At 48.9% G+C, this 244,788-nt stretch overlaps 6 protein-coding genes and 1 non-coding gene across 21 annotated transcripts; 4 read left to right on the top strand and 3 right to left on the bottom strand.

The window, feature by feature from the left end:
- The first annotated feature begins 4,776 nt into the window (after positions 1-4,776).
- Positions 4,777-38,916, top strand: TTC22 (tetratricopeptide repeat domain 22). 7 transcript variants are annotated; one of them, XM_036842133.1, is made up of 8 exons: positions 7,469-7,754; positions 16,935-17,131; positions 18,932-18,987; positions 19,191-19,306; positions 19,936-20,054; positions 21,297-21,458; positions 24,358-24,510; positions 24,980-26,792. In XM_036842133.1, the coding sequence occupies exons 2-8, from the start codon at positions 17,087-17,089 to the stop codon at positions 25,751-25,753; spliced, it is 1,425 nt and encodes a 474-aa protein (XP_036698028.1). In that variant the 5' UTR covers positions 7,469-7,754; positions 16,935-17,086; the 3' UTR covers positions 25,754-26,792. The 7 variants fall into 7 exon arrangements, with proteins under 7 accessions (XP_036698013.1, XP_036698022.1, XP_036698051.1 ...); XM_036842142.1 differs by lacking the exon at positions 7,469-7,754 and adding an exon at positions 14,064-14,624; XM_036842118.1 differs by lacking the exons at positions 7,469-7,754; positions 16,935-17,131 and adding an exon at positions 4,777-5,464 and having other exon boundaries at positions 24,980-26,788.
- Positions 38,917-39,372: 456 nt separating this feature from the next.
- Positions 39,373-47,662, top strand: PARS2 (prolyl-tRNA synthetase 2, mitochondrial). 3 transcript variants are annotated; one of them, XM_036842187.1, is made up of 3 exons: positions 39,395-39,441; positions 41,862-41,994; positions 42,649-47,662. In XM_036842187.1, the coding sequence occupies exons 2-3, from the start codon at positions 41,862-41,864 to the stop codon at positions 44,103-44,105; spliced, it is 1,590 nt and encodes a 529-aa protein (XP_036698082.1). In that variant the 5' UTR covers positions 39,395-39,441; the 3' UTR covers positions 44,106-47,662. The 3 variants fall into 3 exon arrangements, with proteins under 3 accessions (XP_036698092.1, XP_036698082.1, XP_036698071.1); XM_036842176.1 differs by lacking the exon at positions 39,395-39,441 and adding an exon at positions 41,130-41,196; XM_036842197.1 differs by lacking the exon at positions 41,862-41,994 and having other exon boundaries at positions 39,373-39,441.
- Positions 47,663-52,269: 4,607 nt separating this feature from the next.
- On the bottom strand, positions 52,270-89,260 carry TTC4 (tetratricopeptide repeat domain 4). The gene is made up of 10 exons (XM_036842212.1): positions 89,102-89,260; positions 88,354-88,471; positions 87,057-87,218; positions 83,671-83,748; positions 82,120-82,244; positions 65,611-65,697; positions 63,677-63,894; positions 63,020-63,101; positions 55,525-55,607; positions 52,270-53,454 (listed from the first exon to the last, which is right to left on the bottom strand). The coding sequence occupies exons 1-10, from the start codon at positions 89,210-89,212 to the stop codon at positions 53,352-53,354; spliced, it is 1,167 nt and encodes a 388-aa protein (XP_036698107.1). The 5' UTR covers positions 89,213-89,260; the 3' UTR covers positions 52,270-53,351.
- A 4,269-nt stretch (positions 89,261-93,529) lies between these two features.
- MROH7 (maestro heat like repeat family member 7) lies at positions 93,530-138,555 on the bottom strand. The gene is made up of 22 exons (XM_036867110.1): positions 137,290-138,555; positions 127,034-127,107; positions 125,591-125,674; positions 124,570-124,649; positions 124,137-124,266; positions 121,804-121,899; positions 121,202-121,306; positions 120,853-120,988; positions 118,184-118,296; positions 117,600-117,776; positions 117,060-117,214; positions 114,768-114,906; positions 112,357-112,547; positions 110,223-110,360; positions 108,271-108,385; positions 102,406-102,546; positions 101,540-101,719; positions 100,792-100,947; positions 100,380-100,502; positions 96,465-96,567; positions 94,308-94,370; positions 93,530-93,774 (listed from the first exon to the last, which is right to left on the bottom strand). Exons 1-22 carry the CDS (start codon positions 138,518-138,520, stop codon positions 93,530-93,532), a joined length of 3,975 nt encoding a protein of 1,324 aa, XP_036723005.1. The 5' UTR covers positions 138,521-138,555.
- Positions 138,534-219,127, bottom strand: ACOT11 (acyl-CoA thioesterase 11). 4 transcript variants are annotated; one of them, XM_036867057.1, is made up of 17 exons: positions 218,993-219,127; positions 195,301-195,502; positions 194,242-194,311; positions 189,424-189,484; positions 188,558-188,656; positions 187,955-188,090; positions 186,349-186,505; positions 185,001-185,120; positions 183,422-183,566; positions 181,901-181,960; positions 181,018-181,080; positions 180,601-180,684; positions 179,436-179,569; positions 177,375-177,506; positions 176,625-176,751; positions 139,378-139,412; positions 138,534-138,595 (listed from the first exon to the last, which is right to left on the bottom strand). In XM_036867057.1, exons 1-16 carry the CDS (start codon positions 219,023-219,025, stop codon positions 139,395-139,397), a joined length of 1,641 nt encoding a protein of 546 aa, XP_036722952.1. In that variant the 5' UTR covers positions 219,026-219,127; the 3' UTR covers positions 138,534-138,595; positions 139,378-139,394. The 4 variants fall into 4 exon arrangements, with proteins under 4 accessions (XP_036722952.1, XP_036722924.1, XP_036722934.1 ...); XM_036867029.1 differs by lacking the exons at positions 138,534-138,595; positions 139,378-139,412 and adding an exon at positions 175,555-175,733; XM_036867039.1 differs by lacking the exons at positions 138,534-138,595; positions 139,378-139,412; positions 218,993-219,127 and adding exons at positions 175,555-175,733; positions 213,460-213,545.
- On the top strand, positions 160,823-175,513 carry FAM151A (family with sequence similarity 151 member A). Of its 4 annotated transcripts, none has more exons than XM_036867077.1 (10): positions 160,839-160,862; positions 161,518-161,611; positions 161,838-162,025; positions 163,491-163,637; positions 169,627-169,779; positions 170,769-170,928; positions 172,371-172,595; positions 173,348-173,487; positions 174,247-174,390; positions 174,748-175,513. In XM_036867077.1, exons 3-10 carry the CDS (start codon positions 161,902-161,904, stop codon positions 175,419-175,421), a joined length of 1,767 nt encoding a protein of 588 aa, XP_036722972.1. In that variant the 5' UTR covers positions 160,839-160,862; positions 161,518-161,611; positions 161,838-161,901; the 3' UTR covers positions 175,422-175,513. The 4 variants fall into 4 exon arrangements, with proteins under 4 accessions (XP_036722965.1, XP_036722972.1, XP_036722991.1 ...); XM_036867087.1 differs by lacking the exon at positions 160,839-160,862 and adding an exon at positions 161,353-161,369; XM_036867070.1 differs by lacking the exon at positions 161,518-161,611 and having other exon boundaries at positions 160,823-160,862.
- On the top strand, positions 209,287-209,393 carry LOC118887686. Its single transcript, XR_005018126.1, has one exon. It is a non-coding gene; the product is annotated as a U6 spliceosomal RNA (small nuclear RNA).
- Positions 219,128-244,788: the final 25,661 nt, after the last annotated feature.

The following is a 244,788-nucleotide window of genomic DNA, read 5'->3' as shown; positions in this document are numbered from 1 at the left end:
TAGAGTCACCTGTTGAGGAAACGTTTCCGATTTCTTGATTTATGGCAGAGCCCCGCGCAGGGCCTGGTGGAGCGCAAAGGCCTCTTGATATTCACCTTATGCTGGTGGGACCAGAGAGACACATAGAAAGGGTTCGACTTAGGCAAAGGGCATCCCATTCCTTCTCCACTCTGGGGAGGGGAGGAGGAGAAAGAGGGAACGGGCAAGGGGAGCCAGAGAGTGGAGGGCAGGAATAAGGTGGTCAGGAGAGAGGTAGGGTTGCAGGGATGGTGTCAGGACTCATTCCTCCCCCAGTTACCTGGACACCCACTCTGGGCAGACATTGTGCAGGGTGCCTGGGACCCAAATATGGTCCCTTCCCGGAGAGTCTAGTGGGGGAAACAATGACTACACAGTGTGACCAGGTCAGTGTGGTAGGGAGGCCTCTGACCCAGACTGTGGGTAAGTCAGGGAAGGCTTCCTGGAGGAGGAGAATTCCAAACTCAACATTGAAGAGTGTGTGTGGCTTGCTAGGTAAAGAAAGGGGTTAAGGGTATGTGCCCCCAACAGGGCATGGTCAGCTCTCTCCTCTCATCCTCCCTTATCTCCCACCAATGCCCCACAGTCATGCTACAGACTGTCTAATATCATCTCCCACGATTGCCTTTGATCACTCCAAGTGTTTTAGGCTAAGGTAGGGTAAAGGGCCATACGCCATTTGATGATGACAAGACTGAAACCAGAGAGAAACAGGACCTTCCCGGGGGGTCCTGCATCCAGCCTGTGGTGGAAATGGATTACCAGGACAGTGGGTCTCCTTCCAGGCCCCACCCAATATCCTTTTGACATCCCAATATAGCATTTAAGCCATGAGCTGGACTCATGGGCCCCAGGCTGGCAGGCACATGGTCACAGTCGGCAGAGCATCCACCCTGCACTGCTGAGCTGAAGTTCAGAGGCATCAGGCCTCGGGAACACACACAGAACAGCCACCCCAGGTCATCCAAGCATGGACTTTGCCCCTTCCCAACCATGCGACCTTGGGCAAGTCACTTCCTTCTCTGATTCTCAACTTTCTTACCTATAAAATAAACCAGTAATCTCTGTGTATCTCCAGACTGCTGTGAAGATTAAATGAGCTAATTTAGGTATGCTCCTGGAACATAGCAGAAGCACAACAAGAGGTCATTCCCAGCCCTTGGAAAGGGACCTTACAGAAGGTCCAGGGGCAGAGATTGTGTGTCATTCACTCCTGGTGCAGTACGTGGCACATAGTATATGCTCAGCAAATATTTGTTGAATGGCAGGTGAACGAATAAATGAATCTAACCCAACTTCCCAGTAATGCATAAATCTTCAAAGAGAATCATGTTCGAATCCTAGCCCTGCTGCTTCCTAGCTGGTGGCCTTGGGCAAGTTAGCCTCACTAAGCTTCAATTTCCTTGTCTGTGACATATGACTGCAGTCTCCTGGAGGAGCTGTTTTGAGGAGTGAGTGACATGTGACTGTGTCCACTACCACATCCTATGTGCTGGGGAGGCCCTGCAACCAGCCCCAGGGCTGCTCAGGTGTTCTCAGGCCCAGCCCTGCCTGGGGCTGCTTTGCTTCTCTCCCAGCATGAGAGCCTTGGCTCTGGTACTTATGGAGGAATAACCACAGGATATAGGCCAAGGTTCATTGGGCTGGGAGTTCTGGCTGCCAGGCAGCTCAGAGCAGGCCAGAGTGAGTCAGCTCTGCAGCAAGGCAGCCTGCTCTAATCAGCCGAAAGCCTTCCCATCACAGCAACTTACTGATCACAGCAATTAACTCTCTCTTGTAGGTACTATTGCAATCCTCTCCAACCCGTATTATACAGAAGAGGAAACTAAGGATCAGATAGGGAGAGTAACTTGCCCTGGTCACATCTAGTAAGCATCACACAGCAGATACAAAGCTCATAACTAAGTTTGCAAGAGTTTCTAACCCATCCTCTAGAGCCATCTATTACGTCAATAAAGTCAAGTCAAGTTTCTTAGCCAGGATTCAGGCCTCTGTGATCGGGCTATGGCTGCTGCCTTACGTCCTCATCTGCTGCCATCTCTTCCCCATGCTCTGTAAGTTTCAGCCATATGGGGCTACTCTGTCCCTAGGCACACCCTGCCCTGGCAAAGCTCTAGCCTTTTCACGTGCCTTTCCTGCTGCTGAAATGCACCAGCAACCTAACCTCCCCATTCAACTCCTACTCATCTTCTCAGAGTCAGATCAAAAGCCAAAGCCACCCATTAGGATGGCCATTATAAAAACAAACAAACAAAAACAGAAACAAATTACAAGTGTTGGTAAGGATATAGAGAAATTGGAACACTTGTGTATTGTTGGTGGGAATATAAAATGGTGCAGCTCCTGTGGAAAAAAAAGTATAGCAGTTTTTCAAAAAAATAAACATAGAATTACCATATGACCCAGCAATTCCACCTCTGGGCATATAGCTAAAAGAAGTGAAAGCAGGGACTCAAACAGATATTTGTACACCCATGTTCATAGCAGCATTGTTCCCAACAGCTAAAATGTGGAAACAACCCAAATGTCCACTGATGAATGAATGGATAAACAAAATGTGGTATATACATACAACGGAATATTATCTAACCTTAAAAAGGAAGGAAATTTTGACACAAGTTACTACATGGATGAACCTTGACATTATGCTAAGTGAAATAAGCCAGACACAAAAGAACAAATATTGTATTATTATTCCACTCATATGAGGTACATAAAGTAGTCAAATTCACAGAGACAGAAACCAGAACGATGGTTGCCAGGGCTAGGGGAAGGAGGGCATGGAGAGTTGTTTAATGGGTACAAAGTTTCAGTTTGGGAAGATGAAAAAGTTCTGGAGATGGATGGTGGTGATGGTTGCACAATGTGAATATACTTAATGCTACTGAACTGTAAAGTTAAAATGGTAAATTTTATGTAAAGTATATGCTATGACAATAAAAAGGGGGGAAAAAAGCCGAACTCCCTGGGAATCTGTCTCTGATCCTCCCAAGCAAGTCAAGAGCCCAAGTTTCATCTCATGATCACCAGCAATTTATAGTAACAATTTTTAATTAAAAGTTATTAAATTTTACATTTAAAATTACAGGTGAGGGATTTCCCTGGTGGCACAGTGGTTAAGAATCCGCCTGCCAATGCAGGGGACACGGGTTCGATTCCTGGTCCAGGAAGATCCCACATGCCCTGGAGCAACTAAGCCTGTGCGCCACAACTACTGAGCCTGCACTCTAGAGCCCACAAGCCACAACTACTGAAGCCCGCGCACCTAGAGCCCGTGCTCCGCAACAAGAGAAGCCCGCGCACTGCAACGAAGAGTAACCCCTGCTCCCCGCAACTAGAGAAAGCCCGCGCACAGCAACGAAGACCCAATGCAGCCATAAATAAATAAATAAATAAATAAATAAATAAATAAATAAATAAATAAATAAAATAAAATTACAAGTGAAAAATATCTCCAGAATGTTGTTTTAATTTACCTTTTTATTGCTCAAGTCAAATATTTTTTCCAAATTTACAAATTGGCTCTATTTCCTCTTCTGAAAATGCTGGTCTGTTTTTCAAGAAGATAAAGCACAGGGTCTCAGGAGCCCAGCCCCAGATGGAATGCGGGGTGGGAGGGACTCAGAAGTTCAGACCTGGGACTTCCTTGGTGGTCCAATGGGTAAGACTCTGTGCTCCCAATTCAGGGGGCCAGGGTTCCATCCCTGGTGGGGGAACTAGATCCCGCCTGCATGCTGCAACTAAGAAGTCCACATGCCACAACTAAAAAAAAAAAAAAAAAAAATCCCACATGCTGCAACTAACACCGGCACAGCCTAAATAAATAAATAAATAAATAAAGTAAATAAATATTTTAAAAAAGAAGAAGTTCAGACCTGCTACAAAATCCAAGTCCTGGAGGACTAGGAGCTTTGCGTCAGGGAGCACAGCCCAATCTTCTGGAGGATAGGGGACTGATGCCAGGCCTGGGGGAAGGCTGGCAAGAGCAAGACAACTGGGCCACAGGTGGAACGCAGACTGAGTGGGAGCTGATAGTTATCCAGAGTGACGTTTACAAGGTTTACCCACCACACCTACTCTAGCCCTGGGGAGGGAATATCACCCTCATGTCACAGATGAGGAAAGAATAAAGTGTGAAATGATGCAGCGACTCATTCAAGGTCACAGATTATTAGTGATTAGAGCCAGCACCTGGAGCTCCGTCTTTCCACTGGGGCCGACTGCAGGGCAGAGAGGAGGCAGAGAAATCCCAGGTGGGGAAGCCTGATAAATAATGGCCAAAGGAAGAGCTGCAGGAGGGGGCAGGCTCCATTCAGAGGAAGGAGAACACTGAGGGACTGTGGCGGGGGTGGGACAGCAGCAGGAGTGAGGGTGGCTTGGGTGCCGGGTTGGAAGGGCCGGGCCTGGCTCTCCTGTTCAGTGAGCTCACACAGGGTGGAGCAGTGCTCAAGGAGGAAGGGCCTGGCTTTTTGGGGTTCAGCAAACTGGGTTGCAGGCCTGCTGGGGCACACCCAGTTCTGTGACCTGGGCAAGTCCTTTCCCTCGTCTGAGCTTCAGTTTCCTCATCTCCTGAGCAGAGAGAGTAAAAGCACGCCTTTTGCCATGCACCGGGGGTTACACGCCCCGCGTTTGGCACTGCACCTAACAGGCACACCTGGTTGTGCAATGCGGGCGTCTAAAAGCCGCTGAGCCGCGAAACCGTAAACACCCACAGGGCGCTCCCGAGCCGACGCTCTGACCCACCCACCGGCGGGCGGCGCCCCGGGATGGGAGGTGGCTGCGCCCCAGGCCTCTGCGCGCTGACCCTTGCCTCCCGCGCGACACTCGCTTGAGGGGCGCCCCCATCCACAGCAAGGCTCAGGGGAGCCGCGGGGCAGCCATGGCGGAGCCCGAGGCCGCGGCCGAGGAGCTGGACGCCCTCATCGACCACCTGGGCTACCTACCCGGCCACTTCCACCTGGAGATGCAGCTGAACTTCGAGCCGCGCTCGCCGGCCTCGCTCCACGCCCGGGACCTGAAGCTGCAGCGGGACGGCCTGCGGCAGGAGCTGGTGCTGGCGGCTGCCACGCAGCGCCCCGCCGTGCGCCACCTCCTGGGCGCCTTCGCCTTCTACCTGGAGGAGCTGGACGAGGCCCGCGAGAGCTTCCTCGAGGTGGCCCGCGAGGACCCGGGCAACCTCAACGCCTGGGCCAATCTGGCGCACGTGTACGGGCGGCTGGGGCAGGAGGAAGAGGCGGAGGCGTGCGCCGGACGGCTGGCCGGCCTCATGGGCCTGGCGGGGGACCGCGGGGCCGCCGGGGACACCCCGCTCCGCGCCGCGCGCTGCCTGGCCGAGCAGGGCTACGCGCACGGCTTCGACGTGGGCTGCGCCAGCCCAGAGGAGCGGGCGCGGGTGCTGGAGGCCGGCATCGAGCTCTACGACAAGGCGCTGGGCCACGGGCAGCAGGTGGGTGACCCCTCCCCAGGCTGGGAGGGCTGGGGTCGCGGCCCCTAATGTCTGCAGGGATGCCCCCGGCCTCCAGATTCTCACCGAACCCTGGCCCTTTGGCTTCCGGAATACCGTTCCAGCGTGCCCCTCCCACCTTGAGTCCTAGACCAGGCTTGTAGCTTTTCTCTGCTGGACTAGGGCGTGGACCCACTTCCCAGCGGGTTAGCTTGTGTAAGTTTCTTTGCTGGCAGTACTGCAAACTCAACACACCAACTCATCCCTCTCATCCTGCACCTCCCAGCAAGTACCTGTCCCTGCACCTGTCCACACCCACCTAAGTATAAGCACAGCTCCACATCCCGCCAGAAACAGGCAGCATTCTTGCCTCCTCTCTCCCCCTCACACACCATAGCCATCCACTCAGACCCCAGATCCTGTCCGCTCCGCCTCCTCATATCTCCAGGGTCTATCCACTCCTCTCCTGCCTCCCCCTGCCAGCCCAGCCTCCATCATTCCCTGCCTGGGTTCCTGCCCTCTGGCCTGACCCTTCTGCCTCCTCCTCCACCCTTGTTGCCACTGTCATGTTGCTCAATCTTGCTGGCCATATCCGTCAGCTGCTTACAACCCCCAGTGACTCCCCACTGCCTGGCAGATAAGTCCCAGGCTCTCCGGTGGGCACTGGAGACCCTCCATGACCTTGCTCTCTGCCGTGTTCCCCCTTCCAGCCAGGCTTTTGCCACCGTCTACTTCCCCTTGTTCCCCGTGGGCCAGGTCTCCTTACAGCCCACCTTGCCACTCTTTCGGCCTCTTTCGGAGGTGCCCTTTGCTCTACCCTTGCCTGGAAGGTTCTCCTCGCTCTCAGGCATCCGCTCCACTGACTTTTCCAGGCTGGGTCAGGCATCTCCCCTGGGCTCCCACAGCACTGCTCACACTGTCCATTTACAAGTCTGTCTCCCCACCTCAACCTTGAGATCTTCAAGAGTGGGGACAACATCTGTCTGGTTTACCACTGTAAAGCCAACACCTGGCCAGCACCTGGACACAGTGGCACTCAGTAAATGCATCTTGAGTGAATGTATGTGTAGCATAGGGTCCGGAGCTAAATAGACAAATGCTAGGTATATTAGTTACCCATTGTTGTATGACAAATATCCTCTGAGACTTAGCAGCTTGAAACAATAAGCACTGATTGTCTCAGAGTTTGTGTGCTCAAGAACCCAGGCATGGTTTAGCTGGGTGCCTCTAGGCTGTGGTCTCATCTGAAGGCTTGCTCAGCTGGGGGCGGTGGGGTGGGAGTCTGCTTCCAAGCTCACACTCATGGCTATTGGGAGAATCAGTTCCTCACTGGCTGTTGGCCAGAGGCCTCCCTCAGGTCCTTGCCACAAGGACATCCTATGACTTTTGCTATATTCTCTTCATTAGAAGCAAGTCACTAGGTCTAGCCTACAGGCAGAGAGAGGGGGGTTACACAAGAGCACGAATACCAGGCAGTGGGGATCACTGGGGGCCATCCCAAAGGCTGCCTGCATTGGATGACAGACAAATGATGTAGAGGCATTATCCTCTTGTTACAGAAGAGGAAATCACAGTTCAGAGAGGTACCATGACTTTTCCTTGAAGGCACAGCATAGGCAGGGTTGAGCTGATAATGATGACTATTTGTGATAGTTAAATGACAACAAGCCTTCACACATGGGTAGGATGGCACCATTCACAAAGCCTCTGCACACCCCCTTGGAGCCTTTTCCACCAAAGCTTATGGCTCCCCCATAAGAGGAAATGTGGAGTCAAGACCTCAGGGAGTGCTGGGTGGGAGGCACAGACTTGACTTAAGGGGAGCAGGGCCGGGTGGAGGTTAAGACGGTAGACTCTGTGTCAGACAGTCCAAGTCCAAATCCCAATTCCCCATGCTCTCACCTCCGACTAGTCTGTAGCATGACTGAGCCTCCCTTTCTATGAAATGGGGATAATAATGGTGCTTGTATCCTAGGATTCCTCATCTGTAAAATGAGGAACAGAGCCTGCACAGAAACAGCAAGATCACAGACGACCCCTGCCTCTCCTGACCTGGGAGAGCCTCCTCCCCGCAAGACTGTGTGCAGCTGTGGCTATCCCCTGGGGCCGAAAGGAACCCAGGTCTCCTGTTTTAGAGCCTGAGCACAAGGCCCTGAATGCCAGCCGCCCTCAGTGGAAGGCGTGGCCAGCTTGGTGTATGTTGAGTGTGGTCACAGTCTCAGAGCAGGGCCTGAAAAGCCCTGGGCTGGGAGCCAGGAGTCCTGGGTTCTCATCTCAGCTGCAACCACCCACGGTGGGGCCTTCTCCTGTCTGGGTGGTGGTTTCCCCATCTGTGAAAGGGAGGGAGGGGGGACTGGATGGTCTCTGAGGTCCCTTCCTGCTCTCAGGAGAAGCCTTCCTGGAGGAGGTGAGCAGGGAGGCAAAGTTTTGGGCGTAGGGAAGGAATGGGGGCCGATTCCTCCCTCCCTGCTGCTGGTCTGCCCAGCCACAGTGGGGACCGCACCGTCCCCTTCAGTGACCGCCCAGAGGAGAGAGTGTCAAGCAGGACACTGCCCTGTGCTCCAGGGTGGGAGCTGACTGTCTCAGGTGGGAGGTGGCCTGTGCTGAGTCCTTGGGCCTGGCCCAGCGGCTGCTCCCCAGGTCTGCACAGAGTGTCTGTGGTCAGAACCTCCCCCCAAGTCGCAGGAGAAAGTGGGGATTTGGAGTTCCCCCATTTCATCATCTGAGGATTAGGAGAGATCATGCTTATAAAGTACCTGGCACAGAGTAGATGCTCAAGAAATAGTCGCAATCAGGATGACAATGATGATATTGTATAGTTAGAGCAGGAGGCTTGTGTTCAAGCACCCAGGTCGCTTATTATTTTGCTGTGTGACTTTGTACAAGTCACTTTTCATCTCTGGCCTCAGTGTCTGCCTTATAAACATTAAACAGTGATTTCTGCCTCAGTTTACTATGATTATCCAATCAAATCATGGGGTAAAAGTGCCCATAAACTGGTAAATTCTGGGCATGTCTGAGACACACATGCTCAGCATCTTAACATTTATTGAGCACCTACTGTGTGCCAGGCCCTAATGTTAAGAAGTCCTGCCTTTTAGAAGCTCATGGACAAAGGGAAGAGCAAACATTAGTTCCTTCAGTAACTAGTCTTCCCTGAGCCCCCTCTCTGGGAGTGGGGACTAAAGGGGCGTGTCAGAGGTGTGCCTATGACTGGCTGAGGTCACAGGCGTTCATTACATGGCCTGTGCCAGGTGACAATCATCTCTGAGTGCTGTACACCAGAGACCATAGTTTCTGAACCAAAAACAGCACCCCCCCAGAGGCTGACAAGGGAAGTGCACTTCGAGGACATCAGGACCCGTGTTGGAGTCAGCAGGGACCTGGCAAGTCCAGGTCCTGGGGATAGAGTGACAGTAACTGAACTTCAGAGAGGACACACTTCCTTTCAGCACAAGTGACTGAGGGAGGCTTCTGGAAGAGGCAGTAGTGTACTGGCAGGAATGAGAGGAGGGCAATCCCGGCTGGGGCGTGGTATGTGCAAAGGTCCTGTGGTGGGGACTTTAGTGACAACTGAACTGGAGCAGGGGATGAGACCTGGAAAGAGGGCAGCCAGAAGCTTCATGGGGAAAAGCACGTGGTGGCCCTGAGGAACTGCTGATGTGATCTCTGAGGTCTGGTTCCTGCCCTCCTCTCAGCTGCATTTCCTCTAACTTCCCTTGAACCTTACTTCCCAGGGACTCTAAACTTCTCATACTTCTCCAGACATGCTGTGCTGTTTCACAGCTGCCTGTGCAGGAACTGTTCCCTCTGCCTAGAAAGCAAACTCCATCCATCAAAACCCAGCTCAAATGTCACCTCCCCCTTGAAAACCTTCCTTCATACAATGCCCACCTTCACACAGTAATACTCATGAACGCTCTTCTCCGGGTGCCTTGTGGACTTCATCTTAGTCCTTGCAAGAACCCCCTGATCCCATTTTACAGATGTGGGAACTGAGGCAGAGCAAGGCTAAGTAACCTGCCCAAGACCACAGAGCTAGTAAGTGGCAGTTGAGTTTATGCCACTCTGACTCCAAAGCCTTTGCTCTTTCTGGAGAGGTGGGAGAATTGGGGTGCAATAAGTGTGATGCAGATGGCTGGCAGGATGGGGAGGGGAGCCCCCCACACTGGCCATCTCCTGGAAATCTAGGGTGGAAGTGTGGAGGAGTAGAGAGAGGGTTGCCGTGTATCGGGGGTGGTGGGGGGATAGGAAGGATGAGGGCAGAGGTGAAGTCAGCATGGGGAGAAGGAGGAGTGGGGAGAGTGGAGCAGCCGCTGAGGGACCTCGCATTGAGAGGGTCACCACCCACAGGAGCACAGCTGGAGGCGGGCGGCCAGGAGTCTGACCCACCCGGTGCTGCAGCTCCAGGAGATTTTCCATCCTGAGGGGGCTGGGACTGTCCCAGGCAGGGAGGAGCCCCCGGAGCTCAAAGAATGAAGAGCAGCCAAAGAACCAATGACGGCTGCTCCTCTGCTAACTAAAATTACAAGAGAAAACATTACAAAAGTTAGTAATTCAGCCCATAATCCAAAAATAAGCAGCGTGTCTGTGTCCGAGTGGATGAGTGTCTGTGCCTTCCCTCTCAGCCCTTCGTTCCCTCCCTTTCCTCATCCTCAAGTTGCAAAAATATGATGAGGCAGATTGCTTTATCCGTCATTCCTCCCCACCCCCATCACCTCTCCACACACGCTCACAGATGGATTCTTGGTGGAGTCTCCAGGCTGAGTGGGTATTAGGAGCAAACACTTTGCAGTTGGACACACTCGGTTAAAATTGTGCCTCCATCACCAGGTGGCTACGGACAAGTCACTTCACATCTCTCTGAGCCTCAGTTTCCTCATCTGCAAGGTGAGATTCTAACATCACCTCGCAGGGTTGCTGTGAGGATTAAGCGAGAGACCGTGAAGGGCTCCAGGCAGAGTGTAGATCATGTTGGGGCCCAGCCCCTCACCTTGCGCACCCTCTGGCCGCCACAGCCCTCAGCTTTGCTCTATAACAGTGGTTTCTGTCTTGCCCCCTAGAGGGTGAGCCCTCTGTCTTGGGCGACCCTCTATCTCTACCTACCACCCCGTGTCTGGAACGGGGTTGGACACCCAAGAGGGGTTTGTGACTGTTGCTAAATTTAATTTGGTTTTTTAGTCTTAAAATCCCCATTATTTTTCTAAAATAAAGTAACTCGAACTTATATTTCTCTAAAAAAGTAATATCTCTGTCCCAAGCTAACTCAATCATTTGAGTTTCTTCCCCTTTTCCCGGAATATTGTGTGGCTTCACACACACACACACACACACACGTACCTGCACACACAGGCACAGGTACACACACATGCAGATCCTTCACCCCTGCTCCTGGCCCAGAGCAGGCTCAGGGTGGTAACAGGTAACAACGGGTGCCATTGATCCAGCCTGTACGCCAGGCACGGAGCTCAGAATGTTATGTTCATTAGCACATTTGATTTTTATTCAAACCTAACAGACACACTGCCACTGGTATTGTGATTTCCTGTTGCACAGAGGACAGAACAGGCCCAGGGAGGGGACTCGCCCCAGGTGACTGGGTGCACACGGGGCATCCAGGTTTCACCTGGCCTGCTGGGGTGGGCGGGGATGGACCCAGTGCTGGTAGGCCCAGCAGCCAGCCTCACAGACAAACAAAGGTGCAGGCATTCCACACAGTCGCCTGGCAGGAAGGGCCGACACACACACACACACACACACACACACACACACACACACACACCTGTGCCACCAGCGGGGAGGCCAGCCCCAGGACCTGGGAATTCCTCAAGGAGCTGCCCTCCCAACAGCTCTCTGCCTCCCACATGCCCCCCTCTCTCCCTCAGCCTCCGTTTCTCCCTCTCCCCTTCGTCCCCCAACACCGGACCCTGACAACTCGGGCGCACGGTGCAGGCAGACGCGCTGCTGGGACCGAGGTCAGAGCGTTGGTGTGGGAATCTGCAGGCTGCAGGGACGCCCTGGGTGACCTGGGCTGGCTGTGTAACCTCTCTGAGGGTCCATGTCTCCCTCTGTGAAATGCGGACAGTGGTACCAGCCTGGCAGGGGTGTGGGAGGAGGAACTGGGGTCACGGAGGGAAGACCCAGCCCCAGCGAGGTTTGATGGACGCGTCCTTCTCATCCTCATCCCCTGATGGGGCTGCCAGGACTCCTAAGTGAGCCCCCGCCCTCCTTCTGCTTCCTCCCGCTTCCTCCTGCCCCTTCCTGAGCTCGCCCTCAGCCCAGCTCAGCCCAGAACCAACTTTGGGAAAAGAACAATGACATCGGGGAAGACCCCACTCGGAGCCAGGGGTCAGGATTTGGGTTCCTGCCTCAGCCCTGCCCCGACTGGCTGTGGGACAGTGGGCAAGTCCTCTGTGGACGGTGGTCATTTCCTCCTCTGTCACTGGACTAAGGTGGTGGCCAGGGTGATTTCAGGGACAAGAAGGACTTTGATAGTAGAGAAGTGGGGGAAGGAATGAACCTCCCGGCAGAAGAAAACACATAAATACACAGAGGGAGGTAGGAAACCACAGCTTGGGGAATGTCAGGCACGGTGTTTTGAGGACTTTAGAGTTGATCTCCAACTTTTGAGATCATGGGCAGGGTTTCTCCTCCCATGGTGCTTGCAAACACACACACATACAACTCTGCAAATCTGAGTGGTTTGATTTGGATGACGCTGGATGATGAGCCAGGGACTGTGCACTTGTGTGCTTTTCACAGATTATCTCACTTGCTCCTCCTAGAAATGCTGGGGAATCAGAACTGTTATTAACCCCATTCTACAGATGAGCAAACTGAGGCTCAGAGAGCTGTAGCAACTTGCTCAAGGGCACACAGCCATGAGTGGCTGGCTGGAACTGAACTCGGTTCTCTCCGACATGAAGCCCAGGCTGAGGGACAGCTTTCCTGATGCTCTAGCCCCAGCCTTCTGATGGCCTCGGTGCTGCTCACGTTTGCATAACAGCACCTTCTGAATTTGCTGCTGGCTTCTTTCCCTCCACACCTGGCAACTTTGGGAACTGGGTCTCCCCTCCTTATTGATACAGGACCCCAGAGCCAAAGTTGCCTGTAGCATCATCTGACCCAACTGCCTTCTTTACAGGAGGAAAGATAGAGTGTGTTAAGGGTGCACACAGCCCGGACCCACGGGAGGGGCTGAAAAAATGCAGGACTTCTTCAGACCTACCCGGTGCCAGGGCTGGATTTGTACCCAGGACTGGACAGGGTCCCTTTTCTCTAGGGACCATGGAATAGAGAAGTGGCTCTACTCAGTCCTGCGAGTCTGTGGAACCAGTGCAAAGCAAAGCAGGCTCACAGAGTCTGCGTCTGCGTGACAGATCTAGGACCAGAAAGGGGGTGACAATGGGGAGCTGCAGTCGATCTGCTCCACTCTTAAAATCCACAAAGACCATGCAGGGAACCCAGCCAGGGCTGAATAGGTGACTCACCTCCATGGCACAGCACCCATCCCCCCAATCCCCTCTGCACAGTCGCACTGATCACTCCCACCCATGTGCCTGTGACACAGGCAAACCCAGTCGATCATCCCTGCTTATAGATGCAGAAGCTGAGGCCCAGGCTGGGCCAGCGGACTTTCACGGAACCCTGGGGGGAGGTAGAGGCAGGGGTGGGACTCCAATCTCAACCCTCTGTTTACTCCCCACCCCCACCGAGGCAGGAGCTGGATGAGGAGAAACCCCTGCCCAGCCTCTCTGGAGCAGACCCCCCAGGGGTGCCAGGCCAGCCAGGTGGGCTGGGGCTGGGTCTCCGCGTGCAGAGCCCGAGGCTGCTCTGTGTCATCACAGAGGACATTCCAGTTGAGCAGGAAGAGCATAGTCCTGAGGCCTGCCACCTGGTGACTTTTATTTCTGCAGCATCAGCCTTCACAGACAGGGTCAGCCTGATGAGGTGGAAAGAACAGGGGCCCTGGAGGGAGGCAGATCTGAACTTGAATCCTGGCACTTCCCCCTGGGCTGTGGGGCTGTCCAGGCGGCTTTTCTCTTAGCCTCTGTTTCCTTGCCTGTAAAAGGAGGAGGATGCATTACACCTTCTTGGGCTGCTGTGTGGGTGGATTCAGTGCCACGATGCACGAAAGTGCCCAGTGGGCAGTTGATGGTTGAGAAATGTTCATTCTCTTTCCTCCTTCTCATCCCCCCTCCCCTGAAAGAGAATCAGTCAGCTCTCAGGAACTGACTCTGAAACACAGAATACAACATCCACAGGGGCAGAGTTCAAACCGCAAGGCAAACATTTTCCTTAAGAACGAATAAGGTCTCTGTATAGCCTATGCAGACACATATAGATTCATAAACCATTAGCATATTGAGATCTTCTATTGAAATCCTCTAAAATAGCTAAGCCCTGCAACATTTCCTTCTGTGGGGACCACCTTTTGAAGTAAATGGAATAGCCAGCTGAGACCCATCCTTACATCTGCCAAGTTAACACAAACCTGCTCTGTAATGTCTAATCCTAATCCTGATATTCTCTGCAGGTACTGCCAGATCACCCACCTTTGTCAATTTCCCACCCAGCTGTAGCAGCTTGGATCTTCAGGCTTCCAGAGGATCACAGCTGCTGATCCTTTTGCTCATTTAAAAAGAGATGCACTGGCCTGCCATTTTCACCTGGCTCTCTGCAGTGCTAGACTCTAGTGCAGTGGTTCCATCAAATTCCCAGGTGCTGCTGATGCTGCTGGTCGGGGGACCCCACTTCGAGGACCACTCGTCTGGGGTAGTCAGGTGCAGGAACTCTGGGGCTAAGCTGCTGGGTTCCCAGCTCTGCTACCTTCTAGCTATGCCACTCTGGGCCACAGGTGCCTCTTCTGTAAAACTGGGATAATCGTAGTCCCTACCTCCTAGGTAACCCCGGAGTTAACACATGTAAATTATGTGCCTGGTGCATTGTAAGTGCTCAATAAAATGCACTATTATTAGTATAGCTAAAAAAGCAGCATTTCCGGGTTTCAGTCCAGGCTTTCACACTGGCTGTGTGTCTTTGAGGATGTCTTCTCACCTCAGTGTTCCCATCTGTACTAGGGTGGTGATGATAACCCACTCTACATTCCACGAAGGGCTTTCTGAGGATCATGTGGCATCGGTGTGAGTGCACTTTGTAAGTGGTAAGCACTGTACAAACACTTGCAGCGAGGTGTTGTGGGAGTAACATGCACTTGAAGTCAGAGACCTGGCCTGAAATACCAGGTGAAGTAGGCACATCTCTGCCTCTTTGAGCCTCGGTTTCCCCATCTCTATAATGAGGGAAATACCGGTGAGGGCCTCGGAGGAGCTGGGAGATGTCCTGAGAACCCCTTGCCTGAAGTCTGTGCCTCACTCCCACCCTCAGCTAGTATCAGGATCTAACCAGCTACTTAAGGGCAGTGCTGGTGCCTGGGCCTTGCCAGCTGGAAGCCTCGGCGGGCTCACGCTCCGGCCAGTGCCCCCTCATAGACCCCAGAACCCCCAGCTCACGGGGTCCTGATGAGGATGAACAAGAGAAAAGGTGGGGTGTCCTGCCAAAGCCCACACGACGAGGCCCTCAGTCAATATTCCTCTCCTGGCAGAGGTCCTGTCAGCCCCTCCCAGGCTGCCTCCAAATATATTGCCTCTGGGAGCCATCAACTCTGGAAGTGAATTCCTTGCAGCCGTAAGAGGTTTCACAGCAACTTCATTCTCCAGGAGAGAGGAGGGGAGGGGGCAGTCAGAGGCCTGTTTAATTTAATTTAACATACCGTGGCTTGCCAGGTTGCCCCTGGTAACAGCTTCAGCTGCTGCTTCAGTTACAACTAGAAGGATTTTTAAAGAGACAGCCCATTTTAGGACCAGAATTGCACAGCAAAATGAATGGTCTCTCTCTACTAGCTCCATCACAGGGATGGAGGATTGGAACCCAAGCACAGTGAGGCTTCAAACTAGGTCTGTTTATACCATTAACTCCATTCCTGATTCGCAACCCCATAAGCCCTCCTGCAAATGTTACTCTTAAGTGGGATCTGAGGAGGGGCTACATTTGGGATTTGTCATAGAGGTGTCACTCAGCTAGCTACTTCTCTGAAAATCAGTTTTAGTCTTCAAGTAGAAGGGAAGGAGGAGAGTTAACCTTTAGGAGTTGCCCCTGCAATTCAGGCACTCTGCCACCAGGTGGTAGTATTGCTTACTTAGTGCAAACCATCACCAGGCTTGACTTACTCAAGACTATCAGAATGGTGGTGAAACCACTGGGTTTTACGTCCTGATACTAACCTGGTGTGACCCTGAGCAAGCTGCTTCACCTCTGTGGTCTCAGTGTTCTCAGAGACATAATACCTTGATCAAGGTAACTGAGTGCTGTGGACAAGGCTTCGGGCTAGGACTATGAAGGCATGAGTTTATATCCCAACTCTGTCATGTACTAACTGTGTGATTTGGACACATAACTTAATTTCTTGCATCTTGAATACCAAACAAGAAAGTTGCTATGAACCAGGGAGAGCCCTGAGGACAACACACTGCTCTTCAACACTGGGGACCTGTGGACCCCACGGGGCATGTGAGGCCCTAGGAGCACAGTGGGGGGTGGAGAGGTGGAGAGTGGGGTGAGGCAGGATAGCCCCGGACTCCAGAGCCTGAGACCTCGATGCCCCACCCAGAACTGAAATAGGGCAAAGCAGCCTCCTAGACACACCTGACCCTGCACATTTCTAATGCAAACCAGGAGAAAGGGGGCAAACGTTTATGGAGATTTATGGGCACAGTCTCCAGGCTGGTCACTGCCTCATAATGCCCCTTTGCAGATAAGGACACAGCCTCTGAAGGGTAACACATCCACCCAGGGTCACCCCCCTCTTGTGGCCAGACCTGTTGGCCACCCGAGCCTCTGCTCTCTGCACTGCAGCCCTCCCCTAGTCTAGGATACCTGCTGTCACTTGTGGTCACATCTCCTTGTCAGGAGCCTGAAAGGGGGAGCAAGTTCTGTGTCTCCCCACCATGACTCAGTCTGGCCAACCTCAAAGCAGGCATGGGGACAGAGGTCACGAGATCACAGCCACAGGCAACCAGGGAGACTGAGGCACATGTGCCTTTGGTCCTTCACACAGACAGGTGCTGACATTATGTCAAGGTCCTGGACCAGCTTGGCCCACAGTAGGTGCCCCATGAATCTGAGTCCCCTTCCCATGTCCCAGGTCCCGTGCAGGTGCAGCAGGTAAGGTCATCTGGCAGCCCATCCAGCTTTTTGCTTTGGCCAGTGTTCTCCATTGTGCTCTCAAGGATGCCCTTTAATCCTTGGGTCCCGCCGCTCTCCCCTCCAGACAGCCCTGTTCCCAGCCAAGCCCCCATACACGTATTCCAACCTAAGTAACAGGATAACTCTTCAAGGTGATATGGATGCAAAAACACACCGGATCCTGGCACTCCCCCCCTAACCCCTTCTATGCCTCCCCATTGCCTTGCAGATGACTTCCAGGTCCTGAGTCTGACACTCAGGGGCCCCTCCTGATGTTCCCCTGCTGGCTCATCCCCTCGCCCCTTACAACTGGGGTTCTAGCCGCTCCGGGCTGCATGCAGCCCCCGACACACCTGCTCGCTCATCTCTGAGGTTTTGCACATGATGTGCCCTCCATCTGATGCCCTCTCTCACCGTATCCACCTGGTTGGTTCCTACTTGTCCCTGAGAACCCTGCTCCAGCACGTCCTCCTCTAGAAGTCTTGGGGGTCCCCCTGGATCATGTAGGAAACCTCTTCCCATAGCCCCTGGTGTTCCTTTTGCTCTAATTTTGTCTTTGGTCTGGCTTTTCTGCCAGACCTGGCTTGGGTCAGGGTTCAAGACACTCCCCTACAGGCAATCACACTGCTCACTGAGATCTACTCACAGGTCCCCCTTCCTCTCTTCCTCCGAACCATCCAAGGCCACCCCAGAGCAGCCGCAGCCTAACTTGGCAACGTTAGCTCCCGCCACACCCCAGTCATACTCACCGTGCCCCATGCTCCCCAGCTGCCCACTCGTGTCCGTGCTGAGCCCCCCGTCTGGAATGCCCTTGTCCCCCAACCTCACCCTATCAAATACCACTGCTATTCAAGGCCCACCTTACAGCCCATCCTCTATGAGACCTTCTCAGAGTCTTCTGGCTGGAAGTGGCCTCTTCATCCTGCTGCATTTGTCTGCATCCCCCTCTCAGCCTTGATCAAACCCTGCTTCATATTATAGTTATTGGTAAGCCAGTGTAATGAGGGGAGCAAGGGCTTTGGAGACTAACAAATGGGGTTCAAATCCCAGCTCTGACACTTGCATGCTGTGTGACCTTGGGCAAGTCATTTTGCCTCTCTGAACTTCAATATGTGCCTCTGTAAAATGGGGATGACGCCTACCTCATAGGTTGTTGTGAGATTGAGATGATGAGTGTCAGGATCCTGGCACATGGCAGGCGCTCCTTCAAACCCCATTATTTATGGTCTCCCCAACTGGGTTGTGAGCCCATTTGGGCCAGGGTGCAGGTCCCATTCAGTGCCACAGCTCCATAGCACCCAACACATCATAGTTGGGCCTCACACCATAGATGCCTCACACCATAGAAATGCTGGCTGGACTGAATGCTTCATCCTAGCTGCTGAGGGTGGGGTGGAGGGATAATAGGGGCCCGGAGCTGAGACGGCCCCTGCGGATGGCGGGTGGTGAGTGCAGAATGGAACCTGGAGATCAACCACAGGAGATGAATGTGGAGGGAGGGGCTGGAGCCTGAGGCAGAGCTGCTGATATGCACTGGGGGTTTTATTGGTTTTCATTAAAATTCCTTCCCAAGGCAGGAGCAGCTAGCTACTCCCATAAATAACGTCATAAATATTTTATCTGGTGCCCAAGTCAGTCTAAATGCACAGCAAAGTTGGCAAGAAAAACAATGGGAAAACAGTTCAGGGTGGGGTCCTGGGCTTGAGCTGAACTCACTCACATGCCCAAAGGGGCTTTCTCAGGAAGGTGGAAGCTGAGGGATGGCGCCAAAGGGGAGAAGCGGGGGAGAGAGAAGGTGACTGGTGGAGTGTGGGCCCTGCGGCAAGGGTGGATCCAGGGCACAGGTCGGGGAGCCAAGGGGGAGGGGAGCTTAGCCTGGAAGGCAAGACGCCAAGGGGGAGGGGAGCTTAGCCTGGAAGGCAAGACGCCAAGGGGGAGGGGAGCTTAGCCTGGAAGGCAAGACGGGAGGGAAGGAAATGGATGCCACGCCTGCTCTGTGATGGACACCTTGCTCGGGGCATTCACACAGGTCATCTTGTCAACTCCTCTGTGGTCACAGAAGTGAAGTGACTCGCCCAAGGTCACCCAGCCAGCCAGTGGCAGAGCCAGGACTATGACCAAGAGTGTACTTGCTGCTTCTCAGGGTTCAGGGAAAGCATGGGAGTCTATGAACAATGTCCCAAATGCTTCAACAGCAGCAGCACAAGCCATTCTCTGCTTCCCTAGATCCCAAAGGAGGAAAAAAGGGGCTGGTACTTCACCATGGCAACGCTCTTCATCAGGTCAGGCTACGGGTTGGGGATGGGATGGTGGGGAGGGACGGGGAGACATGGGGCCTGGAAGCCAGGGGAGAAATGGCTGAGCCCATCTGCGTGGCAAGGGCTCCCCGAGTTCCCCTCCCTGCCCACTGGCCCGGGGAGGACTCGCGGCACCCTGGGGATGGCTGGGAGGGTGCTGACCAGCCGCGTCCCCTTCTCTGCCACAGGTTAGATGGCATCTTCCTGGAGCTGGGCAGCGAGGAGCAGAAGAGGTTGCCGGCCTTCAACCGCACGCTGGCCCTGCTCCGGCAAGTCCTCAAGTCCTCGGAGCCCCACCACCAAGGCAGGACCCGTGGGCACGGGTGGGAGAGGAGCCTCTGCCCCGTCCTCCCTGCACCCGCCACCAGCCCTGCCGGTCTTGTCACTGTCCCCACCTCTAGCACTGCTTCGCTGTCCCTCACCCTCTGTCTCATCCACTCCCTTGTTCACCTCAGGGAGCTCGCACACCTCGCACAGGTGAATGGGCGCCTGCAGATCACTCCAGGTGCACGTGTCCAGGCCTGTCTGTGACCGAAAGTGTAAGAGACAGAGTTCTCGCCATTGCAGCCTCTTATCCCCATTTTGTGGTGGGGGGAAGGAAGGCTGTTCTGGAGGGGAGTCGAGTCATTTTTCCACAGGGACCAGAACTCCAGAGCTGGGGAGAGCTGGAGTCAGAGAGCGGGGTGTCCCGCGTGACACAGTAAACACAGAACAAGCACTGAAACTGTTCATCCCTCCACTCACACGTCCCTCTCCCCACCGTTGTTTCTCTCGGTCCCTGGGTGGCCCACAGTGATTTCATGCCACTTCCCCTCCCTTTGTCTTCCTGGGGGCTAACACCTGGGGTGGCACTGGCCCCCTGCCTCCTTGTGGCTCCCCTCCTTCTCTCCACCCCGCTGCTGCCTGAGACCCCTCTCCTGGCCTCACCCCCAGCTCTGGCCTGGTGCTACCTCGGGATGCTGCTGGAGAGGAAGGACACCTTCTCCATCACCCCCATGGGCATCCATGACTGCGGGTTTTCAGGGACCGACCCCCTGGACTGCTTTGGCAAGGTATGTGCCCCTGGCCACAGAAGGTCTCCAAACCCGGACTGAGCCTGACACCTCAGCCTCCTCTCCCGGAACCCGCTGCTTCTCTGGGTGTCATCCCCACCTCCCTGCCTTACTCAGGAAGTGCCCTTATTCCAGACCTTTCTCTCCATCCCAAACAAAGCCAAAGTGCTCCCTTGTCCTCTTGGCCTATGAGTCAGACCCTCTCCATTTCTCCAGGCCTGTCTTCTAAGCTAGTCACGATTTCCCAGATATACCCTCAGGCTTTTCCCCTTCACACCCCCGGGGAAAAGTGGAAAGAAGCCGAGGTTAGCTGGGGTCTGGATGCCAGCTCTGCCCATAGGCCCTGTGACCCTAAAACAAGTCACTTCCATCTCCGAACCTCCTTATCTGTTAATTATGTGATCTGTCCACCATCTAGGATATTGAGAGACTGAAAGGAGGTAGTGGATGAAACTTCACTGTAAACTGTAAAGTGCTGTTCAAGCCTTATTCTTGGCACCTCGTTTCTGTGGCAGTTTCCACACTTAGCTCAGTTTTTGAAGACATTCCTGGAGGCCAGGGACCCTGTGATTTTCGTTCCCCTTGCGGTCAGCACGACGCTCTGCCCGGGGCACGTTCCTAGCATTTGCTGGTCAGTAATGAGCAATTTCTTGGTGAGAGATCTTAGTGAGAGCAGAGCATAAACAGTGGTTCACGTATGTTCCGAGAGTTGTGTCCAATTTAATGCACTGCCTTTGCCCCTCCTTGGGAACCTACTCTGTGCCGGGCACAGAGGTGGACAGATGGGGCCCCTGCCCTGTAGGAGTTCACCGTCTCAGGGGCAGCAACAAACACAAGGCAGGCAGCTGTCAGTAACAATATTGGGGTGGTGGTGGGAGAAGTGCTGTGCCCAGCTAGAAACACTGTGTGAGTCTGGGGCAGGTAGAGGCTGATTCTGGCCCCTCCCCCTACCTGCCCCAGGAAAATGGGGGAGCACACAGTGACGTGTCTGAGGAAGAGGGGTTTGCCTGGGGTCTGGAGGGATTCACTGGACATGTCTCGTGAACATGGCAGAGAGCATGGCAGCGAGTCAGGCTCTCAGGAGTTGAGTGCCAGTGAGCTGTGCCCAAAATGTTGGGTCCCACGATGTGGTGGATATGAGGAATAAGATCTTTGGGGTGATATGGCTCTACTGAGAGAAGGGGTTCCAGTTCTGGCAAACAGCCAGACAAATGGTTTGTTCTTACCTCCTCCCTTACCCAGGCCATTGAGATTGCCAAGGACAAACCCCCCATCCTGAATCACCTGGCCAAAATCTTCCACTTCCTCGGAAAGCAGGATATGGCCATTGGTACCTGCAACATGGCCCTGGACATCCTACGAGATCCGGAGCTCAACTGGCAGGCGTACTGCACAAGGGCCAAGGTGAGTCTACCCGCAGCTTCACCCTATCCTGCCATCTAGAATCAGAGTACAAGAGCCAAGACCCTGTGGCCAGAGCCCAGAGGTCAGGGAGCCTTCATGGTGGAAGGGAGCTTAGGTGTCATCAAGGCTCACAGTTTGTGTTCTCTAAGATTGTTGAGTGAGAGAATGAAGGAGCTTCCCACCCACTGCTCATCCCTTCTGCAATGACCTAGCCAACAACCTGCCAGCCTCCTCTTTGATTAGAACCTTAGGCAGTCATACTGACCTGGGTGGAATTCTGGCCTCTCCACTCATCACTGTGGGACTTGGGGCAAGCCACTTACCCCTCCAAACCTCCGTTCCCAAATCTGGAAGATATGGATAATAACATCTATCTTAAAAGGTTGTCAGAAGACTAAGTGAAGTAACATCTAAAGCAGGTGCCTGGAGCATGGGAGGTGCTTGTGAAAGGCAGAGGGTATATTGGAGGAAGTCTGATGTTGTAGATCAGAGCTCTGGCTCTCAACACCGCTGGCCTTGGTTCAAATCCCACAGCACTGCTTACACGCTACGGGACTGTAGACAGAATACTCTTGCCCAAAGTCCGAGCCCCAGTTTCTTCTTCTATAGACTGGAGGTGATTGTACCTGCCTCACAGAGTAGTTATGAGAATTAAATTATACTCTTGTGTAAAACTCAGTACTGACCACATAGTAAGAGTTCATAAGTGGTTGAGCAGTATTATTAGGTATATTTTTAACTGGCTCACTGTCGCTTGAGGCAGTCCACTATGGTCACTGAGCTCTGCAGATTACTCATTTAACTGAGAGCTGCCTGCCTCTGGCTTCCCCCTACTGGTCCCAGATCTGCCCTTTGGAGCCCCTACAGAACCCATCTGCTTGGGGGCAAAGAGCTGGAGCTCTGAGTTCACTTTGCTCCAGGCTGGACAGCCTTCTCCACTACCTTTCATGGGACATGATGGCGAATCTGCTCCCTTGGTCTTGGTCTGTATGACATAATCATTTTGCCAGCAGGTACTAGACAGTCAGTTCCTTCATGGCAGTTGATGTGGTCATTATCAATAGTAGTTATATTACTCATAATTGATAGTAAATAATAACACCTTTCTATAACACTCTGCATTTCACCCAGCACTTTCATATTCATGGCCTGATTGAATTCTCGCAGGATCCTGTGAGAGGCCAAACATGTGTCATTTTACTAATGAGGCAACAGAGAGGCAGTGACCTTCCCAGGGTCCTGCATTCCATTAGTGGGAATCCAAACCTCACTCTCCTCACTCCATCACAGGTTGGCCTGTAGCGTATGCTCGCTGTCTCCCTGTAGCTCCAAAGATCACACTTACTACTCAGGTGACCAGACTGGCACCAGGATGGAGGCAGGGGACAGTGAGGAGGAAGGAACAGAAGGGACGGGAACTCATCTGTGTAAAAGCCTTAGTCCCTGCTGTGACCCTAAGGCCCTACCTGGCCCATGACCTTGACCCACCCCGGCTCAGCTCCCTCCCTCCCAGCCACCCTGGGGTCCTTGCAGTTCCTGAGGCACGATCTTGCCTCAGGGCCTTTGCCTAGAATGCTCTTCTCCCAAATATCCAGTTGGCTTCCTCCCTCACTTCCTGGAGGGCTTGAAGAAAAGGCAGCTGCTAGCAGCTATCTTCTTGAAAATGTCAGCTTCTCACCAACACTTTGTGTCCTCCTGTCTTGGTTTGTTTTTCTTTTTTAGCACTTATCACTCCCTAACATACTATTTGCTGATTTATCATGTTTATTGTCTCTCCCCCCAGTTGAAATACATTCTCCAAGAGGGCAGGGAATTTTGTCATTTTGCTCTCTGCTATATATCCTCAGTGCCCGGAACGTAGCAGGCTCTTGATGAATATTTGTTGAAGGAATGAATGAATGAACTGAGCACCTATCATGTGCTAGGTCCTGGCTAGAACATATTCTCTCCATTGTCATGGTAACTCCAAGGAAGATCTTAGTGTACTGATTTTTCAGATGTGGAAAATGAGGCTCACAGAGGTCAAGCTAATAAAGAGGGGGAGGGGCTGGAATTCAGCCAAGTTCAACTGGCTTGAAAGCCAGAGTTTCCCACTCCCACCCCACCCCCACCTCATGAAGCTGTCTTAGAACCAGAGCCCGCCAATGGCTATAAAGCATTAATACCTTCAACGACAATGACCCCCTTTTTCTTACTTCCTCCTTCTCCACCCCTTCCCTACCCCTCCTGAACCTCTAGATTTTCTAAATGCTCCAAATAGATGTGGGGAAAAAGGGAGGAAGTGGTGATGAAAGCAAGGGTCTGGAATCATTTGTAATTTGATGCTTGTAACCTGGGGCCACCTGCCATTCTTCCCACACTACTTGCTTACACAGTCTCTCACAAAATCGGTGCTGCCATCCCATCTCAAATAACCCCCTCCCCTAGTCACCTCTATCCCATCACCCTGTTTATTTTTCATAGCACTTGTCACCACTTGAAGTGGTACCATGTACTTGTTTATGATCATCTCCCCTACTAGAACGTTCTGCCAGGGCAGGGACCTCCTCTGTCTTATCACCACTGTACCCCAGTACCTAGCACAGTGCCTGGCATATGGTGGGCACTCAATACATATTTGTTGAATGAATGAGTGAATGAATGAATGGTTCTTACTTCATCCAACGCCCTTCATTGTACAGAGAGGGGTCAGTGTACTAAGGCCCAGAAAGAGGAGTGGCTAGCCCAAGCTGGCACAGGACTAGGACCTCGGACTCCCGAGTTCCAGTCACAGGGGCTTTCCACTGCACCACAGAATCTCCCTGAATTGCTGTTAAGAAAAAAAACTTTATTTAGGATAGAAAAGTGGGCAAGGGTCCTTGCTTGGAGCATCTTCCCTGAGCTGACTCTCTGTGGGCAGATCCACGTCAGAGCCTACCTGCATGACCTGGAGCGAAGCAAGATGGGGCTCGGGGGCATGCCTGACAGGAACCACCTGGCCTGCGCCAAGGCCGACCTCGAGGAAGTGGTCAAGGTGTGCCCAGGCCTCAAGACCTACCTGGACATCGGCCAGGTAAGGTAGCCTCTTGGCTAGGGTAGCCAATAGCTGACTAAAAACCTATTAACTCTCTGCCAGGCCAGGCCTGGGCACTGAGGACACAGGGAGGAACGCAGGGCATCCCCAGGCCTGATAACAGTACCTGCCTCCTACTGCATTGGTGAGGATTATAGGAGATGATGCACCTACAGCGTTCAGAACAGGGCCCAGTTCTTTCTAAGCGCTCAGAAAGTGTGGGCCATTATTCTGTATCCTTCTGTGCCTTCCGTGCGCACGGAATGACTACCAGAGGTTACAGTATCTTATGTATGAGAACACTGAGGCCCAGAGATTGCCCCACTCAAGGTTATATGGCCAAGAGCGCTGGGGCTGGAACTGGAATCAGAGTACTGTCTCCTTTGCCAGGAGAGGGGCACCAAAATTTGCGATGAATAATTGTCGAGGGAGGGAGGGTGGGAATGAATGCGTGGAATTTTTAAAACAGCAAGTGTGGGAATGGAATGAACGGGGAGCAGCGACGGCAGGGGAGAAAGGCTCACCCGAAGCCCCCACCCCAGGTCTACTACTACATGGGCGTGGACGCTGTGCAGGAGCTGCTGGCGGTGGACGAGGCGGCGCTGAACCAGGCGCTGGTCTTCCTGGCCAAGGCCGGCGAGTCGGAGCTGGGCGCCACGCTGCCCGAGCTGCAGCTCTTGCGCGGCAAGTGCCTGCGCATCAAAGGCGAGGAGGCCAACGCGGTGGCCTGCTTCAAGCGCGCCGTGGAGCTGGACGACGCGGGCTCCAGCCACACCGAGGCCTTCGGCTGCCTGCTCGAGGCCCTGATGGCGCAGTGGAGCCAGGCGCAGCTCAGCGACGGCGAGCTGGGCAGCGAGGTGGACGCGTGGCTGCGCTGCGCCCAGGACAAGTACCCGGCGGCGCGCCTGCGCCAGGAGCTGCAGCGCGTGTGGCGCGGCCACACGGGCGAGGTGCTGGGGCTGGCCCGGGCCTTAGTGGCGCAGGGACGGCCGGCGCTGGTGCGGCTGCTCTTCGAGACCATGGCGCGCGAGGGCGAGGGCACTGGCCCATGGCGGGGCCGCCGCGCGTTCTCCTTCGGAGGTCCCTGAGGCCCCGCCCCGTTGAGGCCCCGCCCACAAGTGATTGGACCTGGTCGGGGCGCTGCCCACCGGCTTTCACTGCCGTAAGCTGGCGGGTCCTGGGACCCCGTCAGATTCTCTTTCGGGAATTGGAATGGAAACGTTGGGACCCTAGGACGGTTTGACGTGCCCACGGAGGCAAAAAGGCCTGATTCAGCTGGGGCAGACGCGAGGGGCCGCTGGGAAACTGTCAACTGAAAGACCAAATTGTACAAATATGCAGAAAAAATAATATGGAGCCTCCCAAGAGATACAGAAGATAATTGCCTTCATTTTGGTGGCTTTCTAGTACCCAAGAGCCTGTCTTTGGATTCCGTGAGCCACGCTCTATCCTTATAATAAAGCCCCCTTTACTTAGGTTGACTGGAGTAGGTCTCAGGTCCTGCCTCCAGAGAAGCCGTGGCTAGAGAAGAGGGCACAGCTGCCAAGGAGCAAGTAAGGGAAGGGCGGTAGTCTACATCTGGCTACTCAGGGCTCTTTCCTGCCTCTCTAGCAGCCTTCCAGCAGCCCTCATCCTTGGCCAGCTTGGTCTGAAAGGCCCTCAAACTCCCTGAAATAAAGCCCATCAGTAGTACCTTTGCTTGACTTCTCTGTTCTTGGGGGGAAAGTAGGGGCCCCACCCACGGAAGTGCCAACTGCCCCCAACCTCAAACCTTCTACAAAAGAGTGAAGAAAATCTTGGAATTTTACACTCTTGGAATCATAGTCATAGAATCTTAGACGTGGAATTTTATTGTCAAAGACTTAGGCTCTGATTGCCAGCAAATCTTAGAACGGCCAAGCTGGATTCTTGTGGTCCTACTTACTTACAAGAGCTAATTTAACCTAAAATTCCAGATCAAGTTCTTTCCAGACTGCAAGAATGCTGGTTGTACGTAACTGCAATGGCAAGACCCCCCCTTAATGGTTTGTGATTTATTTTGCACTTTTCCCCTTTTTTAAAAAAAAGTTACACTCACTGCTTTGTTCATTTTCCTGATGCTCAGACTGTACCAGGGATAGGCCAGCACCCCTGCATCGCTTCTCATGTCCCCAGTGACAGATGGAGAACAGACCGAAAAGTGCAATCCCTAGAGATCACGCACCCCGATCTCTCTTTGTGCACATAGGAAGACTGAGAGCCCTGGAAGGGAAGTAGCTTGCTCAAAGTCACACTTCCTAGCCTCCCCACCCCTCCAACTTACTCTCAGCATTTTTCAGGTTTGGAAAAATACTAATAAACCGATAACACTAAAGTATTAAGTGTTTATGTGTTAAGGGTTTATGTGTCACCTGTCACCTGGGGCACTCTGATATCCATTGGGATAATGCTGTCGTTCCAGGCACCTGTGATATCCAGACAGTGAGGCCACCCTAAGGCCCCTGAATTCCACCTCAGGGCTCATCATGGCTCACCACTTCAGGTGGTGACTTTCTTTCCCTCCTTCCTTCCTCTCATCTCCATTGCAGGAGAGTGCAGGAGGTGACTGGACAGCAGGCCGCACACACAGCCCTGTCCACTTCTCCCCCATCCCTTCTCCACCCACGGCTGTGACCTGTGACCTTCCCTAGGACAGGAACCCATCTCTCTCTTCTCCTGCTTCCCCAGGCAGACAAACTGAATTCAAGGTGGTTTACTGGCAAAGTTGGGAAGTTGGTGAGGTTTGTCCCTTCCCCAGGCTTCCCAGTTTGTTTCCTTCCTCGCTTTTCCTGTCCTCAAGGTCATGCATTTCTCCCTCCATTGCCTCCTCCTCCTGCCAAACCTTTTCAATAAAGCTTCTTTCTGATAATCTCATTCACAGAATCGTATAAATGACTAACAAACGCCCACTAGAGCTTCTGTCAGGGGTACTGACAGAAGCCAACAAGAGAAAGGAAACCCCATTTCTGGGACTGCCTCTTGTGTGCAATACACTTCATACATGTAAACTCATGCAGTTTTCTCACCAGCCTTGAAGGGTAGGCATCATGATCCTTATTACAGATGAGGACATTGAGACACTGAACAAGGTCACATATAAGCATGGGAAGAACCAGACTTTGAACCAGACCTGCCCCATGTGTGCTGTCTCCTGGGACACAGCCCTTCCTGGGAGATGTGTCATGGGTAGTCTAGAGTTGGGCCTGTGATCCCCAACACAACCTGTCACTACCCTGCTCCCTCCCCACAGTGTACTAGTCTCCCTGCTCGAAAACTGCCTTACCTCTGTGCCTTTGTACATCCTGTTCCCCCACTGGCTTTTTTCCTGTAATTTCTATCCCAAGTGCTAGGCTCAAAGGTGCCTCCTCCAGGAAGTCTTGCCAAATCCTCCAGCTCTCATTAATCACTCTGTTTTGTGCACACTCTCAGGGCATTGTGTCCCTCTGCACTGCTTATATTCCCTTGTCCTTGCACCATCATGATGTCACCGTGTCTGTTGTCCCCATTCAACTCTGGCTCTTTACAGCAAGGACCACATCTGATTCAGCCCCATGGCCCAGCACTGAGCTTGGCACATAAGACAGGCTCAGTTTTGGTTGTTGAACTGAGTAAACTCACAGCAGGGACGTGGCTACGTCAGTCCCAAACCGATGACTCCATCACCAGGTCCACAAGGGCTGAGGTTGGGGCCAGGTCTGCCACCTAGGGAACTTTGCAGGCTAGAGCTCAGCCGGAGAGCATGGGCTGTCTTTCCACCTCCTCTCCAAATTTTTTTTTTTTTAATTTATTTACTTATTTTTTTTATATTTAGTTTTGGCTGTGTTGGGTCTTCGTTGCTGCACGCAGGCTTTCTCTGGTTGCGGTGAGCGGGCTTCTCATTGCAGTGGCTTCTCGTTGTGGAGCACAGGCTCTAGGCACGCGGGCTTCAGTGGTTGTGGCACACGGGCTTCAGTAGTTGTGGCAGGTGGGCTCAGTGGTTGTGTGGCACATGGGCTTAGTTGCTCCGCGGCATGTGGGATCTTCCCAGACCAGGGCTCGAACCCGTGTCCCCTGCATTGGCAGGCGGATTCTTAACCACTGCACCACCAGGGAAGCCCTCCTCTCCAGCTTTAGACCAAATCCCCAAATCTGCGGCTAGGAAACTGAGGCCCAGGTAGGGAAACTGAGGCAAGAGAGCAGGGACTTGCCCAAGGTCAAGCAATGAATCAATGACAGACAGAAACTCGAACCCCACCTCCAGCCCCTTGGGGCTGCCTCCTTTGCCAAGTTCACTTCTGTTAAGTCCAGGAAGACCACAGGCCTACCAGTCATTAACTCAGCATTTATCAAGCACCGGCCAAGTGCCAAGCATAGTGCCAAGCTCTGGGGCTACTGTGCAGAACAGAATAGACCCTGCCCGGGCCTTCAGGGAGCTCACAGTCTAGAGCATGCAGAGCAGGTCATGCAGGACCTCGTGGGCCACAGTGGGGACTTTGGAAGACCAATGGGAAGCTCTTGGAGGTTTAAGCTGACAGAGCTGGCTACTCCACCCTCCACACTGTTCACACTCATTCTGTGTTAGTGGCCTTTCCCCAGCCCAGTGGGGAGGAGAGGATGGCTGTCCCTGGGGCTCAGGACGTGTCCTTGGCCACGCCTCTTCAGCAAGCCACTGCTGAGGCCAGGCCTCAGCATCGTGGCTCTGGCCGGTTTGATCTTTATTCAATTACAGCTTTGAGTCCTGTGGAACACCCCTGCCTACTGGGCAGCTGGGAGGACAACTCTCTGTCACACAGCTGAAGCAGCAGGAGCTCCTTAGGGGAGCACTGCAGAGTAAAAGCCTTAATGACCCCATAATCGGAGTAATGAAGATGAATCGCACCTTGTGCTGCCTGCCCATTCCTTCCTCTGTGTCTAGCAGCCAACATCAGGTGCTAGAAACTCCTGTTTAGCCAGCATGAGCTAGGCATGTTAAAGACCATGAAAACAGGTAAGATTTTTCAGTTATAGGTTTTTAGAATCTCAGTATTGAAAAGAACCTTAATCATCACCTCTTCCAGCCTCTCCATCCAAATCAGAACTCCTCTCAACAGTGAGTGTTCTGAAAGGAGTATCTAAACCACTTGCATGCCTCTGGCAGACAGGCAGCTCACTACCTATTGATGGAATCAATCCATTTCTTAACAGTCTAAGTTTTCTGAGTTTGTCCTTTTACTGAGTTGAAACCTTCTTTTATGTAATTTCTGTGTGTTGACTCAAGTTCACCTTTGCCACATAGAACACAGACCCTAATAAGCAAGGTGACCTTGATCAAATCACTTTGCTCTGGCTCCCATTCTCACTTTCTGTTTTGGCACCTATTACAGTGTTTGAATTGTTCAGGAAGTGGCTGAACACCCGCAGCCTGGCTGAGCCCTGGCCTGGCCTCTAGCTGCCAGTGCCCGCCCTGGAGCCTGCACAGAGCGGGTGCCAGCAGCTGAAAGCAGAACAGAACAGGTCTTCTCCCGTCTCTAATCAGGCCCCGAGGGAGCACCCTGTGTAGATGGTGGTGGCTGGATGCCAAATGAAGTGAAATATCTCCTTTTCTCAGGCCGTTAACTTTTTTTCTTGTTTAAGGAAGGGGAGGATAATGACATTTAGCACTTTACAACTCAGCAGTAAAATGAGCAGATGGAAACAGATCCCCAGCATCATGGGCATGCTGCCAGCAAGAAACCCTCCCCGGCTCTGGCTCTGGCGCCGCGGGGCTGAAGTTACTGGCAAGGTTTGCTGAGGGGGTGAGGGGCACCACCTGCTCACTCCTGCCCCGGCTCCTCCCCCAGGCAGCCTCTCCAGGCTGCACGTCGGTAGTACCGGCCCCCACGTCCCGCTTCCCGCCTGTGCTCACCCTGTTCCACTTACCTGAAGCACCTTTCCTACCCCCCCAGGTCTGTTTGGACTATGACCTCTCTAGTTTGGAGATGAGGAGGAGGAGCAGAGGGGGGTATTCTTGTAGAGAGTGGTGAGCAAAAACTCCTGTGGAGCTGTGGAAAAGCTCCAGCTGGCCTCTAGATGGCCACAGAAGAACAATTTGAGCAGTGAATATTCCCACAGGGAGGTTAAAAAAAAAAAAAATCATCATTATCCTCATCAAAACTATTTACTGAGAACTTGCCGTGGACCAGTCCCTGTGGCCCATGTTTCACACGCCTCACCTCGTTTAACCTTCACAAGCCCAGGAGCTATATATCAGCATTGTCTCCATTTTACAGATGAAGAAATGGAGGCTCAGAGAGGTTCAATAACTTTCCTGAGTTCCTCCCACACTGCCTTGATTTTTAAAAAATGTTTATTTTATTTATTTATTTTTGGCTGCGTCGGGTCTTAGTTGCGCAGGCTCTTCGTCGTGGCGCGCGGGCTTCTCTCTAGTTGTCGCGTGCGGGCTCTCTAGTTGTGGCTCGCGTGCTCAGTAGTTGCGGCACGCAGTCTTAGTTGCCCCGCGGCATGTGGGATCTTAGTTCCCTGACCACGGATCGAACCCACGTCCCCTGCATTGGAAGGTGGATTCTTAACCACTGGACCACCAGGGAAGTCCCCCCCCACCCAACACACTGCCTTGAATGGCAGACAGGCTAAAGAGTATCAACGAATGGCTTTTTAACTATTTGGGGTTTAGATTACTTTCTCTTCTATCACATATGTTGCTCTATAAACTGCACACTTAAAAAATCTGAATGCACTTTTCATATTTATGTTCCCAAACCAGTCAATAGCTCTATGCTGGGGCTTGTTCTATTTTGGCATATAAATTGTTTCATTAAATTGCAGCTCCTCTGTGAGTTTTATTTTTCATCCACAAAGTAAAAGAAACAAACCGAAGAACCCCTACTGTGGTGGAGAGCTACTGCTTCCATCTGCCCAGTGCCCCTCCTTGCTGGGAAGAGAACCTCTCCTTCCTGGGCTACTAAGCACTCCTTCCCCACTCTGAGTGGTGGCAGAGGGCTGCCAATCATAATACCCCATCCCCTGACTGCAAATGCAGACATGGGATCCAGGTTGGGCCAATCAGAGTCCTTCCCAGAAAGTTTTCCCACTGGGTGCAAGGGACAGAAGATGCTCTCTGGGGATTTCCCTGGTGGCACAGGTTAAGAATCCGGCTGCCAAAGCAGGGGACATGGGTTCAAGCTCTGGTCTGGGAAGATCCCACATGCCGCGGAGCAACTAAGCCCGTGCACCACAACTACTGAGTCTGAGCTCTAGAGCCTGCGAGCCACAACTACTGAGCCCGAGCGCCACAACTACTGAAGCCCCTGCACCTACAGCCGGTGCTCCACAACAAGAAAAGCCACTGCAATGAGAAGCCCGCGCACCTCAACCAAGAGTAGCACCCGCTCGCTGCAACTAGAGAAAGTCCACGTGCAGCAACGAAGACCCAAAGCAGCCAAAGAAAGAAAGAAAGAAAGGAAGGAAGAAAGAAGATGCTCTCTGTCTGTCTGTCTACTGGAACAGCTATTAGTGACTGTCCCTGTTAGGATTAGGCTTAGCTGTGGGCATCAAAGACCTGAAAACAGTATCTTAAACAAGATGGTGCGTGTCTATCTTGCAAGGCCAGCTCAAGTATCACCTCGGTGCACGCCACACCCCCTCTCTGCTCACCTACCTGGTACCCACTAATGTCATCCTACTGCAAGCTCCTGACACTCTCCACCTGGCCGGAAGCACTGGGTAGCTGACACCCCTGGGAACAGCCTTCAACCAATGGGGAATGGAAACTGGATAAATACCTGAACCTCATAAACAGGGTTGGGTGGGGGGATAAGATAATTTGGAGGAATGTGGGATTGAGACCCAGGGGCCCATAGCAGTAAACTGCCCATTCATTATCACACACGGTATTCATTTCTGGCCCTTCTTTCTCTCACTTCCCTACTCTCCTACCAGTGTTTCCTGATATCACCTCCCAAAGAAACTGCTTGCCCTCGAATCCTTGACTCGGGGCCTGCTTCTAGGGGAGCCCAGCTTTAGACACCCTTGATGTCCTCTCTCATCCCAAGAGAAGGGCTCTTCCACCTCCCAGTACTTGCATGGCACCTTGTTTGTACCTCTAATACAGTACACCATGGCCTACCTTGTTGTATTTATTAAGTATAAAATAGGAAGGAATAAGTATTTATTGAGGACCAGTCCCTGCACCAGTTGTCTTGTGCTCATTCATTCATTTATTCACTAATTAATTCATTCACCAAATCTTTATTGAGCATTTATAATGTGCCAGACAATGATTTAGGCCAGGGGTTGGCAAACTGTGGCCCACAAGCCAAATTAGGCCCACTGCCTGTTTTTGTAAATAAAGTTTTCTTGAAACACAGCTGCGCTCATTGTTTACATATTTTTATGGCTCCTTTCATGTTATAACAACAGAGTTGAGTAGTTGTGACAGAGATGACATGGCCTGCAAAGCACAAAATATTTACTGTCTGGCCCTTTGCAGAAAAAGTTTGGTGCCCCTTGGAATAGGCACTGGGGCTCCTGCAGTGAATAAAACAAACAAAAATCCTGCCCTCCTGGATGGAGCTTACATTCTAATTGGGGTGGAGTCAGGTGGTAGAGGGGGAATGTAATACAATAAACCAAAACCTAGATATTTAGTATGTTAAATGATGATAAATGCTACGGAGAAAACAAGTAGGGAGAGAGAGTATCAGGAGTGCTGGGGAGCAGGGATGGGGATTGTGGTGAAAATCAGGGTGTCAGGAAGTCCTGGCTGTGAACGTGACATTGGAGCAAAGACCTGAAGGAGGTGAAGGAGTGAGCCATGTGGACATGGTGAGGAAGAGCCGTCAGGTAGTGGAGCAGCAGACAGGAGGGCCGTACTGGGGTATTAACAATAGTTCATCCAATATTGAGCGCTATGTACCAGGTGCCCTTCAAGTGCTTTACATACATAATCTCATTTAATTACTTAAAAGTCATCATCTCATTACACATTTAATCTTACAAAAGAATGATCTGAATATATTTCTATTATTAATATTAATACAGAGCTTTCAGTTTACAAAGTTTTGTAATGTTTTTCATTTGCTCTTCATAGTATTTCAAGGAGGTTACTGACCCCATTGTAGTGCAGCCAAAGACCAGAAAGGTCAAGTCCTTTGCCCCAGGTCACACAGCCAGTAAATGCTGGCTCTGGAAAGCAAACCCAGCTCTGTTTGGATCCAGATGCTGCCTTCTTCTCTCTAAGCCACCAGCCTTGGAGGGCGTCAACTCTACCTGGTCCACTCACACCTAACTCAACTCTGCACCAAAGAGAAAAGGCAAAGCCTTGTTGGAAAGAACTCAATTCCCATCATCCTTCCAGATGAGGGTGACCAGGTAAACTGCTGGAGTCACACTCAGAACTCACAGACGTGATTATTCCCTCTGTCCTGGGGCATCTACATTGTGCCCCAGACTTCTTCTGGCTATGCCGGTGCTCTGCAGCACTAACCCAAAGCAGGGGCTCAAAAGGGAGCTGTTGGTTGACAGATTAACTGTTGCTGAGAGTTTTGTTTCATTGCATTTTTAGCAAGCCTTTCTTATGAATTGAGGGAATTATTTAGAAAGACATTAATTCAGCAAACATGTACTGAGATTTACTATGTACAAAACCTTTCTACATAGTAAACAGATTTACAATGGCAGGGCTAGAGATGAACAGGACATGGGCCCTCCCCTCTGGGAGCTCGCAGTCTATGGGGGTGAGAAGATAAATGTTTTGCATGTGCTACATGCCCAACTGTGTGCCTGGCATTGTGCCAGCCAGGGCACTTTCACCATTAAAAATAATTGTAATAAGGACTTCCCTAGTGGCACAGTGGTTAAGAATCCGCCTGCCAATGCAGGGGACACGGGTTTGAGCCCTGGTCCAGGAAGATCCCACATGCCGCCGAGGAGCTAAGCCCGCGTGCCACAACTACTGAAGCCCGTGCGCCTAGAGCCCGTGCTCCACAACCAGAGAAGCCACCACAATGAGAAGCCCGCGCACCGCAACTAAAGAGTAGCCCCCGCTCGCCGCAACTAGAGAAAGCCCGCGCACAGCAACGAAGACCCAACACAGCCAAAAATAAAATAAATAAATTTATTTTTAAAATAATAATAATAATAATCATTGTAATAACAGCAAACATTATTGAACCCTGACTATGTGCCAGGCGCTGTGCTAAGCCCTGTACCTGGGTTAACTCCTTGTATCTTCACCACAACTCCATGGGGCAGATGTCACTACTATCTTCAGGATGAGGCATCTGAGCCTCAGGGAAGCTGAGTATCTCACCCACAGGCACACGGTAAGTGGGTGACAAAGTGAGGATTTGCACTCAGGTCTGTTTGCCCCACCGCATGTACACACTCATGTGACACACCTGAGAGAGAGAATGGGCCAGAGGAGAGACTCAGACAAAATGTTGAGGGGTCTCAAGAGAGGGGGAGGTCCTGCCAGAGGGGACTTCAAGGGAGGGTTCCTCAAGAGGATGCCATTGTGGTGGTCGCCAAAGAGTGGGCCTCCAGCAGAGGGGATCCAGCCAGACAGAAAGAGTCTGTTTGGGTGACTGCTCCCACAACTTTGGATGTATGTTTGATACAAATAACATTGGAGGCTCTGAGTGGGGAGATCAGGCTGTGCATCAAACAGACCTGGAGATGAATCCTTTCTCTCCCTGTTACTAGTTGTCTTGACCATGCACAAGCTAACCAACCTTTCCAAGCCTTGGTTGCCTTATCTGTAAAAGGGACATAACAGTGATATTTGTACTGCATGGGGTTTTATTGTAAGGACTTAATCAGACATGGGTGTAAGGTGTTTAATACAGTCCATGGCACATAGCAAGGGCTCTACAAATGTGAACAATGATGATGATGATGATGACGTTTGGTGCCACACTCTTCAATTCTGAGGAATCTTGATTTAAAAAAAGAGGCCCCCCCTCCCCATCCCCCTTCTGGCCTCTAATCATCCTAGACTTGGACAGTGAATACATGAACGAGGGGAATCCTGGGCCCAGGGGGAAGAGGCCCCCTGGAGAGAGAAGGGCATTGGCATCCCGCACTGTAGCCAGAGAGGGGAGTCCGAAGGAAACAGAGGCGGCAGCAGAAGGATGGCTGTCTCCTTATGGTGGCCGAGGACAGCCATAGGGTCCCCGGAGTTGGAATGGGCTGGAAGAATGAGCCAGTTGCTTTCAGTTACATCTCTCATGAGCCCTTCACAACAGCCTTACGTGGTGTTCTGTGTTACTGATGAAGAAACAAGGAAGCAAGTGGCCCAAGGTTGTACAGCTGGGAACTGGCTGGGCAGGATTCCCAGGCAAGGCCACCCTCCCACCTCCAGTCCAGTCTGTCTGGGCCAGGCTGGGCTAAAAGGTTACGGGGTGGGCTCAGGAGTCCAACAGGTGGACTGTCCCAATGCTTCTCTGGAGTCTGTCCCCTCCTCTCCCTCACTGCCCCAGTCTGGGCTGTTACGGGAGTTTCCCATCCAGCCTCTCTCCCCATCCTCTTCCTCCAGTCTCAGTTCACACCTCACTCAGGCAAAGAAACACAACTGACCATGCCCTTCCCTGGTGTAAAACCCTTCCATTGCCCACAGAACTGCCTCTCACACTGGCCAGCGCCCTCGGCAGAGGAGGCAACCGTCTTCCTGGAGTGACAATTACACTTGTTTTCCAAATATAACAAATATATGCTGTAGAGTGGAATGCAAAATGCCCAGGGATTTTTCTCAGAAGAGGAGCTGATTTGGGTTAAGCCTCAAAACAGATGTGTGTATGTTGGCGGGGGTGGGGCAGGAGAAGTATCATTCTTCACAGAAAAAGTTTCACTGGCCTCAAAGATGAGAAACTGGCAGTCTTGTCCAGCAGGCCCTGGCACAGTGGTGCCCACTGCCTTTCCAGTTGTGCTTCCCTGATGCCTGGGTGTGCTCTGTGCTCCAGCCAGAACTATCTTGAAGCCTTTTTCCTTACTTACTGTCCCTCTGACTAGAATGTCTTCCTATTCTTTTTAGCCTGGAAAGTTCCTAGTTATCATTTAAGGTCCAATTTCACGCCCCCTCCTCCGAGAAGCCCTCCCTGATCCACCCCCTCCTTGCAACGCTGCTCCCTCAGCATCTTGCTCTCCCCTCTTCATAACGTCTTACCACAGGCTGCCGTGACCACCACTTTGAGAGACAGCCTCTTCGGGAGGTTATGAGCAAGTTGAGGTCAGGGAGTTCACCGTGAACTCAGCCTTTGTTGTTCATTCAGCACACACTTGGAGCCTCTCTGCGACAGGCCATGGGTTCGGTATGCAGGGACGACTCAACCTGTCCTTGGAGGAGCTCCGATCTGAGAGAGAGACAAACCATCCATTCATTTATTGATTGATATATTAAAACAAGAAAAAAGCAAAACCTTTTGCTGAGCCCTGACTGGGCCAGGCCCTGTGCTCAGGGCTGTGCCTGCCCCCAGGGGACTCCCAGTCTGGCCAGCAGCCGGTGGAAACCACTAACAGCATGGTGAGTCCCCAGGGCTGTGGGGCACCAAGGCAAGTGTGCGGTCCTTTGCTTTTGCTTTGTTGTAGATGACAATGAATGAATGAATGAATTTTTCTTTTTCTTTTTTTCTGTTTTAGGGAACTTGTGAGGTTTTAACCATGAATGGACTCTTTAAATCAAGGCACCCAATTAATGACTGATCAATTAATTGATTGAAACGTCACCCAGGAAGTTGCTAGCAGAGAAAGGGCTATATTCTGGTCTCCACCACCCTGGACTTTCTGAAGAGCAAATCTACTCTGACCAGGGCTGGCTGGAGTGGACCCTGCAGCTCCCGGCTGCAGAGCCTCCTGTAAACTCCCGGTAAAAGGCAGCAGTTCTGGCCTGCCTCCCAAGAGGGTCATGAGCATTAATTAGTTACCACTGGTAAAGTGCTCTGAAGATGTGGGGATGTTTAAACACGGTGAGTCATTAGGCCTCTCCACACCACTATGCTCTACAGCCGGTAACTGCTAATTGAGAAATAATTAACACCTCAGGGTGCAGAGGATGGATGCCTGGCTCTTCCAGGATTGGAAAGGATGTAATAAAGTACACGAGCAGCAGGAAGAAATATAAGGCTACTTTGGATCCTGAAATATACTGGAGATTATTCAACTTCTGCCCCCAGAGAAGCATGGGGACTGTTGCCCCAGTAAAACCTTTGGGACTGCATTCCTTGGGAAAGCCCCGAGCACAGTGCTGGGCTGCAGAGGCTGTGATGCTCTTAGAGCAAAAGAGCTCAGGTCCAGCCCAGGTCTGCCTGGCCTTCTAGCTGGTAAGCAGATGCCAGTTGTGGAACTCACCAAGCTGTATTTTCCTCAGCTGTAAGACTGGGATGATGACATATGTCTACCATCCCCCCACCTGGCACCGGGTTGTCTGATGCCCTTCCTCTAGGTCAGCAGATCTAGCCCAGGCTTCACGTTAGGATCACTGGGGACTATAAAGTACCAGCATCGTGGGGCAGGGACTGGGGGCACAGGGTGATTCCCAGTTCAGTCAAAGTTGAGAACCACTGGTTTGGTTTGTGTATCAGGCACTGTGTTGGGAGCTGTGGGAAATAAAGTTGTAAACCCTACCACACCCCATGCTTCCCTCACACCAGCTCATTATTTCCTGATTCTGTGCCTGTGTGTTGTCCTGGACATTTCACTCCACTCCCACTGCCATTCTTGTGCTGCTAAACCCCACTCATCCTTCAGGCTCAGCTTGAAGCTCACCTCCTCAGGGAAGCCCTCCTTCCCCGTGCTCCCACAAGACTGTTCTCAGCCCCCATTACACCACTGATGACACAGTGTTTTTCCTGGCAGATCCTGACAGGCTGAGAGCTTCTTGGGGCCAATAGCAGAATCACCAGTGTCTTGCACTGGGTCTGGTAGATTTTAGGTGCTGCATAAACTATAGCTGTTATCAGTTAGGTAGAGTTATATGATATGCAGCTCTCACTCAGGACATTTGCATTTCTTCCCTGTGTCTGAAACATACTTCCCCCAGATATCTGCAAGGTTCTCTCAGCTCCTTCAGGTCTTTGCTAAAATGTCACCTTCTCCACCAGGCTTTCCCTGATCCTTCTATTTTAAATGGCAACCACTCGACCTCCAACCCTTTCCCTTCCCTAATTAATTTTTCTCCATAGCATTTAACACCATCTGACTAACGGATCCTGTCGTTATATAAAATTTTGATAACTTGTTCATGATGTCTGTTTTTGTATTTTTTTAAAAATTTAATTGCATTAAAATACCACTTATCCTGAGTTCTTTGGCCTTCCCTTAAATTTCATTGTATTGGATTATTGACTAGAATGTAAGGTATACTGAATGCCGGGAACTTTGTCTATTTTGTTCACTATTCCCAGCTTCTACAAGCGGTTGGTACGTGGTAGCTGCTCAAAAAATATTTTGTGAAAGTTTGATTTAATGTCTTAAAGATTAAATAAAGGTGTCTTATTCCAATTGTTTAAAAAATTTTAATTTATTTAAATTGATAGCCTGTAAAATCATAGGGTAGATTCGAAACCGCATGGTCTACTGTTGTCATGGTTACACTACAGCCGGCAGTTCTCCTATTCAGAGAGTGGGGCGGGCCCTGGCAGTGGGCGGGAACACCAGACTCAAAACCTAGGCCCGCGGCCTTGATCATAGAGTTACACCTCCCTCAATCCTAGAGGGCACTTCCGGGACGGTGATTTACTTATTGCTGCGTAGGCCAACCTATGAGGCCATTCTCTCTCCTTGCCTAAGTTTCCGGCAAGCAATTCACTGGCGTCTAGAGTGGGGTGGGGCCAGTCCCCGTGAGCGCGGCTTTGTGACTGGTGGGAAGGACAGGAGGCGGGGCTTGGTGCAGACACGCCCCTGGCGCAGGCGCGGGGGCTCGGCGCGGCGGCCCTTGAGGGGCCGGAGTTCGCTTGGACTACGGTTGGTGATCGTGGGTGACAGTGAGGGCTGGGGGCTGAGGGCTGAGGGACGGGCTGAGGGAGGGGCTGCGGAATGAAGAGAGGGCTCGGTTGTGCGCGCGGAGACCGAGGACCGTGGTGTCCGTTTTCCCACGTGCATCTCGTCCTTGGATTGGGGCGGGGTCACCATCACAAACGTTTGAATAATACTCGTCTCCTAGTCTGTTTCCTCCGTTGTGAAATCGTAGGACTTCCTTCCTTGTCTGCCTCGGGTCGTTGTGACTGGGAAGTTGTTAGAAATACAGGTTCTCTGCCCACACCCCAGACTTACTGAATCAGAAACTTAGGGGATGAGGCCCCACCATCAGTGTTTTAACAAGCCCTCCAGGTGATTCTGATGCTTGCTTAAATTTAAGAACCACTGGGCTACCGTAATGTAGCAAGCTGTACTGAGGGCCTTCTCAACCCAAGCTGAGAAAGTGAGGGAAAGAAAGGAGAGGGGGTGGACTTGAGAGAAATCTTGGAGACAGACTCAGTTGCTTGAGGAGGAGTCAGGGGTGAAGGAGTTTCTGGCTTGGGCCACGGGCCCGAGGTGGGACCTTAAGTGATGGCTCCAGGTGTCAACCACGTGTGCCCTGCCTCCAGGCCTGCACTTTTCCACGCAGTCACACTAGGGCTCTGTGGCGGTGCCTCCCAGCCGTTTTCAGGTCATAGGCCACATAGGAAATGATAATATTTGTACAGTGCCCCGGGGAAATGGATGAAGCTGCTTGAGGTTGGAGGAGACCAGCTGGAGGATTGAGGCTGCTGAAAGCTGGAGGGAACCACCTGGGGGGATTTGAGCTTCCCAGAGCTGAGGGGAATTAGTAACCTGTTCTCAGCATACTGCAGAAGAGCTTTGTCCCATGGAATTTGCTGAAGATCAGGGGTGCTCACTAAATTTGGCAACATAAATCAAGAACCTTGAAAGAGTTTATACCCTTTGCCTCAGTAATTCCATTCCTGAAGATCTCTCCCAAATATATAACAAAAGAAAAGAAAGCCTTCTGTTGTAGATTACATACAACAGAGAAAATTAACAACTCTCTGGAGAATCGTTTTTGATCTAGTCAATGAAATGTTGTACTGCCCTTAGGAATGTGTGAATATTTTGTAAAATCATACAGAAACCTCCGTGCTCATTCATTAGACACTTGTCTAGTAAGCCCCTGCTCTGTGCTGAGTGGTGAGCGAGTCAGATCTGGTCCTTTCCTCCACAGAGCTGACTGCCTGGGGGAAGACCGGCAGCGGAAGGAGCAGTAACTCCAAAGAGTGATTGGTGTTTGGTAGGGGATCAGGGGCTGCTGCAGGAGAATCTGGCCTTTGGGGTATGGGGAGTGGGTCAAGGAAGGCATCCTAGAAGACAGGGTGGCACTCACTCCTAAGGCCTGGAGGATGAGTAGAAGTTGGTATGCAAAGGGGGGAGGAGCATTCTACACAAAATGAACTGTGTTTTAATAATGAGTCTGCTGAAGCTGGAGCACAGAGAGGGCACTGGTGAGAGGAGGCCAGAGGGGACCAGCAGCTAGCTCACATGGGGCCATGTGCACTGTGAAGGTCAGAAGCTTAGACCTGATTCTAAGGGTAGCAGGAAGCTGTTGGAGGATTTTAAGCAAGAAAAGCTGTTGCTGTATGTGTTTTGGAAGTATCCCCTGTGGCTACAGAGTGGAGAATGGATTGGAGGAGGGTGGGCCTGGAAGCTGGGAGCCCAAGTGAAGAGGCTGTTGCAGTAGCCCAGGTGAGAGATGATGGTGGCCTGGAGCTGGGTGGAGGCTGTGGAGGTGGAGAGAAGGCACAGAATCAAAAGCAAGTGAAGCAGTAGGAATCACAGGGCCAGAGGGGTTGGTGAAGGTGGGGCACAGAGGGAGCTCAGAGTGGATGAACCTGCGTTTCTGTTTTGGACAACGGGTGGCTTGCACTACCATTCAGAGTGACAGGCAGCGCTGGACGGGGAGCAGGCTTAGGGGGAAGATGCTGAGCTCCCTGTGGGGTGCTGAGTGTGAAGTACTCATGCAGTGTGTTCTCTAGGAGGCAGTGGGATGGGTAGATGTGAAGCTTAAGAGGCACAACGTACAGAATGGAGATGTTGACTCGGAGCCATGACCATGTGGCCTGACCAGGGACTGTGTGCTGTGAGGGGGGAAGAGACATTAAGGACATTGAAGGCATGGGTGGGGCGGGGGCTTGTGGGCAAAGACAGGGCTCGCAAAAGAGACAAGGGATCGTCAGTAGCGGTTGTCTCTGGGCTGATTATAGTTGATTTCCTTTCTTTTTTGTTTCTGTTTTTCTTAGCAAACTTAGATTCAGTTCATAGACTATACCAGATACTGTTCTAATAACTTCTTATAACTCTTCTCTAAATTCCCACAATAAACCTATATGGTGGGTCCCTTCATTTTACAGATGAAGAAACTGAGCACAGAGGAGTTGAGTCATGTCCCAAGCTACACAGTGTGCAGTTATTGGGAAGCCGGACTGGGATCCAAGCTGCCTGATTCCAGAGCCAATGCTGTCACCACGCATTGGTGTCTCCACAGTATGCTGTTGTATTTTTATAAATGGGAAAATATATATATATATTTTTTTAATTTAATTTTTTTTTTTAATTTTTGGCTGCGTTGGATCTTCGTTGCTGCATGTGGGCTTTCTCTAGTTGTGGCGAGCGGGGGCTAGTATTCGTTGTGGTGCACTGGCTTCTCATTGCGGTGGCTTCTCTTGTTGTGGAGGATGGGCTCTAGGCGCACGGGCTTCAGTAGTTGCAACACGTGGGCTCAGTAGTTGCGGCACACAGGCCCTAGAGCGCATGGGCTTCAGTAGTTGTGGCTCGTGGGCTCTAGAGCGCAGGCTCAGTAGTTGTGGCGCACAGGCTTAGTTGCTCTGCGGCATGTGGGATCTTCCTGGACCAGGGCTCGAACCTGTGTCCCCTGTATTGGCAGGCGCATTCTTAACCACTGCGCCACCAGGGAAGTCCCATAAACGGGAAAATATTGATTTTTTTTTTTTAAACAGCAGTAAATGGTGAGAGAAGTACAATAGTACTTTGATCTGCTAGGATATTAGAAAAGAAAGGATTTGCATCCGCAAGATCGGTGGTGGTTGTAGAAGTTTGTTGGAGACCAGCCTGCGCTGACTACTGCAGGGTGCTGGATCACAGTTAACACCTATTTCCGCTCGGCTCGTTTTTCTTCAGGCGCAAGTGCCTCCTTACGCCGGGGTGTGATGGAAGGGCTGCTGACAAGATGCAGAGCGCTGCCTGCCTGGGCCACCTGCAGTCCCCAGCTCTCGGGGTATGTTCCTCACAGGTTTCACCACCGTGCCCCAGGGAGAGGGAAGCGCTTGGCGCTGTCCCGCATGTTCCAGCCCCAGAACCTTCGGGAAGACCAGGTGCTCTCTCTAGAGGGCAGATCTGGCGAGCTGACCTGTAAGAGCCAGCGGCTGATGCTGCAGGTGGGCCTGATTCACCCGGCAAGCTCCGGCTGTTACCACCTCCTGCCTTATACTGTCCGTGCCATGGAGAAGCTTGTGCGGGTGATAGACCAGGAGATGCAGGCCATCGGGGGACAGAAGGTCAACATGCCCAGCCTCAGCCCAGCAGAGCTCTGGCGAGCCACCAGCCGGTGGGACTCGATGGGCAAGGAGCTGCTAAAACTTAGAGACAGACACGGCAAGGAGTACTGCTTAGGACCAACTCACGAGGAAGCCATTACAGCCCTGATTGCCTCCCAGCAGACACTGTCCTACAAGCAGCTCCCGCTCCTGCTGTACCAGGTGACGAGGAAGTTTCGGGATGAGCCCAGGCCCCGCTTTGGTCTTCTCCGAGGCCGAGAGTTCTACATGAAGGACATGTACACCTTCGACTCCTCCCCTGAGGCCGCCCGGCAGACCTACAGCCTGGTGTGTGATGCCTACAGCAGCCTGTTTGACAGGCTGGGGCTGCAGTGCGTCAAGGTCCAGGCAGACGTGGGCAGCATCGGGGGCACGATGTCTCACGAGTTCCAGCTGCCGGTGGACGTCGGAGAGGACCGGCTTGCAGTCTGTCCCAGCTGCGGCTTTTCGGCCAACATGGAGACTCTGGACTTGTCACAGACAAACTGCCCTGCTTGCCAGGGGCCACTGACCAAAACCAAAGGCATCGAGGTCGGGCACACGTTTTACCTGGGCACCAAGTACTCCTCCATTTTCAGTGCCCAGTTCACCAATGTCCACGGCAAGCCATCCCTGGCTGAAATGGGGTGCTATGGCTTGGGTGTGACGCGGATCTTGGCCGCTGTCATTGAAGCTCTCGCTACAGAAGACTGCATCCGCTGGCCCAGCCTCCTGGCCCCTTACCAAGTCTGCCTCATTTCCCCCAAGAAGGGCAGTAAGGAGGAGGCGGCCGCAGAGCTCACAGGGCACCTGTATGACCACATCACAGAGGTGGTGCCGCAGCTCCAAGGGGAGGTCCTGCTGGATGACAGGACCCATCTGACCATTGGAAACAGACTGAAAGACGCCAACAAGTTCGGCTACCCCTTTGTGATCATCGCGGGCAAGAGGGCCCTGGACGACCCTGCACATTTTGAGGTTTGGTGCCAGAACACCGGAGAGGTGGTCTTCCTCACCAGAGAGGGAGTCCTGGAATTACTGAGCCAAGTGCAGGTTGTCTAAACGCCCCCGGACCCCTCCCACCGCATCTCACAGTCTCGGTGTTCATTCTAACGCTGCCTTTCTTATACTGCTTTCCAGAGCTGGTCTCCCCAGAAAGAGGGCAGCTCATGGAAGGTGAGACCATGTTAGGAAAACCAATTGTTATCCAGTCATCTGTTCGGACTATTTGTATTTAAAATCATTATCTTGATCCCTTTGTCTGGCTGGCCCTGCTGCCACATATCATTCCTTTCATATTCTATTCGGAGGTAGTGGCTAGAAGGAGCCAAGTTGTCATCTTGGCCCTCAGGAGAGTCACTTCCCTCCTCTCAGAGGAGTTTCCCATGTGTAGGATGGGGCCTCCCCAGTGGCCGAGGCCCTTCCAGCTCCAGCAGTCCAACCACGGCCCTCTTGCTGCATTTGGTCCAGAGAGGCCGCCCGCCTGTCTTCCTCCACTGAGAAGTTGGCCTGATGGTCTGGGGAGAAGAATCAGGACACCTGACTGCCACTGACTCACTGGTGACTTGGACACGACCCCTCCCCTGCTGGGGCCTCAGTTTCCCCATCTGTGATGTGAGAAAATGGAACTAGATCTGTAAGGTCCTTACAGCTGTGACTGGCTGGTTCCCCGAGAGGTTCATGACAGGCAGATCAGATCTGATCTGTTCCTCTGATCCTCCATCGTCTAAGCTACCCAGAAGGTTAATACAGTTAGCTAAGGGCCCCCAAACCACCTCCAGAGACCTGGCCCTTCCTCTTGAGGTGGCTTAGCACTGAGGTCATGTTATATTGATTGAATAAAGTCAAACGATTGGGATGAGCCTTGCATGTTAATTGGAAACAGTGCTAACACCTGCCATGTTAACAGTGCAGCGGCTTCCTGCCTGGAAACTTTCCTTTTTCTACTCTTTCTCCACTCAAAAAAGAAAATTGGGTGGCTGGGAAAATGTGTGTTAAACCATTTCTTTCCACAAGTGTGAGGGGCAGCAGGCTTCAAGTGCCATGGTGACTTCGTTCTGCGTGCAGAGTTGCATCCTAGCGCCACGCACGACAGCGGTGAATATTAAGAGAAGGTCTCTGCCTGCGCCCTGGGGAGAACTGGCAGCGGGCTTGAGCTTTCATTGCTCCTGCTTCCAGGAGCAGAATCAGGTTCTCCATCCTCGGCCCCCAGGGTCATGGCTTGTCCAAACCTAACAAGAATCTCTCAGGGCCAGGCTCAAAGCCACCCCCTCCTGAAACATGCTCGGCAGCTCCTGGCAGTGGTTCTGTCTTTGGCTCCCCCTATGCTCGCCTGCTCAGCACCGACGCCCTTCTTTTTCGCTTTGCGGGCACAGCTCACTGTATGGGGGCCAGCCTCTTGTTGATGGTCAGCTCCCTGAGGCTGGGGTCCTAGGTTGATTCCTAGTGCGCTGAAGTTCTTGTCTCGGCCTGTTGTTCTACCTGCCAAACAGCTTCCCAGCAGCTTGTGACCACTGTTCCTGCCAGAGTAACCTCACCCCCAGCACACACCATCAGGTTTCCTAATGACTCCCAGGCCTGCCGCTGGGCTCTGGGCCAGCATTCAGGCCAGGAGACAGGGATTCTGAGAGCAAACCCAGAAGGACTGGATTGTAAGGCAGGAATCTTACCCTTGGCTGCACAGTGGAATCCCCTGCGTCCCACCCCGAGGTTCTGTTCTGGGGTGTGGCCTAGGCATCGGCAGTTTTAAAACTCCCCAGATGATTCTAATTCGTAAAGTCGATGGAGTGCCTTCTGAGGCTACATTGCAAGGTTGAGTATTTGAGTCATTTCGGTTGTGCGTTGTCAGATTGATGTGAGCTCTCTGCTTTCAGTGGTCTGGTCATTCATTTGTTGAGGGCCTGCATGTGCCACTGTGCTGTGAGACCCTTTTATGTGCTGTGTTCAGACCTTAAAACTGTGCAAGGTAGGTGCTGTGAAATCCTCATTTTACAGATGAGGAAACCTGAAACTCCATTTAAGCAACTTAATCAAGGATGCACATCTATTACGTATCAGAGCTAGAATCTGAGTACTGACCAAAACCTGTGCCTGTCCCACTATACCGCATGGCCTCTGCCTGGGCAAAATGATTCCGATAAGTAAAAGATTATTTATGTCTGTCTGATCAAGTTAGCCTGAAGTAGAGAAATTAGAATTCGTGCAAATGGGTGCTTTAAATATATATTTTTAATTTTAAATTTGTGCTCCATAAGCCTACTTATTTATGGAAGGCTAGCCTAATGTAAGAATAAGCACTTTTAAAATCAGATTCAGACTTCCCTGGTGGTCCAGTGGTTAAGACTCCACCCTTCCACTGCAGGGGGGCACGGGTTCAATCCCCCGGGGACCTAAGATCCCACATGCTGCAGGGTGTGACCAAAAATAAATAAATAAATATGCATTTGCCTCATTAAAAAAAATCAGACTCAGGGAATAGAGAACCAATTAATTTAAAACCTCATAAATGTGTATGACACAGAACGATTTGAGGGTGATGGAAAATCATGGACCTTTAGAATGGGAGAACTTGGAGCGTGCCTGTCCAGCCCTCGTTTCACAGATGGGAGACAGGCCTGCAGTGGGAATTAACCTGCCACAACCCATCTTACTGGCAAACCGCCTGATTGCAGGCCAGGTGCTACGTCCCCTAAGTTAGGCTACCTTGGGTCCATCTTGTTGCAGGGAGTGATGTCTGGCTGAGTCAGCCTTTGAGCTACAGAAGTGCTGTAGGTTTGAAACAGGGACCCATGCTCTATTTTCCAAGGGAGACACATACAAGGAGCACAGTGATTTGCTCAAGGTCAAGCTGAACTGAAACCCAGGTCTCCTGATTACTTAGCCAGTGTCCTGTAGCCAGGGGCAGTATAATTTGGTGGAAAGATCAGAACCTTGAATAGACAGTCCTAAATCCACCACTTAGCAGGGATGTGATCTTAGACAAATAACTTGTCCTTTGTGCATCTGTGTATCTCAGATTCTTCATCTGTAAGATGCGCTCATGATAATGGTACCTACCTCCCTGGGTTGTCTAAGGGTTGGCTGAGCTGACTTATATGAAAAGCTTAACCCTTAGTGTGCTCTCAGGAAATGCTTCCCTTACATGGGATGACTTAGGAAATACCCCATTGGGAGCTGATGTTCTGCTGTTAACATTATCCCGAGACCTGGGTTTTGTTTTTTTGATATGTTGCTTCACAACCTTCCTGGGGAGTGCCACGAGCAAGAATTAAGTAACGCCTGCAGAATGGTTCCATCTCCTTAGAGGAAAGACAGACATTTTCAAACCGTGTACCTTCCTCTCTCCTTTCTGAACTTGCCAATGTTACCTCTTGCCATAAATTGATGAAATGGGGTTGCTGGCAAAATAACAGGTACAGGCTGTATTATCATTGCTCATTCCTTGGGGAGATGGAGAAGCAACTGGCTGAGAAATGTTTAGCAGAAATAATACTTGAGGACAAAGGCTGGTGCATAACAAAACCGTTGTGTAAATCAAGTTTAGAATGTAAATCAAGGGCTCCATTAATATTCGGTGTTTTAATGGAAGAAACACCTGCTGGGCTATCAATAAAGGAGCTTTGCGGAAATCTCGAAATTGTCATTTCCTTAACTACTTAAGCGCCAGGCCTCTTCACATAGTTCCCACTGTCCATTTCTACACCTAGACGCCAGAGTGCATTTTAGAATTGTCACGCATCAAGGGCACACACGGCTTTGTTTTAGGGTTAGGAAGAGGATTTTTTAAAGTTTTCTATAATGTGGAAAATGGGAAAATAAAGATTTTTATGATGTTACTGTGAACTTTGGGGAAAAAAAGTCAAGGTACTTCACTTAATTTAAAATAATGACTTACATCATAGTGACCCAGACTAGAGACTCTGGTGTCAGACTGCCTGGGCCATTTAGTAGGTATGTGACCTTGTGCAAGATACTTCTCATACCCCTGTGCTTCCTCATCGGTAGAACGGGGACAGCAGTGCCTGCTCACAGCAGGTGCTTGGGAAGTGGCAGGTGCCCTTATGGAAGGTCAGTTAGTCCTCTGCGCTCAGTGGGTGGGTGGGCAGTGCACGTGGGCCACCACAATGGGGTGGCAACTTTAGGCTCCCACGTTCAGGCCCCTCCTCTGTGCGGGGATGGTGTCCACTCCTATTAAGCCGGCAGCTCTCAACGCTGCTCATAAGCTTGTGGTTAAAACTGTGTAGGGCCAGGAGAGTGAGGTGGAGGCACTTACCGGTGAGGACACCCCATGTACAAGGATAGAACTTGTTGCCCAACTCACCCAGAAAGCGCATGGTCTGACGGAAGTGCCATGGGCAGGATGTTGGGTGCTGGCAGGGGTTTCTGCAGGCTGAATTCTTCTACCCAGGTAGACACGTCAGGGACATTGCAGGTCACGGTGAGCGCCAAGACTTTACCATGACCTTGGAGTGAGCAGGAGGGCCGCTGGGTTTGTTGCCAACTCCTGGAGGCAGAGGCCCAGTCTTGCCACTGTTAGTATCTCCTGAGGGGCTTAGGGGAGTCTGAATTCAGGTTCTGGCCCACTCTTCACTAGCTGGCTCTGTAAGCTGCTTATCCTCTGTGCCACTTTTCTTCTCAGTAAAATGTTGCTGAGCTCCTGGCCTCCCAGAGGTGTTGCAAGGATTGAGCTCATCCACATGAAGCACTCTAGGACGCTGTCTGGCATATCCTAAGTGCCCAATAGATGGCAGCCGTTACTACCAAGCCCAGCCAGCCCGCACGCTACCCCTGGAATATGCCCTTTCAAGGCTCCTTGCCTTTGCTTGAAGACCCTCCCACCTCTCCCAACCCCACCAATCCCTTCTTCAACTGAACGGCCCACATCCGTCATGTGTGGTGGCTCCCCGCACTGCATCTGTGCAGAATTCATCACTCCTGCCTGTGTCATCAGTCAGTAATTATTTGTTGTGCACCTGCTGTGTGCTGAGCAGGTGCTGTGCTAGGTCCTGGGAGTACATGATGCACAGTTCAGGGTCCTTGACTCAGTTTCCAGAGAAGTGGGAGCAACCATCCAGTAATCAGACAATTACTGTGTAGTGTAAGTGTAGGGATGGTGCAGGTATCATGGGATGTGATAAGAAGCCGGGAGGGCTTCCTGGAAGAGGCACCTGGGCCTAATGGAAGACTAGGTGTTAAATAGTAAAGGGGGGAACAGTGGGAATGGAGGGAGGGGAAGAAGTGGAAGAAAGAGTCTTCCAGACAGAGGAAACAATGTGCAAAAGTCCAAAGCTAAGAGCATGGCAAGATTGGAGAATAAAAAGTTAAGTTCCATAGATTAAACAAACACTTGGTATGAGGCAAGCTGTGTTCCATGTGCTACACATAGATTAATTCATTTAATTCTCACAGCATCTGCATGAGGTAGATGCTGTTATCCTCATTTTGCAGATGAGGAAACTGAGGACCAGTGCCCGAGGCCACTCAGCTAGTGGCTCATGGGGCTGGAATTAGAAGGCAGGCAGCGTGGTTCCAGAGCTGATACTCTAGCCAGTGCACCCTCCTGCCCTATAGCTGAACCGAGGCCAGGATGGCTGGGCTAAGGAGGCTGGAGACAGAGGGAGCTGCAGAGGTAAAGGGCCAGACCCTGAAGGGCCTTGAATGCCACACCAAGAGTGTTGATGGGGGAACAGGGAGCAGGGGCATGGACAGACTTGCTTGTCGTGGCTGCATTTCTCTTCACTGGAGCAGTTCTCAGCCCAGGTTTAGGTTTATGACACCCACTCAACAGCATGACCCTGAAGGCAGAGGCTATCTGATGCCCTGCCCTTGGTTGGTGCCCATTAAACGTCTGTAAAGCAAATGGAATGAAAGGAACATGGGAAAGGAGGCAGGTGGGCGCTGGAGTGAGATGCTGGGGTTCAGATCCTGGCTCTGACACTCACTGGTGAGACTGCATGCCCCCATCTCCTTATTCATAAAATTGGGATCACAGACCTGAGAGCATGGCTGTTAGGATGAGGGAATTCAGGTACATGGTTTGCACACTGCTTGCACTCCGTGTTGATGGCCATCATCTCTCTGCCTTCCCTTGTGCAACTGCCAGCAGTGTGTTTCATCAGGGGTTGGCATAAGAGGGCTTTGTTCCTCCACCCAGTTCTCCAGCTACCACCCTAAATCCACAGAGGTAACCAGACAGGGTGTGTGTGGGGGGGTCTCACCTCCATCCCTGACCCCTGGCCCTGGGAAGGGCCACACTCTAGTCTTGTGGGAAGGAGGGGCCCTGGGTTGGTGGGAAAGGCTCTGCCTCAAGTTGGGGAAGCCAAGGATGCTGGTTCCCTGTCCCTCCTCTGGGCCTAAGTTTCCTCATCTGTAAAATGAGGTGGCGAGGGGTTAAGAAGAACTTGTGGGGAGCTCTGATTAGGCTCTGCTGGAATCCCAGGCATGGGCAGGCGGCCGGGGAGGCACCAGGTGAAGGCCAGGCCCACAGGTCCCACTGCACACATCCGCTTCACGTGAGGGCCACCTGTCCCCAACCCCGCAGGCTCTGCCCCTGAGGAAGGGGAGTGCCTAGGGCCCTTCCCCCACACTCCTGGCTGTGCTCAGCTGGGCTGCGCTGCCCACCATCATAGCCACTGCAGTGGGGCAAGGCTGGGTGAGGCCTTGTGCTCTGGAAGGGGGTGTGGGCACACATGCCAGGCAGGTGGGGCTCACGGGGCCCCCTGCTCCTCACCCCAGCCAGGTTCTCATCCTAACTTCTGTAGGTCACTCCTAAGTCCGAACCGGTTTCACTCGCCTGGCGACCCTTAGAGGATGGCAGAAGTCAGAAGAGGCAGAGCCATGGACTGGGAGGCCAGGAGCCTTCCTGGAAGAGGTGTAAGGTGGCCACACTGGGTGTGAGCTTGGGAATGCCTTTACTAGCGCTGTGTGTATGCAAGTGGGGCCTTGGGACAGGACTCTGGCTAATTTTTTTTATTCATTAGTTCCTTCATTCTTCCATCCACTCATCGGCACACACTGAGTTCCCACTGTGTGTCAGGCCTGGGCAGTCAGACCAGCCCCTCACCTGGCCCCTGCCCACTGAGAGCTTCCCTTCTGGAAGGTTTAGTGCAGCCTTTCTCTAATTCAGCACTAGTGACAATCTGGGCCAGCTATCTTTGCTGTGAGGGCTGCCCTGTGCACTGTAGGTTGTTTAGCAGCATCCCTGGCCTCCACCCACTAGCATTCCACCAAGTTGTGACAACCAAAAATGTCTCTAGATACTGGCAAATGTCCCCCCAGGATGCAAAGCTGCCTCTGGTTGAGAATCACTGGTCTAAGTGCTACGGGTGTGCATGGATGTGCCCCTGCGTATAGTTCACTGAGTTAAGAGTTGGTTATTAGTAATTATGCGCCAGGCACTGCACTGAGCACTTTGCACACGGTATCTGCACAGCAGGGCCTCAGACATGCCTGTGAGGGGGGAACAGGGACCGTTCTCCACGTGGCCGTCCCTCATTCACAGTCACAGCAAGTCAGCAGCACTGGGACCCTACCTCTGGTCTCACAGCCCGCCATCCTAAGTCCCTTCTCTCCCCTTTCTGCCTGTGTCCCACCCCAGCTGGAGCAGGGGCAGGGACTGAAGAGAAGGTGGAGCAGAAATGACTGAGGACTTGACTGCCAGGAGTCTTGTGAAAGGGCTGGGTGACAGGGATGATGGTCACATAAGGATCGTTCTCAAGGTGCGTATACTTTTGACCGTACAATTTGCTCTCATCTGGCATCTCACTCCAGCCTCAGTGTCCAGAAGGGGGCACGGTAACCAGTCTGTGTCACAGGTGAGTAAGGCGGCACCCTGGAACCTGCTCTGCCCCATGAGAGTGTGGTGGCTCCTGCAGGGAACCCTGCAATGCCTGCTGGGGTTGCTGCTAGCTGAATGTTAGCCTCTTACACAAAGCATGGAGTCCAGCTGGAAAGTGAGAGAGGATGGCCTCAGTGTGGCCTAAGCCAGGCTTAGGATGGAGGCTGGACTTCGGCTCTCTGGCCACAAGCCACAGGCAGGGACCCGCACCTGGAAGAAAGCTGCCTGGTCCTTTGTAAATATTCCACAGCAAAATGCCCTTCAAAGACGAAGGCAGGCACAGCACAAAACCCCAAATTAGTCGATCTTAAGTAGAGCAGCTGGTTTCAGTTTAATGATGTATCAGTTAGCTTTGCTATATAGTAACAAACAACCCCCAAATCTCAGTGCTTATTACTACAACAAACATTTATTTCTCATTCATGTTACAGTCAATGGCTGCAGGCCAGCTGCTTCCGCTCTGCTCCACGTGTCTTAGCATCTGACACCCAGGCTAAAGGAACAGCCCCTCTCTGGGAAATATGTTCCCACGGCAGAGGGAAAAGAGCAAAAGCCTACCACATGATGCTCTGTAAGCTCGGTCTGGACATGTCCACTCACATCCCTTTGCATCACGAGCAGGGAAGTACACTCTTCCCTGGGGGACGGGGTGGGCAACGCAAGGTAAGGGTATATAAAATCCTCTAGAAAGGAGGAAGCAAATAGCTGCAGACAAAAATACAACGTATTGACAGTGACTCAATATACAAAAAGATTTCCAGTTTAAAAGGCATAAAATTCTGAAATGTGAAAACTGTGACATACTGTCCAAGTATGTCACAGTTCTCCATACTGCAAAGATTAGGAAAAGTGACAAACATTTTAGGGGTTCTGGAGGACCCCAGTTTGTAGGTCTTTATAGATGCAGAAACAGGACCTGGCTTTCCTGGCCCGATCTCACCCCAAGGGATCTACAGCATCCCCACAGAGCAGCCGTCTGTGCTCGTGAAGTCACGGGAGGCCCGAGTCTCTCAGCTCTGATACCTTACAATTACACGCGTGGTTTGTGTATGTCTGCAGTGTGAGCCGTAGCTTCTCTAAGGCCTCTGACTCCACACAGGTTCAGAACCACGTCACTGGATTGTGAGTCAGCATCCGCAGACCAGTGAGTTCCTCAGGTCAGAGATGGAGGCTGGTGGTTAACACAGCTCACAGTGAGTCCAAGGATGTCATGACCAAGGCACGGAGTTTTGTACCAAGAGAGGTGAGTGAAGACCAGCTGGAGCTCAGCACTCTGACCAGAGAGGCTGCAGTTCAGGAAGTCGGCAGCTCCTCCCCAACCACGATGCAGGGAAGGCCTGTCCCCAGGGTGACAGAAATAAAGTGCTGGATTCTAGGAGTAGGTCCTGCTGATTCAAGTGTGCTAGACCCCAGGCTGAGGAGGAGGAGCGGGGAGGAGGTCCAAGGGGCCTGGCTCTCACAGCGTGGCCCGGTCACTTTACCTGGCACACCTTTCTCCCCCGGAGATAATTCCTGCAAAAAGCAGAGGATCCTACACAGACCAAAAATGCTGGTGTCAGGGCTTTTACAAAGTACCTGCAGTGAACACAATAAAAGAGAGGGGTTAATTGAATTGCAATCTTAATCATCCATGGACCTTCCCAACAAGTCAAGGTGAACCTTTAGATATGAGTCAACATTAAAATGCAAGTTCAGCATATTTATTTGTTTGGTTGTTTATAAGTCTGCAAATTAGCATGACCCTCTCTCCCTTAGAACCTAGCAAGAACCTTTGGGCCCGTCCTATAGCATCATGTATATCTATGGCTAAACGTGAAATAAAACAAGCACACGCTTTCATTCCTTCATTCAACAGTGAGTGCCCAGGGTAAGCCAGGCCCCTTGCTGAAAACACTCATTAAACAACAACCAAAAATCACCATCCCTCTCTGGGGGGAGGGAGATAAATAATGACAGCAAGGCACAACTATAGAAGCATCTGTGAGGTACGGTGTTAGCCCAAGGGACGTGATTCCCTCTATGGGAAAGGGGAATCAGGAAAGGCTTCCGGGAAGCTGCCATGTCTCAGCTTGCGTTAACTGAAAAAGGGGTAGAGATGGGGCATGGGGGAGCAAAAGCCAGGAGGTGCGGGTCACTAGAGCGTTTGCAGCTGTTGGGCATGAAGCAATGGAGTGGGCAGGCTAGGCAAGGCCTTGGCCTCCCGGGTCCAGGGGTGTTAGCAGCACCCCACGGTCTTGGGTACGGACAGAGGAGCCTGTAGCTTGGCCCAGCACCCAGTTCAGGGTCTGAAGTTGCCAGTCACCTGTGCGAAGCCTCCTGCCTATGTTAGTCATTTAAAAAATAATCATTTCCAGTGCATTTACACTTTCTGAGAAGCATGAAACTGGTTTTCCTCCACAAATCAGTCTGCTTTCTGTTTAGATTTCTCCCCCATTTTCTGGAAGACGGGGTAGAGTAGACCTTGGGCCTTTAAAGAATTTTGGGTAATCTGCTAACAACTGAGAAAATGAACAGCTAAAAATTTATCTATAAACTAGAAGGCAGACTTAGGGCCAGAAAAAAGCGCTGCCAAGAGAAGTCATGGATCATATCTGAAGAAACCTTCACCTCCTGCCTGCCAGGCCGAAGCAGAAGCATCAAGGCCAGCTGGACACCCACACCAAGTCAGTCAGCACATCACCAACTCCCATCCCAACGTGCCTCCTACACTTCTCTCCAATCCACCCTCTACTTCAGGCTTCACCACTGAAGAGTACACAAGCTTTGTACATTACTTGGTAAATTTTACCTGAACACCCCCTGGGGCTCCACACACCACCATCAGGATAGAGTTCATGCGCCTTAGGGCATTCAAGGCTGTTGCACACGGCCCTAACCTGGTCCTCCAGCCTCATTTCCTACCACGCCCAACCACCCTCGTTGCCCTAGCCCTTTTAGCGTAGATGCAAGACATTTGCTTCGCTCAAAGCTTAGGGAAAAGTAGCCCAAGAGTCACCTTACAAAGCTACTGAGGGCATTCCCTTATAGTCCAGGAACACCCCGAAGCTGAAGAAAGAGACAACTGCCAAATCCAACTGGCTGCCACTGCGACTAACAAAGGTGCCCTCTCACAGCAAGACTGCCCCTTAGTTCATCAGAGCTCTGTGACTCCTACTCTCTCAAATACCTGAGAAATATGTAGGCAACAGTTATTATCCCTATTTTAGAGATGAGGAAACAGTCCCAGGGAGGCAGTATGTGCTCAGAGCCAAAGAGCCACTAAATGATGGTGTCTGACGTCAAGAGCCAATGCTCTTTCCATATGACAATATCAGGGGACACAGGCACAATTAGGAACAGGAAGGCCATCCCAGCTGTTTTTGGTACAAAAGCCAGGCAGCTTCTTCTTTCTCAACCAGGCCCATTGACCTCTCCCTGAGGACGTCATGGCTGCAGTGCAATGGGCTGAGTCATCACACTGCAACCTGTTTGGCCGATGGCCCAGGACAGTCTCTGTGGTCGCTGTCTCACACAGTTTTGTATCCAGGGCAGAATGGAGGGGAGTACAAGGCAAACACTCAGTGGTGGAACGAGAACCTGGCCGTATCCCTGGGATGGTGCCTGAGCGTCCTTCTTGGTCTACTCAGCCCCATGAAGGTGACTCACCTGGGGTGCTGCAGCACCTCCAGCAGGGTGCTCTTGGGAGGCACCCGGTATAGTTCTGACCTGTCGTCATCCTCAAAGTAGACCTGCAGGATGAACAGAGGAGCAGGAGTCAGATACAAATAAAGGGCTTCAGCAGCACTAGGCATGTTGAGGCCAAGTCTGGGGAAACATTAAAGACATGCAACTGTTATTAGCTGAATGCCTCCCTTATAGAGTCGTGGAGTATAAAGCACTCAGTCCTCTCCCACGACACTAAGAAAGGTATTACTGGCTCCATTTTCCAAAGACAGAACCAAGGCTCACAGAGGGGAAATAACTTACTGACTAAACCCAGCTAGTAAACAGAGGAGCCAAGACTGAAAGCCCAGGCCTATGAGCCTTCCCTTCCCTAACAATTCAGTCCAACAGCCATTAGGTGTGGGAAAAGAAAGCACTAGTGGCCCAGAGCAGGGGAAGAGAGATGTCCACACAGGGGACAGCCCTGTGCAGGTGTCAAAGCCCAAGTAGGTTGAGGAAGACATCTGCATAGGAGGGATGCTGGGGGGTGAGGGGTATCAGAGACCGGCCAGTGGAGACAGGCATCCTCGTTGTGGACTGGCCAGCTAAGCAGGGTGAGAAGGGCAGCCACTCATGGCAGGGGGAGTGAGGACCCACACAGGGTGAGGAAGAGATTCATGCAGGGTGGTTAAGCAGCGTGGGGTGACAGAGTGCATGTAGGATGAGGAGGGCACTGTGCTGGGGCAGCAGCCTGACGGGGGGGAGTCAGGAATCCAATTGAGGTGAGGAAGGTTCCCCGAGGGTGAGGGGACACTGGTGGTGACAGGAGGGGGATTAGATACAGGGGGATTGATCAAACAATAAATATATTAAGAATAATAGAAGCTACTGTTAAAAATATAGAAAAGAGATGGTGTTGGATAAGAACTGGAGACCCCAGTGAGAGCTCATACACACACACACACACACACACACACACACACACACACAGCACTGGAGCAGTAAGCATTCTCCGCCCCTCACCCCTGTACTTATGAATATACCCACTACTTGACTTCTAAATATCATTTTCCACCAAAAAGAGTCAGGGCCTCCTTGGGAAAAATGGCTGATTCTACAGCTAAGGCAAGGAAAGCACAATGTGAGCCTTGAACATCTTGTGACAGAAAGCAAGAACTGCTCTAAAAATGGAGACAAGTCAAAAGGACACAGAAGCAAATTTGAAGGCATTCCCACTGACCAAATCTGAGACAATCTGAGCATAACATAACCACAGTAATAGATTATAACTCAATGAATAAAGTAAGAAACCATAAATCCACTGATATAAATGATTATGTTGATGGTTTGATGAATAAGATATTTGTATCATTTCAAAGTACCTCCCTATAAAATACTAATTACAAAGGGGAAAAGGGTAACTTTACAGCAGAGAAGCTTGGCAAACCCCTACCTCAATCAGGGGACTAAGGTGAACATCCTCAGTAATGGGACATTTGAAATTATGTGCACCTGATGGGATGCAATAAGAATACAGCATTGCTTCTGTGATATTCCAGTCAAATATACATAATCCAGGTCATGGTCATAAAGAAACACACTGATGGACTTTCCACAGAATAACTGGTTTGTAATCTTCAAAAGTGGTAAGATCAAGAAAGTTGCCGGAAGACTGAGAAAGTCTTCCATAGGCTGAAGGAGACTAAAGGGACATAAGCACTAGATACAGTACAATGTGGCATTCCTTTTGCTATAAAGAACACTGCTGGGGATAGGTGGAGGGGGATCAAGATGGTGGAATAGGAGGACGTGGAGCTCACCTCCCCCCTACAAACATCAAAACTACAATTACATGTGGAACAATTCTCACAGAAAACTAACTGGAAACTGGCAGAAGATCTCCTGTACAACCAAAGCTGCAAGAAAGATCTCCATGTGATTAGATAGGACAGAGAAGAAAAAAGCATCAGGTTGGGACTGGCACCCCTGGGAGTGCTCTGTAAGGAAGAGAAGGTCCACATGGATGGATCCTCAACCTGGGGAACCCCCTTGACTGCTGGGAAATCCGCTGACACAGAGAGGGGCTGGAGAAGCCTAGACTCTACTCGAGAGGACTGCGCGTGTGCTGGCTCGCTAACAATCAGGGTGGAGAGAGACCTGCACTGGAGGCTGCCGCCTTGCTGCACTTCCCAATCCAAAGGGGCCAGTGCCTCAGCCACTCTCACTCCACACCACAGCCTGGTGTGAGATCACGGCAAAGATTCAGTCTAGCTGCACAGAGACAGACCAGGGTGCTTGGGGTGTGATCTGAGCACAACCATGGAGACCACTGTCAGTGTACGCACCAGGGTGGCGGGCCAAACTGAGCAGACACTGTCAGTGCACGCACCAAGCGGCACCACAAGAACACACAGCGGCTAAGCACTGAATCTCAGGCAGGCAGATCCTGCGAGAGGACTCAATCTAGCTACACAGAGACAGCCTGGAGGGCCTGAGATGTGATTTGGGGGTAGCTGCAAAACCCACTGTCAGCACCCGAACAGCAGTAGCAAGTCTAGCTGTGGCAGACGCTGTCAGTGCGCACACCGGGCAGTGCCACAAGAACACACAGTGGCTAGGCGCTGAATCTTGGGCAGTCAGGCAGGCCCTGGGTGGGAGTATGCAGTGATGGTTTCCCGGTGGGAGCACCCTGGCTCTGCCCACTCCACGCTGCACCTTAGCGTCAGATCTGGAGTGGCCAGGTGCTGGGAGAGCTCTGCCACAGAGGCAACCCCAGGTCCCAGGTGGCAGCATGGCCACCTCAGTTCCTGCAACCACAATGCCCTGACCCCCACTCCAGCCTACTCCACACCACAGCCTTGCACTAGATCTGGGACGAACAAAATGGAGAAAGGTACGTGACCTTGGGCTGCTTCTGAGTGAATCATGGATGCTTACACAGGTAGTGCACAAGTGCTCCGTGAGTACACGGGCCTCACCTGCTTCAGCAACCACCTCCTTTGGGGCAGGGCACACACTCAAGGGCAACAAAGCCTGATTGAACCTGACCCTCATGGCTTCTACTCCAACAATGGAGGAGCAGACCCCGCCCCTGATAGGCCATGGAGCAAAGAGGAGGCCCAGCCTCACATCCAACGCAGGCTCTGGACACTGCAACACCAGTCACACTCCCTATCAAGGGAATAACAGCCAGCACACTCTGAGGAAAGACATGGCAGGCATCCATACCAAAACCAGCCCTCACACCAAAAATACTGGACACACAGGCTACACAGGGACACTCCTACATAAAAATGCCCTTTTAAGACCACAAGAGATAACTGTTTCCCTAAATACATAGCAACAGTGAAAGTTTAGTAAAATGAAAAACCAGAGGAACTACTCCAATTAAAAGAACAGGAGAAATCCCCTGAAAGAACAAATAATGAAACAGACCTCACCAGTCTATAAGACCCCAAGTTCAAAAAAGAAGTAATAAAAATGCTAAAGGAATTAAGAAAGATTATCGATAGAAATGCAGATCACTGTAAAAAGGAACTAAAAACTATAAAGATGAACCAATCAAAATTAGACAATTCAATTGCTGAGATAAAAACCGATCTAGAAGTAATGGAGAGCAGACTAAATGTCACAGAAGAACAAATAAGTGATCTGGAAAATAGAATAATGGAAACCATCCAATCAGAACAGCAGAGAGAAAGACAAACAAGAAAAAAAAAAAAATGAAAGCAACATATGAGATCTATGGGCTAATATAAAGTGTGCCAACCTACACATAATAGGAGTTCCAGAAGGAGGAGAGAGAGAAAAGAGGATCAAAAATGTATTTGAAGAAATTATGGCTGAAAACTTCCCAAACCTAAAGAAGAAAACAGATATCCAGGTACAGGAAGCACAGAGAGTCCCAAACAAGATGAACCCTAACAGATCCACAACAAAACATATCATAATTAAAATGGCAAAAGTTGAAGAGAAGATCCAAAGTCAGAAAGAGAAAAACAAAGAGTCAGTTAAAAGAGAACCCCCATAAGGCTATCACCTGATTTGTCTACAAAAATGCTGCAGTCCAGAGGGAGTGGCATGATATATTCGAAGTCCCAAAAGGGAAAAATCTGCAACCTAGGATGACCTACCCAGCAAGATTATCATGTATAATAGAAGGAAGGATAAAGAATTTCTCAGACAAGCAAAAACTAAAAGAATTCAGCAATACTAAGGGTCTTCAGTATGGAAGGGTCTTCTCTAACTGTAATAGAAAAGAAGCAAGAATCTATTGGAAAGGAAAGATCACAACAGAAAAGGTAAATACATAAAAGGGTTGAAGATCCTTGAATAAGCCAGTACACAGATTAAAAAATAATCAAAAAATTTTGTAAAAGCAATTATAACTACAATTAATAGCAAAAGGATAAGCATGAAGATGTACAAAAAATAGGACATAAAAATCAGAAAATGTGTGTGTGGGGGAGTATAAAAATGTAGATTTTTTTTACAATGTGTTTGAACTTGTATGACCATCAGTTTAAAGCCAAGTAGATACTGGGAATTCCCTGGAGGTCCAGTGGTTAGGACTTGGAGCTTTCACTGCTGGGACCTGGGTTCAATCCCTGGTTGGGGAACTAAATCATGCAAGCCATGCACCGTGGCAAAAAAAAAAAAAAAAAAAAAAAAAAGGCAAGTAGATGTAGATACAGCTATGGGTCAACATACTTGAATTCCATGGTAACCAAAAATCAAAAACATAAAACAGATTCACAAAAATAAAAAAATAAAGGAACTCAAGCATACTACAACAAAATCATCAAACCACAAAAGGAAAGACAAAAAGAAGAAACGAACAAAGAACTACAAAAACAATTGGAAAACAAGGTTTAAAATGGTAATAAGTACATACCTAGCATTAATTACTTTAAATGTCAATGGACTAAATGCTCTAATCAAGAGACATAGAGTGGCAGATTGGATTAAAAAAAGCAAGAACCAGGGACTTCCCTGGCAGCACAGTGGTTAAGAATCTGCCTGCCAATGCAGGAGACACGGGTTCAAGCCCTGGTCCGGGAAGATCCCACATACCGCAGAGCAACTAAGCCCGTGCACCACAACTACTGAGCCTGAGCTCTAGAGCCTGTGAGCCACAACTACTGAGCCCGCATGCCACAACTACTGAAGACTGTGCACCTAGAGCCCATGCTCCGCAACAAGAGAAGCCACTGCAATGAGAAGCCCACGCACCGCAAGGAAGAGTAGCCCCCGCTCAACACAACTAGAGAAAGCCTGTGTGCAGCAATGAAGACCCAATGCAGCCAAAAATAAAACAAAACAAAAAACAGCACTGTACTGGCACAAAAACAGACATAGAGCTTAATGGAACAGAATAGAGAGCCCAGAAATAAACCCACACACCTACAGTCAATTAATCTACGACAAAGGATGCAAGAATATACAATGGAGAAGACAGTTTCTTCAGCAAATAGTGTTGAGGAAAGCTGGACAGTTACATGTAAATCAATGAAATTAGAACAGTCCCTCACATCATATACAAAAATAAACCCAAAATGGTTTTCAGATCTAAATATAAAACATGACACCATAAAACTCCTAGAAGAGAACACAGGCAAAACATTCTCTGACACAAATCGTAGCAATATTTTCTTAAGTCTCCCAAGGCCAAAATATAAAACCAAAAATAAACAAATGGGACCTAATCAAACTTAAAAGCTTTTGCACAGCAAAGGGAACCATCAACAAAATGAAAAGACAACCTATAGAATAGGAGAAAATATTTGCAAATGATGCAACTGACAAAGGGTTAATATCCAAAATATACAAACAGCTCATACAACTCAGTATCAAACCCAATCAAAAATAGGCAGAAGACCCAAATAGACATTTCTCCAAAGAAGACGTACAGATGGCCAACGGGGACATGAAAAGATGCTCAACATCGTTAAGTATTAAAGAAATGCAAATCAAAAACCACAATGAGGTATCACCACACATCAGTCAGAATGGCCATCATTAAAAAGTCTACAAATAATAAATGCTGGAAAGGGTGTGGAGAAAAGGGAACCCTTCTACACTGTTGGTGGGAATGTAAATTGGTGCAGCCACTATGGAAAACAGTATGGAGGTTCCTTAGAAAACTAAAAATAGAGTTACTATATGATCCAACAATCCCACTCCTGGGCATATGTTCAGAGAAAACTCTAACTCGAAAAGATACATGCACACCAATGTTCACAGCAGCACTATTTATAATAGCCAAGAATGGAAACAACCCAAGTGCCCATTAACAGACGACTGGTTTAAGAAGATGCGGTATATATACACAATGGAATATTACTCAGCCATTAAAAAGAATAAAATATTGCCTTTTGCAGCAACATGGATGGGACCTAGGGAATATTATACTTAATGAAGTAAGTCAGACAAAGACAAATATTGTATGATATCATTATGTGTGGAATCTAAAAATAATACCAATAAATCTACATACAAAATAGAAAGAGACTCACAGACACAGAAAACAATCTTATGGTTACCAAAGTGGGGGGTGGGGAGGATAAATTAGGAGTATGGGATTAACAGATACAGACTACTACACATAAAATAGATAAGCAACAAAGATTTACTGTACAGCACAGGGAACTATATTCAATATCTTATAATAACCTATAATGGAAAAGAATCTGAAAAAATATAATTGAATCACTGCTGTACACCTGAAACTAACACAATACTGTAAATCAACTATACTTCAATTAAAAGAAATTTTTTTTTAATTGGTAGTGTGTGCCAAAAAAAAACAACAACATTACTGGGGGAAAATTTGTGAAAACTGATGGAGTGTGAGGATTAGCTGGCAAGAGTGTATCAAAGATAATTTCCTGATTTTGATGATTGATTGGAATCATGAAAGAAAATGTCCTTTTTGCAGGAAATAGACACTTAAGTATTCAGGAGTGATGGGGCATCAGTTGGCATCTTACTCTCAAATAGTTAGAAGACAAATTCTTTGTTCTGTAAAGTTGTGATTTTTTTTTTCAAGTTGCAACAATGGAATGTTATTCAGCCTTAAAAAAGAATAAGATTCTGACCCATGCTACACATGATGAATATTAAAAGACATTACACCAAGTGAAATGAGCCACATACAAAAGGACAAATATTGTATGATTCCACTTATATGAGAGATAAATTCAGAGACAGAAAGTAGCAGGGTGGATGCTATGGGCTGAGGGGAAGGGAAAATAGGGAGTTACTGATTAATGGGCATGGAGTTTCAGTTTAGGATGATGAAAACGGAGACAGATAGTGGTGATGGTTGTACAACAACGTGAATGTACTTAACACTACTGAACTGTGCACTTAAAATGGTAAATTTTATGTTTTTTATATTTTACCACAATTTTTTTTAAAAAGGCAGTGAAACCTCACTGCACCCCCTGTTCCTCCCCACCCCAATTCCCATAGAGGAACAAAATAAAACTTCTCTTACCTCTAAATTATCAGGGCAGTATTTTTGCTCTAAATCCCAAGAGGGCGTTTCACCAAACATCACCATTAGATGATCAATAAACCTAAGGAGATATAACATGTACTTTCTGGGTATCAATAACTCATAATCTGTTTTCCTACATCCCATGCCCTGGACACCAATTCACAGAGATATCAAGAATGTATAAATCATGAAATGCAGGCTTAATCCATTTTGACAGCAGTGCCCAAAATGTGTGTATCACTTGTCCTATTATGACATAGTAATTCTCTTTAAACTGACTCAGGATTAACAACATTCTTATATTCAGCCACATTCTAAGCATTAACCCTATGAAATCACATGTTAAAATTGCTAGTTATATGTCTTCTAATAAATATACCCTTCAGTTCTATGCAGTTACTACCTCCAATGATTTCATCTCTCACGAGACAAGTACCAGAGCTTGACAAACACTGTACTGTGGTCTGTCACTGCAAAGCTACTTAGTAAAAGGAGAAATCAGCTATGGAATAGAGAGGTTATAGCAACCAGACTGTGTAAAACCCTCTAAAACTATTCTCTTCCCTCCTCAACCAAAAATCCACCTGTCCATCCTGCAGAGACAGCAGGGAAGAGCATGCAAGCATAGCAGAGGGCTCCTGGGGAAGGAAGTACCTGGAGTCCTCGTGAAAAGCAGAGATGAAGTCCGACTGGGCATACTCTGGGTACAGAAAGAGCACAGGCCAGCTCAGTCTTCCCCCATCATCTACACTCAGCCTGGCTCCGTAGAGGTTCTCAGAAGTGAGCCCACTCAGGATGAGCTCACCGAGACCTTCTGAGGCTGAGTCTTCATCCTCTCCAGCAGCTTCAGACAGTAGCCTGATGTTCCTAGCCTGGGTTAAAAAAAGAAAACACACACCTTATGTGTGGAAGGATGCAAACTCATTTCACTAAAACAAGGAAACCATAACACTGCGAGCTCCCTGAGAGCCAGCTCTACACATCATTCGTCTTCATTATCCCTGAGACTTGTTTAACTCACCTTTACTGGGCATCTACCACGTGCTAGACTCTGTCACAGACATGAGCTAGACATGGTAATAAGTACAACATAAGGTAAGAAGTAAAGCTGTGGAACTGTAGACCATGAATAATTAATTCAGCCTGGGGGCTGGAGGGGACTGGGGGATGCTAAGCCTTGAACAATGACTTTGAAAAGCAGAAAAGTTGGGGGGCGGGGGGAGTGGGAAGGGCATTCTACCCCAAGTAACAGCCAAGGAACAGCATGTGCAAAGGTACAGAAAAGATGCAGAGAGTGGCATGTACGAACATGGCAAACGTTTCCATTTAGCTAGGACATGGGATAATAAAAATAATGCACACATTGACTTAATTTTGATTGTCTCATAGAAATAAGGATAAATCAAAGGTCTGAATAGTAGAGTCACCTCTTATGTATGTTGTGTGGAGGCTCCTAAGGCTAGCAGACAAGGGGAAAATGACATGTAATCAAAATTACCTTGATGGTATCTCCTAAATCAGGGGTTGGCAAACTTTCCCTTAAAGGGTCAGATAAGAAATATTTTAGGTTTTGCGGGCCAAATGGTCTCTGTTGATATTACTCAACCCTGCCACTGTAGTGTGAAAACAGCCATTGGTAAGACATACACAAACAGGCAGGGCTGTAAGCCACTGGCTGCAGCTTGCTGACCCCTGCTTTAAACCACTAAAATGTAGTATATACGACTTTGTGTATACTACTCTTGAGATTAATTCTTAAGTACACTGAAGTCTGAGATGCAGAGTTAAAGGAGAGAACCAAAATAAGGTCTGTATGCAAATGTCTGGGCATTCCAATATTCTACATTTTAGAAAATGACCAAATCCCTCTGGAGTATTCCCTTCTGTTTAATCTGTTAATGTGTTAACAGATTCCTTGTTGTGCGGAGGGACTAGTGGAGTGCATCCTAGAACTGTGATGTTCTCAAAGTCAACAAGTAATTTAAATAGGCACATAATTTAACTCGGCAAAGAATGAAACCAAGAACCTACCCCACAATCTCATAGCCAGTATTACCTCCCCTGAGTAGCCAAGGCTCAAAGTGACTTGTGAAAGCAAGATCAGACTACATTCATTTAAAATGCAGTAAAGAGAGGGAAGGGGAGATAGAATTTTGTGTTGTTGTTATAGTTAGAAGAGCTACATCCTAAAAATTCACTTTCTCAGGATGCAGTATAACACAGGGGCTGAGAGCAAGGACCTGGCTCTGACACATATTAGCTGTGTGAGGTTTCTTCATCTCCCTGAGACTATGTGCTCATCTAGCAAAAACAGGAGCAAGAAGACCTACGCCAGAAGGCTACTGTGAAGATTAGATAATGCTTAACCGAAAGCTACTAAATTCAGGATATGTTACCTGAAACCAACACATGCATACAAGTGAGAGAGCTGACTGAACTCAGAAGGTCTGACATGTCACACTGCTTCACCAAAAGCAGAAAGAAAATGTACAACTCATTCAGGTAAAGCATTCCCAGAAAGGTTCCCAGTAGGCTTCAGGATTAGTGGATTTCACAAGACCAGAAGGACCTAAAGTTTGAGAACTCACCACAATGGCCTGGAGTAAAGCCTCATTCTGATTCTGCTCCTTCTTTTCTTTCAACTTTGCTTTCCTTATATCCCTCTGTTCAGTTCGCTGAAAATGAAATTCAGATGCATCAGCTCTAGAGAACTTGCCTCCGCTTGTTACCCCAGTCTGATCCTAAATAGCTATCTCTGGTCTCTATTCAACCCAGGCTCCTGTATATCAAGGGATACCAGTGGCTGGATTCAGTTCAATAAACACTTAAGCCGCACATGTCTGGGTGCCAGGACCAGTGGCAGCAAAAATGTTAAAATCTGCCCAAGGAGCTCATAGTCCACTGAGGGGGACAGACACGTAAAAAGGTCTACGTGTTAGCCTGGTAGTATGAACTGAGTGCTATGAAACACAGAGAAGGGAGTGACTGATTCTGCCCCATCGAGGAGGTGGGTTTAGACAGAAACCAGATGAAAGACAGAGGGCATTCTTGGTAGAGGGACTGACATCAGGGCCAATGGGGCATTTAAACCTCTCTGTTATGGCTGGGGTTTAGGAAAACACACTGGAAAAACCCAGGCCAAGAACTTATCAGAGGCTTTGCCTTTTGCACAATTACAGTCCATGCGAGAAAAATACCACCAGTCTACTTCATCTGGCAGAAATATAATTTAGATTTCCTTTTCCTGCTAATCTACCCAAAACCAGGTGATCGTACTCCTACCTACCCTCAGGATTGTGATTAATAGGGGCCAACTTTTTCTGTAAACGGCCAGACAGTAAATATTTTAGGCTTTGCAGACCATGTATGGTCTCTGTCGAATATTATCTGGCTTTGTTTGTTGCTTTGTCGTTTATAACCCTCTAAAAATATCAAAAACATTCTTGGTTCATAGAATGTACAAAAACAGAACAAAGGCTGGATTTGGCCTGTGGGTCAGTTTGCTGAGCCCTGCTCTAAAATATAGCACCAACCATCCCTTATCCTCCCCACAAGAGCCCCACAAGGGCTAACACAGATCTTCTTTTTCTAATGAACAAAGTCTACCCTTTCAGGAGACAACAGCTGATAATTCTTGGCCATCCTTCTCCAATCCAGTCTGCCAAGAGCTGCAAAAATCCTTTCTGCAGTTAGGAAGTTTGATTATACTACCAAGAGTAATCAAACCCATGGATACCACTAGAACTATGTCCAATTCTGCCTTCACAGCTGAGCTACACCGGACCACAGTGTCTGGTCCACGTTAGAGAATGATTAAGATGGATGATTAAGGACGATTTGTATTCTGTCCCATGTTGTTTTTCCTCTGACTTACAGATGCAAGTGGGAGGATGTGATTTCCCTGCTGTCTCACCTGAAGTTTGGGGTCTTGCAGCCTGCATAAAGCCCACATAACCCCTAGGTCAGAGGAGTCCTGAACTATGAAGTTTGCTGCCCCTTTATATACGTAAAAAGAAGTCAACTCTGTTGAGAATTTAAGTGTATAGTTAGATGAGTTTTGACAAATGTATACCCTGAGTACCCAACACTCCAATCAAGATAGAGAACATTCTAGAAAGTTCCCTCATACCTCTTTGCAGTCCATCACCCTCCCATCACTGATAGGTTTGTTTCTTTTCATTACCAAGTCATATTCCATTGTTTGAATATACCACACTTTGCTTATCTATTCTCCTGTTGATGGACACAAGGGCTGTTTCTGGATTATTATGAATAAAATAGGCTACCAACATTCTTATACAAGTCTTATTATGAACATGTTTTCATTTCTCTTAGCTAAATACCTAGGAGTAAAATTGCTGAGTCATAGGATAGGTATATAAAACTGACAAACTGATTTCCAAAGTGGTTTATATCCCACTAACAATTTATGAGAGTTCCAGCTCCTTCACATCTCTGCCAATATTAGGTATTGTCAGTCTTGTGAACTGGGATCGCACTGATGTTTAAGTTGCATTCTCCCGCCACATGACTAACAATACTATGTAAATTTTTATGTGCTACTGTAAATCTTTTGAGAAGTGTCTGTTTCTTTTACAAAATTTAAAAAAATTTTCATATTGAATAGATTTCTTTATGTATTCTGGATACAAATCCTTTGTTATACAGTTGACCCTTGAACAACACTGAGGTTAATCCATGTATAACTCATAGTCAGCCCTCTGTATCTGCTATTTCTCCACATCCTCAGGTTCAACCAACCATGAACCACCCACGTAGTTCTGTGGTATTTACTATTGAAAAATATCCGCATATCAGTGGATGTGCGCAATTCAAACTCCTGTGGTTCAAGGATCAACTGTATGTAATACAAATATTTTCTCCCATTCCATGCCTTGCCTTTTAATCTTCTTATTGATGTCTTTTATAGAATAGAAAATTTTCAGTTTTGACCAAGTCCTATTTATCAATAAATTTTTATTTCATGGTTAGTGTATATTTAAAAAAATTTTTTTAAATTGAGGTGAAATTCACATGACATAAAATTAACCATTTTGAAGTATACAATTCAGTGGCATTTAGTACATTCACATTATTGTGCGACCATCACCTCTATCTAGTTCCAAGACTTTTCAACACCCTAAAAAGAAATCTCAAGCCCATTAAGCAGTCACTCAACATTTCCCCCTTCCCCTAAACCCTGGCAACCACTAATGTGCTTTCTCACTCTACAGATTTATGTATTTTGGATGTTTCATATACATGGAATCATACAATATGTTTTTTATCTGCCTTCTTTCCCTCAGCACGGTATTTTTGAGGTTTGTCTACACTGTAGCATGTATTAGTACTTCATTCCTTTTTACAGTACTTTATTCCTTTTTATCTACCATCTAACTACCATGATGGACATTTAGATTGTTTCCATGTTTTGGCCATTATGAATATTGTTGCTATGTACATTCATGTACAAGTATTTGTTTGAATATTTGGTTTCAATCCTTTTGGGTATACACCTAGGAGTGGAAGTGCTGGGTCATATGGTAATTTTATGGTTAATTTTTTTAGGAACTGTCAAACTGTTTTCCATAGTGGCTGTACCATTTTACATTCCCACCAGCAACTTATGAGGGTTTCAATTTCTCCACATCTTCATCATTTGTTATCTTCTTTTAAAAAAAAAATTAGAGCCATCCTAGTGGGTATGAAATAGTATCTCACTGTGGTTTTGATTTACATTTCCTTAATGACTAATGATGTTGAGCATCTTTCATGTGTTTGTTGGCCATTTTTGTATTATATTGGAGTGACAGCTATTCAGATCCTTTGCCCACTTAAATAACTGGGTTGTCTTTTTAATTATTGACATGTTAAGAGTCCATTATATATTCTAGATAAAAGTTTCTTACAGATATATGATACAAATATTATCTCCCATTCTGTGGGCTGTCTTTTCACTTTCTCAATGGTGTCTTTTGAAGAAGTTTTTAACCTTTGATGAAGTCCAGTTTACCTATTTTTCCTTTTGTTGCTTATGCGTTGTGTCGTATCTAAGAAACCATTGCCTGACCCAAGGTCATGAAGATTTATGCTGATGTTTTCCTCTGAGAGTTTTACAGTTTTAGTTCTTTGAACCATTTCGAGGTAATTTGTGTGTGTGTGTGTGTGTATACATATATGAGGTAGGGTCCAAGTTCATTCTTTTGCACGTGGATATCCAGTTGTCCCAGAATCATTTGTTGAAAAGACTATTCCTTCCCCATTAAATGGTCTAGGTACCCTTGTCGCAAATCATCTGTATATAAATGTGAGGGTTTATTTCTGAGCTCTCAATTCTATTATATTGATCTGTATGTCTATCCTTACACCAGTACCACAATGTCTTTATTACTATAGCTTTATAGTAAGATTTGAAATTGGGAATTTTGAGTTCTCTAACTTCATTTTTGTTTTTCAGGATTGTTTTGGCTATTCTGGGTCCCTTGAATTTCCATGTGAATATTACAATCAGCTTATCAATATTCTTCAAATAAACTAATTGAAATTTTGATGAAGATTACATTGAATTTGTACACCAATTTAGGGAGTACTGTCATCTTAACAATATTAAGATCTGATCCATGAGGGACTTCCCTGGTGGTCCAGTGGTTAAGAATCCGCCTTCCAATGCAGGGGATGTGGGTTTGATCCCTGGTCAGAGAACTAAGTTCCCACATGCCGTGGGGCAACTAAGCCCACATGCTGCAACTACTGAGCACACAGGCCACAACTAGAGAGCCCATACGCCACAACTAGAGAGAAGCCCACGTGCCACAAGGAGCCCATGCACCGCAGCAGAGGATCCCTCATGCTGCAGTGACAATCCCAACAAAGATCCTGCGTGCTGCAACTAAGACCTAACGCAGCCAAAAATAAAATAATAAAATTTTTTTTTTAAAAAGATCTGATCCATGAATATGGGATGTCTTCCCATTTATTTAGGTTTAATTTCTTTCAACAATGCTTTGTATTTTCAAAGTATAAATTTTATGCTACTTTTGTTAAATTTATTCCTAAATATTTTATTCTTTTTGATGCTATTGTAAATGGAATTTTCTTAATTCCACATTTCGAATGTTCATTAAAAGTGTATAGAATACAGCTGATCAGTGTATTCTGACATATCCTACCAGCTTGGTGAACTAATTTACTAGTTCCAATAGTTTAGTGGATTCTTTAGGATTTTCTATATATAAGCTCATATCATTTACAAATAGAGTTTTACTTCTTCCTCTCCATCATTTTTGAAGGATAAGTTTGCTGGATATAGAATTATTGGTTGACAGTCTTTTTCTTTCAGCACTTTTCATGTCATCCCACTGCCCTTTGGCTAACATGGTTTCTGATGAGAAATCAGCTATTAATTTTATTGAGGATCTCTTATATATGAAGAGTCACTTCTCTTTTGATGCTTTTAAGATTCTCTTGTCTTTGACTTTTAACAGTTTGATTATGATGTGTCTGGATACAGATTTCTTTAAGTATATCCTACTTGGTGTTTGTTAAGCTTCTTGGGAGAGTAGCTTACTATTTTCCATCAAATCTGGGAAGTTTTCGGCTGTTACTTCTTCAAATATTCTTTTGCCCGTTTCTCTCTCTATCCTGGGACTCTCATTATGCCTATGATGATATGCTTGATGGCATCCCATAAGTCTCTCAGTCTCTCTTCATCTTTCTTTGTTCTTTTTTCTTTCTATTCCTCAGACTGAGTAATCACAATTGATCTATCTTCAAAGTTCTATTCTTGAACCCCTTAGTGAATTTCTCATTTCAGTTGTTAATTTTTCTTTAATGATATTCCCTATTTGGTGAGTGAGTGTTCCCATGTATTTTTTGAAGTTCTTTAGACATTGTTTCCTTTCGTTTTGTGGACAAAGAATGTCAACTGCCATTTCAGTAAACAAAAGATGTTGTAGTCATAAAGCCATCAGCCACTGTAGCCACCCCTGAGAGTGCACCCTGAGGGAATTCAGGATTGAAAAAAGAGAATACTGGCCCTAGATATTTATGGTGCAAATCAAAGGAATAATTTCAATGAGCCCAGACTCTTACATCTTCCCATACATAGAAAAGTGCTAAATTCTTTAACTTGAAATGTGTGTTTCTTTAATTAGCAGTAATCTTTTGATGTTCCACTACATGTGGAACAGTCCCTCAGAGCTATACGAGAGTCTGTATCCCGGCTTAAGTTCTCAGTAACTCTGCTGAATAAAACATAATTCTCAACTTCTGGATTGTGCATTTTTTTTTCAGTTGACAGTTTTGGTGACCACAAATGGACTCAGGGCAGACTTCTCTCCTTCACCTGACCTCTACAAGGAGCCGGAGTCTTGGTACCAGCAGAGGCTTCTTATGCCTGTCTGCCTCAGAGTCCAAACAAATTTGGGTGAGTCTCTCTTGGTTCTCAGATCTCCCAATTATTGGTTGTGAGTTTTATTCGGTTGTATATAACCAGTATCTGGCTCCCCATCTGAAAGATACTGGGGGAGCCCAGTTGAAAGATAACAGGAAAAAGTACATCCTGGTTGGAAGACGCTATGAGTCGCTCAGTCAAGAGATACTGAGTGATCTGGACTGTGTGATTGGGTGAGAGGCTGGCTTAATATCTTTTCTAAATGAGGGACATCAGAAAGCCAGCCTCCAACTAACACCCCAGCCAGGTTTATGTACATACAAAACTTGTACTTACTTAATTGGTAATTAAAGGAAATCTCACCCTGAAAATGGCCAAGATGAGGTTCTTTTATTGTGTTCGCAGTGAAGTTAGAGAAAGACAGCTTGATAAAACATCTTTGCAGAATTCTGACCTTAAAGAAACAAAAGCCCTTCTAGAGGGAACTTGCATTTCTCTCCCTGTGCCTTTGAGATGAAAACGTTCTACCTGATCTTCTTCAATGTGGTGGGTGGGTGGGTGGGTGTGTGTGTGTGTTTTAAGAGCCTGTTCTCTGCCATCTGGAAGGTACACATATGGTGTACATTTCACAACCAATTGAACAGACTGGGATTCTGAGCAGTCTTTTGTCTGACTGTGCCAGTTCTCAGGGGCTTTTGTCATCTTAACCTTAGTCGCGTCGGCCTGTACAACAAAGGCCTTTACTTTCTTACGCTGTTTTTGGGAGTACGCTTTCTAGATCTTGTATAGGCGGCATCCTTCGCACTCTCCTGTGGGGACACCTCTTGCATCTTATTGGTTTGAGTCACTATTAGGATATATCTAGTTAATGGCCAGACAATGGATCTTTTAAATTGGAGAAAATTCTAAATTGGTATATTTTTTAGAGAGCTCTCATTATAAACAGCTATTTTATTGGTACCTATGATAAAGCCAAATTAGAAGGTGGAAAATACATATACGTAAAATGGTTAACCTAAGAACTCCTTAGTCTGTTTATTTAATTAACTTACTTAATTTTGGCCGCATGGCTTGCAGGATCTTACTTCACACCCGCGCCCTAGGCAGTGAAAGCGTGGAGTCCTAACCATTGGATCGCCAGGGAATTCCCAGAACTCCTTAGTTTAAAACAAACAAAAAAACAGTTTGGGAAGCCTTATTTGTGGTCTCTGCTTCCCCTCAATGGGTCTTACAGATGCCAATAAAAACATTAGGATAATTAATGTTAATTAGGTTAACAGGGAATTAAGAAAAAAACTGAAAGAAAGTCTAGAGACTTCTGCCCAACAAGGTGGAAATGTTAAAGGGTCTCATCCCAAATACATAAAGAAATCTTTAGATGGTTATTAAGCAATGGGATAAATAAAATGAACATTAATAGGATTAAAAAGGTTCTGATACAACACTACCTAAGGTTGGATGGGCCAAAGGGACCCTCTATTGGTCCCCAACATTAAAGGGCCCCAAACAAGTCTGCTCTATTTACCCCAGTTTAAAAACTATGTGTTATGTGTGTGTGTATGTATGTGTGTGTGTGTGTGTGTGTGCATGCGTGTGTGTGTACATATATATATATATATATATATATATATATATATATATATATATATATATATTTAAAAGGCTGGAAAAAAACTACACTAAGATAACTGACCAACAACTACTTGGGGCAACAGTTAGGCCAATTAATCAAGTTAAAAGATTGACAAAAAGGCCTGAGTGCCTTGGCTCAATCTCTCACTGGGGACCCCAGAGCCTTTTATACAAAAATAGATAAAATGGTTGAGGGATAAAAAGAAAAGAAAGCTTCTAGGACTGTTGTTAAGACCAAGGCTTCTCGACTGGATCCTGATGGAAACTAGTTAAAGGTATAAAAGATGACAGAATAGGGTTTCCCTGGTGGCAAAGTGCTTAAGAATCTGCCTGCCAATGCAGGGGACAAAGGTTCGAGCCCTGGTCCAGAAAGATTCCACATGCCGTGGAGCAACTAAGCCCATGCGCCACAACTACTGAGCCTGCGCCCAAGAGCCACAACTACTGAAGCCCGCATGCCTAGAGATCGTGCTCTGCAACAAGAGAAGACACCGCAATGAGAAGCCAGCGCACCACAACGAATAGTCGTCCCCGCTCACCGCAACTAGAGAAAACCCGCGCACAGCAACGAAGACCCAATGCAGCCAAAAATAATTAAATAAATTTTTAAAAAAAAGTTGACAGAATAGAGATGAAAGTTTATATAAATTGGTCTATTTAAATGGACTTTATGTAAGACGGTTATATCCCTTTTGCCTAATTATATTGTAGGATAGACATTATGTCTCACTGGGGAATGCTTCTCCTGCCTGCTATTATAAGACAGCACATATAAATCTGCCCCTCAGACAATATTAAACATACTAAAAGAAACCAACAAGGTTACCTGAGCCCACACTATATGAAATAAAAGCTGGGAGTTAATATTCAGGGGCCAATAATAATAATAATAGAGATTTTTTTGCTCTGGGTTTACCCTATACACTCAGAAAGAGAGCCTTGGTTGAATGCCTTGTGCAAACTTTTGAAGGCGTGATAAATTGAACCCTAAAGTTCTAGAACATAGAACTCTTAATTTTCAGATAGTTGGAAATTTTCTCACTGATATAAAAATGCAAATTAAAGAAAATATAGTCGGGCAAATCAATCTTTTAATATCTTTTAGGCAGCAGACCAGTTCTTTAGAGAACTTAAAGCAACTGCCTCTGTGTTGCAAACCTCTACAAATCAGAAATGTAAATACAGCCCACAAAGACCTGAGACTGAGCCTAGTTAGCTCAATCAGGTAAAACCTGAAACCAAAGGAGACAAAAAGGCTCTTCTTTTAATATATATGCTAGGGTTTATTTATTTATTTATTTATTTATGGCTGTGTTGGGTCTTCGTTTCTGCGCGAGGGCCCTCCCTAGTTGCGGCAAGCGGGTGCTACTCCTCATTGCAGTGCACGGGCCTCTCACTATCGCGGCCTATTGGCAGGCAGATTCTTAAGCACTTTGCCACCAGGGAAACCCTATTCTGTCATCTTTTATACCTTTAACTAGTTTCCATCAGGATCCAGTCGACAAGCCTTGGTCTTAACAACAGGCCTCTCCTGTTGCGGAGCACAGGCTACAGACGCGCAGGCTCAGTAATTTGTGGCTCACGGGCCCATCCGCTCCGCGGCATGTGGGATCTTCCCAGACCAGGGCTCGAACCCGTGTCCCCTGCATTGGCAGGCAGACTCTCAACCACTGTGCCACCAGGGAAGCCCCAAAAAGGCTCTTTTAAACTCAAACTGCTGGAAAGGCTCCCTCACTCAAAATCTAACTTATAGCCTCCTTAAGGGATTTATCAAGGACAAATATAAACCTTAAGTCTTTTCCACAAACAGTATAAGCCTTAGTCATCTGAGCAAATAAATTTAACTTATTCCAACTGGTATTTATAAATTAGTAAGTTTATATTATAATACCTGATTCATAACTACATGTTAAAGCTACGAGATCTCTAGTTTTGTCTGTTTATATGTCTGTGTGTACATTATATATACAAGATGTCTCTACCTCTGGAAAATATTATCAAAATTAAGTTTATAAAAGAGGTCCATTTAACTGACTTAAAAGTAAGCACTTACAAATTAAATTTTTCTAAATATAATGGGGAAACTGGCCAGAATGAGTTTCAGGTTCATATGACCTAGGAAATATCCAATATTAAATTGTATCTGTAATAGAGCTAGCTTAAGCTTGTTGGTTTAATCAATATAGACATACCTTACTTTTATTGTACCTAGGTTAACTAAGTTCATGTTATTTGTTGCAGAGTTCATCAGCAAGAAAAATTAACTTGGTATTGTTGACTGAAAAAAATGCACAATCTAAAAGTTGAGAATTATGTTTTATTTGGAGGACTTGCTGAGGACTTAAGCCTGGGAGGCAGCCTCTTAAGTCCTTGCTGAGGACTTAAGCCTGGGAGGCAGACAGCTCTAGGAACTGCTCTGAAGAGGTAAGGGAGGAGCCAGGATATATAGTTTCTACATAAAACCAGGTAGTCGGAACATCGAAAGATTACTGTTAAATAAAAACAGACATCTCAAGTTGATGAATTTAACACTTTTCTATGTATGGGAAGATGCATGAGTCTGGGCTCACTGAAATCATTCCTTTGATATATATGTTATATCTTAACTATCTAGGGCCAGTGTCCTGTTTTTTCCTCCATCCTGAACCCCTCAGGGTGCACAGTCAGGGGCGGCTGCAGTGGCTGATGGCTTGATGGCTGCAACATCCTCTGTTTACTGATAATAGCAGGTGACATTCTTCATCCGCAGTACGACGATATCTTCATAAGTTATAAAATAAAGGTAAATGAGACAAGAGTTTACAGGTGAACTCTAAGGAATATGTCTATCTAAACTAGTTTCTCCTGATTTTTGGTAACTTGAGTTTTGCTAAGTTAAATTAAATGATGAGAATTCATTGAATATCCAAGTCATTTCAAATAAAATACTGGAACATTAATTGCTAAACAGGTCTAAATTTACCTACTTTTGTCTCCTTACAAGAGGGAAACTAAAGATGTTTGGGTTTATTAGACACATGTCTTGTACCACATTGAGGAAAGAAATTATGCTATGAGAAGATATATGTTTCCAGAGGTTCTAGAATATTCCTAAATTTGCCAATCAGGAAATGCTAGTATGACAAACAGTTCACAATTACTTGCTGCTTGTCCATTTTTGCTAGAGATTAAGATTTTTAAAGGTTAAAACTGTAATATGTAATTAAAGCCACTAAAAACAATAAGGGAAATGTTTCAGTATGCAAGTAAAGTACGATGTGTGTTTTCAGCAAAAGAAGGTATGAGGAATGGAAATACATGTTAAGGGGAACAAGTGATTTTGTCCTAGAGCTGGTTGTTTCTAGATGGAAAAATAAGGAACAAACTAATATGGATACAGAAAGTTGTGGAAGGTTCGTAGAAAGGGAGCCCTGAAAAAGGAGTTTTGCACATGGTCAGGCTTGGATTAAATTAATGAGGTAAATGGATTTTGTTATTAAAAGTAGGTTGGTGCAGGACTAGATTTGGTTCCTCTCTCTATAAAGAGAAAAAAATTTTCTTGGAATACTGTTTTTGATAACAGATAATATGGGTTTCCTTGCCTTTAGGTGATGTGTATTTGCTTTTGAAATCTTTTATTATTTTTTTTTAAATTTTTGTCTGCATTGGGTCTTCGTTGCTGCACACAGGCTTTCTCTAGTTGCGGCAAGCAGGGCTACTCTTGGTTGTGGTGCACGGGCTTCTCACTGTGATGGCTTCTCTTGTTGTGGAGCACAGGCTCTAGGTGCACGGGCTTCATTAGTTGCAGCACATGGGCTCAGCAGTTGTGGCACATGGGCCCTAGAGCAAGCGGGCTTCAGTAGTTGCAGCATGTGGGCTCTAGGGCATGCAGGCTTCGGTAGCTGTGGCACTCAGTCTCAGTAGTTGTGGCTTATGGGCTTAGTTGCTCCGCGGTATGTGGGATCTTCCTGGACCAGGGATCGAACCCGTGTCCTGTACATTGGCAGGCAGATTCTTAACCACTGCACCACCAGGGAAGTCCCTGTTTTTGAAATCTTTTGTCACTTTGGTTAAGTGAATAAGTATTGTTTCACAATGACCTATGATCCTATTTGACCAAGTCAAACCTTTTGAAACCTTTTTGATATTCTTGACACACTTCCCAAATATCAAATTCTAACTGAAGTTCTTTTGACCTCTAGCTAACTCTGGGAAGCTTCAAAGGAACGCTGAGGCATCTCAGAGGAATATTAAACTAATTAGGTTTATTTGGTATGTTAAATTACTTAAAAAACATTGTCAAGTGATTGGAGATAAACCTTCTTAGATTATGCTGTGTGGGTAAATGTTAATATAGATATTCCAAATTTTATATGGAATTCCTAAAAATCTGATTATGTCCTGGTATGTTATCAGTCATAATTCTAATTATTATCTTAAAATGTTGTATGTCACAGAAATAACCAAGTTTCTTGTCAATTACATTGTAATCAGATCTTTAACCATGCCATTTTAAGTCTTTTGTCATTTAAGACAATCATTGTTCTACTTTGATGATTTTATAAAATGAAAACCTTCAAGAAGATTCACAAGAAGGACTTTGAAAAATATTAATTTCTGATAACTTTTAGATCATACCACTGAAATGGGTAAGAAATTCCAAAAGGGGCTTCCCTAGTGGCACAGTGGTTAAGAATCTGCCTGCCAAGGCAGGGGACACGGGTTCGAGCCCTGGTCTGCGAAGATCCCACATGCTGCAGAGCCACTAAGCCCACAGCTACTGAGCCTGCGCTCTAGAGCCCGCGAGCCATAACTACTGAAGCCCGTGCACCTAAAGCCCATGCTCCACAACAAGAGAAGCCACCACAATGAGAAGCCCGCGCACCACAGCGAAGAGTAGCCCCCGCTCATTGAAGCTAGAGAAAGCCTGTGCGCAGCAACGACGACCCAATACAGCCAAAAATAAATAAAATAAAATAAATACATTTATTTAAAAAAAAAATTACAAAACTCTAATGGAAAACCCAATGCCTCCATCTAGATCAACAGGACTTAATTACATGGGACTGAATGAACTGATAAATATGATTTATGATTTTATGACTTTTTCTGAAATATACTGGCTTTTAATCTTGGCTTTCCAGAAAAGCTTTCCTCTTATGGCAACCATGACCCACAACAAGTTGAGAAAGTATACCTTTGTAAACAAAGATGAAACATTTTTTTCTCTCTACCTGATCCCTCCTGCATTTGGCTTCTGCAGCTGGCTCCCCTGTGGACCTGATGGCTTACTGTGACGATATTGCAACTAGCTGTACTAACCATTATTTTAACTTGTTCTCTCTTGTTGTTTTCAAATTATTTATTTATACCCTGTGCCTCTCTTTGCTGCACTACAACTTTATTAATTTACTAGCTATATTACTTATATCCTGTCTGTTTTATAAGATTGTTGTCTCTTGCATTACCCAATGTATAACCAGGCCTCCAACAAAATTAATGATGGTTAAACATCTTGAGGCAGTTGATCATATATACAGCTCTACACAGAATAATTGTAATAGTGCAACTCTAGATATGGGAAGGAGCAACAAGGGAAAACATTTCCTGGGTAACAGACTAGTAAGACAGGCGATCCAGAGAATTTAAGATTATCAACAGGACCTGATCCAAAATTAGCACATTGAGTAGCCTCCCAACAGACTCTTTGCCTGATCTAGGAATGAGCCTTCCTAGCACAGTGGGAAAAAATTGGTCATGAAATGCCTCCCAAACATTGGTCGAATTTATGGTCAAGAGGAGGCACTGTGGACAAAGAATGTAACCTGCCATTTCAGTAAACAAAGAATTTTGTGGCCATCAAGCCATCAGCCACTGCAGCCACCCTGACGGTGCATCCTAAGGGATGCTCAGCATGGAAAAAACCAGAATACTGGTCCTATAGTTAACGTGTATATCAAAGGAATAATTTCAATAAGCCCATCTTCCCATATAGAAAAGCACTAAATTCATTAACTTGAAATGTCTGTTTCTTTAATTAGCAGTAGTCTTTTGATGTTCGATCTCATGGGTTTTTTTTTTCCAAAAACTCCTATATCTTTGCTTCTCCCCTACCTGTTCAGAACAGTCCTTCAGAGCTCTCTGAGAGGTTGTATCCCAGGCTTAAGTCCTCAGTAAGTCTGCTGAATAAAACTTAATTCTCAACTTCTAGGTTGTGCATTTTTTTTCAGGCAACAATTCTTAGAACATATTTTAAATAGCTGGTTGAAAGTTTTTTATCTTTTAAGTCTCATGTCTGGGCTTCCTCAGGGACAGTTTCTGTTGATTTCTTTTCCTGGATATGGATCACACTTTGATCCTTTGCATGTCTTGTAATTTTTTGTTGAAAACTGGACATTTAAAATAATATAATGTGGCAACTCTGGAAATCATATTCTCTCTCTCCCCTCCCCAGTGTTTGTCGTTGCTGTTGCTATTGTTTGTTTAGTGACTTTTCTGAACTAATTCTGTAAAGCCTGTATTCTCTGTTATATGTGACTACTAAAGTCTCCAGTTAGCTTAGTGGTGAGATAATGACTGGACATATTTCCCTAAACGCCTGAAGCCAAAAAGTCTCCCAGTCTTTGCCAAGGGGCTCTGCAGGCATGTCTGGACAAGGCTTCAACAATTACCCCAGCAGTTAACAATTCAGCCTTAGCCTTCAGTTCCTGCTGGCACAAAGCTTCCAAATCAGCCAGAGGTGAGAGCTTAGGACGTTCTTAGATCTTTCCTGAGCACATGCATAGCAAGAGCACATATGTGACCTTCTAGATTCCCAGGAGTATGCTGGAGCTTTTCAAAGCCCCTACAGAATCTCATTCCCCAGCTTTTCCTTTTAAGTTTTCTGGTAAGCCTATTATTTGCCTCTGGAGTTTTCCACTGCCTCAGGCAGATGCAATCTTAAATAACTGCCTCAAATTGTTTTTAACAAATGCCTCCTACACCAACACTCTGTGAAAAAGCTTTTCCTACTGGGATAGCTTCAAGATGTGTCAAATAAAAACAACTTGTAAGTGGGATCTTCTAGATGGTCAAATAATGACAATCCTCTGGGAATGGGGCTTTGCAGGAGCTCTAATCCTGTTCTGCCTCCTCTGGTGGCTGCCAGGCTGCTCATTTTCACCATGATTGTGGGCTGTTGGCTTTTAAGGCTACTATGGAACTAGGGAGGGAGGAGATGGGGATAGGGCAAGTTAAAAACGCCACAAAGCTTGCTGTTCTTATGGAGGTTCAGCCATTTTTCCTGAACAAACACTACCCAGATTGCTGCAAGCCTTCCGTTCATTTCAGAGTTATGAAAAAGTTGATTGACCATTTTTGTCCATTTTCCATTGACTTTATGGAGAAAATTTTTCCAGGTCTTTAGTTGGCTATTTTTGCTGACATCACTTCTCTTTACTGATTTATCTACTTAAGTCTATCAGTTACTCTGAGAGAGGGATGTTGACATTTCTACCTATTTATACATTTGTCTCTTCCTTCTTTGAGTTGTCAATTTTTGCTTCATACATTTTGAAGTTCTATTATTAGGTACATACACATTTAGAATTGTTAAATATGCTTGATAAACTGACCCTTTCATCATTAAAAAAAAAATGCCTTGCTTTATCTCTGGTAACAATCATTGCCTTGAAGTCTATTTTGTCTGATCTTAACATAACCATATGGGTCTATTGCTCACATATACCAAGCACATGGGAATCCAGAATCAATTTATACTCAGATAAAAGGGTATAATCCTGATACTCTGCAAGCAATGTCACCTATACCTAATGTCAGGCTTTTGGGCCCTGAAATCTCCCTTTAATTATGCTGCAGGACCTAAAAGCTTTCATTTAGGTCGAACAAGGGTTTTTCTGCAGATAAGCTTGGCGATGGCCTTCCACAGTAGCCCTCTAGATCTTCTCTCTTGTGTATACCACTTTTAGAAATTCTGGCCCACACCTAGTTGCCTAGGCTCAGGATTCTGTCATTGAGCCATGTGGGTTCACACATATCTACTTTTGTAGATATGACCAAAATGACCTCTGACTAAAACTTATCCCTGTTCAAGGCCAGCTCTAGGCTCCCTTGGCACTGAAAATTCCCAGTCCATAGTATAAGCAGTGAACCTAGACCAGGAATCAAGAGAACTCAAGTCTGGATTTGTACTGGACAGACTTGTGAGGCAATAATGCACAGGACTAAGAATGTGGACTCTGGAGCCAAACAGCCTGACTTTGAAGCCCAGCTTCACCAGTTGTGTGACTTGGGCAACTTCCTGATCTCTCTGCTTTAGCTACCTCACTAGTGGAAGGTGAATTAGAATAGTGCCTCTCTTATAGGACTGTGTGTGGTTCAGATGGATTCATATAAGTAAAAATTTTTAAACAGCACTTGGAACATACATACAGTAAGTGATATCTAAATGTTGGATTTTTTTTGGTAGTGTTGGCAGTCTGTTATTACTGTTAATTTTATCATCACTGTTGCTGTTATGTGCCAGAAATGTAGCATTTCATGAGCAAGTTATAGGTGTCTTAATGTTGGTAGTTACACAGTATTACAGAAGCTTAAGATATTTCTTAAATGTTTAACTGTCCTTTCCCCTCCTCTCTTTCAATAGCTATAGTCAGTGTGCAGACTAGACTATGGCACTAATCTATTTATTCAAATCATAATAGTCATAAATTTATCAAGTACTATGTATTCTTCCTTGCCTCTATCACGTTATAATTATTTATTTACTTGCTTGTTTACTTATCTGTATCCTCCAGAGTGCCAAGGGTAAGGACTGATTTGGGGTTTTGTTTGTTGTTGTTGTTGTTGTTGTTGTTTTGGCTGGCTGTTGTTGTTTTGGCTGATCCCACACATGGCTTGCAGGATCTTAGTTCCTGACCAGGGATTGTACCTGGGCCCTCGGCGCCGAGTCCTAACCACTGGACCGCCAGGGAGTTCCCTGGGTTTTGTTTTAAAGAAGAAAAAGTTTACTATGACCCAAGATACAATCTGGGAAATGCTAATTAATTAATTAATGCTAATTAACAAATGCCAATTGGCTGATTTTGCCACCAACCTTCAACTTGTCTGCTTTAGCCCTCATTTCCAGAAGCTTCTTCTCTGTGGCATCTATCTGCAGCCCCTCATCGCACCAGTTCACAGCCTCGACATAGTTTTTCAGTTCCAGATGGCATAAGGCACCTGTAGAACCCAGCACCCTTAGTATCTGTGGACAACAGGCATGGGAAAAGCCGTCCTTGAAGGGGACCCCCAACCTTAACCAGCCACCAGCCAGCACCCTGAAGGGAAAATGGATGATAAAGACCCTTGTAGTACATTCCCCAGACAAGGAAGACTATTTCTTGTATCTTAGATCAGAAAGATTTCTAGGGCCCATTCAGCTCAAAACTCCTGTAAGCCTTTCTGGTATCAAGGACTCCTAAAGTAGGGAAGGCTACAGCTTAGTGGCAAAGAACACAGTCTTTGGAATCAGACAGATCTGGACTGGAAATCTGGCTGTCATTTACCAACTGAACATCAAAGGACTGAGCATCCCTGAGCTTCACGTTCCTCATCTATAAATGAGAAGAATAAAGCTCATCTCAGATGACTTTCTTTAAATGGAGAGAGAAAGCAGAATTTGTCTCAGTCATTCACAAAAGCAATGGCAAGACCAAAGACATTAGGTCTCTCCTAAAATTGTTCTTGATGGCTACCAGTTTAAGCTGCCTCTCCTTTAATGTTTTTTCTCCAGTTAGCCTTTGGGTTTTCCACAGAATTTAAAAATATCAGAACTGTAAGGGCTTAAATGTTAATAGAATCCAACCTCATCTTCTAGAGATGGGCATACTGATACTCAGAGTGGGTGTCTCGCCAAGGTCACATGGTAAGGTAAAAGTGACAATTCAAAGTACAGACTTCCAGCCTGTGGCAAATTCCACAGGACTATACTCAATTTACTTGCCCATCTTTGTTTAGTACCTCCTTTCCCTACAGCTGAAGGACCTAGATCTACTTAAACCCCCTAACCATGATTACTTAAGCAATAACTTTGATAAAGCATTTTAAGTTGGTCAATGAGGATACAGAGATTAATATGTAATGAATAAATTAAAGTTTACAAATCACCTTTGAGCTTCTCAAAAAAAAGGTGAAGTATAAAAGTAATAAAAGCACTATTATTACATATAAAGGTCAGACTACAAGAGAAAAAATAATCTGGGAACATCTCAGCATTAGAGTTAGCAGCAAAAGTCCCATAACTTATCTTTTAATAAACATTAACATGGCATTTGAAGATCTTGCCTTTCAATCAGCTAATGTGGAAAAAAAATTAGAATGTGGCTTTTAGAACTGCTTTATTTTAATTAATTTTATTCTTTATTAATTTAAAATGAGGAGTTTCAATTTCTCTACAAATTCTTAAAACAGAGGGTTGGATTATTCTCTGGGGAATTCTTTTAAAAAAGGCATGTTGCTGTTGACAAGGACTTAATATCAAGATGGCAAAAATAAGGTGACTTCATTAGTATCTTAGCACCTTCATATCAAAGCTTAAAATACTTCCGGTGCAGTGCATGCCAGCTTTTCCGTGATGACAATCATATTGCAGCTCTACAAGACTTACCTCTTACTATTGCTTTCAGGTGGCAGGGTTTTAGCTTTCTGGCAGCTGTCACATCATTGAGAGCAGAACGAAAATTGCCTAACAAAACACCATTTAGTAAAAGAGAAAACATGTTTTGAGATCAGATTACTTCCAAAATTTTGTGTGTAGAAACAAAAACACTCTTGGACAATCTTGGAGAAATAAAAATCAGAGCAACTGTTTATATTGGGTTGGCCAAAAGGTTCGTTCGGGTTTTTCCATAACATCTTACAGAAAAACCTGAACGAACTTTTTGGCCAACCCAATAGAAAAAAAAAATAGTTGTGCTCATCAAGCACCTTAGAAATGTTTACAGCATCAGGCAACCCACCGAACAACTATAAATGGCTAGTAAGCATATGGAGAGATACTCAACAACACTAATGATTAGAGAAATTAAAATTAACATGAAATTGGTAAAAACTAAAAACAGATAATATCCAATATTGGTGAAGATATGGAAAAAGGACACTCTAAGAGTAAATTAGAGAGCAAATTGGCATGCACTTTGTACATACACTTTGACCCAACAATACTCTTCTAAGAACTGATCCTTAAAAATGCTTGCAAAGCAATAAAGATGTTAAAAAAAAATAATGCTCGCAAAAAAACAAAACAAAAAAAATGCTTGCAAAAATGTACAAGGATAAATGTAAAAGCATGTTAACTGCTGCATTACTTTTAATTATGAAAAGCTGGAGATAACCTAAATATCCTCAATTTAGTAATGATGAAATAAACTATGGTAAATCCATACTACTAAATACTATACAGCTATTAAAAAGAGTAAGACAGTTCTGCATGTAAAAGCATGATAGGATGTCTGTGCTATATTATTTTAAGTGGTGGCTCAATGTGTATAGAAGCCCATCTTTATAAAACAAACCAATCTAAATATACAGACACAGGTACACACACATATATATTTGTAAATGCATTTAAAAAAGGTGTGCAATCATACACACTGGTTATCCAAACTAGGAGGCATGAGATAGACTTTCACTTTCTAGTTAATACTGTAAGTATTACTTAACAGCTTGGTATTTACCTATTAATTTCACTTCTAAAACTCTAGCCCGGGGGTCAGCAAAATTTTTCTCTAAAGGGCCATATAGTAAATATTTCAGACTTTACAGGCTACATATGGTCTGTTATACATTCTTCTTTGTTTTACAATCCTTTAAAAATGTAAAAAACATTTTTAGCTCACAGGAGGTCAGGGATCCAGATGTGGCCTGTGAGTCATAGTTTGCCAAATCCTAAAGAATAATCAGAATTATTGGAAAAACTTTATCTCTAACTTTGTTCATTTTTGCATTACTTAAAAAAACCTAAAAGCAGCTATATACTCAACAACAGCAGAATAGTAAAGCAAATAGTGTAAACAGTGGTATGTCCATATGATGCAACTTTATGTAGCTATTAAAATAGTATTCACAAATAATTTAACGACAGGTGAAATTGTTTGTTATAAAATTAAGTGAAAAGAACTGAATACAAAATTGGAAGACCAGCATGATCCTAACTATGGAAAAAAATACATATAAAAGAAATCCAAAAACTTCTGGTTAAAGGCAGTAGACTGAACACACGCAGTTCAACCCCTACCACTTCCCCTCTGCCACAGAAAAGCCATAAATCCACAGAGACAACAAGAATGAGAACAACGGAGAACACATTTTAAAGCTGGAGAACAAAGAGACACAGATTAAATGCCTAATTAGGCTTGAGAAAACTGACTTCTAAGCCAGCAGAAGGAAAACTCAAAGTTACCAAGCTATACTGTAGAACCTACAAAGTACTCAGGACTAAAGAATCAACAGCACCAGGTACCTCCGGAAGCGTGGGTAAAGGGGTCTTCCATTTAGTGTATTCTGAATAAAACTTGATTCCACATCCTAACGCTAGCACTGTGTATCCTTAGACAATTCATTTTACTACATTTATTACTACATTTTACTACAGTTTCTTACTCTGCTAACTAGGGATAAAGCTGTTAACCTCATTTATCTTACATAGCTGCTATGAGATCAAGAGGGATAAAAAAATGTGAAAGTGCTCTGTAAGCCATACCAGTGACATCATTTAAGGACTGTCTCTGAGTATTATGCATTTGCTCCTCTGGTATCACATTACATGTGGTTTTTTTCTTTCAAGGTGTTTTTGGTCTTATTAGCCCTATACATGACATTCTTTAGTTCCCCAAGGAAAGGAACTATGTAGCTCTTATTCACAGTGCAGTGCCTAGCACACAGTAAATGCTTTCTATTTACTGACTGAATAGGTAAATGAATTAAACTCCTTTAGGGAAAGGTCAGGTCTTACTCACTTCTATGATGCCAGTGCCTAGCACGGAACAAGAACTCAGTTTGCTGAATGAAGAAAACGTATTCCTCCAGAAGTTAGAAGAGTGGGTTTCTAGTCAAGGTTCTGGCACTAACCAAAGGGGTCCCTCTCTGGGCCTATGTAAAATGAGGGGGCTGGTTGGCTCAAATAATCTCTAAAGTTCTAAAGGAGAAAACAGCTGGAGTGGCCTATGATTAGAAAGAAACTCTGCTCCAATGGTGACGAGTCCCATCAGACTTATCCCAGCTAGACTGCAAGGCTTATTGTCTACCAGCCCCTCAGAAAAGGCTGAGGTCATTCCCAGGTCCTCTCTAAAACTCTGTGATAAGAAACATGGGTCTAATAAGACCAAGACTATAGTCACCAACAATAATGCCACCCAAATAATTAATCAGTGTTTCCCAAAGTCATGTCTGCAGAACAGTCCTGCATGTTAATAAGTGTTACTTGAAAAGGGGGCTTATAAAACCTGAGAATCACAGGGTAAGGTTCTTTGCTGTAGGTTTTCTCAGCATTAACATACTAATGTGCACTGCAAATCTCCCATGAAGAAGGAGCACTGTCCAAATTTACTTGTCCAAAGAATGTTTTACTTCAAAGGTCCCACAGAATACTCTTTGAGAAATTCTCCCTTGTATTAATACAGTTTCTCTCACACAAAGAACTCTATTGCCTCAACTCTTCCAGCATCCTTGAGAAGAGGCCAGAAAAAAACTTTTTTTTTGAGAGAGAGAGTAGAAGCATTTGGGCTCAAAAATTCCAGATCATACCAACTCATGTATTAAGGTATTTGATGTTACTCATTTGGTTCAGATAGTAAGAATTATACAACCTACCTGGTTTCCCTTTTCACCAAGTCTATCTAGAAGAGCAGAGTTCAGTTAGAGTAAGCTATCCTAGGCTTCTGGGATAAGCAGCTCCTCTTCCTCCAACACTCTCAAACCCTCCACTAGCCATCATATAGTTGTTTTTATCATAAGTTAATTTTTTAGAAAGTACTAAATAATGGAATAAATTACCCAGATAGTACTGTGCTGCTGCCCGGTTGGAATAAAGAATAGCATTCAAATCAGGGTCTGCACATTTCTTCTTTAATCCTTCAGTGTACGAAATCACAGCTTTCTTATAGTCTTTTTCTTTAAAGTAATCATTGCCCTCGTCTTTAAAGGTCCTGGCCTGTTCTGCAAAAAAGAGAAAAAATGATCACTATTTCCTATTTTTTAAAGGGCTCATTAAAAATAATTCTAAATCATGCAATAATGTAATATATGACAAACAAAAACAAGAAACCAATAGGGAAATAAAACTCAAAAATGAATGCTATAAAACTGGGTATCACCATGGAGAAATAAAGTCACACATACTTAACTACAATCAATTACAACTATCTTACAAGGTAGATTATTAAGTGCTTACAAAAAAAAAAAGCATAAAGGAAAAAAGTATACTTATCCTAGCTCTTGAAGAGAGAACTCTTTTTTTCAAATATTATTTTGCTTTTTTCTTATTTATTTATTTATGGCTGCGTTGGGTCTTCGTTGCTGCATGCGGGCTTTCTCTAGTTGCAGTGAGCAGGGGCTACTCTTCATTGCGGTGCGCGGGCTTCTCATTGCGGTGGCTTCTCTTGTTGCGGAGCACGGGCTCTAGACGCACAGACTTCAGTACTTGTAGCACATGGGCTCAGTAGTTGTGGCTTGCGGGTTCTAGAGCGCAGGCTCAGTAGTTGTGGCACACGGGCTTAGTTGCTCCGTGGCATGTGGGATCTTCCCCAATCAGGGCTCAAACCCATGTCCCCTGCATTGGCAGGCGGATTCTTAACCACTATGCCACCAGGGAAGTCTGAGAGGACTTTTTTTTTAAGTACAGAAGAAATGGGGGGAAATTACACTTCTGTTTTTGCACATGTTGTTTGAGTCCCTGAAATGCAAATTACCCTTCTCAACTTAGCAAAAGCCTATAAAATTGTTACAATTCAGTTCAAATTTCCCACCCAGTGAAAGCCCACTCCTACCTCCCCCACCTTTAGTATTCCAACAGCACCTATAGTTACACGTTGGCACTTATCACACAGGTTTGTCCTGATTCTTTAGGGCAGTTTGGCTATCCACTGGAATGTAACCTTTGAGGGCAGTCTCATTCATTCCTGTATCCCCAATGCCTAGCATTTAGTAGGTATCCAAAGAAGTATATTTGGAATAAATATTGACAAGTTAGCTGGGGCTAACTACTTCTTGTTATCCATCAGAAGCTTTCTGACTCACACTTTACCTCAATTCAGTGGAGGAGCAAAACAAATGTTAGAGTCATTGAAGATACCTTCTGGAGATCGCTCTTCATCAAAAATAATTGACTGGAGGCAAGCCAAGTCAGGATTCTCCTGGGGATCAATTTCTGATGGCGCTTTCTTCATAAATAGGGGGATCTTTTCAAATTCCTGGAGGTTGTTAAGAGAAGAATGAACTACATGAATAGGATTTTCTACTGGGTACATTCAATTCCATGTCTCTACATCAAAGTTTTCTTACTCATCATAATTTGCAAATCGTCATGATTGCCTTTCTCTCTCCCTATCCAGGCCCCAGTTTCCCATCTGTAAAACAGAGTGTAGAATAATCCCTAAAGATCCTTCAGTTCTCACATTCTTATAAGAGTGGTAGTAATCACCAACAGCTGAGCGCTCGTATGTTCCTGGCACTTTACCCACCCTCTCACTTCAGCTTTGCCACAATCCCACGAGATTGGTGTTAGTTAGAGGAATTTTACAAATGAGGGGACGGGCTCAGATAGGTGAAATAACTGACTCAGTATTACAGCCAGTAAGTGGTGGAGTCACAGGTTTCTGACTCCAAAACCTGGACACCTAAACGTACTGGCAGCTTAAGAAGACCCTCAAAACTTCGGGGCCTATTTTTAACACTCAAGTAGAAACCACCTTTCCGCTGACAGCGGCAGGGCTCGGAGGTGAGGGAGGCGCCTCGGCGCCATGGAGGCCCCAGGAGTTCGGACGACGCGCGCGCACACACACACACACACACACACTTGCGGAGACCCCGGGGCCGCCCACCTCCTCCCACTGGTCCTCGTGGAACCCGCCGCGGTAAGGTTGGGTCTGGAACTTTTCCAGGAACGAGTCCATGGCGTCCTCAGAGGCCGCATCCGACTCCGGCCGCTCCATGCCAGCTCCCTAGCTCTCCTGCCACGGTCCAGGCGCCGAGAATCGCTCGACAACTTCCGGCGGCGTGGGTACCCTTCCCTCAATCTTCCGGGCTGCGCCGGCCCTTGTGCCTCTGGTTCCGCCTTTCTGGGGGCGTGGCCAACCCGACTCCACCCCTCCCCCGGGAAGCCCCGGCCCCGCCGCGCCTTCCCGAGTACTTCTGGGGTCGTGGATAAGGCCAGGGCCCCACGATACCCCACTATCACTTCATTCATTCATTTATTCAACCATTCAGTCAACACATACTTCCTAAGCTCCTTCCGTGTTCCAGGCCTGTTCTAGTCTCTGGGTATACAGCGCTAGGCAAAGCAGGTAAAATCCCTGCCCTCTAGGAGTTGATAAGGTAGAGGAGAGAGACAGACAATAAACAAATAAGATGTGAGAGTTTGTCAGGTGGTAGCAAGGACTATGGAAGAAAAGTTTTAAACAGGGTGGGCAGGCATTCAAGCAAAGGAAGAGGCCAGGGGTTGTCTGCTCAAGAGCATTCCCCATGGAGGAAACAGAGAGGGCCGGGCTCGGGGGTGCAGCAAGGAGTGTGAGTAGAAGGTAGGTGGGAGGGATAATGGGCTGTGAGTCTGAGCGTTTGGGTTTTCCACAGCGTGCAGTGGGACCTTCTGGAGAGTTCTGAGGAAAGGAGTGATGTGCTCAGACTCTGTTTCTGAGGTTAACCACCTCTACCCTCAGTCCCCACAGCTGAGATGGGAACAAGGCCTCCGGGCCGGGTAAGCCTTCCTGCAACCCCTGGGTTACCCAGCAAATGGCTGCTGGGCCCTGCATCGGGTGCTCCAGTCTTGGCAGCTCACAGCCTAGTCTAGAAGGAAAGGCAGGCAGGTGGCAGACCAATCTAAACCCCGGCTGGTCACAAGCCTGCGCGGTGGAGGCGCAGAGGAGTGGCTGTTCCCTGGGGGGTTCAGGGAGGTTTCACAGAGGAGGTGACACAAACCTGGGAGCAGAGATGAGGACTATCTCTGCAGATGGATGGGGGCTGAAGGGAAGTTGGGCATTTTAGGCAGTGGGAGCCCATGTGCAGAGACATGCTGGTGGGCAACAGCCTGCATGCTGGCTACCGCAAGAGTTAAGAGGAAAGCCAGCAAGGTGGGTGGGGGCCAGAGGGCCTGACTGCCCTGTAGCCCTTTATCCTGCAGAGGACAGTGAGCCACTGACAGACCTACGGGCAAATTTGTCTTAGGAAGGCCTGGGTTGCCAGGTGAAGGACTGATGGGGGAGTCTGGATTAAGAGATTGACAAGGAGAATGCTGGTGAGGGGCCAGGGGAGAAAAGAGATCTGAAGCCCAGAAGCAGAGCTGGCAGTCTTGCTCATTATTTGACACGAGGATGAGACAGACAGCAGGGCTAAGGATGACACGTGGAGCCTTCCAGGGCCAGGACTGTGTCTTTTCCTTTCTACCTCACCCACACCCAGCAGAACACCTGGTCCAAATGCTCCCTTTCCTCTAAATCCAAACCTCCTTTTCCACACTTCCTCCTCTAGCCCACTCCCTAAGGATTCCCTTTTAGTCTCTTCATTTCTTTTCCCTTCTTGAATACAGAGCCTACAAAGTCTTTTTGCTTCCTTTTTAAAATCTGATTCCTATAAAATCCTGTAAGAACTCATTTTACAGGTGATGGTAGGGAAGGTTCAGAGGAGGGAAGTGCTCCTTGACCCCTCCAACTCGAGACTACTTGGGGGCCTTGGCCAATAATTGAGCCTATCAGACTCCGTTGTGCTTCAAGACCACCCAGACCCAGAATAGGTGGCTGTTATTTATCAAGGCCACCGAGACCAGGGTGCTGGCCAATGAAAACGGCAGTGTCTCTAGGTGGAAAGGGCTCAAGCATGGGAGTTGGGAGGCCTTTGGGATCCACACTTCTATTGCTTCCTGGCGTGACATTGGACAACACCCAATCACCCAACACCCAACACCCGTCTTTGAGCCCTGTCCTCATCTGGAGAATGTGGGCAATGAAGCCAGCCTGCCTTCCCCTTAGTTCCATATGGCTACTGTGAGATTCAAACGAGGCAATGCTCGTGAACATTCTTGGCAATGGACAAGGTTATGCAAAATGGCCACCCCATTTCCTACTCTCTCAGGCCCAGAATCCTGATGGCCTTGGCCTACATTTATTGGAAGATGATTGTGTGGTCAACTTCATGGGTTCCTCATCCCCAGCAGGAGCTTAAATGTAGGTGCCCCTCAGGCTTACGTCTCCTCCTGCTCTGCACACTCACCCAGGGAATCTCAGCTCACACCTGTGCACAGATGAATCCCAAATCTGTTTCCAGCCAGCACCTGGGGGCGGTCTCCACTAGCATGGCAGACAAGCCCCTCAAGTTCACCAAGTCCAGACTGAACTCCCCCCTCCCCAAACCTGCTCCTGGTCCTGAGGGACACTCATTGGGGGACACCATTGGCCCAGTCACCCACCCAGAAACCTGGGGACCATCCTGACGTCTCGCTCTCCCTCCTGTCAACCACCAGATTCTGAAAATTCTCCTTCCTCAATCTCCCACAGGTCCAGTCACCCTCTCCATCCTGCACTGCAGCCCAGGCCCTTGCCAGGCTCCGAAAGCCTCTAGCCAGGTCTCCCTGTCTGTGCGCTTGTCCAACCCCCCGACCCAGCACTTTCCCTCCACTCCTGCATGAGCTTTCTTCCTCTCTGTTTTCTGATTTATTCCCTTTTATGCTCCAGAGCCCTCCTCCTTTCCCACTCCTATCACTCTAATGTGTTTTAATGTACATTTTCAGTTTGTAAGTGTCCTTGCAAAATGCATCTTCTTTTGTGCATATGTTTTATAGAGTTTTTTCCCTCAGCACTAGGTTTTAGGTCCCATCCATGGTGCTACATGTACCCCTACTGCCCCTAACTGCTGGGTGGGACTCCACAGCGCCCATTCACTTCCCGAGGATGGATCCTCAGGCCGCCCCCTCTCCCTTGCACCACAGATAACACTAAGACTTCCTCATACATCTCCCCTGACGGACCTATGGGAATATTTCCCTGACATGTGTGCCCACGAGTGGAATTGCTGAGTTATGGGCATGCATAAACCTAGTATGACTGAAGAGTGACAGATTCCTGTCCAGAATGGCTACCATCTGCCCTCCTATCAGCAGTGCCTGGATGCACATGAGGAGGGAGCTTTCTAAAGCAGACATCTGCCCACATCTCCCCACTGCTTGCCTCTCCCCTTCCCACCATGCCTTCCCAGACTCTCTGAAGTCTTCCTCCTTAACACAGGCTCCAAGGCCATACTGACCCAGCCCTTGTCCTCCTCTTCCTTCCCACTCTGGGCTCCAGGGCACCTACATATCTGTAGTTGGTTCTTGGTCCCATGTGCCCTGCTCTTCTCCATACACGCCTGTCATATGGTCATCTTTCCAAACCCCCTGGAGGGGACGTCTCTTCTCTGGGAAGCCTTCCCTGACACTCCGACCCCCAGCTGGCCGATGTACCTCCTCTGGACTTCGCAGCCCCTATGCTGCCGTTCAGCACAGCATTGACCCGCTGGGCTGTTATGTCTTTATATGTCTCTGATACTTCCATTAGGCCAAAGTTTCTCAACCTTAGCACTTTTGACAATTTGAGATGGACAAGTCTTTGCTGTAGGGCTGCCCTGTGCACTGTAGGATGTTTAGCAGCCTCCCTGGCCTCTACCCACTAATGACAATAATATCCCCACCCCAAGTTGTAACAACCAAAAATGTCTTCAGACCTGGCCAAAATCACCCCCAGTTGAGAACCACTGCCTCGGACTATGAACTGCCCAGGGCCTGGGGCTGGGACTCATTCACATCTGTATCTCTGGCACCCAGAGCAGGCCTGGCCAGGGTTAGGTGCTCAATAAATATTGCCTGAATGAGTGGTGGCCAATTGCTGGGCAAAGACTGGAGGGTGGGACTCAGAGATCAGGATTCTGGGATATGCATGATATCATGGGGTGGAGGGGGTTCTCTTTTCCTCCTCCAAAGGCTACCCAAATCATCATCTCCTTTTGTTCTTATTCTCTCCCTGTGAGGGAGGGGAACCTGAGACATCTAGCAGACTTACTGTGTGGCCTTGAGCAAGCCACACCACCTCTCTGAGCCTCAGCCTCCCCACTTATAAGATGTGGACAAGACAGCCTATGTGCATCTGTAAATGTTGACTGACTCAATGATGAAGGCCATGCTCATCTCATAAGAAACACTCCGTGAGGAGAGGCAAAACATGTGGCATTTATAGTGAGCATGGCTGGGGCCGTGGCCACCTCCGAGGAGGGCTGGGGGCTCAGGGACATCACTGCTTCAAGGACATCTTCAAGGAACCCAGCGCCTGCATGATCCAGGAGCGCCGCTGGTGGGAAGTGGGCAGGTTCTCACAGCTAGGGCTCCAGCAGTGCGTGGTAGCCGGGTCACACACCCAAGAGTCCCCATGTGGCAGTGGCCAAGAGTTCCGCCAGCAGCTGGCCAGGATGTTGTCCTGGGCCTGGGCCGCGTAGATGCACACTGATGCTTCTGGGTCGTGTCTCAAGTTTTCCAGAGCTGAGTCATGGGGAGGAGAGAAGTCGCTTGTTAAGACCAGGTCCCCCCATGAGTCTCACGCCTCATCCTTCTCCCTTCATGCCTTGGCTTAAGCACTCTGCTCAGCATCCCCTCATCTCCCAGCTCTTCAAATTGTTCATGCCTTTTGAAGCCTGAATCAAAACCTGCCTTCTCCAGGAAGCCTTCTTGGACTACCCTAGCCTACCTTCATGCTCCCATCAGCTTCCCCAGTTACAAAATTTACGTGCTCCCTTAAGAGTCTGAACTACTTGCTCTACACTAAATGGTTTTTGGTCTTATTTTCTGAACCTCGTTTCCTGGATCATAAGCTCCCCTAGGGTGGAGTTGCGTGTCTGTGTCTTGGTGACTCCATAGTACTTAACATGTACTTGCCTGGGTCAATACCAACACAACTGGACTGAGCTGAAGCCCCTGGCCTTGGGACATAACCCTTACCTTTCCCATTACCCACTGTGAGCCTACTCGTTCCCTCACTGGCCTCTGAAATCTCACCAACGCAGGGCAGGACTTACCGGCTTTAACTTGGTTCACATGATCTTCTGTCATGATGCTCTCCATGCAGGGGACCAGGGACCCTTGAGCATAATCCGAGAGGTGAGTGCCTCCACCTCCTGACTCCGACCCCCACCTTTGGACCAGACCCCCTCAGAAAAGCTCTCCCTACCCTCTTCCAGCCCCACAAGTAAGGACACAAACAGAGAACTTTGTCTTGACCTGGGACAGATTCCCTACGACACAGATTCCTAGGAGAGGTGGCAGGTCCAGCAGGCAGGGGTGGCACCAGGACAGGGGCAGGAGCTGGGTTGCAGCTGACTCTGAGAGGTGGCCCTAGGTGGTCTCCTCCCCAGGCTGGTCCTTCGTGTCCTTAGACTCAGGGAGGTGCTGCCTCGGCACCCCCTCCTCCAGGGAGTTTGAGCCACAGTAACGGGAAGGGTACCAAGTGCGTCGCATACCTTCCAGGCAGGTGGTTGGTGGGGCCCCGGGAGGGGCTGAGACTCAGCTCCTCGGCCACACTGCTCAGCCCTACCCTGCTCCCAGCTTGCATGCCCAGCTCCTAAATTACGTGCGGATCCTTGAATGAGCCGTACCTCTCAAAAGGCCCTTCCCACACTTCTGTGCCTGGCTAATTCCTATTTGTCCTTGAATATTCAATTTAACACAGTCGCTCCTCCAGGAAATGTTTCCTGACCCTGCCCCCAAGCTAGTTAAATGCCTCTCTGGGTTCCCAGAGTCTCTGAGTTTCTCTCTACCTGTATATACTGTGTTGTATTTGACTTGTGATTCGTGAACATCTCCCACCAGACCAGGGGTTTCTTCAGCTTAGATCCACTGGGGATGGGGGAGTAGGAAGGATAGTCTCTGAGTGTATGCTTATATGCATATTTCTAGGGAAAGTGCTCATAACTTTCTTCAGGGTCTCACAAAAGATCCATAACCCACAAGAGGTTAGGAATCAAAACACCACACTAGGAGCTGTCTGCGGGCAGATGCAGGTGCTACCAGGTTTCTTTTCCCAGTACAGGCCCTGACACAGAGAAGACTCCCAGGGTATTAAACACCAATATTTTTAGAAGTGATTAATTTGGAGCAAGATTTAGAGAAGTCATAATTTAAGAAATAATGTCACTTTGTGTGAGAAGGTGTCCCTGAGCCAGTCCCCACACCCTGAGGGATTGCCCGCCCACCCCCCCACACCCTCCCCCTGTCCTGGGCATCACTCATATGTCCCGGAACTGATCATGTTAAGAGCCACCCCCTACACCTCCCCACCCCCAGACATCAGCATCACCTCCTGAAAAGTTCTGTGTTTCTCTAGACTAAGTGCAGTGCCTGACACAGAGTAGAGGATCAATCAATGTTTGCGGCATAAGCCAATGAATGCATGCATGGACGACAGGATGGATGAAAAACTGCAAGTGAATTGGGCGAAGGTACTAAAAGAAACATCGCTTTACAAGGTGGAGGGCTGGGAATGTCATCCTCTCCAAGCCTCTCTGCAGTAGGGTCTCCTGGTCCTTGAAGGGTGTGTGGATATTTCAGGGAGCGGAGGGGAGGGGAGTAGCTGAGAGGAGAACATGCCATCAGAAGGGTCCTATGGGGGGACTCTGAGCTAGGGGAATCTATGGTTTTCCCCCCAGAAAGGCAGAGGTCGGGACTGTGGAAAGAAGGATGAAGGTGACGAACACTGAGGGAGCATCTTTATCTGCCAGTGTTCACACACGCAAAAAATATTCTCATCCGGTCCGTGAAGTAGGAGTTGATCCCCATCTTACCGATGATCTTACAGATCTTACGGAGGAGGCTCAGTGGGAGTAAGTGACTCAGTTGGGGTCACACAGAAAGGGGATCATGGAGCTGAGATCCTAGTTCACTTCTCCACTGTGCAGCTTGGCGCCTCCTGCTGAGGTCAACAGCAAGCTCCTGCTGGGCCTGGACCCCACCGTACTCAGGGGGGAAGCAGCACTTCTGCGTACAGATGCCAAGGTTGTGACCTTGGCTCACTTCCCAAGCAGTGATCTCAGAGGAGGGGAGACCTTTCTAATTTATACCAAGGCCGTCTGCTGGCCAAGCCTTGCACCCAAGGGGAGGCATCCACCCAGAGCCAGAAGGGCCGCAGCTTCCTTCCAAGGGGAGGAAGCGGTAGGACTAGTTCTGCTAGGGCGGGTTACCTATGAACATGACCGAGGACTTCCGGAGGGAGGCCCTGGAACTCTTGGTGTACTCCAGGCTCTGGCTGAGGAACGTGAAGGCACTGTCTCGATGGGTGTCCACCTGGGACAAAGAGAAACCTGAGAGTGCTGGGCCCTCAGAGGGACTACCCATCCACCCCTCCCAAAGCTAGGAACGGGGACCATGTCAGGCAGTCAGGTCCTGGCTCCTTGCCTCCTAAACATCTCTGCTACCCATTCTGGACTCTCCCAGAGGCCAGGCCTCATGTTCTCTTAGCTGATTGCAACAGTCACTTCAATGGTCCTCCTGCCTTGGGCGTCTCTTCTTCCAATCCACCCACCTGCTACAGCCGAAAGGTAAGTTCTAAAATGCAAGTCCAGGGACTTCCCTGGTGGCACAGTGGTTAAGAATCCACCTGCCAATGCAGGGGACATGGGTTCAAGCCCTGGTCTGGGAAGATCCCACATGCTGCAGGGCAACTACGCCCATGCACCACAACTACTGAGCCTGTGCTCTAGAGCCCTCGAGCCACAACTACTGAGCCCACGTGCCACAACTACTAAAGCCTGTGCACCTAGAGCCCATGCTCTGCAACAAGAGAAGCCACCACAAAGAGAAGCCCGCACACCGCAATGAAGAGTAGCCCCTGCTCTCCAAAACTAGAGAAAGCCCACACGGAGCAATGAAGACCCAACACAGCCAAAAAATAATAAATAAATAAATAAATAAATTTATTTAAAAAAATAAAATAAAATGCAAGTCCAGCCAGAGCTGAGAATGGACATGGCATGCAAGGGACATGACTAAGGAGACAGGTTTGACCAAGGTAAAGGATTCAAGTTACAGAGCAGTGGGAATAAACGAGACTTAGGAGGGTCTTAAAAGTCCTTAAAATCCAGATAGGAATAGGGCTTCATTATGCATTAGAAAATACGAAGCCAGCATTCATTCTTAATAGGGCAATGACAAAGCAATGTTTTGGGCAAAATAGTCTGACAGTGGTGTTCAGGTTGGGTGTGATTAAGTAGAAACTAGGGGGCAGGCAATCTGCTAAGAGACTGTTGAGGGAGATGAAGAGAAGTCTGATCTGATCACTCTCCTGTTGACAATCTGCATGTCAGGGAGTAAACTCCTGGGCCTGGTGGGCAAAGTGTTCATGATCATGTTATTTCTCAGTCTCAACTTCCATCACCACCTCCATGCACACCATGCTCCGGTCCCAGGTCATGGCCCAGCTCTCCCCAGATCTCTACCTGGTACAAGCCATTGCTCCTGACTGGAGTGCCTTTCCCTCTTTCCTTCCTGATGAATTCCCTCTCATTCTTTGACGCTCAGCTCAGAAACCATCTCCTCCCCAAAGCTTTCCACAACCCTTAGGCAAAGCTGATCCCACCACTCTTGATGTTTCCATAGCATGTTGCACAGACTTTGTCATGGCACCTATGACATTGGACTATAATTATTTATACCCATCTCCCCCACTGAACCTTGTGTTCCCCCAAAAGAACGGGCCATCTCACTCAGCTCAGAGTCCTCAGTACCCTGGACAGAGCTTGGCATGGCACAGGTGCCCAGAAAGTGTTGGATGAATGAATGAATGAATGACTAGGTTACCGACCCCTTCTTAAAGCTAAGGCTAGAGGTTGACCTTCATATGAGTAGAGCTGCTGATGCCTGGAGAACAAAGAAGAGACTGAGAATCTGGAAGGGCTTAATGCAGAGGTCACAAGCTGGCAGCCCACAGGCCACAAGTGGCTGGCAGGGCAGGGGCCAGCACAGTGTTTTAAATAAGCTAAATTGCTTGTTAATTAATGTCTTATAAAAATCTAGACTTTCTTGTGAAACTGGAGGCCCTGGTGAGAGTGGGCTGCATGCTGAGCTGGAGCTCTCCACTCATGGTTTCAACAGAGCCTGGGGGTACTTCCCTGGTGGCCCAGTGGGTAAGACTCTGCGCTCCCAATGCAGGGCGCCCGGGTTCAACCCCTGGTTGGGGAACTAGATCCCTCATGCATGCCGCAACTAAGAGTTTGCATGCCGCAACTAAGAGTTTGCATGCCGCAACTAAGAAGCCCGCATACCGCAACTATGAGCCCGCATGCCACAACTAAAAGATCCTGCATACCACAATGAAGATTTCACATGCCGCAACTAACACTTCGTGTGCCGCAACTAAGACCTGGCACAGTCTAAATAAATAAATAAATAAATATTTTTTTAAAAAGGAAAAAAATAAAATAAAACCAATGCTTAAAAAAAAAAAAAAACAAAACCAGAGCCTGGGTGCGCCAGGTTGTCACAGCCCTACCACCTCCACGTCACTTATAATCATTATCTGCGCAGTCACAGATCATGGTAAGTATTTGAATTAGCAACCCTGGTCAAACACTTCCTCCAGGCCTTTCTCCCTCTGTAAAATATCAGGCACTGGATTGCAGAGGTTTTGAGCATTGTTGATAACGATTATTGTTGCAAAGTAACAATCTGTTACTTTGTATATTTTTGTTAGGTTGGTGGGAGAATGGGGTTGCTGTAGGCCCCAGCCAGATCTCCCTTAGGGTGTAAAGGATTTATTCCCCCAGGTACAGATTGCTTTGGTGGAAGAGAACTGCTGGCCCAAAGTCATGACCCTTCCCAGGCTGGCTGGCATCCAACGACAAGGCAATCCACAACCTCAAGACTTTCTTCAAGGGACAGAACCGGAAACTGACAGATGGCTGGGTCTATGTGGAAACCTGACCCCTAGTTCCAATGTGAGGAATCTCAGCATAGTGTTGGCTGAGACTTCCCCTGAAACTACACTGCAGCTTGACTCCTCCCTCTGCCACTCCCGCTCTCTGCCCTTCCTTCCACGGGGACTGATCCCAAGGGGGCTCCCTAATAAACCTCCTGCATGCCAACCTCTGCCTCAGAGTCTGCATCCTGGGGAACGCGGCCCATAACAACAGGGAAGGTAGATGGGCCTAGATGGCAAAGCTTCCCAAATTGTATGTGGAGGAACCAGGCTGCATCTTGCAGTGCAGCATTTCACTGTATATATGGCTCTCTCCTACTGCAGGATGTTCTCAGGTGTTATCTGGAAAGGGAGTTCTGTGGTTAAATAACTTTGGGAAACCATGAATTAACCATGAAACATTTCCTCAGCACAGAACATCTCAGAGCTTTAATGTACCGATGGCACTGCAGATCTCCAAGAGGAAGATGATGATGCAGTATTTCCCAAACTTATTTGTCTTGGAACTTCTTTTCTCCCCTGTGGGGCATATCTTGTAGGACTGGTGTTGCGAAGAATACACACTGGGAATTACTGTTGTAGAAAAGGGAGCCAATGGAGCCCTTCAAGCAGGGATATAATATAGACAGACTGTGTTTTAACCAGACCATTTTGGTGGCCTGAATGGGGAATAGACTGGAGGGGATGAGATTCAAGGCTTGGGGACCCACTGGATGGCTGGACCAATGGCCCTGCTGAGAAACAAACATGACCTGAACTAAGGGTAATGATAGTGGGGAGGGGGAGGGAAAGACAGATTCAGAGGTATTAAGGATATTTAAGATTGATCAAAGGTGAAGGTGGGGGAGAGGAATAAGCCTCAGAGAGTTTTAGGTTTCAGCTTCTGGGGATCTAGAGGGACAGAGCAGAACTGACATGGGATGGGCATAAGTTCAGAAGAGACATGCTGAGCTTAAGGTGAGTGTGGTTCATTGGGGGAGATGTCCGGTAAGCCATGGAGAGGGAACACCAGAAGTGGAGAGAGGAGTCAGAGACAAAGATGAACTTCCAGGAGCCAACGACTTGTAGGTGGTAATGGAATTGTCAGTAAGGATGCTCATGTAAAGAGAAGAAAGAGGCAAGGAAAGAACCTGCCACCTGCAGCATACTCATAAGGACCCACTGTAGTCTTGGAAGCACTCACAAGGTACTTGCAAATTTTGGCCACCATCTGCTGCTGGTTGTCCCAGGGCTTCCGACTGTAAGCTCTTTTTGGCAATTCCCAAGTCATGAAGCAAGAACAGTGGAACAGGGTCTTCACACATTGCTGGGGGCCAACAGGAAGAGAACACCAGAGCTGTGGAATTCCAGGATAGCCGGAACGTGTTCCAAAAAAAAAAAAAAAACTGTATGAAACTGGATTTTGGAAAAGCAATTCCTATTTGAAACATACAAGTGAAGTTGGCTGTTTTGAAGAGAAATACTGACATGGGTACCTTTGATAAACAGACTTGGCCAGACATAAATAAACTGTCCGGTGATGGATCATCTGTGATTCTAGGTTGGGTTCTGTAAAGAGGGGTGCGCCCTCAGGGCTCAGGGCCGTGCGCACTCACCTGGCTCACCTTGGCATTGCCCTCTTGCATGGTCAGCAGCAGGGGCACCAAGGTGCTGATCAGCTGCTCCTCCATGGCCGGGGTGCGGGGCCACCGCAGCTTCCGGACCATCTTGCCATACAGGTTGATGCAGGAGGAGCGCACGTCCTCTCGTGACTGGGGCAGATCCAGAGGCTCAGGCATGCTCCGTCTTCCAGGAGGCTGCCTGGGCCTCTGTGCCCCACATGGAGGCACATGGCCTTCCTTCCCCTCATTCTGAGGGCCCCTCCAGGCGCAAGTCACACAGAGACGGAAAACAGTGAAGGCCACCTGGTGGGGCCAATCTGGGGCTGGCGTCTCCCTCAGCAAAGCCTAGGTCTGGAGCTCTGCCCACTCTTCCCAGCCAGGGTCCCCACTAGCCTAAAATGTGCCTTCGTGCCAAGTGGGAAAATGCCCCCCTCTGCTGAGACCAATCAAAAACCAGTGACCCCTCTAGGTGGACCAATCACAGTGAGGCAAGTCTCTGGGGAAAATTGATGACACAAAAAGACCTCCCTATGTGAGAACTAATTAGAAAAGGAACGCTCTCTGTGCAAACCAGTTACAAAGAGATGAGGACCAGTTGGGACTAGTGCCCCTTCCCCTGGGCTGACTCGGCCTTGCCCAGGTCCCAACAAGCTGTGGGAGCTACTGCAACTCCCAGAGCAGTAAAGAACTGCCCTCCGGGTGCCACCCCACCCCGTCCTCCCACCCCCATGGGATTCCTTACATCACTGAAGTGTGGCAGCAGGATCTGCAGCATCTCCACATAGACCGAGCTGTCCATCAGCTTCCGGTCCTGCCCCTTGAAGATGACCTTGATGTTGTTGACCGCCTCCACCACCAGCAGCCCATCCACACTCTTCAGACCCTTCACCATGGAGGGCAGGAGGGCCTGCACCTTGGTGGTCTGTGGAGAAGGAGCATTTGGGATGGGGGCTCCTATCTGTGCTAACAGGTGGGAGACCCAGCCTCTGATTCACTGAGATGAACTTGGTCAAGCAAGTCCCACCTCCAGGCCTTTGCTTATGTTGTCCCACCTGCCTGGCATGCCCTCACTCAAGCTTCTGCTGTCCCCAAAGCCCTCTTTGGCCTCACTGACTCTTTCCTAGCCTGGATACCTGAGGCCCTTTATTGTCTCCCCCCTTCTTGGCACTATACAGATGATACCATGCATTGTTAGTTAGCTTTCTGAGTCTATATCCTGTCCCTTTGTCCCTCTAAATCCTAAGCTGCAACAACAGTGCCTGGTAGAGAAAAACACAGCACTTTTAAAAACGTTAATGATATATCAACAACCTGGGACTCAGTTTCTTAATCTGTAAAATAGGAATAATTACTGTCATCCCCAGCCCCTCCTGTACACGCTGCCTTTAGGGTCATTGTGAAAAATCTGAATTAGAAACTATTTTCTAAAGAATAAAGTATAGAGGGAATTATTAAGTGATACCCATTTTACAGATGGGATAACTGAGGCAGAGACAGAAATGAGCTCTGATTCCAGCCACCAGCAATGGACAGTCAAGGATGGCTAAGCTCCATCCTTCCTCCTGTCAGGGGCCTGGCTGGGTGGGCTCTCCCCTCCCCTCCCCTCACCTTCTCAGTCCTTCGGGACAGGATGACCAGGCCTCGGATGGACAGCACCTTCATGATGGGGTCCCGGTGGCTCAGGCCTTCTGCCATCCGCCCCAGAGAGTATTCCTCAGGGATCCGTCGCACCTCCTCCATCTGGAGGAGCTGAGGAAGTAAGGGTAATTACTCCCTGGCCCAAGGGGTACCTCAGGCCCTGTTTGCCTCTGGGGCCTCATTCACACCTGCCTACCCTCTAGCCCACATTCTTACCACCAGCCAGCTTCTAAACAAGCTGCCCATCATTCACGGAATGACCCAGGCTGTTTTGTCCCCTCTGTGCGGGCAGGATGCCCTTCTGCCGGGGCTCTCACCTCCACTCTAGCCCCAGCTCACCGTGCACAGCTCCATCCAAAACTCAGCCCCCCTGAAGCCATGTTTGACAGTGTCCCCAGGCCTCACCTAGGCTGACTGCCCCCTTCTCTGGGCCCCTGGGAGCCCTGAACATGGAAACCTTAGTGCCCCCATGTGCTTATGCATCTGCCTCCCGTATCCTATCCCACTGGTGGCTTCCTTGAGGACACAAACTGAGCCTTTCTCCTTGGGCGCCTGTTACCTGATACAAGCTCTGGGGTGAAGTGTGTGCTCAGGGAACACTTGTTGCCTGAGTTCACATCCAACAAGAAATGATTCCTTTCCTCCTTAGAATTGCCCTCCGGGACTTCCCTGGTGGTCCAGTGGCAAAGAATCCGCCTTACAATGCAGGGGGCGTGGGTTCGATCCCTGGTCAGGGAACTAAGATCCCACATGCCGCGGGGCAATTAAGCCCGTGCGCCACAACTACTGAGCTTGCACACCTCAACTAGAGAGCCCGTGTGCCACAAACTACAGAGCCCACGTGCCCTGGAGCCTGCGCACCACAAAAGAACTGCCCTCCTCCAGTGCCCCCCATTGCGGGATTAGCACCACCAGCCCCCCATTGTCCCAGCCCCAAATCAGGCATCACTCTCATCTCCTTCCTCTCCCTTGCCCCCCACCTCCATCCAGCACCCAACCGGTCTTCAGTTCCTGCCTAGTCAATCTCATAAGCACTTCTCCCATCTGCTCCCTTGTCCTCCATCTACTGTGACTATTGAGACCCTATGTCTGTGATGAGAAGAAAGAGCTGGAGAGAGCAGGCAGGACAGTTGATGGGGTGGGGAGTGGGGGAGGCAGGAAAAGTGGGGCTCCACCTACCACCCGCCCTCCACCCATCTATACAACACTGCTGCTCTGCACCAGTGTGCTGGCACTGTTCTAAGTGCTTTAATGTGAACTCACCTAATCCTCATCAAAACCCTATGAGAGGTCAGAATGGCCATCATCAGAAAATCTACAAACAATAAATGCTGGAGAGGGTGTGGAGAAAAGGGAACCCTCTTGCACTGTTGGTGGGAATGTAAATTGATACAGCCACTATGGAGAAGCTGGGACGAAGTGAGAGAGTGGCATGGACATATATACACTACCAAATGTAAAATAGATAGCTAGAGGGAAGCAGCCGCATGGCACAGGGAGATCAGCTTGGTGCTTTGTGACCACCTAGAGGGGTGGGATAGGGAAGGTGGGAGGGAGGTGCAAAAGGGAGGGGATATGGGGATATACATGTATGTATAGCTGATTCACTTTGTTATATAGCAGAAACTAACACAACATTGCAAAGCAATTATACTCCAATAAAGCTGTTAAAAAAAAAAATAAGGATAGTAATGGATTATAACCCAAAGAATCAAGTAAATATCCACAAGTCTGTATTGCTATAAAAAAATGACCAAATAAATACGTGAAAGTAGAAGGAACAACTCTTACAGAAGAATTCCAACTAATAATTGTAGGCTGAATGAAGGAAATAGAAAAATCACCATTAGAAAACCACAGGAATAATGGCTCCAGGCAGGATCCATTGATGAATGCTAAAATTAGGGGGTAAAAGTTTAAGTTGCCTAGTTTCAAAGTATCTCTCCACATATATTTCTTAACTACAAAAGGATACGTGTTACCCTCACAGTCAGAACCACCTTCACCAACTGATGAAAGTTAACATCATCAATAATAAGAAGTTAAAATAGAGGCCATGGGCCCCCTGACATGATGCCCTGAGAGGTCACCTCACCTATACAGGTTCTTCTCCTAAATGCATAACCTCAGTCTAATCATGGGAACACATGAGACAAAGCCGAATGGAAGGACATTCTACAAAATATCTAGAGTTAGTCTTTCAATGTGCCAAGGCCATGACAGACAAGATTAGAGGAGATGAAGGAGGTCCCATTAAGTCAACTAATGTGCAAGGTGGGATCCGGAATGGATCCTGGAACAGAGAAAGGACATCAGTGGAAAACTGTGAAATCTGAGCAGTCTGTAGTTTATAGTATTGTACCCTGTCTTAGTTTCGATTATTGTACGATTTTTATGTAAGTTGTTATTGTCAGGGGTAGCTGGGTGTGGGATATACAGGAACTTTCTTATTATTTTTCCAGCTCCTCTGTTACATCTAAAATTATTTGAAAATAAGAGTGAAACAATAAAAGATTTAAAATTTTTGCTTAAAAAAAAAACCCCTATGAGATGGGCAATTCATTATCCCTGTATTATACGAAAGCAAGGCACAGACAGGTTCAGCAACTTGCCGAAGGTCACACAGCTCCCTTGAGGACTTCACCTGCCATTGGAAGAAGCAAGCACACACACAGTCACAGCATGGGGGGCTGGGGGAGCCAGGGAGGGACATCTGAGCGACATCAAAGCACCACTGTGAACATGGTGGGCCTGGCTCTGGCCAGGAGTGGGCCACCTCTTCTGGGGAGTGGGAGAAGGACTGAAGCTGGGTGAGGACCCCTGCCCCAGGGAGGGAGGGCCACTGCTCAGGGCTCCAGGAGAATGCTGGGAAAGGTTAAGCCTACTGTCCCTGACCTTGTGGACACAGGAAGCCCAACCTCCACCCCCCCTCCCCCAAGAGCCCCTGTGGCAGCCACTAACAGACAGAGGACCACCTCTCCCACGAGGCTGACCAGGATAGAGGAGCCAGGCGGGCAGACCTGGTCTGAATCTCTCTGGACAACTTGAGCTGTGTGACCTTGAAAACTGCCTCTTACCTCGCCAACACATGAGCTTCACAATTCCTGGTTTTCAGTGCTGCTGTGCTGATAAGTGGGGTAGCAGATAAAAGAGGTCAGCGTGGTGTTCGGCATGTGGCAGCCCCTCAAGAAATGGCACTTTCCCTTTCCTCACCAGGGTCATGGGGGAAATTAGAAGTAGACCCCAGCAGAGCTGAGGCTGTAACCCCGACTCCTGGCTCCAAGACACACTCTTGTCCTCTTGGAGGTGACATATTCTGCTGGTGCCTGCAGAGCCAGGCAAAGTGTTCACTTGGGTGCTCACTCATCCATTCTATCCCCACTTTTGGGGGCCCTCTTGGCGCTGGGTCTAAGGATGCAACATAAACACAATGTAGTCCCTACTCCCTAAACTCACAGTCCACTGGAGAGGCAGAAAGGTGCAAGAAGTGCCGGGATTGCCATGCTGCCCTCTGCCCGCCTGGCAATCTTTACTCAAGGCCCAGCTCAAATGGCACCTCTTCCAGGAAGCCTTCCTTAACCTTCCACTGTCTGAGCAGACAGTGAACCTCTGAGCCCCACTGTACAGACCCTGGTGATAGCCCAGACCCCCTGTGTGGCAGCCAGCAGGTCACAAGAGGAAGATGGGATGGCGGTTAAGAGAGTGGGTTTTGTCTTTGGTGGGGCTAATGGCAGACTGTGGGAGGGCTCACGCCAAGGAGTACTTCCCAGAACCTCCGCTGCCAGTGTCCTTGTCCCCACGGTGCAACAGAGCCAGCCCCCGCCTCTGCAGGAGACCCTCCAACACTAGCAGCCAATAATGAAACCGATGCTGAGAGTGGAAAAGCACAGGCTTCATTCAATGACCAAAGAATGGAGAAGTGGGAACCTAGTTTGCAAATCATCTTCTCAACCCAATTCAAGTGGAGACATCAAATATATAGGAGCTTCCTCCTGAAACTTAGATGAGAAAACCCAGGCTTCAAGAGATGGTTTCACAACCAGGACTGGTTATTTACTGGATTTTGAAGCAAGTCTCTTCTTAAGTCCAAGCTTCTGACTTCTGCATTATAGTGTCTTCCACACTTTATTAACTTCAGCTCAATTTAATACCAAACTTTTGATAAAATATATTAAATTGTTGGAAGTAGTCATGGATCTTCTACTAAGCATCATCAGTTGCAATAGAAATTTGGTCTAGATGTTATAAACACTGTGTTCCACCCTCTGGAAGCTTCCAGACAAGTATGGAGAGAGTAAGACAATTATTAAGACCAGCAAACTCTCTGTATTTATTACAAGTGTGAATTTCTGATTTTAGTTTCTTTTCATGGCAAAAGGGTGACAGTGGGAAGGTGCAGAAGTCACCAGTTCTCCAAGTATGAAGGTAACAAATGCTTCTTATGGGCAGAATGTGTCCTTGTCATGTGTACAACAAAATCAGCAGAGCTAAATAAAGAAAGACAGTGCATAAAAAAAAAAAAAAAAAAAAAAAAAAAAAAAAAGAGAGAGTGGGTTTTACAAATGTCCATCGACCAATGAATGGAGAAACAACATGTGGTATGTTCATACAACGGAATATTATTCAGACTTAAAAAAGAATGAAATTCTGACCTGCGTTACAACATGGATGAGCCTTGAAGACATTATATTAAGTGAAATAAGCAAGACATGAAAGGACAAATATTGATGAATCCACTTATATGAAACCTAGAATAGGCAAATTCATAGAGACAGAAAGTAGAATGGCGGTTACAGGGGCTGAGGAAATGAGGGAGGGAGAGTTAGTGTTTAATGGGTACAGAACTTCAGTTTGGGAAGGAAGATGAAAAACTTCTGAAGATGGATGGTGGTGATGGTTGCACAAAAGTGTGAATGCACTTAATGCCACTGAGCTGTACACTTAAAAATGGTTAAAATGGTAACTTTCATGAAATATATATTTTTTACCACATACACAACCACAAGCACACACACAAAATGAAAGAGAGAGTGTACTTTAGAGCCCAGGTGTCTGGCTTTGAATCTTGGATCAGCCACTTATGAGCTGTGTGGCCTTGGGAAAGTTACTTAAATCTGTGCCTTGGTTTCCTCCTCTAAACTAGGGGATGGAATAGTATATGCATCATAGGATTATTGTGAGGATTAAATGGATCGATATGTGTAAAGCTCTTAGAATATGCCTAGAAGATAGTAAGTGCTCAATAAATGTTGGCTATTGTTATTGGCAAGTCTTCCCTTCTGGGGCCAACCCTACCAACCTTCTCCTGACTAATCTCTCCCCAGTACCCACTCCAGTACCCCCATACACTCACTCAGCTTAGTTGTCACTTCCTCCAGGAAGGCCTCCCTGATGTTCTCCCACCACAGCCTGAACTGCCCCCATCATAGCACAAGTCACTCTATAGTACCCTGTGTTATAATTGGGATGTGCTCTGTCTCCACTCCCATGCCAAGAACTCCTTGAGAGCAAGGCAGAGTCAAATTCATATTTGTGTCTCCAATCTGGTACCTGGCACACAGAGGCACCCAGCAAAGGTTGGTGGTTGCCTGGGGCAAGGGGGAGTCTGGGAAGAATGGAATGGGGTGGAGCGGGTAGAAAGAAGAGGAGAGATGGGAGGGAGGAGGGAGAGAGGGCTACGAAGCCTTTGTACTCAAAAGAAATCATGTTCAGGAAAGACTCTAAAGTGTTAAGTACTTATTGCACAGGAGAAATGACCCGCAATGGGAACTGAGGCCTGTGCTCAGGGGAAGCCCCGGGGGGACCCCTGCCCCACGCCCAGTGCCCAGTCTGTACCTCCACGAAGAAGGCAGTGGCGGTGATCTTGTGCTTCTCGTCGCCTCGCTCCAGAAGCGGGATGAGCAGATAGAGGATGCGGCAGAGCTCCTGGCAGGAGTAGTGCACCATGGCCCTGGGGGTGGGGGAACAGTGCCCTTAGGCTCTCCAGCCCTGGGGGGATGTGCTGGGTGGGGGCCTAGCCCCAACACTCAAAACTCTGGGCAAGCCCAAGTCACCTGGGTTCCTGCATCCCCAGGGTTTCCCACCTGGACAGGATCTCAGAGACCATTTGGTCTAACTGCTTCATTTTACAGATGGGAAAACTGAGGCCCAGAGTGGGAAAGTGACTTGCCTGAGAGCACAGAGCAAATCAGTAAGAAAGACAGGCTTAAGACCCCTGAGTGCACAGGACCACTCCAGCAGGAAGAGACAGGAAGGAAAGGGTGTGAGGACCCACTCACTGGCACCAGGCAGCAGCCAGACGCTTTCAAGTAGTTATTGCATTTGATCCTCACCATTACCCTTTGAGGTAGGTTACTGTTGTTAACCTATTTCATAGATGAGGAAACAGAGGCTTTGAGTGTGAAGTGCCCAAGGTCATAGAGCTGGAAAATGGCAGAGCTGGAGCCCCAACCCAGGGCTCCCCACTCCAGCTGCCTCGTTCATTCTACTAAGCCAGTGGTTTTCAAAGTGCGGCCCCTGGACCAGCAGTATCAGCATCACCTGGGAACTTGTTAGAAATGCACATCCTCAGGCTCCCATCCCAGGCTAACTGAATCAGAAACTTTAGAGGTGGGGCCCAGCAAGCAGTGTTTTAACGAGCCCCGTAGATGATTCTGATGCACCCTCAAGTCTGCACTATGCTTCATTAATCAATGAATCCAGGAAAGTGTGTCAGCCAAGAACAGAGTCTGGAATAAGACAGCCTGGGTTCAAATTCTGGCCTTACCACTAGCTGTGTGACTTTGGGCAAGTCACTTAACTTCTCTGGGTCTCGGGTTCCTCATGGGTAACACTGGGAAAATAATAGTGCTATTTCATCGGTCATGGTGAGGGTTAAATGGAATAGTCCATGAATGTACGGCTCTTTGCATGGTGCCTAGAGCATAGCAAGTGCTCAATAAATGCGGCTGTATCCTGAGACCCCTGGGGAGAGCACCATCCTGGACACTCAGAGTGCAGGGCTAAGAAGCAGACTCTTCCTGCAGGAGCCACATTAGTGAAATCAAGGTGTCACCCTTCTCCTGACCCCATGGGAGGCGTGTGTGGTTGGGGGGAACAACCCTGATCTGGGTCAGCAGGTAATTTCCAAGCCTTGCCACTTCCTGGTTGTGTGACCTTTGGTATATAACTGTCCCCCTCTGAACCTTGGCACCCTCCCCTGCAAAATGTACATTAATAATCCCTGCCCCACCAGTCAGCATGACGATAATAAAAGCTAACCTGTGTTGAACTCTTACTATATGCCAGGGGCTGTTCAAAGTACTTTAATCCTCACCCTAAATCTTGGAGGTGGGCCCTGTTATTATTTCCATACTACTGGTGGGAAAACTGAGACACAGAGAAGGAAACGAACTTGCCCTGGGTCACACAGCTGGGAAGTGGTAAGCTGGGATTCAGGCGCAGGTAGACCTGCTCCAAGGCCACACTATAAACTGCTCGGCTAGACCATAATTTCTGTATTAGCGTGGGAACTAAATTCATAATGTGGTGAGAAAGGTGCTTCATAAATAACCTAAGTGCTCTGCAATGGCAGGTACTGCTATAACGACAGTTTGTAGAGTGTGTGCTATCTTTCACATCTGAATTGTCTGCCCTCTGAGGTAGATGATACTCTGCCAGTCTCAGAGGAGAGACGATGGAGTGAGGGAAGGGTCTTGCCCAGAGAGAGATGCAAACCCAGGTCTTTCCAAAGACCCTGAGGTCTCTCCCCTCCCTCCAACCCCTGACCTGGGGGTCCCCGGCCTCACCTGGCCAGCAGGGACACTCCACGGTGGTGGTTCTCCGCCTGCCCCATGAGCTCCCAGCCACCCTGGTCCTCCAGAAAGGTAGCCTCGTATGAGCAGCCCATCTTCAGCAGAAGGATTTTCACCACTTTGACCACCCAGCTGCCAAGACAAGGGGGCTGAGACCTCATGTCACCCGGCCCCAACAGGCCAGACCTACCTCCACCCAAGTCTCTCCCACCATCAGTTCCATCTGCCAGACAAATTTCTCTCCGCAGCCTCAGCACATGGTATCGTCTGTGATGAGATCCTATCTTGTCCTTACAACACACCTGTCAGGGTAGGAACTGCTTACCCCATTTCATAGGCAAGGAACCAAGTTGCCAGGAGGTTAAATTGGTTTAACCCAAAGCGCAAAGCACTATTATAGTCCAGGACTCAAACCCAAGGTGTCCTGACTTCAAGCCCAGCTACACAACTACTTGCCCTCTATCCCTCAAAGAGCACTTTTCTGAGCATAACACGCAATAGAAACCAAAAAGGAAAAGACTGAGGAACTGGACTACATAAAAATGTTAAAGTTCTGAATAGCAAAAAACCATCAAATTGTTGCAGGTTAAGTGATAAACTGGAATACAAATGACAAAGAGTTAATGTCCTTAATATATAAAGAGCTCTTACAAACTAATAAGAAAAATTCCCAACAGTCCTATGTAAAATTAGGCAAAGAACAAGAACAGGTTGCTGACAGAAAAGGAAACAGAAATGGCATTTAAACCTCAACCACATTCATAATAAGAGAAATACAAACTAAAATTACAGCAAAATACCATTTTTTTCAACTTTCAGATTGGCAAAGATGAGAATGTGCTGGTGAAGCTGTGGGGAAATAAATAGTGTCATATACTACTGGCGGCGGTGTCCTCTGTGGGAGGCAATTTGGCAAACTGGGTGCTTTAGGAGGTCCTTCATTTTCCCTTCACTCACTGGTCAAGAACTTTTTCCACCACATATTCCTATTCCACCATAATATTTAAATACAGAAACCTTCAGATGCACACATTCTACTTTCAGGAATTCATCCTACATATACAATCACATGTAAGTATAAAGACATATAAACAGCCTCACTTACCGCAGCACTGTTTCTAATTGCAAAATGCTGTGAAGCACCTAAATCGAGAGGATCCTGGTTAAGTAAATGATGGTATATTGGAATCTACACAGAGGGATATTATGCGGCTGTTAAAAATAAGGAGGCAGCTCTATATGTAATGATCTCAGAGATATGGTATACAATAAAAGCAAAAATATATAACTGTGTAAGGTCCACTACCATTGGTATAAAAGTAGAGAATGAAAACACATGGGCTTAGCCCTACATCAACCCCCTCTGAAGGGCAAGAAAGAACCTGGTTCTTAGGGCAGATGACTGGGTAAAGAGAGGAACAGAGACTCCCTTTTAATGCCTTTTGAGATTTTTACCCATGTGCCTATATTACCTGTTCCAATAAATAAATAAAAATCAAATGGTTCAGCCTTGGGTACAAATCTAATACAAATAATATCTCTAGGGAGGGAGGAGGAAAACCGAAATGGCGAGCTCCTTGGGGGAAGCCGATTCTTCCCTGCCGTCCAGCACTAAGCAGGTGCTCACAAACAGTTGTTGAACACATGATTGGCTCTCTCATAAAAGTATGCATCTGAGGACTTTCCTGGTGGTGCAGTGGTTAAGAATCCGCCTGCCAATGCAGGCGACACGGGTTCGAGCCCTGGTCCAGGAAGATCCCACATGCTGCGGAGCAACTAAGCCCGTGGGCCACAGCTACTGAGCCTGCGCTCTAGAGCCCGCGAGCCACAACTACTGAAGCCCGTGCGCCTAGAGCCCATGCTCCACAACAAGAGAAGCCACTGCAATGAGAAGCCCACGCACCGCAATGAAGAGTAGCCCCCGCTCACCACAACTAGAGAAAGCCCGCGCACAGCAACAAAGACCCAACACAGCCAAAAATAAATAATAAATTAAAAAAGAAAAAAAAGTGCACATCTGTTTTCTCTTCTAGTCCCAAAGCTAATTTCTACTGATCAACTGCCCTAAAGACTTTCGGAAGGGCCCTTGCTGGTGGCCCTCCCCCTGCCAGGGACAGTAGGAACATACCGTACGGGCACGAAACCAGAGGGCTGTCCGTCTTTCTTGGCGTCCTTGTGGGAAACCACGTGGCCAGGCAGGTTGAGGCCGATGTGGTAATGGACCTGAATGAGCAGGGCCAGGAGCAGCTGGGGGTAGATGCGCCTCACGCGGCCCATGCAGCTTTTGACGGACAGGAGCTCACAGAGGCCGCTGGCTGCCTGGGGTGGGTGGGGGGCGGGATCTGGTATATGTCCCAGCACTCCTGGCAGGGCCTGGACTGCTTCTCTAGGAGGCTGGCCCTGGATCTTTGCTCTTCTCTAACCCAACTTGGGCAAGCCCAGGTTCCCCCGCAACTACCACACCCCAACTCCTGGCTCTCTGGGTGAGCCCTGCCCCAGAACAATCACAGCGACCCTTTGCCTTTGACACACCCCTGGAAGAATCATGGTGGAAGGATCTCTTCCCACATTTGTGAGGTAGAGTCTTCATCCCACTGTGCAGGGGAGGAGACAAGCTCAGGGGGTGAAGAGACTTGCCCAAGGTCACCCAGCCTCCTGGTGGCAGAGCTGGGACTTGAAGCCAGGTTTCAGATTATGTGCTGTAGTGAGCCCTGCCTCTTCCTGGTTCATAACGCAGGCACACAGACGGTGAGGGGGACACCAGTTGCCTCTTCGTTGAGGGCCGTTAAACTAGGCTGCCCTCACTGCCTCCTCTGAGTGACATGAGAATACGCCAACACACAGTGATCAGAGGAGGAGTGCATGAATGCCCAAACCAGGGAACGAATGGGTGCTGGTGCCCTAGTCATAGAACTCAGTGCTGGGGGAGAGAGGCAGAGAGATCCAGGGTGAAGCACGGGATTCCGGGGCAGGAGATCTGAGTCCTGGCACCACCAGTCACTAGCTGTGTGACCTTACATGAGACATGGAATGTCTCTGAGCATCAGTATCTTCCTCTGTAAAGGAATAATACCACTCGCTCCTCTTTATTTGCTTCCTTCCACCAGCTTGTCTTGTTCTCTGCTGAATCCCCAGAACTTATGAATATGCCTGGCACATAGTAGGTGCTCAATATCTGTTGAATAAATAGATCAATCCAACAAAAAATTTTTGAGTCTACTGTGTGCCAGGTGTATGTTGGACTTTGGGGATATCAGGCTCAGGCACTGAATTCATGCATCTCACTGATTACTCAAATGACCCCCTCACACACACACACACTATTGTTAAGTCACAGCTGGGGTAAACTCTCCCAAGATAAAGTATGTGAAGCAAAGTATAATATGCACCGATTTGCTCTGGTCAGAGAAATCAGGGAGGGCTTCCCTGAGGAGGTGATAAGAGCTACGGGTTAAGCAGAAGTTAACTTGGTGGATAGCAGTCTAGGCAGCGGAAACAGCATGTGCAAAGGCCCTGTGACAGAAGATAGCAGTGTTTAAGAAGATCTGACAGGGAACTTCCCTGGTGGCACAGTGAATAAGACTCCATGCTCCCAATGCAAGGGGCCCAGCTTCCATCCCTGGTCAGGGAACTAGATCCCACATGTATGCCACACTAAGATGCCCGCCTGCTGCAACTAAGACCCGGAGCAACCAAATAAATAAATATTAAAAAAAAAAAAAAAAAGAAGAAGAAGAAGATCTGACAAAGAACAACGAGGTTGGACCCATGCAAGCAAGAGGATCACGGTGAGGGGTGAGGGCAAGAGGCCGGTGAGGGGTGCAGGGCCTGTAGCACAGGTGGAGCACTGTGTTACTCTCAAGGGCAATGGGAGACCATTGAGAGGGCTGAGAAGAGCAGATGTGCATTTCTCAAAGATTTTTTTAGCTGTGGTGCAGATTGGAGGGGCTGGAGTGGAAGCAAGGAGATGAGTGGGGGTATTATCCAGCTGGCTAGGACCAGGGGGTTGGTGACAGAGGCAGAGAGAAATCTGTCTCTCCACCCAGCCCCCTTCCTGCAGTCAGAGCCCTTCCCCTCCGTGTTCCCAGGGCCGACCTCTGAGACTGGCAGCAGAAGCACTTAAACATTTTATGTTGCTAAATGAGTGAACGGGTTACCTCGTTTAATTTTCCCAACTGCTATATGAGGTGGATGTTATTATTTCCATTTACAGATGCAGAGACTGAGCCTCAGGGAGGGGAAGTGAGCTTGCTCAGGTTACAAAACAGTAATGGAGCAAAGCCAGCCCTCAGACTAAGGTCTGTGTGTCCCAGGTCATTCTGTGTCCACTATTCCAGGCTGCTGCCGTCACTGTAAGTAACAGTACTATCGTCGTCCAGTGGATCACAAACAAGAGCCCAGAGACAGACTTGCTCAAGGCCACACAGTTAGTTCCTGAAAGAGCAGGGAACTAGAAGATGGGTGTGCAGAACTCAGGGGGAGGGGAGGAGGGAGGAGGATGGGATGGGGCAGTGATGGAGCGGGGTGGGGTGTCCTCACCGCTAAGGGCACGATGGAGGCCCGGCCCTTCTTGGTGACAGGCTTTTCCTTCAGGCTGGTCAGGAGCAGATCCAGGAGATCTCGGACGTCACAGCTGGGCTTGCGCAGTATCAGCTGCCTCCACATCTCTGCTCCATTGCTGGGGGGGTCAAGGGTGGGGATGGTTAGTGGGGACCAGGGCAGTGGGGCACACCCTGCCGCCCAAATGTTTGGGGAGGGAGAAGGGAAGGTGCCTTTGAAATGGCATCCATGGACGTACCAGAAAATTTCTGGAATGGACAAGAAAACACTCCCTAAGAGGCGGGGGGCTAACAATTATCGAAAACCCTATGACTCAGGTACTTACTTTACCAGGTGCTTTGCATACAGTTTATTACTTCAGCAAATATTGAGCATCTGCTGTCTGCCAGCAGACGTGAGCAAGATATTCAAGATACTCAAGGTCACTGAATTCTAACACTGACCCTCAAGGTGGGTTCTTATTCTAATTTTACAGATGTGGAGTTAAGGCTCAGAGAGGTGAAATCACCAGTCCAAGACTACACGGCTAATGAGCTACAGAGACCAGAAGTGACCAGGCCTGATGACTCCAAAGCCTGTGCCTGTTCTTCTATGCCAAGGAGCCCTTCGGGGCCTGGATCTTGCATTTGTCACATAATGTCAAGGAGGGCCCACTCCTGTCCCTTAGAAGGCAGTATACCAGGCAGGGGGAAGCATCTGGGCCAGCAGGCACCAGCCTGTAGGCACTCCTGTCGTGGGGAGGTGAAAATGCTGACAGGGCCAGTGCACTAAAGGGTTAACAAAACCCTTGCCCCCTTCTGCTTAAGATTTGAACCTTCCATTAACTTTCCAGCTCCGTTTCCCTGGAAACCTGATAAAGATAGTATGTCAACTATGTTGCTAGGCAACATTGCTTATGGTAAAAATGACCCAATTGGTAAGTTGCGTCTGGGCTGGAGGAACTATAAATTAACTAGAAGGACCATTGGGGACGCTGTGGCGTTGAGCTTCTCAGGGTGCAGTGACTCTTGTGACTGGGCTTGTCCCTGTGGGGATCCTGGAAGCAAAGTCTAGACAGTTATTGTAAGAGACTAGTTCCTTTGAAGCCTGAGCCACTTAAGCCAGGGCAGCACCTACACCTTTCACCTGGGAGGACCAGGGCCAATACCAGGGTGAGGAAAGTGAGGCATCCAGGGCACAACATGTAAGGAGGTCCTCCAATCAGGCAAGCACAGGAGTGGCACTTGAGAGTGAGGCCTCCTTAAATTTTGTCCCAGCTCTGTCTGGCCTGCTACACAGGCTGCTGTAAGGGCTCTGCCCTGTCCTATATCCTGAGTAACTGAGGTCAGGTATGGCCCTGGCAGTCTTGAGTCTGAATGTTTAGTGGCTCCAAGAAGAAAACTCCCTGGTTTCCAGTGAAGCCAGAAAGGGTTAAATTCTTCCAGGTGGGAGATGGGAGTGTGTCAGCCCTGCACTGATCTTGGTTTCTATGAATGACACCAGCTCTCCTGGTTAGAAGCGCACCTCACTTGCACAGTTCTGCATAATTCTCTTCCATTCACTCTCAACCAACTGCCTTAAGGTGTGGATCACACGCTTCTGCTTTGTTTTCATTCAAAGGTGTGGGAGCGTTTCCTGAGCTGGGAGACCGGAGCAGCCAGATTTGTCTCCCCCGCCCACAAGCTCATCACCATCTGGCCACAGTCCCCTCTGCCCATCAGACCAGAGGTCCCTGAAGGCTGACAGCATGGAGCACAGGGCAGGCACTCAGCACGACTGGCTGCATTACTTGTCATGACCACCCATTTGGGGTGAGAATGGGGGGATTATTTCTTCCTTTTGCATATGGGGGAAAACTCAAGCCCAGAGAGGGCAAGCAGGCTGCCCAAGACCACAGAGCGTCTGGAGGCAGAATCAGGACCAACACTCAGTTCTACTTTTATGGCATCATTGAAGCGCTCTGGGCTTGGAGTTGGTCAGATACGAGTTTAGGTCCTCATTCTGTTGCTTGCTCAGTAGGTGCCTAGGGCTAGAAACTTCCCATGAGCCTCAGTTTCCTTATCTATAGAATGGGGTTGTTACACTTGTGAGAAAACATATAAATGTGCAGCACAGACACCTGGCAGTGCTCAGGAAGGACTTAACGGTTGTCATAAGCATCATAGATCATAGAAGAGGGACCACCTGGGAGGGCGAGGGGCTCCTCTGGTAGAAGAAGGGATTCCCACCCCGGGAACAGGGCTATATCAACCCTCTGAAGTGTAGTGGCTGGAAGCCCCCCTCACTTGGTACCTGTCCAGTGGGAGGGGACACATGAGCAGGGCCACGACGACCTCGGTCATGAAGGAGCTGGCCAGGAGAGAGACGGGCAGCAGGGCCACCTCTCGGGCCCGTGGCTCCTGAATGTGGCTCAGGTGCACGTAGATGCCCTGCATGATTTCTGGGATCTGGGGTACAGCCAGGGTGGCCAGGAGCAGGCAGAGGGCCAGGTGGAGAAGCCAAGGGGGTGATGGGGGAGCAGGGAGACAGGAGGAGGAAAGAAGGCAGTGACAGGGTGGGGGAAGAGAGAGGGGAGAGGAGGGCGCAGAGGGGAGAAATGGGGAGACGGGCAGACAGAGCAGCTGCCCCTTCCCTGGGAGACAGCTTGTCTTTGCTGCCCTCCCCCACCCCACACTTGATAGTTGAGCTGTCTTGGGGGCCGATAAGCGAGTTCTTTCTCACCTGCAAGTTGGGAGCATCTAGAACTCAGCCACCAGCAGCCCTGCCCTGCCTGAGTGATGAGTGGGCCCTGTGGGGTTTCCCAGCCCAGCCCCTGCCCCCAGGGGGCCTTACCACCTCCAGTGCCCTGTGTCGGTACCGCTCCAGCACCGAGCTGAGTGTGACCTCCGAGGCCAGCTGCATCATCTCCCCCGAGTCCTCGCCCCAAGCCTCTGAGCCACCTTTCAGCCCTTCCAGGGCTGCTAGCAGCAGGTCCTTTACCTGTTGGGGCCCCAGGAAGTCTCCAAATTCCTGAAACAAAAGCATAGAGATCTTGACACACATGGGCAGACCCAGAGCTAGCCATATATGGACGCACTAACACCCCCAGACATATGCAGAGGTCAGCAGGGGGGCATATACTCAGTTAATCCGTGAGTGTCAAACACTTTGAGGAGGAGCTACAAAAGAAGGGGTGACATGGCCCCTGCCCCCAGAGCTGGTGACACGGCCCACGCACTGTGGCACAGACCAGAGGGGTTGGGAGCCCACAGGATGGGCCTGTGTGGTCAAGGAAAGCATGCAAAGGAATGTAAAGGGGATTGAGCCTGGAAGGATGGAAGGGGAGGAGGAAGCCCTGGGGCAGGTTGGTGCTGCCCCTCCTCCCTTGTTCCCATCGCCCCAGGAAGGCCCAGGGCTGATGGGGAGCAGGTGGTCACCGCAATAACACGCAGAATGTTCTGGCACGGGCTGACAGGGTTGTAGGGGCCCAGGAAACGCTTGTTGCTCTCGTATAGCTCCTTCTTATTGGTCTCTTCCTTATCTCTGGCTCCTGCAAGAAAAGAACCTTTTCAGTGAGGACTGACTGCCTATTTTGTTTTTTAACTTTTTGTTAAACGTAGATGTAGGATGTGCATAAATCATAGGTGACCAGCGGGATCAGTTTTCACGGTGAGCATATCCTTGTAGCGGGCACCCAGGTCAACAAACAGAACACGGTCAGCACCCCAGAAGACCCTCCTGTGCCCCCATTTCAGTCCACTATCTCCCTCCCCCACTCAGGGTAACCACTATTCTGACTTCTAAACCCGCAGATTCGATCTCCTTGCTGTTGGACTTTATATAAATGGACTCTTACTGTATGTTAACCTTTGTGTCTGGCTTTCACTCAACCTTATGTGGGTGAGATTCATCCACACTGTTGCAAGTTGCATGGGTTCACTCACTCCCAGTGCTGTATAATTTTCCGTGGTATGAATATACTACAATTTATTGATCTGTTCTACTTCTGATGGACATTTGAGTTGTTTCCAGCTATTATGCATAGTGCTGATCTGAATGTTCTAATACGTCTAATCCATGCCTTTTGGTAACTATAGGTACACATTTGTAGGCACATAGCTAGGATTGGAATTGTGTCCTAAGGTGGGTATGGGTTCAGCTTCAGGGGATATTGCCAAACAGTTTTCCACAGTGGGGACCAATTATGCTCCCACCAGCAGTGTGTGAGAGTTCCAGTGGCTTCACATCTCACCAGTGAGTTGTCTGTTCCATTTTTGCCATTCTGGTGTGTGCGTGGCAACACCTCTATTAAATTGCAATTCCCTTACCCCTGGTGTTCCCAATCCCCCTTTTCTGTTTTCTTCTTTTTTCTGTAATACTAATCATCATTTGACTTACTATAGGTGTTACTTGTTTTTTTGTTCGTTGTCTCCTGACAACAAGAAGATAAGCTCAACAGGAGGATTATTGAATTAATCTTTTTTCTTCTGTGTCCTGAGTGCCTAGAATAGTACCTGCATGTGTGGACTCCTTATTTTCTGCTGAAGGAAACACATTTCAGGAACATTTCCTGAGCCTAACTCTGGCCTGGAGTGGGTCCTACCTGGATCCCCCAGGGTGTGCGAGACACAGGCATAAGAAAGGGCCACTGAGGCAGAATAACATATGGACTAAGCATGCCGGTTGTTTGTAAAGGGAAGGAGACTGAGACCTGGAATAAGGCAGACCCAGATTCAAATCCTAGCTTTGCTGCTTCCTACAGTCAGGGGGCCTGGATAAACCATTTCACTCCTTGAGAATGTAACAGGGTGGGTTTATCTTAGGGTCACCAGATAAAATACAAGATACCCAGTAAATATGAATTTCAGATAAACAATTTTTAGTGAAAGTATGTCTCAAATATACCAAAAAGTATTTACCTTTTATCTGAAATTCAGATTTAACTGGGTGTCCTATACTTTTATTTGCTAAATCTGGCAATACTAATTTGGTGTATACTATTCCTGTCCCTAAGACTGATCATTAACATGGCTTATATCACCTTCATCTATCACTCAGGAGGTCTGAGTGGTTCCTGGGCAGCAGGGGAAATCTCCTAGGGGCTAAATCTTTGCCCCAAATGCTAAAGAACAAGAAGAGCAGGGACACCAGCCATATCCCAAAAGGCTGAAACTAATAAGATGATCCTTGTAGGGATGGGGAAAAAGGAAACTCAATTTGGCAAGTACCTATAATGTGTGGAATGAGCTGGTCTTTTTACATATATGATCTCATTTAATCTTCCAAAAAGCTTGTGAGTTATATCCTATTGTGTCCTTTTTTACAAATGAGGAAATCTAGGCCTTGACAAGAAAAATACTTGCCTAAGGTCACACAGCTAGGAAGGGCCAGAGCTAGGTCTTGTACCCAGGTCACTCTGCCTCCAGAGCCAGGGAAGTTTGAACAATGTGCCAAGCTTCCTTGGTTTGGAGCAGAGTTGGGACTCTGGAGAAAGGAAGGAGGCAAGTAACAGTTGATACTGCACACCTCTAGGTGCAGTGCCAGCTGGGTTTCTGTGGCAGCCCATACCATATCGCTAGCTCCCTGCAGCTGAATCCAGAGATGTACTCCCACCTACAGGTTTTAGCCCCTCCAGATTCCAAGATAGGACCTGTTCTTTGTTCATTCATCCAATAAATATTCACTGAGCACCCACCATGTGCCAGGCCCAGGGCTAGATCTTGGGAATACAGTGGTGAACAAGACACAGACTCAAATGAACTTATAGTCTAGTGGGGGAAGACAGACCAAAAACCAGGACATTGGGGCTATTATGCCTGGGTGTATATGGTGGCATGGGAATGTGAAAATGAGAGTCACAAATTAAACTTGGAAGAATGAGGAGAAGCTTAAATAGAAGCGTTGCTTAAGTCAAAACGGGTTTGTTTGTCACCTCTGTCTCCAAGTTCTGTGGGGACTAAGTTTTCACACTGATTTCCAGACCCCATTGGACTCTGTGATGGTCTCTTCCATATCCCACCAGTGCCTTGTTGCCATGGCTCCATTCAATTCCTAGGCTGAGTACCTGCTCAAAAGCTTTGTTTTAGAAGCACTCCAAAGGGCTTACGTTTTTGAAGCTCCAAGATGGTGTAGAGGATGGTGATGCCGTCCAGAGCCTCCCGGCCAATCTCCTCATCAGGATCCCCGATGCGAATGATGAGCCTCCCCAGCAGAAGCCCCAGTGCCGGGAACCCCGAGGACATCTGTTTGTGTCATAATCTTAGGGATTGAGACTTATAGGTTTAATAAGGCTATACAGTAAATGGTGAACAGAGCTAGATGGTCTGGCCCTGAGAGCTGAGCCCTCTGAGGATAGTGGGGACCCCCTGGGAATCTCTGGATGGATGCACAGGCTCCCTCAGAGCTGGGAAGATTCTCCCTAGGAGTGTCCCCTCCCCACTCCCAGGGCCACTCACAAAGAAAGGCAGGGTCAGAAGCGTGTGGTTCAACACAGAGACATTGCTTTTCACAGCCCGTGCTCTCTCATGGGCCTTCCCAGAGTTCATCCAGGGCCCCAGAGGCTGTGGGGAAAAGGGCAAGACTCAGAGCTACAAGTTGGATGCCAGCGTCTACTGCCCGGATGGGCAGGCCAGCCTTCACCAATCATCAGGAAGCTTCTAGGGAGAGCATAAAGACAACCCGCCATAGCCCTCCTCCTCTTCTTAGAGCATAGGGAGACATGCGGTCCAGAAACTGAGGACAGGACAGAGGGAGGACAAAGGTCAGTGAGGAGAGAGATGAAAGGTGGAGAGTCTTGAGGATAGGAGAGAGAGACAGGAACAAGAATTTAGAAAGCAAGGATATGGGGACAGCTGTAGCAGGAGTATGGGGGATAGGGAGAGAGTGAAGGGGCAGGAGTTTGGGACGTGGCCTGTGAGAGGGGCAGGGAAGCAGGAACCTGGCACAAGATGACATCCTGAAGGAAAATCACTCTTTCTGGGTCCAGCCCCCCACCCCCAGATCTCCCGAGTCAATTCTCCATTCTCCTCCGCCCTTGCTCTCCTCCCTGCCTCCGTACCTCCAAGATGCTCTTCAGCCCAGCAGGAGTTGGGTCCTCAACAAAGAGGGCATTGAGAAGTGTCTGCAGGGCATCCAAGGTCTGACGGTAAAGTGCCTGTGGACAGGAGGAGGACCAGGCCACTAGGGAGCATCTGGAGAAGACCCCAGCCCTAGGCAACCCCTGGTGTGGGTCAGGGGAAGAAGGGGGACTCGGACCCAGGAGAGCTGCTTTCTTGTCCCACCTCTGAGACTAACCTTGGTGTGTGATATTGGACAAATTACTTGCCCTCCATGGGTTACAGTTTCCTTCTCGACAAACTGGTAATTATTATCTCTGCCCTTCTTAGCTTACAAGGGGAGGAATCAGAGGCCCAGCATTTACTGAAAATCTACCACGGGCCAGGTGCATGCCTCGTGATTTGCACAACCATATCATTTTGTCCTCAAAGTGTTTTTCTCATTCTACCAATAAGGAGACACTTGTCCAAGGTCACAGAACAAGGAAGTTTCGGTTTGTGAGGAACATGAGAAGATGGGTGGGAAAAAGCTCTGGAACTGTGAGAGCTAGATCAACGGACGACCAGCGTGACTTATATTATTGTCTCTGGGGAAGTGTTCTGATTCTTCTTTAAATTACTACTCCTAGATCCAAATAGATTTTCTAAGTTGCCCCTTCCAGGAGCCATCTCTCTTCTGCCCGGTTGTTTCTTCCTTCCTCAGCCACACCACAGTCCTGAAATTACCTTAGAAGGGTGCAAGCATTACACACACACAAGGCTGAGCAGTGTTTTGAGACCCTCTCTCCCCTGCCTCCCCTCTTCCCACCGCTCTCCACATCTACCTTCCGGGTTGTCTTTGTCCAGGCTTCCTGAGTCTGTGCACACCAGGCTTACACCACCACCACCAAGCAAGCCTCATTCACCGACTGCCTCCTCCTTCCCTCCCACCTGTGGCCCATCACTGTGCAGCGCTGCTCTGTTCACACCCAGCAGGGGTTCCCCCCCCTCTCCTTTGGGTCTTCTCTCAAGTGCACCACCTCCGGGACTCAGAACCTTCACGCTGGGGCTGGTCTGGCCCCCAGAGCTCTCTCACCTCACCCTCTGGACTCCGGCCACACTGCCTCCTTATCGCCCTTGCAGTCACCATGTTCTGTCTGTCCTCAGGCTGCCGCACAGGCTGCTCCCTCTGCCTGGCACACTCTTCCTTCTGCCAGCCCCTTCAACTAGTCAGCTCCTCTGTGACCTCTCACCTCCAGCGCCATGAGCCCTGACCCCCAACACACTCAGCCTCCCCCGATTCCAGGCTCTTCATAGTCTACAAAGCATCAAGTATTTCTTGCTTGCAACACGTACCTCTGTTGTGATTTTGCATTTATTTGTACGATACTTTGATAATCTGCCCTCAGCCCTACTGTAGCCTTCCCTTGTACTTCTGGATTAGGCATCAGTTAATATTTGCTGAATGAAAGGATGCATCCATGTGCCTCACCCAGAGCTGAAACCCCTCTCCCTAACCTCCCCCACTGACCCCATCCTACAGGAAGGGTCACCTCTGATCACTCCTCCTGGGACTATCCTGCAGGGGTTTGAAGATGCTCATGGGAGTCCCTTGAGGTTCCACTTCCAGGCCTCAGCCCCAACTCGCCCAGTCCTCAGGCCTTTTCCTCCCACTCTTGGCCACCTCCTGAGGCCATGCCAACATCTGCCCACATCCTTCTCATGGGGCAGAGCCCAAAGTGGACGGTGCTTCAGATGAGGGATTCTTTATTCTGCAGATTCATACATTCACCAAATGTTTATCGAGTGCCTACTCAGGCCAGGAGAGGGGAGGTGAACTGTCCAAGCTACTTGAGTAGCAGTGTGAAGATCAAATCTACCTCCCAGGGGCCTTCCCTGGTGGCGCAGTGGTTAAGAATCCGCCTGCCAATGCAAGGGACACGGGTTCGAGCCCTGGTCCGGGAAGATCCCACATGCCACGGAGCAACTCAGTCGGTGCACCACAACTACTGAGCCTGAGCTCTAGAGCCCGCGAGCCACAACTACTGAGCCCACATGCCACAACTACTGAAGCCCGCGTGCCTAGAGCCCATGCTCTGCAACAAGAGAAGCCACCGCAATGAGAAGCCCGCGCACTGCAACGAAGAGTAGCCCCCGCTCGCTGCCTCTAGAGAAAGCCCGTGCGCAGCAACGAAGACCCAGCGCAACCAAAAATAAATAAATAAATAAAATAAATTAAAAAAAAAAAATTTACCTCCCAGAACACCTTCCTCTCCCTGCTGGGAGTCCAGGCACGTGCCTCGCTCTGAGGACGCCAGGCAGCCCCGAGGCCCCACTGGGGAGGGCCCTGCCTCACCTGTATGGCCTCAGCCTTGTCCTCGTCTTTCTCCTGCATGGCCTGCACCGAGGGCAGGGAGAGCACACTCTTCACGCACGTGTTCACCAGCTCCGACCGTTCCCGCACGTCCAGGACGGGCTGGGAATGACTGAGGGAGAGACAGAAAGCAAGGGCATGGAGCGAGGGGGGGCCTGGGGCTGGAGGCAGGAAGCGAAGGATGCAGGGCTGGGATGAGGGCTGAGATTCAGATCCACAAAAGCGCGAGATGAGGAGGGGAGGAGGAGGGAAGTGGGGTGCAGGGCAGACAGCCCCGGCAGGGGCTGGGCAAAGGGAAGGGAAAAGGCCCGGGACTGGGCTGGGGCCACGCACAGCAGAGTGGCCCCAGAAGATACAGGCGGAGCCCGTGGGTAGAGGGAATGCGGTGGGGGTTCGGGGAAGGGGCCGTGGTCACCTCAGCTGGGTCAGGGTCTCCATGACTTGCTGGCGGGCGGAGCTCAAGAGAGAATCCAGCGGCTCCTCCTGGATCTGCTTCTGGACGGGGGACCATGGAGGTGTCGAGGAGGGCACAGGCCACTGCAGACCACCAGGGCCGAGGCCACGCCTCCTCACAGGCAGCAGGCCGCGCAGCCCCTCGGCGTGGGCAGCCTCCACAGCCTGCCTGGCCTCCAGTGGGGGGAGCCAGCTGACTGCTCAAGCCCTGTCCAGAGCCCTCAGTTCAAGGCCACCAAAAACATGACAAGCCCTAGCCTGCTGCACCGCCCCCCATGTAGGGCTCCAGAAGAACTGTTTCAGCAGCCCCATGGTGGGGAAGTATATCTAAACCGTGGACCAGCCCAATGCAGAGAACACCACGCGTGGCCCTCGAAAGTGGTCCGGTTGAATTCCTTTAAAATGTCCTTCTAATTCCTCACTTTTGATCTAGCACCAACGACCCGTAGGTGCTCAATTAACATTAATTAAATGGAACTATCAAAGGCAAGGATTTTTTCTCTCTTTATAGCTAAATATAATTCTGGAAACTTCAGTGGTTATCCCAGCCCAAACATTCTGGTGGCTAACTGAGAAGTAACTGTATTTAGCAAAGAGAAAAGGAAAGTTCCTTCAGAGGTTCCCCATCAGAAGGAATTTTGGGGGAAATAATGTATAAAATAATTACGACTGCTCCCAGGTGCCTAAGGCTTTACAATGAACTAACCTTTGGGTTCTGTCCTCCCAACAAGCCAAGGACACAGGTTTTATCACAGTCATTTGTGAGGTATTAAGAGCGAGGCTCAGAGAGGGGAAGTGACTTGGCTGAGCTCCCCCAGGGTAGGTGGGGGGCAATTAGAGGTGGAGCCGAGACTCAAGCCCAAGTGTCTGTGCCTCGACTGTCCTCTGCCCATCCCACCCCACTCCAGCCTCATCAGTGGGTGGACTCAGGACTTCCGCCCCCTCCCCGCCCGGATGTCACAGACCGCAAGTTGCTCACGCACCGTCATCTTCTTCATCGTGGTCTTCTTCTCTTCTTCCGCGTCCAGCACATCCTGGCTCTTCTGGAGGCTGAGGGCATTCTCGATCTCGGGGGCAGCAGAGGGCAAAGCCGCAGGGTGAGAGCCACACTGAACCCAGCCCTCAGGGGCTGTCCCTACACCCCCCTTAGCCACCTGCCACCTGCAGGCAAGCCAGCCTGCTCCTCCCCAGCTGCCGGCCCCCAGCATCAGCTCAAGACAAGTGAGAAACCACAGGGGAACTTGAGGGGGGTGAAGACTTGAGAAGATCGTGGTGGCAGCAGGGAGGTTGGGGATAATCCCTGTAGGCCAGCATTTGGGGGAAGACCAGATATCAGGGACTGCAAAGCATTCTTTCCTCTCCAAGCAAGGGAGAAGAGGCAGGAGCCAATGGGACAGAAAGGGTCCCAACACCTCAAGCTGAAATGCCATTGTAAGTGATAAGAGCCTTCTAATATCTACCCTTCTTAAGGGCACACACCAGTCGGATTAAGGCATTCTGCAACCTGAGAGAGGGAAAACATTAACCAATGTCTAATTAATCTATTGGTTCTCATTATCGTAAGGCAGAAGAAGAAAGAAACATGAAACAGATAAAATATATAGTAAAGAAAGCAAAACAAGAAAATCTAATGGACAGTGTGGTGGGTCAAAGACGCCACAAGCTCTTTCCCACCCCTCCTGTCAAGAGAACAGGTTGCACGGCCTGGCCTGGGTGGACCCCCTGCCTCCAGACTCTGTCCGCCAACCAGGCTCACCCACGCTCCGTGTGTCACACTCATGGCCACCAGCCTGTCCAGTCTGCCCCCACTGGCCCTCACCAAGGCCTGTAGATGCTGACTTTCTCTGGCCTCCCGAGGCCTGCGGCATGGCCAAGACCTGGGTTGGGCTTGTGTCCTGAAAAAGGTCATTTCTAGCTTTTCTCCCCACCCCTGCTTTTTTTAAAATTTGGCCATGTCACGCAGCTTGAAGGATATTATTTTCCCAACCAGGGATCGAACCCAGGCCCTACCAGTGAAAGTGCCTAGTCCTAACCACTGGACCGCCAGGGAATTCCCTTTTCTTCCGCTTTTAGAAACCCTCTCACAATTCATTCCATGGTTTAAAAAACTGTTACCGAGCACCTAGGATATGCCAGGCACTGCTCTAGATGCTAGGAATACAGCTGGGAATGAGACAAACAAAACCCCCTGATTTATGGAGGATGCATCCCAGTGCGAGAGAATAACAAGAAACAAGATAAACTTATAAAGCCTATTGTGCTTCAGATGATGATGAGTACCAAGGAGGAGAGAAGAGCCAGGCAGAGAAACAAGGAATGCTGGGCGGGGGTGGGGGTGGGGGTGGGGGTGGCGGGTGGGGGCGGCGGGCGGCGCGGGGGGAGAGGGCATCCCAGAAAAGTCAGGTGGGTGTTAGCAGGAAGCATACCAGAGCTGTTTCGTTGCCATCCTCTCTCTGCCCTGGCACCTTCACCAGACATGAGGCTACTTCATCGAAGGCTCCTGCAGGTCATAGTTTCATTGAGGAGAGAAGAGGGAGGGTAAAGATATGGTGTAGCAGAGTCCCTTCCCACCTCCCCCACTGGGCCCCTCCAGTCCTTACTCCGCCAGCAGCCAGACTGAGCTCCCATCCCTAAAACCCTTTAGGGGAACCCCATTTCACCAAGCATAAAGCAAGCATCCTTGTTAGTGCCTTCAAGGCCCTGCCAGGTCAGTCTCCCCTGCCCACCTCCCCAGCCTCACCTCCCCCTGCTCTCCCCTCGCTCCCCATGCGCCCACCACACTGGCCTCCTTCCAGGCCCAGCAAGCTTCCCCCTCAGGGCCTTTGCACAGGCAGTTTCCTCTACCTGGGCCGCTCCACTGCCACACCCCCTTGCCCAGGCAGAGCCCCATCCTTCAGGTCTTTGCTTGCCTGCCACTCCTCAAAGAGGCCTCCCCTGGTCTTCAGGCTAATGAAAGGCCCACTGTGATACTCTTGTGCATCATCCTATTCTCTTCTTTCAGTTGTTATCACAATTTATAGTTAAACTCTTATTTGTTATAGTAGATACATGCTATTTTGTCAGCCCCAAAGTTCCTCATCTTTCTTCTGGTGAAAAAGCCTCTGTCTTCCATGCAAGCTACTCATTCCATATAGCTAGGTGAAGCTGCAAACCACACCCATCATCCCTCTTCAAATAAGGGTGGGCTTTACACCTGAAACTAATATAATAATGTCAATAAACAAACAAATGAATAAAGGTGGACCTGGAACCCACGCTTGGCCAGTAAGAGATTCCCGTGCCCCCAGACACAGTGATTGGTCCAGCTATGGGCACTTGGCTGAGCAGGGCCAGTAGAGCCCTTGACTTAAGGGGGCTGAGGGGAAACCCAAGGAGAGAGACCCTGGAACTTCAGGGGCAACTTGGCCACCAGAGGCTACCAGAGGATGGAGTCAATAGTGAGAAGCAGAGACACCTCAATAGTAGTGAATACAGCTAGCACCAAATCTTTGCTTCTAAGTACTAAAGGAACAAGTCTCCTTGGAGAAATGGCTGATTCTAGGACTTGGGCAGAGAAAGTGCAGGATGAGCCTGAGACATCTTGTACCAGAAAACAAGGAAGAGAGCCCAAGGAATTATGGGAACACATCAAAGGGATACAAAGCTTGCTCAAAAGGGATTTCTTGGTTAAACTGGGGAAAGTTTGAGTATCACAATAAATGATGGTAGCAACAGATTATGGTCCGTCGAGTAAACTAGGAAAACATAAGTCCACACTAATATAAATAAGTAAATAACTAAATTGAAAGTTTGATGAGGAATGGTATATTTACATAGTTTCAAAGTACCTCCTTAATATTTTAACATAATATTTAATACATAATATTTACTAAAAAGAGGTAAATAATGACTTTACAGTGGAAAACCTTGGCAGCAACCACTGTACTCAAGTGATCAAAGTGAACATCGCCAGTAATGGAACAAATAAAAATCATACACCACCAGATAGGATGCAGTGAGGAAAACCAAGCATCACGTCTGTGCTATTCCTGCCAAAGATGTATGACATGAATCTGATCACGAGGAAACATCAGATAAACCCAAAATGAGGCACATCTTATAAAATAGCTGGCCTGTAATCTTCCAGTGTATCAGGGACATAACAGTCAAGGAAAGTCTGAGGGCTGAGGGAAACAAAACAGATGAGACAAAAAAGAGCAATGAATGATTCTGACCTGGATCCTTTTTTAATAAAGAACATTACTGGGACAATTGGTGACATTTGAATGGGGCCTGATGATTAGATGGTAGCAGCGTATCAGTATTAATTTCCTGATTCTGATGGTTAACTTTTATCCTTTATTGTAAGAAACACATATTAAATTTCAAGATTGGTAGGATATCATTTGGCAACTTATTATCAAATTATTCAGAAAAAATTTTTATACTGTACTTTTGACTTTTCTGCAAGTTTTTATTGTTTTAAATTTTTTTAAAGAATGAGGGATAAATAGAGGCATTTTCAGACAAAAATGGAAAGAGTCAGCCATCAGCAGAATTCACTAAAGCAAATTCTAAAGGATGCACTTTAGGCAAAAGGAAATTAATCCCAGATGGAGGGTCTGAGATGCAACAAGCAAATAAAAAAAGAGGTTAATATTTTGGTAAATGTAAGAACATTAACTACATAAAATAATAATAATGTTTACAGGGTTAAGAAAAAGATAGAATTAACATACATTACCAGGAGAGCATATAAATTGGTGGTGAGGGGGGATTAAGTGGGATTAACATGTTTCTAAGTCTTAAACTGTCTGGGAGGAAGATAAATGCATTGATCAGTTGGACTTTGTGATAAATTAAATACGCACATTGTAACTTCTAGAGAATCACTAAAAGACTTAAAACAGTATGTAACTTCCACACAAGTAACAGAGAAAAGAGGGAGGAAAAAACAACCCCAAAACCAAAAAGGAGTAAAAAAGAAATATAGAGCAAGCAGAACAAAGAATACAAACATAAGATGATAGAAATCAAGCTACCCATAATTGTAAATCAACTACACTTCAATTTAAAATTAAACAAATTTTTTAAGCTATCCATAATTACATTAAATATAAATGGACTATGGGTTGGAAAACACAGTTTCTAAAGAAGACAATGCTACATAAATTGATTTATAAATTCAATGAAATTCCAGTGAAAATCTAACAGATTTTTATTATATTTTATGGAAATTGACAAGCTGTTTCTAGAATCTATATGGAAAAGTAAATCACCTAGAATAGACAATCTTGAGAAAGGACAAAGTTGGAGGACTTACAGTAAAAAATATCAAGACTTACTCTAAAACACAGTAACTACGGCAATGGTTAAGGATAGACAAACAAAGGAACAGAAAGAGTCCAGAAGTAAACCTACGCATATACAGTCACTTGACTTACCTCAAAGGTGACACTGCAAGTCAGTGGAGAAAGTAGGTCTTTTCAATAAATGGTCTGGAGCAATTAGATATCCACATGGGGGGAAAATGAGCCTTAAGTCCCTCTCTCACACTGTTTTCCAAAATTAATTCATGATGCATTATAAATTTAATGTGAACGAAAAAACAATAAAACTTCCGGGGGAAAATATGAGACTATTTTCACAACCTTTGGGTACACATATCTGGATTATATCAATATAAAGAACTTCCACAAATCAATAAGAAAAAGACAACCCAAATTTTTTAAATGAGCAAAAGACTTGAACAGGCACTTCATAAAAAAGGATATACAGGGACTTCCCTGGTGGTCCAGTGGTTAAGAATCTGCCTTCCAATGCAGCAGACGCAGGTTCGATCCCTGGTCAGGGAAAAAAGATCCCATGTGCTGCAGGGCAACTAAGCCTGCACACCATAACTACTGAGGTTGCATACCACAACTAGAGAGCCCATGCACCACAACTAAAGAGCCCGTACGCCACAACTAGAGAGCCTGCGCACTCAGGAGCCCACACGCCACAGCTAGAGAGAAGCCCGCACACTGCAACAAACAGCCCGTGTGCAGCAACTAAGACCCAACACAGCCAAAAATAAATAAATATATTTTTAAAAAGGCTATACAAATTGACAATAATCATATTAAAAGATGCTTAACATCAGTAGTCATCAAAAAATGCAAAAAAAAAATGCAAATTAAAATCACACCAAAATATCATTAGACACCAATCAGAATGGCTAAAATTTTGAAAGCGAACAATACCAAATGTTTGTGAGGATGTGGAGCAGTTGGAACTCTCACAGGTGAGGTGGTAAATTAATTCAACCACTTTTGAAAAAATTGGCAATATCTACTAAAGCTAAACATATGCTTATGCTATGACCCAGAAATTCCTCTTCTAGATAAATAAATGTATCTGTGTACCAAAAGACATGTACGAAAATGTTCAAAGTAACTTTATTCATAATATCCAAAAAGTAGAGAAAATCCTAATGTCCATCAGCAAAAAATGGATAAACAAATTGTGGTAGGTTCATAAGATGGAATACTACAAAATAATGAAAAGAATCAACTATGATACATGCAACAATGTGGATGAATCTAAATGACATCATGTTGGGCTAAAGAAGCCAGAGTCAAAACAGTATATACTGTAGTATCCTATTGATAAGAAGTTCAAAAACAGGCAAAACTAGTCTATGGTGATACAAATCAGAATTGTTCCCTCTATGGCTGTTGATAACTGAGGGCAACTTGTGAGGGAGGATGTTACTACTAGCATCTACTGGGCAGAGTCCAGGGATGCATCTTACAATGCATAGCACAGCTCCCCACGCACCCACACTCACACAACAAAGATCTGTCTAACACAAAATGTCAATAGTGCCAAGACTGAGAAAACCTGCCCCAGGAGAAGGGGTATTGATTGGAAAGGATCACAAGGGAAGGTTCTGGGATGCTGGAAAAGATCTGTGTCTTGATCTGGCTGGTAGTTACCAGTGTGTGTAGGTATGTAAATATTCATCAAGCTGTACACTTAAGGTTAGTAGTGCACTTTACATATTTTACTGATATATGTTATATACCTTGAAAAAGTTTTTAAAAGACAAATACAGTTTGAAAATACATTGCTTTTAAAAATACAAATGGACAAAATGCTCCTATTAAAAAACAAAAATTGGAGCTTCCCTGGTGGCGCAGTGGTTGAGAATCTGCCTGCCAATGCAGGGGACACGGGTTCGAGCCCTGGTCTGGGAAGATCCCACATGACTCAGAGCAACTAGGCCCATGAGCCACAACTACTGAGCCTGCGCGTCTGGAGCCTGTGCTCCGCAACAAGAGAGGCCGCGATAATGAGAGGCCAGCGCACCGCGATGAAGAGTGGTCCCCGCTTGCCGCAATTAGAGAAAGCCCTCGCGCAGAAACGAAGACCCAACACAGCCAAAAATAAATAAATAAATAAATAAATAATAAAAATAAAGGAATTCCTTTTAAAAAAAAAAAAGTAAAATAAGTATCCTTTTAAAAAAAAAACAACAAAAATTGACCCTAGGGCTTCCCTGGTGGCGCAGTGGTTGAGAATCTGCCTGCCAATGCAGGGAACACGGGTTCGAGCCCTGGTCTGGGAAGATCCCACATGCCACGGAGTAACTAGGCCCGTGAGCCACAATTACTGAGCCTGCGCGCCTGGAGCCTGTGCTCCGCAACAAGAGAGGCCACGACAGTGAGAGGCCTGCGCACCACGATGAGGAGTGGCCCCCACTTGCCGCAACTAGAGAAAGCCCTCGCACAGAAACGAAGACCCAACACAACCAAAAATAAATAAATAAAAAAAAAATTGACCCTAAATAGCCAAAACAATCTTGAAAAAGAACAAAGTTGGGAGACTCATATTTTCTGATTTCAAACTTACTACAAAGCTATAGAAATCAAAACAGTGTGGTACTGGCATAGGACAGACATAAAGACCAATGGAATAAAATAGACATATACCCTCATATATATGGTCAATTGATTTTTGACAAAGGTCTCAAGACCATTCAGTGGAAAAAGAATGCTCTTTTCAACACATGATGCTAGAAAAACTGGATATCCACATGCAAAAGAATGACGTTGAACCCCTACATCATACCACATACAAAAATTAACTTAAAGACTAAACTTAAAAGCTAAAACTATGAAACTTTAGAAGACAACATAGGGGGAAATCTTCATGACTTTGGATATGGCAACAATTTCTTGAACATAACACCAAAATAACAGATAAGAAACGAGTAGACAAATTGGTTCTCATCAAAATTAAACACTTTTATGCATCAAAGGACAATGTCAAAAGAATGAAAAGACAACTCACAGAATGAGTGTCAATATTTACAAATTGTATATCTGATAAGGAATTAATACCCAGAATGTGTAAAGAACTCCTAAAACTCAACAACAAAAAACAACCAAATTTGAAAATGGGTAAAGGATTGAATAATTATTTCTCCATAAAAAGATATACAAATGGCAAATAAGCATGTTAAAATGCTCAACATCATTAGTCATTAGGGAAATGCAAATCAAAATCACAATAAAATGCTACTTCACACTCTTTAGGATGGCTATTATAAAAATGTTTTCTAGGGGCTTCCCTGGTGGCGCAGTGGTTGAGAATCTGCCTGCCAACGCAGGGGACATGGGTTCGAGCCCTGGTCTGGGAGGATCCCACATGCCGCAGAGCAACTAGGCCCGTGAGCCACAACTACTGAGCCTGCGCGTCTGGAGCCTGTGCTCCGCAACAAGAGAGGCCGCGATAGTGAGAGGCCCGCGCACCGCGATGAAGAGTGGCCCCCGCTCGCCGCAACTAGAGAAAGCCCTCGCGCAGAAACGAAGACCCAACACAGCCAAAAATAAATAAATAAATAAATAAATTTATTTTAAAAAAAAATGTTTTCTAAAAAATGGAAACTAACAAGTGTTGGCAAGGAGAGATTAGTAGTGCAGAAATTGGAACCCTTGTACTTTAGAACCCTTGTACATTTCTGGAGGGAATGCAAAATTGTACAGCTGGTATGGGAAATAATTTGGCTGTTCCTCAAAAAGCTAAACATAGAATTACCATATGATCCAGGAATTCCACTCCTAGGAATATATATAAAGGAATTGAAAGCAAGTGTTCAGATACTTGTGTGCTGATGTGTATAGCGGCATTATTCATGATAGCCAAAAAGTGGAAACAACCCAAATATTTGTCCATGGACTAATAAAATGTGGTACATACATTGGAATATTATCCAACCATAAAAAGGAATGATGTACTGATACATGTTACAACACGGATGAACATTATGCTAAGTGAAATAAACCAGGTACAAAAGGACAAATGTATGATTCCATTTCATGAGTTACCTAGAGTAGGCAAATTCATAGAGACAGAAAGTAGATTAGAGCTTACGAGGGACTGGGGAGAGAGGAATGGGGAGTTATTGCATGTGGTGAGACCTTCTATTTGGGATGATGAAAAAGTTTTGGAAATAGATAGTGGTAATGGCTACACAATATTGTGAGTGTGACTAATGCCACTGAATGTTTAAAGGCTTCCCTGGTGGCACAGTGGTTAAGAATCTGCCTGCCAATGCAGGGGACACAGGTTCGAGCCCTGGTCCGGGAAGATCCCACAAGCCGTGGAACAACTAACCCCGTGCGCCACAACTACTGAGCCTGTGCTCTAGAGCCCGCGAGCCACAACTACTGAGCCCTCATGCCACAACTACTGAAGCCCACGTGCCTAGAGCCCGTGCTCCACAACAAGAGAAGCCACCACAATGAGAAGCCTGCACACCGCAACGAAGAGTAGCCCCCACTCGTCGCAACTAGAGAAAAGCCCACGCACAGCAACAAACACCCAGCACAGTCAAAAATAAAATAAATAAATTTATTTTTAAAAATGTTTAAAATAGCAAATGTATGTTATATATATTTTACTACAATTTTTAAAAGATTAATAATATACCAAAAGCCATTGAATTCTACACTTTAAATGGGTAAATTGTATAATATGTGAATTATATCACAATAATAACTGGACTCCACATGCAAAGGAATGAAGTTGGACCCCAATTTCACACCATATACAAAAGTTAACTCAAAATGGATCAAAGACCTAAATTTCAGAACTAAAATTATAAAACTCTTAGAAGAAAACAGCATAAATCTTCATGATCTTGGAGTAGGTAATAATTTCTTATATATGACACCAAAAGCACAAACAATGAAAGAAAAAATAAACTGGACATCATTGAAATTTAAAACTTCTGTGTTTCAAAGGACACCATGAGAAAAGCAAAAAGACAACCCATAGGTTAAAAAATATTGGCAAATTATATATCTGATAAGGTATATATCTTATTTGGGGATAAGGGATATAACTTATATCTAGAATATATAAAGATCACTTACAACTCAATAATAAAAAGACACGCCCAATTTTTTAAGTGGGCAAAGAATTTGAATTGACATTTATCCAAATAAGATATAGAAGTGGCTGATAGCATATGAAAAGTCTTTTGATGTTACTACCCTTCAGGGAAATGCAAATCAAAACCACAATGAGATACTTCATACCCACTAAGATGGTTATAATCAAAAAGACAGACAATAAGTGGGAGGTACAAACTATTGGGTGTAAGATAGGCTACAAGGATGTATTGTGCAACATGGGGAATATAGCCAACAGTTTGTAATAACTGTAAATGGAGTGTAACATTTAAAATTGTATAAAAATAAAAGATAAAAATAATTTTAAAAAATTCAAAAGGATTCCTAGCTTTTTGTTAAAAAAAAAGAAAGAAAAAGACAGACAAACAATAACAAGCATCATATACTGCTAGTGGGAATGTAAAATAGTTCAGCCACTTTGGAAAATGTTCTAAAATTGATTGTGGTGGTGATGGTTGCATAATTCTATGTATATTTTAAAACCATTAAATTGTACACTTTGAGTGACTTTTATGCTATGTAAGTTTTATCTCAATAAAGCTGTTTAAACAAAAAAACCAACTTGTGTAAACAAAGTTCCTCTACATCATCAGCATCATCAGTACAAAATAAGAATTGTATTAGAAAATAAGGTATGATGGGGGCTTCCCTGGTGGTGCAGCGGTTGAGAATCCGCCTGCCAATGCTAGGGGACACGGGTTCGAGCCCTGGTCTGGGAAGATCCCACATGCCGCGGAGCAACTAAGCCCGTGAGCCACAACTACTGAGCCTGCGCGTCTGGAGCCTGTGCTCCGCAACAAGAGAGGCCGCGACAGTGAGAGGCCCGCGCACCGCGATGAAGAGTGGCCCCCGCTCGCCGCAACTGGAGAAAGCCCTCGCACAGAAACGAAGACCCAACATTGCCAAAAATAAATAAATATAAATAAATAAAATAAATTAATTAATTAAAAAAAAAAGAAAATAAGGTATGATTCATGGTAGCAATAAGAACTGTAAAGTACCTAAGAATTATCCTATCCAAAAATGCACTAGTCTTTTATGGAGAATTTTTTAAATTCTAGTAAAGGATATATCCTATATAAAGTAAAACTCGGAACTTCCCTGGTGGCGCAGTGGTTAAGAATCCACCTGCCAATGCAGGGAACATGGGTTCGAGCCGGGGTCCGGGAAAACCCCACATGCCGCGGAGCAACTAAGCCTGTGCGCCACAACTACTGAGCCTGCGCTCTAGAGCCGGTGCTCCACAACAAGAGAAGCCACCGCGATGAGAAGCCCGCGCACCGCAACGAAGAGTAGCCCCCACTCGCCTCAACGAGAGAAAGCCCACGGGCAGCAACGGAGACCCAGCGCAGTCAAAAATAAATAAATTAATTAATTAATTTAAAAAAATTTTGTTTAAAAAATAAAAAAAAAAGTAAAACTCCAATAGATGGATAGATTAATAACATTCCAATAAAAATGCCAGAAAGATTTTTTGAGGACCTAGACAAATGCATTTTAAAATGTATACGGAAGAATGAGGGTGTTCAAATAGCCTCCAGGCAATGGTGTGGATGCTGTTGTCCTCAGAATAGTTTCGAGAACTTTAAAGAGGGATTTTCACCCTATCAGATATGAATGCATACTTGCAAAGCCATGGTAAATTTTTTTAATTGCAATATGGTATTGGTGCATGAACAAACAAAAATATTTGGAGATATAAATAATTGGGAGAAGATCCTCACAACATCAAAAACTGGTGGGGGATTCATTTACAGAACTCTTGCACATCAGAAGTGAGCCACAGGTTCCAGATAGGACCCCAAGGCTTCACTTAGGTGGGGACCTCAAAAACTCAAGCCTGCCTGCTCCACTGTTCAAACTTTGACTTGAGAAGACAGACCTGAAATTTATCAATAAAGAAAGGAAGGTATAGTTAGTTAGTTGACTTGTAATTTGGACAGAATGAAAGTATTATTATATGGAGATATTATATTACAGTTAAGAAAATTGAAACTCAGAGAGATTAAGTAGCTTGTCCCAAGTCACACAGCAAGCACTAGATCTCTCATGCATAATTAATATATTGCATGTTATTCATTGCATGCTGTTCCCTTCTCACGTATAGTAAATATATTGCATGTTATCCATTGCATGCTCTTCCCTTCCTTTCCCCTCTCCTCTCCCCTCCCTGCCTTACAAGTCTGAATAGAGTTCTTCCAGGTCAGTGTCCTCTCTGGGGCTGGCGCTCTGGCCTTACTCACCCTGAGGGATGCTCTGGAAGGCTGTGGAGTCCTTGTTCATGGTGTCACTGGTGGGGCACCTCAGTGGGAACTGGCCCACCTCGACACTAGTCATCTTGCTCCAGCTCCCCGGACCCCCCTCCAGGGGCACCGTGTGGATGCTGTTGTCCTCGGAACAGTCCTGCTGGCTGCTCAGTGTCAGGGTAGACGTGTCACTGGAGATGAGGCTGGAGACCAGGCTCAGAGTCTCATTGGAGCCCAGGATCGGGGTCATGCACGAGGGTGGAGAAACGGTGGAGTTGGGTCCCTGGGTGCTGGAGTGCAGGCTGATAGCCTCGCTGGAACCAGGAACCAGCGTCAAGCATGAGGCCTGAGTGACAGTCATGTCCAAATCAGACTTGGGATTGTCATTTGAAGCCATGTTGATGGTTCCCTTGGAACTCGTGTTCCAGGCTGCACCAAAGGTTCTTTTTGAAACAGATCCAGAGATGTTATGTGAAACCAAAGTGATGGTCTCGTTCATGCCTGGCATTAGGGACCCAGGAGAACTTGGAGCTGCATTCAGGTCCAGCTTGGAGATGTTTCCTGAGCTCACACTGAGCAGCTGATTGGAATCAGGATCCAGAGAAGAGTTTGGGGCTGGAATAAGGAGAGCTTTTGAGCCTGGCCTGGAGATGCTTTGGCCCAGAACAAGGGTTTCTTTTGAATAAGGCCTTTTAAACGGGTTTGATTCAGGCCTGGAAGGATTGGAGTTACTCTGACCCAAATCAAAAATCTTGCTTGGGAGGGAGCTGAAGGCCTCCTCAGAATCTGGCCCAGAGTGGTTCCCCAAACTCAGACCCTGGGCTTCCATAGAGCCAGGGCTCAGAACGAGGTTTGAGGCTGGACTTAGGGCCCCCTGTGAGTCAGCTGTCGAGATGTGATTGGAATCCAAACCCAGGGCTTCACCAGAGTGGGCAGTGGTGATCTGGAGGGAGGCTGGAGCCGCGGCCCTGCTGTCATCAGGTCTGGGGGTGTTATCAGATGCCAGGCCAGGGGTCTCCTCTGAGACAGGACTCAGAGTTGGATTAAGGTCTGGATCAAGAACCAAGCCAGGACTCAGGGGTGGATTCAAGATAGGAACAAGGTCCGTGTCTGGGTTGGGCCCAGAGATGGTGCCAGAGCCTAAACCAGGCGCCTCAGTGGAGTTGAGAGTGGGTATCATCTTTGCGTCTTCACGGAGGACCAGACTAGCCCCTGGATTCATGGCCATGCCTGGTCTGGAGGTCTCTCAATGCCACTGCCCGATTCTGTCCAATAGCCTACTGTTGAGCTCCCTGCAGTGCTCCTGAGAGGTAGAAAGGCAAATTGAGCCTCACCTGTTGAAACCCTTCCATGGCTCCCCACCATCCTTAGCATGAAGTCCCTGGGGCGACTTACGAGGTCCTTCATGACCATGTCCAGCCCACCTGTCCAGTCCCGTCCTGCACAGCTCTCCCCTGGCTCTCTCAGTTCCAGCCCCATCCCCTGTGTTCCCTTCTTTGACCACACGCTGCTCCCTTTCAGCTCACGGCCCTTAAATGCAATTGCCTTGTCCTGGAACCTCCTCCTACTATCCTTGTCGATCCCACCCTTTTGAGCAAATGATTCACGGCACTTTATTCCAATGACTTGTTTAGTGGTCCAGCCCCTGCTAGAGATGAGCTCCCCACTGGAGAGAACTATGCACATCTTAGTGCCAGGGGCATCCCCAGCACCTAACATAATGCCAGGTCCACAGTAAGAAGTCCACAAATACTAGACAAATGAGGATCCCCCTTAAGGCAGAAAAAGGGAAGGGGGAGCCTCCTTACTTACCCTACTTCCAGCCAACCCCTAAGTTTCTAGAACTATTCTGTGGATGACTGTGGCTCTAGATTCCCAAAGCAGCCTTGACAGAGCTGCCCACTGCCCTTAGCAGTTTGCTCTGGGTGAGGCAGACTACATGGAGGAGAACCTGGGGCAATCATCCAGAACAGAGCCTGTCTCAGCCCAGCAATCTGACTGCTGGGTGAACTCCCCAATCCTCCCACTCTATCCCACCCCCATACCTGGGCCACCCTTCCTACGGGAATTGTAGGGACAGCTCACCTGCATGCATGGTGTTCTTAAGCAGGAGTTGGTCCCTGGGAGGAGATGCAAAAGGAGACCAAGTCAGGCAAGAGTGGCTTTTTCAACACTTACTGAGCAAAGTCTAAAGGCCAGGCATGCACATCTGCTAACAAAATCTCCCTGCACACACACACAGAGTCCCAGAAGTTAGATATGATTACTGCATTATATACTTAAGGAAGTGGAGGTCAAGGGGAAGAAGATGACCCACCCCACTGGCCCTCAGGGCAGCCAAGGCCACCTCTTTATGCCACCTGACTTCCTATCCTCAATGGCTTCCCATTGTCTTTAGGAGAGTGTCCCCAATCCTTAGCAGGACCTAAAAGGCCCTTCTGTGTCTGGCCCCAACTCCCTTTTCTCCCTTCTTGCCCCTCCACACTCCCTCTATACCCCACCTCTTCATTCCAACATCCCTCAACTCCTTTGAGTTTCTCCGAAGAGCCAAGCTCCCAGGTTAATTCTGGCCCTCCACAGGTTGGGCACCACCTTCTCCAGCCACATTCCCTACCACCCACAGCTTCACCCCTTCAGATTTCAGCTTATATGTTATGAGCCTTCCAAGTTCCCCAGACAGGTGAGGTCCACTTATAAGTTCCCAGGGCATCTTATCCACTTCCCTTTCTTGGCACACAGTATCTGGTTTCCCCACTAGACAAGAAGATCCATAAGAATCTAGCACAGCACCTGGCACACAGTAAATTTTCAATAAATGAGCTTGTTATTTCATCTTTTTATCTCTTCTTCATTCATTCATCCATTCTGTCACTAGTTCATTTCAACACGTGTTCATTTATTATTCATTTATGCACTAACTCATTCACTAAGTCATTTACTCATCCCGTAAATTTTGCTGTGCATGTTTATGGCTTGGCTTTGGAAAAACATAGATTTGGAGTCATGTTGTCCTGGGTTCAAATCTCAGCTCATCCTCTTAGTAGTGTTAGTAAATCTGGGGAAGAGACACTCCCGCTCTGGTTCTCATCCTCCTCATCTCTAATATGGAGAGCATAAAGCCTGCCACCCAAGAGTAGTTGAAGTCTCAGTGTCTGGCATGCAGCCCATGTGGCCCACTGAAGGTCTTCTCTAAATGTTAGTACTTGTTCTGTTACTCTCTGCGAGGCACTGTGGGCAGAGAGCAGTAAGGTGCTCAGAGCCCAGCGGGACCTGCCTTCACCCCCAGGCAAGCAGTTCATGCAGAGCTTTGCAATCTGCCTCAGAGGAAGGAAGCGTTCACCTACCATCAGCACCAGAGGTGATTTTAACCTGAAGCTAATGAAATTTAAAATATCAAGGCTCCTTGCTCATATAGTTCTTTTCCAAAGGGACTGTCCTTAATTTTGTGTTCACATTTTGTCTTCTACTTAAAGAGGAGCCTCAAAATTATAAAAAGCCTCAGGTTCCAAAAAACCCTGGATCACCCCACCCGAATTCTCCTCTCGTGAAACACACACACACACACACACACACACACACGCAGGCCATAGTTAACAAAGGGAGGCATTTTCAACCTGGAAAAATATATGAGTCAGGTACAGCCTATGATGCAGTCAGCAGGATTTTGTAAGGCCTCTCTGGTTTAGCCTGTGAAAGAGAATAATTTCTACCCCTCTGATACAGCAGATGCACAATACTGGTCACTGGGCAGGAAGGCACATGTCCCAGCTCTGGCTGACCCTCCTTCATGTATGAGAAAAGAGCGATCTCCCCCACTTTCTCCTGTTCCCTCAGTCCTCCTCCTCCACCCTGCAACAGACAGGCAAGCCTTCAGAGCTGCCTGACAGTGGAGGGTAGCCCACATCTTACCCTCCACCAAAGGGAAGTTGTGCAGTAGGAAGAGTGATGGTTGTTGAGGGGCTTGGGTGGGACCCAAGAGAGCTAAGGGAGGTCACTGCACAGCTGCCTATTGGCCTTTGCCCCCAAGCTCTGGGGCCCCAAATAAGGAGAGTAGAGGGAGGCCATAAAACACCTAGTCCAGTCAGAGACCGAGAGAACCATGGACCGATTCCCATCCTCTCTCCTCCACTTCTGTGAACCCTTCCAGGCCCTTAACAGGGGTTTCTGGAGCTCTCAGGAGGAGGAACTATCAGTGGGTCTTCCAGTTCCTCTTTGAGAACATGTTTATTAGTCGTATAGGCCTGGAATGTGTTAGGCACTCATGTGAGTATGCGTACACACACACACCTGACACTGAGGTACCTCATACCTAGAGGATCTGAAACAGAATAAGCCAGCTTTCCTCCAAATCAGACCCTCTATTGTCCAGTTGCAAGAAACTGGCACCATTACCTAAGCCAGAAAAAATATTATCCTTGACTACTCTCTTCTTCACTTGCTGAATCCAAATTTGGCCAAGTTCTGATAATTCTGGCTCCAGAAAGGCTCCCAAATATCTCCCCATATCTCCATCACCACTGCTAAACCCAAGTACAGCTCCCATTGCTTTGGGGCTCTGTCTTCGAATTGCCCTCTCAACAAGGGTCTCTGTGTGTAAGGACAGCTCCCAACAAACCATTTTCCAAATTGAGCCACAAAGATCTTCCTTTAAAATTGCATTCAATAGTGTGGTACTGGCAAAAGGATAGACATATAGGCCAATGGAATAGAACTGAGAGTCCAGAAATAAATCCATGCATCTATGGTCAATTGATTTTTGACAAGGATGCCAACTCCTTTCAGTGGGGAAAGAATAGTCTCTTCAACAAATGGAGGTGGGACAACTGGAAATCAATATCTAAAAGAATAAATTGGACCCTTTTCACACTAGATACAAAAGTTAACTCAAAATGGATTAAAGACCTAAATGTAAGAGGCATAAATACATAGGCAAAAACATAGGCATAAATCTTCATGACCTTGAATTTGGTAATGATTTCTTAGATATGACACCAATAGCATAAGCAACAGAAGAAAAAATAGGTAAACTGAACATCAGCAAAATTAAAAACTTGTGCATCAAAAGATACTATTAGGAAGTGAAAACACAACCTACAGGATGTGAGAAAATATTTGTAAATCATGTATCTGATAAGAGTCTAATATCTAGAATATATAAAGAACTCTTACAACTTAACAACAAAAAGACAAACAACCCAATTTAAAAATGGGCAAACAGGCCTTCCCTGGTGGAGCAGTGGTTAAGAATCCGCCTGCCAATGCAGGGGACATGGGTTCGAGCCCTGGTCCAGGAAGATCCCACATGCCACAGAGCAACTAAGCCTGTGTGCCACAACTACTGAGTCTGCACTCTAGAGCCCACGAGCCATAACTACTGAGCCCGTGTACCACAACTACTGAGCCCACACACCTAGAGCCCGTGCTCCACAACAAAAGAAGCCACTGCAATGAGAAGCCCACGCACTGCAATGAAGTGTAGCCCCCACTCACCGCAACTAAAGAAAGTCCACATGCAGCAACGACGACCTAATGCAGCCATAAATTAAATAAATAAATAAATAATTGATTAATTTTTTTTTAAATGGGCAACTTGAATAGAACACTTCTCCAGAGAAGATACACAAATAGCCAATAAGTACACAAAAATATGGTCAACATCATTAGTCATTAGGGAAATGTAAATCAAAACCACAATAAGATACCACTTCACAACCACTAAGACAGTTATAATTTTAAGAAATGGAAAATAGCAAGTGTTGAAAAGGATGTAGAGAAATTGGAACCCTCAAACACTGCTGGTGGGAATGTAAAATAGTGTGGCCTCTGTAAAAACCAACTTGGTTTTTCCTCAAGAAGTTAAACATAGAATGACCATATAATGCAGCAATTCCAGTCCTATGTAATACCCGAAAGAACTGAAAATTGATGTTCCAACCAAAACTTGTACACAAATGTTCACAGCTGCAGTATTCGCAAGGGTCCCAGGAGGGTCCCTTCCTGGGACCCTCAAATGTGGGTAAGGTGCCCGCCTCATGTGATCACCCTATATCAGAGGATTGCTCTGTTTACTTGTATGTCTCCACTTTAGAAAATGAGCTTGGTGAGTGTCTATTACCCCTGTTTTCCCAGCACATGGCATAGTGCCTAGCACACAGAGAAGGTTCAGAACACATTAACGGAATAAGGGGATGAATGGATGAATGACAACTCTTCAAGACAGGTATAATTATCCTCATTTACTGGCATGTTAATTCAGACTGCTTAGGGACATAAATAGATTTTTGCAAAGTCCCCAGAAAGTGGCAGAGGAAGGATTCAAACCCAGGTATTCTTAGCTCAGTTTTCCCTACAAGATTCCAGAGATTCCCAAGGTACGAATCACTCAGTGAAGCCGTGTCTTCCCATTTCCCCCATTCCCTCTGCCACTCTTAGGCCTCTACCCTAGAGGAAAAGTCCAGTGAAAGCAACGCACCTCTCCTGATGCCCAGTTACAATGCACAAATCCAGGGCTTTGGAGTCAGCTGGACTTGAATTTGAAACCTGCTCTATCTCTCACCAATGGTGTGAGCCTGGGAAGGTAGCCTCACCACACTGCATGTATATATTAATACTCAATCCACAAGGTAATGTAGGGAATAAAATGTGATGATCGTAGCGTCTGGCCCCCAGCAGTTCCCCACGTAAACGTCCATCCTCACCATCCCTTCCTCCCCCTGGGTGTTGGCTGGGTGGGGGCCATGAGAAAAGGATCAAGTCTGGCTTTTAGCTTCTCAGCCTCCTCTTCCCCCCAGGCTGTGGTAGTCCCTCCCTGAGTCTTCTCACCCTCCCTCTCCTCCCCCGGACTCCCATCCACCACATTCTCAGCACTTGATAGCCTAAACTCTTTGTCCATGAGCCTTAAGTGCTGATGTAAAAGTTCAATGTGTTACCTCCACCTGGGGCATCCACATGGTAACAGAAAATTCAGCCGTAAGTCAAAGATATGAAGTTCTAACTGTGGAATTACAGCCAGAGCAGGAAGACTTTTACCCAGGGAGGGGTAGGTCAAGGTGGTAACTGCCTTGTGGAGGCTGCCCCCACCCCTGGGACTTTCCCAGAGCCACACCGAAGCTTACCTAGGCTCCCCCCAACTCCAGGCAGTGTCGTGGTCTTTGTGAGGTCACCATGACTCAGAGTTCCCAGCCAATGAGGCCCCTTCTCATGCCTACACAGTGGGAAGAAGCAGGAAGATGTCCTTTCAAAGAAGGAGCTATCTTCTGACCCTCTACCACTGCCTGGAAATGACCTAGCTCAGGGACTTCCCTGGTGGCACAGTGGTTAAGAATCCGCCTGCCAATGCAGGGAGCACGGGTTTGAGCCCTGGTCCGGGAAGATCTCACATGCTGTGGAGCAACTAAAGCCCGTGCACCACAACTACTGAGCCTGCGCTCTAGAGCCCGTGAGCCACAACTACTGAGCCCACATGCCACAACTACTGAAGCCCACACGCCTAGAGCCCACGCTCCGCAACAAGAGAAGCCACTGCAATGAGAAGCCCGCGCACCGCAACGAAGAGTAGCCCCCTCTCGCTGCAACTAGAGAAAGCCCGCGCGCAGCAATGAAGACCCAACACAGCCAAAAATAAATAAAATAAAATAAATTAATTAAAAAAAAAAAATGAAATGACCTCGCTCAAACGAAGACTGACTTCCTTGCCTGGCATTCAAGCCTCCCCATAAAAACCCCTCACCCTGCGACCTTATGCCTCCATTTATTTTCGGTAACAGACTGGTTCCAAGGAACAGGGCAGGTTTGGGGCACAACAGACCTGAGGTGGAATCTCTTGGGTAGTGCCGTGTGTGCAAAGCGCTTGTAATCAGACAACCTGTAACGAGGAAACCGAGACCCACAGAGGGAAAAGATTAGCCCAAGGTCATGAGCTAGGACACTGTCCTTTGTCTCTTCCTGGCTCCACCCTGCTTCCGCAGGCACAGATAACAGTGTAGAGGTGGAGTAGGCCAGGAGACCCAGAATGTGAAACCTGGATTCTGTGATAAGGAAATGAAGGCAATGCTATTATCTTCCTAAAGACAAGCTGCTTAATGATGAGCAATAACTAAGCTAATTAAGACAACCAGTGACTTCAAACTTCAAAACAGTAGTGGAACTGTCCACTAAGCTGTATTCCCACTTACCCAGATCATTAGACCCTAGGAGAGTCTGTGTACATCATGTGATGTTCTGAGTTCTACCGCCCGGAAACTGCCTCCTCACACGTAGTCCCCACCCCCAGGTGTGTCAGCTCTGGAGAGGGGATTCCCTTTTGTCTACCTGGGATCTCGCCTTTTCTGCCCCCTCCCCCACCCCCCGGCCTTCCCCCCTCCTGGCCCTGCACCTCCCATCCCCCCTGCTGCTTAGCTGCTCCTCCACCTGTTTGTTTCCGTGGCCCCCCAACGTGGCCTCTCAGAAAATACCCTCCAGCAAACTTGCTTCCTTCCCCGCAGCCCCTCACTCGCTCTTTACCTGCAGTGACAAGAACCCTTTTTGACTCCTCCCTCTCCTCCCCTGGCCTCAAGCACCCAATTAATCACCAAGTCCTTCTGCTTCCAAATCTGTCCTGTCCCTCCAACTCCATACCCTCCGTCCTGGCTGAGGTCCTCATCATCATCGGAAACCCGGATTCTGGCCAGTCTCCTCAATAAAATCCAGCTCCATCCTGCAGCTAGGGAGTAACCCTGACAACTCATTTCCCCTTAAGCCCTCCACTTCCCACAAGGTCACATCCACACTCCTTGGTCTTGAATTGAGGCCCCTTCACAGTCTGCCTTTGCCTACCTACCTGCCTTGTTTCTGCTCCCTTTTCAATTTTTTAAGTGTGTACTGAAGCACCATATACATATAGAAAATTGCACATACATGTCAATTTTGATGAATCTTCACCGAGTGGGTGCACCCATGTAACCGGCACCCAGATCTAGAAATGGAACCCACCAGGACCCCAGAAACCCTCCAGTCACTATCCCCCCCCACGGAGGGTAAGTGCTATCCTGACTTCTAACAGTACTGTTTAGATTTGCCTGTTTCTGTACTTTATACAAATGGAATTCTACAGCACAGACTCTTGCTTCCGGCTTCTTTGGTTCAATAATAAATTTGTGAGATTTTACATATTTTTGCATGTGTTGGCTGTTCCTTCTTTTAAATGTTGGCTCCCCTCTAGTCTCTTCCTGCTTTTGATCTCTTTCCGGAGCCTTCAGGAAGTTAGTTGTTCTTCATATTTTGTCCAGAGCTCATAATTGCTATCTCTAGGAATGTTGGTCTGATAGGAGCTACCTTGCCATCACCAGAAGTAGAATCTCTCCTTTTTAATTTTTATCTTATTTTTCTTCCTTTTTCCTTTCTTTAGGATTACTGAATTTACCTTTCTTCTCTCACTCCTTTTTTCCCCTTTTCTATCCATATGGAATTTACATATTCTGTATCTCTTCCTTAGGGTTACTCTAGCCATTTTAACGTGCATGCTTTACATAGAAAAATCTAAAATTAAGTAATACTGTTATCCTCCTCCAGAAAAATCAAAAAACAAAAGACATAAGGACCTGAGAAGAGTTTAACACTAATCAGCCAACTTATATACCATTGTTATCCTTTATTTTAGTCCTGTTCTGATTTCTAAATCCTACCAATTAGACATCATTGTTTTATGCAATCAGTGTTTGTTTAGATTTAACCAATATCTCACCAATATTTTGTCTGATGTTGTAACCGAGCAGGACTCTATGGGGCCTTCCTGGACAGAACCCCCCTCCTTTTCCTCCACCTGTCTCTTGTTTGTAGAAGAACTTTAGCCTCCTAGGCCTTCCCCAAGTTCTAAAGAATAAATTTAATCAGAGAAGTGAGAAAATGCAGAAACAAAGGAAACAAGTCAGAGTTAAGCAAGACAAAATAATAAGTGTAACCATTAAACAAAGTCAAGGACCTTTAGTTCCTCCTCAAGGGCTATAGATAATATCCTGAGTCATGTCCTTTGAGCTATTTTTCAGATACGGAAAGCCCCACCAGGTGGACGATGTTAACTGTATGCCACCCACAGCACGTAGACCCCAGACCTCTTGGAACCAGAAGGTTGATGATGTTGACTCCCTATTACCTCACCACCAACCAGTCAGAAGAATGTCCACCAGCTGATCACACACCCCACAACCTCCCTCCCTCACGCTGTCCTTAAAAAACTTTCCCTAAAGCCATCAGGGAGTTCGGGTCTTTTAAGTACTAGCTGCCTAAACTCCTTGCTTGGTGCCTGGCAATAAACACTGCACTTTCCTTTATCACAACCCGGTGTCAGTAGATTGGCTTTACTTCACACGGGCGAGCAAGTGGACCCACGTTTGGTTCGGTAACAATCATTTTTTTAATTCAATCTCAGACCTTCCATCTGGGATCCATTTCCTTCTGCCTAAAGAATAGCCTTAAAAAAAAAAAAAAAAAAAGAATAGCCTTGATAAATTCCTTAATAAGAGTTTACTAGTGATAAGCTCTTAGTTTTTGTTTACAAAAAAAAATTTTATCCTCATTCTTGAAAATATTGTCACTGCATGTAGAATTCTAGGGTGTCTGTTATTCTATTTTAGCACATCAAAGTGAATATCCCACTGCCTTCTGGCTCCCATTGATGTTTCTAATTCATTATTCCACTGGAATCATTCCCCAGTCTCATCTCCTACTATTTCCTCCTACACAATTTCTGTTTTAGCAACACAGTGGTTTCCCAGAACTCACAGTGATGTTTCTTGCCTCTGTGCCTTTTCTCATGCTGTTCCTTCCATCCAGAATGCTGTTTCCCTCCCATTCCTCCCCATTTCATCTGTATAACTCCTACTCATCTGTCAAAACCCAGTGGTATCTTCTCTAGGAAGTCCATCATGAGCCCCTCCCCACAGCTGTTTTAGGACTTTCTCCTCTGCTCTTGCAGCATTATTACACCTTATTACAGTGTGCTATAAATTTCTGGTAACTTGATTATTTCCTCCATTAAACTGAGAATGCTTTAAGAACAGAGATGATGTCTTATTCATCTTTGCATGCCTGGTACCTGAGGCCTGACCCATACCTGGTACCCAGTATACTTGGGTCAGTATTTCAATACTTCAGTAAGTATTTCCTGAAGAAATACCTTATTCTCACTTTGGCCTCCTCCACCTCACTCCCTGCCCTGTTCTTAAACATTTAATCTCTGCCAACTCCTCTCCACTGAGATTCTGCCTCTGAGGCCATGGCTGACTTGAAAGGCTTGTCCTGCATCTTCATTCTCTGCCTTCTCTGGAACATCTACTTTATGATGTGCCAAACTTAAGACTTTCTCCTTTCTTGGCCCCTGGGGCACTTCACTCTGCTGGTTCTCTCCCTGCCCCAGATTCTTTTTCTCCTGTGTCCTTTTCAGAGTCCCCAACCCCCCACTCCCTACATCTGTGTCCCCCAGGATTCTGGCTTTGGGTCTCCTCTCTCACTTGGGACCTCTTCGACACTCCTTGCTTTCATTATGGCATCCATGCAGTTGGCTCCTGGATCAGTCAGGGTCCAACCAGGAAAGCAAGAAACCATACTGAGTATTTAAAACAGAGGGAATTTATTCCAGGGACATGGTTCCACAGTGATAGCTGAGAAGCCAAATGGGCAGTAGGAAGGGACACAGGAGCCCAGGTTCCTGGGTCACCTGGCGGGAGTGGGCGCCATAGGGAGACAGAGCAATTCATTGCTGGACACGTTCTCTGAAGCAGAGGGAGAGAGATGACAAAATACACTGCCTCTCCCCTTCCACCCGCCGTGCTCCTGCCATTGGCTGAAGCAGCTGGAAGGCAGTGAGAAGGGAGGCAGGGGTTAACTTAGTGCAGGGCAAGGGAAGAGCCAGGAGTGGATCTGAGATTAACACAGCCCCATACCTATACTTCCTGCCCCAGCTTGGTCACGATCTGCATGCCCCACCACTTACGGGACACCTGTAACTCAGCACGTCTCAGCTGAATCTCCTTCCCACAAAATATGTTCCTCCACCCAGCGTCCTTATTTCTATCAGTGGTCCCTGATTCTCCTGGAGGCAGGCTGAAAGCTTCCAGCAAGGCCTCTGACTCCTCCCTCCTTCTCCTCCCTCCTCCATGTGGTGTCAGTTTCCAGGTCCAAAAGGTTCTTTGAAGAAAATACCCATACCCCCCGCCCGCCTTCCATTCTTACCACTCCCACTTAATTCAGATCTCCTCTTCTCTTGCTTGGCTTCTAACAAGAGCCTCTTCATTGGGTTCCCCGCTTCCATTAACATTTCCCTGAGTCATCCTACACCACGACCTGCCCATCACTGGTGAATCAAAACATGACTCTTCCCTCGCCCTGCAGCCTTATGCCCCACCACTGCTCACTCAGACCTCAATGACCAGTCAGTCTTTTTTCCGGTTCCCCTAGGGCGTCCTGTGCTCTCTCACTCTGAGCCTTGGGTCATCCTGCCTACTATCTGGAATGGCACTTTCTTCTTTGCATCTCCTCCAGTGGAAAACCCCCACTCAGCCCTGCAGCTCCACATTGATGTAAATCTTTTGGAATGAAATTTTCTTTTTTTTTTTGGCCGCACCATTCGGTGTGTGGGATCTTAGTTCCCTGACCAGGGATCGAACCTGTGCCCCATGCAGTGGAAGAGTGGAGTCTTGACCACTGGACCGCCAGGGAAGTCCCTGGAATGAAATTTTAACAACAGATTCCAAAAGCCTTCAAAATGTGCTTATTCTCTGACCAAGCAATTCCACGTCTGAGGATCTGGCCTAAGAACATAATCAGAAATGTGGCCAGAGATCCTCACTGGAGTATTTGCCTGTTAGTAAAAGATTGTAAACAATCCAGGTATCCAACATGGAAGGCAATAGTTCCATAAACTATGGAAACAGCCATTGAATGAGATTTTATGCATCTATTAAAAATGAAAATTACAGGGACTTTCCTGGCAGTCCAGTGGTTAAGACTCTGCGCTTCCACTGCACGGGTTGCTGGTTCAACCCCTGGTCGGGAAAATAAGACCCCACATGCCGCATAGCCCAGTCTAAATAAATAAAATAAATAAAACTTAAAAATAGAATAAAATAAAAATGGAGAAGGCTGATTGACACTCAGGTTCAGCTCCTGAGCCCAAAATACAACACTGGGCTGCATATTAGACAACACTAGTAATTAAAAAAGAAAAAAAAAGTCTGGCCAACAGACCAAAGGGGGGACAAAATGAAAATGAAAATTACAATCGTATAGGGAAAGGCTCATATTATACATGTGAAAAAAAGCAGAATACAAACTCATATTTTTTTTAACAAATTATTTGTACTGTTTTGTTTGTTTGTTTGTTTTAAATTTATTTATTATTTATTTTTGGCTGTGTTGGGTCTTCGTTTCTGTGCAAGGGCTTTCTCTAGTTGTGGCAAGCGGGGTCCACTCTTCATCACGATGCGCGGGCCTTTCACTGTCGCGGCGCACAGGCTCCAGACGCGCAGGCTCAGTAGTTGTGGCTCACGGGCTTAGTTGCTCCGCGGCATGTGGGATCTTCCCAGACCAGGGCTCGAACCCGTGTCCCCTGCATTGGCAGGCAGACTCTCAACCACTGCACCACCAAGGAAGCCCCAAACTCATATTTTTAAAATTGTATATACATGTGCAACAACACATCATCTTTATGAAGCACTTGGTTTGTACTGGGTACTGTCCCGAGTGATTTACATGGATTTACTCATTTAAGCCTCACAACAGTCCTACAAACTAATAAATGAAGAAACTGAGGCACGGAAAGCCCTAGATCACACGGCTGGTGGGTGGCAGGGCTGGAAGGGAGTGCAGGCAGCCCAGGGCCTGTGCACTTAGCCATGCTGCCTCCCACAAGGAGTGGAACCCCAAAGACTGAAAGGGCAATAACAGCCAAACCTTGCCATGGTAGGTAGAATAATGGCCCCCCAAAGACAGTCACATCCTAACCTCCGGACCTGTGACTGTGTTACTTTATATGCAAAAGGAATTACGATTGCAGATGGAATTAAGGTTAATAACTAGCTGACCTTAAAATGGGGAGATTATTCTGGATTATCTGGGTGGGCCCAATGTAATCACAGGATTCCTTATAAGTGGAAGAGGGAGGCAGAAGAAAGTGAGACCGAGCGATGATAATATGCCCAACCTTGCTGGCTGTGGAGATGGAGGAATGAGGCCAGGAGCCAAGGGATGCAGGCCAACTCTAGAAGCTGGAAAAGGCCAGGAAACAGATTCTCCCCTAGAGCCTCCAGCCTCCAGCCATACCAACATGTTGATTTTGGCCCAGAGAAACCTATCTCAGACTTCTGACCTCCAGAACTGTAAGATTAAAGATGTGTTTTTTTTGTTTTTTTTTTTTAATTAATTAATTTATTTATTTATTTATTTTTTTAAATTTTTGTCTGTGTTGGGTCTTCGTTTCTGTGCGAGGGCTTTCTCTAGTTGTGGCAACTGGGGGTCACTCTTCATCGCGGTGCGCGGGCCTCTCACTATCGCGGCCTCTCTTGTTGCGGAGCACAGGCTCCAGACGCGCAGGCTCAGTAGTTGTGGCTCACGGGCCTAGCTGCTCCGTGGCATGTGGGATCTTCCCAGACCAGGGCCCGAACCTGTGTCCCCTGCATTAGCAGGCAGATTCTCAACCACTGCGCCACCAGGGAAGCCCAAGATGTGTTGTTTAAGCCACTAAATTTGCGGTAATTTGTTACAGCAGCAATAGAAAACACGCCCACCAGAAAAGCAAAACAAAGCAAAAGTTCCAGTAATAAATGTGCGTTGAAGAAGATTGGACAGGTCTTCAATAGAATGAAAACAATCAGTTATATCTGGTTGGTGAATCTCTTTGTTTATTTTTAAAGAATGATAATCTCTTTTTTCATATTTCCGAATTTTCCAATATCTTTTTTGTACCATTTTTATAAGGGGAAAACTCTCCCTAGGCAATCATACCCATCCTTCAAGGTCCAGGTCAAATGCCGCCTCCCCCAGGAAGCCTCCCAGACGCTTTACCCATGGTTAGGGGTGGCATCACCACTCCGATGGCCTTAACACTACATCTGGATTCTAAATGCCTCAGAAGCAGGGTCCATGTGGGATTCTCCCCCTAGCTCAGGGGCCCTGGCTAGTGCTAGGGGGGCCCTGGATTCAGGAACAATCAATCATTTTTCCTAACTGAGGTACTTCAAAGCTGTATTTCCAGACACTCTGATGGGATTCTGGGTGGGGAGGGTGGGACTGTGCGGGGCGACATGGCCTCACAGAAGCTCTTAGGGGGCAGTGCGCAGAACTTCCTGCAGCACCAGCTCTAAAGATTCTAAAGATTGCTGCTCCATATCTGAAATGTGGGTGCTTCCTAATAACCTCTATTTTTTCTCCCTATCATATAGGTGGAGGGTATAAGCAGATAGGTGAGGGGGGACCCCAGAGAAAGAGAACCAGGCACAGCTTTCTTGACATAAGAGAAGCCATTTTGGCCTAAGCCATTTTGTGATCTAAGCCTGGCCACAGTGCTTGCCCTTGAACAGGTCTCAGTAATCAACAATCTTAAGGGAAGTAAGGGAATGCAGGAACAAAGGAAAAGCAGTCAAGAAACAGGCCGGGTCTGGTCACTTTGCTGTGCACCTGAAACTATCACAGCATTGTTAATCAGCTATACTCCAATGTGAAATAAAAAGTTAAAAAAAAAAAAGAAACAGTAGTTCAGATAAAACAGAGTCCTAGTTCCTCCTCAAGGGATATGCATAACAATCTTTGAGTTCTGCAGGAACTAAGGCCCCCACCCAGGTGGAGGATGGGATGATGTTGACCTTTCCCGACCTTCATGACTTCAAACAGTTTAAGCTTGGATTCTGTTGACCTTTGCCCCAGTTCAATGCTGAATTCTCCTCTGCTCAAGCCCCTCATGAATATGCATGTACCCTTAGCTTAACACTCCTTTGGGAAAGCAAATGTTCTCCTTGCTGCAGGTAATAAATCCTTCCTTCTCCGGATGTTTGGCTTGGTTGTGTCTTTTGACTTGGCACCAACAAGAGGTGAACCCAGTTTTCAGGTAAGGGCAGGGGGATTGAAGTAACCCAGGTAACAGAGGCTGGGCCTCTGTGAGCCTGTGGTTGTTCTGAGGAGAATGGCATGGGAAGTCTTAGGGCTCCATGGCAGGGAATGGAGGGATGGGGAGGTATAGCGGGTGCTAAAACTGGATGTCCCCGGTGCTGAGGATGGTCAGGTCTTCTTCAGCCATATCTCAATACCAACTTCCAGAATCATTCTCCGAAATCAAAGCTGAGCGTGCCTCTCTCATGCTTGTCCCGCAGGTGAAGGCTCCCCATGCCCTCCAGGTTGGAGCCAAGCTCTTCATCAGAGTGACCCAGCCCTGCTCGCCTCCCCAGCCTCCTCTCCCGAGCACCCCTGTCTCCCACCTGGCGGGATCCAGTCCCACTGCACTACTGCCCTCCCAAGCAAGTCCTTCTCCCACATGGCTTGCTCGCTCCGCACACGCTACCCCCTTGTCTAGAACATCCTTCCCTAGCCCCGGTCCCTCATGGCTCTCCAAGTTCTCCACGCCTGCCCTGAAAACCGCCTGGCCCACCCAGGAGGTTGGGGCTCCTCTGCTGTGCTCCCAATCCCCTTGCGTCTCCTGATGCATCATGCCCCGCCTTGGAGGCCCTGCTATTAGCACATCTTTATAGGCTGTGAGCCCGCTCCTGCAGTGCCAGCTGTAGAACAGCGGCTCCACCTCTCAGATGCTGGGGTCCCCGACAACCCCCGGGTTCTCCTCTCCTACTATATGTCATGGGGGGCCAGTGGGTCCCCAGAGCTAGCACAGTGCTGGGCACAGAGTGGGGCTCAGTAACATCATCCTTTATCTGTCTTATGAGAAGTGTCATGGGCAGTAGAGTCCTTTGCAGCCTGGAGTCCATCCCAGAGCTCTTCCTCCTGCCAAAAGCCAGAGCTGGATAAAGTCCCTCTTCTTCCAAGGCAGCCTGCAGAGGCCTCAGAGCCCAGAGAGGCAGCAAAGCTCAGTGCCTCGGAATTCACCAGCATCCTTCCCAGGGGCGGGCAACACACTGCCTGCTGGGCGGAAAGACCCAGGCTCATATCCCCCAGCTCTGCTGCTGACCCACTCCCACTCCCTTACCTGAGAAGTGGGGGTGATGCTTCCCCCATAAGAGCGTCACAAAGACTAAATAAGCACACAATTCTAAAACGAGGGCTGTTTGTATGTGGAGAGCCCTGGTCAATTGTAAGAGCTAAGTGCTGGATTTTTCTTTCAAAAAAGAGATTTGTCCCTCATCGGCATTAGATGCTGTAATCAAAAAGAGTGACGATCCCATTGTAAATGGAGTCCGTGGACGCTGCCCTCTCCAACATCACCGTTACTCTTCTTATTGTTGAATCTGGGAGCACCTTGCTGTCCTTATGGGCCTCCATCTCCAGGCACAGATGACCACCCCTTTCTTCTCAAAGTGACCTTTCCGTTGGCTCCCGGGACCCCCCCCCCAACCTCTCGCTGTACTGTCCCACTATGCTTGACTGATTTCTCTTCCCCCATCATCCCTAAAGTCAGTGGTCTCCAAAGGTCTGCCTCCACCCCCTTCTCTCTTTGCCTTGGGCAGGAAATGATGCTCACACCTTATTTGGTCCAGAGCCCCAGACCTCTATATCTAGTTCCTTCCTGGACAGCTCTTCAGGGATGACACAGAGCCCCCAGGACTCCAGGAGGCCTGAACCAAATTCTCTCTTGACCTGCTCCTTGCTTCCCAGATTCCCTCCATCTGCCCACCTGGGCGTCCTTCTAGTCGCTCCTACACACATACACTCAAGTCAGTCACCAGGGACCCTGCTGGATTTCTCCGTGCACCTCTCTAAGCACAAGCCCCTGTGCACATTACAGGTGATTCTTGGACTCATTTAAACTCCAGGGTCCCTGAAATAGGGACAGTTTCTAACTGCCTTCCCACACTGGGGTCCATAGGACACCCTCTGTGCCAGCTGGTGACTCAGTCCCTTCCCTGTGGACTCAGGAGTGGCCTGCGGCAACCCAGGCCAGCATGCCAGGCCTATCACTTTCTTTTCTTTTTTTTTTTCCTAGCAACTGCCCCCTTCCATTTTTTTTTTTGAATTTTTGAACTTTATTTTTTTATACAGCAGGTTCTTGTTAGCTATATATTTTATACCTATTAGTGTATACATGTCAGTCCCAATCTCCCAATTCATCACACCACCCCCCTTACCACCACTTTCCCCGCTTGGTGTCCATATGTTTGTTCTCTACATCTGTATCTCTATTTCTGCCCTGCAAACCAGTTCATCTGTATCATTTTTCTAGGTTCTACATATATGCGTTAATATACAATATTTGTTTTTCTCTTTCTGACTTACTTCACTCTGTATGACAGACTCTAGCTCCATCCATGTCTCTACAAATGACCCAATTTCGTTCCTTTTTATGGCTGAGTAATATTCCATTGTATATATGCACCACATCTTCTTTATCCATTAGTCTGTTGATGCACATTTAGCTTGCTTCCATGACCTGGCTATTATAAATAGTGCTGCAATGAACATTGGGGTGCATGTGTCTTTTTGAATTATGGTTTTCTCAGGGTATATGCCCAGTAGTGGGATTGCTGGATCATATGGTAATTCTATTTTTAGTTTTTTAAGGAACCTCCATACTGTTCTCCATAGTGGCTGTATCAATTTACATTCCCACCAGCAGTGCAAGAGGGTTCCCTTTTCTCCACACCCTCTCCAGCATTTGTTGTTTGCAGATTTTCTGATGATGTCCATTCTAACTGGTGTGAGGTGATACCTCATTGTAGTTTTGATTTGCATTTCTCTAATAATTAGTGATGTTGAGCAGCTTTTCATGTGCTCCTTGGCCATCTGTATGTCTTCTTTGGAGAAATGTCTATTTAGGTCTTCTGCCCATTTTGGATTGGGTTGCTTGTTTTTTAATATTGAGCTGCATGAGCTGTTTATATATTTTGGAGATCAACCCTTTGTCCGTTGATTCGTTTGCAAATATTTTCTCCCATTCTGAGGGTTGTCTTTTCGTCTTGTTTGTGGTTTCCTTTGCTGTGCAAAAGCTTTGAAGTTTCATTAGGTCCCATTTGTTTATTTTTGTTTTTATTTCCATTACTCTAGGAGGTGGATCAAAAAAGATCTTGCTGTGATTTATGTCAAAGAGTGTTCTTCCTATGTTTTTCTTTAAGAGTTTTATAGTGTCCAGTCTTACATTTAGGTCTTTAATCCATTTTGAGTTTATTTTTGTGTATGGTGTTAGGGAGTGTTCTAACTTCATTCTTTTACATGTAGCTGTCCAGTTTCCCCAGCACCACTTATTGAAGAGACTGTCTTTTCTCCATTGTATATCCTTGCCTCCTTTGTCATAGATTAGTTGACCATAAGTGCGTGGGTTTATCTCTGGGCTTTCTATCCTGTTCCATTGATCTGTATTTCTGTTTTTGTGTCAGTACCATATTGTCTTGATACTGTAGCTTTGTAGTATAGTCTGAAGTCAGGGAGCCTGATTCCTCCAGCTCTGTTTTTTTCCCTCAAGACTGCTTTGGATATTTGGGGTCTTTTGTGTCTCCATACAAATTTTAAGATTTTTTGTTCTAGTTCTGTAAAAAATGCCATTGGTAATTTGATAGGGAGTGCGTTGAATCTGTAGATTGCTTTGGGTAGTATAGTCATTTTCACAATGCTGACTCTTCCGATCCAAGAACATGGTATATCTCTCCATCTGTTTGGATCATCTTTAATTTCTTTCATCAGTATCTTATAGTTTTCTGTATACAGGTCTTTTGTCTCCCTTGGTAGGTTTATTCCTAGGTATTTTATTCTTTTTGTTGCAATGGTAAATGGGAGTGTTTCCTTCATTTCTCTTTCAGATTTTTCATCATTAGTGTATAGGAATGCAAGAGATTTCTGTGCATTAATTTTGTATCCTGCAAATTTGCCGAATTCATTGATTAGCTGTAATAGTTTTCTGGTGGCATCTTTAGGATTCTCTATGTAGAGTATCATGTCATCTGCAAACAGTGACAGTTTTACTTCTTTTCCAATTTGTATTCCTTTTATTTCTTTTTCTTCTCTGATTGCCGTGGCTAGGACTTCCAAAACTATGTTGAATAATAGTGGTGAGAGTGGACATCCTTGTCTCGTTCCTGATCTTAGAGGAAATGCTTTCAGTTTTTCACCATTGAAAATGATGTTTGCTGTGGGTTTGTCGTATATGGCCTTTATTATGTTGAGGTACGTTCCCTCTATGTCCACTTTCTGGAGAGTTTTTATCATAAATGGGTGTTGAATTTTGTCAAAAGCTTTTTCTGCATCTATTGAGATGATCATATGGTTTTTATTCTTCAATTTGTTAATATGGTGTATCACATTGATTGATTTGCATATATTGAAGAATCCTTGCATCCCTGGGATAAATCCCACTTGATCATGGTGTATGATCCTTTTAATGTGTTGTTGGATTCTGTTTGCTACTATTTTGTTGAGGATTTTTGCATCTATGTTCATCAGTGATATTGGTCTGTAATTTTCTTTTTTTGTAGTATCTTTGTCTGGTTTTGGAATCAGGGTGATGGTGGCCTCGTAGAATGAGTTTGGGAGCGTTCCTTCCTCTGCAATTTTTTGGAAGAGTTTGAGAAAGATGGGTGTTAGCTTGTCTCTAAATGCTTGATAGAATTCACCTGTGAAGCCATCTGGTCCTGGACTTTGGTTTGTTGAAAGATTTTTAATCACAGTTTCAATTTCATTACTTGTGAGTAGTCTGTTCATATTTCCTATTTCTTCCTGGTTCAGTCTTGGAAGGTTTTACCTTTCTAAGAATTTGTCCATTTCTTCCAGGTTGTCCATTTTATTGGCATACAGTTCCTTGTAGTAGTCTCTTAGGATGCTTTGTATTTCTGTGGTGTCTGTCATAACATCTCCTTTTTTCTTTCTAATTTTATTGATTTGAGTCCTCTCCCTCTTTTTCTTGATGAGTCTGGCTAATGGTTTATCAATTTTGTTTATCTTCTCAAAGAACCAGATTTTAGTTTTTTTGATCTTTGCTGTTGTTTTCTTTGTTTCTATTTCATTTATTTCTGCTCTGATCTTTATGATTTCTTTCCTTCTACTAACTTTGGGTTTTGTTTGTTCTTCTTTCTCTAGTTCCTTTAGGTGTAAAGTTAGATTGTTTATTTGAGATTTTTCTTGTTTCTTGAGGTAGGCTTGTATTGCTATAAACTTCCCTCTTAGAACTGCTTTTGCTGCATCCCATAGGCTTTGGGTCATCGTGTTCTCATTGTAATTTGTCTCTAGGTATTTTTTGATTTCCTCTTTGATTTCTTTAGTGATCTCTTGGTTATTTCATAACGTATTGTTTAGCCTCCATGTGTTTGTGATTTTATGTTTTTTTCTCTGTAATTGATTTCTAATCTCATACCATTGTGGTCAGAAAAGATGCTTGATATGATTTCAATTTTCTTAAATTTACTGAGGCTTGATTTTGTGACCCAAGATGTGATCTATCCTGGAGAATGTTCCGTGTGCACTTGAGAAGAAAGTGTAATTTGCTGCTTTTGGATGGCATGTCCTATAAATATCAATTAAATCTAACAGGTCTATTGTGTCATTTAAAGCTTGTGTTTCCTTAGTAATTTTCTGTTTGGATGATCTGTCCATTGGTGTAAGTGAGGTGTTAAAGTCCCCCACTATTACCGTGTTGCTGTTGATTTCCTCTTTTATAGCTGTTAGCAGTTGCCTTATGTATTGAGGTGCTCCTATGTTGGGTGCATATATATTTGTAATTGTTATATCTTCTTCTTGGATTGATCCCTTGATCATTACGTACTGTCCTTCCTTGTTTCTTGTAACATTCTTTATTTTTAAGTCGATTTTATCTGATATGAGTATAGCTACTCCAGCTTTCTTTTGATTTCCATTTGCATGGAATATCTTTTTCCATCCCCTCACTTTCAGTCTGTATGTGTCCCTAGGTCTGAAGTGGGTCTCTTCAGCATATAGACAGCATATAGATGGGTCTTGTTTTTATATCTATTCAGCGAGCCTGGGTCTTTTGGTTGAAGCATTTAATCCATTCACATTTAAGGTAATTATCAATATGTATGTTCCTATTACCATTTTCTTAATTGTTAGGGGTTTGTTTTTGTAGGTCATTTTCTTCTCTTGTGTTTCCCACTTAGAGAAGTTCCTTTAGCATTTGTTGTAGAGAAGGTTTGGTGGTGCTGAATTCCCTTAGCTTTTGCTTGTCTGTAAACCTTTTGATTTCTCTGTAGAATCTGAATGAGATCCTTGCCAGGTAGAGTAATCTTGGTTGTAGGTTCTTCCCTTTCATCACTTTAAGTATATCACGCCACTCCCTTCTGGCTTGTAGAGTTTCTGCTGAGAAATCAGCTGTTAACCTTATGGGAGTTCCCTTGTATGTTATTTGTTTTTCCCTTGCTGCTTTCAATAATTTTTCTTTGGCTTTAATTTTTACCAATTTGATTACTATGTGTCTCGGCATGTTTCTCCTTGGGTTTATCCTGCCTGGGACTCTCTGTGCTTCCTGGACTTGGGTGGCTATTTCCTTTCCCATGTTAGGGAAGTTTTCAACTATAATCTCTTCAAATATTTTCTCGGTCCTTTCTCTCTCTCTTCTCTTTCTGGGACCCCTATAATGCGAATGTTGGTGCATTTAATGTTGTCCCAGAGGTCTCTTAGGCTGTCTTCATTTCTTTTCATTCTTTTTTCTTTATTCTGTTCCGTGGCAGTGAATTCCACCGTTCTGCCTTCCAGGTCACTTATCCATTCTTCTGCCTCAGTTATTCTGCTATTGATTCCTTCTAGTGTATTTTTCATTTCAGTTGTTGTATTGTTCATCTCTGTTTGTTTGTTCTTTAATTCTTCTAGGTGTTTGTTTGTTCTTTAATTCTTCTAGGTCTTTGTTAAACATTTCTCGCATCCTCTCAATCTTTGCCTCCATTCTTTTTCTGAGGTCCTGGATCATCTTCACTATCATTATTCTGAACTCTTTTTCTGGAAGTTTGCCTATCTCCATTTCATTTAGTTGTTTTTCTGGGGCTTTATCTTGTTCCTTCATCTGGTACAAAGTCCTCTGCCTTTTCATTTTGTCTATCTTTCTGTGAATGTGGTTTTCCTTCCACAGGCTGCAGAACTGTAGTTCTTCTTGCTTCTGCTATCTGCCCTCTGGTGGATGAGGCTACCTAAGAGGCTTGTGCAAGTTTCCTAATGGGAGGGGCTGGTGGTGGGTAGAGCTGGGTGTTGCTCCTGTGGGCAGAGCTCAGTAAAACTTTAATCCCCTTGTCTGCTGGTGGGTGGGGCTGGGTTCCCTCCCTGTTGGTTGTTTGGCCTGAGGCAACCCAACACTGGAGCCTACCCGGCTCTTTGGTGGGACTAATGGTGGACTCTGGGAGGGCTCACGCCAAGGAGTACTTCCCAGAACTTCTGTTGCCAGTGTCCTTGTCCCCACTGTGAGCCACAGCCACAACCCGCTTCGGCAGGAGACCCTCCAACACTAGCAGGTAGGTCTGGTTCAATCTCCTATGGGGTCACTGCTCCTTCCCCTGGGTCCCGATGTGCACACTACTTTGTGTGTGCCCTCCAAGAGTGGAGTCTCTGTTTCCCCCAGCCCTGTCGCTTTGCAATCAAATCCCGCTAGCCTTCAAAGTCTGATTCTCTAGGAATTCCTCTTCCCGTTGCCAGACCCCCAGGTTGGGAAGCCTGACGTGGGGCTCAGAACCTTCACTCCAGTGGGTGCACTTCTGTGGTATAAGTGTTCTCCAGTTTGTGAGTCAACCACCCAGCAGTTATGGGATTTGATTTTATTGTGATTGCTCCCATCCTACCATCTCATTGTGGCTTCTCCTTTGTCTTTGGATGTGGGGTATCTTTTTTGGTGAGTTCCAGTGTCTTCCTATTGATGATTGTTCAGTTGTGATTCCGGTGCTCTCGCAAGAGGGAGTGAGCGCCCGTCCTTCTACTCTGCCATGTTCCCCCCTGCGCTCCAGGCCTATCACTTTCAATCTCAGGTAGATAATCTATCTGGGATAGAAGGAAAATTCATATTCCTCCAGCAGATCTAATCTGTCCTTGTCACCCACCCTTGCCTGACCTTTGTGACTCCCTGGGGCAGGGCAGAAAGAGGGAAGTACCATCTATGTGTCTCCTTTTATGCAGGGGAAGAATACCTCCAGGTCTTCAGGAAAGCAAAGTCAAGCTGGATCTAGATCCCTGGTCCCCCAACTCCCAGGCAGGGGCAGACAGGCAGCAGGTGGGGCTCAGTCTAACATCCTCTGCTGCCTCCTAATGTGCTCAAAGGTCATTTTGGAGGTGGCAGGATTTTCTGCTTGACCTGTTAAGATCCTGGGAGAGAAAGAGGAGGAGGAGGAGGGCGGGAAGGTAGGAGGGACTATGGGAGCTGTCTTCTGGGACACTTTCCTAGCCTGCCGGGGGAGAATTAGGTGTTGCTAAGGCTCCTGCATCCCATCCAATCCCAGCTCTGAGAGCCTCAGGAGACTCTGAACTGCGAGGAGTGTGGGGCATTTCCCAGAGAGGGTCATCATGGCCTACAAGAAGGGGTGCTCGAAGTGCTCGAAGTGGGCCCTTGTCAGCAGTGCCAGTGTGGCTCTGGTGTTCATCATCGGGATGATCCTGTGTTTCTCGCTGCAGCAGGGCATCCTGCCAGGTAGGAGCTTCCCCGTCATGCCATCTGGTCGGCTTCCCCCATCCCTCACTCCTTGCCCCCAGAAGGTTCTGTCCCCATTGACAGCCCTGATGGCCTCCTCTCCCCTCCCTACCAAGACTCTCCTCCATCCACAGCTCTACCTGCCCCTCCCATCACCAACCCCACCAAGACTTGATCCCCAACAGAGAGTCCCATTAACTTTCCCTTCCTTTTTTACCAGACTTCAGTTACCTGAGGACCAATGAACCTTGGTCTTCAGCCCAGACCTCCTTCTGTGCCCCCAGATGAACATTCCTTCTTGGAGGGTCACGCGGGCATCTCAAATTCAGCTGACTGAGCTGAACTTTCCCTTTCCCCTCTGCGCCCTCTCCTGGTGAAGGGTCCTCCATCCACACGGGGACCTGGGAGCAGCCTCTCTTCCTCCTGCCTCTTGCCTGTATCTTCAGTCCTGTGCCTCGAGGCTCTTCCTTCCCATCCTCTACCCTCCATCCCTGCCCACCATGACCTCTCAAGCCTCTGTCTCCTGCTGGACCCCTGCAGCTGCCCTCCCCCTCCCACACAGTCTCTGCTGCCAGCCTGCTCACACCAGCCCATGTTCGGTCTGCCACCAAGGAGCTCTTTGCTTTTTTTTTTTTTTTTTTTTATTTATTTATTATTTTTGGCTGTGTTGGGTCTTCATTGCTACGTGCGGGCTGTCTCCAGTTGTGGCAAACAGGGGTTACTCTTCATTGCAGTGTATGGGCTTTTCGTTGCAGTGTATGGGCTTCTCATTGCAGTGGCTTCTCTTGTTGCGGAGCATGGGCTCTAGGCACACAGGCTTCAGTAGTTGCAGCACGTGGGCTCAGCAGTTGCGGCACGCGGGCTTTGTTGCTCTGTGGCATGTGGGATCTTCCCGGACCAGGGCTTGAACCCGTGTCCCCTGCATTGGCAGGCAGATTCTTAACCACTGTGTAAGGAGATCTTTCTAAACATAAACCTAGTTTGCTGTCTCCAGCACACACCCAACTCCTTTGCTAGCTCCCAAAGCCATTTACAACTGGATCACAGCCCTCTTCCAATCTTGCCCTATTCCATTTCTCTGCATTCTGTACCAGGCCAATGGCCATTCCTTTAGGCAACCATATATTTCCTATGGTCAAACCCTTGCTTATACTGTTCTCTCTGTCTGAAATAACCTAGTCCCCTATTTTGGTAAAATTTACACACCCATCCTTCTAGGTCTCCCTTAAATGTTCCCTTATCAGTGAACTTCCCAACATCCGCAGGCTGGTTCAGAGCATCACTGTGCCCAGGACCCCACGTATTTCTCTCTCTCCCAGTACTGATGAATCTGGGGTCCACTGTCTCTGCTAGATGGCGTGCTAGACACTCCCCGGGGCCCAAGGAGGGTTAGTAGGATGTACGGATGAGAGTCTTGGTCTGGGGCAAGAACTAATGCTAACAGTTCCCTTCGCCTTGATTCCAGGCTGTGAGCAGGGTGCGGTCTGCCGCTCCGACGCGGACATGCTGGACTACCTGCTGAGTCAGGGTCAGATCAGCCAACACGACGGCCTGCTGGTCACCTGGTACCATGCTGCCAACAGCCAGAAGGAGATGAGGGCTGCCCTCAGCAGTAAGTCCAGTTGCCAGGACTGGGGCAGGCCGGGGCAGAGGTGGAGGCAATGGAGGGAGAGCGGAGGTGGGGCTAAGACAGCATTACCTATGAGGTGGCATTAGGATGGGTATCGCCGCGTTCTTGCCATCCTCCACTTGAGAAAGTGGGGGCTCAGAGGTTAAGTGACTGGCCCAGGTTGTGCAGAGATGTCTGGTTTCAAGGTCACATCCTGCCCTTCCTCCCAGGCCTTGTCAGGAGACAGCTTCCCTGCTAAGGAGGCCTTTGTCCTCAAAGTCTAAAGAGCCAGAAGATGTTTGAGTGCCAGCGCTACCAAAAACGAGCTGTGGAAGCCTGAGCAAACTGTGTAACTCCTGAGCCTCTGATTCAGAATGATTACGGCAGCCAGTCGGCAGCCACTCCCTGTGGGGACACACACTCACATTCCACGTGGGTCTCCTGGGACTAAGAGCAGCCTGTTTGGTGGGTGCCATTCGACAGAAGAAAAACGGAGGCTCAGAAAAGTTAGGTGACTTACCTAACTTCACATTAAGGTCACACTGTTTGAAAGTGGCTAAGCCAGCATTGGAGCACCCAGTGGTCCGCTCCCACGCTCTAAGCCACTGCATTATGCCTGGCCCAGTTCAAAAGGGAAGGTCACTCTTCCGGGACTATGGGGAAGCTCATTAGATCATGTTCTCGTATGTGCTTGTAAACTCTAAAGCAGTGACTATTCAAGGTAAAAGGAAGGGTCCCCAAATTTGAGCATGCTTCAGAAAACACATTGCTAGCCCCAACCCTGGAGTTTCAGATTCAGTTGTTCTGGGGCGGAGCCTGAGAATTTGCATTTCTAATAAGTTCCCAGGTGACATTGATGTTGCTGGCCCCAGGATCACACTTTGAGAAACACTGCTCAACCGAAATCCCTCAATTTTAGGAAAGTGAGATCCAGAGGGTCTTGTCCAAGGTCACACAGTAGGTCTGAAGCAGAGCAAGACCTAGGCGCCAGGCCTCTGGCTCTTACTCCTGCAGAGTCACCAGCAGAGAGCCTGGGAATGAGCATCTTGGAAAGGTTTGCTGAATGAATGAATGAGTCCTAAGGGAGACTTCCTGGAGGAGGCAGGCTTGGCGGTCAGCATAAGAGAGGCCATCACAGGCTGGGTGGAGCCAGTTTGCTGCTGCTTCAGGATCGGGAGACTAATGGCCAGACTTGGGTGATAAGAGGCCAGAGAACTCCCTGGCAAGAGGGAGGGCTCTTATCTGGCAGATAAGGCCTGAGGGAAAGCAAAGAGGATCTGCCAGCCCCAGGCTCATCCCAGGTCAGCCCTGGGGCAGCAGGTAAGGGATCAGGCCCCACCAAGTTGGGACCTTGGCCAAGAAGAAAGCTAAGGGCCCCAACCAGGCAGTGCCCAACCGCATGGAGCGTGCAGAGGCACCCCTTAGCATAGCTGCAGGGGTGCGGAGGACCCCAGGCCCAGTTTTCTCCCTGAGGGTCCTGCTAGGTCCCTGGGGTAGGTCTCTGGGAGGAGGGTGGCTCCACGACTGAGGTGGGGACCCTCGGGGGGAGCCAATGGTAGGCCAGGGTTAGGCCGGTGAAGTCACCTTGAACGTGACTGGACACCCATGTGGAGGGGAGGGGCCACAGCAAAGGCCTAGGAGGCAGACAGACTGGGTTCAAATTCTACCTTTTATCATTTACCAGAGGAGTGATTTGGGACAGGTGACTTCACCCATCTGCAGCTCAGTTTTTCCCTCTGCAAAATGTGGGCTGGTAGGATGACCATATCATTTATCATCCAAACCAGGGCACTTTTGATAGTGAAAGAGGTCATTATTAATAATTATGCTGAAACAACAGGAATACACCAGACTATCCCAGGCAAATGGGGACATGTGTTCACCCTAGTTAAGTGAGCTACTCCACGTAAATGATAATTAATACTTAGTGAATGCCTAACAAAGGATATTTTATTATTTACTTCTAGTAAACGAGGGGACAGGAAGCACAGAGAGGTCCAGTAACCTGCCCAAGGTCACACAGCTTGCAAGTGTTAGAGCTGGGACTGGAAGCTAGCAGCCTTGGGTTCAGGATCTGCACACAGCCACAGCGCTCTCCTGCCAGACGTGATGCATAGAGCTCCTGGCATGTGGGGGAGGGGAAGGAGGGTCTGGTAACTTCCTGTGGGCTCCCTCTGGAGAACATCACTCTTTCCCACCTGACTGCACCCCTGAGGACCAGGACTCGTACTGTGGCTGCAGAAACCTGATCCTTTCCTCATCTCCTGTTCCTTCACACCCCCACTCAAGCAAGTTGGCCCCCCAGATTCAGCATCTGGAAGGCACATAACAGGTGTAAATGACAAGGGAGGAGACTTCGGGAGGAAGCTGGATCCAGGTGGCGATCGCAAGGAGGTAGGTTAGGTCCATCAGTCTTTAGTCCACTTCACTGAGCGTTTGCTGGGCCCCTACTCTGCACCCAGCTCAGGAGGAGGTTTAGAAATGAGTGAGATGTGGCCCTGTGTTCAAGGGGCTCACAGTGTCTCAAGGGAGGCAGCTGGTGAAAGTCAAGCAAGGCAGCAGCATCGGAGGTTCACCGGGACTCAGAGACCTGGGTTCCAGCCCTGGCTCCCTCCCAGAGTGCCCCCACCCTCCCCAGACCGGAACTGGCTCCCGTTAGATAGGGAAGGAGACCCTTCAGTATCCATTCTCTTGAACTACCCTCTTACCTGCCCAGCTGCCCCCCTCGGGCCTGGCTTCTCTGGGCCTTGATGGGCCCCAAACCCTTTGGACCCCTCTCTTTGCATTCCCAGGTAACCGAAAGTTAAGAAAAGAAAGTGCTTTGTGTTCAAGCCATAAAAATAAAGGCTACCTTCATATAGCCCTTCACAGTTTACAACGTGCCTTCATGTCCTGTAGTCACGGCCCGGGGAGGCTCATCGCCATCTTGCCAGTGAGGACTCCAGGGAGTCCAGAGCTCTGGGCAGGAGGTATAATATGAGGATGAAATGGGACAATGCAAAGTGCCTGGCTCAGTGCTGGGGACAGCCTGGCACTCAGCTTCCTCCCCATCCTGGAAATCCAGACACCTAGATTTTAAAGAAATCTGAAAAAATTCTCTGCGACTTTGGGCAAGCTCTATCACCTTTCTGAACCTGCGCTGGTTGATCTTAACTTTTCTATCACCCATTCATTCAGTCTTCTCTCATCCAACAAACATTTTTGAAGCTCCTTTTTTAGGCCTAGTATTGTCTTGGCACTGGAAATCCAAGTGATGGGCAACACAGACCCGGACCCTGCTCCCTGGCACTTACACTCAGGAAGGCTGGTGCTAAATGAGTAATTACTTGGGGGCTGAGCACTCAAAGGAGAAGCTGGCAACCTAACTTAGACTGGATGTGTGGTTTAGGGATGGCCTCCTTGATATTTTAAGCCAACACCCACAGATGAGCTGGAGGTGGCCTAGTAAAGCTGCGGAGGGAAGTGTTGCCAAGACAACAGCCATGTGTAAGAGCCCAGAGAAAGGAAGACAAGATATTTGAGCATCGATACTCAAAGTGTGGGCCACGGACCAGCAGGGTGGGCATCACGGGGGAGATTGTTAGACATCTTGGGCCCCACTCCAGACCTACTGAGCAGAACTTGCATTTTTTTTTTTAATTAATTAATTTATTTTTTATTTTTTATTTTTTTTTAATTTATGGCTGTGTTGGGTCTTCGTTTCTGTGCGAGGGCTTTCTCTAGTTGTGGCAAGTGGGGGCCACTCTTCATCGCGGTGCGCGGGCCTCTCACTGTCGCGGCCTTTCTTGTTGTGGAGCACAGGCTCCAGACGCGCAGGCTCAGTAGTTGTGGCTCACGGGCCTAGTTGCTCCGCTGCATGTGGGATCTTCCCAGACCAGGGCTTGAACCCGTGTCCCCTGCATTGGCAGGCAGATTCTCAACCACTGCGCCACCAGGGAAGCCCCAGAACTTGCATTTTAACAGTTCCTGGGTGATTTGTGTGCACATTAATGTTGGAGAAACAGGAGTGGCTGGAAGCTAGAGATTGAGGGAGAGAGGGACTCGAGATGAGGTGGGAAAGTTTGCCAGGCCTGGTCATGCAGGACCTCACAGACTATGGTAAGGCATTTAGCTTGGACTCTTAGGACAACGGGCAGGGACGTTTTGATTTTTTAACAGAAGTGACACGATCAGGTACGTGTTTGGAATACTCACTCTAGTGGCCGTGTGCAGAATGGACTTGGAGGGGAGCAGAGCTCGAGTCACGAGGCTGCAAGTGTCAAATACAAGAGGCCCTCTGATGCCAACTGTCTGTGATGGGGCAGGAGCTGAGAGCGACCCCGCCTGCCCTCCACTCCATTCCTTAGACAGAGACCCTGCCTGCCCTCCACTCCATTCCTTAGACAGACCCTGGCCGGCTCTTCTGGCCTGCTTCTCACTGAAAGGCCTCAGCTCCCTCCTGGACTGAACTCTCGGAGCAGGCGTCACACAGCCACCTGACGGAGTTAACTGTGTGCATTTAAAAGATAAAAATAACGATGCTCAGTGCTGTGTGTGCCGGAGATGGGCCAGCTTACGTATTCCTGGCAGGAACATGAGTCAGAAGAATTTTTCTAGACAGTAATTTGTTAGTATGGGCCTTAAAAACACCCTGCATGGCCCTGACTCAAATTCTTTGTCAGGATAAAAAATAATCAGAAAATCAGAATAAAACATGCATCATTATTTGTTAGTAGCAAAAATTTAGAAACTACTAGGATGTCTCAGGAATGGGAGAGTGGCTAACTAAAGCAGGGTGAGTGCCCTCAATCAGCGTTTTTGCAGCTTTTTTTTTTTTTTTTTTTTTTTAAATAAATTTATTTATTTTATTTATTTATTTTTGGCTGCGTTGGGTCTTCGTTGCTGTGTGCGGGCTTTCTCTAGTTGTGGCGAGCGGGGGCTACTCTTTGTTGCGGTGCGCGGGCTTCTCATTGCGATGGTTTCTCTTGTTGTGGAGCACGGGCTCTAGGTGCGCGGGCTTCAGTAGTTGTGGCACGTGGGCTCAGTAGTTGTGGCTCGCGGGCTCTAGAGCACAGGCTCAGTAGTTGTGGCACACGGGCTTAGTTGCTCCGCGGCATGTGGGATCTTCCCGACCCAGGGCTTGAACCCGTGTCCCCTGCATTGGCAGGCGGATTCTTAACCACTGCGCCAACAGGGAAGCCCAGCTTTTTTTTTTTTTAATGAAACATAGAAAAGATTGTAAAAAATGTGTCACTACTGAAAGAAAAAGATTAAAATTATAAATGCAGAGTACTCCCAACTGTGTAAAAACTATACATAGATAAAAGTGGAAGAAAATACATCAAAAAGTGAACTATGATGGAAATGCTTTCCTCAAGTCAGGATAAAAAATAATCAGAAGGGCTTCCCTTGTGGTGCAGTGGTTGAGAATCCGCCTGCCAACGCAGGGGACACGGGTTCGAGCCCTGGTCTGGGAAGATCCCACATGCACGCGGAGCAACTGGGCCCGTGAGCCACAACTACTGAGCCTGTGCGTCTGGAGTCTGTGCCCCACAATGAGAGGCCGCGATAGTGAGAGGCCCGCGCACCGCGATGAAGAGTGGCCCCCGCTCGCCGCAACTAGAGAAAGCCCTCACACAGAAACGAAGACCCAACGCAGCCAAAAATAAATAAATACATTTATTAAAAAAAAAAAATCAGAAAATCAGAATAAAATATGCATCACTATTTTTTAGTAGCAAAAATTTAGAAATGTGGGTGAATATTTCTCTTTCTGCTTTTCTGTATTTTCCAAATGTTGTATAATAAATGTGTAATACTTTGATGATGAGAAAAATTGCTTTAAAAAAGGAGATGATCTGGGAATTCCCTGGCAGTGCAGTGGTTAGGACACAGCGCTCTCACTGCCAGGGCCCAGGTTCAATCCCTGGTCGGGGAACTAGGATCCCACAAGTTGTGCAGCAAAAAAAAAAAAAAAGGAACCAATCAAGATGAAGTTTGTCCTCTTGCACAGGTGACGCTGTGGCCCTGGAGGCAGACGTCACGGTAGAAGGGCTCGGCACAGTCAACGAGACAGGGGTCCCCATCATGGCGCACCCCCCAGCCATCTACAGTGACAACACCCTACAGCAGTGGCTGGAGGTCGTGCTGGCCTCTTCCCAGAAGGGTAAGGACCTCTCTCAGCCCCTCCCCAGCTGCCCAGCCCTCTGGTCCTCAGGCTGCATGTGCAGGGGTCCTTCCACTAGGAAGCTAGTCCAGTGCTCGTCAGGAGTTGCTCGTTGCCTTGGCTTTCCAGCCCACCGCTCTAGAGGCCTGGGCTCGGGGAAGATCAGTGAGATGAGGGATGAAAAAGTGCAGGGTAAGCTGCAAAGGGCCAAACATGTCTGGGCCCTGAATCCGTGGAACTGGTTACAACATGCTCAAAAGCCACATTCCACCTTCCCCTCCCACGTCTCTTTGCCAGCGATAGTCAGAATCCAGGCATCACCCTAATGTCTCTCCCTCATCCCCCACATCTGCTCAGCTGCTGCACCTGCCAATTCTAACCCTGAACCCTACCCCCTGATCCAGCCCCAGTCACATCATCTTTCTCCTGGACCTCCTTCCTCACTGGCTTCCTGCTTCCAAACTCAGCCCCTACCTGAGTGAGCTTTCCAAAATGCCAATTGTCATGTCACTCCCCTGCTTTAACCCTCCATGGCTCCCCATTGCCTTCAGGACAAAGTGCAATCTCCTTGGCCTGTCTTTCAACATTCTTCTCTAACTTCTCAGCCTCACCTCCTGCGGTTCAGGCTCAGGTGGCTTAGGCCCCTCTGAGCCTGCCTGTCCAAGAATCACAGTCCCTTTTCATCTGATGCTTGACAACCCCTGAACCAGCCCCAAGTCCCAAGCGCTTACGCACCATCTGCTTCCTCCCCTTGGTGATGGGGGACGGGAGCTCATTCCTACAGAGGCCAGTCCTTTCTCTCCAGGTTAGCTCTGCCTGTTTGAAAGCCCTTCTTCACACTGAGCGAGAATCTGGTCCCTGTCTTCCCTCCCAGCCCCCAACACACATACCATACCTGCTCTCTCTGTCCCAGGAAGTCATGTCTTCTGTTTCCTTCTTCCTTGAGCACGAGAGACCAGTTCCCCAAGCCCTTGGCCCTCTCCCCACAGGCATCAAACTAGACTTCAAGAGCATCAAGGCCGTGGGCCCCTCCCTGGACCTCTTGCGGCGGCTGACCGAGGAGGGGAGAGTTCAGAGGCCTGTGTGGATCAATGCCGACATCCTGAGGGGCCCCAACATGCCCATTCCGATAGAAGTCAATGCTACACAGTGAGTGTTCGCCTCTCTGCCCCAGCTGTGTCCAATCCTCTTCCGTCAACATCTGGCACAGTAGGTGCTCAGGGGACCTTTGCTGAGTTTGCTTCCAGCCACACCATGTAGTCTGACCTCTGAGCCTTCACACGTGCTATTCCCTCTGCCTCGAATGCCTTTCCCCCATTTCCTGATGAACCTTTGCCCAGTCATTACCTGTCCCAGAAACTTCCCTGACATCCAAGGCCACTGAGGGCCTTCACTCACACTTTCTCCTAACAGTCCTGATTTCGTTGAACTATCACTGTCGGATTACAGGTTTGTCACCCTTACTACAGTGTTTATTCCTGGAGGGCAAACAGGTCCTAGTCCAGTGACAAGGGCAACACTTGGCCTGCTAGAAAAGTCTAAAGCACTGACTCCTTCCCTAGCCCCCCATGAAATCCCAGCACTGCCACCAACCACCCTCACGTAACACATGCATGGTGTGCTCCAGTTTACAAAGGGCCACTTAAAAGGAGAGCATATATCTGAGTTGATCTTCACATAGCAATGCCAGGTTAGGAGCATTTTTTCTCACCATTTTGCAGATGAGAAAGCTGACAATAATTGAGGCACAATCTGTTGAATGTTTATTGTGTGTCACAGGCACTTTTCAAGTACTCTAGTTGTAGAATACCACTTAACTCTTACTTGAGAATGAGGTAGGTAATATTATTTTCATTTAATTAATACAGGAAATATCTCACTGAAGTTAATGACCTGCCTAAATCTAGTAATTGGCAGAGGAAAGATTCAAAACCAGGCCTTTCTGACTGTAACCTCCATGCTCTTTACCGCCCATCCATCCATCCATCCATCTTTCCAGCCAGTCAGCCAACAATCCATCCGTCCAATATTTATCATGATTCTCAAACTTAGGTGCATTTGGAAAGCAGCAGATTGAAAATGTAGTCAGTGGCCCAAGATAAATAATGGTTCACCTTCTTGGAGTGAAGAAAATTACTCAATAATTTGGGGAGAGGGAGGGTAACATTACTTGCCTATTAAAATTTGCATCAAGGCAAAATTTGAATGAAATTTTTAAATAAAATATGAAAGTTCAGAGACTCTCACAGCTGGGAGAACCCACATCCCACAGCTGGGACTTTAGATTGCATCCCCTCATCCATGTGGGTATGTTTACGAAGGCCTGTCCTGCCTGAAAGGATGCCATCTTTGAGAATCAAAGGGGCTGCTGGGTGAGCTGCCCAAGGTCACAGAATCAGGACCCAAACTCAGACCTCCCCGACACCAAAGTCCATGCCCTACTGTGGGACTTTGAACAAGCCATTTCTGTTCTTTAGGACTGTGCCCTTATATCATAGATGCAATAGATCCTGCCTCTTCTTAGCACTGTGATGGGAACCCGGGAGATGAGGGAGGGGCTCTAAAAGACCAGCATCTCTGATTCTCTGCAGGTTCCTGGCCTTGGTCCAGGAGAAGTATTCTAAGGTAACCCTGTCTCCAGGCTGGACCACCCTCTACCTGCCCCTGTTCCCAAAGGGGACGTATACCCGAGCCATGGTAGAGAAGATGCAGGGGCTGGTGGAAGGACTGCCACAGAAGGTCACCTTCCCTGTGCGGGCTGTCATGGTGCGGGCTGCCTGGCCCCACTTCAGCTGGCTGCTGGGCCAGTCTGAGAGGTGAGGACTCCCAGGCCCCTGCCACAGCTCCCACTCCCTCCAAACCCGCTCCCAGGCACTGATGCCCCCGCAAGATCCCAGAGGCTCATGGCTAGAAGGGTCTTATTGATCATCTGGTCCAAACTCTGCTGGTGCTCACATGCTCTACAATGTCCCTGCTTTCTGCTTGTATGCCTCCGGTAATGGGGAGCTCACTATCATCTGAGGCAGCCCGTCCATTGGCAGACAACTCTCTGCCCATTGGAAAGTGTCTACACTGAGACACAATTTGCCTCCCACAGCTTCCTCCCATGGAAGCCAGCTGTTCCCTGGGGCGGCACAGATTGCACCTACAGCCTCTGCCCCAGGATAGCTCTGTAGGGATTGAGGAAGCCCCATCCCCACCCCTGCACTCTGTCCCCAGCTGCCCAGCACCACCTTCCTCAGCCTCTCCCCACTGCAGGCCGCCCCCTTCCCCTCTTCATACCTGACCTCTAACCCCACCCCCTGTGCCCATCTCTTCTGTCCTTGTCTCCTTCCTAAGACAGGACCCAGAAATAGACACTCCAAGTGAGGAGGTAGGGCAGTCCATCTCCCCTCCTTCTCAGCCTCTGCTCTCAGTCATCGTTGCCGAGGCCTCTGTGGCTTCTTCTGCCCCCAGGAAGCAGGGTAGCGTTCCTCCCCTGCCCAGCTCGGGCCCAGCTCTGAGCACAGGAGTGGGGCTGAGGGCTGCTGGGCCCAGGCAGGCACTGAGCTGGCTCTCTGGACCCCAGGTACAGCCTGACGCTGTGGCAGGCCACCTCGGACCCCGTGTCAGTGGACGATCTCCTCTACGTCCGGGACAACACCGCCACCCACCAAGTCTACTATGACCTCTTCGAGCCTCTCCTGTCGCAGTTCAAGCAGCTCGCCAGTAGGGAGGGGTCTGGGCAGCATGGGAAAGGGCGGTGGGGCCGGATTCTGCACAGGGCAGCACTTGGTAGACATGGCAGCAGAGTTAGGTGGGATGGGGCACTGGAAGGGGAAAATCCTAGGAGGGATAGGAGGAAGGAATCGTTTTAAGCATCAGTTGTATGCCAGACCCCAGTACAGTATGCTAAGCTTTATAGATCTGTGAAGCAGGGATTCCATTTTACAGATAGGGAAACTGAGATTCAGAACAGTTAGGTAATTTATACAAAGTCATTCAGCTTGAACGTGGCACAGCTCCTACTGGTACCAGCAAATTCCAAACCCCATATGCTTCCCCTTGCAATACAGTTCCTCTAAGGTTTACTCTAGCATTTCAGAGAATGGCCCCTCCACTGTACCTGCTAATCAGTGATGCAGACACTACCTTGTCCAAACACCTCACTCGCCTGACTCCAAACCTAGGAGAGCCTGCAGTTAGGCCATCTCAAAGGGGACCCATCAGACCCAACATTCCTGCCTTGGGAGCCATCTTGGTGAGGGGGAGGAATACCAGCTTTGGGGCCAGATGGACCTGGCTCCATCAGGTCCCAATCCCAGCAACCCTGCCTACTGGCCGTAGGGCCTTGGGCAAATCACCTGTAATCTATAAAACAGGGAATTACAGCTCCCAGGAAGCTTGCTGTGAGGCTTAGAGAGGATGCGTGGTGCACAGAGGGCTCTGTGACCAGCGGCCTCTTCATCTTGGCAATTTGCCCCACAGTGAACACCTCACGGAAGCAAAGCTACTACACGGGAGGCAGCCTGATCCCCCTTCTCCAGCTCCCTGGGGATGAGGGTCTGAGCGTGGAGTGGCTGGTTCCTGACATCCAGGGCAACAGGAGCACAGCAACAGTGCGACTCCCAGGTAAGGTCCACCTGCAGCCCCTGTGCTCCTAGCTCAACCACGAGAGTTTCCAACACTTGGGGAAGCTGCCTCAGATCTCCGTTACCATAGCAACACAGCTGCAAGGTAGGGAGTACAGTGCCGTCAAAAGTGCGGGGCTCCTGGCCTTCAGCACCTGTGAGCCCTCAGTCACATCACCCTGCAAGAGAGGCGGGCATGGGCCCCAGGGCTGAGGCACAGGCAAGGGCCCAGAGCTAGCAACTCATTGTGTCATTCTGACGAGCCCCGGGCACATTCATAAAGCAGCCCTTCCACCTGGAACCCAGATCTGATTCACAGATCCTATTACCCTGCTGCTGCCTCCATTGCCTCTTCCAGACAGAGAAGGCATGATCCTGCTGAAAGTTGGCCTCCAGGAGCCTGCAGCTGGGGACCCCGTGCCCATCGTACGTGCCCCAGATGGCCGTGCCCTGACACTGGAGTTCTGCCTGCTGCAGCTGGCCACGCGCCCCGGACGCTGGGGCATCCATGTGCACATAGCAGAGCCCACAGCCCTCCGGCCATCCCTGGCCACACTGGCCACCCTCTCCACCCTTGGCCACCTGCCTAGGCCTGTGTGGGTCGGGGCCACAGTCTCCCACGGGAGTTTTGTGGTCCCTGGCTACGTGACTGGCAGGGAGTTGCTTACAGCTGTGGCCGAGGTTTTCCCCCATGTGACGGTGGCACCAGGCTGGCCCGAGGAAGTGCTGAGCAGTGGCTACAGGGAACAGCTGCTCACAGATATGCTGGAGCTGTGCCAGGGCCTCTGGCAACCCGTGTCCTTCCAGCTGCAGGCTGGGCCGCTGGGCCAGAGCGCGGCTGGGGTCGTGGCCAGGCTGTTGGCAGGCTCCCCCCGGGCCACTGTCACAGTGGAACACAGCCCTGGCTGGGGCAGCTATGCATCTGTGTGGGCAGTGCTGCTAGCAGCCAGGGCCGTGGAGAGGACCCGAGTCTACTACAGGCTACCCCAGAGTTACTACCAAGACTTGCTGGCGGATGTTGGCAGAAAGTGACCACCCAGGGGTGCTGGGCTGGTGGACCCCTGGGCCCAGGCTTCCCACGGGGGTGGCAGGAAGGAATAAATGCCTCTGCCTTCCTCAGTGCACTGCGTGTGTGTCCTCAGGGCAGGATGGAGTGGGAGCTGGGCGTGAGGTGGCCACTGAAGATGCCTAGAGGGTCTGGAGGCTGGGGGCCAGATCGTTCCGGTTGTCCAAGAGGAACTGCTCACAAGCCTTGAAGGTGGTGTAGAACTCAGAGGAGAGGCCAGTCACATTGGTGGTCACGTACTTGAGAAAGCCTGGGGTGGCCTGGTTATAGTAGGACACCTGCAGGATGGGAAGCCACACTCAGGGAGGCTGGGCAGTGGGAGGGGTGGGAGCTGAGTGCACATGAGGCGGGCGGAAGGCAGCCTTGTCACCTGCTAGGAAGGCAGCAAATACCAGCCAGCACCTGGGGCCTTAGAAGACTGCGTGACTGGCGGGTGTGACCTCCTCCAGCTGGTCTCCCCCGACCCCTCACCCCCACCCCGGGTGCTGACAACCCTGGCTTCCCTCTGTCACCACACACTACTGTCATCACGTGTCTCCCCTGTCAGCCAGGAGGCCCTGGAGGACCGGGGCTGGGTCTCCAGAGCCCAGCACGGAATCCCTTTTAAATGAAGGTGCTCTAGGGCCATACGCAAGTTAGAATAAGCCCAAGGATTGCCCTGAGGAGCTCGTCAGTTTAGACGTATTAAGTTAGCTAGCACTGTCCAAGTCCCTGCCTGGGGGGAGTCTCCGAGCCGCTGTGAGCTGAGGAAGGGGCAATGGGTATCCCCAGCCCAGCCACCCTCAGCCTTCTCCCCTACGCTTTAGTTAACACTGACTGCCCTGCTGAGTTTTATGGGCCCTGAGAGCCATATAAAGCCTTCCTAGACAATAAGTAAATGAGGAGATGATAGAATTTTAGATCAGAGCCCAGGGCTTCTGCCCTCTGTGTCCAGTGCTTTTTCCAAGACCCTGCAGTGGCCTCGGACTTAGCACAGATTAGGTCTTAATGAAGGCTCATTTTCAGCGCCTGACACTCTTAGGCTCCCCTGAGCTGGAAGAGAGAGACTGCTGACAGGCAGGGGAGCCTGGGTCTGGAACTGTCTGAGCTGCACAGTGCTGAGCTCTGGACACAGGTGTGGCTTTGGGGTGAATCTGGGTGGGAGGGGGAAAGGAGACACCCAGCCTCACCTTGGTCAACTGGTCCCCCTCGTGCCAGAAGCAGAAGCCTGAGCAGATGGTCTCCCCACGCCTGTACTCCGAGGTCTCGAGGTGCGTGGGCAGCGTAACTGACCTCATCGCAATGACATAGGGGTCCCTGGAATGGAGGAAGGGTGTGGAGGGGACACAGGAGAGGGTGAGGGCCTGGTTCCAGAGCCCTCCTCTGGCACTGACCCAGAGTCTGAGGCACACAGAGCCTGGCTCTGGGCCAAGCTGGAAAGAGGAGATGCCTGTGGGTTAGCAGCTCTGAACTCACCAGGAGCCAGCGTGACTGCACCGTGGACTTTCTGGAAAAGCCCCTCCACTGCAGACACTCAGGAAGCAGTGTTGCACTTTGGGGTTTTTGTGCTTCATCTTTTTGCCTGTCTCTAGCAGAAGTGATGCCGTCTCTCCGGCATCCCCACCATGGCACAGCTGACAGCCTCACCACCCTTCAGCCAACACGGGGCCTTCAGAGGCCGGAGGCCAAGGAGTTGGCCATGTGAGAACTGGCCCGTCTGTGGCCTGGGGCAAGGCGCCCTCACTACTCCAGGGACAGAGACCACCCCGCTTTAGAGCATGAGTGACTAGAGGGGCCGTGCATCCCCATGTCCTCCATCCTACCCACAGCAAGACCACTGCGGCCAGTAGGAAGCAGAGGGCTGACTCTAGGCTGCTGTCCCCTCCCTGGGGAGGAAGATGAGCCCTGCCCACCTCCCACCCCAGAAGGCAGGCACGCACCTGTTGTCACAAGGCTTCCGCCGAGAGGCCAGGATCACAAAATCCTGGGGCTTGGGGTCACCGCCGAGGGCGGGGCTGACGATGTGGTAGATGGCATCATCCTCGTCCACCTGCTGCACTAGCTCCACGCTCCTGTACAAAACCCACGGGCATCACACCAGCTCCTCGTGTGAGAGCAGGTCTGACCCAGGCCCTCCCGTGCTTCAGCTGCCCTGAGCAGATGCTTGGGGGATATTTCACCCCCAACACTGCTCAGCAGGGACCACAGGAGGGCAGAAAAGGCTGGCAAGATAAACACACACACGGGCACACAGACACATATACAAGCAAATGAACACACACCCGTGGGCACACATGTACACACATACACAATAGACACCCACCGATGCACACACACTACACAGATGTGTGATGCTTTAGTAGTTGTACTGAACATTTAGTGAGCGCCCACTGTGTGCCAGACACTGTTCTAAGAGCGTTATGGGTCCTATTTCACTTAACCCCACGTCAGCCCATGCAGTTGGTACTCTTAGTATCCCCATTTTATAGATGAGGGGGCTGAGACTCAGAGAAATAACTCACCTTCGGCCATAGAGCTAATAAGGAAGCAGGTGTGGGACGTGCTTGGGCTGTTGGGCGCCAGAGCTGGGCCCCTCAGGCCCGGGCACACTGCACGCATGTGCCCAGGTAGACACACGTAGGCTTACACCAACACGCACACACACAAAAGGACATCCACGCAGAGACACGCACAGCCATGTCCAGACCTGCCATCTTTTCCCTGCTCTCCCACCTACCCTGGAAGCTGCCTCAGGAACAAGGCAGCTGTGGGCAGGGTGGAGGAAAGCTGCTAGGGCCTCCCTTCCCCTCAGGACACGCCCCCCAATCCCATCAAGCATCAAGATCTGATTGGGCCTTCAAGGCCCACACCAGCCCGCTTCCTCCAAGAAGCCTTCCTACCACATGCCCAACCCCTTCTCCCCAACATCCACCACCAAATCACCTCTCAGGCTTCCAGGATGGCATGGCCAGCAGGCCTGGGGCCAACCTAGACCAGGGCTTTTTAAAGCAACGCAGCCCTTTTTTGCAAAGAAACCTTATGCAGAAAGCCTGTGTGTGAACAGCTACAAGCAGGCCTGCTTTGGTGAACAGAGATGGGGGAAGGTAGGGGAAGGCCAATTTGTCAAACATCAACTCACCAAATGACCTGCTTACTGAATTTCCGGATACACAGATCCTCCTTATGGATACACTCAGGAATATAGGCTCCTCTTAATAAGCCATTGGAGAAATGATCAAAGAACCCCCAAAGGAGGGTGTTGGCATAACAGAAAATGACTTGAAAGGGATTTGAAAAAATACCAGTTTCAACTTTAACATTCCCATATTAAACACTGAAATTCTGGCTATTTTCCTAAGCAAAAACTTACATGGAGAATCAATAAATTTGGGGAACAAATGCATTTATAGGAATAACATTTATATTCAGTAACTCACTACATTAAAAAATAACATTCATATACATTCATGTACATATCCATATGAAGAACTGGCAAACTTGGTAAATTCAGCAAATTGGCCGTTCTCTGAGTTACCCTGAGTCTGGGAGGGGTTCCCACCCGAGGGGTTCCCACCCACCCCCTCCACTTCCAACTACCACCCCAAGCAGTCCCTGAGCCCCCTCTGGGAAGGCAGAACTCCACAGAACACGCTTTGAAAATCACTGATCTATCCCTGGGTGCAAATCTACAACCCACACCTCAAGTACCCATTTTAAGAGGAGGGAAACTGAGGCCCAGAAAAGACATGACTTGTCCATGGTCACACAGTTAGTTAGGCCAGGAACAAGACTTAAACCCAGGCCCCTGACTCCAATTCCAGGCTCACTCCCTTCCCTGAGGGCTCAGACTACCCTTGACTCTGACGCTCACCTAACACATAACCAAGTGCCCCACCCCCATCCTGCCTGCTAAAGGCCGGCAGGGGCTGAGCACAGTGGGGGGACGGCTCAGGAGGAGACACCTGAGGGCCCACCTCCCCGCCCCACCCCGCTGCCCTCACCGGTAGTGCTTGTCCCATTCGGGCCTCCGACGGAGGTCTGAGAGCAGCAGGAAGGCCTGGGCGGCGTCCACGTGCACCAGCATCTCCATGTGGAAGGAGAGGAACTTGTCCTCCTCTAGAGTGTACAGGCGGACCTGCATGGGCCAGAGGGCAGCCTCGTTCCCGCGCCTCCTCCTCAGCCTATGCTGGGGACCGGGGCTGGAAGCTCAGGGCTGCGACTGATTGCTGTGTAACTGTGAGCAAGCGACTCAACCTCTCTGAGCCTCGGTCGCATTCCCATGAAAATGGGAGATTCAGCCCTAGTGGATGGGAAGGTGTCTGAAGGAGCAGTGACTGCATGCATAAGCCCAGGATGGAATGGTACTCACTACGAAATGGAACAAACTCAAACAAGCACTCAACACGAGTGAAGGCCTTGTGCCAAGAGAAGGAAGTCAGATTGAAAGGTTATATACTGTATGACTCCCCGTATTGGACATTCTCAAAATAGACAAAACTAAAGGGACAGAAAACTGATCTGTGTTCTCCTGGGGTTGGGGGTGGGAAGAGGCTTGACCACAATGGGGAATGAGAGAAACTGGGGGGATTATGGAAACGTTCTGTATCTTGATTATGGTAGTGATTCTGTAACTTTATGTGTTTTCCAAACTAGTAGAATTGTACACTAAAAAGGGGAAATTTTACTACATGTAAATTATACCCCAATTTTTTAAATGTGGAAAAAAAATTTTAAAAGAAGATAAAGAAGCAGGGGCCGACACAACAACAGAATGAATCCTCAGAGCCAGGTGCCCATCCAGCCCCCTAAAGTCACAGGCAAAAGTGGCAGAGCTCAAGTCCTCCCTCAGCCCGCGCTTGCCCCAGGCCCCCATCCCAGCAGCGCCTCACTGTAGAAGGAGCAGAGAGAGGGAGGACGCAGTGGGGGAGGATGAAATGGGGGGCAAGAAGGTGGGTGGGCAGGAGAGGATACGGAGTGGGGGACCCCCACTCCAGGCCCTGGGGGCAGGTTTGCTTCTATAACTGGGCTGGTTTCATGACCTCATCCAGCTCCTTTTAGGGAATCTCCCTTTGACTGGAGTGCTTTGAGAGGGTTTTTGTGGCTCGCGGTCAGCCGCCTCTGGTGGCTCCGAGGAGGAAGGACAGTTGGGAGGGTGGGGTCAGCTACCTGGCTGATCTCTGAGGACAGCACCCAGTTGTCCCTGGCCACGAGCATCTTCAGGGAGGAGACGTTGTTGTAGCTCAGGTACACCTGGACAGAGCACACAGAGAAGCCTCAACTTCCGCCTTCCTCGGGGGCTCCGTGCCAGGCTGCGCTGGGGCGGGGAGAGGAAACTGGACGTGAAGGAAGGAGCCCTTGGCTTTGGGAAAGGAGGCCCGGGCTTGGCAGACGCCTACTCCTCTTGGGGCCCCAGCTCCCTCCTGCCAAGCAAGGGGACACAGGAAAGCCCTTGGCTACCTGTGCCAGTCTTGCGGCAGCAGTATCCCGTCCCCTACGGGTCTACCTCCAAACCCGCTCACAAGAGGGGAGGATTGGGAATCCCGACAGGCCTGAGAACAGTCCGCTCAGAGCAGAAGGACTTACCTGGTTGCTAGGGTCCCAGGGGACAGAGAGGGGCATCTCCGCCTGCTTACAGGACACGATGTACTTCCTGGGAGAGAGGGAAGACAACAACCTTGGTCCCCTGGGCGCCCACAGACTTCGCTGCTGGCTTACTGTGTGCCAGGCCCTGTGCTCAGCCCAGCGGCGTGGGAGAGACTCCTGTCTGGCCAGGGAGACTGGATGGGCACACAGAAAACAGCAGCTGAGGACATATACACTCAGAGGCGGGGACGGGCTGGGGGAAAGGTGCAGGTCCCCAACACCCTTGCTGAGCGACTTCACTCTGGCTAAAGCGACTTCACCCTTATGCCTCAGTGTCCTCAGCTGTAAAATGGGATCAGTGGTCACACCTGCCTCCTCATAGGGTCATCACAGGGAGAACAGTGCTTGGCATATGGTAAACCCTCCATTTATGCACATATTAACATCGGATGGTGAATCCTGGTGCGTTGACAGCCCTTTCAAGTTTGTAAAGTGCTTTCACAGCAGAGTCATTCACACCTGGATTTGCTTTTTAAGCAATTGAATCTCCTCTCAGAGCCTTTCTTTCTTCATCTGCCAAACGGGCATCAGAGTCAATGGGAGGAACACAGGAAGTAAAATTGGCCACACCTGGCCAGGTTCAAATTCTCATTCTGCCCATCATTCCTATCTGAGTGCCCATGGCCACCTAATCCCTCTGTCCTCAGTGTCCTCGCCTGTACAAGGGGCCAATAAGACCACTGTGTCATGAGGCCAAGACCAGAGGCTGCCTGGATGTAAAGGCCCAGCCCAGGGTCAGTACCAAAGAAACACAAGTTCCCAGGGCCAGGGAGCAGACTGGGAAGCCCAAGAGCCGTGTCCACTCCCACCGCCCGGCCCCCACTTTCCTGTCCAGGCGGATCTTCTTCCTGGCACTGGCCTCTCGGTACCGCCGTTCGCCATCCTGGGGAGAGGAGCAGAGACAGACTGTGGTGCAGGAGGGACAAACAGCTTGCCCCCACCCCCATTACTGCCTGCCCCCTTCCCCAAAGGGCCCAAGGAGACCCTCCCTGCAGCCCTAAGGTGAAGTTCAGATCTCACTGGGGCAGCCTGCACAGGACAGTGCCCGGTCACTGAGCTCCAGCCCCAGCTTCCCCTGAGGCTCCCTGAGTGACTTTGGGTACACCATCTGCCCTCGCTGTACCTGCTTCCTCCTCCGTAAAAGGGGATCCCCAAAGGGCACTTACAACGCTAAGAACCCACATTTATTGAGCACTTGCTATGGGCAGGCATGCTTCTGAAGTGTCTTCCATGCAAAGCTGCATCTAAGCATTATGACAACCCTCTGAGGTTGGCACTAGTACTATCCCCAATTATTTTATTTCATTTCATTTCATTTTATTATTTTAATTGCCTGCACCATGCAGCTTGCAGGATCTCAGTTCCCCCACCGGGGACTGAACCCGGGCCACGGCAGTGAAAGCCCAGAATCCTAATCACTAGGCCACCAGGGAACTCCCAGTACTATCCCCATTTTACAGAGGAGGAAACTGAGGCATGGAAAGGCTAAGTGGCTCAGCCAAGGTCACAGGGCTAAGGAGTGGGGCCAGGAACAGAACCCAGATGGCCTGACCCAGAGCCCACCCTCTGAACCACTACTTCTAATGTCTCCCCACTCGTGAACATTAAGTGGCAAAGGCCTGAAAGGGCCTCGTGGACTGTCCACTGTCCCACCGCCTGCCAGGTTCCCTGCTCCTCCGGCCACCACCCATCTTGACTGCCCAACGCCCAGCTCTGGAGCGGGGGTCTTCACAGCCCATGCCCAGTCTTGTGAGGTGGGCGGGCAGGGTGGGTGACCTTCCTGGAGAGAAGGGGCAACCTCTCCAAGGTCACTCCCTGGCTCCCCAGAAGCAAGCCCGAGCCTGGCCCAAAGGAGGCACAAGGGAACATTGTTTAGAGCCAGCCTTGAACCCAGGTCCCTGACTCTCATTCCTAGGCTTTTTGCTCCCCTGTCACCGTGGTCAGAGCAGTCGCCACTTACTCAGCCCGCAGCAAGGTCAGTATCTCCCCAACAGCCCTGCGAGGCAGGAACTGCAGATACACCGTCTTTACAGATGGGGAGTGAAAGCTCGCAGAGGGCACCCGCTAGAACGTGGCCAAGGTGGGGTTCCAACCCACCTCTGACCCCAAAGCCAGTGCTCTTACAGCTCTGCAGGCTCATGAATGCCTCTTAACGCCCGGCACGTGGTCTGAGTTCTTCCAGGAAGCACAGGGTGCCTTCCTTGCACAGGGAGCATCCCCGGGGGCGGGTTAGACCAGGGCACTTGGGGCTGGCTATGCCCCAGCAGAAGGACAGAGCTGGGTCCACTCCCCAGTCCTATCACCCTGGGCAGAGAGGGAGGGGGGCTGGCAGTGGGGCACTCACCCCAGGCTGGGGCCGAATCCAGGGCAGCATCTGAGGCTGGTTATCTGCATCCAGGACCACAAAGGTCATGAAGGCGCTGTTGATGTGCCGCCGCTGGGTCTCGGCCTCCTGGCGGTAGGCCTCCACACACACGCCCACCTCCATGCTGAGGGGGATGGAGGGCTGGTCTCAGCTGGACAGACCTTCCCGAGGCCACCCCCTCCCCAACACACACGCACACATGCACAGATGCACACACGTACTCCTGCAGTTCCTCCCACAGCCCAGATCAGAGTCCAATGGGCAGGAAACCCAGAACTGTTCCCTTTCAACAATGTTTACAGAGTGCCCACTGCACCCCTGGCCCCATGCTTGTCACTGGGGTCACAGAAATGAATAAACCGGTCCAGTCCAGGTCCTCATGGGCTAACAGATAGGGGATGGGGCAACAAACATCTATATAAAATACGTCACGTAAACTGCAAAGGGTGATGGAAAGACATAAGAAAGGAGGTGGAGGGGCAGAGCCTAATTTGAGAAAATGTTCATCATACACCTATTCACCAGCACTTTAATAGCCATAGCCGTGCTCCTGACAGCTCCGTTGCTGCTGTTTCTGTATCTCCGACTGTCTTTATGAATTATAAAATAGCAGCCACCTCCATTCCCCCTCACTTAGGAAGGTCTATGATCCCAGAATGTGGACATTATGCAGATGGGGAAATCAAGACCTAGAACAGGGCACTAACTTGCCCAAGGTCACACAACAGTCAGGAAGAGAATTCTGCACTAGAAACCAGGCCTCACAGCTCCTAGTTCAGGGCTTTCCCCCTGCATGACAGTAGAATGTGTGCTAGTCAGACTGTGAATAGTAAAATAATAATAATAATTTTAAAAGTAATAATAAGCAGCAGGAATGGCTGACCTTCACTGAACGTTTTCTCTGGCATTCTACTAGTAACCCCTCATTGAATCCTCACAACTATGAGGTAGTTGTGGTGAGCCCCATTTCACAAGTGAAAGAACTGAGACTCAGAGGGGTTAAGTAACTTGCCCAAAGTCACACAGCTGATAAGCCATGAACCAAATTTGAACCCAGGCAGCCTGGCTCCAGATCCCTCACTTTTAACAACTACGCTATCATTGAAAATGACCAAATCTTTGAAATCACCAAAAAGCTTTCATGGGGGTATCAGAATTCATTCCAAAGGTAAGGGCTCTGGGAACTAACTGCTGTTTTAGGAAAAGGGTAGGAAAGGGTTTGATAAACAAGGGAACACTGGCAAGAGGTGGCCCTGTGACCTGAGCATCCACAGCGTGGCAGGACCAGAGACAGGAGCCGGGGAGAGAGACAGAGACACCCCAGGCACATGGCGTGACCTGTGACGGCGGCAGGCACAGGGCTCGGGAGGCCAGAGAAGGAACATCAGAGCTGAATCTTGGTGATGGTAAAGGGACCCAGCAGCCAGGCAGAGTTCAGATCTCATAGACCTCAACTACAGGGGAAACGGTTCCTGCAGTTTTGTGGTAAGGTCCCTTCTTAGGTCAGGAAGAGCCCTCAACCCCAAGAGGCCCCATCTCACCCATCCCAGCCCCACACCTGTGCTTGAAAGCGTTGTTCACGATGGCCTTCAGCACCAGGCGGTCCCCAACCTGGGATGGGCCCCGGAAGTGGAACATCTCAATGGCCTTCAGCGTAGGGTAGGCACGGCACAGCCGGCTGGAAGAGGTGGGGGGTCAGGGGGACAGGACAAATGCCTCCAGTGCTTCAGCCACTGGCTTGGGCCAGCCTTCTCCTGCTGCCCCCATCCCCAGACCCAGCCCAGAACCACATGTACCACCCTCTGGCCCACCCACTCCCACCCAACCCAGTGACAGCTCTGCCCAGAGGAAGAGAACTAAAGTCCAGTATCACAGCTTAGAATACTGAGGACTACGTGCGTAGCTGGAAAAAAGCTGAATTTGAGGTGACATAGGAAAGGGCAGGGCTCGCGGTAAACCTTTTCCTTCTAACTTTTACACCCTAGCACCTGCTGTTCCTACTATCTGGAAGCCCTCGCCTTACCCAATGCTACTCGTCATTCAAGGCCCAGATGAAGTACTCCTCCTCCAGGAAGCCTTCCCTGACTATCCACACTCTGACCCTCCTCTGAGATCTTATTACTCTCATAGCCTGGGCTGCCCAAAATAGCATTGCTTATGTACTGTGTCCACAGGTTAAACACGGAGGAGGGGCCATTGGAGCTGGTCTCTAAAGGGTGAGGAAGAATTTGCCTGGCTGAGGAGAACATGGGTTGGGGAGAGCACTCATGGCAGAGCGACCAGCAAGTACAAAGTCATGGAGGTATGAGAGTGTCAGTTAGTGAATGTCAGTTATCATAACTATTAAAAAAAGCCCCGATACTTGGAGCAGAATAAGACCCGGACAGGCACAGAGGTTATAGGAAAAGGAAGTAATTATTTCCACCTCTAGGGTGAAGGGAACAGTCAAAGAGGCTTCATGGAGGAGATGGGCAGGATTTTACCAGACAAAGAAGACTGGAGTTGGCATGGTGGGAAGTCAGCCAGGAGTGAAGGCAGGGGATGGGAGCATAGGGGATGGGAGCATGGAGGATGGGAAGGGGAAAGGCAAATGGCTATATTTGCAAGAAGTGTTAAGATCCAGGAAGCAAGCGAGCAGGGCCAGGGCAAGGGGAGGCCCTGGTGCCAGCCGGGGGGCTTGGTATTTCCCATGCCATGATGGGAACCACGGAAGGAATGGTGAGCTCACAGAAAATCATTCCTCTCTGGTTCTCTGGGTCTGAAGGCCCCAGGTTACCCTGAAAGAACAGCCAAGCTTCTGAAGCCTTGAATGCCAGTACCAAGCTGGGGTTTCTCCCGCAGAGGGAGCTGGCCGAGGGAAGGAGGAGGAGAAAGGAGGGGAGGCACAGGCAGGGCACTGCCCTCACCTGGCTGCAATGGTGGCCACGTTCTCCATCCAGGCCATGATCTGGCCCCCGAAAGTATTGCCTTGGTGATTGGCGTGTGGGGGCAGGACCAGCTCCACACTCTCCACTCGGGTCTTCTCGGCTGGCACCATGTGGCTACAGTCTCTGCTCTCCAGATCTGACCAGAGAGGCGCAGAGGGAGGGAGGCGGGGAGGTGAGAAAATTCCCAAGGGCAGACCCTCCCCATGGGCAGCCCAGGACCCCCATGCCCACCAGTCCACCCCACACAGATTCTTTTATTTATTCAGCACCCAGGAGGTGCCGTGCATCTCCCATCTCCCGCGGGGAGAGAGCTCATCAGGGAAGGCCTGTGAAAGAGGTAGCCTTTCACCCGGCTTGCAGGCTGCTCAGAGATGCCACAGGCAGGGAGGAGGGGAGGTTGAAGGCCTGAGCCAAGTTCTGGAGACCAGACAGGCAGGACAGTCACAGGGAGCAACGAGGCCTTGGCTTAGCTGGAGCTGAGGGCAAGTAAAGGGACAGCACCAGATGAGGCTGAGTGGTCAGCCAAGGGCCCGGATGCCAGGCTCAGGCATTTGGACTGACGCCTGGGTAGAAGGGCTGTCTAGACAGGAGGGATCTACAGGGGCTGCAGTGGGATGGATGGTTCCAGCGGGCCTTGACAACTGTAGGAAGAGCTGGGCCTGCCCAGCCACGGCCTCCGGGCCCAGCATAAATAACAGCACACGGAATTCAGAGCACAGCTCACTGCCTTCACTGGTGTTTGCTACTTCTGCCTGCTCTCTCTCCACTCTGGGCAGCTGAACTACCCTTGGTTGGTCCTAAAATTGCTTCCTTTAGGTTTCAAGGATGACTCTGCATTCTAGTGTTCTGGACATCAGTGAACAAATCCAAGGTCACCCCTCTAGGCCTTTGCCCAGCCTGTGCCCTCTGTCAGAAAACCCTGCCTCACCTCTCCACCTGTCAAAATCCTCCCAGTCCAAAGTAGACCTTTGTGTGCTGGTATAGGACACTCTCCAAGATATGCTTTTAAGGGGAAAGGAGCAAGATACAGAACAGTATGTACTGTATGTTTACTTTTGGGTAAAAAGAGAGGGCAAACTGGTAGGTAGTATGCTTAAATATGCAGAGAATACTTCTGGAAAGATGCCCCCAAATGACGAACAGTAGCTGCCTCTGGAGGGAGCCTTGGTTCTGGGGTAGAAGAGAGTCTTGCTTTTTACTCTATCTCTATGCCTACACCTATCTCTATCTACCTACCTACCTAGCTACCTATCTATTTGTTTTTTGAAAAGTCCTAGGGTTTCAAGGCCAAGCTCAACTCTACCTTCCCAAATACCTTGACTCCTAGAGACCCAAATGCATTTAGCGGATTAAAAGTGTTTTCTGTATGTCCCAGCTCCATCTTCATGGCTCCTGGGAGCTGGGTGAGAAGTCCAAATGCTCCCTTTTCCCCGAAGGAACCTTGAGGCAAGAGGGCCATCCAGGCCTGAGGCCACCTGTGGGTGGACATCCCAAGGAGACTCCCATCCTCCCTCTGCTCCGTAAGGGCCCAGGACAGAGGGGGCCATGCAGGACATGGGCTGCCCTCCCCACGCACGGCGCTCACCATCCTGAATGACACAGTTGGCCAGGAGGTCCTTGATGGTGTCTGTGTAGACCAGCCGCATGCGCCGGCGCTCGGCTGCCACGCTGTGCTCTGTCTTCTCCTCCTCGGTCCGCAGCGTGATCTGCTTCAGCTTCACCTGTGGCAGGGGGTGAGGTGGGGGGTGCTCAGGACATGTTTCCTGAAATAGCATGAGAGCCTGTCCCCCAAACGGCCATCTCACGCCTGGGGCTGCTGGATGGTTACAAGTCTTGTCCCCTCTTTGTCCCCATCTTCCACCTCCCTGTTGACTGATACATCACTTTCATCCTCCAGCGTCCCCGTCCCCATTCTTCGGCAAAGGCACTGTGGATGGGGGGTGTTGATGCAGGACATGGGAGGCAATGGAGAGAACTGGAGGATCCTGGGGTGCGAGGTGCACAGGGAGAGGTGGGGAAAAGCAGAGCGGGGACGCGCCTGGGGTTCAACCACAGCACGGGGGGGACCTTCTTCTGGGGATTCCCTGCTGTGCCTCCACCTCTACCTCTCCACCAACCCCCAGAATCACCACGTAGACAGGCACCCAGGTGGTCCGGCAGCATCGGGTTGTCAGGTGTAGCCACCTACCTTGGAGAGCTCCCGGTGGGCCACAAAGGTGGCCAAGGCCTTGCACACGCTCCACTGCTTGTCAGAGCACAGGTCCTCGGAGGCCACCTGGATGCCCACCTGGAGAAGAAGAGCAAGGTGGACGACTGAGGAGGGAGGAAACAGAGCTCACCAACCCGAGGCCCCGCAGGTGGAGACAGCAAGTTCCACCCCAGGCCTGGCCTCTGGTGCTTCTGTATCACCTACCAAGTCCAGGGGGCTAGAGACCTGGGGTAGGTTCTGATTCTGCCCCTGGCTCTCTGGGACACCTTGGGCAAGTCACTTCCTTTCTCTGGGCCTCAGTTTCCTCATCTGTAAAATGGTAATGATGAGGCCCTCTTCCAGAGCTCACAGAGCCCTGTGCATCCCCAAAGAGTCCTCCCATTAAACCTTCAACAACCCTGCCACAAGGGAATCATGTTCCCATTCTACAGATGTGCAGACAGAGGCTGTGGGAGGTAAGCTAATGGATGGAAGTCCAGCGCCCTCCTCCAGACCACTGCCTTCAGGGTCAGGCACAGCGGCTATCTTCCTTGCATTCCTGAGACCACCTGGCTGCTGAAAAGAGGGTCTGAGACTAGGTGTGAAGACCCAGGAGGCTGGAAGTCAAGGCTCACATTGGAATCTACATGGCTTGGTGACCTGGGGCAAATCTCTTCCCCTCCCTAGCCTCAGTTTTCCCTTCTGTGTTATGAATATTGGACATTGCCCTAGGATTCCCCCAACCCTGCCAGCTGTTTCAGAACTCTGCTGCCTCAATCAGGGCACTGTGAGTGTGAGTGTGAGTGTGCCCAAGCTGGCGACTGAGAATGAAGAGGAGGTAGAAACCCACCCACCCACCTGCTCACCTCCATACTGGAGTTGAAGGCCCGGTTCACCTTGGCCTTGATATTCACCACTTGTCCAACACTGAGGAGAGAAAAGCAGGATGTAGGCCTTCCAAGAGGGGACAGAGGGAGAGAACAGGGGTCTCTGCTGATAGGAACTGGCAGGAGAACATCATGGCATACGGAGCGTATTCACATCTACCACGTCACTGAGTCCTCAAAGCAAGCTGGCAAGACAGTGTTAGCACCTCATTCTACAGGTGGGGAAGCTGGGGCAAGAGAAGTGGCATGATGTCATTCATCTCCCCCTTTCCCCCGCTCCCCCTTGTCCAATGAATGCTCAAGCTTCTCTTTGCTCTCAGCTCAACAGTCCTTCCTAAGGAAAGCTCTCCCTGCCCTCCCAGAGCCCCATAAGGTTCACCCTCCTAACACTTCTTCCAACAGATTGACCTCTGTCTCCCCCACAGTCCTTAAGCTCTGCTGGGGCAAGGATCATGTCTGTTTTGCTCACCACTGAATCTTCAAGTCCTTGCACATGGCACAAGGTAGACCATGAATAGTGGCCTACTGAATTAATGAATTCCACAATTATTGAATGCCTACTAAGCACAAGATACTATAAACATAGGGTAGGAAGGGAAATAAAAACATTTAAAGAATACCTACTGGGCTTCCCTGGTGGCGCAGTGGTTGAGAATCTGCCTGCCAATGCAGGGGACACGGGTTCGAGCCCTGGTCTGGGAAGATCCCACATGCCGTGGAGCGACTAGGCCCGTGAGCCACAATTGCTGAGCCTGCGCGTCTGGAGCCTGTGCTCCGCAACAAGAGAGGCCGCGATAGTGAGAGGCCCGTGCACCGCGATGAAGAGTGGCCCCCACTTGCCGCAAGTAGAGAAAGCCCTCCCACAGAAACGAAGACCCAACACAGCCATAAATTAATTAATTAATTAATTAATTATTTTTAAAAAAAGAATACCTACTATGTGCCAGGCACTGTGTACGACCTCATTTGAACCTCAGAACAAGTTTGGCAGGTAGGTTTAGGGGGGACTGAGCATCAGAGAGGGTAAGCCATTTGCCTAAGGTCACCCAGCTAAAGATGGATAGAGCCAGGATTCTAGACTGATTCTACTGACCACCCTAGCCCTGCTCTTTCCAGCTGCAACTGTCCCTCTAGAATGACTCCCAGGTCCAGATGAACATCAGAATCCCTGAGGGAGCCACTTTGCTGCCCTGTGCTGACTTTTTTTTTTTTAATTATTTAATTATTTATTTTGGCTGTGTTGGGTCTTCAGTGCAGCGCGCAGGCTTCCTCTAGTTGCGTCCAGCGGAGCTACTACTCTTCGTTGTGGTGCATGGGCTTCTCCTTGTGGTGGCTTCTCTTTGTTGTGGAGCACGGGCTCTAGGCACGTGGGCTTCAGTAGCTGTGGCGCACGGGCTTAGTTGCTCCGTGGCATGTGGGATCTTCCTGGACCAGAGCTCCAACCTGTGTCCCCTGCATTGGCAGGCAGATTCTTAACCACTGCGCCACCAGGGAAGTCCTGACTTGTTCATTTCTGTTATTATTATTTTTTTTTTTAGTAGTTCTAATAGTCAAATAGGGGACTATCATTTTTAGGAGATGCATGCTGACATATGGAGGGATGAAGTGTCATGATGTCTGCAACTTACTTTCAAATAGTTCATACAACAGTGATACTATGGATTTGGTTCCAGACCATGGCAATAAAGCAAATATCGCAATAAAGCGAGTCACACAATTTTTTTGGTTTCCTGGTGCATATAAAAGATATATTTACACTATACTGTAGTGTATTAAGTATGCAATTGCAATATGTCTAAAAAGCAATATACATACTTTAATTAAAAAATACCTTCTTGGGACTTCCCTGGTAGCGCAGTGGTTAAGAATCCGCCTGCCAATTCAGTGGACATAGGTTCGAGCCCTGTTCTGGGAAGATCCCACATGCCACGTAGCAACTAAGCCCGTGCGTCACAGCTACTGAGCCTGTGCCCTAGAGCCCGCGAGCCACAACTACTGAACCCCGTGTGCCTAGAGCCCGTGCTCCGCAACAAGAGAAGCCACCGCAATGAGAAGCCCGTGCACCGCAACAAAGAGTAGCCCCCGCTCGCCGCAACTAGAGAAAGCCCGTGCACAGCAACGAAGAGCCAACACAGCCAAAAATAAATAAATAAATCTATTTATTTAAAAAAACAAACAAACAAACTTCAAGGGAAAACAGATAGAGAGGGAGAGGGAGGGGGGAGGAGGGGGTAGATGGAGAGGGTGTTGCAGGGAGATGTAGGACCTACGGGTTAAAAAAAGAGTTAAGAGGGAAGTCCCTGGTGGTCCAGTGGTTAGGACTCGGCACTTTCACTGTCGGGGCCTGGGTTCGATCCCTGGTCAGGGAACTAAGATCCCGCAAGGCATGGCCAAAAAAAAAAAAAAAAAGACTTAAGAGACCTAGCAACCAATTGCAACCTGATTTGCATCCTGACTTGAGCAACAAAAATAACTGTAAAGCAAAACAAAATAAAAACAAATTCATGAGACATTGTGGGCAACTGAATGCTGACTGGATATTTGATGTTAGTGAGAAATTGTTCATTTTCTTTAGGTGTGGTAGTGGTATTGAAATTATGTTTTTAAAAGTTCTTATCCATTAGAGATACATTTTGAGATATTTAAAAATTTTTTTTTAGAATTTAATTTAATTTAATTTATTTATTTATTATTTTTTGGCCACGTTGGGTTTTCGTTGTGGCGTGTGGGCTTTCTCTAGTTGCAGTGAATAGGGGTTACTCTCGGTTGTGGCGCGCAGGCTTCTCATTGAAGTGGCTCCTCTTGTTGCGGAGCACAGGCTCTAGGTGTGCAGGCTTCAGTAGTTGTGGCATGCAGGTTCTAGAGCACAGGCTCAGTAGTTGTGGCGCATGGGCTTAGTTGCTCCGCGGCATGTGGGATTTTCCCGGACCGGGGCGCAAACCCGTGTCCCCTGCATTGGCAGGCGCATTCTTAACCACTGCGCCACAAGGGAAGTCCTTTGAGATATTTTTAAATGGCAAAAGCGAAAACAAACAAAAAAAACCTTCCCCAGCTTTCCTCAGGTATGGCCAGGCCTTTCCTGGCCACCAGTCATGCTCCAGGCCCCTCTCCAGCTTGCCCACCTTCCCAGGATCCTCTCCAGCTTTTCCTCCCACCCACACCCTCCTCTGCCCAGACTCACCTCTACTCCACTGGGTCCCGCAGCGTGCCCATCCATCATGTACACACCCCACCCCAGCCTTCTCTATCCCTTGCTCCTCCAAGTGCCAGATCCCATGTTGGCAACAGAGACCCAGAGCTGGCCCAGACACGGCTCCACTGGCCTACAAATTGTCACTACACACAGTACTGGAGCCAGCTCAAACACCTCCTCCAGGAAGCCACCCTTGACTACTCTCTGTGCCACTCACTATACCCACACCCAGACATATAGGCAATGAGGCCTGTTTGTTAAGAACAAGGGCTCTGGGGCCAGACTGCCTGGCTCGTAGTATATCCTGGGTTCTCCACCAGCTGTATGACTCTAAGCAAGTTACTTCACTTCTCTGGGCCTCCGTTTCCTCACCTGTAAAATGAGGGTACTAATAGCCACGACCTCATAGGGTTGTTCTGAGGACTTAAGTTAATTAAAAAGACATTACAAATAACGCATCAATATTGGCTCATTGTGACAGAAGTACCATACGAATGTAAGATGTTAATAATAGGGAATCTCGGCATGGGGTATATGGGAACTCTGTACTATCTACAGTGTTTTTGTAAATCAAAAACTATTCTAAAATAAAAGATATTTAGAAAGAGTATTACAAAGCACCCATATGCAGAGATCATTGTTAGCCTGGAATTCACTGCTTTGAATTGAAATTATGTTTCTATATCTGCCTCCCTGCAGTCTGGGAGCTCCTGGGGCACAGGGACTATGTTCCAGTTGACTTTGTGGACCCCAAACCCAGCATGGGCCCTGGTCCACAAGCAGTGATGAATGACTAAATAAGTGAATACAGGGACCAGCCAAACTTCTTCCTTAACCACAACTCGTGGGGCACCAGGAAGTCCTGAATAAGTCCTTGGCACTTGATGTCCTAGGCACTGATAGTTTAAGAGCAGATCTGGAGGCCAAAGCACTGTATGCAGCCCTGCAGCCTGTCCTGGGCAGAGGGCTCAGCATGCTCCCTGGGTCCCAGCAAAGCTGTGCAGAGACAAAGCTCAGCACAGTGTAATGAAGAGTCTTCTAACCAGTACAGACAGTTAAAAAAAAAAAAAAAAAAACCCGAAAACCCAAAAAAACAGGAGGTAATGAGTTCCTCATCCCTGGGGGTACATGAGCAGAGGCTGAATGGTCCAAACTTCTGGGTCAGGCTCTGCCAAGGCACCTTATCTAGGGACCTCCCTACAGTCTGATGACCAATGACCCACAGAGAATGTCCAAGCTCAAAAAGGCATTCACTGATCAAGTCTAACCCCTTCCATTTTGAAGATAAGAAAACTGAGGACCGGAGAAAGAGACTGCCTTCCCCAAAGTCACACAGCACCCCATGATGCTGCCTCAGCAGCACCCAACTCCAAGCCTGGCTGAGGGAGCTGCCAGCCACAGGGCAGCTTCTAGCCCACCGCTGTCCCAGAGACCTTGCAGACGGGTCACTGCTCACTAAAGTCTGCCCCCTCTCCATCTGCAGAGGCCCTCAGTCAGCTGAGGCAGGTTCCAGGCAGCACACAGGCTGAGCAGGCAGTAGATGGGGGAAGGGCTCTAGGCTCGTGGTGGGGAGAGCAGAAGGAAGGGCAGGAGGGGCCGCTTACCTAATGGTGTGCTCAAAATAGATATCGTCCATGGAGGCTGTGACGCAGGGGCAGCCAGCATGCCTCTCCGCTGGCGTCAGGAGAAGAAAGCACGCGTTAGCAGCCTCCCCGTGACCCAGGCCTCTGATCAAACGTCAGACCGCCTAGCTAAGGCCTGCCTCCTCGCCCGTGCTCCCACCCTTCTTTACTTTCCTCACCGTGATGACGACACCCTGACCCTGTCTTTACATATCTGGGTTTTGTCTGTCTAGTGCCTCTCCCTCCTGCTAGACTGCATGTCACTTGAGGGCAAGGATTTTTGCCTGTCTTGTTCACTGCTGTGCCCCAGTCCTGGAGCAGCGCCTGGCACGCAGGAGATACTCAATAAGCAGCTGTCAAGCACCTGTCGAATGAATGAATGATCACACCATGCTATTCTACTTCCTGACCTCCTAGAGTGCCCGTACCCCTGTCCAGTCAACCTCACCCACCTCTGTCTCCTTGCCTGAGTCATTCTTTCTCTGAGGACTGTGCTCCCAGGCCTTAGTCCTTCTAGAATCCCTTCTCCGCCCCCAGAGCTGGGGCAGAGCCTCTGGTCTGTTCTCCCAGAGCCCTGCTTCCACCTCCCTTTCCCATCTCCCATCAGACAGTGCCGGGGGGCAGTCAGTCTCCTGTCTGGCCCCCCCATCAGACTGTGAACTCTCTGTGGGCTGGAGAATACTGGGGCACCCAAGGCAACGAAATGAGCTCAATCCAGCTCCACTCAACTCTACTCAATGCCACAGGCTTTGCTCACAGCCAGTCCCGGAGCAGCCACATTGAAGGCCGCGCTGTGTCAGAACAGGGACCTTAGGTTATAGTACTCAGAGCTCTGGGGGCCTCCGGGCAAGAGGCTGGGCCCGAGCAGAGCATGGAGAACTTGAAGAGGGCATCGCAGGCAGGTGGAGCAGCCTGAGCAAAGGCTGGGATGAGGGAGGAAGGTGGCACCCGGGGACGGCAACCGTCTCTGAAAACTGGGGCCCCTCCTCTGGGTGTGTGGTGCCGGGGCTGGAAGGGCAGCTGTGCCGGGCGCGGCCTCACCGGACAGGCAGGCGGTGGTGTCAATCCACTTGAGCAGCTGCCCGACGCTCAGCTCGCCGCGCTGGTTGGTGTGGCAGGGCAGCACCAGCTGGCTCATCTGCACCTCCGTGGGGTTCCGGTAGCCCTCGCCTTCTGCCATGTTGTTCCCAGTGTGTGAGGCCGACTTCCGGGATGCACGGTTGGAGAACACGGAGGCCAGGCCCTGGGGAACAGACGAGGCGGTCAGCTCACAGCAGGGTCTCCCAGATCTGCCAGTCCCAGAGACCCCAGGGCCACCCACCATAAGACCCCAACTCCAAGAGTAGCCACAACCTTCCAGCCCAGGGTCTCAGACCCCTAGGGGCTCTCTGGATGCCCTTATGCCCAGCTTCCTTTTGGCCAACAATTCCGTGTTAACATAACCTTGGACCCGAAGGAGGGGGCTGGGAGAGAGGGACGGAGCAGAGAATTAATTCAGCTGGTGGGCCAGCTTATTCAAGTTTTGCCTCAGATTCTCCTTCATTCTGGAAAGATTCCCCCTCACTCTTCAGGGAGGCCTAGTGAGCCCTACAGCAGTCAAGCCTGGGGATTTGCTCCTATTTCATCCTATAAGAGCCCCTTCCTTGGGCTCCTCATTCTTCAGATGACATCAGTAGCAGCATCTCTGCTGGGTGCTCATCCGTCATCAGCTCTACTGACCGGGAGGGCTCTGGGCGGTCACTGACCAGCTGGCTGATCCAGACTGGGGCTGGAACAGCTGCCAGCTGGAGAACCAGCAGAGAAAGTCCTCAAACTCATGAGTCAGAGGAGGAGTTTCTGCCCAGGGCCCAGCTTGTCTCACTCGCCAGGCAGCAGAGGTGGGACGTGCCTAGCAGTCCCCTGGATGGGGTGGGATGAGGAAGGGGAGCCAAACTGCCATCCTATTTCTCTCGCCTGCTTTCTCTCATCACACCGTGAACAGAGGTGGGGAAACCTGCCTGCGTGAGAAAAATGACAGGAGGGACAGGCATAGGGGTTCCAATTTTCATGGCCAATGCCAATTGTGGTGATGATAAGTCACCGCTAACATTTATAAAGTGCTTATTAAGTATCAGATACTCGTCTAAGCACTTTACAAGTACTAATTCAAATTTTATCCATACAACAAACCTCTGAAAGAGGTACATTATTATCCTCATTTCAAAGATGAGGAAACTGGGACTTCCCTGGCGGTCCAGTGGTTAAGACTTCGCCTTCCAATGCAAGGGGTACGGGTTCAATCCCTGGTTGAGGGGGGGCCTCGTAGCCAAAAAACCAAAGCATAAAACAGAAGCAATATTGTAACAAATTCAATAAAAAAAAAAAAACAGATGAGGAAACTGAAGCCCAAGTAAGTGCCAAGCCCAGCTGTGACCCACAGAATCTTAGGTCCTACCCACCACACTACACTGCCTGCAGGACCTCCTGGGGCCCAAGATGAGGAATCTAGGGCCCTGGATGCGGATTCAGCAGCAAAGAGTGCTATGACCCGATGTTGACCCTGCCACTGCTGCAGGATGGGGGCAGTGACGGCTCGGGTCTCATTCTGGCAGTCTATACCCTTTGGATAACTCCCTTCACAAGGATCCTGTAGCTAATTCAGCAAAGTCAAAACACACGGAGTTAACTTGTTTAGGTCACTGACCCCCTAAGAGGTAGAACTGGGATTTGAACCAAGCCATTCTGACCCAGAACAGCTTGTGGGTTCCCAGACAGGCAGCTCATTCCCAAGAGTCCCTGGGTACCAGGCTCAGTGCTAGGGACCAAAAAGAGAGAGAGGAGGGCAGTTGCGCCAGGAGCTCGCAGCCTGGGTGGGGGCCTGCGGGTGCCAGGCTGCCAGGCTGTTGCAGGCAGCTCCCAGGCTGCTGCAGTCCAAGCATCAGGACCCGTCACCATGGTAACCACTGCCAAGGCATTTCCGGCCTGGTGTGCATTGGGGGCCTGCTTGGATGTGGATGCGGGTGGCTGGCTTTCTGGGTGTGGGAGACGGTAGAGGAAGGAGGCAGGCAGACTCCGTTCACCCACACTCTTCCCCACCCCTCCCATGGCTAGAGGTTCTGGGCAGAACATTCCAGAAAGAAGCCCTGGAGAATGCTAGGGCAATGGGGGAGGCAAAATGCAGAGGGTAAGGGGGCAGAAGAAAAGCAGAGCATGTGGAGTTTCTGGGCAGTTCTGTATGTGCACACAGGGAAGCCCCCCCAGCACAATGTCCCTGCTTTATAAGCCTATTCTCATCTACTGCCTCACTGGATCCTCACGAGGCAGGCAGAGGGTGAAAACCGTTTATCCCATTTTACAGATGAGGAAAGTGAGGCTGGAAAAAGCCCTAGACCAGCAGTCAGGACATCTGAATTCCAATCCTCTCTGCTTCCCACCTAGCCAACACCCACTCCTACCAGCCTCCTATTTCCTGTTGTGCGAAACAAAAGTCCCATCCATTGGAGTCTACATGCCTGGAGGCAGGATCTTTGCCTTACCCATTTGTTCATTCATTCATTCACTCATTCATTCAACGAGCACCTCCTCTGTATTGGACCCTCCCCCAAACACTGAGCATATAAGAGAAATTGGGCCAATCCTTTGCGAAGCTCCTACTCTAGTGCTCATGCTTAGAAGTACCTGGCACAGGGACTTCCCTGGCGGCTCAGTGGTTAAGAATCCGCCTGCCAATGCAGGGGACACAGGTTCGATCCCTGGTCTGGGAAGATCCCACATGCCACAGAGCAAGTAAGCCCATGTGCCACAACTACTGAGCCCACGTGCTGCAACTACTGAAGCCCGCGCACCTAGAGCCCGTGCTCCGCAACAAGAGAAACCACAGCAATAAGAAGCCCACGCACCGCAACAAAGTGTAGCCCTCGCTCGCCGCAACTAGAGAAAGCCCGTGCGCAGCAGCGAAGACCCAGCGCAGCCAAAAATCAATCAATAAATGAATTAAATTTAAAAAAAAAGAAGTACCTGGCACACAGTAGGACCTCATCAAAGGTTTGTAAAGGAATGTCTAGAGGCAGACTTGAGTTCAAATCCTAGCCCTGCCCCTCAGGTGCTATGTGATCCTGAGCAAGCCCCTCCCCTCCTGAACCTCATCTGTCACTCACCAGGCAGGGGCAGGGGGAGACGGCCAGTCCCCAAGATATCCCACCCTTGATTCCCGGATTCTGGGATCTAATCCTGCAGGGCTCTGGCATGGCCAGCTGAGCTTTCCAATGAGGAAGCTAAGGAGCCCGGTTACCTGTCAGGAAGGAAATACTGTACTCCGAGCAGGGCTGAGCTCCCACTCCACTCCCCCCCAGGCAAGCTAAGGAACAAGCCCCACTGTGCTGTGCTCCCACTTCCCTCAAAGAGAGGAGTGCAGAGCCCCTGGGCTGGAGCATGGGCAGGGAGGCAAAGCACAGCCTCTCAGACTCCAACTCCTTCCTTGGGCTCCAAGGCAGTCTGCCACGTCAGGGCAGGCAAGGCCAGGCCTCCTTCTAATCCCATGGTGGGCAGGCATCCAGCCCGGGAGGCAGGGGCGTGTGTGGCCCAGGCAGGGTTTTGCCAATAAGGCTCCAGAGCCGAGCCATTCCTCTCAGGGCCAGTCACGGGGAGAGCAGAGGCCCTGGTCAGAGTTAGGGCCTGGGGCGGCCAGGCAGGCTCAGCCAAGACAGCTGACAGGGAGGACAGAGCCTGCACGAAGGTGGGGAGGGCATCTAAGGGCCAGGGACATGCGCTCTCAGACGGTAGCCATGCCAGGCGCTGGCTTCCAGCCGTAACAGACCCGGCCAGATTCGATAATCCCAGACTAGGCCCCAGCTGGCTACACTGTGGTCACTGTGTCCCTTCTCCTCAGCCAGAGTCGTGTGACAGAACTGCTGGGTCAGAGCAAGAAAGGCCACTTTGCTCAATCCCTTCACACCTGGGGAAACTGAGGCACACAGAGGGAAAGGCTGGTCCTGGTAAAGCCCCCTCGGCCAGGGCTCCTTCTGGGCAATTTGACAACAGGCCCACACTACAGACTTAATCTGGATTTCCTCCCTCCCCCAAGTAGCCAAGTCTCAGTGACCCAACCTCCTTAAACTCTCAGGCTAGCCCCCCTGCCCTGATGTGCTCAGGCCCCCGCACTGCTCACTCACTAGGTTATTTCCACAGCCAGTCCACAGGCCTCCAGTAGCTCTCCACCTCCTTCCAGGCCTCTATGCAACACCGGAAGGATCTTTCCAAAACCCAAAGCCACCAACTAGACAACCACAACCTACAGCGTCCTGCCTTGCAGGGAGGCTGGACCCAGTCCTTGCAACTGGGACTTCGTTCTGTGCCAGGACCACACAGACTTTTCTGAAGAGCAAGCCTGAGCAGGCATGTACCCTGCTCAAGACTCCTCAATGGCTTCCTACCGCTCTCAGGATCAAGGCCCTACTCTGTAGCTCCTGCCACTGTCCCTGCCGCTGCTCTCCCAGCTCCAGACCATGCTCGGTTCCTCAGAGCACACTCTCATCCCACCTCCGTTCCTCTGCCACATGGGCACTGCCTCTGCCTAGGATCCCTTCACCTGCGCTACCTGCCAAGTGACTGCTTCCTCCTCCTCCCTCTTCAGCACCTCCCCCCGCCTTTTCCCCAGGGAGAGTTAGGGCCTCCCTGGCCCCCACAGCCTTACTGTCTCCACACGGCACTGACCGAGCTGTGCAGTCACTGTTTCAGAGCCACCTGCCCCAGCAGACAGGCATTCCCACAGGGCAGGGATGGAGTCAGGCCTGGCACAGAGCAGGTGCCTAATAAACGCCTATGGGAGAGGAGAAGGGTGATGACAAGGGCGGCCTAGGAGCTGAGACTTGATGACGAGGACCATCTGAGGTACAGGGAGGACTGCAGAACAGCAGGAAGAGGAAGCAGGAACAGCAGGGACTCCAGGGACGGGAGTGGCCGGGGCAAAGGGAAGCAGGTGGGGAAAGTACTAGGTACCTGTTTGGGTGCAGACAGAGGGAGGGGCCAAGGAGTCCCCAGAAACCAAGGAAGACCCCTGGAGAAGGGCGTGGCCTCCAATGATTAGCGCGAAAATGTAGAGACCAGCCAGCAGAGACATCTTAGTGCCTTCAAGAACCATCTTGAAGGACTTCCCTGGTGGCTCAGTGGCTAAGAGTCTGCCTGCCAATGCAGGGGGCACAGGTTCAAGCCCTGGTCCGGGAAGATCCCACATGCCGCGGAGCAACTAAGCCCGTGCACCACAACTACCGAGCCTGCGCTCTACAGCCTGAGAGCCACAACTATTGAGCCCACACACCGCAACTACTGAAGCCCGCACGCTCTAGGGCCTGCGTGCCACAACTACTGAGCCCGCGTGCTGCAACTACTGAAGCCCGCACGCCTAGAGCCTGTGCTCCACAAAAAGAGAAGCCACTGCAATGAGAAGCTTGCACACCACAACAAAGAGTAGGCCCTGCTCACTACAACTAGAGAAGGCCCGCGCACAGCAACAAAGACCCAAAACACCCAAAAAAAAAAAGAATCATCTCAAAGAACAGGCCTAGAGCAGGGGAGGCCCACCTACCCTGGAGGGGAGGAGCTGGCCTGGGTGACCGCTCAGCTCACCCACCATGACACGGGGCTGCCCTTGGGCATCAGCCTGGCCTGGACTCAAGTCTGGTTCCACAACTAACTTGTGTGACTTCAGGCAGGCTGCTCAGCCTACCTCTGTGGACTACCTACAGTTCCCTCAACTGTAAAAATGGGATTATAATACCTACATCCAGGGTCATCATGGGGATGAAATTAAACAAGATCAAGTGTTCAAAGCTCCTAGCACACGCCTGCCACGTGGCTCACATTTATTGAGCACTTAGGTTAGCATTATAAACTGAGTTTGGGCTTCCTACAGAAATATAGCTGGGAGACACCTAAACAGAGCTCAAACCAGACTGTCTACATACTACTTTCTCATGTATGAGTTCACCAGAACCTCATGGCAACCCCATGAGGAGGCAAGACCGGTAGCCGGTTTGAGAGGTTCTGTGAGAACTCAAAAAGCCAGCAATAGTGGTGCAGGGATTCAAGTGCAGGGTACAAGACCCTGCACGGCCCTGCCCCCCCCCACTCTCCCGCCTGGCCTCTCCCCGGGGGGTGGGAACTGGAAGGCAGGCAGGCAGCAGGGAGAAGTGCCTTGGCCCACCGCCAGCCAGGCCTCATGAAAACCAGGCACTCCTGCAGTGTGAGGGAGCTGCCTAAGCTGGTGCCCTGTCCCCACAGAGGTAGCTCCAGGCTCTCAGAGCGACCAGCCGCCTCCCAGTGGTTTCCCCACCAGCAAGGCAGGAGCATCTGTCAAACTCCTAAACACCCCTTCAAGTCTATTCCCTGTCTTCTTCCCAAAAAAGGCTCTGAGGCAGCCTGCACATGCACACAGACTGCACACACACAGGGGTCCAAAATGCAAACAGAGCTAAGGAACAAAATAAGGGAGGAGCGATTATGTTAGGAATCCAGGTGCACAAAGATGCTGCCATAGAGAACTGCATTTGGCCTTGAGATTCCCAGTAGACAAGGCTATAAAGGACAGTAGTGAGAACCAAACTCTTGGGTAAAAAGAGGATGCACTCGTCCGTGACGCCAGCTTGAGGACTGGGAGGACGTCGGTGGCCTGTTCCATAGACTTTTGATAGTCATACAAATCAGATCATACCTTCATTCTAGAAGATAAATAATGGTCTCCAGTGCCCTATGCACACATCCTCATTTTACTTCTAGCTACAGGGTGTGTTGGCACTTGACATTTTTCAAGATTTGGGGGTGAGGGAGGTAGAGAATTAAACCATTATTTTTTACTAAGCACCTCCTATATGCCATTCATTTGGTTAGCACTTATTGAACACCTACTATGGACCAAGTTCTATGCTAGGAGCTTCCATACGTATTATTTCAGTAATTCTCATATCTATTCTACAACGCACTGTTATTCTACCCATTTTACTGATGAGGAAACCAAGGCTGAGAGCCAGTGCATTGCTTCTGAACACCTGAGAAGTGACAGAGTTTAAGACAATCCCAGGGCAGTTCCCTGGTGGCCTAGTGGTTAGGATTCTGGGCTTTCACTGCTGTCACCCGGGTTCAATCCCTGGTCAGGGAACTGAGATTCTGCAAGCCATGCAGCATGACCCAAAACAAACAAACAAACAATCCCAGACCTACCAGCCAAAGCCCACATTTATATCTCTATAGCACTTCCATAGGCCTCGGAGATGGAGAAGATGGAAGAAATTCTTCCATCCGAAGCTCAGAGAGGGGACGCAAACTACCCCACGTCATACAGCCGGTCAGTGACGGAGGAGAGAACAGAGGCCAGTGCCCTGAGTCCCCACCCAGAGCCCACAGCCTGGGGTAGGCTGCTCAGGCGGTGGGCACTCCCCTTCTGACAGCCAGCTCTTGTGCTCTCCCAGTGTGGACAGAGGGGGATAGGAGGGTCTCCAACCTTCTCATCTTGCCCTGACCCTAAAGCTGTCAAAGAAGGGAAGTGGGGTTGGGGGCATAATTGAAATTCTGAGCTAAGCCTGCCTCCTTTGGAGGTAGAGCTTCATGAGGCATTTCCAGTTCAGTGCCTTCCTATAAAACTGAATATAAGTGGAATTTGTATCAGCTCATCACCCCCAGGAGACGTTGGATGAGTTATTTTACCTTTCTGTGCCTCGGTTTCCTCATCTGTCAAATGGAGCATTTAACTAGAGAGTCTCCAAGACTCTTTTCAACCATGAAAGTGTTTGGCTTATGGGAGGACTTCCTTGACAAGACCCACGAGGCCCCCGGCAGATCGCCGGCCACGCCTCCAGTCTTGATCACACCCGTACCGCCAGCCACACTGGCCATCTCTCAGTTCCTCATACCCATCAGGCCACTGTCCACTTCTGGACTCTTCTCACGGCATCCCCTCTGCCTGGAGCACTCTGCCCTCTCCTCTCCACTTCCGTAAGGCCTTCTCATCCCTCAGCTCCATTCTCTCTCCCCCCATCCTCATGCTCCTGGCCCCGTGGACCTCTGCTCTAAATGCTCTCCATTGTGACAACATTCATTTAATTGTGGGAGTATTTGGTGGACATCAATGCAAAGATCCACCAGGTAGGAGCCCTCTCTCTCTACACCTGGTGTCCACCGGGCCCAGCATGGAGCCTGGCTCACCATGGACCAAATGAATGAGTTTGTTCAGAGGGTCTCCAATTCCCACTGATGTCACCCTATGTAGGCAGGGAGAATACAGGCCATGAGGTCAGGAGAAGTTCTCCACTAGAGGCCCTGCCCCCTCACCCCATTCTATTTTTTTTTTCTTTTTTTGGCCACGCCGCAAGGCGTGTGGGACCTTAGTTCCCCGACCAGGGATCGAACCCGTGCCCCCTGCAGTGGATGTACGGAGTCAACCACTGGACCACCAGCGAAGTCCTTTTTCTCCCTCTCTTTTTTCCCCCCTTCACCCCATCCTAGAACAGAGAATCTCAACATCACCTGCCTCCATCCACTCCCTGAGGGTAAAAATAGCTTGTCTGAAATCTGATACCTACCCTCAGCTGGGTCATCTGGAGAATTCCTCCTGCCCCACTGAAGAGCCAGCCAGGGGCCAGAGAGGGCAGGGAGGGCATTTCCTGAATGCTTAACCATTCCTATCTCATCTGATCCACAGGAAACATTTGAGGTGTTATCATTGGCAAGGTACACAGGGGACCCAGAGAAGTCCCAGGTCCAAGGTCCCCCAGCTCTAAACCACAGAGCCGGGGCTTAAGTGCAGGCCTCCTGCCTCTATCTACAGCGTAGCTCTTGCCTCATCACCACAAGACTGAAAAGGGCTTAGAGATTGAATACAACTGCCTGCTGGTATGGACGGGGAAACTGAGGCAGTGGGTGCCGTCTGTCCAAGGTCTTAAGTGAAAGGGCCTGAAGTGGGGCAGACCTGGAGTAAGTAATTGAGAAGTTGAGGACAATCCCCACCCCATCTCCATCCAAGACTAGTGAGGGTTAAAGGAGATCCCGAAACTGAGGGCACCCGACTAACTGTGAAGTGCTGCCAGATGTGAGGGAGGCTGGAGACGACGAAGCAGTTGGGCAGGACCAGACTTGTCTTTCCCCCAGCAGCCTTCTCACTCCTGGAAACCAGAATGTGGAGATGGGAGGAAATGTATAGAAAGTGCCTTGTAAACCACAGTGGCTCAGGCCTCCTTTTATTCCAGCACTTCTTGAGTCTGCGAAGGGCCTGCCCACAGGGACAGGACAGCCCGAGTGGATCCCCTCCTGCACAGAGCAAGACAGGGGTTACCTGGGAGACACTGCTACACAGAGCGGGCGCAGCAGGGGCCTGAAATCGAGGCGGAACCTGCAGGGACTGGCTGTGTGGGACTGGGATTCAAAGTAGCCTCATCCTCAGTTCTGCTTCTCTGCATTGTTTGGGCACTGTCCCCACAGAGTGTTGCAGAACTATGACCGATGGGACGTGAGCAAGTTTTTAAATCTCTCTGGCCCCAGCTTCCTCGTTTATAAAATTGAAAGGGTAGGTATGCAGGTGAGAATGAAAACAATCGTGCTCCCTTGTTTAATTATTAATATGTGCCAGGTGTGGTGCTAAGCATTTTCTGTGCCTTTTCTCTTTCAATCCTCACACAGCCCTAATAGTCAAATGTTGTTATTATTCCCATTTTACAGATGGGAAAACAGAGGCTCTGAAAGGGTATGGTGCATGCACGTGTGCGCACACACACACACACACACACACACAATCACAGTAAAGGGCAGAGTTGGGACTTGAACCCAAGTCTGTTTAACTCAAGGGCTGAGTCTGCTTGGGCACTTTGCTGTAAATGCCTCTCTCTTGTCTGACAGGCAGGATAGTTATTGCTGTATCCCAGGCATTAGTGCCAGGCACAGGCCCTTCCTTACCCACACATGCCAGGCAGGGCCCTCAGGGAAGCTCTCCTCCCCATCGACCCTCACATCCTCTGCAGGAAACAGTGGTGGTATCAGGACCTCCTCCCGGCACAGTCCAGGGGCCAGGCACTTGTCCTACTGGATGCTCAAGGCCAGCAGCCTGTGAGGGAGTGAGGTGCCATCACTAGTGCAGAAACTGCAAGCTGTCTGTCAGCTGAAAACTGTACTTTCTAAATCCTTAACTTTGGGGAGTGGGAGGAAACCTCATGGACAGCTAGACAGGACCCTCTCAGACGCAGGCATGTCCAGCTACCCCTGCCCCTCCACCACTGACAGCTGCCTCCCTGAAGCTTCCTTCCTTGGAGCTGTTTGCCACCTCCCATCCCTTACCTCCAGCAGACCCCAGAAAGGGACAGGAGGGGTCTGCACACAGGCAGTCTGACCCCAAGTGTGACTGGCCCCCACTATGTGGCACCTCAGGCAGGCCCCTCTGATAGTATCCAGCATGGAACCCACATTCACGGGCAACCCCCTGCCATGGGAGCCCCTGGCAGTGGGATGAGCCCTTCAGGATCTGTGAAGAATAGGGCCAGCCTCTCTCTTCATCAGAGCCCTTCATGCCCTGCCTGCCAGACAGCCAAGGCTGCTGCCTGACACCACATCTGAGTCACCATGGCAACGGGTGGCCAGGCGATGGGCCAGGTCCGGCCATCCTGCAAGCAAGTCCATTTGCCTTGGAGCTGGAAACAGTTACAGGGACCACTTGTCCCCTCCAGGAGAGCACGGGGGAGAGGGAGAGAGAAAGAGAAGAGGGGAGGGGGGAGGAGAAAGGGGTTACAGAGAGAGAAAGAGGAAAAGAAGGGAAAGAGAGAAAGGGAATAGAAAAACCATGAGGTCAAAGGATAGACACTGGTAGGGAACAGAGCAAGTGGAAGAGAGGACACACACACACACACACACACATACCCCAGAGAGAGAAGTGAGGGAGGCAGGAAAGGGCCCCCTCCCAAACTCCCCCACTGCTCACATTCCTCAGGCTGGAGCTGCTCTCAGCCCTTTGGGATTCTGGCCACAGCTGGGACTTCCTGCCCCAGGAAGCTGGCAGCCCCATGGCCCCCTGGAGGCCCCAGTCGCTGCTCCAGTCTCTGCAGTCCCCTCCACTGAGGGATGGTGTCTGCCCTCACCAGCAGGTGGGGCCCCTGCCCCAACCCCTCAGGCAGCACCTACGGGCTCAGTCCCCTGCTTGGTCCCCACACTCCCCCAAGGCCCCAGCTGGTCACCGGTCACCAGTTCTCCTGTCCTCTCGCCCAGCTCCCCTCCCCTCATACAACACACCAACTTCTTTCCTCCAAAGTGTTCAAGAAATCATTCCTAAGCAGAGCAGAGTGGCGAGAGTGGGTGTGACTTCACCCACAGAACGCATTTCCTTTACTCCGCAGGAAAAGTGGGCCTCAGGAGGCCCAGCAAGGGGACACCAACCCTCGAGGAGCTGCTTCCAAGGCCCCGAGTCGCCAGGTGGAAGGCTGGGACCCAGAGCTGGGCCTGGCCTGCTCCCTGGCAGGGGCTGCTGAGCTGAGCAGGTGCGCCAGTGGTTCTCTACTGGGCACTCACCATGTTCCAGGGCCTTCCTCGGCCTCAAGCTCTCTGGCTGCAAGATGGCCTTATCATTCCTGCCCTAGTCCCACTCCCACCCCCATGTGCCCTAAACTGTCTCAGAGGAATCTGAACCCACAAGAAAGGCTTGCTGAAGAGGTGATGAGCAGGGCAGACAGAGAAGAAAGAAAAACAGGAAGGCATAGGGGGCTGGCAAGCGGGACACAGCCTGCATTGGAATCCTGGCACCGCCTCTGTCTCCCTGGATAAACTTAGTCACTTACTTAAGCCACTCTGAACCTCATTTTCCACATCTGTAACATGGGAATAATAATATCATAGTGAGTATTCAATGAGATTATATACAAAGTGTTTAGACCAGGATCTGACCTGTAGAAAATGCTTGAAAAGTGTCAGCTCTCCATGTTGTTAAAAAGCCAAGGCACTGGGACTTCCCTGGTGGTCCAGTGGGTAAGTCTCCGGCTCCCAATGGAGGGGGCCCAGGTTCAATCCCTGGTTGGGGAACTAGATCCCGCATGCATGCTGCAACTAAGAGTTGCATGCCGCAACTAAGAAGCCCGTGTGCCGCAACTAAGAAGCCCGCATGCTGCAACTAAAAGGTCCTGCATGCTGCAACGAAGATCCCGCGTGCTGCAGCTAAGACCCAGTGCAGCCTAAATAAATAAAAACAAATCTTTAAAAAAAGAAAAAAAAGCTGAAGCATTTATATCATTCTTTTAGATTCCATACAATACATAAATAGACTCATAGACATAGAAAACAAACTTATGGTTACCAAAGGGGAAAGGGTCGGGGGGGAGGGATAACTTAGGAATTCGGGATAAACAGATACACACTACTATATATAAAATAGATAAACAACAAGGACCTACTATATAGCACAGGGAACTATATTCAATATCTTGTGATAACCTATAATGGAAAAGAATCTAAAAGAATACATATATACATATACACACAAGAATACATATATATATATATATATATATATATATATATATATATCTCACTGAGTCACTTTGCTATACACCTGAAACTAACACAACATTGTAAATCAACTATACTTCAATTAAAAAAAAAAAAGCCAAGGCATCGTTGAAGGACACAGGAAATCATCCTAACCAGGAAGGGCCTGCACTGGTCCCTGGGGTAAGAGATCCCCGCCGTGACTGGCCAGGCGGCCCTGGCAGAGCCCACGCCAAGCTTGAGGACGAGGACCCAGGCTTCGGGTGGACAAGAGAGCTGCGGGAAGCTCCCAGTGGTGGCAGACAGGCCTTTCTACCCAGTTCCAGGACAGACACTTCCAGGTAAACACGCCAACTGTCTACCACCAGGGCTTCATTTCATCCATGGATCAAGATGTTGAACAGGCTGGAGTCTGTGGTACTCCAAGGAGGCCTCCCACGGACGATCACTCACAGTCTAGCCAGACTCAGCAACTTCTCATCTCCCTGGCCCCTGAAAGGCTCAAGACGCCTCACTAAGGAAACGGCTTCTTGGAATAGAAGGCAGTGATCGCAAGAAACCAGCTCGGGTTCACAGGGAACAAGGCATTCCAGGCACAAGGGAAGAGCTCACTGGGGCAGGAATAGACATATTTTGCATTTGCACAGATCCAGAACATTGTGGGTGCTCAGTAGACATGAGTTAAATTGAACCTGGGAGCTGTCTCCCATGGAGTCCCACATTTGTCTGCTCTGTTCAACTTTTGGCCAAAGGGTTTGAATGAAGACACACCTGGTCATGGATGGCCACCTGAAAGGTTGCAACTTTTAAACATAAAACCAAGCAGATAAAAATGAACATGATTCACACTGTCAGGCTGCATTTAAGTTTTTCTGTTGCCATCACTTTGTTCTAAGCTATATGTGTGCTGGCGTGGCTCTAGCTTAATGGTTGTTTATGCAAAAATGGCCTCATGGTTTCCCCTAACCACAAGCACAACAGTGGCAACTCCTGCTGCATCCAAACGGGGCCCTGTGGTTGCTGAAGGCCTCTGTGGAGGTGAGGGGTGCGGACGTGCTTAGGGCAGGAGTGATTGGGTGGCAGGGAAGAGACAGCCTCTAGCTGGGGCACAGCAGGCAGTGTGAGGCCCAGCTCTGTAAGGGGGAGGCAGAGGGGACAGGGAGTGGCACAGGACGGACAGCCAGGAAGTAGGGGGGACAGCGAGGGGGCCAGGCTACTTGTGGCTTGGGTGACAGCCCTCTGGCTGCAAATGTGAGGGCTGGCGGGGTCAGAGGACAGGAGGGTCCTGGTAAGGAATAAAACCAAGACCAAACAGGAGTGGACAAGGTTAGAAAGAGGCTAATTCTGGCCGGGGATCAACATCAACCTTTTTAAAGACCCAGACTCTCCACTCATGAATAGACAATAAACAAAGGAACGAGATTGTTTTAGAGTAAAAAGTGCTATAAGAAGAAAAACAGTAGGCACTATTCACAATAGCCAAGACATGGAAGCAACCTAACTGTCCATCGACAGAGGAATGGATAAAAAAGATGTGGTACTGTGCTCGCTTCAGCAGCACATATACTAAAATTGGAATGATACAAAGAAGATTAGCATGGCCCCTGTGCGAGGATGACATGCAAATTCGTGAAGAGTTCCATATTTTTCCAGCAAAACATTGTGAAGCAACTGTACCCCAATAAAAATTAATTTTAAAAAAAGAAGATATGGTACATATATACAATGGAATGTTAGCCATAAAAAGGAAAAAAAGAATGCCATTTGCAGCACCATGGATGGACCTAGAGATTATCATACTAAGTGAAGTAAGTCAGACAGAGAAGGACAAATATCATGATGTCACTTATATGTAGAATCTAAAGAAAAAAATGATACAAATGAACTTATTTACAAAACAGAAATAGACTCACAGACATAGAAAACAAACCTACGGTTACCCAACAGGGATGGGGGAGGGGGTGGGGATAAACTAGGAGTTTTGGATTAACATACACACACTACTATATATAAAATAAACAACAAGGTCCTACTGTATAGCACAGGGAACTAAATTCAATATCTTGTAATAATTTGTAATGGAAAAGAATCTGAAAAAGAATATATATATACGTATAACAATCACTTTGCTGTATACTTGAAAGTAACACAACATTGTAAATTAACTATACTTCAATTTAAAGGAATTTTTTAGAAAGAAGAAAAACAGCATATGTGATAGAGAGAGAAGGTGGTGGACCTGAAGGAACTAATTTAGGTTGAGTAATCAAGGAGACTCGTGGCCAAGATCTGAATGAATGACAAGCAGGAGCGATTGGGCCAGGTTCTGGGGGCACAGGGTCCCAGGCAGGGGAGCAGAGGGTGCAAAGAGTGCAAGGAGGAACGGGAACAAGCTTGGCTGCCAGAGGAACAGGGCAGTGTCAGGGAGAAGAGAAGAGACCAGGAAGAGTCCTATGTCATAGGGAAGAGTCCTATGTCACCCAAGGCCTAAGGTCTCAGTGGAGTTTGGATTTTACTCGAGGTGTGATGGGAAAAATTGATGTCGATGAGTGGGGAGAGAGTGATCTGACCTGCATTTTAAGATCACTCTGCTGGGGACTTCCCTGGTGGCGCAGTGGTTAAGAATCCACCTGCCAATGCAGGGGACATGGGTTCGAGCCCTCGTCCAGTAAGATCCCACATGCTGCGGAGCAACTAAGCCCTTGCGCCACAACTACTGAGCCTGCGCCCCTGGAGCCCGTGCTCCGTGACAAGAGAAGCCACAGCAATGCGAAGCCCAGGGACCTCAATGAAGAGTAACCCCTGCTCGCTGCAGCTAGAGAAAGCCTGCGCGTGGCAACGAAGACCCAACGCAGCCAAAAAATAAATAGAATTAGTAATATAAATAAATAAATAAATAACATATCTTTAAAAAATAAAAAAGTTCACTCTGCTGTTGTGTGGGGGCGGATTGCAGGGTGAGAGAGAAGAAGCAGCGAGACTCCTCCGTGGGCCACTACAGTCCGAAGAGAGATGATGGACCCAGGAGTATTTGGGAGGTGGAGCCAGCACAACGTGCTGAAGTCTTCCATGTGTGAGAGTGAGAGAACAGGAGGTCGTGGGGAGGATCCAGACTTTGGACAAATGGCTGGTAGATGGTGGTGATGGTTACTGAGTTGGGAGAGACCAGGGGAGAAATAAGTAGGGGTGGAATCAAAAATTTTTGAGATCCTATGAAACACTTAAAGAGAGATGTCAAGGAGGATGAATGTTCAAGTTTGGAGCCCGCTGGAGAAGAGGCTGCACCTGGGGACATGAGATTACTTGGGCTTTTAAGATCCACAGGACTCTGCAACCTTGTGGTCGGTCAAAGGTGGCTGTCAATTCTTTACTACTCCTCCCTAGACCCCAGGTTGGGTCTAATCCCCTTCTCTTGAATCTGGATCCCCCTTAGTGACATTTCAACTGGTGACTTCTTTTTTTTTATATGTGTTGGGTCTTTGTTGCTACATGTGGGCTTTCTTCTAGTTGCGATGAGCAGGAGCTACTCTTCGTTGCAGTGTGTGGGCTTCTCATTGCGGTGGCTTCTCTTGTTGCGCAGCATGGGCTCTAGACACGCGGGCTTCAGTAGTTGCAGCATGCGGGCCCAGTAGTTGCAGCACCCAGGGCTTAGAGCGCATGGGCTTCAGTAGTTGTGGCACACAGGTTTAGTTGCTCCATGGCATGTGGGATCTTCCCGGACCAGGGAGCGAACTCGTGTCCCCTGCATTGGCAGGCAGATTCTCAACCACTGTGCCACCAGGGAAGTCCTCAACTGGTGACTTCTGAGACCAGATCATGAGAAACCTGGCAGCTTCCACCCAGGCCTCTTGGAACTCTTGCTCTGGTGGAGCCCACTGCCAGGTGGGAAGTCTGACTTCCCACTGAGACCTTCATATGGAAAAGGCCCCATGTGGTTGCTCAGAATGACAGTCCCAGCTAGAACCAACCTTCCGGCCATTCCCACCAAGGGGCCAAATACTAGTGAAGCCATGGTGGACTCCATAGTCTAGCCCATCCACTGGCTGAACACCACCAAGTAACCTCCATCAACACCACATAGAGCAGAAGAGTCACCCAGCCAAGCCCTGCCCAAATCCCTGACCCACAAAAATCTCAAGATAAAATAAAATGGTTCTTGTTTTAAGCCACTAAGTTTGGGGATAGTTTGTCACACAGTCATAGTAATAGAACAGACATCATCCAAGGAGAGAGCAAAAGAGGTCGGCTGGGAAGGAGGAGCCTGCAAGGGAGCCAGAGAAGGAGCCCTGAGGTGGGAGGAGCACCAGGTCTGGGAGGATCTCCAAGAGGAGGGGTGCCTGCGGGTCCAGGCTCAGAGAAGCTCTAAGGGGGCGGGAGGAAGGGCGAGAGAAGAGCCCATTAGAGTATATCAGGAAAAGGATGAGAGGAAAGAAGTGGAAGCAGGGGCCACAGAAAACTCTTTCAGATTCTTGTGGGAATGGGGAGCAAAGAAACGAGGGAGTATCTGGGAGCGGACATGGGGACAAGGGAGGGGTTTTGTTTGCCTAGAGGCAGGGGAACAAAGAGCTCATTTGTCTGCTAATGGGACAGAGCCAGTTGTGTGCCTGAGAGCCGCCTACAGCACAGCACGGGGACTGCCCAAGAATTGCTCTCCCAGAAGCTCAGAAAATCCCTTTTTAGAAATCTATGGCTGCCATTTACTGTGCACCTACTATGTGCCAGGCCTAGTCCTTGGGGGTCCTTTAATTCTCAAGTCCGCCCCGAAGCAGGAGTCCTCATTTTACGGTTGAGGAAAAGGAAACTCAGGGAACAGGGAAAGATCCACTCAAAGACACATGACCAGTAAAAGGCAGAGCAGAGACTGGACGTGGGCTCTTCTGACTCCAGAGCCTGGCAGGGGTGCTGCAGGGGGACACCAGTCCTAGAGGGAGATCAGATCCCCCAGCCCACGGGACTTATGAGACAGAGCCTGGCACTTGGGAGACCCTCCATCGGTTTCCTCCCTGCTCTCCTGCCTTCCAGGTGATACGGAGAAAGAGCTGGAGGGGAGTGGTCCCTGGCCAGTCCATCCCCCACTGGGCTGTGGGGATCTCACCACCACCCACCATCACCATCCCCCCACGCCTCTGCAGAGGGCCTAGCAGGCACAGAAGTCCCTCCCAGTCTCCTGTTTGCCTCCCTGAGAACCAGTCTGAGCAGGGGTGAGACACACCTTCTCTTGCAGCCTGAAAGCTCTACTTCTATCTTCCAAAGTAAGGGCAGGTGGGTGGGGACCAGGTAATCTCAGTCCCAGGAGGCCCTCAGGGTAGGGGTGGAGGAAGCAGTGCTGTACTTGCCCCTTCCCTTGCCCCAAAGTCATTCAGTCCTTGGGCCCCTTCCTCTCCCCAGGCCCATGTGTCCCACGTACCCCACTGCTCTCAAAGCCTGTAGGCAGGCCATCCAATCTCTATGTAAATGCATCATGACACTAACCTCCTTGGCACAAAGCAGGCTCAAATGACAGGGACCATTATTACCCCCGTGTCCACATGTTTAGGATGAGGAAACTGAGGCTGGGAAAAGGTAGCCGCTAGCCACTAGCCCAGAACGAGCCGGAGACTTCTGACTCCAGACCACCATCCCTCCCACAGTTCTGGGGGCAGTATCCCCAGAGAAGGAGGGGAGCTGGGTCTCTCCACACCCTCCCTAAGGGATCAAATGGAAATTGAGACTCACCTGGTTTGGCTCAGCCCTGGAGTGTGCTGGAAATCTGAGGCTGCTTTAGGAAGACTTGAAAGCCACTCCCCTTCCAGATCTCTGACCGGATTCCAGGCCTGGGAGCAGGGCCACACCTGGCTGGGCCGCACCCCCAGGGCGGATCACAGCCTGTTCTACAGGTGGAGTTCAGCACTGCCACCAGCAGTGAGCATACCATTCCAAGCGATGGGCCTCCGTGCGGCACCGCAGAGGTGCTGCCAGACAGCCTGCTGACTCCCTGGACTTCTGAACAACCCGACAAGGTAAAGCACGTACAACCACTTTCTAGACTGTAAAGTGGGTGTACATATGAGGAGATAAACTCCTTGAAGACAGGAGCCAGGCCCATATCTCTCTAGAGTCCCAGGGCCTCACTATATATATATATATTTTTTCCAGCTCTACTGAGATATGGTTGACAAATAAAAGTTGTACACATTCAGGTTGCAAAACACAATGTTTTAATATACGTATATATCGTGAAATGATTACCACAATCAAGCTAATCAACACATCCATCACCTCTCAGTTACCCTTTATGGGGAGAGTGGTGAGGATGCTTGAGACCCACATTCTTAGCAAATTGCCAGTACATAAGACATTATTGTTAACTACAGTCACCATGCTGTATTTTAGGTCTCCAGAACTTATTCATCTTATAGCTGAAAGTTTGTACCCTTTGACCAACATCTCCCCTTTCCCACCTACCATCACCCCACTATACGTTTTTGAGCACCTACTATGTTCCAGGCATTTATATACATTATATAATGGCTTCATATCCATAATACCATTTAATCCTCACCAAACCCTGTGAGGGACAACTATCCCTCTTGCACAGAAAAGGGAACTGAAACCGGGCTATCTGAGGGCCACGTTGCTCTGGGTGGTAGAGCCGGGATTTTGCTTTTCTCACGACCACAGTTCTTTCTACTCATTCACTAGGCTTCCTCTCCAGAAGAGGTGCTTAATACTTAATGTCTACTGCCATTAATTAGTTAATGTCTGATTTGCTGAGAGAAGATTATTACTATTGAAGAAGGCCCAGGCAGGATACATGTGTTACATGGGCAAGGGGGCCAGGGAGAGACACCTCAGGGGGTTACTGCCAAATGCTCTCCCTCTTCCTTGCGGAAAGAGCTTTTCCCACATCTCACACACAGGTGCCTCTGCCGGGACCATGCTTCCTAACCTGGAAAAGTTTTCAAGGCTGAGCTACCCCATCACCTCTTCCAGGGAGACTGCCCTGTCCCCTAGGCTATGAGGGGCCACCTCTGGGCTTCCCTCCGTCACAGCCTGGCCACACTGTGCTGTCATCATTGGTTTTTACCACTCTCTGTCTCCCCATCAGCTTGGGGGAACCTGAGGACAGGTCCAGTCTGACTCATCCCTGTGTCCCCAAAATGCCGGACTCTGATCCTTTCCATCACTGCCCTTGTGCCACCTCCTACCCACAAGGAGGCTGCTTGTGGGAGTGGCAGGAACACACAGGTCTGCAGCCAGGGAGCTGGCAGAGGACCCAGCCGGCAGCACCATCTGTCCCTGGAGGCACAGGACAGAGCAGGCACAAGGCAGAGGTGTCAGTTCCTCAGCTCAGCCAGGTCAGCCCAGGACAAAGCCCAGCTGTAGCTTAGGGTCAGACGAGACTTCGAATTCTCTAACTAGCTCAAAGTGACTCAGTGCCAGAGCCTTGGTTTTCTTAGCTGTAAAGCTAGCTGGATACCAGCAGCCTTGCAGAGCTGTTGGGAAGTTTAAACACACCTGACACTCCGTAGGTGCTCAACAAAAAGCTAGCATTTACCATCTCATCTGACCCACTGACCCTGTCATTAACCCACTGAGGAAACTGAAGTCCAGATGAGACGGAAATAAAAGAACCAATATTTACTGTGGCCAGTTATGTGCCAGGATCTACACTCCTCCAATGTCTTTAACAAGATCTGCAGGAACAGACCTGGTTCACAGATGAGGAAACAGGTCTACAGGGAGTGAAGTGTGTGAGCGTCTCTAAGGCAGTTATCTGGACTCTTACCACTGTCCAGCTCAGACCCACTGGACCAGGCACAGGTGAAGGGCAGGGGTGCAGCCTCCCCTCGGCCCTAGGAGGTAGAGGCAGGAGGTCAGCCCTGAATCTGCATTGTCAGTGTGTGAAGGTGGGCAGAGGAGGCTGGCATGGGGTGAGTCTGGGTGTGAGATCGAGGCCACTTTCTCGGTGGCCAAGACAAGGGCTGGAAAAGGGGTCCCAACCTAGCAGGTAGGGGTTCCGAGTCTCTCGCCAGTGGTACAAGCCCAAGCACATCCTCTCCCTTCTCTGTGCCTTGTCTGCACCAGGGCGCTGATCCTATGGCCCACCTCCCTATTGTGAGGGGTCAGAGGTGGATGGGAAAGCAGTGGGGACCTTCATGGCGCTGGAGGAGAGGAACTCTGATGATGTGTTCCCCCGGGTTCCTGAGCTCAGTGTGCAGGGACTACACACCTTGGCACCAAGACTGGGGACCAGAGGGCCCCCAAGGAGTGCACAGTCTGGTGGGCAGAGCAATAGGGCCCACAGCACTCCAAACCCCAAACCCTGCCTCCAGGGTCCAGGCCCCCAGCCTGCAGCATGTCGTAACCATGTCTCAGCCCCTTCCAGCTGCTCTGCCCTCACTCACTCCACTCTAAGCCACGCCAGCCTTCGTTCGGCAGCTCAGATGCACCAGGCTCCCCCCACCTTGGAGCCCGTAAATGAATACTATTCCCTCTGCCTGGAACGCTCTTCCCCCATCTCCTCCCATGGCTGCCTCCTTCTCAGCCACTGGGTCTCCGCTCAGTTGTCACCTGGTCACAGAGCTCTCTTGTGACCTCTCTCATTATTCTCTAACAGTTCTCTGTTCTCCAGACAGCCTGAGTTTAATCTCAGCAGTGCCACTTACTAGCTGTGTGACCTTGGGCAAGTTACTTAACCTCTCTGTCTCAGTTTCATCTTTAATATGGGCATGGTACCACTATCTACTTCACAGAGTTGTTATAAGGAATATATGAATTAATGCATGCTTGGCACATAGCTAGCATTTGTATGACATTTATTATTAATACTCACAGCTCTTATCACAGATTTTCATTGTATGTTTCTTTGACTACCTTTTCACTGTGTCTCCCTCATTAGCTGTCAGCTCCACACAATAGCCTGGGCCCATCACAGAGTACTCAGCGCTGACACAGGCTAATCCCTGTAGAGGGAACAACTGAGGCCAGTATAACATCCCGAGGAAACACCATTAATTCTGGGAGCAGCAGGATGGGGGTTTGAAGGGGAATGATGGCTGAGCCAGGTTTTGAAGGCTGAAGATGAGTCCTCCAGACTAAGAACACCAAGGCTATCTGCCCATGGCTGAGACTAAGGTTCAAATGTGGCTCCCAAATGGGCTGAAGCTAAGTGTCTGAGTCTCATCTCCTCCTCCAGGAAGACTTCTGGGACTCTTTCAGCCCCCTCTGAGCTCCCATGGCCGCTCATTTGTTCACAAGTTTTTGTGCTCCTGCTACATGAGAGGCACATTATTTTACGTCTAGGGGTCTCCCTTCCTCCACCACACAGCAGGGTCCTTGAGGGAGCTGGGCCCCTACTTTTCACTGTCAGGACCAACCTCAAGGTGGTGCACAAACCCTTCACAAACATCCAGACCCCCAGGATGTCAAGGCTGATGGGGACCTCAGAGAACAACCAGGGATGGGGAGCGCCTGGCCCAAGGTTACATGTCAATGATGGGGTGAAGATGAGATTCTAATCCAGAGGTGGCCAAATGGTATGCCCTAAGCCTCCCCGCACTCTGAACTAGACCCTGACTGAGGCTGGTGCCGGGGGGGTGGGGAGCAGCACCTCCAGCTGTCCTCGGGTTCAAGGTGAAGCAGGGGGATCGCCACAGGGGATCAGGAACAACGTGTAAGTCTGTGGGTGTGTGAACACGTGCACAGATGCTCACGGCTGTTTCTGACCTTCCACCACCCTGTTGGCAGCACTACCCGGGTGCAGAGCTTCTCAGGGGGAACTGGGACAAACAGCTCCATCCTCATTCCCAGAGTAAATGAAGTTCCTGGGCCCCCTTGGGAGCTGCCCGGACCAGGCTAGAACTCAGGCAGAGGTTCCCAGCCTCCCAGCCTCCCAGCTTCCCACAGGGTACCAGCCCAGGAGTGCGGGACTCAGTGCCCAGTACAGACTGACAGCTTGCGTGGGGAAGGAGAAGGGTCTCCACTGAGAGAAACAGGACAGGTGACCCTTCCAGCACCACCACACAGGCACTCAATGCTCCTGCAACCTCCCCCCCCAACCCCAGCCTGGCAGGAGACTCACCACCTCATTCATTCACTCATTCACTCACGTGTGCCGAGTGCTTGCTGGGTTACCCAGTGATGGGTGAAAGCAAGAACCATCCGACTCCAAAATGCTCACTGTCTGCAGTGCCATGGGATACTGACAAGGGCCCCCAAACCCTGTAAAGCAGGGCATGTGGGTTATCTGAGGCCCTCCTTTAACCTGGTTTTCTTTATCCCCAGTGAAGAGTTTGGTGGGTGGGTTTGCTTGCTTTTCATTAACAGCAGCTTTGGTAACAACCCAGAAAATGGTCTCCTCCTGTATTCCAGGGGAATTTGGAGAATTCAGGAGGAAACAAGGGGAGTCCAAGGAGATCTGCCATGCAGGCAATGATCCAAAGGTGGTGATCAAGGCCAGTTATACAGATAGAGGGAGGGGGTGGAGAAGAGATGTCTTTATTTGCCCCTGCCCCTTTTAAAAGGCTTTTCCCAAAAATGTCTTCAGAGGATGGTAGCTCTACACCCAGCATTGCACGTCTGCCAGTCTGTCCTGAACGCTTCTCCATTCCCCAGATCAAAGGCTCCCGACAGGGACCGCTGAGCACTTGGGTCTGTCTGGTGCCTCAGCATCTAATCTCAGCTCCAAAGTCCCTGTTAAGAGGTTCCAGGAAAACATTCTCTGTGAGGTCACCTTGCAGAACACCTTTCCAACAGCCCTCATTTGGTCCTGCACGTGCTGTCGCAAAGAGGTCATTGTCCCCAAGAACCCTGGCTTCAGCCTGTCACACTCACTCACACGCACATCCCTAGCCTGTATCTTCTAGCAGCTCTGTGGCCCTCAAGCCCTGCATTCTAAGAGTTAAACACTACAGAGCCACAGAGCTCAGCCGTCAGGCAGAAACCGGCACAGAACTCCATGGGGAGAGACACACACCCCCAGAATAGAATTCCAGACGCAAAGAACTTGCCGAAGATGATTCCACTCAACATAGCCAGCCCTCCTAACGGCCCCTGGGGCTTGTTTGGGGATTGTTGCTTATAATAAACCAGCCCAGGAGTTCTGTGATTTCTCCTTGCAAAGACAGCTAGAAAATGGCCCATGGAAAATGAGAGAGAAGATGTAGGACTTCTGACTTAAAATGGAAACTTCAGTTCTCTTTTGGGATCCCCAGCCCCCAGTCCCCTCCCCTCTGCCCCAAACCCGCCCCCAGCCCACCCTCCATACCCGTCGCAGGTGATTTCCGACATTCTGGATCATTGCTGCCGACACCCCGCTAGCTGCTCGCACCCTCCTCGGAGAGACACTGGTCACCTGAGCGACAGCCCCGCTCCAGCTCCAAATGAAGCCGGTCCGCCTCTCCTCGCACTCCTCCTCCCCGGCTCCCGCCCCTCCTGAGCCAGCCGTTATCAGTTATCAACGTGTCCCGACCTTTCCTCAGACTGCCCTTGGGCCCCCCTTCCCCTAGCGCCCCGCACGGAGGCTCCTGTGCCAGCCCGCCTGCCTGCCCAGTGCAGAGAAAGGAGGGAGCCTGCCAGCTGGGCCACAGCCATGTCAGGGGGCCCTATGCCCGCCCACTGCGCACCCAGCCGGACACTCACTGCACCTCCAGCCACAGCCAAACTTCGTCACCCCCACTTCCAGCCCCTGACATCCTCCCCACAGGGACTCTGGCTCTGGGATGGCTCCCGGCCCCAGCCAGTGACACTGGCAAAACAGGCACCGGCTTTCCATCCATCCACAAGGGGTCAGGCTGGAAGGTGGCAGGAGTGTGGGGAGCTGCCAGCGGCCTCCCAGAGAGATACCAGACCCACCTGCTCGGACTCTTCACCCTTGAGGTGCCGCCCAACGCTCCAGCCCACCAGCATCCAGCAGCTGCTGGCCAGCGATGGGGCACACCCCCTCACTTCCTTAAAATAGGTGGCGTGACTTTTCTAAAAGTGACACCTGCCAAATTCCACCCATCCGCTCCACAGAGTTCATCCTCCTGGGCTCCCACCCCAGCCCCTAAAAGACTAAAAGACCATCAGGACTTTCCCTTCTCCCTCTCACTTCTGCAAGGCACATCGTGAGGCAGCTTTGACACTCACATTGGATTTCTCATGACAGGGCAATAAAATCAAGTGCTTGGTGTTTAAGAAAAGAAAGAGGGGAGTGGAATGCAGGCAGGGGAGCTGGGACGGACAAGTATATGGTGAATAATAATGAACACTTCGCAATAACCCAGCACCCACTGTGTGCCAGGCCTCACCATGTCCTCATTCCAAGCCCACCTGAAGGTCGCTTGGGGAGGGTAGGTGAGGTGCCCCAGGTGGCACAGCTACTGAGTGCAGAGCTGTGCTGGAACAGAGGTCAGTCCAATTCTGAGGCCTCTGCCCTTTCCTCTGCCCCTCTAGTTCACTCACCACATCCCTAATAATGTCTCCTCCTGGGCCTAAGACAACTGGTTTCTGGGTCTGTTTCTTTCACTAATGTGCTACGTGACTTTGGGCAAGTTTTCTCCTCTCTCTGGGCCGCCCTGTTCTAGGAGTCAAGGACTCTAATGTCCATCACTGTGAGCTCAGGCCTTACCTTCAAAGAGTTTATGGTCTGTCAGTACTTCAGTGTCTACAAATGCAAAATTAAAGTCACGCCTTAAAAATGGCAAGATGATCCAAGGATGGCACTGAGGATTGGGGCAAGCTGGGAGGCTTTGTGGAGGAGGTAGTGCTAGAGCCGGACTGAAGACTGAATAGGCTGACAAGAGGGGTGAGGTGGGAGGCCTAATGGGAACAGAACAGGATGCAGTCATAGGCAGTGAGGGCCCTCATCTTTCAGGAAAAAGCTGGGAGCTATCGTGGAGGACCTTGAATGCCAGGCAACAGAGTTTAGGCATCAAGGAGCCTCTGAGGTTGAAGAACACGCTCAGTATGACAAAAGCCATGTGAGGTGAAGAGGACAGGTGTCATGAGACCTTTCTGGACAGGTAAGAAAACTGGCCTAGAAAGGGGATAGCTTAACTCACTGGATCCCCAATCTCACTGGGTAAGGCAGGCAGTCAGGACAATTTCAGGGTCTTCACTATGCAGATGAGGGGATAGAAACCCAGAGAGCTTCTGGTCCCCAACCCTACCCTCTCTCCAGAGCTGTCTGGACTCAGACTCACTGGACTCAGTCTAGAGTCCCCGTCTTACAGATGAACACATTGAGACACAGGGATGAAAAGTGAGCCAACCAAAGTCAAAGAGCAAGGAAGTTGTCTAGAATCACCACTCCTGGCCTCAAGTCTAGAGTCCTGTCCACCCCACACCACAACAAGGCATAAAATATGAAAGACAGCATTCAGTTAGACTTATGAGAAGACTTCCAGCAAGGCTGAATCAAGATACTATCAGGAGCTAGACCTTTCTACAGAGGCCCCTCCAGCCCACAAAGGTCTCCCTTCCCTTTTCTATTTATTACAGAATTGACTCTTGTGTCTCTTTAGCAGCTCTGTTTGGTCTGTTACTCCAATGAATATTTCCAAAGGTGTCTGTCTCCCCTTTCCAACTCACTTGGGAGCCCCCTGACGGCTGATATCACATCTTACTCATCTCTGTGCCTATCCCACGAGCCCCCAGACCAGGGCCCTATATGCAGAAGGCATGAAACACACCTGATGAATCATAGTCGTAGAAAGGCGAATCCAGAAGAGGTCTTAAGTGATAGCTAGTCAATGGTTCTCCAACTTCATCCTGCATCAGAATCACCCAGAGGGCTTTTTTTTTTTTTTTTTTTGGCTGCTCCGCGAGGCATGTGGAATCTTACTTCCCTGACCAGGGATCAAACCAGCACCCCCTGCGGTGGAAGCGCAGAGTCTTAACTACTGGACTGACAGGGAAGCCCCAGAGGGCTTATTAAAATACAGATTTCTAGGCCCTACTTCCAGCAGAGCTGCAGTAGAGCCCAAGAATTTGCAACAAGATCCCAAGTGATACTGATGCTGCTGGTCCAGGGACCACACTTTGAGAACCAGTGAGCTAGGTCAGTCCTCCCATTGTAAGCTGGGGAAAATGAGGCCCAGAGGTTTTAAAGGCAGCAGCTGACAGTATATCACTATACTGTATATCACTATATCATCATCATCATAATCACTGTCATCGTCATCATTGTCATTTTAGCCCTGTCATTATAGCCCTTCTCACCTGCCCAGCACTGTACAAGCACTTCATGTTTGTTACCATCTCTGGGCCTCACCCTAAGAGGACAGTATTATGATTAATATTCTCCTGCAAAGGAAAGAACAGAGGCAGAGTCATCTGTCCAAAGTCACGCAATTGGTAATAGTTAGCACCACAACTTGCACTCTGATCTAGGTCCAGAGCCCAGAAGCTTAACCACCACTCTACATAACCTCTTACAGCTTATGCTGACCAAGGAATTATCTAGAGGTTCTCAAATCCAGCAGGCTCATTTCTGGTGAGGGATGAGCTTGTGGTGCCCTCAGCCCAAAGGCCTGGTTCTCGAGTGGTCCATGTCTGGAGGAAGATTGCCTCTTAAGCCCCATGAACCCAGAGTGTTTTCTCACTCAAACACTTCTTTTCCCCCATTACATCCTTCATCTGGCCCCACCGATGGGGCCTTCCTGGCTGGAGGACAAATATCTGCATTAATTCTTCAGGTCCATGTCCCAGCTCTACCTCCCACTCAGTGACAAAACACAATAAAACAATCTCCATTCCTACTCCACGATGATACTGGGTTGTCACTGTCAGGTGTGGGTCTGCTCCCCCATCAGACTGGGAGCTCACAGGGGCAGAGACCTCATCTGTGTCATCTGAGTCCTCAGCACAGGATCTGCCCAGACCAAGGGTTTAGTGACTAAGTGATGAATGAATGAATGAATGGATGATTGGGTATAGGGGCAAATGAGGGAATAAATGAGTGAATAAATGACCAAACTCCCAGGAATTCCCTCTGCTGGACCTTCTAGCCTTCCCATAGGACCACAGACTCTCTAGGTGGGAGGGGACCTCTGACATCATCCACTCCAACTCCCGCTTTCAGCACTGTCCTAGCCGAACCCTTCCAGGGGCCAGAACCTGCAGCTCTCCCATCTCCACACACATACCTAGTGTCCCAGCCTCCATTAACACACCTCTAAGATTGAAGAACTCACTCCATCTAAGGTTGCCTGTACGATTAAAGAGCTCTAATATCCACAAGGATGTTACCATTATCCTTAGCCATGAGGATAAGGCCATTACCTCATGACCAAGGCTCTGTGTCACCCAGAACAAGGCTGCTCCCCTAGCCTGTGACAGCTGGCACATGGCCTGTCCTCTACTGGCCCTAGTCTCCCTGTCCAGACTTCTTTTTTTTTTTTAATTTTTAAAATTAAAAAAAAAATTTTTGGCTGCACCGCACAGCATGTGGGATCTTAGCTCCGTGACCAGGGATCGAACTCAAGTCCCCTGCAGTGGAAGCATGGAGTCTGAACCACTGAACTGCCAGGGAAGTCCCAGACTTATTTCTTCTAATCCTCTCAAGTCATGAACAAAGCTTCCCACTGTTCCCTCACACATCTGGATTTTCCTTTGTTCCTGCTATTCCATCTACCTTGATGCCCTCTAATAACTCAACATCCAAACCCTCCCCCCAGTCAGGGCCCGGCTCAAATGGCATCACCTCCAGGAAGTCTTCTGGGCTCCTCCTAAGTGGAAATTACATCCTCCTCCTCTGTATCTTCACTCCCCACACATAAACACACAGCCGCAGTTCAGAGCTCTTTATTTCTCTCTCACATTGCTTTTTCTCTTAAATTGGACTGACTTGTGCTCATTTCTCCTTCTTGACCTTGAACAAGCAGGTAGAAGGGATGGTGTTGGTTCCTCAGAGTATCCTGCCCCTCTCCCACCAAACACTCAGCTACTGGAACACAGTAGATGCTCAGTAAGTGTCTAGAGAATGAGGGAGTGAGTAATGGAATGGGAAAGAACAAGGGAATGTGTGAGTGAATGGAAGTAAATCCACGTGTAAATGAATGATCAAATGAGTGAATGAAAGAATGTCGTCATGCTCTCCTGTTCTCCAAGCTAAGACTCTCAGTTCCTTCTGGGGGCCCCTTGGGCTTGGCATGGCAGAATAAAGGAAGTTGTGGGATAAATGGAGAGGGGGCAGAAGGGAGGAACAAAGGAAGTAGGTAGTGATACCAGCAAGAGAGGAAGTAGAGATGACTTCATCGTTGCTTCAAGGCCAGGTCCCCCCTTAGAACCACAGCCATTTATGGGGAAGCCGGGCAAGGAGAGCAGTGAGAGAAGCCCAGTGAATGGTCCAGAGGGGAGAAGATACAGCATGGTGGGGATGGAGAGGAGGGAATGCCTACAAGTCATGGAGGCCAGATTCAGGATGTGTGAGCAGAGTACTGGACTTGCCCAGCCAGCCCTGAACTCCCTCCTGCCTAGCAGCTCGATTGTGCTCTCTCTCTCTCTCACCACCTCCTCCTGCAGGAGCTGAACCCCCTCCTTGGCCCAGCTGCTGGGGGTCTGAACCCAGTCCGACTTCCAGGATTGGACCCTTGCCAGGGAGCGGCTCACCCACGGGCTGGTGCTCCCCCCACCCCACGCCTGGCCTGAGTGAGTCAGCATTGGCTGCACCCTCTGGGCTCTGAGTCTTGTGGCCCTAGGCACTGCCAAGGGCCAGCCTCCTCATCCTCGTGAGAGGCCTGCCCATCCCAGCTCAAATCCCAGGATGCCTCATGCCCCAGCCTGCCCACGCAACAGCACTGCCTGGCACCGCCTGGCTTATCCGGAGCCCGCTCCTGGGGTAGAGGCAGGTCTGCCTGGAGAGGCTGCTGGAGTCGAGGAAGAGCCAGCAGCAGGAGGATCTCAAGGAATTCGGCCCTTCCGAGATGGGGACGTGGGGGCGGGCCTGCGGGCGGCACGGGTCTTACCCAAGTGGCGGGGCGCTCAGGACCCAACAGCTCGCAGAGCCGAGGCCGGGGAGCCTGCTGGGGACGTCGGAGAAGCAGGTCCGTGGGGCGAGGCTCAGCGACTGGGCATCCGAGGTCCCAGAGCAGACCCTGATGGGGGAGGCTGCGGGAGGCTGGAGGGAGGCGCAGGAAGCGGGCAGAGGCACAGGCAGGAGCGGCCCAGGCCAGTTCCTAGACGAGTCTGGTCCCCTCCCCTCCCCTCCCCTCGCCAGCGCCGGTGAGGCGGCCCCGGGCGGCCGCGGCCGAGCAGAGGGCCAGGGCTGCAGGAACGGCGCCAGACACTCCGCGCCGCGGGGCGGCAGAGGCGGAAACGCCGGTGGCGGGACCTGACAGGCTAGAGGTGGAGCCAGGCGGGCGGCGGGGTGCAAAAACTGTCTCCCTGCCATTGCTAAACCAGCCCCTCAGTCTTGAAAAGTAATACCTGCTAGTCGTTCACACCTCATTGAGCACCTACTATGTGCCAAACACGGAGCTGGGTGCTGGGATGAGGTTTTGAGCAGGACACACTGGCCTTGGCCTTATGGACAGTGATAGAAAAAAATGAGAATGGACAGTTCAGAAGAGAACAAAGAAAATGAATACCACCGATGCTCTCTTCACTCAGAGAGAATCACTGTTAGTATTTTCCGGGTATGTGCTTCCAGCTACACTAGAGCTGAAAGAGGAAAATATGCTGACAGGGAGAGGTGGGGACTCCCCTCCCCCTCCCCCATGTGTAAGTACATATGTTATGTTATATAATATGATGTGATCACAGGCATGAAGGAGCCGCCTAGAAGAATCTCCGTCAGTATTCACATTTGGGATACAGGCTCATTGGCAGACTTGGAAGAAACCTGACAGAGGATGCTGGTGGTCCCTGAAAGACAACTGTCACAGGAAGAGGAACTTGGTCCACACCAGGACCAGAGAGTAGGAAGGATCAGTCATTCCAGACACCTCACAGGGGCTGGTGGTTGAACTCACCCTGCCCCAGACTCTCTCAACACAGAGAGTTACCATGCTGCGCTCACCACACCTGGGGCCCAAGCAGCCCTCCGGTGGGGACCCCTGGCTGGGTAACAAGATGGGGGACTTCCCTCATCACTTTGCTCTCGGAGCACCCTAAGGTGTGAGCGTCAGGACAGGAATGGTGGGCACCCCATGCATGGGGCTTTGGCAGCAGCCTGGGCAATAACACAGGCCAACCTCTGGCTCTGCTAGAGGCATTAATGCAGGAGCCTCAACTCAGCAGAGGCCCCAGGTGCCAACAACAGCAAATGACTTCGAGACTGCTTTCCAAGTGCAGTGAGACACATTAGGGAACACCCAGAAACATATGGGACAGGTGGACTTTGCAGGGAAAGGGAATTCCCACACAGGCAGGATGGCTCTGGGCTGACATAAACCGTGGTTTAATTTTAATGAGACATTATTTGTAACCAAATGGTGAATCCTGGAGATATTCAGGTTATCTAAAAAAAAATAAAAAGTGACCATATTGGATATACTGTTTTGTAATCTGCTTTTTTTTCTTTCAACAATTATCATAAACATCTTTCCATAATTTTTATTGCTACATAGTATATCTTTCCTTATGGGTCTACTCAAACTTATTGTTTTTAATCACTTTTTAAAAAATTTTTTTAAATTTTTTGTCTGCGTTGGGTCTTCACTGCTCCACGCGGGCTTTCTTTAGTTGCGTTGAGTGGGGGCTACTCTTCGTTGCGGCGCACAGGCTTCTCATTGCGGTGGCTTCTCTAGTTGCAGAGCACAGGCTCTAGGTGCGCGGGCTCCAGTAGTCGTGGCTCTTGGGCTCTAGAGCGCAGGCACGGTAGTTGTGGCGCACGGGCTTAGTTGCTCTGCGGCATGTGGGATCTTCCCAGACCAGGGCTCGAACCTGCGTCCCCTGCATTGGCAGGCAGATTCTTAATCACTGCACCACCAGGGAAGTCCCTACTCAAATTTATTTAACTAATCTCTTCCTGCTTGCTTTTGTAAGCTTTATTGAAATATCATTACATACAATAAACTGTACATATTTAAAGTATACAACTTGATGAGTTTTGTCATATATGTAATGTATATATATTTATGACAACATCACTACAATCAAGGTAATGAACATATTCATCACCCCCGAAGTTTCCTGATGGCCCTTTATAATCTCTCCCTTCTGCCTCACACTGCCCCTCCCCCACACCCCCCAGGCACCCAATAATCTGCCTCTGTCACTCTAGATTAGTTTGCATTTTCCAGAATTCTGTATAAATGGAATCATATACTATGTGTTCTTTTTTGTCTGGCTTCATTCACTTGGCATAATTATTTTGCAGTGAACACATACTGTTGCACACATCGGTAATTTGTTCCTTTTTATTGCTGAGTAGAATGTTATCTTATGGATGTACCACAATTTGGTTATTCATTTACTTATTGATGGACTTTGAGTTGTCTCTAGGTACTGACTATTATACAGATAAAGCTGGTATGGACATTCATGTTCAAATCTAGGTGTGCACATATACTTTCATTTCTCTTAGGTATTTACCTAGGAGTGGAATAGCCAGGTCACATGATAGATGTAGGTTTAACATTTTTTTAAACTGCCAAAATTTTTCCAAAACAGTGGTATCATTTCACATTCCCACCAGTAGTGTATGAGAATTCCAGTTCCTCTATATCTTCACCAGCATTGATTTGGTCAGTCAGTTTAATCTTAGTCACTTCAGTGGATTCATAGCAGTATATCACTGTGTGTTTGAGTTCTATTTTCCTGTTCATTGACGTTGTTAAGGATCTTTTTGTATTTGTATTTGCCACAATCTTTGTATCTTCTTTGGTAAAATGTCTATTCAAATCTTTCCCCCTTTTAAAAAAATTGGATTGCTTATCTTATTATTGAGTTATAGGAGTTCTTTGTATATCCAAAAGAATTGAAAGTAGGCTCTCCAAAAGATATTTGTACACCCATGTTCACAGCAGCATTATTCACAAAAAGCAAAATGTAGAAGCAACCCAAATATCCATCGACTGATAAATGGACAAACAAGAAGTGGTATATACATACAATGAAATATTAATCAGCCTTAAAAAAGAAGGAAATTCTGACACGTGCTACAACATGGATGAACCTTGAAGACATTATGATTAGTGAAATAAGCCAGACACAAAAAGACAAATACTGTATGATTCCACTCTATGAGGTACCTAGAGTAGTCAAATCCATAGAAACAAAGTAGAATGGTGGTTGCCAAGGGCTGGGGAAGGGGGAAATGAGTTGTTCTACTGAGTGTAGTGTTTCAGTTTTGCAAGAAGAAAAGTTCTGGAGATTGGTTGCACAACAATGTGAATATAATTAACACTACTGAACACTTAAAAAATTGTGAAGCTGGGGAATTCCCTGGCCGTCCAGTGGTTAGGAATCTGCACTTTCACTGACGAGTTTGGGGGTTCAGTCCCTGGTCAGGGAACTAAGATCACGCAAACAGCGTGGTGTGGCAAAAAAAAACCCAAAAAATCATGAAGTTGGTAAATTTTGTTACGTATATTTTACCACAGTTAAAAAATGTTTTAAATAAGAGTTCTTCACATAGCTAATAAATACAGTCAGCTGCTCCATATCTGTGAATTCTGCACCCGAAGACTCAACCAACTGCAGATCAAAAATATTCAAAAAAATTCCAGAAAGTTCCAAAAAGCAAAACTTGAATTTGCTGCCTGCTGGCAACTATTTACGTAGCATTTATATTGTATTAGGTATTATAAGTAATCTAAAGATGATTTAAAGTATATGGGGGGATGTGCCGAAATGTAAAATACTACGCCATTTTATATAAGGGACTTGAGCATCCACAAATCTTGGTAACCGCAGGAGTCCTGGAACCGGTCCTCTGAGGATACTGAGGAGGACCATATTGTCAATTGTCTTTTATATCGGTCTATTGCTAAAACTTCACATGTGCTGATGCTCCTCCTTTCCAGCCTTTTCATTATTGTGGGTTTGTACCTTTTTATTTCCTTTACTGGCATTTTAATGGACTCGATGATGAGGGGACATTTTAATTTATTTATTTTATTTATTTTTGGCTGTGTTGGGTCTTCGTTTCTGTGCGAGGGCTTTCTCTAATTGCGGCGAGCGGGGGCCACTCTTCATCGCGGTGCACGGGCCTCTCACTATCGCGGCCTCTCTTGTTGCGGAGCACAGGCTCCAGACGCGCAGGCTCAGTAGTCATGGCTCATGGGCCTAGTTGCTCCGCGGCATGTGGGATCTTCCCAGACCAGGGCTCGAACCCGTGTACCCTGCATTGGCAGGCAGATTCTCAACCACTGCGCCACCAGGGAAGCCCGAGAGAACATTTTAAAAATAAATTAAAATGGTCAGTCCACCATCTCAAACCCTGAGTTAGTAATAGTATTATTAAAATATCCTAAGATTATGTTTTTGTTGTCTTAAAAAAACATGGCATTACACTGTTGTTTCCATTTGAGCTGACAGCCAACAGAAACTCCTAGCCCTATCTGAATCCCTATTAATCTCTGCATTCTGTTTATAAGGTTGATAGCTGGGCACAGACCATAGGACTTTACTTTTATTTCTTCATGTTGGATTTGTCTGGGTTCTAGTCCAGGACCTATTTGTCTTTGATTAACTTGTTTGTTTTTTAATAACTCTCAGATGTGCAGAACTGGATTAATGATAATACTTGGCTCAAGACACCATGGCTATCTTTTATACTTATTTATTATTCATTTATTCTTCATTTGTTCATCCATTTATTTATTTTTTAATTAATAGACTATTTTTTGAGCAGTTTCAGATTTACAAAAATATTGAGCGAAAAGTACAAAGAATTCCCACCTGCCCCCTCCCTCCCTCAGTTTTTTTCCCCATTATTAACATCCTGCATTAGCAGAACAAGTTGATGAGCTCATACTGATAAATTATTATTGACTAAATTCCACAGTTTACATTAGGGGTCACTCTTTGTGTTGTACATTCTGTGGGTTTTGACAAACATCCATTTGTTTGTTTGTTTACTTATTTATTTACTTTAAGACTTCTTGGGGACTTCCCTGGTGGCGCAGTGGATAAGGCTCCGCACTCCCAATGCAAGGGGCCTGGGTTCGATCCCTGGTCAGGGAACTAGATCCTACATGCATGCCACAGCTAAGGAGCTGGCAAGCCGCAACTAAGGAGCCCACCTGCCACAACTAAGACCTGGCTCAACCAAATAAATAAATAAAAAGACTTCTTAAGAGCAGTTTTAGGTTTACAACAAAATTGAGAGGGAGGTAGAGATTTCCCATATACCCCTATCCCCACACATGCATAGCCCCCTCCATTATCAACATCACTCACCAGAATGTACCATTCTAGTAATGTACCATTTTTACCAAGGATGAACCTCCATTGACATATCATAATCACCCAAAGTCCGTTGTTTACCTTAGGGTTCACTCTTGGTGTTGTACATTCTATGGGTTTGGACAAAAGTATGATGACATATATCCATCATTAAAATATCATACAGAATATTTTCACTATCCTAAAAATCCTCTGTGCTCTGCCTATTCATCTCCCTACTCCCCAGCCCTGGCAGCCACTGTTTTTTATTGCCTCCATAGTTTTGCCTTTCCTAGGATGTCATATAGTTGGAACCATACAGTACATAGCCTTTTCAGATTGGCTTCTTTCACTTAGTAATGTGCATTTAAGGTTCCTCCATGTCTTTCATGACTTGATAACTCATTTCTTTGCAGTGCTAAATAATATTCCATTGTCTGGATGTACCACAGTTTATTTATCCACTCACCTACTGAGGGACATCTTGGCTGCTTCCAAGTTTTGGCTATTATGAATAAAGCTGCTATAAACATCAATGTGCAGGTTTTTGTGTGAACATAAGTTTTCAGCTCCTTTGAGCAAATACCAAGGAGCATGACTGCTGAATTATGCAGTAAGAGTATGTTTAGTATTGTAAGAAACAAAACTGTCTTCCACAGTGGCTGTACCACTTTGCATTCCCAACAGCAATTGATGAGAGTTCCTGTTGCTCCACATCCTCCCCAATATTTGATGTTGTCAGTGTTTTGGATTTTGCCAAATCCAAAAAAGTCTTTGGATTTGCCATTCTAATAGATGTGCAGTAGTATCTTGTTGTTTTAATTTGCATTTCCCTGATGACATATGATGTGGAGATTCTTTTCACATGCTTATTTGCCATCTGTATTTCTTCTTTGGTGAGATGTCTGTTAAGGTCTTTGTCCCATTTTTTAATGAGATTGTTTTCTTATTGTTGAATTTTAAGAACTCTTTGTATATTTTGGATAAGTCCTTTATCAGATGTGTCTTTGGCAAATATTTTCTCCCAGTCTGTGGCTTGTCTTCTAATTCTCACCAATTTATTTTTAATAATATAATCAAGACCTGTGAACCCACCACCCAAATTTTAGAACATTAGTGATAACTTTCATCTATCTATATTGTCCTCCTCATCCCATGTCCCTCCCCAGCTCAGGGAATCACTATCCTGAATTTTTTTTTATTAATTAATTTATTTATTTTTAGCTGCACTGGTGCTGCATGCGGGCTTTCTCTAGTTGGGCCGAGTGGGGGCTACTCTTCGTTGCAGTGTGCAGGCTTCTCATTGCGGTGACTTCTCTTGTTGTGGAGCATGGGCTCTAGGCATGCGGGCTTCAGTAGTTGTGTCACGTGGGCTCAGTAGTTGTGGCTCACAGGCTTAGTTGCTCTGTGGCATGGGGGATCTTCCCGGACCCAGGGATCAAACCTGTGTCCCCAGCATTGGCAGGCAAATTCTTAACCACTGCACCACCAAGGAAGTCTCTATCCTGAATTTTGTATTTATCATTCCCTTGCTTGGAGGAGGAGGTTTGTTGTTGTTTTTCTATTACAGATTGCTGTTATGAATATTCTCCTACATGACTCCTGCTGCAATACAAGGAGTATATACCTAGGAGTGGGTATATACCTATTAGAATTGCTGGGGTATAGGGTATGAAAATGTCCAAAGTTACAAAGTAATAACTTGTTTTTCAAAGTGGTTGTATCAATTTGCGTACTCACAAGTGACATGTAAGCAATCCCACGATCCACACTCACTCCAATCGTCAGGCTTCTGATTTTGGCCAATCAAATGTTGTAAAATGACATTTTGTTGTTGTCTTGACTTTTGTTTCCATGATTACTAGTAAGTTGAGCATCTCTTCAGTTGTTTATTGGCCATACATGTTTCCTTCTCTAAGAAATGCCTAGCCATATATTTCTTTCCCATTTTTTGATTGGGCTTGTTTCTCTTTCTTACCAATTTTGCATGTTCTTGATACTTATCTTTTAGCTACTATATGTATTGAAAATATGTTCTTGTGTTTGTAGTACTTTACTTCCTTCAAGATTTCTTTTGAGAAAAAGGAGTTCTGCGTTTTAATATAGTCAAATATATCAGTGTTTTATGGTTAGTGCTTTTTTTAAATTTTTTTAAAATTTATTATTTTTTAAAATTTATTTAATTAATTTATTTTTTAAAGTTTTATTTATTGTATTTATTTATTTATTTTTGACTGCGTTGGGTCTTCATTGCTGCGCGAGGGCTTTTCTCTAGTTGCAGCCAGCGGGGGCTACTCTTCGTTGCAGTGCACAGGCTTCTCACTGCGGTGGCTTCTCTTGTTGAGGAGCACAGGCTCTAGGCGTGCGGGCTTCAGTAGTTGTGGCACGCAGGCTCAGTAGTTGTGGCTCACGGGCTCTAGAGCACAGGCTCATTAGTTGTGGCACATGGGCTCAGTTGCTCCATGGCATGTGGGATCTTCCCGGACCAGGGTTCGAACCCCTGTCCCCTGCTTTGGCAGGCGGATTCTTAACCATTGCACCACCAGGGAAGTCCCATGGTTAGTGCTTTTGAGGTCTCTTTAAAAAACTACCCCAAAGTCAGAATGATGTTCACTTACATTTTCTTCTCAATGTTTCAAAGTGTTGCTTTGGACCTTTAAGTACTTAACTCATTTGAAATTGACTTTTTGGTAAGAAGTTGGGTATGAATTGTTTCATTTTTCCATATCAACAACTAAGTTGTCCACTTCCATTTATTGAATAGCACCTCTTTCCCCCCTGGGGAAACTGAGGCCAGAGAGATTCAGCAATTTGCCCAAGATCACACAGCCTGTAAGTGTCAAAGCCAGGATTCAAAGCCAGGCAGTCTGGCTCTGGAATCTGCCATAGTTTGAACCACCTGGTAACTGCCTTTTGCTTCCGTCATGCAGATTAAATGCAGAGTTCTATGTCAGGCTCTCAATTCTATTACACTGGTCAATTTGTCCATTCCTGAGCCTACCCACACTGTTTTAACTATTAGAGCTTTATAACAAATACTGATACCTGGTAGGGCAAGTCTACCCACCTTATTTTTCTTCAGAAAGCCCATGTGCTTGGCTGTTTTTTGGATCTTTATCTATATCTATATCTATCTATCTATCTATCTATCTATCTATATCTCAAATTCCATAGAAATCCCTGTTGGAACGTTAGAGTTGCGTTAAATATATTTATATATTAATATATTGATTTGGGGACAACTGATACCCTTATCAATGTTAAGTCTTTGCATTTAAGTAGTTTTTAATGTCCCTTGGTTAAGTGTTAAAAATTTTTTCCATGTTAGTCTTACGCATCTTTTTTTCCTTAGACACTTTATTCCTTAGATATCTCTCTTGCTACTAGGGTCTTTCTTATTACATTTTCTTAACCTGGGGTCCATGGTCACCAAGGCATGCATGGCTGAGCTCCAGGAACTCTGTGAATCTTCTGAAACTGTATATGCATTTTGTGGATGTACATAACTTCCATCAGATTCCCAAACAACCATTGCGAAGAGTTCTAAATGCTTCTTATGTGCCAGGCACTCCCCTGAGCACTTTACAAGTCGCACAACCACCCTGGGAAATAGATGCGGTTATTCCCCCATTTTACGGATAAGGACACTAATTCTCAGAGAGGTTAAGTACTTTGCCTGAAGTCACACAGCTAAGAAATTAACGGCCAGCATTCAAACCCAGTCTGTCCGACCTGAAAGCTATACACTGAACCTCCATAATTTGTAACTTCCGAAGAGGTTGAGGACTTCTGCTCCAGGCTAAGGTACTTGGTCCCCCTGGGATCCTGTCTGTCCATCTATAAAATGGGTAGATGAGGGTTACTGCTCCTCCTAATTCTCAGGGCTGTTTGGAGAGACAACTGAGGCCATGGATGGGAAAGAGGCTCTGTAAACTGCAAAGTGCAGCACATGAGGCAGCAGGGATAGTAGAGAAGGCAGGGACTCAGGCATCTCTCCCACCACCACTGTCACCTTCCCAGGTGGCCTCTTCCCACGAGATGGAGGACACCCCAGCTGAGCTGGGGAGGGGCTGTCCTGCCTGAGCACCCACTCTGCACCAGGCCCTCTGCTGAGGTGGGGATGCAGAATCAGATGTGATCCCATGGTGGGGAGGTCTGACCATAACAGGTGATGACAAGTGGTGAAAGTGCTGTGGCAGAGTTAGGCCTGGGGGTGACATAATCACAGAGAGGTGCCTGGTCTAGCCTGGGGGAGCCAGGGAAAGCTTCCTGGTGGAAGTGACTATGAGCTGTCCTTGTACCACCCTGGCCAGGTGCCCTCCTCTAGATGACCATCCCCTGGCTTCCCTTAGGGCCCCCTCCACTGGCCCCTTTGGAGCAGCTATGTCAGCTTCTGAAGATGCTCATTCATGGTGCCACGTCTCTGCCTAGGCCCCCTCAGGGACCTCCGCCACTCTTACCACAAAATCCATAGCCCTCCCCGTGGCCTCTCCATCAGGCACATGCCCCCACTTCCTGGCCTCACCCTGACACTCTTCACACCCCAACCCCACTGATTTTTTGCAGACTTACCAGCTCTTCCTGCCTCCTGACCTCAGTGCCTAGAGCACCCCTCCTCCACTCTCTCCCTGGAGGGCTCATTCTCATCCCTTGGGTCCCAGCTTAAATGACACCTCCTCAGAAACACGTTTTCTGACCACCCCATCTAAAGAAGGTCTTCCCTGGGCTTTCTAGTCTCTGTCTCAACCCCTAGTTGATTTCTTTCATAGCTCTTATTATAATTCCCAATTATTTTGTCCATTTGTTTTTCTCTCTTCTCTCCCTCCAATTCCTTCCCATTACAAATGCGTCATGAGGGCAGGGGTCATGCCTGCCTATTCTTGGTAGTCTCCTCCGTGCCTAGCTACAGCAGGCAATCAATAAATTTTGTTGGATGAATGAATGACTTAGTAAACAAATAAATGAATCAACTGGATCTTAAAAGATCTAGAGCTGTGCTGTCCAATACAATAGCCACGAACCACTTGTGGCTATTTAAATGTAAATAAATTAAAAGTGAATAAATTTAAAATCCAATTCCTCAGTTGCATTAGTCACATTTCAAGTGCTCAATCTCTACATGTGGCTTGTGGCTACTGTATGGGGTATTTCCATCATTTCAGAAAGTTCTATTGGACCGCGCTGATCTGGACGACCTTAAAGGCAGAGAAGGTGGACAAGGGCATTTGGAGCAGAGGGCACAGCATGTACCCAAACCTACAGGTGAGAGAGAGCATGGTGACGCTGTGCTCTGGAATGAAGAAGGGGGCACATGGCTCCATCTTTGCACAACCCTGTTTGCTGTTAGAAAGTTTGGCTTAAAGTAGAGAAGAATGTCAGAACTGGGAGAGTCCTAAGAGACAGCTGGTCCCATCCATTCCTCTTGGAAGTGGAGACTGTGGCCCAGAGAGAAGAGACTTACCCAAGGTCACAGAGAAAGTCACATGGATGGGGCAGGAAACCCAGGCATCCTGATTCCCAGTGCCTTAGGAGTCAGTTTCCCCTGACCAAGTTCATGGACCCCTCTCCCCTCCTTCCTGGCCCCTCTCCCCCACCACAGCCAGGCCACTGAGCCTGGAGAGCACCCCAGGCCCGTCCTGGTCCTTGGCACTCACACTGGCTGCTTTTATTCCTCCTTAAAACATCACGAACCCTCCCCCCCCCCCCAGCGTCTGACCCCTAGAAATTTTAGACATCCCAAGGAGAATAGCTGCTTATAACCATTTGCTAATTACGTGTATGGATGTCAATTAATTCATTTAGCTAATTACCCACTCGATGGGCACCACGCACCAAAGAACTGTAAAAGACAGGCATATGGTGAGAGAGGGGGGCGACGGTGCTCACTCAGCATGCAGGGGCGGGGGAGGGAGGGCGCCAAGGCTGCAGCAGCTCCCCACCCCCAGATGAGAGGAGGGAGGCAGCTTAATGGCTGGGGGGACGGAGCTGCTGCTGCCGCTGCCATAAAGCATACTTAACGGCTTTCCACTAATAGTGCTGGGAAAACACACGCATGCACCCACACACACTCATGCGCACAGAGAAGCACACGTTCGTATATGCACATTTCTGTTTACACACACACTTACGTGCTCACAAACACAGCATGCACATACCCATAATCACAGTACACATGCACACACGTGGACACACACACACACGGACACGTGGGGTCATGTGGAATCAATGCACAGACATTTTCTTCAAGTCCTACCTTCACTGGAGGCTGGAGGGCGGGAATTCTCTCTTATTGCACCCAACTTTAATGGTAAGCACTGTGCTCAGCCCTTCCACATAAGTTATTTCATTTAACCTTCACATAACCCTACAAAGAATGAGTTATCTTCACTTCACAGATGAGGAAACTGAGGCTCAGAGAAGCCAAGACACTTGCCCAAGGCCACACAGCTGGTAAGTAGCAAAGGTGAGGCTAAACCCTACACCTCCATGACCACATGCAGCAGGGGTCAGGGGAAGGGAAAGGGGGGTTTTCTTTCTTTTTAATACATATTTTTAAAATCTATTTATTTTTTAAAATTTGTTTATTTATTTATTTATTTTGGCTGCTCCGGGCCTTAGTTGCGGCATGTGGGATCTTTAGTTGCGGCATGCAGGATCTTTCAGCTGTGGCATGCGGATTTCTTAGTTGTGGCGTGCATGCTGGATCTAGTTCCCTGACCAGGGACTGAACCCTGGCTCCCTGAATTGGGAGCGCCGAGTCTTACTGGACCACCAGGGAAGTCCCAGGCAAGGGGGTTTTCATCTGTTTGCAATTGGTGGAAACAACCAATTGTTTCTTGGGAAAACAACCTCTTTTAGGGAGACCAACTGCTTAAGGAGTGAGGAGAACATTTGTGCCACAAAGATGAGAAGAAAAATTGAACACTGATGAGAAAGAGCATTGATGGGAGGAGAGGGAGGGACACACTTGGGACTCTACCACAAATGTCATTCTCACTGGGAAAGGGATCTCCTGTCATCCTCGGCTTCGTCCCATGGGTCTGCTCTGAGGCCACCTCTGTGCCAAGCCTGGCATTCGGGACACAAGGTAAAGATCTGAGCTCACAGCTCGGTGAGGCAGACAGAGGGACATAGGCTGTCACCAGAAGAGCAAGCATTCAACCTGGCTGTCTGGATCAAGAGCCCAAACTTTCCCCATGTTCCACACTCCCTCTTTCTTCCTGCATTCCAGGGGCTGGGCCCAAAAGCGTAAGATGAACCCCTTGACTCCCTGCAAAGGACTCTCGCCTCCTCTCTCAGGCCTTCTCCCTGAGGTCCTGCCCTGGCCCTTCACACCCTTCATCATCCTAATAATGATGGCAGGGTTTGGCCTACCCCACAAAACAAGAATGAAAGTTTCTCTGATTTTAGGGAAAAACAAGAAAATTCTCCAACACCCCTCTTCCAGCGTCTCCGTTTACCAATTCTCATGTCCATTGACCAAAGTAATAATAGGAGACCACAGTTAGGTGATTCATTTATCTACCTATTCGATAAACACTTCAGAGAATTCCTCTGGGCTAGGACTGTATGGTTTCAAACACTCTTTTAAGCCAACAAATAAACAAAAACTTGCAGCTTCTGCAATTTCTATCAGTTAAAAGTCCTCCTGTTAGGGCTTCCCTGGTGGCGCAGTGGTTAAGAATCTGCCTGCCAAGGCAGGGGACACGGGTTCGAGCCCTTGTCTGGGAAGATCCCGCATGCCACGGAGCAACTAAGCCCGTGCACCACAACTACTGAGCCTGTGCGCCACAACTACTGAAGCTCAAGCGCCTAGAGCCCGTGCTTTGCAACAAGAGAAGCCACCGCACTGAGAAGCCTGCGCACCGCAACAAAGAGTAACCCCCGCTCACCGCAACTAGAGAAAACCCGCGTGCGGCAGCGAAGACCCAATGCAGCCAAAAATAAATAAATAAAATATAAAATAAAATAAAATTTTTTAAAATGGTTAAAAAAAAGTCTTTCTGTTGCAAGTGACAGAAAATCCAACACAAACAAATTTCAGCAGAGGGAATATATTGTCTCGGATACAGAGAAGGCAAGGGGTACCGCAGCTTCAGGCACAGCTTGATTCAGGGGTTCAAGCAACATCATTAGGACCTGCCTCTCTTTGTCTCTTGTTCTTAGTCTATCCCGTGTGTGTGCTGGCTTTGTTCTAAAGCTGCACTTGGTAATAAGCTTCTCTTCCTCTCAGATTCTAGTCCACCAGGAAAGAGAAGCTTTTCCAAGAGCTCCTACAGAAGCACTGGGATTGGCTGTGCTTGGATGGGCTCAGGCACGCCTGTCTCTGAACCAGTCTCCACAGCCAGGGGGATGCCATGCTCAGATTGGCTGGATCCGGGGGTGGAGCTCCAGCCAAACCTCTTGAACAGAGTGGGGACAGGTAGAGCCCCAAATGTTGTCAGAAGAAGGGGGAATGGACAGAGGACTAGGAGGCAAGCTACCAATACCCACTACAATGTTCTTATAAGCCAAGAGTCCCCAACCCCTGGGCCACGGACTGGTACCAGTCCATGGCCTGTTAGGAACTGGGCCACACAGCAGGAGGTGAGTGGCAGACGAGCAAGCAAAACTTCATCTGTATTTACAGCCGTTCCCCATCGCTCACATTACTGCCTGAGCTCCACCTCAAGTCAACATTATGGTAAGTTGTATAATTATTTCATTATATATTATAATGTAATAATAGTAGAAATAAAGCGCACAATAAATGTATTGCACTTGAATCATCCCGAAACCATCCCCCGCCCCCCCTCAGTGGAAAAATGGTCTTCCACGAAACCAGTCCCCGGTGCCAAAAAGGTTGGGGACCGCCGTTCTAAGCATTCAAAGTCGGAAGGGTAGGAAGTATCAGCCTCGTTTTGGAGCTAAGGAAACTGAGGCTGAGAAAGGAGATAAGCCTAATAAAAATTATCCAGTGAGTAAGGGATTGAGCCAGGATTTGAACCAATTCCTCCCCCTTCCTCCTTGAGCCCTTCCCCCACAGACAAGCACCCGGCAGCACTCTCCAGGCATCCAATCTACAATGAATCACCTTCCTCAGTTCTGCTGTCCACCAATCAGGAGTCTGGGCCACCAGGGCCTCCTGACTGCCTGGGAAAGGCCTCCAGGCTGGGGACTCTGTGAGAGGCGCCTGCTCCATCCATGGGGCGCCCCCACGCCCCTTTGCACTCACTCCAGGACAGGCAGAAAGCCTCAGCGCAACTCTCCCCAGGCTTCTCTCCACCCATATGTGGTAGGAGACAGTCCAGGAGGGCCCAGGAGCAGCCCCAGACAAGGAAGGACCAATGGGAGGTGGAGGATAAATGCCAACTTCCTGGCCCCGTGGTGGCACGACAAAGTGGGGCCTGTTCTGGCCATAACACGCCCTTTCCTGGCTGCCTTCCCCGCCCTGTCTCACTCCCCTGCTCCCCTCCCTGCTTCCTGGGGTCACCTCTCAAACAGGCTTGACTTCGAACCCTGGTCTCAGGATCTGCTTACGGGAAAATACAACTTAAGTTACCCCCATTCTTCTATAAAATTAGGGTATAGGACGCCTGAGGGGGTTTGGCTAAATCAATGATTGTCAAATGTTTTTAGTAGAATGCTTTTTCAAATGCTCTTCTTCTCTGTCTGGCTTTCATCCCTCTCCCCCTCCTAAAATCCAGGCCTCTCCCCGCACCACCCCTCGCCCCACTGAGTTTCAGGTGTCCCACAACCCTTTTTTTTCATGTGGGATCTTAGTTCCCCGACCAGGGATGGAACCCGTGCCCCCTGCAGTGGAAGCGCGGAGTCCTAACCACTGGACCGCCAGGGACGTCCCTCCCACAACTGCTTTTGAGTCTTGTGAATCTCTCAGCCCCTGGCATCTTCTCAGTCAAAGGCATTTTCTTCTCTGCCAGGTCACGTGCTGAGGGGAGCCGGAAACTTTGGATCCCTTGGTGAGGGAGGGCCAGAGGGAGGGCCTGGAAACCATTACAGTTCACTCCCTCCCCGAGCATCTAAAAAATCACACAAATTCCACACCTCAAAAACTGGCTTCTTGTCGAAAACCCTCGCTGTGTCTACATATTCTTTCTGATAATATAACTCTGGCCTAAGTATGCTACAAGAACTCTCATGCCACTCACTGTGGAAACCTGTACAAAATCCTCTTACATTACCCCGGAGAGTGTCATGCTGAAGGGTCCAGGCTGGTTTCTCCCCCAGCTTCCTGAGGGGACGGGAGAGCACTATCTTTCTGTCTCGTTTAATCGTCCTCCCCACCCTCTCCCTCTCAAGGATCATCTTGCCATCTTCCTAGGGAGTATTTGGAGATAGAAGTTATCCGTTATCATATGCTGTGCAGCCAATCACACCAAACTTGGTGACCCAACACAATACTTTATTATGCTCCCAAATTCTCTGGGTTAAGATTTCGGGACGCTGGGCCATTCTCACTTGGGTCTCCCACGTGGCTGCAGTCATCTGAAGGCTTGACCAGGTCCAAGGATCCCCTTTGGAGGTGACCTGCTCCCGCGGCTGGCCGGGAGTGCTGGCTGTTGGCCCAGGGCCTCAGCTCTGCCCCATGTGGGCTTCTCCACGGGCTGCTCGAGTGTTCTCACGGCCCGGCAGCTGGCTTCCCCAGAGCAGAAGAGCCAAGAACCCAAGGCAGAAGTTGCAATGCCTGTTGTGAACCAGTCTCGGGAGCCACATGGTCACTTTCATCTTATTCTGTTGGCCACGTGGGGCCAGCCCGGATTCAGTGTGGAAAGAACCGCACAGGAGGTATGGGTCAGCAGGCCATGTTGGAGGCTGGCTACCACAGGATGCTTCACTGGAGGCCTGTCCACCCCCGGGCAGTCTACACTGCCTGCTCCCTGAGTTCTGCTCCCGCCCCGATGCACCCCTCCCTCCACAACCAGCACCCTGAGTCCCCGGACCACGAGACTGTGGTGTCTAGTACTGTGTACTCAGGCAGCAGAGGCACACGGGCCAGAGCAGGAAATGTCTCCAAAGCCCACGTCAGGCATCGCTGTCATGACACTCATCAGCCACTCCCCTCGGCGTTCCTCTCTCAGGCCATGCTCCTCTTACAAGCCCACTGTGCTCCTGGAGGCAGGGAGCCCTGTGGGGACCAGAAGCCCCAGGAGGGACAGAAGGAAGACTCAGTTTACTGCTGGGGAGGCAAGATTGGGAAACGGGGTGGGGGGGGCCTTCTACCTTCCCCTACTTGTTGGCAAGATGATCCCCCTCCCATCCCCCGAACAACCACCGGAAAAAAAGAGAGAATCTGCCCCAGAGGCTGCCTGCATTCCACCTGAGGAGATCCCGAACAAGAACTTCCCAGAATGTGATCCAGGGAACCTGTGAGCAGAATACAGGGTTGCTTTATGCCACTTAGTTATGGGATAATTTGATATGCAGCGTCAAACAGCCCGCTCCCCGCGTCTCCAAAGACACTGCATTTTAAAGCAGTGATTCTGCCCCAGGCTAACCAGGTCCGCGGATGTCAGGCTCCCTGCAATCGTATCAATCAGATGGAGCGCCCCTCCTCCCACGCAATGTGGAACAAGCGAGAGGAGTGGAGAGGGAGGCCAGGAGTGTTCGTTCCAACACACCTTCAACCTCAGCTGCAAGGGGAAGTGCAGACAGGAGGAGACACTCCTGCAGCCCACGCCCACACACCTGGGCCTTGTTTTTCTCCACCCCTGTGCCCAGCTGCCCATGCACAACCCCAATTCCTGTTGCTTTTTCAAGCAATTGAGCCCTTCCTCCTCTCCCCTCCACCCCTACCCCCCCACCCCCCCACCCAGGCCTTGAGCCAGCATCTGCAAATACGCAGGGCCTGGCTAAACGAGAGCCTTCCATGCAGCTTCTGCTCTTGGCAACACAACGAACCAGCAGAAGCTGGGACATTACAGCTTGTTCCTGAGCTTACTGAATGAAAGTGGCAGACTACCCTAGGAACCAGCCCTGGCAGTGGGGTGAGGGGGATAGGCTGGGGGGGCCACAGGTTGGTGGGGAGGGGGTAGGAATTTTCTATTCCTTGAGTTTGACCACACCTGGAAGGAATAGCATCAAACTATTTTTCAGCCCAAAAGGGGATTTCTTGGGAGGTTACCAGGATAGCCCACGGAGCAGGTAGAATCTTGGCAGGGGCCTTGGGAACCAGAACATAAGCCAAACTTTTAAGAATGAGGATGTCTGGGGAACGGGATCGTGGAAGACATACTTCCTCCATATTGTTTGGATTTCTTTCTCAGTAATCATGTATAATCAACAAAAATAACACTTCCATTTAGAGAGAGAAAAGGTTTGAAGCAAAAGGAGTGGGACTCCCAGAGCCCCACAACCTGTGCCCCGACTCAGCCCCCATCACAGGGCCCTGGGGCACCTCCACTGCCTGATTGCTCAAGATCCCCCAGCTCAGATCTACTGTCAAACGCTAGAATCTGGACCTGTTTGGGGTCTGGGCCCAGCCTCACCTGCCCTGACCTGGCCCAGGATGGCAGCCAGAACCTCGGGGCCCCACCAGCACCTCACATATACAGACCTGGGCCCCACTGCTGATCTGCCTACTGACAAATGATCCTGCCTTCCCACGAGCTGTGACTCCTGAGCCCATCCATCAGCTGCCCAGCCAGTGCAATCGGAGTTTAATGATGTCATGACAGGAGTGATTACAATTGTTAATTACCTTTCAGCCATCAGCAGCTTCTGCAGGCCCTCAGCCCTGTGGCCACTACCTCGGCCACCTTGTGCCTGCACAAACCTCTCCTGGCCTCATCGACCACCCTGCTGTGTTCCCAAAGGCCCTGGGATATGGGGATGGGCATTTCAGAGGAGGATTTCAAGGCACCAACGTGTCCCCCAGACCCTGGCACTCTGAAGGCCTGAGTGCCTTCCTCGCTGGTTTAATTTATCAGGGTCCTGAAGGGAAACACTGACCACATCACTATCTGCTCACGGTCAAGGGCTCCTCACTGCCGCAGCATAAAGTCTAAACCCCTTAGCTTGGCATTTAAAATGTTCCACAAAGGAAGGTTCCTGCCTTCCTCTAGTTCCACCTCCCATTACTCAGCTCCACACACCCCACTCATAGAGCTGCCAGCCACGCCGCATACTTTGCCAACCCCAGGCCTTTGCCCATGCTGTCCCTTCCACCCAGAAAGTCCTTCACCCATGGCTCCATGCATTCAATTCCTACCTGTTCTTCCGGGCCTGCCTCATGCTAACTCTGCAGGATATGGCCCAGATCCTCCCTCCCGCCCCAGGCCCCAACCCCAAGTAATTTTGGCCTCCTGGGATCTTCAGAAGCACTTCGCCTGACCTTCCTTCCCCACACATCAACTCCCCGGTGTAAGTGAGGTATGTGTCCATGTCCTGTCTCTCCCACAGCAGTGAGCGCCTCAGCACCCAGCACAGGGCCTGGCATGGAGTAAGGGCTCAGAATCAATAGATGGGTCTTAGAGCTGGCCCAGGAGGGAGGAAATAAAAATGGCCCAGAGAAGGAGGCAGCATGTGCCACTGCTTCCTCTTCAGGGGCGCTGTGCCCACGTCCAGGCCCTCACCACCTAACACAGGAGTAATGGGCCCCTCACTGGTCTCCCCGTAGCCCACCTCCACCTCCAGCAGCCAAAGCAAGCCTTCAGCTGTGAATCAGCTTCTGCTACTTCTTGGCTTGAACAACCCCTCGAGGATAAGTCCCTTCGTTTAGCCTTCAAGGACCTTCATGGCCATAGCAGGTACTTTTAGTGCTGCCTGAACAGCTCACTGCCACCCCTCTCCTCTGAAGACTACACCTCCACACACAGGCCAAGGCCATGACCACCATGTGTGTCCCTCACACCCTCTCCCCCAGTCACAGGTGACAGGGCCCCACTGGACCTACCTGGTCCAAACTCAGCCAATTAGATTCTCTCTCTTCCCCTGGGAACTGAAAGGTGTATAAGTGCTTCAGAGCCCAGATAAGGGAGGTTATCGTCCACTTGGAGCCCAGAGAGGACGAATGAAAGGGAGGAGCATGAGGAAGGGGCAGATGAGGGGTTCAGAGAGACAAAAAGATTCCAGGAGGCTTTGTAGACCGTGCCCATCCCTCCCCCAGACCCAGTTCCACTGGGTTCCAGCAGAGGCTCCCATCTCCTTAAGCACTGTCCTTTTCTCTCACGCTGGTTTCTGTTAAATGTGTAAAAGATGGAGGGAAGTTTGCTCATCCAGACATGTACAGTTTGGAACAAACATCATATGTATTTGGAAGAAATACACTGAAAAGCCATCTAGGGAGCAGTGGGGATAGGGGTGGTGGGGAGGCTGCCCCCTGAGCGGCAGGTGAGAGCATCTTGCTGCTTCTAGATGCAGTCTGCAGTAGGGGTTCCAGAGAACCAACCATCTCCATTTCAACCCCAGCCCTGCCACTCACTCACGGTGTAGGACTGGACCAGCTCTCTCTAGCTTCAGTTTCCTCATCTGTAAAATGGGCATGCTGATAATAACAGTGCCTACCTCATGGGGGTTTTGTGAGGATTAAGTTAATATGTGGAAGGCACATGGTAGTGTCTGTTTAGGGCAAACACCCAGTGTTAGCAAAAGTGGGAGGAGGTGTGGCTATAAAGTGCCTGGAGTCCTGAGGTAAACTCAGGTGTGCAAATTTAAGCCAGGATCTGGGGCACAGGTGAGTTTGAGAAAAAAAGAGCTTTAAGTGGATTATTCACCACCGCGTTCCTGGGGGTGTCCTGAGCACAAAGCTGC

Source organism: Balaenoptera musculus, chromosome 1, assembly GCF_009873245.2.
Source record: "Balaenoptera musculus isolate JJ_BM4_2016_0621 chromosome 1, mBalMus1.pri.v3, whole genome shotgun sequence".
In the NCBI taxonomy this organism is placed as follows: domain Eukaryota; kingdom Metazoa; phylum Chordata; class Mammalia; order Artiodactyla; family Balaenopteridae; genus Balaenoptera; species Balaenoptera musculus.
The sequence above is the reverse complement of the archived record's forward strand: the minus strand, read 5'-3'. Positions and strand labels throughout refer to the sequence as shown.

Excerpts from the sequence above, each read along its gene's own strand:
- TTC22 (XM_036842118.1), top strand. The coding sequence starts at position 4,898 with ATGGCGGAGCCCGAGGCCGCGGCCGAGGAGCTGGACGCCCTCATCGAC. Across the intron at positions 5,465-18,931 it reads CGCTGGGCCACGGGCAGCAG|ATCCCAAAGGAGGAAAAAAG; the intron begins GTGGGTGACCCC and ends CTGCTTCCCTAG. Across the intron at positions 24,511-24,979 it reads CCTACCTGGACATCGGCCAG|CAAGTGTGGGAATGGAATGA; the intron begins GTAAGGTAGCCT and ends TTTTTAAAACAG.
- PARS2 (XM_036842176.1), top strand. The coding sequence starts at position 41,131 with ATGGATTGGAGGAGGGTGGGCCTGGAAGCTGGGAGCCCAAGTGAAGAG. Across the intron at positions 41,197-41,861 it reads AGGCTGTTGCAGTAGCCCAG|ATGAAGAAACTGAGCACAGA; the intron begins GTGAGAGATGAT and ends TTCATTTTACAG. Across the intron at positions 41,995-42,648 it reads CACGCATTGGTGTCTCCACA|GCGCAAGTGCCTCCTTACGC; the intron begins GTATGCTGTTGT and ends GTTTTTCTTCAG.
- TTC4 (XM_036842212.1), bottom strand. The coding sequence starts at position 89,212 with ATGGAGCGGCCGGAGTCGGATGCGGCCTCTGAGGACGCCATGGACTCG. Across the intron at positions 88,472-89,101 it reads ACGAGGACCAGTGGGAGGAG|GAATTTGAAAAGATCCCCCT; the intron begins GTGGGCGGCCCC and ends AACAACCTCCAG. Across the intron at positions 65,698-82,119 it reads CTAAAGCAGACAAGTTGAAG|CGAACTGAACAGAGGGATAT; the intron begins GTTGGTGGCAAA and ends TTTCATTTTCAG.
- MROH7 (XM_036867110.1), bottom strand. The coding sequence starts at position 138,520 with ATGGCCATGAATCCAGGGGCTAGTCTGGTCCTCCGTGAAGACGCAAAG. Across the intron at positions 124,650-125,590 it reads CCACGATGAAGAAGATGACG|AAGCAGATCCAGGAGGAGCC; the intron begins GTGCGTGAGCAA and ends TCCCCCGTCCAG. Across the intron at positions 117,777-118,183 it reads ACATTCTGCGTGTTATTGCG|GAATTTGGAGACTTCCTGGG; the intron begins GTGACCACCTGC and ends CTTTTGTTTCAG.
- FAM151A (XM_036867070.1), top strand. The coding sequence starts at position 161,902 with ATGGCCTACAAGAAGGGGTGCTCGAAGTGCTCGAAGTGGGCCCTTGTC. Across the intron at positions 170,929-172,370 it reads ATAGAAGTCAATGCTACACA|GTTCCTGGCCTTGGTCCAGG; the intron begins GTGAGTGTTCGC and ends GATTCTCTGCAG. Across the intron at positions 174,391-174,747 it reads AGCAACAGTGCGACTCCCAG|ACAGAGAAGGCATGATCCTG; the intron begins GTAAGGTCCACC and ends TGCCTCTTCCAG.
- ACOT11 (XM_036867029.1), bottom strand. The coding sequence starts at position 219,025 with ATGATCCAGAATGTCGGAAATCACCTGCGACGG. Across the intron at positions 180,685-181,017 it reads CCTGGGACCCTAGCAACCAG|GTGTACCTGAGCTACAACAA; the intron begins GTAAGTCCTTCT and ends TGCTCTGTCCAG. Across the intron at positions 176,752-177,374 it reads CGGAAGCCTTGTGACAACAG|GGACCCCTATGTCATTGCGA; the intron begins GTGCGTGCCTGC and ends CCTCCATTCCAG.